This window comes from Ochotona curzoniae, unplaced genomic scaffold, assembly GCF_017591425.1.
Source record: "Ochotona curzoniae isolate NIBS_2020 unplaced genomic scaffold, NIBS_Ocur_1.0 contig_2754, whole genome shotgun sequence".
Taxonomy (NCBI): Eukaryota; Metazoa; Chordata; class Mammalia; order Lagomorpha; family Ochotonidae; genus Ochotona; species Ochotona curzoniae.
In genome coordinates this window covers 10,602,993-10,891,350 of record NW_024465582.1, presented here as the reverse complement: position 1 = coordinate 10,891,350, position 288,358 = coordinate 10,602,993, and the positions used below count along the sequence as shown (strand labels likewise).

At 36.4% G+C, this 288,358-nt stretch overlaps 1 protein-coding gene across 1 annotated transcript; it reads left to right on the top strand.

Moving 5' to 3' along the window:
• The first annotated feature begins 149,530 nt into the window (after positions 1–149,530).
• On the top strand, positions 149,531–270,340 carry CDH10 (cadherin 10). Its single transcript, XM_040977653.1, has 12 exons — positions 149,531–149,737; positions 200,512–200,868; positions 236,808–237,102; positions 237,639–237,758; positions 238,400–238,567; positions 248,814–249,001; positions 250,907–251,160; positions 254,789–254,925; positions 260,155–260,276; positions 263,909–264,017; positions 264,893–265,144; positions 269,304–270,340. The coding sequence occupies exons 2-12, from the start codon at positions 200,638–200,640 to the stop codon at positions 269,792–269,794; spliced, it is 2,367 nt and encodes a 788-aa protein (XP_040833587.1). The 5' UTR covers positions 149,531–149,737; positions 200,512–200,637; the 3' UTR covers positions 269,795–270,340.
• Positions 270,341–288,358: the final 18,018 nt, after the last annotated feature.

The following is a 288,358-nucleotide window of genomic DNA, read 5'->3' as shown; positions in this document are numbered from 1 at the left end:
GTATATGAAAGTTGGATTTATTAAAGCTCTTATAGCATATAATAGTGTATAAAAGTCAAAATATACTTTGTATAGAACTCATAAAATTTGTTACTGTCACAAAATTAACATAATTTTAGAAGTTTTAAATAATAATTACAATTTTTGCTGACTACTTCTCAAACTAAATGAAGCAAGATGCAAGTAAGAATTCAAGGAATGAAAAATGTTCAGCTAGCAAGAAAAAATTATACAGAATGTTGATGACTATTTTTATGGGTTTTTGTTTATTTGTTTTAGCAAAACAGAAGAGAGTACACTCCTCTCTCTGCTGTTTCATTTTACAAGTTCCTGCTACAGGCAGGCGTAGAAGAAGGCAAAGCCATGATTTAGGTATGGAATGTCATCCAGGAGTCTCACGTGAATGACAGACACCCAAATCTTGTTGTATCTCTAGCTGCTTCGTAGGATGCAGTAACAGGCAGCTGAGACACACCCAAGCAATGCACTTTCTTAGGTTACATGCAGTATCGGAAGACTGTGCTGAACTTAGGGTTGCAGTTTTGTCTCAGAATACCTGTTCCCTTCTAAAATATTAGAGAAGATCTCCAGGAACTATAACTTACACTGCAATTAATGAACAAACATTTTCATCTTCAAAACAGATCCACATGCTGAAATCTGAGGCCACTGTGATTCTCTCTGAACATGGTCTTGGATCAAGACAGCAGAGCCATCATAAATAGGGGGAGTATCATTAACAAAATGTCTCCGTAGCCATCTCTCGTGGAAGGATGTGGTGAGAAGACTGCCAATTCTGAACTAGGAAGGCAGCTCCCACCACACTCCCAAAGCCAACATCTCACTCTTGGACATTCCAAAAATTTCCAAAAGTTTCAAAACCTATTTATTAATATATAACATGTATATATCTGTTGTATTTTGCTTTTTGTTATAGAAATGAAAACTAAAAACAGTGTTATTTAAAGGTGCAAGTATTTATCACATTAAACATCAAAGCTGATAATATTTTTTAAATATTTGTGTGTGTGTGTGTGTGTGTTTTAATCACCTAAGGTTAAGTACACAGAGATTTTGTGTTGTGACACATCCCCATCTGTGATACTGGCTACCCATATGGGTGGCAGCTGGACTTCTGGCTGCTTTACTGCCAATCCTACTCTCTGCTAATGTACCTGGCAGAGAAATGGAAGATCCTCCAGTTGCTTGGGCCTCTGCACCCACGTGGGAGATCTCAGTGAACTCCCTGGTGCATCTCTTCTGGGCAGCCCCTTTCTGCCCCTGTGGCATTTGGAGAGTGAAGCAAAAGATGGAAGAACTCTTTCTTGCCCTCTTTCTCTCTCCCCTTTCTCCCTCTCTCTCGCCTTTTTCTCTCTCTCCTTGCCTTTCCTTCTCTCTTTCTGTAAACACTCTCTTTTAAAGGAATAAATAAATCTTTAAGTAAAAAATGCTAACTACACCAAATTCATAAATGGTGAAAAATAATTCATTTTGAAAAATAGAAGTTGTTATAAAGTCCTGTTTATATTTCTCCAGATTCCTTAGATGTGTGACGTCGTGGGATTAAGGTGGTTTCTCATATTTGTCCCTGTCATACTGTTCCTAAACTGTAACGTTATGTGGAACCTGGGACACTTCTCTTCCCGAGCTGCTGGCAATTCTCTTAGAATAATGTACTGTCGCTGATACTCATCATAGATCTTGACTTGATGGTATTTTAACTTTGAGTGTCAGATTTTCTTACTTGGCACTTTCTCTAGAGTTTCTCCCTAGTCAATAATTTAGAAGTATGGCCCAATTTCCAACATTTATCCAACAGCTAACTTGTATTTTTTTTTTCTTACTTTAACTTGTGAAATTATGCCTCAAAATGTTCCATTTGAGTGTACTTAGCAATATTACATCTGGAGTCTTCTATTTGAAATTGATTGCACACACACACATACACACACACACACACACACACATACACACACACACACAGAATTAGGAAAAAGAATTAAGGTATCTGTGCAGGGGAGAGGGGAAGGGAACGTGTGACTGACCTTGAAGAATGAGCTTGTGAGATTGAGAAGTCGGGCATTTCAGAAATTTCCAGGGCAACTTAGCCAGCTGGGAGCGAGGCAAGCATTCCTGTTGTAATCAAAAATCAAGATTGTCGGGTCACAGTGCCGGGCTGGAAATACAGACACAATGTCTTCATTATTTGCTTGAATTAGAAAGCTTTTTTTCTCTCTCAGAAACCTCAATTTCTGCTTTTAAGTCCTTCAAATGATTGGATGATGCCTCCCTGCATCTTGTGAATTCTACCTACAAAGAACCTATATGGCAAACTCTAGCAGCACCTTATCAAACCACCACACACTACACTAGGAAAACAAGGCAGAGACTTAACTCAGCATCTTAAAATACATGCCATGCAAATGTTTGCAACTAACATAAGCATGTTTCAAGCTCATTGTATTATGATATTGCATAAACTCATTTTCTTCTTTTCCTTTTTCCTCATCTTTGACTAGTTCCAATGTTCAACTGTTATTTCCAGGCACCAAAGACAAACAACACAGAAAGATTTAGCAAACAGAGACCTCCAAAGCAGGCGCTGACATTGTAGCAGCTGTTAGTACCTGCATATTAAAGCAGTGTTCACCGGACCTGCCTTGTTGTCAAGCATAGCCTGTGACTCCACAACCTCACATGGGAGTTGGCCTTTGTCTTTCCTGTGCCACGTTCAAACTAGCTGCGTGCTAGTGGCTGAGGAAAGTAGAGGAAATTGATTTAGTTGTTTGAGCCTCTATCACCCACACGGAAGACATGGAAGAAATTCCTGGATCCTATAACAACCCTTGGTCTGGTCGTTAGCTTCCAGCTGTGGCCATGTGAGTCAGCAAATTGTTCACTCTCTCTCTCTCTGACTTTCTAATTAACTAAATAAATCTTTTATTGAAAAGTATTTACTGCCCTAAAGAGAACAAGATTCCTGGAAGATAAGACTGTAAAGATCCTTTCTATTCAACAGGAACTAAAATAAGGATAGCATTGCTAGTCATAGAAAGCAATGGAAGGGGTGTTTCAGTGAAATGACAAAAGCAATGATTATAATGACATTCAACTTTCAGGTTATTTGAATATTCTCATAAATCTTTGCCCATATAAATCTGTCCTACATATAAATAATGTAAAGCTGTTGTTTCTATTACATATGCTGGCTTTATATTTTCTCATTTGTATGCAAATAATACATGCTTTTTGTTGTTTTTTGCTTTTTTACTTTCTGGGAAATAATAATTTTTTATTAGTTAATTATGCCTCTGAGGGAGAAAAATCCCAGGGTTCAACTAAAGAAATAGTTTAAAACTAAAATGAAATTATAAGCTGCAAAACGTGTTGTTTAAAAGTTATATTAAGGACATGGCATGGTGGCCTAGCTGCAACCATGTTTATAACCATATCCCTACTGATTTCCATCAAAATTCTTTATTCAGATTATAGAAATACATCCAGGAGCCAAGCCACGCAGCCTGGGGACCAATGTCCTTGCCTCGCATGCACCAGTATCCATATGAACACCAGTTCTGATCCCAGCTGCTCCACTTTCCATCCAACTCCCTGCTTGTGGCCTGGGAAAGCAGTCAAGGACAGCCCAAAACTTTGGGATCCTTCACCCATGTGGGAGACCCAAAAGAAGCTCCTGGCTCCTGCTGTTGGATTGGATCAGCTCCGGCCATGTGGCTACTTGGCGGTGACCATGAGATAGAAGATCTTTTTTGCTATCTCCTTCTTCTTCCTGTAAATCTGCCTTTCCAAGATAAATAAATAAAGAAAGGAAAAAAAGAATCAGCGAGAGTAAGTAGAACATTTTTAAAAACTCTTGGATAGTTCATATGGTTATTAAAATCTGAAGAAAGAAAAGAAAATGTTTTAAAACAACAAAATGCATAAAGGAGACTGTAAGTCTGAAGAGTAGCTGCAGACCACTACACAGTATTAAAATAATCAGAATCTAGGATTATTTTCTTTATGTATGAAACCAGTTCTTCAATAATTGCCTCTTTTTTGTTAGGGTCTTCATTGTGAAAATGTCATGCTGCAACCACTACTGGGTATAATTATCAGTCTCGTATATGGAAGAATACATGAGACTACATTAACACATTTTTCTCTGAATTATGCATTATCATATTTTTAAATATCACAATAGAATAAAATCTCAAATCTAAATTTCTTTCAGACCTTGTTTTCACACCACTGTAAATGGTAAATCTCCTTCCTGGGAACAGAAATTAAAGAACTTGGCCAGCTACCACCTGATCTGATTATCAGCTAATTAGAGTGAAAAATCTCATAGTAAAAGTAATTTAATTATATTTAGAAAAAGAAAGCTGAAAGGTACTGCAACATATCCTAACCTGAAATACGTCTCAAAAATGGAAAATATGTGCTGAGGCAACTTCATAATATATAAAATTGAATACTGTCTCCCAGTTTGCTTTATAATGTAATTTTTATATATTCTATGTAACAACATTGTAAGTTATTCTAGATTTTTCCTTCCCTCATATTTATGTACATATACCAATTATCAAAGCGATGACAAGTTAAAATTATTTTTTTCTGAGATAATTGAGGTTGTAACTATTGGAATAAAATAGTGAGATGTTCAGGTGAATTTATTTGAATATAGTTGGGAGATGATGAAAACTTGAACTGAGCTAAAAAAAGAAACAAAGGACATAGGGCGTACCTAGGCACACATCAAAAGGGAAATTGACACTAGTGGGAAATGTGGCACGTGTTTCAAACCCAGTTTGTTTGCCCCTGTGAACACAGCTGGGGATAAAAAAGTGAACAAGCCATAGATTAGTCCCTTAAAGGATGTAGTAGGGGAGATGGAGCACTGACTCCAGATGCAATAAGGCAGGCTGTGGTGGATGTAGAAAACATGGTGTCTCATGTGTCATCTCGGAGTTGATACCTGCTCCCTTGGCTGTGCCAGAGAATGGGACGCATTATGCAGTTTTGCATTGTAACACAGAATGCACTGTCGTGTTAAGACACAGCGGGTATCTAGTGGGCAAGAAAAAAAAATACAGGACAGAAGCTACAATGTAAAGATGCTGTTGCATGGGAGAAAGGAGTGTGACAAAACAAGTCCAACAGTTAAACTCAGTCTGTGTTTGAAAGGCAGAGATGTTACAATGTTCCTTAATTTTATTCCAGTTCACGCTTTCTTCACATTGATTCTCAACACACACTCTGGGCAAATGCTTTAAAATGTGCCACTTTGTTCTCTGTGTCCTGTATGTAAACATTTGACATCATTATTGTGAGTAACTTTTTCACATGCTTAGGGCCAAAGCCCAAGATTTTCGGTAGTAAAGTTGCAGTTTTATTTATTTTCATCCATTAAAGGTCTGCAGAAATTAATTCGGAACCGTGTAAATACTTCATATTTGTTATTTATTATCATTTGAGAGATTCAGCACACATTGATGTTATTAGCTGCTTCTACTATGATTATTATAGTAGTCAATTGATGATTTTCTTATTCTGTCAACATTCCGACATTTTAATGTTGGAATTATAAGAAATATTTACTTTCAATGACTTTTTTCCATTACTTTTTTCAGGCTGACGCCTTCTTTTCTTCTACAAACTTTCCTCCGTTGACCATTTATTTCTTAGACAAAATTCAGAAAATGTCAAGATTGTGACATACAACGATCAAAGAGACATTCCAGATTCATTTAAAAACAATGACAGTATATGTTCGAAGATTCAATTCTAACCAATATTTAATTTTCCTTTGCTTTAAAAAAATAACAACTAAATACTGCTTTAAACAATTTCCTGATGTTGCATAATAACTAAGAGAATAATTGTTTTTAGGACTTAAATGTTGACATTTTCACAGATAACATCATTTTGTAACTTACTCTCTACTATTTTAATATTTTAAAAAGATACAATACAAATAACAACTATAGAGTTATCTGATATTCAGTTCCTGCATAAGTGGAGTGCAACAGGGCACATCGTAAAATTCTGTAACTTTACTAAAAATGTCACAGTATTTCAGCATACATATTGATGTCAATAACAAAGTCCCACAGGTTCAGAAATGTGGGCTCTAGGGAAACCTCCTTGGGCTCAAGATATATACATTCACAGGCAACAGCGTTTCCCGCACACAAGAGGCTGCCCTAGTTGAAGACAAATGGTTTTGTCCCAGGCTGTGACATGGTATGAATCATTACTAAACACAAGAGATACTCATTCTTTGAGACAAAATTATATAGTATTTTAATTTTTTCATATTTTGGGGGGAAAAGGCTAGATGAATTGGTGCATAATAACAGCTTGATATTTAAGCAATAAATATTATGGACAAATTAATTATTATTCCTTAAGCTCTATGTAATATAATGGAAAGTGTAACTTTTATTACTCATGAGAGAATGCCTCAGTTGCACATGTAATAATAAGAAAAAAATGCCACAAGTTGTAGTATTTTAGGGCTGAAAAAAAAAGTAAATGAAAGTGGAAATGAAATTCATACAATATAAATTTAATATAAATTTCCAGTCCTTGTAACCCATTTCTGTCCCAGAATCATTTGCTTTTTAACAAGCCAGTTACCTCACAAGATTTTAGTTATGCATATTTTCTCATGATGTTAGCACATTTTTGACTAAAAGAAGGTTGCTTAGCAAAGTATTTCATTTCATGAAAAACATCAAAATTGATATTTTTGACACAAACATATTGCACTTTGTTAACATTGACATGAGGTCACTCAACCTAGAAAATTAAGATCCATAAATGTAAATTAACATTATTTCAGTTTTAAATGTATTTATTCGTTTTAAAGGGAGCAATCAGGAGAGAAGGGAAGCGAGGTAGAGACTATGCCATTACATTTTCCAAATGCTGGTAATAGAATGGGTTATTCCAAAGAAGCAAGGGCTGAAGATGGGTCTCTCCACAAGGGTGTTAGGGGCCCAGCTCCCTGAGCTAACCGTTGCTGCCACCTACAGGTCCTGCAGAATGTAGGAACAGAAAATTGGTGTTTAGCAGCACTGTTGCCCAAGCACGCTAGCATTCCAACTGCTGTTTTCTCCCCCACTTTGCCAAACACCCACTGTAAATCAAGTGGTTTTTAATTTGATTTTATGAGTGAACCGTGGGATCATTTCCATTTCCTAAAGACGTTGTCCATATCTTGTGTACTCATTGGTTCACTTTGAATTCATTCATATGCATGTCCTATATACAAAACCCTGTATAAACAGAGATTTTTCCAATTTTTCATGCTTTCTAGAATTTTTTTTAAAGATTTATTCATTTTTATTGGAAAGTCAGATATACAGAGAGGAGGAGAGACAGAGAGGAAGATCTTCCGTCCAATGATTCCCTCCCCAAGTGAGCACAACGGCCGATGCTATGCCGATCCGAAGCCAGGAACCAGGAACCTCTTCCAGGTATCCCACACAGGTGCAGGGTCCCAAAGCACTGGGCTGTCCTCAACTGCTTTCTCAGGCCACAAACAGGGAGCCGGATGGGAAGTGGAGCTGCCGGGATTAGAACTGGCGCCCCTATGGGATCCCGGGGTGTTCAAGGGGAGGACTTTAGCCACTAGACCATGCTGCCAGGCCCTAGAATATTTTATACTGTGTACTCTTTATTGGTGTTACTTTATCCTGACATGTGGCTTTGTAATAGATTTTAGTGCATGCTAGATCTTGTCCTATTACATGTTATTTATTTCAGAATTCTCTTTGATTTTTGTTTACTTTATTAAATGGTTTAGAATCTGTAGCTTAAGTTTAAATTTTTCCCTAGTTCCTCTTTCTCTTTTATAGTAACGATTTCCCCATTTTGCATTGTGTATTATGCTGATTTTGGAAATGAAAAACAGATGATAGATGAATACACAGGTACAAATAGATATAGAGAAGACAAAGCTGTTCCCTATCATTTTATTTCATTAAAACTTCCTATAAATTATTTAAAATGTCAGTATCACAGTTACTTTCAGAATATAGAAATATGGTTGTGCTTTATTTTCATACAATAACACTGTAGTTTTCTGTGACTGTATTGTATCCTTTATAGATTGAAGTGGAAAAGTTAAATCAGTTTTTCATTTTTGTGACTTCTTATTTTAAGAAAATGGGCTTGGTATCGAAACTGGGACACTTTAGAACAAAGTCGTTGAAATTGCCTTATGCACTCTGACAATTTCAGCACTGCTAAACTTTTGTACCAGAAAGCTATGTTTCTCTGTATTTTGACCTTACGATACATAAAGAAAGTAATGTTTATACAGTATATCTGAGCAAATATTTGAAGCTTGTTCAGTCTGGAAGCAAACAGCCTAAGTGCTGTAAAAGCTGTCGCAAGCCAAGTTTGGACAATCCAAGAGACGAGAGGATCAATTTGGAACACATATAACCAATTTGCTGCACACAGTTGTTCTAGGGAAAATAAATTTGCCCTGTGTCTTACCTGTTTGCTACTATTGCATGATAAGAGAGAACATACTGCTAAATGTATTATCTGCTATGACTTACTTCTGTTTAAATATTTTTTCTAGGGTCATTTTGGATATGAATATTATCTAACAATTATGAGATTTAAAACATTTGAAGAAGAGTAACATATTTCCATATTTTAGCTAATGTATTATTATCCCTATAGTCAAATATTCTGTATCATTGTTAGTAATCCTTGTTTTTCCTTCCTTATTTAGTAGTATTTACTCAATATATTTATAAGGTTTTCCTTTTCGTCTGACTACATTAGTTAAAGATATAGTCCATTTTTTTTAAAAAAAAGCAATTTCTTAGATATGTTTATTAAATTCACACTCTACTGTTATTATTAATTTTTGCTTTTATATTACTTAATTGCTTTCAGCTTTTCTTAAATTTTTTATCTGCACCTTTGTATTTCCATCATCAGATTCTTAATTGACATATGTTCAACATTTTGTGAGTATTATGATGCGGTTTTTTCCATGAACCAGGTTATAATCTATAGCCAAGCTATAATCTATAACCAAGCTATAATCTACCAAGCCCTGGAATATTATTACTTTACAAATGTTATTTCCAAACTCTATTAAGATTTCACATATGATTTCCTTTTTGTTCAAGGACTTAGCTGAACAAAATCAGGGTTGGTGTTTATTCTCATTCCAAAGTAAAATTATGTTTTTGTTGCTGTTTTTGTCATCCTTAATGTGTCCTGTATTTCAACCAAGAGTTCACATACAGTTTATATTTTAGAATCTATTTACCTATTTTTTTCTTCTGCTTCTATTTTATCTATTCTCTCCATTGCAGCCATGCTGCCATCATCAATGCACACTAATATTCCATGTAGACTTGAAGTTTCCATGGCTTAGCAGTCCTGCAGCAGGCATCCTGAACAACGCTGGTCTAGTCTTAATAATATTGTATACTGTCAATGCTGTATCCATCTTCCTTTCTTCTTTCTTTCTTCACAATCACAGCTGAAGTTACTTTAAGACATTAGCTTACATCTCTACTAAAAATAGTTCAATGGTTTCTCCTTTTCAGTAATTTCTTTCAGAAATTTTGTCTTTTACCTCCTGTATTCAAACACAATACATGCCTTGCTGTCACCAGGATTTATTTTGGGAAGAATTCGAGTGCTTGTTGAACAATTTCTAAATCAGTTGACTTCAGGATATGGATTGCTCAACATTCCACATTTGGTTAGTTGTGATTTTTGACACGGTGATGTAATGGGTATCAAACAGAATTTTTATATTTTAATATAGTCAAATATTTATTTTTCTCCTTTCTTTGTTTCCATCCTAACACCCAAATGTCTCTTGTACCTGTAATTTATACAAGCACTCTTTATACCTCTTTCCAATACTGAGATAGTTTTCCTAATTAAATCAGTCACATATGTATTATATCCAAGTTGATTTTCTCTTAAAACAACTTGGTGTCCCCAAAGTACTTATTAATTAACTCCATTTACTTCATCTTTAACTACAAATTCCCACATAATTTCAAAGATGAATTTGTTCTATTACTATTAACCATCTGCACGTTTTCAGACCGATATTAATTTTCTAAATTATAATATCATTATAAACATTAGAATTTAGTGGGTCTAATCTAACAGTTCTTTCACAAAGTATATTTTATAAATTTAGCACATATTTTTAGAATTGCTTTTTGCAAGTCAAAATTATAAATTAAAATCAACAGCAAAATCTATCAACATGAATTATTTTTTTTTAATTACAAATGTCAATTTAAAGAAACAGATAAAGAGAAAGTTGGGTCTGCTATTTGCTGTTCACTCCCCTAACAACCAGCGCTGGTCAGCTACACAGCCAGAAGCCAGACGCTTCCTTTGGGTTTCCCACAGGGATACAAGTCCCCAAAGCTTTGGGCCTTCTTTCACTGCTTTCCCAGCAGAGAACTGAATTGGAAGTGGAATGACTGGCACATAAAACAACACCAATACAGCATGCCAGTACCTGTAAGTAGAGGACTAGCCAGTTGAGCCACTGTGCCCACCCCAAATTGTGTTTCTAATGAGATTGTGTTGCAATTATATAGGAATTTGGAAATAGACCGCACAATGTTAGAATAGGTGTTTACCCAATGTGTTCTTAAAAGAAATATTTTGTTAATGTTTTATTGTATTCACATATTATATTAATATTTATGTTCATTAATATTTTACTCTTATTTATCCTCATTCTATATCCTTATAATACATAAATCCATATCCATTTGTATTGGCAATGTTAGGAGCTATATATATATAAAATTCTTGACACTTGAATAGTTCTGCTAATATCTGCCATTACTTTGTCAAGTATTTTCAGATATAACAGCATCTTTAAATGGAAATTTGTATTGCCATTTAATCAATATTTGTACTCTTCATAGAGAATGTTTAAAACACAATTTATCAGTTTTGAAACTCTGCAATATGGTTAAGTGAAGTAATTAATGGAGCCCTAATGATGTCATTTATTTGTTTTTCTCTGCATTTTTCACAGTATTTTGGCAAATGAAAATTAGGTGGGTTCTCTTCCTCCCATCTAACCAAATAACTACCATTATTAAATGTCTGCCTTGGCAGTGAACCCAACAAAACCATTCTTGGCAGCTGCAAGCCGCGTCTGCTGTTCTTTGTTTTTTTTTTTTTTTTTTTTCTTATTTTTGTCTTTGCACTGGTGTAAGCACCTCCCACATAGACACTCCGAAGCCACAGAGTCACGCTCTGCTGGCCGTCTCATTTTGTACTCCTGCCTCAGCTTGCTCTCAGATGTTCTGGAGCCCTTGTCAGTTGCGATGTCTAATTGGGGAGTGATGGCTGTCCTGAAGCAGGGAACCGACCCGTTAAGTGGCTCCATTAAAAGACATGATGACTTTGTTCCTTCCGTAGTCCCAGCTCTCCACCTAACTAGCATGACTCCCTTCCTCGCCGCCCCATATTGAATCTGCAGTGGCTACTGAGCTCACTGTCCAGGGCACGTAAAGCTACAGATAACTATGAGCAAGCTGCTCAGTTAGCATCACTGCGAATCCTGGAGAGTTCATTTCAATCCTGTCCCAGGAGTTTTTACTTGTTTTTGTCCTCATGTGCTATCAATTCTGTTTTTTTTTTCCCAGAGTATATGAAGTATATCTATATGCCACTCAAGGAAAGACTGACCACCTAAATTAAAATATGCAGATGTTATCAACAACCTCACAACAGACTGTTCAAAAATCCAGTAGGCGTATGGGGGAAAAAAAATCACTGTTTGTACAAATGCTAATTAAATCTACAAAGAGATACAAGATACAGTATGGAAATGCCTTAGATTTTAAAAGATCAGTGCTGACACAGTGCTGCAAAGGTTAGGCGATTCTGGCCAGCCTTGCTATCCATATTGAAGTATCACTTTCAGTCCTGGGCACTTCTGATGCAGCTCTCTACTCATGCACCTTGCAAGGCAGCGAGCAAGGATCCCAGTGCTTTGGCCTCGGCACCCATCTCAGAAAATATCCTGAGTTTCCCAGACGCTTGTTCTAGTCAGTCCCCGATACGGCTATTGCTGCCAGTTGAAGAGTGAACCAGTAGTTGGCTCATGGCTTAGTATTTCTATCTTCATTCATCTGTGTCATTCTGGTTTTCATGTAAATAAGCAAATGAATTTTAAGACCTTTAAAGCTAAGCATATACATACCTCTATACATACTAATCAGACATGTGGAAGATGTAGAACAATCTATTTGTTTATATACTTCTGCTCAGAATGCGGGCTTCATAAAGGATTATGTGACCATGAAAAAGAAAATTAAAGTCTTCCACAATACATCAATGCTGTTTTGCATATATCTTTAAAAATGGATACCAATGTCATGTAAAAGACTTCTATGAATATTTTCATGTCGGCCATGATGTATTTTAACAACAGCTTCTTCATATAGGCAAAAATTGAAAACACTCAAGAGCACAACAATGGAAGATTGAATAAATTTAATGCTGTTATATTGATGCCCTGTTTTACTACACAGCAATAAACAGAACAAGCTGCAACATCCTGGATACATTTCAGACAATATGTTGGATGAAGGAAGTCAATTACAAGAGTGCAGATTTTATTTTTCCTTTAAATGCGCTTCTCCTCCCAAGTAGAATACAAGCAATCAAGCTACCTGTATAGAAATGAAATTACTGATACCTTTGCTGGGTGGAGAGGAATGTTCTGAGAAGGTTTATAAAGGAACTGTCACCAGCCCCATTTCGATTTGGACAAAGCTCACATGTTATTTACATACAAAAATTAATGGAATGGTAGAATTGCATTAGTATTCTTTTCTCTGTACCAAGGTTAATTTCAATTTTATATAGCACATGTGCTGGGAACAAATCAAATGGTTATTAAACCTGCAATTCCTGGCCAAAATGTATTTGGGATATTTCAGAGCTGATCATAGGCAATCACAAGGGGAGTAATTGCAATGAATAGAATTGAGCCAATCCAAAGCCAGAGCAGGGAAGGCTAGGTTTCCCATCTGGTTGCAGGGTTTGAAGTCTTAGGGCCGTCCTCGACTGCCTTCTCAGGCCACAGACAGGGAGCTGGATGGGAAGCGGGGCTGCCGGATTGAAACCTGCTCCCATATGGGATCACAGCACGTTCAAGGAAAGGAATTTAGCCGCTGTGCTATTGCACAGGGCCCGACTTTGGCATGATTTAAGAAGCTAGTGCTCACTTAGGCGGTGCCGTGTATTTCTGAAGGCATTTTCGAGTTGTAATTTCCAGACTGTTTCCATCCTCTCGTGCACATTCAGTGTGGCACAGTCTGAAGTGGGACTGCTCATGACTCTGCTCCGTCACTGGTTCCATGTCTGTCACAGAAGCTGGCTTATGTCAAAAAGAGGAGCATGTTGGTTCTTGCCTGTTTTTCATGGATTTTTACCTATGATTGATTACTTGTGACCTCACTTCTGCCTCTGACTCACAACACAAGAGCATCTGTCACCAACAGTGTCGGCCTCTTCTCAGTTTGCAGAGTATCAATGAATGTGTGCATATTGAGATGGAACACTATGGTTTCCAACGTGTAGGGTGTTTATAACTTCTCACTCTTCTATCCACATTCTAGAATATTCTCTTCATTCAAATGCATATATGTAACTGAAATATTGAGACATTGGATCATTTCCTTTGCACTCTCTTTTCCTTTTCCCTTAGGAAGGCTACCTTGATTTTTATGATGTATTCTCATTTATCTTACCATTTTTAAGTTATAGTAAAGAACTCCATGCTTTCAATATTTTTTGACACAAAAGTCAATTTCATATTGAAAAATATGTGTCTTCCTATAAAGCTGTAAGACATTATTGATTTTTATACACTTGAAGTAGGAAATTGTTGTCCTTAGTAAGCTTTATATTTAATACCAGTGCATTTTTGCAGCATAAAAATAATTTTTTATTTCTCTAAATATTTATAAGTTATAATGTAACAGCACATGCATAATTTAAATTTTTGTGACAATATAATACTCAGTATATTAAAACAGATTTGGCTTTCTCAAGCCACAAACAGGAAGCTATATGGGAAAATGGGGTCCAGGGGATAAGAACTGGTGCCCATATGGCATCCTGGTTCATGCAAGGTGAGGCCTTCAGGACTTGAGCCCCCACCCCTATTTTTTTAAAATCCTTTTTCTAACCTAGATGTTTCACAATATTGATGGTCTAGAAAATGCAACCAAATAAACCACTATCTATATTTTTAAATCATTAGTTTTTTTCAAGCATTTTAAATATATTTTAATTAAGTAAGAAACATTTGGAGCAGTAATTTGTGCTTTTTAAGGCAATTATGGCATATTTAAAATAACTTTTAACGTAACTAAAAATTCGTTTAGAATTAACGTTAAAATTAAATTTTGGATCAAATTTTCATTTCAAATATGCCTTTTTGAATATGTATGGCAGGCTGTTAACAAGGAAAGTAAAGACACTGAAGAATTCTGAATAAAAGCCATAAAAATAGATAACCAAAGAATTACATTAAAAACTACATAAAGTTGACTTTGCTGGGAAAATAAACACACAAGAGACTGGACTAAAATATGCAAAACAAATAACTGTAGTGCAATGGAAATGGAAATCTTAAAAAGAGTTATTTTGCTTTCTTTGGAAGGCAGTGTTACAGAGAGTGAAAGAGATATAGACAGCAGCGTCTTTCAATTTCTTGGCTCACTTCCCAAATGCTTACAATGACTAGGACTGAGCGCAGCAAAGCAGGAAGCCAGGAGTCGCCTCTAAGGCCGCAGGTGGACGCAGGGTCCCACGTCCTTGAAATCTCCTCTTGCTGTATTCCTAAACTCGTTAGCAAGGAACAAGAAAGATCAGAACAGCCAAGACCCAAAATAGTACCACTGGCCACAATGAATTCTTTTTTTAAAAATGTAGGTCTATGTTCTATTTTCAGCTGTCAGTGCAATTTATTCTTCCTTTGTGGATTTATTATTATTATTATATATATACATATATATAATGAAATAACTCATATATGTTAAGAGTTATTTGGAGTTAAGCGATAGTATCACTTGATTCCAAAATAGAAAATCACTCGTATGGAAAGCACTTGGTGACTCTCTTAGTATTAAATTTGCAAATTATTTTCTCATGCTTAGCTTCAAGTATTATTAAAGGCCTCAGAGACTCATTCTAAGTACATCATCGCACCACTTTGACGGTGCAGTGTAAGCAAAGGCGTTTAAGACAGACATCCATCTGCACTGCCGGTCAAACAGGACTGTGATTTTAAAACCCTTGTAAACTTCTTCCAGAAAACTCTTAAATTTCTATGACCACATGTCCGCAGTTGTATAAAGTAATTTGATTTCAGTTATTGTTTTTTATTATTTTTGTGTTTGTACTCTGCCCTCTGTGTTTTGTTTTCGCTTTCAATTCAATCGTTTCTTTTATGATTCTGATTTGTTGAAATTTCAGCTGTTTGAAGAGTTGCTTCTTATGTATCAATCTTTTTCTTCAGTTTGAGACCAATCTTCACTTCAAAAAATAAATGAGACAAGAGCTCAGATCTTAGGAAAGTGTGAATACAAAAATATGTTGAATTATCGTCTGTAGCTCTGCAGTAACACCAAAAGTAAGAGCAACTTAAGATGGGAAAGTTTTAGGTGAAAGAATATGAACGTCCCCCCAAACCACCTACCATCCCAGGCCGCTCTCGTTACAAAAAGCCTTTCTCAATTTGTTCCAAAGGCTGAAAGGGGGAAAAATGAGAACTGCTGTCTGTTCTCATCAACATAGGTGTTGTTCCTTCATGGTGCTTTAAAACGTACACCACCTGCATCATCTTGCTTCTCTAGTTACTATTGATGGGTCCGTCACCGGTTTCTACATGACTTCCCATCATGCAAGCTTTGAGATTCTAGTTATGCTCCTCCACAAGTTCTATGACACCTGTTATTCTAGCATCTCAACACCATCTTCTGTCATGAGACAGAGGGGTTTTATACTGTAACTAGAACCTCTAACGTTCTAAATCTGTAGAGAAAATTAAAACAGACAAGTGGAGACTGAAGTCTGCCTCTGCTCTTTGCCTGGGACATGACATATGGCCATTTATGATGAAATTGGTAGCCATGTTTGGGCCTTCTTCCTGTCTGAGAATTGGTGGATCTTGTCCCTCAATAGTCCACTTAAACATCAGTTTAAACATTGGTGAGATCTTTTATCTGCCCTTATCAAAATAAATCTCACCTGTTAGGATTTAATTTAGCAGCCTTTCTAGTCCCTTCCTGGCTTTCAAAGCAATTAGCACCTGGCGCTTACATTTAATATACATATGGGGAAACCATGCATGTCTCACGAAGCTCCACATTCTCAAAGCCTGTAACAATGACAAGCATAGAAGAGTGATGAGTAGTTATTCCTGAATTGCAAGTAAAAATGAGAAGGGAATCATATTCGCCATGGGATGGGCAAAACCCTTCCACAGGGAGAGTCAGGCTTACAAAATCATTTTGTCTGCCCTGTCAAACAAAGCAAGCCAAGGCAAGGCTAAAAAGCGATAAAACTATAGTAGGATAATTCTTAAGTTGATAATTGTGTAGGACCTGTGAATGTTATATATTTCTAATGTCCCTTGATAGATATAAATTTCTCTATCTCTGATTGACACTTTCCATTCCTCTTATTTGAAATTGTTGGAAAAAGTGAATCTTTTTTCTCCCCAAAATAAAATTACTAGTCGATTGTTTATTTGGTGGTATTGAAAAAGGGAGACGCGTATGCTTAATATTTTGTAACTGAGTCCTATCCGGGCAGGATCATGTAGTTCTCCTTTCACAATGATATCTAAATGATACAATATGTGCAAAAGCTCTTATTAGATTTAAAGTGTTTAAAATTTCTTGGTAGACTGTCTAATACTAAAATGAATTTTGGGCACCAAAAGAGAAGCACACAACCATGTCTGAAAAATGTGTTACTCTTCATGATATTATTAAATTATTTTAAGCATTATTCATGCGACTTCTAATTAAAACAAAATTTATATGAACAATAAGCTAAGAGTAGAAGATTAATTTCTACTACGTATGCAAGCACCAATTAAAAATGTATTAAAATATTTTTCTAAGTATTCAAATAACAAATCTAATAAATCAAATTACAGTGAATGTTTCAGATGTTATAAGCCCAGATCAAATTTTGCTATTATTATGGTGATTTAAAAAGCTAATTATCACACTTTCATGAAAAATAGGTGTCAAAATTTTTCAACACTGAATTTTAAATTAGTGTGTTTCATCTTCTGTTTCCCTTTTGTTTTCCTTGCCCTGGATTGATGCCAATGCATTTTTGTAAAATGTGCTGATACACTTGAAAAGCTTGCCTTGTTTACAATAACTTACCAATGAAAGAGGAAAAATAGCCCCCAGAGAGAAGAGTGTGGGAGAGCTGTGAGGACGGTTTAAGGGTTCTGGAATTGGACATCATAAGTGTTTGTGTAGTCAAAGCAAAGGCAAACCCATGTTAGTTGTCATGTGTCTGTGCCTTCAGTTCTAATGGTTTGCTCTCTTTTGCCTTCACACAATCTTTTCATATATGTTCTTTCCAAACAGTTTTTACTTTACTGAACTGTATTGCTTTTCATAAACATGGTGTGGTTTTTTTATCCTAACATGGTCAGCGCTGTTGACATACTGTGTAATTATGCCATATTGCCTTGCTGTTTTTGATTGAAAACCACAAAAATCTCATTGTAGTGTCAAAATAAATAGTTGAGAGACTTCAGCTACTAAAAAACAAGAAGACATTTCATCTACCGAGAGATGGAAGATCAAAACTCCTCTTTAAAGCTGTTAGGGATGCCCAGCTACTTCCTCATGGTAACATGCATCATTGGCTTAGATTTGTTGCCTTTAAAAAGAAAACCAAGCCAAACCAAACATTTATTTATTTATATTGGAAAGGCAGATTTACAGAGAGAAGGAAATACAGAGAGAAAAATCTGTCTGCTGATTCATCCTCCATTTGGCTACGACTGCTGGAGCCGAGCTGATCTGAAACCAGCAATCAGGAATTTACTTCTGAGTCTTCCGAGCAGATGAAGGGCCAACGGCTTTGGGTCATCCTCTACCGCTTTGCCAGGCTACAAGAAGGGAGCTGGACGGGAGCTGGAACAGCTGGGACATGAGCCAATGCCCTCACAGGATCCCAGTTTGGGCAAGAAGAGAATTTACCTCATTAGCCATCACTGAAGGCCTGATTTGGTACCTTTATATAGAAGATAAGTTGTCTCACACAACATGTTTGAATTTTACCTTCAGTTATAATACCTTATGTCACACGACTCGACAAGGGATATATATTATAATTAAATTATAATGCAGTAACAACTTTAGTAGCAATCACTAAAAAATTCATGAAGATGCATTTATGAAAACTTCCACTGATATTAAAATTGATTTACAACATGATAAACTTTTTAAAAATGTGTATTTTCCATAAATGTTTTGATGTATTCATGTACATTGTGATGTCAGAGACCTTAGTATATTGGATAGTATTATGGCACCTCACATTTCAAATATGCAGGAAGCATTGCCATTTTTGCCTGTTTCTTTAGTTTGCTTCTTAACTAATGCACTGAGCAGGTGCTGAATCAATTTTCTGAATAATCTCACACTGAAAATGAAATAGAAGAGGCCTTCACTGAGTTTGCAAGTTGTAAAAGGAAGAAATGATTAATTCTGAGTGAGGTGGACAGGTAGTACTAAAAATATTTTAAAGATTGAAAATATGTAACTTTAGAGAAAGTAATAAAGCACCTTTCCAAGGTCAAGGGAACGTGGGCAGAGTCAGGAAGATATGAACAGATTGTTGCACTCAGAAGAACTCAGATCATTTAGCATCCCTGTGGTGTGAACTCAGAATGAAATGATGAGAAAGAGATTATCTAATAACAGGTTGAATGGGCAAGCCACCAACAAATACCTGGGAAGATTAAGCTTAAGAATTCAGAAATGTACAGTATTTATCTTGAAAAGGCTGAGTGAAAAAGAATGTGCCCAATTCAAGCATTTCTTAGTTTGTGTTATTCTTCAAGCACAAACGCTGGTAATACAATAAAAATCAGTTCTACCAATAGATACAATAAATGTCCCTTTTGGATGAACATTTTATGGCAAACACTGAAGACTAACCAGAGTGAAATAATTTCTAATTCAGTAGAAGTATCTTCCTGTATGTTGCTTCTGTAAGAATTGTAAAATTTATATGAACAAGCCGTTAATGAAGGAAAAGCAAACGTGTACAACAAAGTTATGAAATTGCAGATGAGTGCCAGTGCAACACTTCACTAAAATTATTATATTTTATCTACCCTGTAAGGCAAAATATTTTTGGATTTATTTAATGCAATTGAGAACTGTAGTTTTATGTCAGAATAATAAAAAAAAATGTTTTGCTAAGCACAATGAAATTTGGGTTAAATTCCCATGTTATAGTTAGATTGAATTGCCTAGCACCTTCAGGATGGTTATATTTCAGGGGCTTGTAAAATTCCTGACATCTGAAGCTCCTAAAGTTTTGTCCTCCTCATATAGACTGAAGTGAAGCCCCTTTGAAGGCACTGTGTTGGTGTTAGCATGCCTTCTGCAGAGAGAAAGACCCTAAACACATCCAAAGAAAAACTTTTGTAAAGTTAAACGCCTGGTTCTCTCAACAAGATAAGAGAGTACACTTCCACAAGGAAGTGATATTCGGAGTTGATGTGGTCCCACATTCTCTAATGTCTCTGAATGTTCCTACATTTCCCCTTCCACATCTCATAATCTCATTCTTTCCCTGTCTGGATTCTGACCTGCTTATTTTATTGCCATTTTAAATCTGTAATTACACTAAGCAATTTGGGCTATTAGTCCTCAACTACATCTACTCTGCAACTGGAGGAAGTGAAGAGCTTAAATCTATCATTGAAAAGCAAAATAGATAGATTTAAGCTCATTGGTTATTCATGAACTTTGTTATCTATTCTAAATTTATTCGAATGTCGACAAGACAGAGAGAACGGGAGGAGGACAGGAAGGGAGGAGGAGAAAGAGAAGAGGAGGATGAAGGGGATTCCCAACCACTAGGCTAAATGTGCACCCCTGCTTTGTTCTTTCACATGAATGCACATCCTATAACTCTACTTAAGAATAACCGACTATAAGGAAGATATCTTGAATTGTTGTCATTAAACGGAGAGATTCCAAAGACGTTTCATTACCCAGAGCCCATTTTTTCCCCTTTATTTTTGACAATCTCTACATCAATGATTAGGGCACAAAGGATCAAGGACTACAGGAATGTGGGTAAGACTATGGTTTCCACATCATTGCTTTTTTTTTTTTTTTCCTGTATCTGGGGTAAGAGGGGAGATAAAGGGAGAAGCCCCACCCAGCGTCCCACCCATCCCAGGTCCCCAACGTGGGGCATGCTCCGAGGGTCTTGCTCAAGTGGTTTTGATAGCTCAACAGTTATGAATTGCTGCCAGTCTTGGCATTCCAAGCATGATGAAGTCACTGCAGAATCCACTGATTGACATAGTCCACCTTCGAGTCTCTGCCCAGTTTTTCACTGCCAACATATGGCTGGGGTAGTTGATTGATTTGTTCTGTCCTCTGTTGTGGTACTAGGTGTCCTCTACAGGCTCCAATGGCCTGCCATATCCTCCATGTGCACCTGGGTATGCTGTCCACTGCTCTGTCTGAGCCTCTGACGAGGCTCAGCTCTGAAACATAATTTATATACAAAGAATTGTGCTTAAGTACACAGATGAATATGTTTCTGTCCTTAACACACTCATAACCAACTAATTAACAACAAAATATCACTAGTAACCTATTTTACCTGACCTACATATTTTAACATTTAAAAAAGTATGTGGTCTTTTACATGATATGATTCAATGAAGAAATATTTATAACGATACAACAAAGAATATGTTAGCCACACACTTATTACACTCTAAGTACCACCTTCCACATTATCTCTGATATCAAGGAATATAGATATGGTTAAATATGTTGATGTCTTTGCAGCAATACCTGTTCCCATATGCCTTGTCTAATCCCTGAAATATGTGTGATTGGGAAATCCTTTAAACACATACATTTTACACAAATATGTGTATGTTCGTTTAAGTGGGATCAGATATTTGACTAAGATTCAAGCTGGATCTCTCTTTACATTCAGTCATGGAAGTGAATTACAGAGCTTTGCTGAAGTCTGTTACACAGTAGGTGAGAGGATTTCAAAATATTCACAGTAATATATACTATGAAAAATCTATACATGGATTTCAGAAGTGTTTCATCAAAATAAACATATGTTTTAATTGGGATTCTACGGATTTTTGGAGGCACATTCATGTTTTAAAGTTTCTTACTATCTTGCTTTGAGACCAGACTCATGCCTCATCTCCTTCACTAATTTTTTTGCAGTCCTAACCAATTGGGACTTACTTTGTGCCCTTTAGTATCCGCAGTCATCGTTTCTCTCGTTTATTTCTTGCAGAGTGAATTTGTGATTCTTTTATGTTTTACACATATTAATGAAGGCATCAATACAAAAAAAATGACGCTAGGAAGTGACGGAAAGTGTTTGATTACTGATCAAATATGGAAAGCAGGCTTATCTGGGGAAGAACTGAAAGCAGGCTTATCTGTGGGTTTGAACTGAAATAACTGGGGCAGAGAACTGGTGATTCTCTGAAGTCTGCTTTCCCGAGGCTGCGCTGAGACTACCACCTAGGTTTTTAAATATACTGGGCTGATCTTTAGAAACCTACCTTTCAGTACTTTCGGTAATCTCTAATGACAACAAAACACTTTGCTTTCTGGTGCGGAAACTAGGATGTCCTCTGAGAAAGTGCCTTCCTACTAGATACAAGAGAGTGATTAAAAAGAAAAAAAAAAAAAAGAGAGAGAGAGAGAGGTGATTACCAAAATAGTGAAAAAGGTAAACATGAGGCAATTCAATCTCTGTTGGGATGCTCATATTTCATTTTTAATTCCTGCTATTTTTCTTCTCTATGAGCTGCCTGCTAATGAGAACTCGGAAAAGTAGCAGATACTGGCTCAAGTCTATACCTTGTGAGAATGGGATGGGATTCCAGCTTCCACCCAGTCCAGCCTTGGCTCTTTGCAGGACTATAGGGAATGAATTTATGGTTGAAAGATTTCTATTCTATTTTCTACCTTATAAAATTGGTGTTTATTTTTAATTTAAAGAAAAAAGACTGTAGGAAACAATTTACAGAGATTATGAGCTTTAAGTCAGATCACCTAATTTCCTAAGAACTCATTATATAAAACAGCAAATAGAAATTAGTCTTATGTGCACAAGTACTTGACTACGTAAGTTTCAGCCCATGTTCTATAGAAAGGTAAATTGTCCTGTACAAGTACTTACTTACTCATTGCTGTAGTGCCAGTGGAGCCGAGGTCTGGGCTTGAAATAATGTGTTACTGAATTGGTCTCGTCTTGGCATCAGCTGTAATTGATTGTTAATTCCTTGGATCTGTCATCCTTGGTAAGGACGACTGGCCATTGGGAAATGGAAGGACATTTAGTTAAGTGCTCCCAGCTTCCACTAAACAAGAGAGAGCCTCTTGAGGCATTTATTCTTATCCCTTTTCTGTTCACATTCATGGTCTCTTGAACAATCCATTACCTTCCGATCCTTCAATTTCTAAAATTAAATTAAAAAAAAACTCTAATAGGAGAGGAAGAAAGACAAGGTGAGGTGCTCTTAGCAAGTGTTGCAGTGAAGTTAGTTAAAGCAAATGGCTGCAACAAAAATAATGGCAAGTCTCAGAGATAAGTGCAGATTGTAAGATCTCAGATCACAGTGTGGGTCATCCACATTCACACACACACACACACACACACACACACACACACACACACACAAACACAACCCTAACCACAACAAGAGGAACACGAGGTCTTGATTAGAGGGCGTGATACAATGGCTTGGTGGCTTAATGCTCCCGAGATCCTATATGGGCACTGCTTTGTGTCCTGGCTGTTCCACTTCCCTTTCAGCTCCTTGTTTGTGGCCTGGAGAAGCAGTAGAGGATGACCAAACCCTTGATACCCTTGCACTTGAGTGGGAGACCCTGAGAAAGTTCCTGGCTTCTGGTTGCAGATCAGCTCAGCTCTGGCCATTGTAGCCACTTTGGGGAATGAGCTAGTGGATAGAAGATATCTCCTTTTCTCTGTAAATCTGCCTTTCAAGTAAAAATAAATAAATCTTTTAAAAAATGTAAGTAGATTTTCAAAATTTATGACAAAATAAACTTAAAATGCCATATGATTTCTCTACGTCTCCAGAGAAATATTTAACTTTGTGCAATCACATGATGTTTTAGCCAACCTATTATTTTATTTTTATGTTTAATTAACACAATAATTGTAGAGCTTTCTGAGGGATAGTTTGATAATCTGTTACATATATGTATAATAGGTAATGATTAAATTGAAGTAATTGGCAATATTATATCCTTAATCATGCATCATTTCTATATGCTGGGAAACTCATTATTTTAATTGTGGCTATCCAATTATGCTGTAGAAGACTAACATATTTTCTTCTATATAACTGTGTATTTCATGTTTTGAATCCACTTAATTCTTGGTCTTTGTATATTACTCAATGTGACTTAGTGTATGACTTGCAAATTTCATGTTTTACACAGACCTTGTCATCGTCTTTTTTGATGGTTCATCAGTTTGGACGTTATTTCCCTAAAGAATACACTGGCCCCTGGATGACGTGGCTTTTGCCCTGCTTTCTAACAGCCTTGTCATCCCAAATTGCTTCATACCTACAAGCGTGAACTTCGTCTGCTTTTTCTCTCACAATTCCCTCTTTCTAGATGCCTTACTCAATTATTCTTGACACAATTGTTCTGCCTCAGATCAATCATACCACTTAGATATTTTTTAATGCATTCCTTCTTCTAGTCCCACACTTATCTCTAATCAGTTTAGAATTTGGAATTCTTTATCTCAAAAATACCTTTTTCAATATGACAAATTAATTTGACTATTTAAGGTTCATTGGTCATTTCTGAAAATAGGAAAATCGGTCATTGGAACCTGAAGGAAACATCAGTCTTCTTGCTCAAATCCTCTGAGCGAGGGACATCGCTCCAGATCCAACCTCCAAGGAATTCGAAGTCGGAATGAACAGATGCACTCCAGTCCTTCCAACCAGATCAGGTCCCTCAGACATGAGCAGTGCATGTTTTTAGTACATTTTATCCCATTCGTGTTCATGTGGTCCTCACATGCTAGCAATTCCATAAACTCTTCAGTAACTGAAATCCATACCTTCTTTCCATTCACCCAGAAGTTTACGTAGAACTAAGTTGTGATAAAGTAGGCGACTGAGTGAAGAACACGGCTCTCGCAGAAGACATTCTCAGAGACCGAATTTGTTTTGTTATTACCACAGCCTGCCCATTGTGTCACTGGTTATGGGTTCCGGCTTCCTTCTCCTTTCAGTAAGAACTAGTTTGATTCTTTTATTTTGATCTGAGAATATGCATTACATTGAGATTTAGATTTGTCTATTGCTTTGGTTTTTTAGCTGTGTACTAGCTCTAATGCTTAATCATTGTGACCAATACACATTTTTCTCCTTTGCCTCAACAGCTTATATCCATATATCTTACATAACTGTCTGTTCAAGTTTGTTGTTTACCTCCTCAGCTCACCCACAACTGTATTTTTAGACCAGTTTACTAGTTGATGCAGCAATGTTGAAGAAAATTAGCAATGTATGGGATCACTGATTCCTCTGTCACTCCCTGGAAACAGGCGAGTAGCATCCATTTGTTTCTCTAATAGAGCCCATGCCATTTGAGATCAGAGATAAGCAACAGAGACCACGCTGCTGCTGCTACAGGAGAAGGCACAAACCATAGAAGGGTTGCAAACACTCGTGGACAGCAACATGGCTTTCAGCACAAGTCGGATTTTGAGAGGCATTTTCTGCAATATCATTCAAAAACCTTTCAGGTAGTTGCCTTACTAAAAATCACTTGGAAATCATAGCTAACTAGATATTTCCAATATTCAGCTTCCTCCAGAGGCTTCATATTTTATTTCCTCTTTTTGAAGTTTCACACGACTTTCTTAACAATACAAAAGTTAGATTCCACTGTTTGTAATATATTTTCCTATTTGCTCAGTCTGAGAAAGTGCAGTGTTGATGTGTGGTGATAGATAGCAGAGCAGGTGATTAGAGATAGCAAATCTTATATACAATAATTTGTACTTCCATAATATTTATAAACTAAAATATGGTATTTTATTATATCTATTTTTGTTTCATCTTGAGATATACGATCAAAATTTGTGTTCCAAAGCTAATATAATTTACTCTTGCTAATATAATTTACTTTTTTCCCCTTCAGTATGTTTATTTTATATACTTGAACTAGAGTTAGATTAATTTGCTTTGCTTTTTTTCTGATTTATTATTGTCCTCTCTTATATTTATTACTGGGTTAATTTAACTTCTGTGAACATTAACATAGTTTTAAAAATCAAAGCTATTTGGAACTTAATAATCACAGAGATCTAATTGCTATATCATGTCTATATCATTCATACCCTCTTTTTACTTTGTTGTCTATCAATCCCCAGAAGCAAGCTTTGATATTATTTCTAGGTTATCTTTCCTGGTTGCTTTTTTTCATTATATATGCTAATTAACAGATATCAGGCTCCACCTGCTTACACTAAGACAACCAACGCATCAGAGACAAAACTTAGTAAGGGGGAAAATTTGTTTCTAGAAGTTGGCAGTCTTAGAGAAAGGAAAAGCTTTAGATACAAAATGTGCTTTCCTTTAAGCAAACCAGTGAAAAGATTTCTCAAGCATTTAGATGTAGTAGTTTGATATCTCTAGCAATATCAGCATCAATCTATGGAACGAGTTTGAGGCCTGGTTGTTCCAGTTCCAGTCACACTTCCTTGAAGTTCTTGGGCCACAGCAGCCGTCGAAGGAGGGAACTAGCAGATGAAAGTTCCCCCTGTTTATTCTTCCCTCTTTCTGTAGCTCTGTCAAATAATTAACATTAATCTTTAAAAAAAATAGTTATGGGCAGTATTAAAACAATGAGTCCAGTCAACTGATAACTAGGAAGATATTCAGGTTTTGCTGAGGTGCATCTCTGGGAAAGCCATGGCACTGACTGGGTGCAAGATTCTTGATGTGCCGTTCAGCTGCTTCCCATTGATGGTGGTGCCTGTGTCCTTGGCCAGTACAAGCTCTGCCATTTCAAATATGTCGGTAGAGTCCTTAAGCTATTATCCTGACGTTAGCATTCATAATATTATCCACTGGTAGCTAATGGTAACAGTAGTTGCTTATGTTTTAGGATGAAAAGAATATGCTTTTATTATAGCACATGTAAGAAACTATTTGATACAAGTTGTTATGAATACAATAATCTATATCTATTCTATATAGCTATTACATTATTTCTTACATGAACATTATCACTTTATAAATTAATTTTTGAATGTTTTCAAATATTTACATCCTGGTTATTTCTGTCTATCAACTCATAGAAATGTTAATTTTTTATTTCAGCTATATTGCATTCTATTGTGTAGATAGCTCACAAGTTATATGACTATTTTTTCTTTATGCATGTTAGATAGTCTCCAATATTTTGTATTTTGAAGAATTTTTGCTAATAAATGTGTAAAGGCATATTTTCGCCACATTAGAGGGACATCATAAGAGTAGATATGTGTAACTAGACTTGCTGGTTCGAATGTACATTCATTTGTAACTCTAAATTATAAACATCTATCCCCACAGGGATCCTATTCACTTCACTTCTTGCAGTTAATATTTAGGGTTTACCTATTTTTCCAAAGGCTGATCAGAATGAATTAGATGGGCTAACAGGTAGTTATTTCAGGTCCCAGTTAGAATGAAAAAAACTGGGCAGAACCCCTTTAAGTATAAATAAAGTGCTTCTTTGTTCCTAGAGGTTGTTTGTAGCAACTCTTAGCTTTATCATGAGAGCAGGCCAGCCAGAACTAAAGATTCCAGCAGTCTAACGGGCTGTTCCCTGATTTTGCACTGGTTGACATTCTTACCTTGTGATGGTCATTTGTTATTCTGCTCCACCTTTGGCTGGTTAAATCTAAAGCTAATCAGAGAACCACTCTATGCGTGAATACCCGGTCCTCACAGGTATCCTGGGCAACTCTCCACTTGGACCTCCCCCATTCTTCTTGACTGCTGTGGCAGGAGATTTCTCGCTTCAGTAAATCTCACTTTGCTCACTATCTCGGTCCCTGTGAAAATTCTTTTTTACAGTGAGATAAGAACTGAGATTATCTTCACTGTTCTGGAACCGCAACAAAAAAATATGTGGTGTACTTTTAAAGTTAAACATATTGGTAGGTGCCATATAAGAAATAACATTTGTCCCGTGTAGATTTGTTACCAAAGATAGCTGTTCAAAGGACCTTGAATTCACATAAGCAAGAATTCAGAGGTGAGAAAAAAGTAGCAGGAAATAAGCCAGCCAAACGTAATCATGCCAAGTAAGAACCAAAAACTCAGCCACCGGTTAGACTGCAGTGTTTATAACTATGGTGTAGGCCCTCCATTTCTCCTCCCGTTTCCCTGTCTGGACTAAGGCTGGGTGCAGATCTTCCAGGCACAGAAAGCGTGAACTGCTGGGATCTATCAGCCTCCTTCAGTAAGAACAAGGAGGGTCCCTCACTGGCTCCACCCAAGGGTCAAGACCCACCTAACAAGATTATGTAATAAGGACAATACTTTTGATTTGTACATGCTTGTCTGCTTCTAACGCTTGCTTCCACATTTCTTCCATTATTCAACACACAAATATTGCCATTTTCTTAAAAAAAAAATGTCATTTCCCTTGGCTCCTTTTAAAGACATATTTACAACTGTGGGCTTATTTCATTAACTTTCTATTAGGTATTTACCTCTTTTCTGTCAAATGTTATCACTTCTTTATAGATCATTGCTCCGATCTCTTTGTATATGACATTAGATTCCAATGCTTCATCCCATTTTTGTTCTTTATCGATGGGTTTTTTCTTGTTGACTTTTTGGCGACTTGATTCTTTGTTTTGACTTGTCAAAATATTTTGATTTTGATAATAACAAGATACCAAAAACAAAGGTTCTTTTTTTTTTAACCTTTGTAATAAAAGCGTATTAACTAATTTAACTAATACGTTAGAGAAAGGATACTATGAAGCTCATGAATTCATGGAATTATATTAATAAATTTAGGAGATAAAATAATAGCGTCACAACAAGAAGGTGGATGGATAAACAGCTCTAAAGATGTGATGGAAAATCTGAATGTGGAGTTTAATGTAAAAGAAAAAACTATTCAAGAGTTAAAAAATGTGGGTATGAATATTGAAAATGACAGATGGTAAAATGAATGCTATCTGTCACACAAGAATAGAAACCACAGAGCAATAAAAGAGGATCACAAACATTCATGATAGTTACAGAAAATGGGTGAATGAAAATCTGTGTAAAACAAAGGGTCAGAAAGAGATTTGTAAAAGGGCAACCTGGTGGAGGGAAAGGAAGTACGATGTCTTCAAGATCATGGCAGTTAAGAAAAATTACTTCAAAGGTATCCTTAAATGCAAGATTCCGAGGCTTTGGGTCATCCTCTTCTGCTTTCCCAGGTCACAAGAGGGGAGCTGGATGAGAAGTGGAGCAGCTGGACAAGAATCAACACCCATATGGAATCCTGGTGCGTGCAACACAAGGGTTTAGCCACTGAGCCATCACACCCGGCTGCACAAAACGAAATTTTACCTAGAATAGAAATTTGATTCTATTACAAATTCTTAGAGGAATTTTAATAATTTTCTATCCAAGAATCCATCCATTCAGTGAGTTATCCCAGGCAGGAAGGAGGAAGAAAAGGAAGGCCGTATTTTTATTTGATACAAACAATGATGTGAATGTAGATCGGCCTCTCTGAATTCTCTTCCGTTGCCGTCCGGCCCATCAGCTGTGCTTCTCCGCATTGTTCTTTGCTTCACTGTCCACTCATTCTTCTGTGTCTGTATCTTCATAATTTACTTTCATTGGATAATAAATGGCAGTGGCTAGGAACATTGATTCACTCCTGCTTCGATATGAGCAAATGAGCTGTATTTTGATGTACATATTAGTGGAATTTTGGAATAGTGACTGAATGATGGTAAAGTTGATAGAGCTTTGGGGCACACTCGATCAAAGCTAACATTTAAGAAAAAATTAAATTTTTTGAAGAAAAATAGAATCCAAAGCCAAATGCTTGAGGCCTCATCCACAGAAATAGGAAGTGGCTTAAAAAGATAATTAACTTTGGGGACTGAAATGAAAAATTCAATTGTGGTTCTGAAAGTGGTAGTCAACTTTCAGAATGACAGGGAGGAGGGATTTTTTTTCAATAAGTTAAAGCAAAAATATTGTAGTGATCAAAATTACGCTTTATGGTGATGGGAAACATGGCTAACTTTGTCACATATGGAATGTTCTGGTGAAAGATAACATATAATCATAGATAAATGAACAAATAAATAAGTGGCAGTGATCAGAATTCAGATAATTTAGAAACAATGTAGCGACAAAGGGAGGAAGGAAGAGATGAAAGAAGAAAGGAAAGAAAAAGCGAAGGAAGGAAGGGACAAAGGAAGGAAAGAAAAGAAAAGAAAAGAAAAGAAGTATTTTGTGTAACAAGGGATTTGTTGCCTCTTGGTTTTTCTATACTCTTGTGGCTTACAATGAATCCACAAACTTTTTCAAAGAAATGTTACATTTGTTTTATCACAATAATGTGAGATGGACTCTTCGGTTTCAGTGATTACTTTAACTGAATGACTATTTTTGACCCAGGCCTAAAACCAGTGATTTGCAATAAAACTGTTCAAGAGAAGAATGCAAACTTTGTAATGAAACTAGGTAATGATAGTACAAAGGGATCAGATCTCCAAATTAGGGCATGGAGGACGAGAGACCGAAAGTGCTCCAAACCCCATTCAACATTGTGCCTGTACCCCTTTTTTTTGACTCTGAGTTGTGTACCTTGTATTGGCAAGCAGGATTCTCCCAAAATGTGTGAGCTGTTCTAATGTAACATTGGACATTGGGGTAAATTGTGGGAACACATAAACTTTAATTTGACTGGATAGAAGAGCAGGCTCTCTAGCACCAATTTTACAGTTGACATCTGACACATGGGCAGTCTTGTAAATTAAACCCACAAACCTGTACAGTCTGAAGTTAACTTGGGGATTAGAATTGGAAGGGAACTGAACTATTGGACATTAGTTGGTGTCAGAGATTTGAAAATCTCACAAGTCATCTATATTCAGGAATATAACAGAACAGACAAGATCACTCAATTATGGAAAGGTAACTTGGACTATAACAGTTACAATAATGAATTTCAGAAACAGATATAGGATGAGTCACATCACATGAACAAGAATAAATATAAAAGTATTTAACCTTCCAGAAGGCATTGCAAAGATCACAAAACTGAAATCATGAGAAAGAAAATACGTCCAAAAATGTTTTTGAAGTCCTCTCACAACATTCCAGGAGCTATTTTGTTGTGAGGCAAATCCACCTTGAATCACAGCCAAGTCCTGTTATGCCAAAGGACCTTGTTGTAAATCTTATAAGATTGCCCAAATACAAGGACCCTGAGGACATAGTTACAGCAAGATGTGAGCATATCTTCTTGCACAGTAGGCCAAGACACAAATGTTAATGTTCAGAAACAGAAAAAAAAAATAGAAGCAGCCCTGCAAAATGGCAAACCATATTTAGAAAACGTCAACATTTTTTGAAAGGTGAAGGGATAAGGTACCCTTGAAGAATTTATGAATAAGAAAGTATTGTTAGAAAATGCATGGGGGGATTTGAGGATAAATTGGAAATGTAGATTTTTTCAAACCAATATTTGATTTGTCTTGAGTTTAAAATTATATCTTATTACTTTGTCAGAAGAGTGCTTGTTTGCAGTATAACTATAATTTTTAGGTTTTGTTATATGTCATTACACATAAAAGTATTGAATTGAGTGCAGCCATGCTAGTTAAAAAGCATATTAAAAAGGGGGGGGGGGGTTGACTCTCAAATACCCATTCTTTCAACTACACAATTTTAAATGATCTGTCCCATTTTCTAATCTAACTTGGGATGTGAACCACATACTTCCCTTCCCCTGAATCACTCAGACTGATTCCAATGTCAGTCTTCTCGTGGAAAATGTCACACAGGCATTTTAAACAGGTTTGGAAATGATAGCAATTTCCAAGGAGTGCTCAGACCCATAAATTAATGTGAAGCTGAATTCTGCTACAGACCTTGAAGTGCGAATGCAGAGATATGTTCATAAGGAAAGACATCGGTGTCAGAGTTGATGTAGTATGAGCAAAGCAAATCTTGAGACAGAAAATAAATTTTAAAATATAGGCAATCATTAGGTTACTTTTTATTTAGGTTTATCAATGTCTTTCTTTCTGTTAGTGCATTCCTAAGACATTTTAAAAGAAACTCAGCCAAATAGTCCATTTATAGCTCCTGACAAGACAGTCATCCCGTTTCTTTGTCTATTTTCCTTTCCGGAGAAAATGGATTAGACAGTTTGGAAGAAAATCAGCACATCCCCTTTACTTCTTTCTTTTGAGCCAAAAGTCTAGGGGAAAAAAAAAAAAAAAAACCTTAGGCTTATTCTCTAGGTCCTATCATTTTTCTAGTGTTAAGCCACAGTATATACACTGTGTCTCAAGAAAGCTCTTTTTCTTTAAAAGTCTGGGTATCAGGATCGTTGATGACCTTCGACAATCATTCCCAAAAGTAACCGGAAGCTCCAAAGTGTAGAGATGCTTCATGAGTGCTGTTTGTGTAATCACTATCTTCTCCTACAAAACATACGTGATCGATTCAGTAGCATCTGATCACAGGTTGGTGTGGGAAAAAAAACAAACGGAACAAAGATGCCTCTTCTCTCCTCAAGTTGACTCACCATTTATTACCTTGTCTTGTTTATAAAGATGTCCATCATTGAGGGAGTGGTGTGTGTGGGTGCGTTTCCTGTTGCTGTGTGCTGGTATCTTCATGTTTATTTAATATTTTACACAGCTCCTTCTTAATAAGTTATGATAAATTAGTATAAAAAGTTCTTACAGTACATATATTTACAAATCCTATCAAAACAGCTCTTGAAAGTAAACTGGCTGTAGAGACAAAAGAAAGCTTTGGTTTAAGGAATTATTCCAGCATCCAGCTGCTGGTATTTCAATCTGGACTCACAAGTACAAATTATTTTCATTAGAAAGAGATGCTTAATTACTTTGTTTAATTTTTAAAATTTTTAAATAGCATATATTCAAAGGACTAATTTGACAATCAAATGAAATGGCAAAAAACCATCTATCATAGAGACCCAGTGTGCTTTATTATCATAAATATCATAAACATAGTTCTCAACTTTATATTTGAAAGTTCATGTGTAGGTCATATGAGCAAATGCTGGGGTTATTTATATTAAAAAGGGATGTTCACCTTTTTTCCTCACACATCTGTATAGTGAACCATCCTGGAAACAACAGCATATCATTTGGGAATCAGCGTGAAAGAAAATGTTTATCTCAGGCAGAATAGAGCTGAAGTGAGTCTGCTGGTAAGTCTATAACCCTTCTCACAAAGTTAAACACACACACAATTCCTGTCCATAAATAAATAAATAAATAACAAAAAACAAAACAAAACAAAACACATCCAAAGTCTGGAGTTGCACACATCTTTTAAATTTGTCTGGTTACATGTGGTGAAATTGACTTCTCGAATTAGTAACATGCTTTCCCAAAGGCATTATAGTTAATCACTGTTCCAAGTGAGAATTTGAATCCTTTTCTTCAGCTGCTTTAAAGTTTTCAACAGGAAATATTTTGGAACATCCACATATATTTATCTGGTTGAAAATGAACAGAAAGAAGTAATAAAGTCTAGAACTCCAAAAGTTTGGATGGTATCATCTTTTCCAAGTGAAGAGAATGACAGCAGCCTTAGGCAGGGCCGCTAACCGCACCTGTCGATCCTTAAAAAGCAATGTAATCCAACTTGAGAGGAGAGGGTACGGAAGATAAGGAGAAAAATCGTAGGAACTGACAACTGGAAAGATAACTTGGCATGAAAAAAAAACCTATGAAGATTTGAAGATTATGATAGTATATTGAACGGTAAAACATATAAACTTTAACTTGGAAGAAACTTATAGACTATGGAAACAAATTAAAACAGAAAACAAAATCAGAAACACTGGAGATTATTTGAATCACGCATGGAGTGGGAAATGGAAATGATTAGCAATTTAAGTAGTTAACAGCAGATATATGTGTTTGTAATTGGAAATATTATAAAATGTACCACGTTAGGAGAGTACAGATTAAAAAACTCAACTATTTGATGATGACCTAAGCACACATTTGGCTTTAATAAATGGGAATAGCAATTCTACTCATTAAATAAGCCATTAGCTAACAAATTGAAGTGTGTATCATGATCACAGGAAATGCTATTGAAAACATATTCTTGCAACTCACACCTGCACATTCTAATGTGATGGGTGTTGGGTTGGACCTGAATTTTTCATTTTAACATGTCCCCACTTATTACCATGATGCCAGTCTTAAAAGGATGCTTCAAAACTGATAAGTTATTTTGGTTATCTGTTAATTGACTAAATCAGTGGTTTCTCTAGTCTGTATTGTATATTTCTCCAAAGATTGATATTAGAAGTAAGATCTAAACTCTGGGTGAACATGGGGAATTCTTGGATATAAATTTCACATTGTTTGATTACTGATTACATAGGTCATCAAATTGAAACTTTGAAAACCTCAAAACTGCCTTAAAATTTTTAGGTGTTCTAATCAGGACAAGTGTAATGTATATTAAGTCTTGCATAAATTCAATATATAAAATTGGACATGTATTAAATAAATTACCTACAACTATTTCCATTTATACATTGTATTGCTAAGGCTTGGCTCCATCCCTCATTATGTATGTGTGAAAAGGCTAATCCTAAAACAATGAGGATTGTAGGAGGGGTCTGATGGGAGATACTTAGGTCATGAAGATGGATTCCAATAGATTCATACAAATCATAAAAGACTTGAAACTGTGCTCAAGCTATCTTAGGCTCTTTCCTACAGAAAAGGTGCCTGATGCCAGCGTGTTGACAGTGAACTTGTAAACCTTCAGATCTGACAAACACATTCATTCTTCTCTCTACACATTGTTTAGCACTAGAAAATGTACTAAGACAATGCTTTGTGGAAGTTTTAAAAATGTATTATACGCATAGTACAGCACATTCTCTCTGTGTATGCATGCATACCTATGTATTGAAAGGAAACACGTTGCTTTTCTCTCACACAGTGCTATAAACCATTCTTTACTTATTGAAATGACCAGTGTCCATAGGATTTTTCAGCATGTCGCACAACTGAGAGCAACATAAAAACAGGAAAAAAAAATTTTCTTTTAATGTAATTATCAGTTATCTTCATGATTTTTAGGTATTTGAAAATATTTTTATTTTAAAATTCAGCACATAGAAACATTGCACAGATTTGCAGGGCCCAATGTGATGCTTCAAGATTCATACCAAACATGCAATGTCCAACCAGGTCAAATATAGCTGTCATATCACACTGAACTTCTTTCACAGTGAAAGCATTTAAAATCTGGGCTTACTGTCATAGAGAATTACACAATACATTATCCACAATCACTCATCTATGCACTAGTAAGCAATTTCTACTATGTAACTATATTTTAAGGGGCATTATCAACCATGCTCTATCCCTTCCTTCCCACTTTGCTCACCTGCCTGTCAACAATGGTTATGTTGTGACCTTCCACACAATTATCTTTTTAACACTCCGCATATGACTCTGTTCATGTGGTACTTCTCTTCCTATGTGTGATTTATTTCACCTAACATTACCAACTCCAGTTCCATCCATATTGTTACAAATGACAAAATAAAAGCACTTATTGTGTCAAGTGATATTCCAGGAGGGGTGGTTATCATGTTTTCTTTATCAGGTCATGCATCAATGCTTAGGTTATATCCATTTCTTAGGATTATGGATGTTCACATTCTGATGTGAACATCACAAGATAGCTTTCTCTTTAGCCTATGTGTTTTGTTCCCTTTGACTATCTGTTCTAGTACAAGGTCAATATATTCCATGTACTTTTCATTTCAGGTGTCTGTCTTTTGGGGATGAGGGATACTTTCATCCTGTTTTCCATAATGACTATTAATTTACATCTCTACCAATATTGCGCAAGAGTTGCCTTTGTATCCCACATCCTCATCAGCATCGTCCCTTCATTTTTCTATTTGAGAGTAGAAAATTTATCTTAAGGTAACAGCTTATTGTGATCTTGAATTGTGTTTCCCTAGCTATTAGTGATGTTTAGCATTTTTTGATGTGTCTGTTGGTCATTTGTATGCCTTCCTCTAATAAACCTTTAAAGAAAATGGCATTTACATTTTGAAAAAGAAAGTTTTTAATAGCTATGTATGAACTTTACTTAGCAAAACCTGCAGCTTGCAATTATCACTTTTAATTCTGGAAAGAAAAGAGGGACGCCATTCTCTTGCCTAATTCCAAGATACTTTAAGTAATGTGACTTTGTTTTTTAGTTGTTGTTGCTTGATGAATAAAAATCAAATTGCAGATAAAGTGATTTAAAAGCAGGACTTATCCTATTAGACTGCAGAAATATGTTCTTTTGTAATATAACTTTCCGAATAGAGCTAAGTAGCACTGAGCAATAAAAACATGATTTAAAGGATACACATTTGCTCTTGCAAGTAAAATGCCTCTTAGGATCCCCACATGCCATGGCTGAGAGGTTGCAAACCAGCAATAGTGACGTCTTCAGTATTTGAGTCCCACCATCCACATAGAAAATCCAGACTGTGTTTCTACCACTTGGAGTCGCAGAGTTGCATTCTTGGCTGTTACAGACATGTAGGGAGTAAGTGGATCGGGCATCTCTCCTTGTCTCTGGCGAACTGAATGGCTTTCTCTTTTTCTCTGCCTGCAAAATAAATATTTTGAGTAATTAAAAAGAATGCATTTATTTCTATCACGAAGAAAGCACTAACATTATTAAAACTCCAATCAGGTACCATCATTACTATCATAACTAGGGATTTTGTTGTTTGTTTCCTTTTCCGTAATTTATCAATGTGTACTTTCAAAACCTTTATAGAGAACTCATGATTGTAACCAAGATTTTAAAACATTCTAATTCAAGTTTTGTTAAATGTTTAATTTGCTTCAAAATGCATTGGAATAGTTTTGAAGTTGTAGTTTCAATGTATTTTGTGCCAAACGACATTACACAATTCCCCTAAGTACACTGTGGTTTGGTATTGACTGATCGAGGAGACAGGAGTCTTGTAAGTTGCCCAGATTCTGAGTCACTTGGAGGAGGCACTTACAAGCTCATGTTTCTACTTATTTCCTCATTCTGTTATAGTTTAATTAGAGTTGACACACAGAATTACAATCCTAGTAGTACTTGCAGAGGAGAAACAGAAAGTATGTACCTGTCAAATATTATTGAAGAATACAGGTCTGGCACTGTTGTGCAGAGTTAAGCCAGGGCCTGCAACACCTGCATCCACATGGATGTCTGAGGAACAGCTGCTTCACTTCCCATCCAACTCCCTGAAGAAAGTTGTAGAATACAATGAAAACTACCATGGCCCCGCACTCATGTGGGAGATCTGGAACTTTTTGTCTCCTGGCTTCAGCCTGTCCCCGGCTTAGCCCAGCCTCCACATTGCAGCCATTTGGGAAGTGAAGCAACAGATGGAAGATGTCTGTCTCTTTGTAATTCTCCAATCACAGTAAAACTTTCATTTTAAAAATATAAAAATAATTAAATATGTATATCTCAAAACTAAGGAACTAACAGGCCTTATATCTACTTGTGATGTGTCTATAAGATGCATTTATAATACTAGTGACATGTTCTTGTGTGAGATGTTTTATTAAGTGATCAACTGTGTGCACATAATCTACACATTTGGAGACAGTAGTTCTCTTATGTTACCCACAGTTCCAAAAAATAATTTCCCTTAAACTATTTGACATTATCTTCAATATAAATGCAAACACTGTAATAAAATATTTGGAAGAAAAATGATGACTAACTTCTAGCAAATGTGGTTAGGATTTTTCTTAAGGTTGATTTATTTTCATTTGATGGAAGATTTTCAGAGAGAGGATAGAGAGGGAGGGAGACAACAAGCTCTTCCATCTGCTGCTTCATTCCCCAAGGGCACAATGGCTCAAGCTGTGTTGGTCTGAATCCATAAGCCTGGAGCTTCTCCAGGTTACCCAGATGCATGCAGGATCCAAGAACTTGGGCTTTCTTCTGCTGCTTTCCCAGAAATTTTAGTAGAGAGCTGAATCAGAAATGTAACAGCCAAGACACAGGCCAGCACCCGAATGGGATGATGGTGTTGCATGGAGGATTAACTTACTAGGCCACAGTGCTAGACAAGAACAATTTAATCGCAACAATCTAAGGAAACAAAAACAATTTAGATGTAGCCAAAGTAAAAATTTTCTCTTTCCTTAATGAAATCATGAATCAAATATATTAAAAAAAAAAAACTCCATAGCCAGAGTAATGTGTTCACAATATATCCACATGAAAAGATTTGTTTCTAGATTTATTCAACGCACAATAAAATACACATATAATTCAATGATGCCTAACAAACATACTTGAAAAATGACCAAAAGGTTTGGACTGGCACTGTCATAAATTAATATGTGAATAGTTATGCCTTAATGATAAAAATCTACTCAGTATTTTTAATCATGCAGAAACTATGAATTAAAACCACAAATAATTACAACAACATTTGTATTTGAATTCCTTTAAATTATAAGTGCAGTAAAATTAGGTGTTGGCATACAGAAGAGAAGATAAAACAGTTATTTATACTGTTGTTGGTAATGTAGAATTGCCTAATCAATCTAATACATAATTTTCAAGTTCTTTTTTAAAAGATTCATTTATGAACTTGAAAATCAGAGTACAAGAAAAAGATCAAGAAACAGGTAGAAATGTCCTCCATCCACCAGTTTCTTCCCAGATGGCCACAACAGCATGGCTGCACCAGGCCAAAATCAAAAGCCAGTTACTTCAACTGGGTCTCCCATGTGGGTCTAAGTGCTGAAGCCCTTGACTAGCTTCCCTGTCTTTTCCCAGGCTATTAGCACAGAGCTAGATTAGAAGTCGACTAGCCAGTGCACCAACCAGTGTCTGTAAGATAACAGTTGTATCCATTACACCAATTTCCTGAGTTAAACAAAGTCCTATCCAATGAATTATTGTTTTCAGCTACTTATGCAAAGGGAAAAAAGGATATCACAGAAAGACTTGTATTCAAATATATCTTACTAATATTCATTTTTAAATATTCAGAATTTTAAGCAAACCACATCAGTAAAAGGTGAATGGATAAACAATATGTGAATAACTTCATTTTAAAATATACCTTCTCACTTTAATTCTCAAATAAATAAATAAGTAAATGAATAATGAGAGGCCACCATCAACGAAAACCAGGACACACAAGTCACCAGATTGTTGGATCTTGGTATTGGGCCACCAGTCACTAGAAATATAAGCAATGCATTTCTGTCGCTTAGGAAGCATGGACTGTAAGACGTTCTGCTCTAACAGCCTGACAAAGTAAGGTGTAAGAGTCCCTCTTGATGAGTATATGAGGATAAATTTAATTCTTCCACTGTCAATGTGTGACAACCCCTGTAAAATGTTACTGACAAGCAAAGCTCATCCATGCCTTGGGTAACAAGGTTTATTGCGAAACAGTCACACTGGTACACAACACCTAAGTGAAGTACATAAATGCACAGTCAGTCGCACTCTCCTGCATCCTAAGAAAGAAGCGGTTGTTTGGTTTAAGTCACGTGGTTCGCTCACACTTATCTTGTCAGACATGACCCTGGTTGTCAGACACAGAAAGCAGGATAGTAGTGTGTTATTACTTTAAAGATTATTGTAAGTGTTTGGAGGTAATCTTCTAGAAAGTGACCCAGGACAGATTGTCAATGGACTGCAAACTCAGGCAGTTGAAACATAATGCTGATCCAAGTCCTAATGCTGAAGTTGGAGCCCTCACAAATGAAATTAGTGACCTCATAAACAATATCCAAGGGGGCTTGTGAGGGTTCAGCAGGAAGACTGCCTCTGAGAAACCCAAACTGGCTTTCATAAGACAGTGAATTGCTCTGTAACTTGATTTGGGAATTCTCAGCTTTCATAATTGTCAGAGATAAACTTTGGTATCAACTACCCATTTTATTCATTCTGTTATCGTGGCCTGATTGGAGCAAGACAGCATTTCTCCTTCTAAATATAAAATGCAGTAATGCAGAAGATCAAGGAAAACAACAAGAACCTTTATGTAAATTATAATTATACATGTTAAAAAGTATAATAAACTTATCATAGGAAAGTGTATAGTATTATTATATGGTAATAAGAATGTTACAAACAATGGTATTTCTACTTGTACATACTGAACTATATGGTTTGTGGTGCCGCAAGGCTGTTTATGCAATTGTAAAAATTGTCCAGTTTCACATACTCTCAATATGTGCTCATTGTAAATAAGGCAAATAGCATGTAATTTACTGCAATGACAAAACAAATAAAAAGCATAAACATGTGAATTAGAAAATAAATGTATACAAAGGTAAATGGCAGTCACCCAAACTTCAGGAATATCTGTAACTATTACAAAGAAGTGATGAGATCTGCTATGAAATGGGACTGAATTAGTCTTAAGGTTACTAGGTAGAACATGGAATTAGGTAGCTATGAATGATACCATGAATAAATCACATGTGTAGCATTTTATGACTAAGATAGTCAAAAGTATACCAAAAAGATTCACAAGCACCCAAAATTATTAGAAACAGAAATAAATGATTCAGAATATTGACTGTTATGAAGAATTATGCTACATCTCAATATGAGCAAGTGAAAAGTAAAATTGGGGTGAATATTAAGAATGCTGACCATAGATGCTACTCAATGTACACTGGGTTTGCATTCTCCTAAATCTATCATACATTGTAAACAGTGTAATTCAAGAATGTATTTAACGCATCCGTCTGGCAGCCATCTTACTTAGCAATACACAACGCAGTCCACTGGAGAACCATATTGTTTACCTGCTTTATAATGTGGCTGATTGCGAATTATGGTACCTTGTCACCATCTAACACGAGAAAAATATTATGTACATACCATTTCCACAAAAATGATCCAAAATAAAAGTTCAAATTGCAGTTTTTTACTGAATGCATAGTCATAGCATTGTAATGTTGAAAATTAAGAAGTTGAACTGTCATAATTTGGAGACTGATGTATTTCAGCATATGTGAACTCAATAATATATTTTTAGTGATGTCTCTCAGGTTTCTGTCTCCTGGTTTATTTCTTTGTCTTTGAGCTTAAAAATAATACCTCAACCCCATATTTGAATAAGAAGGAACAGCAGAAACGGGAGGAGAAGAAGGGAAGGAAAATGCAAAAAGAAAGGAGCGTTAGGAAAGAGGCTCTTCCATCCTGGCTAAGCCGTTGTTGCGCACAGAGAAACAGTTACAACCTTTGCATGCAGGTTTGCTTTTAGCTTATATTAGAGAATGTCTTACCAACAACTGGTTAGGGGCCTTACCATTAACTAGCCAGCTCCTTTATGGCAGGACCCATGCACCAGGATACTCTTGTGTTTTCCACTATCTCATGCAAGGACACGTGGCACCAACTCAGCAATGCAGCAACAGGGCGAAAACTGCTTTCTTGATAGGGTCATTTACTTTCTCCCTGTTGTTTAGGCTTTCTGCATCCTTGGAATGTAAGCTTGAGGGCTGGAACTCAAGCGACCAAGCGGCAGGAAATTAAGGAAGATCAGAAACCTTTCAAAAGTGTAGATTTGATTTTCATGAACCATTGAGATAATTTCAGTCTTCTAATTGTTTGGAAAGAATAAGGCCATGATTGTTTAAACCAGTGATGAACCTGCTCTCTGTTTCTCACAGCTGAAGATAATCACCGACTGCTGCAGCCCTCCATGAAGGTGCAACCCACCTGCTGGAAAGGCATTACTAGGGCAACCGTTTGCCCAGCAAGGGAGGTAAACAGTCCAGGTGCCAAGAACAATTTGCTTAAGCTGAGATGTGCTGTCTCACACCGTTATTTGGAAATTCAGTTATTACCACCTTCCCATGGATTACTCCAGGGCATTAAGTGAAAAATCACTCCTGAATTGTCCTTCCAGCTTCATCCACTCTGGGATTCTGTAAAGTGGTTAACTCCAAAATGAGGCAGAAAACTTACACATTAAGAAACTGGAAACAGTATTCTGTAACACAAATGCTGCATAGTGTAAGATGTCCATCTATATTTTGGTTATACCAAATCAGACCGACAATTTTCTTCTTTTTTACAACTATTAGAACTGGTTTTATTATGCATAAATTAGGCAAATATCTTGACAGAATAATAGGAAATAATAGTAACTCAAACAGAAAGTAGTCATATATTTGGAAATGGCTAAGCAAAATTAGGCAGTATTATGTATAAGTAAATAATGGTAAATTTTAAAATATAAATAAAATGATGACTGGAAAATTTTAAAACATGAGAATTGATCAAGTAATATTTAGAATTGATGGCACCAGAAAAAAATCAAGCTTTGATGTCCATGATATGAGGCTTATGGGTAAGACACTATTCAGTAATATGGGTCAAGGGTTTAAAAAAATGTATCCTGCAGGCCAGATCCATTGCTCCTGCTCCTGCCTTTGTCGAGAAGATTTTACTGAAAGAAAACCACACGGATTTGCTTACATGTTGTCTGTGGTGACTTTCACTTTAGAATTCCAGAATGAGCAGTGGTATGAGAGACCATGTGGTCTATAAAGATAAAAATATTTACTATCCATGGTTTTAATGAAGCTAGTCATCATTTTTCGCATTGTTTGTAATGGCAGTATTATAAAATAAGCACATTAGGAAAAACATATTAAGAAGCAGCAAGAAAGATGGATTTTATAAAAGCAAAATAGCCAAGATTAAATTTAAATGTTAGGAAATTCAACAGCAAAATGATCAAGTTATATATGTAGTACGTTGCATGATATATGTATATAATACACTGTTGTACTTGCATTTGATAAATCGAGGAGAGCTGCATTCTATGGAGACCCCTTTTAAGATGGATTAGCTCTCATGAATTAGATTTATTAGGTCATTGAAAAGTTCAGCCTTCTATATGAAACTGGAAGGCTGAAATTGGGAACTTTATTCCATAAATATTATTAATATCAGGAAAGATGAAACCAATACATTTGATAATGAATTCATTGAAATCTATTTAATGATTCTGAACACGCAGGGTCTTTCAAAAAATTCACAAAAATGAACTTAAAATGTAAGTTTATTTTAGTATTCACAGTTTTTCTTCAAATTTATGTAAATTTTGTATAAGATACATTTGCATTAAATTTTTGATATACCTATGCATAAAAGATTCTTGATAATGTATTTTATTGGGATTTATTAAGAAAGATTATATGAAAAAAGAGGACGCAAAAATGTAGTACACTATGTGAAAAATAATTTTTAAATAGATTCAAAAGTTGTGCCACAACCTTATTCTAAAATAAAAATGTAAATATATTTAAAATATGATCCAAATCAATGTCATTATATGTTGCTTATTTTATCATTTGCTTTTCAACAGTCTTCGTATTTATTAAACCTGGCTATCATTTTCATGTTATACTTACCATAATCCCTAATGGCAATTTATAGTATATCTGCTTCTGAGATGTGAATATCTTCATTTTTACTGTGGGTTTTCATTTTAAAGCATAATTGAGTCACAAAATATTACAGCAAAAAACAATCAGAATTTTAGAATTCTTCAATTCTAAAAAGAATCTGAAACATTCATATGAATCACATCATCTCAATCCATACTTGGATCAAAGCCATGGTAACTGTAAATGGCATGTAAATCCACATGTTTGCCTCTAAGGAAACAAGCAAACGTTGATCTCTGTATCATCCCTGTGTGATTCCAAGATCTGATTTTCACCACTGTCTGCTGCCACCAATACACAAAAGCATAAAATGAGGGATTACCACAAGCAGATGAATGATGCCATTACATCTCACTATTTTTCTTTCATCAATACAAATTTCTTTCAATTGTAGTAATAAAGACATCTGGCTTTGTTGGGATGTTGCTGGCCTCGATCTCTTACCCACTAGTTGCAGAAAATCGGCGGAGTGTGTGCTCAGTGTCTGTGCCTGGCGATGATACTTCCTCTGAGACCTCCTCTCTTGTTCTCTACAGTAACTGTCAGGCTCCACAATATCATGCTTTCAGATATCATGTAAAAATGTGCAGTGCATTTGCAACCAAATGAAGAAAGCAAAAGGATGATATTTTAAAAATAACAGCACACTGGAAAAACTTACTAGGTTGCTAAGAATTTCTAAGAGCATAGCTTTGTTCAGAAGTCAATATTGTGCTGGAACACATTATCCTTATGTCTCATTCACTTGTTTTATTCAGGTTTTTGATTCATTTCTCATTGAAATGCCAAATGCATGGTTCCTTTTCCTATTATTGCTTCATGGCATTCTTTTACACTCACTTTCTTCTAAACTTATCATGATTTAAATAATTTTTTCAATTAGTTAACTCATCACTTAAATCATTTTTAATACTTCCCTTGGCAAGCATACTTTAGTTTCACCTCAATGTATGTTCAGTTCTGCTTGGTTGTGAATTTTTTGACACCCAGTGTCTCTGGAAAGTGACATAAATTTGTGTTGGAAAAACTAGTAACTCCACTTAGGTCAATTTCCTCTTGCATTACTAACAGAGATAATTTTAGCCATTTCAATTTGTTCAAACTCTTGCCTCCACCAAATGCACATTTATCACAGCCAATGAACTTATTTGCAAATTATAGTCCAGGATAGAATTTCACCAGACAGATGTGAATGTGTGTTTGTAGGAACATGATTGCAGCTCTCTTGTTAGCATTCTCAGCTTCACTGCTACAATGAAATAGGTGTTGACTCTCAGAAACGAAGCTGGTATTCCATCTCCTATACTCCATAACTTTATACAACATTAGAACACTTATAGGTCTATAACTTTTTTTATATCATTGCTAATCATTTTCATCACTTTCTTAAAGATAGCTGTATTGCTGATAGTCTATTCCCAAGTTAAAACAACAGTAAGAAAACGAGAAAAAAATCTCATCCTTCTATAAATATCAGTTAACCTATAAACATTATCAGAACTCATTACCTTGCTGCAGAATTAAATTTGCAAAAACTCTATATGTATCTTTATTCTTATCTCATTAAAAAAAAAAACTTAAATTTTCTTGGGCCCAACACTGTGCTCTAGCAGCTAAAAGTTCTCACCTTGCACTGCACCAGGATCCTATATGAATGCCAGTTTAATTCCCAGAAGTCCTGCTTCCCATCCAGCTCCCTGCTTGTGGTCTGGGAAAGCAACTGAGAATGGCCCAAAGCCTTGAGACCCTGTACCTGTGTGGGAGACTCAGAACAGGCTTCTGGCTCCTGGCTTCGGATAAGCTCAGCCCCAGTCATTGCAGTCACTTGGGGAGTGAATCAGCAGACAGAAGATCTTCCTCTCTGTCTCTCCTCTTCTATACATAACTGACTTAGCAATAAAAAAAAAAAACTTTTTAAAACAATTACTTATTGGAAAAACAGAGCCACGGACAAGGATAGTGAGAGATCTTCAAATTTCATGTTTCATGTTCTTGCTGTTTTCTGCTTTGCAATTGAGGGAGACTAACCATGAAAAACAGTTCTTCAGGTCTGTATACAATAGTGTATTATGGTCATTGATTTATTAGTTTCCCATTGTGATAACTATACCAACTTTGCCTATCGGGATTGTAACTCCTTTCCTGAAATCTAATTATTCCTTTTGCAATGAGATTTCTCAATTCAGTAGTGGCAGTTGCCATTTTCAAAGTTTGGCCTACACAGAACAGTAGTCACAAAGTTCCTCAAGGATTCCCGGGCTCCGCTCACAAACTAATTCTCATAGTATTGATGATAGACACAAATCTGTGTCCCTCCAGTTGTCTTAAACTAGAAATGCATTGCAATACTCCAGAATCATAAGCCTCTGTCTCTCTTCCTCTACATGAAACTAAGGCTTGTTTCGCATTTCCAATTCACTCACTGTGGGCCAACTTTTGGTCCATTTTTTTTTCAGCCAAGCAACCCAACAAACTGTCAGAACACTTGCCAACTTCCCAAGCTGCAGCCGTAATCAAAGCTGTTCCCTGCTTTGTGAGCCCATATCAAGAGAGTTAGCCTGTTTCAACAGTATGTCCCTTCAACCATGATCACATACCCTCATGTTCCTAGATTTCTTCCCATAGATCACAAAACCCAAGTGATTCTTTCACATTTGGCACACAACATCAGAGCTGCATTTTGTATTTCACATTTACAGATCTTTTGAGACCTAACTTTGCTTCTAAAGGAAAGAACAGTGTTGGAATAGGTTCTGGCAAGTAGCAATAACATATTTCATGCTGAGTCCCTCACATGAAGCCATCACAGTTTAAATAGGTAATACAAGATTAATCTCTTCTGACAGGGGTAAGGAAAACAGCAGTGTTAGCGTTAGAATGCTCACATATCAGAGCAGAGCATACCCCAACCATGTGAGTGTGAGGGGGTGTGTTTAGACTGGGTCTGTTCAGAACTCTTTCACTGGCAAAATCTTCTCAGATATCAAAGGCTTTATGTTCTCAGCTTAGTTAGGATCCTCACACACATTTACATTCCAATTCCTAACATCCCACCATTTCCCAATCAATGTTCTCATGTTAGACTGAGAGTTCAACTGTAATTCAGCTAATTTCAGGGAGGAAGTTTGTGTTTGATTTTCAGCAAGTTTGACTCTATGGCTACAGAAATAAGGGATACTTCAGGCAGTTCTAGAGTGCTTGAGGTGGGAATTTGAATTCATGATCACATCCTTTAAAGACTGTGTTTCGAACCATTAGGTGCCACTGAAACACCTAGTTATATGTGCCTGTTTTCCAAAGTTACTTGGAAATGTGATCTGCAGATTCATCCAATTCCTAGCTTTTTATAAGAGATTCACTAAGAGCCTCTGGCGGACATATGTCATAGACTCTCAGTGCTGTGTCCACTGCTGGAAATAATGTCAATTGGGTCTTTAAATCTAATCAGACTATCCAGAAATCCCGGAGCGAATCCAGAAAACTCACACATTCATCTTAAAGTCTGTATTAGTTGGGGTTTTACAGAAAAAATATATAACAAAGAAGCTAGCCAGAGGCATTTAATCAGTCCTCTCCTTGAAAGGGAACACGGTGGAGTATAAAGCAGCTCAACAATTACTAGAATATTAGTACTTACAGGAAGTAAACATCAGCAAGGGTGAAAAAGGAGTAACAGCCATCAGCCAAGAGTCGCTGGCTGACTTTTCAATTGGGCATCCCGTGGGTAAAATTTTTATTATTTTAGCTATTTTATTTTATTTTCATTGCATAGATTCTATGTCAACAACTAGAGTGCAGACTTACCAGCTATTGTTCTCTTGTCCCAATCACTTTTACATTTTATTCACAATGTATCATCCCTGTTTTAGCTGTATGAAAAATGCTCGAAATCAATGCAATATTTTTCCTTTCTACACCTCTCTTTAATGTAGCTTGATCCATCGTACTGTGCCTTTGATGTCACCTGCATAAACAGGCACACCTGGGGACAACTGTGTTACTCTGCAAAATGAGACTATTAGAACAACACAATTGACCCAACACAGGACATGAGTCAGTCTCAACTGCTGGGATTTTTGCCCTGAGCTAAGAGTGTGTCCCTACATTTAGTAGTTCTAATAATGTGAATCTTGATTCACACGTTCTTTATTCTGTTAACATAGGGGTGTATTATCTTTGTGTAGATTTTACTGCCTTTAAAACATTCATATGAAAGAAAAATGAAAACAATACTATTCTAAAAGAATTTCCAATTTAATTGCCTCTCACACTTACTAGACTCCCCCACCCCTACACACAAAGAGAGAGAGAGAGAGAGAGAGAGAGAGAGAGAGGTATAACATCTCATTGGCTCATTTGAGGAGTTTCATAAGACATAACCAATTCTTCAACAGATACTTAGAGGACAAAATCCATATTAAGGAGTAAAGATTAGGAAAGAAATGTACATAGCATTTCCTATAAGTTGTCTCCTATCGTCTTTTTTAAATACAAGAATGAAAGGCAAATTGTTAACAAATGTCCAATTCAACACAGGGATTTACTTACAAGTAAGTGGTACAGCCTATAAATACTCAAGCAATTTAGCTTAGGCACTGATCCCTGAAACCTGGTTACTTAGCTGAGAAGTAATAGATGGGATAAAACTTGAATCAAACTTTGAGAAAAACAGACCTTTTCTAAAACTTGTAAAAAAAAAATGCTATCAAAGAAGAGACTGTGAATACTACATACCAGATTAAGAAACACAGATTTTCTGAGAAGTCACATGAATACAATCATGATGTGGGATAGCCACATGGCACACACACACACACACACACACACACACAAAATGGAGAGGTGCATGAGAAATCAGATTGTGCAGAATGAAGGTTGATATACTAAGCAATTTAGCTTCAAATAACACAACAGAGCACCACCAATGTAAATGTATGTGTTTCTCATTGTATCAGGGATTCAATAGTGGGGGAATGCCAAGGAAAAGGTACTAAGAACCTTTGCGTTACAGACTAAGAGTCCCAGTTCAGACAGGGATACACATAACTACAATATTTGTACAATGCTAAACACAGGGTTCAGGTACTCAAGTCAATTACAATGAAATTGGAAAATGTCTCGGATTCTTCAGGATTCTTAGCCAAACTACAAGAGTTCATGGTGAAAGGGAGAGACAGTTCTTCCATTTTTTTGGTTCATCCCGCAGACACCTGTTAACAAGGGCTACACCAGACCAAAGCTAGGATCCAGGAGCTTCTTCTGTGTCTCCCACATGAGAGGCCATCTTCAATGATTTACCCAAGTCACTAATAAGGGTCTGAATCGAAGTGTTTTAGCCAGAATACAAACTATTGCCCATAGTGGATGCCAGCATTCCAGGCAGTGGCTTTACCCACTATGCCACAATGCCAGCCCCTAACATTTTTTAAAACCAGAAAATTCAGTATTTCTTATTAAAAACTTTGAGCTCATTTCTTCTTTTAACATTGAATAGCATAAAATACTCATGTACAAGAAGACATTTAAAATATATATGTTGCTCCAAACAACACAATATACCTACATTAAATTATTTAAAATGAAAATATTTGCCTTTCTATAATTTTTAATAAGTGCTATGGAAGAGTTTATTTCCTGGGTCATAAAGGAATAAAGTATTAGTACATGGTGGAAAGGGCAGTTTTGCTTCTAGGACATTGATAGTGCGGCTTTTAAGGCTTTTCAATAAAGTGGAGTTATAAAAACCATTAAGAGCGAATGGGAAGAGTTGTGTACAGTCGTTCTAAAAAGAACCACAAAAACAGAAAAATAAAAGCAGGATAGTTGAGCAAAACATCATAATGAAAATGTTAAGATCTCTTTTTAGTAGCCAGAGAATATAAACAGCCATGTTTCATCTATTCAGCTTTGTTCTGCTCATGAATCAAAAGGAATGCATTAAAATCATATAAATGAATTGTCAAGCAGCAATTTTTGTCATTTGAATGCAATCAAATCATGGTTGTGGGCACACAAATTTGGAAAGTCAAACTCGCTCGAGCACCCGCAGCCTGGGGCTAATCTAAGAGCAAAGCGACTGAAGGTAAGGCTAATCTCTACCATAAACGATCTCATTTCTAGATTTATCCTCAGACATAGAGGGCGCTCTCAGCTCTTCTATCTTTATGTCTTACCACCCTAACAACCTTGTTCTTTTGGAAAAACAGAGACTTCAAACAGATGGATTGTCACAGAGATGGACAAGGAGAAATATATCAAACACTTCCTTGAGAGTCATTGCAAAAACAGAAGTAAAATCTGCATTTATTTTTTCTGGGCTCATCATTAGAACTATTATAATTGACTACAAAGACTTAGTATATAAATCAATGAAAACATCTCTACTCCAGGACTCTCCTCTGAGAGGAAAACTACTGCCGCCATTGGTCAGGGTCATTAAGAACGTAATGGCCTCTTAAGCCTGAATCTAGAGGAGTGAATCAGAATGTCCTAATGTACTGGTTAATGATGCCTTTGCATTTACCAATTACCAGCTAAGCCCATTGCATTAAAATGAACAGTCTTGGATTAAATGTTAATATGGCTGTGCGTATATATAGTAACACTTTCTTTAGAAAAAATAAAGGGTTTGGAGATTGGTGTCATGGTGCAGCATGTTAAGCTGTAACTTAACATGCTGGCATTCCCTACGGGCAGCAATTTGCATTCAGTTGATGGACTTGTAATCCAGCTCCCTGCTTTAACATGTGGGAAGGCAGTGGAAGACGTGCTAACTTAATGGGTCCCTGATGCCCACATGGGAAAACTGCATGGAGTTCCAGATCTTGACTTTGGTCTGGTCCAGGACTGGTTGTTGCACCTACTTCAGGAGTAAACCGATGAATAAAAGATCTCACCATTTTGTCTCTCTCTTTCTGTAACTCCCATTCAAATAAAGAGTTAAATTATTTTTAAACTATATAAAAGAGGGAGTTTATAAAAAAAAACAAAAAATATCTCCGTCATTGCATGGGAAAGCAGTGAACACAAAAAATGTTTACAATTCATAAGTGCCTAGAATAGATATTATACATCATATTTGTGAATATAATATAATTCAGGATTTCAAACATGTACTTACAGTTCCAATATGCCTTTCATAAATGCGTAATTGTAATTTATGGAAAAAAATAACTGAACATGTCAAATGAGGGGATCCTAGTGCTGTCCAGAAGTCTCAGGGTCATCAGGAAATGGTTGAAGAATTGTTACAATTCATAAAAGGATAAGGAGACACGGCAATACATGTAATGTGTGATCTTTAATGAAATCACAAAATAAGAAATAAAAAGCCATTACACAAGTAAGTGTTTTCTCTGACATACAGAATATGAAGAATATAAAGCAATAAAAAGGACTCTTCTGATTGGATTATTGTTTATAGCACTTTTGGTATTCTTGTGGAACAGCACTTTTTCCGCTGTTTACTTTTTCAAGTTGACAGCTAGGGGCGCGGTAAGGCTGTGATTATAAAGCAAGTTGAAAGTATGTGATTGCAGGCCTGGTGCAGTAGCCTGGTGGTTAAAGTCCTTGGCTTGCAGGCCCAGGATCCCATATGTGCACTGGTTCATATCCTAGCTGCTCTACTGCCCATCCAGTCTCCTGCTTATGGCCTGGGAAAGCAGTGGAAGACAGCCCAAAGCCTTGGGACTCTGCAAACCCATGGCAGATCTAAAGAAGCTCCTGTCTCCTGGCTTCAATCAGCTCAGCTCCAGCCAATTTGGCTGCCTGGGGAGTGTACCAGCAAACAGAAGATGTTTCTCTCCATATCTCCTTGTCTGAATATCTGCTTTTCCAACAAAAAATAAATAAATATTTACAAAAGCAAAATTGGAAAGGAAAATACTGGGAGGAGGAGAGACAGATATACAGAGAGAAGGAGAGACAGAGAAGATCTTCTGTCAGATGATTCACTCCCCAAGCAACCACAATGGCCAGAGCTGAGCCGATCTGAAACCAATATTTTCTCCCATTCTGTCTCTTGCACCTTCATTTATTTGACAATTTCCTTTGCATGCACAATCTCCCTTGCCTATTTTTCTTTTATTGTCTCTGTTTCCATGGTTTTTCCCAAGTTGTTGACTGTTTCAATGTTCAGAGTTTCCTTGGATATTTTCTCTAGCAAACGGAGGGTACCAGGCAGGAGATTCAGATGCTACATCCATTGTGAGTTGATTTTTGCGGAAGCTGTAAGGTAGGGGTCATGTCACAGTTCTTCATGCATTGATCCAGCTTTTTAACTCAACTTGTTGAGATTGTGTTATCTCCAGTGATTGATTTTAAAATTCGTTTGTCAGACATTAGTTGGTTGTAGCTGCTTGGATTAATTCTGAGGGTTTAGATTTTCTGTCCTGTTGGTATACAGTTTTATCTTTTTGTGTATCAAGCCTTGTGATTGAAATTGCACAATTTCTTGAGGTACAGTATTGTAATGCTTCCAACTTAATTTTTGTTTTACAAGATTGCTTAAGGTATTCTCTTGTATTTACATACAAATTGATTGATTGATTGATTGACCTGAGAGAATACCCTTATAAGTTGATTGAGATTGCATTGCATTTGTAAACTGGTTTTTACAGTATGGGCATTTGATGATATCAATATTACTTTAGGACACGCGCGTCTGACAATTGAAGGCTGACTTTGCAGAGCAGTGAATTAAATTGCTACCTGTGATGCTGGGATTTCCAAAATGTATTTCTACCATATTATTTCAAATGTATTTCAATTCTGCATTGATTATTCACTACATAAACAAATTACTTCAGAACTGCTTTGCTTAAAATTGCAACAGTTATTATCACACACATTCGAAAGCACTGCAGCTTCTGTGGTCTGGTTCAGGTTCTGTCTGTAGGTCACAGTCAAAACATGTTCTGTGGTTGTCAATACCACAGAGTTCACTCATGGCTAGAAAATCCATTTCCCAAATTCACCCCAAGGCTACAGTCAGGAGCTTTTATTTTCCTTGCCATACTGGTATCTCCATGAGGTTATTCTTGTTAGGATTTCTTCCAGACTGAGCTTTCCATTGGAACGAGCTTGCGCAAGACACAATGCACAGATTATGCCTTTTTTCTCAAAAGTGGCACATTGTCATGTCTTCCATAATCTGTTGGTCACAAAGTATTCTCCAGTGCCATGTGAAAGAAAAGTATAAAGGCCTGAATCCCAGGAGGTAGGAAACAATGAGGTTTCCAATAGAGGCTGCAAATTGCAGTGACTTACATCGCCTGGGGTGTGTACAGTTTTGTGGAAATATTTGTATTTCCCTGCATATAAGACTGAGAGCTTTTTAAACTCAGTGAATGTAAAGTGACAGGCATCATGAACATTGATCACTTTATTGTTCTAAAACTTATGTCATTACAGCACCAAGAGTGAAAGCAGTGTTTCTCCTACCATAATTCTACAGTATTTGACATTTCATTATTTATTTGGATAAAATTTCATTTGAAGCAGTCTGGATATGAAGGAATGGAGCATTATGGTAGAGTGAGTTAAGGTATTGCCTGGAATACCGGTATTCCATATGGACACCAATTCGTGTCCTGATTGTTCCACTTCTCATCCAATTCACTCTAGTTGCCTGGGAATGCAGTGGAAGATGGCCCAAGTACTGGGGTCCCTTCCAGGTGGCTGGGAGAGCCAGAAGATATTGGCTCCATGGCTGTTGTCACATTTGAGGAGTGAACCAGTAGATGGAGGACATTGCTTTCTCTCTCATATTTTTTTTTCTTTCAAAGGCATGTATGCAAGAGCTAGTCTTCCAAGCTGCACATTAGCAGGATGCTTGAGTTGGGAGTCAGGACATACAAGGAACTGAAGCACTCCATCTAGAATGTAAGTGCTTTAACAGTTGCCTTATCCAGTAGGACACACTCCAGTCTGAATATGTACATTAATTTTTAAAATGATTTTGTTGTTCAATTGCCTTGGAGAAGCTAAGTACTATGAATTGCATAATGTAATTTAATTGATCTAATTTTTGAATATAGTCAACCATGTAATTACTTTACCATTAAATGCACATCATTTAATTTTTTCTTATAACTTAGCAGTGATTTATCAAAATCACATTGCTTTTGGCAAAGAAATAAAGATGGTTGTTTTAAATATCATTTACAAGCACTGTTTCATGCAGTGATTGGATGCAGTAAATTCTGAACCAAAATTTCCCTTACACAATTTTCCAAGCATTTGCCTTTTGAAGTATTATTCAAACATATGCTATGGGAAATAATTTTTAAGACTCTGTAAGGTCAACTTAAAAATAAACCAGAGGATATAAACCTCAGAGATTTGTGACATTACAATTGCAATTTTGAAAGGAAGAAATATAATAACCTTTTCCATTCTAATGTTACCAAAATATGTGCTTTTGTATATTGCTGTGTTGCCCCGGTACACTGACTACCACCATGGGGAATTATAACAGCAGTTAGAAACTGTTTCAAAAATCCAATAACCTGGAAACCTGAAGATCGTGACAGTTACAACCATGCTAATAATTGGGAAATCACTTGAATATCATGTTATAATACCAGTGAGAACAGAATTAGCAAATTATTTAGCTTTACATTTTCAAATTCCATAGTTAAGTAATTGAAAATGGAACAAACATTTTACTACTTCCGGTTTAATTAACATTTTACTGTATAACTATAATACTGGAAACATCTTCTGCATAGAGAGCCAACATGCATTACTAAGAGGAATAAAATGTTTTACTAATCAAACATTTGTGTTGATCAGACATTTTTATGAAGTTGCAATTATAACAAAAGAATCAGGTTATAGTGACAAATGTGCTTAATTAGAGTTGAACATGTTCTTATTGGCCATATTTTGTGTTCTTAAAAATATATATTCTTTCATTGGAGAAATTTAGATCACTTTTTAAAGTTATTTAAATGTTTCAAAACTATAGATAAATAATATTATTCTTACTTAGGACAATTATAAAGGCATGGCTTTATTGTTAATAGGACTTCCAATTGGTGAGTAGATTTGTCTAGTTAGCAATGAAGCCTTTATGAGCAGAGAGAATTCTAAAACATTATTAATTCTAATTTGCAATTTTAATGTGGAACATCAGATGGCTTATATTACTTATGCAACAAATATAACACTTAAAATCAAAGCTCTCACAAATAATACAGAGGATTCAAAGCAATCTTTTTCTTATTGCATTATACTTTACACATAAATGTCAGTCACACAAATCAAAAGTCTGCTTTAATGGGAAAACTATATTTTCTTGAAATATTTCATTTTAAACCAATCATTTGACTTTTCAGTAGGGTTATGTGACACGTGATGAATGATGGGTTATAGGTATAAAATAACATATGATAAAGTCTAGAGGCGATGGGGTAAACATTGTTTACATGTACCAACAGTGGACTCACTTTTTTTTTTTTTTTTTTTTGGTGTGGGAAGTAGTGGAACAGAGAATTTTCATCAACATGGTCAAGGTGGTGAGAGGTAGAACTTTTTTAACTGCTGAATGCTGCTTTCTAATTGTCCCAACTGCAGTTTTTGAAGAGGCCCTCTTTCCTCCCTGGCTTATTTTCTTTTGTCTTGTCAGAGATCAGATGGCTGTGCGTGTATGGACTTACTTTTGTTGTTTCTATTGATCTTCCTCTCTGTTTCAATAGCTGTAATAGTTTTGATTATTGCCACCCTATAATAAGGTCTGGGATTGTGATCCATCCAGCTAAGTTCTTATTCTTCAGGATAGTTTGGGTTATTTGCGATCACATGTGATTCCAAATTAAATTTTGTATCATTTTTTTAGCCATTTCAATAATGTTCTTGGTATTTTGATTGAAATTGCATTGAATTTGCATATTGCTTTTGGTAATATAGATATTTTGATGATATTGCTTCTGCCTATCCAGGAATATGGTGTATTTCTCCTCTTTTAAAAGTCTTCTTCTATTTCTCTTTTCAATGTTTTGTAATTTTCCTCACTTTTTCAATGTCTTTAGTAAGATTTATTCTAAGATATTTCAGCTTCCTCTCTGTTATTTGAAAGGCACCATATTGATCAGTTCTTTTTCAGCCTTGGAGTTGTTGGTATATACTAGGGACATTGAGTTCTGATTATTTATTTTCTACCCTGCCACTTTACCAAACTCTCATATAAGTTTTAGCAGTCTCTTCTTTGAGTTTTTCGGTTCTCTTATGTATAGAATCATGTTGTCCTCAAACAGAGATTGCTTAACTTCCTCTCTTCCAATTTGAATTCCCTTAATTTCTTTTTCTTGCCTAACATATTTTGTGAGTACTTCCAGTACTATGTTAAATAGCAGTGGTGACAATGGACACTGTCATCTAGTTCCAGATCTTAGTGGGAAAGCTCCCAGTCTTTCTCCAATAAATATGATGCTGACATTTGGTTTTTCGTCAATTGCTTTGATTATTTTGTGAAATGTTCCTTCAATGCCTATCTTGCTTAGAGTTTTTAGCATGAAGGAGCGTTGGAATTTGTAAAATGTTTTTACTACATCCACTGAGACTATCAAATGATGTTTGTTCCTCAGTTTCTTGATGTGGTATATCACATTTATAGATTTGTTTATTGCTGCATGGTGGGAATAAATTCCACCTTATCCAGGTTATTGATCTGTCTGATGTATCTTTGTAATTTGTTGGCTAGTGTTGTGTTGAAGATGTTATCATCAATATTCATCAAGGATATCAGTCTATAATGTCTTTCTCTCTTGTGTCTGTCTGGTTTTGGTATTAAGGCGATATTGGCCTCAAAGAAAGTGTGTGGGAGGATTGCTTCCCTTTCTATTGTTTTGAATCGCTTGTGAATAATCGGGGTCAGATCTGTTTGGAATGCTTTGTAGAATTCAGCAGTGAAGCCATCTGGATTCGGGTTTTATTTGTTGAGATGGTGTTGATTGCTGATTTGATCTATGCCTCAGTTACAGGTTTATTTAGATTTCTGTTGCCTCATGACTTTGTTTTGGTACATGGTAGGAGTCCAGGAATCTATCCATTTCTTGGAAGTCTTCTAATTTATTGGTATATAGTTGCTTGTAGAAATTTCTGGTTATTTTCTGTATGATTGAGATATCTCTTGTTATGTTCCCTTTTTAAATCTTTGATACTATTAATTCTTATCTTTGCTTTTATTTGTCAGTTGGGCCAGTGGAATGACAAACTTATTCTTAACAGACTTTCGTTATTTTTCTAAGAGTTAATTGTCAATGAAAAAGTTTGAAGATACAAAAGTTACGTCCATGGTATGCAAAACAAAAAATGAATATGAATAAAATATAATTAAATAAAACAAATAAACAGAGAGAAGATTTTATTTGAAATTTTAATGACACTGACAGCCCATTAGTAACACTAATGTCAATGAAAGGAATAAAAATGGAATTAGTAATAATACTTTTGATTTTTCTAATGTTTTGAACATGAGATTAACTCATTTTTATATCCATATTTTTATCAGTATGAGCACAAAAAAAGAATCATCAGATTTTAAATCTGCTTTTCATTATTGTTTACAAATGAAAAATTAAGTAATAAATGTTATTGTATATTTACTTGTACACAATTTCTGGAAGTATATTGTTTTAGAAAAGAATATAAATCCTTTGTATTTGAGAAATGTTCTCAAAATGGGCATTCATTGTACAAATTCAAATTTCATGTTTCATGTTCTTGCTGTTTTCTGCTTTGCAATTGAGGGAGACTAACCATGAAATGAATTATTTTCACGTTTAATTTCATTTCGGCAGTATCTTTTGAAAGAATCTCAATTCTACTGAAGCAGCAAACTTCTCCCGTGCACCCTTGATGCTCCAACGTGTTTCTGAGGTTGAGTTAGACCTAGGAAGACGTGCTAGTGCTGTGGCGGTGGCGCTATGCTCTGCCTGGAGAGGCCATTAGCACGGACGAGTTTACTATTTACTCAATAGTTTTAATTTGCTAATTCACTTGACCCTAAAGCTATTTGTTTCCCTCACTCATTTGTTTAATTCACTAAGCCTAATTTTTTCATTGTGCCTCTTCATTTGTTCATGATTGGCCTTTTCTTGATTTAGCAACCCACAACATTCATAAAAAAGCACAGTCGTTCACAGAACATCTAATGTCAGAGAGATTCATTATGCTGACATTTTATAGTCTTTCCAATTATACGTTCTTCACTGGTTGTCCCCAAGTATCCTATTTATCTTTGTAAGTACTTTACTTAGCTTTTCAGGGGCTTTTCATCAGGAATCAATTCTTAGGCTTTATTAAAAAATCAGACATGTGCGGGGTCTTATTAAAATCAGGATTGTACAATACTCCTCATTTCCAAAGTGAATGCTAATATTTCTTGCTTACCCTTACATGATTTAGTGAAGCCGAAAGAAAATGACTTTCTTTGCTGTCCTGTTGCAAACAAGAATACAAAGATCTGTTAGGTCAAGTATTTATGTGTGGAGGCAAAATATCCTCGTATTGCGTCCATTTCCTCATCTCTTTCTTCGTTCTTTATGCGATTATATCTATCAAGATGGAAGTGATGCAGCTGTCAAGTGTTAAAGCAGACTGATTGTTGATGGGATCTCCAGGGAAGTTACACTAACGGTAGTTCTTTCCTTGTGGAATAAATGCTGTAAAGGTGAAGCAAATGAAGTGTACAAACCGCAAACGTCACGAATCATTTCCAAATTGGAGTTCTTGAGTTGTGTATTCAGGCAAATGTCTGTTAGAACACATATTTTTAAATTGAGTATCTTTACACAGCTAATGAAAATATGTTATGGTAGAACAATAGAAACTTGTTTTTCCCTCTTCCAGTTCCTTTCTCACAGCACTAAAAGCAGTAGGAAATACGTATAACCGGAGATACACTGCCTCGTATCAATCACGCACGTCACCTGCTTCTACATGGATGAGTGACGCATCTGTGGGATCACAGCCATGTGTGTACAAAACAGCGTTCTTTCTCACTGAAATTCAAAGTAGAGGAATATGTTCTCCAGTTAAATATGTTCCCCCAGATTTTATTCAGCTCTAGTACTGGAATTCAGAATTCAAGCTACAGTTGAATAGATCCATTGACATCTGACTTGAGGGTGAGGATGGCACAGTACTAGCAGGGCACATCTGGATCAGTATTCATGAGGATGTTTCTTCAAACCTGGGCATTGCACACTTGCATCTCTTCCAGGAGATACAGGATGTTTGGCTCCTGTCTCTGTAATACACAGAGCAGAGTGACAAAATTAGCTCAAAGTCATTATCACGCCAAGACTGAAAATCCTCTCATTTTTTACATGTTATTTTCAGCAACAGTTTCCAAGAAAATATAGAAGATGCTCTGCAATAATGGAAGTAATACCATTGTAAAAACCAGATACCTGAAGTTAATCCAATGATTAAAAATATCAGTGTATGCAGATGCTTTATTTGAACATATACCCTGCCCTAATATTATACATCATAGATAAATTCAATTCCAATTTCTAAATCCTCTTGAAGTGAAATCCCAATACAAATGAAAAAATTCCAAAAGTAATTTCTCTTGCACAAGGAGCTTGCATCCCAACGAAGGGAAAATCCACACTCGACCCTCTCTTTGGTATTTCACTGTATTTCAGTTCTAGGAGTTGGTTTCTGTGCCTGGAAACAGTTTGGCCTCTTCAGCATTATTACATGGAAATACATGCACTTGCCTTTAGGGCTTCAGACTCTGGATACCACATCTTCAGTACATCTAAAGAATTAGCAAGTTAAAAAATATAGAGCAACTATGCTAGACATGAACCTTTCACTTTTAGCACACCACAGAATACATAGAAATTTTATTGTCATGATTTAATGCTTAATATTGGCTTTAAACTAAAATCATCATGGGCCAGGTACAACAGCGTAGTGGTTAAAGTCCTCACCTTACATGCTCCGGGAGCCCATATGGGCGCCGGTTCTTATCCCAGTGGACCTCCTTCCCATCCAGCTCCCTGCTTGTGGCCTGGAAAAGCAGTCGAGGATGGCCCAAAGCCTTAGGACTCTGCACCCACTTGGGAGACCCAGAAGAGCTCCTGGCTCCTGGCTTCGGATTGGCTCAACTCCAGCCGTTGTTGTCACTTGGGGAGTGAACCATCGGATGGAAGATCTTCCTCTCTGTCTCTCCTCCTCTATATATGCCCACCTTTCCAATAAAAATAAATAAATTTAAAAAATTTTTTTAAATAAAATCATCAGTATCTGAGTGGCCAGGGCTAAGACAAGAAAAATATAGTTTTGGTTTTTTTTTTTTTCATTCAGAGAAAAGTGCATGGACAGACTCTTTTGAATCAACATTCTATGGATTTTAAATGCATTTGGGAGAAACTGAAAGCACAAAATTAACATTTCATTTGTATCTCAATTGCTCATCATTCCACCTGCACTCATTCCTCTGATTTCAATTGCCCTTTGTACAGCATGTCTGATTAAGAATTAAGTGACGTGATAGGTGTCATCTCTTCTGTTTTTGAGCAGGAATTTTAGCATCAGTGAGATTTCTTAGGACCAAGATTTTTTTCTGATCCGTGTTCAGGAAAAGTTTTTTAATCATCTAATGTTACCTACTCAAGAATTACCTTCAGAATTACCTATCCAAGAATTATTCAATTCAAGAATTATTGAAGAATTATTCAATTACTTATTCAGAACTACCTATTCAAGAATTGCCTGTGGGAGATGACATTTCAGTGTATGAGGAAGACCCTGTTGGAATCGGTATCATCGAGTGCCTTTAGTTTCTGCACAGGTTCCCCGTGAGTGGAGAACGGGACTTTTACCTGATGACCTAGAGTTTCCCAATTACCTAACACTAACGCTTTATAACTGAAACCTCTGCCGCATTCACAATCGCATATAGAACCCAACTGAATTGAAATTGAAGAGCAATTAATATTGGTCAGCCTGCTGACTCTAACTCCAAAGCTCATACATCTCTCTTGAGAATTAAGTACATTTCAAGCTTGAGAGTTTTGTGGCCTTTCTTTCAGAGTTGCAGCAGTCCGTGTGTATTCTCAGGCTGTCAATATTTGCTGAAAATTTCCAGATCCACCATCATGCTTTCTCATATCTACCATACATTACACATATGAGAGGCTGCTAATATGGACTCTGAGATCAAATTCAGTATGTCAAATGCTCTCGTGATCACGGCTGAAGTCCAGCTGCACACATATAAAGCTAAACCATCAAGTTCTTGTCCTTATTAGAGTGTATCACTCCACTATGTGTCAAAATCTCATCCCCCTCAAGGAATTATTAAGGAATGAGAGCTTGGGAGGATTAAGATGTTAATGGACTTCAGCAAGAGGTTGAGGGAGCTGGTCTCTTCATTCCACATTGAGATGACATTGAAGACAGCACCATCACGGCACATCAACCAAGTCTCCACCAGCCTAAACATGTGCTTAAAATATATTTCCAGCCACTAGACATGTGAACAAAACATCATATCGGTTGGAGCCCTTGCTCTGTGGGCGGAGCTTCAGAGCCATGAACAGAAACAAAACCAAAGTCATCAACTTGTGCACTCAAAGTGAATAATATTGTTTAGATATAACCTTCTTTTCAAAAACTGCTAGAGCAAAACAAACAAGGAAAATAAAACTTAGGGACAGAAAACAGGGAGCCTCAAAGTGGGAACTGGACACGGGGAATCACAAAGGGCTGTGCTAGGACCGCTGAGGGCAAGGACAATGCATTCCATCTGACTTTATTGTTATCTAGAAGAGTGTATACATGTTAAAAATTATGAAACTCTAAGGGCCCTGCATGGTAGCACAGTGGCTAAAGTCCTTGCCTTGTATGCACCAGGATCCCGTTAGAGTGCCCGTTTGTGTCCTAGTGTCCCTGCCTCCCATCCAGCTCCCTGCTTGTATCATGGAAAAGCAGTTGAGGAGGGCCCAAAGCCTTGGAACCCTGCACCCCTGTGGGAGGCATGGAAGAAGCTCCTGGCTTTGAATGGGCTCAGTTCGACTTTTGGGGCCACTCGGCGAGTAAATCATCAGATGGAAGATCTTCCTCTCTGTGTCTCCTCCTCTCTGTATAACTAGATTTCCAATAAAAATAAATAAATCTTTAAAAAATTAGGAAACTGTAAACAGAAAGCAGTGAAATACAGTGCATGCAAATTTAATATTCATAACATTTTTAATTAAAATAAAATTCAATTGATTTTTCAGTATTTTTAAGAGTCTACAAACTATCAGGTGAATGTAACTCACTAATTTACAATTGGCTAGAAACAGAACTAGAAACAACAATAACAAAATCTTCTGCTGATATGTTTTGCTCTTCATATTTTCATTCATTCTTTTATGACTAAATTTCTTTTTAAAATTCTCTTATTTTTATTGGGAAAGGCCTATTATACATAGATAAGGAGAGAGAAAGAGAAATATCTCCCATTCCTCGTTCACTCCCCTAAATGGCCACAGTGGCTGGAGCTGAGTGCTCTGAAGCCAGGAGTCAGGAGCTTCTTTCAGGTCTCCTACACAGGTGCAGGGTCCCAAGGACTTGAACCATCCTCCAGCTGTTCACCACAAGAGAGACTTTCACAGGTTTCCTGATTTCATTTCTCATGATTGTGGACATTCTGGGAGTACACTAGTGGATGGAAGATTCTCCGTCTCACCTTCCCTTTCACAAAATAAGTTTTAAAAAAATAAAACTTTAAAAGTGTATACTCTTGGTAATACTGTTGCACGCAATGGAAGAAATCCACAGTGAGAAAAAGTGAGTTGGAGAGGAATCTTCTAGAAAAGACGAAGTGTTCCTCTTTTATGTCAAAGCACTCTTAGAGAAAAGGCTTCCTTGTTTAGCATCTATTCAAGAGAAAGAAAGCAGAGTGCAAGTATTTAAGGTTAAGATGTCCTTTGTTGTTTCTCTCAAGAACTAGCATAAAATCAACACCATCAGCAACTCTCCGAGTGGAAAAGTATTACTGGAAAAGGCCATTAAGCTATATGTTCTGTAATTTTCAAAGGATAATGATGCAGACAAAAAGCCCACTTTTGCTGACTTGTGATATCTTTCAGAAAAAAAAAAAAAGCAGTGTTTAAGATGCAAAACTGGAGAGATGACAGAAAACTATTTTAGTCAAAATATTGAATTTCCACAGAGAGAGAAGTACTTTTAATTATCTTAACAAAAATATTTTCTATGTGTCTCTGAGGGCAATTGAATAAGGAAATTAAGAAACTTATTAGGAAAGTTGGAAAATACTACAAGCACCTAATTTATAAAAGTAGATACGCAAGGATTCTGACAGCATAAAAACTGTTGCATCATGATATAATTTATTATTTGTTCATTTCCAAATGCATCATGAAACAAATTTTCATAAAATTCATAATATTCAATAATTATTAATTATTAAAAATGACTGCTAACTTCCATACTATTACTATTAATTGAGTGGTGTTACTAAATTAATACCTCCATATTATTAAATCAATTCATCTTTTATGGAAATGAGCTTTGGGAATTATGTTGAAAACGTTTAAGAACAGATCCTGTATTTTGTGACAGGTGTCTGTGGTAGCAGTTAACATTGGGTATTCCACTCCTGGAAGCTCCCATGTCTGTAAGACTTCCTGGCTTTGAGTCCTGGCTCCACTTACGATTTGGCTTCCCTCGAATGTGTGCTATGGAGGCAGGACGAGAAGTCGCACTGCTGCCACTCAGGTGGGGTGTCTGCACTGAGGTTTGGATTCCTTGATTGAGCCTAGTACCAACCCTGATTCTTTTAACATTGATTAAGAGTATCAGTAAGTGGAAAATATCTTTCTTTGTGTGTCTCTGTTGATCTGTCAGGCTTTTTCTTGCTTTATAATACAAATAAAAAGCATAATAAAACAAAATTTAAAATGTAAGAGTATAATTCTGCTTCCTGAAATATATTCTTTGAATATAATATATACTAAGAAGTGGAAAATTATGTAAAGAATTATTATTATAGTTACAAGAGCCAAAATAAATTGAAAGCAAGTAATATTAACATTAATGTTAGTGATATGTAATCATCTCTAACATAAATGTTAGTGATAAATAATGATCTCAAATATGAAATAGACCCATTTTTCAGACATGGGTTTAGCAATCTCTATTACATAGTTATTTCATGTAAAACTTACAATTTGGAAAGACTTTCAGGAGTAAAGAGGCATTTGAGTTATACCTCAGTGTTTACTAATAAAACATTGTCTTTGTTGTGTGTCACAAGCTTTACAGATATTTTTAAAATAAAAACTAATAATTTATTTCTTCCTAGTGTGTCAGTGCATGCAATTGCAACCTAGCTACAGTTATGTTTATTTAAAAGTGAAAAATGGAAGTAATATTCAAACCATTAACCCAAAATTCATTTTAGCAAACACAAGAATATTCATTCTACGAAATCTTCCACACATAGCTTTTGGTATATGAATATAACGAGTTCAGCAATAGTATTTTAAAGTTATATCACTGTGTCTTAGCCTCTTTCTGTTTGCAAAATCTTTGTTATACTCCACATTGTGAACATATACAAACTATCATTCATGCTTAATTGAAATATAGTAAAAGGAGGGCAGAGAAAAAACTGTGAGTATGTGTGTATGTGTGTGTGTGGACAGTTCTTTATAATGCAGTTAAAAGGCAAATAATGCATTTAGTCATATCTCTCATTTAGATATCAGCGATATCTTATCTTCAAGATACTATGAAAAGTAACAAACTGATAGTTTTTTTTTTCCCACTTAGAAGCATAAAGTCTGGTAAAGAGTATTAAACATGCCATACATAAACTTAATAGATTTTTAAACACACAGTGATATTTGTGTATTTATTAACATTCACAGGTTTTAAATGTGGTGAAAGTGTGGAGGGTTGAGGAGGAGAGAATGAAGGAGAAAGAAAGAGGAGAGGGAGGCTGCTTGGAGAAGTTGTTTTTTGAATCAGTTCTTGAATGATGAAATTTGAGAATGTCAGTTTAAGATAAAGAACACTCCAGATAACGGTGTAATGATTTTTGCAGAATAGAAGTAATTCAGTGTGAATGAAAAAAAAAAAAAAAAACACTTGAAGAAAAGATAGAAGAGAATAGAAATGTGACCAAAAAGGGCAATATATCCCAGGGTAAGATGAATACATTAATTCAATAGGCAGTGCAAAATGAAGCTGGAGGTCTTGCAAAGAAAGTCCAACAATGCTGCATGAATCTGTTAAACACATTTGACTTTGGCAAATGATTACAAACCACTTACTGTTTAAGAAAGGGCAGGCCAAAATATTGAGGACTTCCTTTTCTATATAAGTGGTAGAAGACATTAGACTTGCACTAAACTTTTAATCAGCAATACAGTTACAATACAATAGAAAAATTGATTTTTCACATATCAAAGAACTGAAAATACAAAGAAATCAAAATAACCCAAACTCTGACAACTGACCTTTGCTTTGTAGGAGAGAGGCCCTCACTAATTCTGCGGAAAGCTGCAGAAGGAAAACCTTTGCATGCCATGTTCAGTAACACTGCACTCTGCCAGCTGCAGGCACTTGTCTTACTATTTCCCAGTCACTTCATCAATTGTTGAGTAGTCATAGTCCACATTCAAGGTCCTTGGGGTTTCTGAGCAGTCTTGGATCAGAGGTCTGTTTCAAAAGTTTGACTACTGTTAGGATATCCCCTTGAATTGTCAAATCGAGGTTGGCCCTCTAATTGTGGGAAATCATGGATTTCTTTAGATGTGAAGTATGAAAGCAAGAATTATTTCCCTGAACATTTACCGAAATGTTGGTAATAATTACTCCTGAAAAGTTCTCTGATGAGATTTAAGAGCTGTTTACCTCTTGATGTCTCTTCCAAAAGAAAAACAAAAAAATCTCAATGAAGACCATGATGAGGTTCGTAGAATAGATACTGTGGAAACAAAACCTATTGATAAAATGACTAGGGAATAGTAAGGACATGTACCTGGAGCTTCTTCAGTACAATATTGAAAGCTAAATCCTTCATTTATATGGGCTTTCCAAGTCTCAGCTCCCACAGTAATAAATGAGAAAGTGGATGGTGTGGTAATTAGCAATATTAGGAACATCTATGGCAAGAAGGGCTTAAGAGTTCCTGAAATCTTGTTAAGATTAATTTCAGGACATCTTTCTTTTTTTTCAGCTTTTCCAATCGATTGTGGGTAGTAAGGCCAGGAGAGATTTTAAGTATGTGGAAACAACTTTCAATATTCTTTTATGATAGTGTTCATAAATTACCTGTCCCATTCACTTCACATAAAATTTGCGTGCTCAAGATTAGAAATAAAAATTGGCAGTTTTATAGCAAAATGGAGCTGTTTTATTTTAATCAAGGAAACGTTTTAGTCCATTCTGAAAATAGCACAGTAATTTAGACCTGTTAAAGTCTCTCGAGAAGTGAAGATGAATAAAATCCATCTGAAGGTATTCAAAGGGCCAGTTAAGCTCTGATTCTTCATCTTCACAGTGTGTCAGGATTATGCTGTTGACAAGTGCTACATACTATTTATTTAACCTCATATTTATTTAACATCACAAGACTTCTTAAAATTTTCTTTTCAATGTGGATTTTTATTAATAATCAAATTGTCTAGCACAAGTGGTTTAATGTGTAAGTCCAATAGTCTGAAATCAAAATGCTACAAAATTTGAAGCTTTCTGAGCACTGACATAATGCCACAAATGGAAAATATGGCCCAAATTTTAATTGTAATCAAGCATTTTTATAGATGTATCTTATTGAAAAAAACAGATCAGATTTACAGAGAGACAGAACAAATCTTGTATCAGCTGGTTCACTCCATAAATGGCTTCACCTGCTGGAGTTGAACTGATCCAAAGCTAGGAGCTAGGAGCTAGGAGCTTCTTCTGAGTCTTCAACACAATTTAAGGTCCCAACTCTTTGGACCATTCTCCACTACTTTCCTGAGCCTTACACAGGGAGCTGCAAGTGGAGTAGAGCCCCCAGGACACAAATCATCACTCAATGGGATTCCAGTTCTTGCAAGGAGAGCATTTAGCTCTTGGACCATTGTGCTGGAATCATAAATCAGTTTTTAATCATAACTTTATCAAAGGAGTTATCTATCAAGAGTGTAAATGTTGATCACCGATATTAAGAAATGTCTTTGATACAGTGACTTTCAAATTAATGATTTAATTCACATCAAGTGTCCATATAAATGGCTATTGAATGCCCAAATCATCCCTCACTCATTTACATCATGTAGAGCGGTGAGTTAAAGAATTAATACTTTTCATCATTTCTCATCCTTTTGGCCAAGATCAAGTGAACAATTAATACAGCAGGAAGAATACATACAACAAGTTTTTTTGGGGTTAGAGTTTCAACATGAATTTGAAGAGGGGGCATAACATTTCAGAAGCATGTTAATGTTAATATCCCACTTTTGACAATTGATTTACTAGGTTACTGGAGAATGTCTTTGGTGGAGAAACTACACTCAAAGTATCCAGGGTTGTGACAACATTGTGCTGAAAATTTTCTATTACTTGAGGGAAAAAATATATTGTATTTAGAATTTTATATGATCTTCATGCTATTTCAAAGTTCAAGCAGAATGAACTGAAATTTTAATAATAAAAAAATGGGCTCATGTGAGAAATCAAAATGGGGAACATTCTACAAAGCAATGGGCCTCTCTTCAATTGATAAACATCGATGTCCTAAAAGACAACAGAATGCAACAAAACGCGCAGTCCTCTTTGGAAGAGAAATGAAGAGGCATGCTACTAAGGGCAGTCCCACAAGGTGAGCACAGTTTCAATGTACACAATACATTTCAGCAACATTGAATTTCCTGAAGGAGCTAATCACTCGGTGGTTACAGAACACCTTGCCCTTAAAGAAATGTATCCACAGGTATTAGATGCTACATAATATCTCTATATCACATGCCAATTTTTCACAAAAAAGCAGCAAAGTTGAGTTGCAAAAGGATGAAAATTTAAGCAAAAGGCTTATGAAACATTGAAATTCTTTTGTAACTTTTATGAAAGTCTGATGTTTTTCAAATTAAAAGCATAGTTAACAAATATTAACCTCCTAGAAAACAAAAGAAGGTGAAGGGAATTTCTTACTTGGAACAGTGAGCTAAGAATAACGTTAGTATGAAAATTTCAGGGTCTGTACAAAGAGAACTAAACAGATTTTTCTGGGAGAGATAATCTGGAAAAAAAAGTGGAGGAAGTACTAACTCACAGTAACAATCACAAAAATAGGAAAATGCAAATGAGATTGCCTTTTTTGCCCATCAATTTGAAATGTAAATCACAAATATGGCAAATATTGAGAAAGGAATTCTTACTTCCTACTTGCGGAATTTGGGGAATTTGCTTCATCATTTACTATAGCAATTTTATTATTTTTTTTAAGATTTATTTTGTTTTTGTTGGAATGTCAGATATAAAGGAAAAAGATGAGGCAGAGAGGAAGATCTTCCTTTCGATAATTCACTCCCTAAATGGCCACAATGGCCCGAGCCAAGTTGATGTGAATCCAGGAGCCAAGAGCTCTTCCGGATGTCCCATGCTGGTGCATCGTTCCAAGGCCCCGGGCTGTCCTGGACGGCTTTCCCAGGCCACCAGCCAGGAGCTGGATGGGAAGGGGAGCCACTGGGGTATGAACCGGCGGCTATATGAAATCCCAGTGCTTGCAAGGCATGGACTGCAGGCGCTAGGCTACCAAGCTGAGCCCTATATTAATTTTCTAAGAAAATCAAAAGCATCGTACTAAGTGTCTTCAACTTTTTCAAGCTCTTTAAAAGCAAATGCTGTTACTCATATATTTTTGCAGATCCATTGCTTTGTCTTCCCCCTGCTTTGCTCAGGGTAGGTGGGGAAAAAAAATGAAAGAGAGAGAGAAAGAGAAAGCACAGTGGCACAATGGACAGGAGACTGCAGGCTGGCAGACTGTAACTCACTAGCTCTAACTTTATCTCTGCCTGGAAATTTCTGTGATTTTCAACTCTGTTACATCCAGGTTGTCATTTAGGCTCCACCCCAAGACAGTCCCAAGACCACAATCTCCTCTTTTATCTTTTAAACTTACTACGGACAGACCTTCAAGTTGAATGGACTCACTATCCAATGTTTTACTCAAACAAGCACTTGAATATAAATCTGTATATAATTTAATAATTTCTCATTGCAAATGTTTTGCATTATACTACCTGGTATTAGGCAGTTTTTTGGGTTTATTTTTACTGATGGATTGATGACAAATACAAGTTTGGATTTTCTAAATACAAACGACGTTAAACATCTGATTTCAATGATATTCAAGTTACAACAAAATGTAAAAAAAAAACTTTAAATATAAGTATTTAGGTAATAAGTGATATATGTAGTCCTTCCTTCTTAGACAAAATCGGGTAACTAAATTAAAATCTATTTTTATGTTTTTAGTTCAGAAAGTTGTTCTGCTTATAATGTTTAGTGAAAAAAAAATATTATGCCGAGGTTTGAAATATTCTGAAATAGACAGCAAGAATCAAATTTAATCATCTGCTTCATAATTGTCCAGATTGTAGACTGTTGTATATTAACTGCTGTGTTTATTATGCCATGCAAAGAAAAATTTTAAGTTATATGTAGTTAAACAATAGCTATTATTTAAAGGAGAGAATTTTGTTGTAATGTTAATTGCATGGCATACATAGAGCCGAGTGATTCTTCTGGATAGCTTGAGGAGTTAGTACTTGTAAGGCAGAGTCACTCCCACTTACGAAAGTGAGTCACTTTCACTTCATGCTTAGACAAGTGATTGCAGTCTATCCTATGCATAGATCCCACAGAGTGAGAACTGGTTCACTATTAACAAATTTAGAGTGTATAAGTACAAAACTTAAAAATGGAAGCCAACACGGTGGTGCTGTATACTAATCCTCCACCTGCAAGAACCCATATCCTATAGGCTCTTGGCCAAGGAAAGCAGCAGAGAATGACCAAAGTCTTTGGGTCTCTCACACATGTGGGAGCTCAGGAAGAAGCTCCTGACTCACAGCTTCAGATCAGCTCAGCTATGGTTGTGAATGTCATTTGGTGAGTGAACAAACAGATGGAAGACCCCCTCTCTTTGTAAAAAAATATTCTTTTAAAATAAAAATAAAGCTTAACAAAAATGGAGGACTATTTAGTCCTAATAATGAGAGCCTATATGCAAAATAGTTATCACTGTATCCTAGAGTATGCAAGCATTCTGCTGCAATATTTTGAAATGAGTTACTTAATATCTTAAAAATTAACACATATTGATTCAATAGTTAAAGAAATAAGAGAGGAAATGATAATGAAGAGAGAAATAATTATAGTGACGTTCATCCAGAAAGGAAGTAACTGATAATATTTGAACAGGAGAGAATGATAAAGTCACTTGGAATTGACTTCAAGTCAGAACAGATAAGATGTGGTATGTGTTTAGGAACGGAGGAACAAGCAGGGAGGAGCAACATTCAAGGAGCATGGCTAAAAAAGACACCTACCCAATATGAATGGGAAGATAATCGGTGCAATTAACTGTTGAGATGCATACATTCTCAGAAACATCCAGAAAGCAATTTCAAACAGAAATGGTGTTAGAGAGTGAAAACAACCATGAACATATTTGGGGAGAGTTTGATGTTTTCGGGATGATACTAATATATGTTGAAAAATGTCAGTTGGGTTTTACAACTGGGTTGAACATTCTTTAAAGGGATAGGTTTTACTTCGAGAGTATAAAGGGAGTTTAGTGATGATTAAGTGCCCACGAGGATGGCATGATATATTTGCATTCCCCTATGAATGAGAGAAGGAAATGACGTGGTGTCTGCGTGAAGTTGTCTGTACCTGAGTCCTGGTGTCTTCGCTCGGGAGCAGGTGAGAATCCTACCCCTATCAGTTTCTCTCAACAACAGCAAATTAATTAGATGGTGCTATAAATAAAAAACAAACAGTGACAAGAAGTTAAAATCCAAAATAATCTCTGAAGAAATTATTCTTTCTCTTCTCTGCTACTTCCTGTGTGGCATTATCAGCAAATATCGAGGAATTTAATTCTTTCTTTAAACATTAACATATAGAAAACACCAAACTAAATCTACACTTCAAATACCAGGAAAAAAGTTTTGCTCATAAAGTGTGGAAGAAAGTGGAAGGTTATTTGAGGGAATCCAGGCAAATAATATTACACATAGGGAAGTTCTGTGCAATTGTTGAAAAGCTATTTGCACCTTATACATATATGTACACTCGATTTTATTACACAAAAATGTATCTAGAAGAAAGTAAGCAATCAATACATAAACATATATCCATCTGTCACACACATACTTGCTTTCATCACACTTTGTATCTAAAGTACATTTTGACATCAGAATTTCAAGTTAATGGACCTGCGTTGTGGCACAGTGGGTTACATTGCTGGTTGACGTATACAGGTATCCCCTTGGAAGCAGTGGTTTGGGACTTTGCTGTTTCCCTTTTGATTCAGCTCTCTGATGGTGCACTTATAAGGAGGCCTGGATGAAGTTCCCATTTTCCACCTTCTGCTTGGACTAGCTCTGGCTATAGTGGATGTCTGGGAAAGGAAACAGCATAGGAAAGATTTCCCCCCTCTTGTTCTCTGTCTCTCTCTCTTTCTCTTTCTTGAATACATGTGTGCAAGCTTTCTCTATCATTCTGCTTTTCCAGAAAGTAAAGTCTTTAAAAAAATTATATATTTATAAAATTATTTTAAAAGTATATATACATATATACATATAGGCATGTATATACATATGTATACATATCTATATAATATATGCCTTTATCTGCTAAACACTGAACAAAGATATTAAAATTATATATGCACACATACACACACACACATATATTATCAAAAGGAATTCCATTTGCTTCACAAACATGTCACATGTCACGGTGCTGGGAGACTTATTTTGAGTCTATTGTGATGGAAAGTTAGGTGAGCAGGCACATCATTCTCTGACTTCTGAAGAAACTGACCAGAAAGTGTTGCAATAGTGGATACAATCATTGGACCGGATTTAAATCACAATTTGGTTGGACCCTGGAAGATGCTTACACATTAACCATCGTATCACAATTGAGAAAATATTAGAAAGCTCTTCAATTCTAATTTGGCATCCAACTCTTTAGTTCAGACTGAGGCCTGCCAGCCATCCCATTGACTTGTCCTGAGAGAACAGCCAGAACTTTGCGCTGTGGTTCTTGTTATTCAGGTTTTTGTAAAGCAGTCATGTGAGAACTGCAGCAAATAAACACCCTGGAGTTGCTGTGATGAAAAGGGTGTTTTCTGCCGGGCTGGAGATGGCTTCACAGAAAAGCAGGTCTGAATTGGACTGCAGCAACTGCTGGCTAAATGCAGTTAGAGAAAAAAAAAAAAAAAAAAAAAACAGGAGAAGTGATGTGTGTCTGATATGGTCACTTAAAATACTCCATTTTCTTTTGTCTGACTCCAATTTCCAAATTCATTATTTTCAGCTTTAGCAATCACATACTAAGATCAAGAATCACCAGGCACCGAGGGCTGGCTGAACTTTGGCCCTAAAATACCATCCTCGGAAAGTGTTTCCAAGAGACTTTGGCATTTCAAGTTAAAGTGTTATTTGGCAGTACTGCTGCCTTTTCTGCATTGTTCCCAGAAAGTGTGGAGTTTAAGGAAATGGAATTTTTATACCCTTTTTATCCCCTTGGCTACTGATGCACTGATATTTTGGCACTCCCAGTAAGACGGCAAAGCTTTTCTGCAGTGCATTTTATTTTTAGAAAATTCCTTTAACTCTATCTGTTTCTGTCATCTTCCACACAGGTGACAGACATACACACTCACACATATATGGGTAAAGTAGAGGAAATCCATTTTTTTTAAAGAGTCACAGTTTATCTGTCTTATACTGGCCAAACTGCAATTGAAAATACAAAGTTGCTGCATGTCATGTACTCTGAAAAATTAACTCTCTTATTCATGTATTCCTAACATACCAGTATAATTTAGCATTTATTAAAGTAATAGCCTTTTGAAAGATGTACTGGTGATAACAATAATGAATATTCTACAATGTTAGTTCTCAAGATACCTTTGGGTATTCTCATTTAATAATGTCTCTTATGGACAGAATTTTAGAGATGGAGTAACAGACTCATCTCAGCAAGAGAATAGAAGTGATCTATGTGTGAGGCTTATCCCTCCCCTTTAATGATCCAAGACAATAAAGCTCTTTTGATTGAAACAAGAACTCTTTTATCAAAACTTAAAGCTAGTCCAAAACGATACATCAAAGCACCTTCCAAGTCCCAATGAGAAAAGAAAACAGAAGAGAAGAGAAGGGGTGATTTAACAATTCAGTAACCAGGGGTGGGAACTCCTTACTCCCACAGCTTCAGGATAACAAGTCTGTGATTCCAGACATGCAAAAAGTGCTCTAATATGATTTGTTAGATCAATAAAAGATGAATTAATGAATACGTTATGAACAAGTGGATTCACAACAAACAAGTCTGTGTTCCATCAAACCTGTGGGCTCTTACATTGAACAGTAGTCTCCAAGTACTGAGGGACGTCTTTCTGTAATGAAATGGTTATCTGTCTCTCCTCAAAACACAGTATATGCAGAGCAGGATAATATTTGGCACAAAATATATCCTTGATCAATTATTCATGTATCTTCATGTGTTAGAGACTCCTGAAGCAGCAAACCAACAGCCAAAATTCCGTTAGCCTTCATAGAATTTCCTTCATCCTTTTCAATTTAGGCAGAAATCCCTTTACTTATAATCTAGTCTAGTAAACAAGACTAGACTAATAAGTGTAGTTTCTTAAGTACATATTTAAACATTACAGTAAGGTTTAGGTGATTCTCTTGATCGTCTATTTCAAAGCATCAAATTAAGTAACAGTTCTATATTTAGAACTGTGTGGGTGCGTGTACTCGACTTTCAAGACATATAGTTTCTATATGACATGAATCCACAGACTCTGCCACAGACACTATTAACAAATGCATATTTTGTTGATTATATGTGTGACAGTTAGTATTATCTATCAGCTTAATTGGATCTTAATTAGGTCTGCTTTTAAGCACATTTTCTAGACATGATTTTTAAAAATATCCTTCCTTGAGGTTATCATTTGAGTCAGCAGAATGATAAAGTGGATTGTTCGCTTCGGTGTGAACAAAGTGGTCGAAGATGTGAACAGAACTGATTGAAAATTGAACAATAAAAACTTGGCTGAAAATCTGAGTAGAACCAAAAGCAGGAGACATTCTCCCTTTATCCACACCCTGTTTATGTGATACACAGCATCTTATTTCCTCTTCAGGCTCCTGGAGTTGTGTTTTTATAATCACGACTTGTTTCACTGGCCATCAGAATTTAATAGAATTAGGTGTTCTTCCTGCCCCTGGCGGGTTGTGAACCTCTGGCCTCCACAACAGCATAGGCCAATCCTGATAATTCTCTTTACATATACGTGGTATTTGTGTACACACAGAGAGATACACTGTTGTACTTGAAAAGTTGCAGAGAAATTGATTCAAAAGATATTGTTACGGTGTATTTTTAACTCAATGTGTAGCCTTTTCATTAGCACAGTTCCATCAATTTGCTGAATACCCAGTATGCATGAATTTCAGAATATTTGTGTGCCAACATAAACTTTTCAACTTTCCACAAACTTTTTGAAGAACTCTTATTTATGATGCTGACCTTGTTCGTGCAGGAGAACTCAGCTCCAACCACCGTTCATCACTGGGACATGCCCTGTGAAGTTCTGCTCAAATATGCCTAATCTGAGGAAGAATGGTCAGGAGTCTGCCTTGCAGAGAGAATTTCACCATACATGAATAAGTGTGAAGAAGCTACTAGTACTACTGTAAATGTCTTTGAGGCTACCATGAATAAACACAGCACATTTAGAATAAACACTTAGAAACAATACTCAGAAGTAACAACACTGATATTTGAAGAAAGAATTGCCACCACTTTCATGGGTTCCACATATCACCTTAGGGTGCACTTGTCCGGATTATATTTTAAAGAGTTATTTGTTTACTTGTTTGAAAGGCAAAGTGACCAAAAAGGGGAGAGACCTTTCACCGAGTCTGCTTTCTTCACCCTAGTCCAAGCTAAAGCCAGGAGCCGGACACTTCATCTCAATGTCTCCTACACAGGTGACTGGGGCACAAGGGCTGGAGCCATCTTCCAAACCAGTCCTTTATACAGGATAATGTGTGATATTAGTGTCAGGTGCACTGCTACTGCAATCTGAAGAAATAAATGATACAGGCAATCTCTCTTCATAATCCATAAGCTTCTGTCATCACTCTTATTAACAAATCAATTCATACTGTAGTATTTTCATATAAGGTTCAAGTTTTAGCTAAATTATCATGGGATTAGGTCCTGGTACAGTAGCCTAGTGGCTAAAGGCTTCACCTTGCATGCAGCCAGATCCCACGTGAATGATGGTTCTAATCCCAGTGGCCCATCTTCCTATCCAGCTCCCTGCTTGTGGACCGGGAAAGCAGTCTAGGACGGCCCAAAGCCTTGGGACCCAGTATCCGCATGGAAGACCTAGAAGAGGCTTCTGGCTCCTGGATTTGGCTCAGCTCCAGCTGTTGTGGCCGTTTGGGGAGTCAATCAGCAGAGATTTTTCTCTCTGTCTTTCCTCCTCTCTGTATGTCTGCTTTTCCAATAAAAAAATCTTAAAAAATGATCTCATGAGAGTAAATCTGACTGGTAAAATCTACAAAATATGTCTGCAAGGCATGCAAAATTCACCGGAAGAATGTTTAGGAAGCTTCTGTTTTAAAAAAAGAAAAAATATATATATGTTCTTATTTGACAGGGTTGGTTAGAAGCCGTGAGCTTCTTCTAGGTCTCCTACATATATCCAGGGGCTCAGGTCATTTGGCCAATTAGGGTTGCTTTTTCAGACACGTTAGCAGGCAGCTGGTTTGGAAGTGGATTGACAGGAACTCCCACAGACACACATATAAGATGCCGGTATTACTGACAGAGAATTACCTGCTTATACCACAGCATTGGCACCAGGTGGGAATCTGCTTTACATAAAAAAGAAAAGTGTGTGGTTGAATAATTCTCGAAAAGAATTGAAAATATCCAAATCGATCCGAGTAACAGACTGTATAATGGAAATCTGGCACATTGGCCAAAACAAATTAGTCCTAATGCAGTCTCATGAGTCGAGTCGACATGATTGTCCATAACTGAAACAACAATGCTGCTGATGTAGCTACTAGTGGAACAATAATTCCTATCCATATAATATTTTAGAACTAATATGGTTAACATTAATTCTTTTAGGTTCACCAACTTTCAGGAGACGAATCACAGAACGCAGGCTGAGCACATTTCTTCCAGGAGAGCATTTTCTAAACTTGGGCCATTTAATCGTGGATACTTGATATATTTTCAGAGAGCCCTTGTAATCAGAACTGTTCCCACAGTGACTTCAATGTCTTATATGCCTTTTACACAATTGATATTAGGAAACAGTGGTAGGTGAAACTTGGTAGTTTCACAGTGATCAGGATTGTGAAATTAAACTGCACTGTCATTCTTTGCAGTAATACCTCTGCACATTCAGAAGAAAACAGCCACTTCTGACTGGGGCAGCAGGTAGCACACAATTAATTTTGCTGAACAGTGAGCTTTGAGCTGGTGTCTGTTTTATATTTCTGATAAGATGCAAAGTTTTGGTGGAGCTTTTCTGTTGCCTATTGTAGCTTGGCCATTAATCGTTGTCTTGAAGAAAAATACTAGTGTTGTTTGAGTTGCCAGCTGAGCAGCTCATTTTTTTCTCGCTGAACAGCACTTTTATTTCAACGAGTGGCTTACAATCTCCCTGGTGTCATTCAGATTTGGGTATTTGTCAAATATTCTCTAAAAAACAAAGTGAGCCTGTCTCACCAAGTGGGGGGGGGGGTGGATAGCTAAATTCATTGTTACTGTGGAAATTGAAGTTTTTAGGAAAAATCAAAATTTTGGAAAATATGTGTCCAGCCTATGAAGTTGGCAGTTATCTTATATTTCAGCAAAGTCAGTGATTGTATAATATATGACAAGTATTTACATTAATTTTAAATGTTACCTAGTTTAATTTTATTTGAAAGGGATAAATGCCACATGACACATGGAAAGAGTGTTTTCTTCTGCTGGATCACTCCTCCAACACCTGCAACAGCAGGAGTGAGATGAGGCTCCAGCCGGGAAACTGGAACCCAGTCTAGGTCAGCTACGTGAGAGGGAGGGCCTCAAGCAAGTGAAGCATCTCGAGGTGTGCGTTAGTGAGAAGCCGGATCAAAAAACAAGGAGCTGGAACTGGGACCAGGACCCTGGATAAGAGATGTAGACTGTCCAATCACTTCTCTAGCAGCCTGTTCCACAGAATTTTCTTTTCAATATTTGATAACTACATGTGTCACGATTTGAAAGATGCACATGAATCAGTGAGCCAGTTTTTCCAATTGACAAACACATGGTGCTATAAACCCGAACGCTCCTAGAATATGCACTCATGGCTGGAGCAGATAGTTGGCATAACAGTCAAGATGCAGCTTGGGATGCAGGCATGCCGTAAGGGAGCAACTGAGTTCAGGTCCTACTCTCCTGTTCCTCCCTCACTTTATGTTAATGCACGCATGAGCGACAACAGGTAATGACCCAGGCTGCTTAATCCTGCCACCCATGTGGGAGATTTGGCTTTGACTTGACCTTGACCTAGCCCAGGTGTGAGAAGCATTGACGGAAATGAAATCACAAATTAAGATCAATCTTGGTCTCTCTCCCTCACTCCCATTCTTCCCTCTCTAGCAATCAACAAATTTTATTGTACTATAGGATAAAAAAGTTATTGAGATTATTTCAGTTAGCACCTGGGAACTAGTTTTTACTTGATTTCCACGTATAGAATTCTGGAATAGTTAATTTTTCCCCCATCACTTAGGAACACTATAAAAAAAAAAAAAAACTGCCTTGCTACAGAATCGTCGTTAATTTGACTGAGAGCAGTAATACACAGACCTCCATTTGTTCTAGAAAAATCTGTCCCTGAAAACTTTTTATTTTTGTTCTATTTAAAGGAAGGATGGGAGGAGAGAGGCACCTATCTCCTGTGCACAAATCCCCTTTGAAACTTCTCCAAGTTGTTCACCCTACCTCCCAACAGAAGTCAACTAACATGATAAAAATGTAAATAAAGATAAATGTTAAAAAACATCATTTCCAAAGCCCTATATTAATATTAAGAATATTTGCCAATTAGAGGATGTCACCTTTTTTTTTTTTTTCTTCTGTGAAACTATTCTTTCAAATACCTTTGAACCCTACTGAAAATTACACGGCCCAGAGGATTTCCTGTCCGACTGTAAGGCACGAGCAAACGACCTGTAGCAATTTTCTTCCAACCTTGAGCTTATTTTTCATATTATTAAACTCATTCTCCTTTTTCTTAGAACATGATATATGAGCAGATTTTTCCATTTAATCAAAACAATATATTATATTAGATCAGGTGAAGAGATTATATGAGAATTCACCTATCTTATAATATGCCAGATATTTTAAGAGATTTGTTTTTTTTTAAAAAATGGATCATGTTAGTATTCTGATTAATTACTTTTGGTTTGGACAATATATTTCAAAATACATAGTATTTAGGTAAATCACTCCAAATTTTTAAAAATATAGTGATTTATTTTAATTTATGGAGAGAGCAAGAGACATGGAGACAGCCCTGCCTTCCCTCAAATGGCTCCAACACTGCGGCTGGGCCAAGGCTAAAAACAGCCACCAGGAGCCAGAAACTTCACCTGATTCTGCTGTGTGGTTGTTAAGGGTTGAAATACCCCGGCCATCTTCCATTGCTGTTTGAAGCAGCTTAGCAGGAGCTGCCTGGGAACTGAAGCAGTAGGGACAACAAACTAGCACCCAAAAGGGAGTCTGGCATTACAGGAACTGATCCAACCAGTTACGCCACATTGCAGCTCCCTACCATTCTAAGTTGCTGCTATTGTTTTAAGATTATTATTATTATTACTTTTTTTAATTGCAAAGTCTTATTCGCAGAAAGAGGATAGACAGAAAGATATTCACCGATTCACCCCCTAGTGGTAGCAATGATCAGAGCTGAGCTCATCCAAGTGAGCAGCCTTCTTCCCGTGGCCATAGGTTTGGAATCCTCACAGGTTCAGGGTCCCTCCCTCAACCTCTTTACCCTTTTACTTCACAGAGCACTTTTGTAATGGAATAATTAACAATGCACAAATTGTTAATTCCTCATTAATATGAACCCATCTGGTGTCAAGCTTTATCCACTAGGGTGGGATTGGAGACAGACAGGCTCCGCACATGCTCAGCACGACTCGTCAATGCAATCTGATGGAAAGAATCTTTTCCTGCATTCAGAAACACAGCTGGTGTACTGTACTTTTATACGGTGCTTATTATACTTGAACCTATATTACGATGTTATTAAACTATGTCAGGGGCATAACACACATAAAGGAAGCTTTACAAGGCATAATATCCAAGAAACGTCATATTTATCTATACGTATCTGTTATATTCTCTTATCTATAGAAGCAGCCATGTATTACTGTGTTTTGAGTGTATATTTTGATTTCAAAGAATATTTTCTAAAATACATTTAGCTATCCTTAAGTGTATCATTATTAAATGTATCATAATTTAAATGTATATAAAATATATCACAATCATTAAAAGTATCATACTATAGCTTATCAATTTCCTTATCCCATCCCTCTTCATATTTTATTTTCCTGCTTACATTTTTATTCAAGGAAAATATTGTGTTGATCCAATCATACATTCTGTGCTTGTACTCGGAGAGCCAAAGGTATATCTATTTAGGCCTTTCACACGAAAGGGTGGGAAATTCAGATAATTTGGAAGATCATAAATGCCAGTACAGAAGGAGTTGTGTTGCTTTCCTCTATGATAGGAACAGTCAGATTTGATGAGCTTTCCTGAAATCCTGGAAACAGTGATAGATTAAAAAAAAAAAGCATTCAAAATGTCCTTATCCTCAAGTCACTTGAAAGCAAGAACAAAACCAGAGAAGATATTATTTACACGGAAATATAGAAATGTACTAGATTATAAACTCAGACATTAAATAGCATATTCTGTTTGAAAGAGAAAGCAAGAAAAACGAGGAGAGTTTAGATCAATGTGTCGTTTTTTCTGTTAAAAAAAAAATCAAGGAGCAATGTCGTTAGAAATCACCCAGACTTTGAAGCACACTAAAACATCACTCCTGTACTTGAGTCGGGTGAGGACCGACAACAGGGCAAAGCTGCAGGCACGATACATCCTTTACTGTTATCAGTGGTCATGAAAGACCCAGGAAAACACCATCCTGCCAAACACACATCAAACACCTCTCTCCTATCTGGCTTACTACCTGAAGGAATGGGGCCTGGAGAGGAGCCATCTCTGTACCTGCACAGCAAATCTCGTGAAAAGAAAAACTACATGCCGAAACACATTGGCAAGTGTTCACAAGGATTTAACCGCATGAATGTGTCTCTTCTAAGACAAGCTGTCTGTTGGTGGCAGACACAGAAATAGTTTGGGGACTGAAGGATCTGTGCAATCTGATCTGGCCCAGTTGGATGCCCTGTGTCCTGAAGTGGTCTGTGTGGAGTCTAGAGCCTGGGTAAATGTGGGTAAATGTAGATTTTTAAATCCTTACCGCAAAACCTCCTGAAAAAAACAGCTACAGACAACTCCTTCTATTTCCATTCCGCTTACATCCCCACGCATCATCGCACCGTAAAAGACCAACAATGATGACTTATACATAGCCCCCCCCACCTATCGCAAAAAGTCATAACACCCAAACCACCCTGACTTTATACCACAAACCAGCAGCCCCCCCAACCCCAGCCTACACCCACAAGCTAGACCTAAAACAGCAACTCACTTCCAGACCCATTACAGCTTCACCCTGCAGAGCACACCACAGAAACCTGGACAACCCAGGCCAGATAACACGGTATCCACCAATCATAGGACACCAACTTTGGACATCATATTTGAAAATAATTTACTAAAACAATCATTGGCTTAAGTGATGCTCATCTACAAAACCATCGAACCTTCCCACAATCTCAAGCAACAGTAACCACACACAGAACCCCGAACCCAGTGGAACGCACTAACTACCATCCTACCCAGACACATTTCACTAGTCCACCCTCCTCTTCCCACAGAGCTCCAAGCAGAGAAAGCCCAAGACGCCCTCTACCTTCATGTCCACAGAGTGACAACCGACAACCGCCATAAATGAAGTAATAATACAAAAGCAAACCCCAGATAACCAGAAATATCCCCCAGGCAACCAATACCTCACCGACCCACCGTACGCCAAAGCCCACCCCGGCAAACCAACCTCACCCATCCAATGAGGCTGACAGATCTCGCACGCGAGACCAAACCAAACCAGGTGCTCCACTATCACCCTGGACAGACACAGGTACACCCAATTTGTGGCAGTGGCTCAAGGACTTGAGCCATTACTTGCTCCTACTGGTCTGTGCATGAGCAAGAAGCTCCTAACAGGAGCTGGGCTTGGACTGCAAGGCACAGATTCTGATGCCAAGTATTGCCAGAACCTCTCAGTGAAGCCTCTACCCTTGTTTGATTGCTTTTGAGGAAGGGTGGAAAGAGACTAGAATCTGGCTGATATTTCTGTCACCTGCAAGATGCTATCTGTAACAGAGCATCAAGAGAGACACTTGGGAAAACACATTTCTGCAAAAATGAGAAATGTGAGAAAATAAAGTACACGAAAAAAGTGCTGATGTAGATTAAAGCCTAATCAGAAGGTTCTTACAGTTGGAAAATATATGCCTTAAATTAGCTGTAACTAGTAAATGATTGTCAGGAAATGTATGTAAAGGCTGTGAAGATTATTGTGAAAGGCTGTTTCCCAGTGTGTTGGATTTAGATTTTCATGTCCCACTGCCTCTTTGCCCCAAACATGAGGCATTACAATTCCAGAACACAGTACACAAGACATTAACACTGGGATAGCTTCCAATTTCCATGAGAAATAATCAGCAATCAATGACACACATAGTAAAATGATGAGGTCATTCTAATTGCAAGCTTTCTGGTCAAAGATGAGGCACAGGTGTGAGCTTACCATGGTTCAATGGGTTAAGGGGTTGCTTTTGCATGTCTAAATACCCTATCAAAGTACAGGTTTGAGTCTGGATCCCTCCACTTCAGCCCCAGCTTCCTGCTGATGCACCCTGGGAGTCAGCAGTTCATTACTGAAGTACGTAGGACCTTGGCAATCCACGTAGCAACTGTTGCTGGAATACTAGCTTCATAACTTCAGTCCGGCCCACGCCTGGCTATTGCTGACACTGGGAAGTGAAGTAGTAGTTGATGATTCTATTTCTCTAGCTTTCAAGTAGACAGGAACAAAGTGCATGCATTGCAAATATACATTCATATTTTGAAAGATTAATAAACTGAAGAAAATCACAGTAGCAAAATGAGCTTTAGTGTTAATTTGCAAGTATAGCAGAGAAAGGGAGGGTGGAAAAAATGTCAAACACCACGGTAATGCTGCGTGTTGGATGTATTGCAACAGATGTAAAACAACATTGTGGTCCCACACTAATTATTCTCTCAGGAATTTTTAAAATCATGTCCTAAAATGAGTTATACAGCCAAAAGGAAGTAAAAGGAGGAAAATTTTGTGAAAGAATTTAAATAGAAATATTACTGCACAATATGCAAACATGACCAGAGGCAGCAATAGAGAACATAAAACCACACCAAATCACAGCCATTGGACAACCACTCGAGAAGATATTGCAGGATTTGGAGAAAAGCGGTAACTAGAGACATTAAAAACAAATTCATGATTTTGATTATAACTAATGAATATTAAACCGCTGGTGTTCGTCACCAACAGACATAGCAAGACTATCAAACTGAAAAGACTCAAGTAATTCTGATGAAAGTAGAAAACAGAAAAATCATTGCAAACTGTACTGATCAATTGACTCAACGAAGTTACTGAGCTTAAAAGATTGAAAAAGAAATGTGCCCCAGTTGTAGGCAACTGTCTGGTTACCTTGTGCCTAGACACGTGTTATACTGCTGGAGAAAAGAAGCTAGGAACTGGAAGGTATGCGGAGTCGATGCCAAATTTATGTTAATTGTACCAATATACCAACATAATTGGTGTGACATAGATATACATATATTTTATAAGTGGGGAACGCTTAAGAAATATGCTTTTTGTTTTTGTTTTTTCTCAGTGGGGAATCCACCACCCCAGACCTTGGGTGGGGCGCTGCAGACTCCCCTGGAAACGGCGTCTAGGGACACCTTTGAGTGGAAGCAGCTGAGCGTGTGTTGGACAGGAGAGGAGTGACTCCTGGGGTCTTTCACGGACAGGGCCACTGCTACTGAAAATCGATGAGGGAGTGGAGACAGAGGTTTAGAGGAGGGGGTCTGTGGGAGGACGGACATGTATGGGTACAAGGCACCCGCGCAAATGGAAAGCGTGAGTTGGGCTGATAGAGTCACCTGCTGACCTCTGCGCATGTCAGCACTGGGGCTGGGAGGCATGCCTTACTGAGCCACGCAGGAAGTACCCACCCTGTAGCAATGAAACCAACAACTTCTGAGAACTATGAAAACTACACAAGTAACACCCCTGGGACTACTGACTGTCCCACATGCCCAGGTGCTGATGTAATTTAGCCACTAGGCTACCTTGCAAGACCTAAGGTTGCCATTTGGCTTTGCTCTTTTTTCCTTCAGGTTTTCTATTTAATTCTTTCAATTGTACTGTATGCATTTCCCTAACTTTACTTCCCTTTTCACCCCCCTCATGATTCATATATAGTTGCTCTCAGAATCACAATCATAAAAGTCTCAACCCTAGAACCACCAAGATATCCTGAGATTCCCTTCATTATCCATACTAGCACCCATTGCCTGTAACAGTGTTCTCTGGATATAACTCTGCTTTTCTTTCATTACTGTGTTGAGCGTAGCAGTGATTAAGGAACACTTGCTAATGAGAAAGTAAACCTGTGTGTACACATGCGTGTTTGTCTTCCTATCAAGCATCACACACTCTCATTGCAGAGCTTTGTTCTCTCAGAGGTTTCTTCTCCAGATTTATAACCAGTAACTTGGTGGTGGGGAGCTGGACGTGATGAGCTAGTTGCTGGAAGCACTAGTGGCTGTGTCGACGTTTCACAAAAGGCATTCTTTCCTAGGCACTGCCTGTGGTTTATTAGGAGCAAGCTTGTCTTCGAACACACACCAGACGTTCATAGGAGGAGGCAGATTAGAACGTGTTCACCGAGACTTCTGGCAATGATTCTTAATCAGCCATCCTTTACTACGTTCATTTCTAATTTGGTGCATATACATTTTCTGCTGGATGCGAAGATGTCCTGGTGGGCTCTTCTCAGTTTCCTCTCATTCCTGTCAACAAGAACAGGAAGCTGCCAAGTATTAGAAACAATGTCCTAAACGGATGTCATAGGAAGGGTTATGATAATCTAAAGAATTATCAGAGTCCATTCAAAAGTTATTGACTATAAGAAATGGAAGTGCCCATTTTCAACTCCAGGCAAATGTCCCTGCTCCCTAAAATAATTTCATGCTAATTTGGCTTTTTCTAGTTTTCTTCTGACCTTCCCAACAAAGCTCTTCAAAGGCTGGGGAAAAGTAGCTGAAAAGCCATTGAGTTTCTAAGGCTTGCAGCATCTTTACTGCTATAACAGTTTGCTGTGTGCTTGTTCTGAGTCCCCAGCTGAATATTCACTTCCTCCATTTGGAAAAAACTAATATCAACTAATTACCCAATGACCAATTGTGCAGGACATAGTACCAGCAAACTGGTCATTTTTTTCTAATCTCACTGCCCTTCTAAAGAATGCATCTGCAGTCCACAAGCACACTCTTATTTTGCTAGTTCATAAACAACCCCAGCACCTAGGCAGCCAAATTGCTGCACAAATAATGAAGCTTTAATTATCCCCCAATCAGACTAGATATCTGGTTTTGGGTGAGCTGTGTCTGCACATATTGAGTATGCTTCCCAAATGACAATAATAGCTTGCACAGAGACTTCAGGTTTGTTGAGCTAATTTCCATAACCAGTTCAATACCTTCACTATTCATCACAGTGACTGAATTCATCTCTTGTAATATGTTTGAAAGAGTTCATTTCGATGGCACATATTTTCTTGTAGTGGAGAAGTCAGCATTTTTTTTTCAAAAGGTTCAACAGTGAAGCACAGACTTTATGACTGCCATATCTCTTAGGTAACTGTTGGAGTGTGCTGTGGAGCATGGAAGCCCCGAGAGGCAATATGCAAATCACTGGACATGGCTGTAGTTCAACAAAGCTTTGTCCATGGACACTGTAGTTTCAATTTTGTGGTGATTTCACGTAAAAACATCTTGATATTTTTTTTTCAACTACTTGAAAATATAAATAGTCGTTCAAGACAGCATGCCAGATTTGGTGACTATCCTGCTGTTTTTCAACATCTATCTCCGTGCATTAACTTGAAAAAGGGGAGAAAAAAGGTAGCATTGTGATATGATAGATGTTAATTTGCTTTACTACAATAACCATTTCACTGTGTTGATGGATATAAAAATATCATATTGTATGTGTATATTTTAGAAACTATCCCCAGCCAAGTATTCAGTGCTTCTTTCCACTCTGATCATAGCATACCACTGATGGAAGTAAGTTGGAACTGGCTACTCTGATCCATCAACTTCAGCAAGAAAAGCACAAAGCTCTTTGGCTCACACTTTTAAAATCGGTTCCAGTTCTAATTCAGGTCCCTGACAACTTGGAAGTGATTCGCCTTCATTCTTTATCCGTCCTGTCAAGGCAATGGTTCTCTGTGTGGCTCCTTAGCCACACTTGGAGAATCTGTTAGTGTTCAGTTATTCCACATCCCTTAGAGGGGATAATTAACTAAGACCCAGAATAGAAAGTGAGCTTGACAGTGTTCTGCTTAGAACCATTGAGTAATAGGCAATCTGATCTGCTTTAAGCAAATTAGCAAGGCAAATGCACCTTATTTCAAATAATTTAAACATAGTTTAAAATAAAAATAAACAAACTTAGAAAATAAAAGAAAAATTCCCAATACTGTTTAGTCTTTTATATTCAAGTGTAATTATTTTCTCTTTTTCAGATTATAATCCCTTTCATGAGGTATTTGACTCTGCTTTTCAGTGATAATATCCTAGAGTTATTTTATTTATACACAATCATGGAGTACAATCTCCTAGCTAGCTATTATGCTTTAGTCAGTTCAAAGAACTGTTTTCTCTCAAACATGAAATTTTTTATTAAGTTAGTTTCAGCCTTTACGTTGTGACAATTCACATATCATCTTCTTTAAGCCAAATGAGGCATTATGAGAATTTTTACATTTATTTAGTTCTACTACTTTTTAATTTCCCCTAGAATTAATTGCTTCTTATTTAGGTATTTGTTTTCTTTGTGTAGCTATTTCTAATTTTTTCAGACTGACAAAAAACCTCAAACACAAAATTAGAAAGCACAAAATTAGAAAGCAAAAAAAAAAAAAACTTGGTCTCCCTGCAACATGTACTTTGCCTTCCTCATAGAAAATTTTTATTTTTTCTTGCTCAAATTGAAATACTTATGCAACCAGGAATACCCAGTTCTTCCTCCATTTACTTTATCCTCATTCAGAGAATTCTCTGCAATTTATTTGAACAAATATGATGTTTTCAGGCTCGCACATTTTATTATTTTCTAGGGTTCAGCACTGACTTTTTAAAGATTTTTAAATTTTTATTATACACGCTCATTTGGGGAGAGAAGGAGACACTGAGAGAAAGATCTTCCTTCAGCTGGGTCACTCCCCAAATCATTGCAACGGCTAAAACTGAATTGATTCTAACCGAACTCAGGAGCCAGGAGCGCATCACGAGTGGCAGCTTAACCTGCTGCGCCATAATAAAGGCCCCTGGACCAAAGTTTCTGATAATGACCACGGATGCTAGGCTTTCTAAAGCTATCCATATTACCATGCATGTAGCTTTTGGCATGACCTACTTCCCAAGTGAGAAATACATAGCTTGGAAGTATTTGGATGTATAACAACTTTTTTAAGTGGAGGGAGACACGATCTTTATACTTATTGGCACATAATCTTCCAGTTGAAGTGGTAACTATGACTTTCATAATGAATGGACTGTAGTGACTTTGCCAATTTTAAATTATGTATTTACTTGAAACGTTTGATGGCAGAGAGTCAAAGAAAGAGAGTTCTTTCATTCATTAATTCATGCTCCCAAATGACCATAACACCCAGGGCTGCATCAGGAAGAAGTCACCTCTGGATTGGTCTCTTGTTCGGCTGGGACAAGGATAGGTACTTCAGTCATCTTCCGCCTTCCCAGGAACATTAGCAGGAAGCTGCATTGGTAACTGAATAGTCAGAACTCAGGCAGGAGCTCCAGTTTGGGGTTCAGCATCACAGGCAATGACCTAACCCACTGCACCACTGTTTTGGTCCCTGGATCTCCCGCTTCGAAGAGCAGAAACATCTTCTCTTGAATGTAGCCAAAACTGTTTGTTGCACTTAGGCTCATCCATTGAGAGGTTTCATGAGAAAGCAACAGCTGCTTCACGGGACAAGTACTTTAGATGAAAACAAATAGGTGGGAAATAAAACTATAATGTAAATATGAACTTACACTTGGGTAGTTGAAAGCTGAGTATCTAAGGGAAAAAGTCAATATTTTCAACGATGATAGATTGAAATGGAATGCATGAGAAGACAGCTGTATTTCACCTGTGACTTGTAAAGAATGGACGTTGCTCTAAGACATAAAAGAGGTATTTGGATGAGCTTAATGTGCTAAGCTGTTGATCACAAATGATGCTGCTCCTTAAGATTTGATGGTGATATGTTTCTATGGTGATATTTCAGAAATAAGAAATATTAGTAATTGCCTTTTGTAGTATGTTCAGGTTTTTGTGTAAGTGTGTGATTGCTACTGCTCGGAGGTGCCACCCAAAGATGGAATCACCTGACATTTACTTACTCATGCTGTGTGTATTCCTTTAGTATATGACGAAGAATTATATAGGTCCAGGAATGGCAGCTTCGCAGAAATAGTGCATGAAGGGAGTGAAAGTCCACAATTAGCCCTACCTTGGTTAGTGGGAAGCCATGTTGCTGAACTCTGGCACAGTCTCCAGAGAAACTGGAAGAGGTGACGATAAGAAGGAGAAGGGGAAGGTAAGGAAATGTGTGTTAGGACAAGAAAAGGAAAACAATTAAAATTATAAAGCATTTAAAAGGAAGACATCATAGAATGTAGGGAAATGATGTTTCAATTACTATCACTACTTTTATTGTTAACAATGGGACCTCAGTAGACAGCTGAACCAAACAAGTTAAACGTAAAACCAGACACACACACACAGACGCACACACACACACATACAAAGTTCAGATGGACAATGAGCTCCTCATCCAAATGCTAGGCTAATTGAGAAATTCTCTGTAATTTAAACAGTCATTAAACTTACGAAGAACTCGAGAGAAATTTAACAGGTCTCTTATGCCTTTTAAGAATTAAGCAAGAATCAAATCGTGCCTCATTATTATCAAAGTCTGTTTTGAAGTCATTACGCTATACATATTCCTGTGATTGTACAGAATCAAACACAAGAGTTGGCAAAAAAAACATAATAATGTCTTTCAAAAGCAAAGCAAACACCAGAAAGGAAAATTAGATGTGTGAATAATACAAAGTGCATTAAAAACAAGTCAAACTGGATATATTTATATTATCTGGGTATATATTTCATCCCTTAGAGCTATGAAAGTTCATTAGTAAACTTTTATGTTGAGCAATACTTCCTACACATATTTAGTGTTTCATCTAAAATAATTCTGATTAAAATTATAAGTCCATTCATAATTAAAAATATTTTCTCAAAATTGTGACCTTGAAAGTTTACTTCATGACTACAGATAGGTGTAAAATGAAAGGAACAGAGGAAGGAGAAAAGAAGAGAGCAAGAATGGATTATAGGCTTTTCTCATGTTGTCCTAATTAACATTCCCACTACACACTGAAGCCATAGAAAGAAATATTTTCACATTATATCCAAAACACGTCATTATTCACTTATTATTTGTAAGCAGAGCAAAAAAGGGAGAAAAAAACAAAGGGAACTTCCAAGCATTGTTTACTTCCTGAATGCCTGTGACAGCCCTGTCCGAGGCAGGTGACTGCATGGGCCAAGACTGCATCCTCATCTCCCTTGTGAACAACTTCCACGGTCACGGTGTGGCTTCTCAGTGCGTTAGCACAGTGTTGGACAGGATCCAAAACGGTCAGAAGTGTAGTCTTATGGCATAGCACGTTAATCATCTTCTTGCAATGCCTCCAACTTACATTGGCATGCTTATTCAAATCCTGGCTATTTTGCTTCCTATCCAGCTTCTTGTTAATATGCCTGAGAATACAAAAAGATCTGCCGGTCCAAGTACTTGGGTGCCAACAACCCGACAGGGAGACTTTACCAGAGGTCTGGGTTTCTTGTTTCCCATGACACAGCTTTGATTTTGTGGCCATTTGGAAGTGACCAATCAAACAAGTCACTCCCTCTCTCTCACACTCTGATTTTCAAAAAACATAAAGTAGTTGATTAAAAGAGAAGTAAGCTACAACCACATAAATATTATTTCATATTTAAGTTTAAATTCCAATCTATCTTATGAATTCTTCCACATCTGCATGTATTGCACATAAAACACCAGCAAATAGGTTCCATCAGCCTATAGTGGCTAAGTGCTTTTCCCAGGCTCCAATAATCTTCAAGTTACTTTATCAAAATTCTACCACTTGATGATCTTGATTATGATTCTATTACATTATGAAATAATTTTAAAATTAGCAGACCTAAACTGAAAAATCTTGGCTTGTATCTCTAGTTCTTTCCTTATTTCATGAAACAGATTGATATATTTGGATACAGATTTATATTTGGGATTTACCCCTGATAGCATACTAAGACCTTCATGGTAACGTCATTGTGATTTCTCAGTAACACAATAAGTTTCCACGCTGACGTATCCACTTCATAAACCTCAGGCCACCATGATTGCTAATTTTCTGTGTTCTCTTTGGAGGTCATCACAATACTTTTTTCCAAATAAATATTCAGTAAATTTTGAAAGCAACGTGCATGTAGTGGTAAGCAAGTTATCCACATATTAGCTCCTTTTGGAAAGATTGGCCTTAGGTCTGTGGATACAGAGCATGCATTCTGCTTGACTCGGGACGACTCTCCTTGACATTACCATATTTCTTCATGTGTAACGGGTCTCACCAGGATTCACTGAGGGGAGCCAGGTTGTGAATAATACATACTTGAGGCTTTATATCTGTCATTGAACATTGGCCTTTTTCATTTTCATCAATAGGAAAATCTTATCATGAATCACAAGAGGAAATAGAGAAAACATTCTTATGACAGATTCTTCACATATTTAGTCCATGAGAACACTTTTAACAACAGAAATGAATGGTTTTTCTCTGAGAAGTCCCAAGCGATTGTGTCATCAATAATAGAACTAAAAGCATTTGGCTTACACACGTGGTACGGCTGTCTTCATCTTTCAGTTCATCAAATTCCAAGGAGTGAGCAAAAGGCAAAGATTGTAACTTTAGCTGCCAAAGAGAGTGTGAATCATTTCTCTCAAGATTTTAAATATCCTTTTTTTAGCTTGGAGGCATAAAGCAATCAACCTGAATGAAAACAGTTAGGCTGTAAGAAGAAGACAGAATTGAAGCAGCATATGTTAAAGTGCCTTACTGAGCCAGAACCCCATTCTGTAAATAAATGTTCATTAAAGAAATCAGAAATTGTTCACACGGTGTTCACTGGCCCCGGTCAGAGGAACTTATCTAGGGTAAAGACCTAGAAAGAACAAAACAATAATCTGTCATGAGAAAGGTGAATTGATGGCTATCGATTAGTGCAACTTTTTAGCAAGATTACCCAGCAAGCACTAAGGTTTTCATTGTCAAAGTAGACACTGTACTAAATTATTCTCTATTTGTGCTAGACTGATAATCTTTCACCAAAACAGAATATTAATCCAAATATCATTTACTCTGACAGATAGCAACAATGACCCCACAGTTCAGTGGAATAAACAAAGAGGGCCAGAATAGATCCAAGGACAAATTGGAATTAAGATTATAATTCATACGACATTTCAGTTCAATGTGCAAAAGCTTAAATGTTCCACAAATTTTACAAAAATGGCTGGAGGTTGATCTGTGTATATGTGCTTATGTGTATATACATGTATGTGTCTTCATATATACCAGTATGTCATATATCACAATAAAAAATTCCAATTGTATCCATGTACTCAGCATAACAAAAAATAGTAAAAATAACAAATAAACTATCGCTATTCTTTAGTTGGAAAATCTTCAAATACACAATTTCAAAAAGCACTAAAATAGGCTAAAAAATTTTGCCATACAAGTGGAAGACTAATATTGCCCCAACACTAAATTAAAATGCAACTATGCAAATCCAGACATATCTGTAATATGCATGGGAAATTGACATGTGCTTTAAATGCACTAAAACATAACACAAATCAATATAAAAGACAAGCTTTCTTTCAGGTTTCTACACACATATTTTCTTATCAAAGATTTGGTCTCTGACAAAATTGCCAAAAAATAAAAAGAATCATAAACAATTTCTGGAACTGAATTAGGCTGAATTTCAATATTTTTATATTGTCTGAGTTCTAGCCAAGCTAATACCAACAATCTTACGTTCGGTTATTGCTATATGCCACCCAAGATTCACTGCCTCTCTTATAATTTGGAGAATAATGGGCACATTGTTCTCTGAGATAAAGGCCAAAAACTAAAGATGTGTTTGGGATGCGAGATTGGGAACAACCACAAGAATTTCTGTGTTTAAACCCTAGCATGAGAATTCTCAAACACTATTCAATCATCGTATAACATTAGGTAATATGGACTTACGGAAACTGGATGAGATGAAACGACTCCCATATGAGATGCCAGCACTTGACCCATGGTGCCAGCCCTATGGAATAGAATTTAATATGAGACTCAACAACACGGTTTGGGATATAAGGCACCCAAGGCATTGTCACATCTGTTGAGAAATTAAGCCTTCAAAGAAATGCAAATATATCACACGATGAATTTCTTACATTAACTAAAACATGACAGAAAACTTTCAGGACGTCAAAGGTACTCAGTAGAAGAGCTGTAGTGCCTTGATGTGTAGAGACATTCTGTACGTATTCAATCATCTACAAAACAGGTTACCTCAGGGTTGGTATCACAGTGTAGCAATCTAAGCCTGCAAGTGGGTGCTGCATGTCAAAAGGATGCTGGTTCGAATCCAGGCTACTCCCGATCTACCTCCCTGATAAAGGAAAAGATGGCACAAGATTTTGGGCCTCTGTTCCCAAATGAGAAATCCAGAAGAAGCTCCTGGGTCCTGGTTTAATATTTACCTGGCTCAAGATGTTGGAGGAGTGAACAAACAGCCAGAACATTTCTGTGTGTCTCTCTTTCTGTCCATTACAGATGGAATGATGAACAAACATATTCTAGTTTCTTGCACTGTTCTCCACCATCACTTTCTATTGCCATTTTAGTTTTGCTTTGAAAATTAGGTTTTCAAGTGTAAATCACTGTCCCTCATCTCTGATAGATGGGTTTAATACCTTCAGACTCCCAATGTGCATAGGCAACACTACCCTGCCGAGGACCTATGTCTTAGCTAGCCCAGGACCCTTGTCACTCTGTTTTACCCATTTTTTGCTTTTTTTAAAATCAATTAATTTGTTCCCATGATACAGTGTCAAAGGCTCTGGCATTCCTCTTTCAAATCTCCCCCTGACTACTTTCCCCAATTTTACCACAATAACATAATCCTTCAGAAAGCAGTCATGAGTCCTTCATTCTGCTACTTAAGCATTTTATCCCTTTTTTTAACATGTCATTTATTCTCAAAGCTGCAATGACAGTCTTGTTAGACATGCATGGGGACTCTGCTAGGTTCCCTGTCTACTTTATTCACATTATTTTTTTTTCATTTTGAATTTTATGATAGAATTCCATAGGGTCTGAGATTCCCGCCCCTCAACCCCCACCTATATTCCCACTCCTTCCTTTTCCCCATATTGTTACAATAGTATAGTCCTTCCTAAGCAGCCATAAGTCCAGCAGTCTGATATTCAAGCATGCTCTGACATTTCTAGTGCCAACAATGTCAGAGAGTCCAGCATCTGGTACAGTCAATGTCAGATATGTCCAACAGTTTCTTTGGGAGTCCATCTTTGATTTGGAAGTAGGGATGCATACTCTATCACATCTTCACATCTCCACTAAACCATTACAGTACATTCCCTTCAACAAGAAGCTGTTAGGCCCGTATTTTGAGATTCCCAGAAATCACCAGGAGTCTGAAGTCGATGCGAATGCAAAAGGACGGTTTCTTCAAGGTCAGCATGTCTGAGCTGGGTCCTTGGTTGAGAGCAGGAAGCTGACCAACTGACCAACCATCTGGCTGACCGACCAGCCAGAACCAACACCCCTTACTGGAGTGTGGCATGAACAGCACATTCACAGGGTTTTTATAGGAGCAGTCCACAATAGCTTGAAAAGGGGTAATTCACAATATCTTGCAAGATGAGGGAAAATACCACACATTTCCTGCCTATCTCGGCAGCATAGCCCATGCCTGGCTGTTCTCTGGTCTAACGATTAAGGTAACCACCCACTTAATTACTTGGACCTACCTGTGAGACAACCAGACTTGGTTCTTGATTTATGACAATCAATCCCATTGGTGCTAAATGTCACATAAGCCATTTGGCCTGCAAGCTCACTCAGTTTTTAAGTAGCAATGAGCCATGAACAAACAGTTGGATTTTGATTCTGAGGTTCCTGAAAGCCACAAAACAAAGTCAACAACAGGTATGAAGTTAAAACAAAAAATTTACAGCACCATGGAGTTGAAAAACATGTCACTGAATAACCAACACATGGGTGAAGAAAAGAAAACACAAACGCCTGTTGGATAAAACGATGCCTCTGTGCAATCCATTCCAAACAGTTCTTTTCTTTTGTCAAATTTGTCCCTGTTTACTTTAACTAACCTGTCAGTATGTACTTCATTCCAACACGAGTCTTGTATGAACTCGATTCCTCTGCTAAATTTTTTTTTTTTTTGCTTTTCAAGATAGAGCAACTTGACTATAGATCATGAGTCCTTGCTCTTCTGATTAAAATTAGAGATGACTTTCAAAATTTCATATATTTAAAAAATAAACTGCTTTAAATGCATTATTGAAAGGTCATTGATTGTAGTATAATGGGGATTCCCATCTAAGTGCAAATAAGTCTCTCTTTACAGTCAATGAATTATTTATATTTTCATGGAAATATGGATATTGTATCTGAGCTACATAATTCCCCTTTCCAGTCATTGTGGTATTATTGGTTACTTGAAAGCTCAGCTCTAAGTGAAGTGATTAGATGCAGATAGAATGGAATTAAATTATTATAATTCATTCACAAATGTTAGATTCTTTGTTACCATCTGTTATGTTCTGTGAGTAGCTTCTGCTATGTTAACTTCATGAAAACATTATAAACCATTTTAGATAAAATTTACTTTTAAAAAATGTTGACTTTAAATGAATTTTCATCTGAAAAGAATATATTGGTCTTTACCTTCTTTATCAATTCATGGAAAATGAACTGATAATTTCCAAGGATCAGAAAGGAGGGTATGTGATCAGATCAGAACAAGTAATAAATGAAACTACAAAATTCATGAAATACTAAAGATAGATGTGACAGGATAAAGCACAATTAGTTATTATATTTATTTTGAATTAATAAAATAATCGTACGTTCACGTAAAGGAAATTCAAATATTTTTAATAAACCGGTTAGAGACATTGGAACTAATTGGTGCCAGGTCAACACGAATCTAATTTTCCATTTTCATGAGGAACAGATGGTGAGGATGGACATGAACTTGGCTTCCTAGAGGGGAAAATGGTTTAGTTTGGCAAGTTGATTTTAGAGAATTTAATAGGGGAGCTGGACCTCCTCAGCCATTTTAAGAATATTCTCCCACTGATATTGTTAATTAAGAGGTAATCGTAACTACGCATGTAATCTGCATGGTCACATTCAGATTCCTCCACTTACTTCATTCATGATGTAACCAGCCAAGCTCAGGTAACAGGCTTCTGAAAAGATTCAACTTTTTTAGCTTATTGGAAGCTGAATACACAAAAGAAAACCTCTCATAATGAACTAAATTAAAGGCTCTTTACTAATGCCTGTACCATGCTCAATATCACAACCTTCTGGAAAAGATAGAAGAATCATAGCCAGTGATCTTTTGCAGAATGGTTGGCTTTGAGATAATGAAATGTTTAAGAGAAAGCAAATAACCTTATATAAGAAATTGTATTTTTTACATGATTCACAAACCTATCCAATGCTGTGGTGAGACTGAAGTATCAGAGGGCTCAGGGTGTTTGCTTTTTCCTTCTGTTTAGAGGTCTGAGTCGTAACGGATAAGGAAAGAACAGGGATGAACACCTGGCTGTGTCCATTACACAAAATAACACTTGGTCTACAGCAAAATCCATGGAATACAGAAAATCTCCTTTCTTGACCTGGCAATCTACATTCAGAAGACTTTTAAAGCGAACATAACAAGGAGAAAGAACATTCCCAATAAAAAATTCCATAACTGTTTATAAACAAACACAACAGATGCTGCATTGAAACACATTTGGTAAAAAAAATAAAATAACCTTATGTGAAGAACTTTAAAAATGGAATTAAAAGGTAAGCAAATGCATTGGGTGAAGTAATTTTTATCTTCATTCATGCATACAAGTAATCTGTTACAGGTTTATAGAAATCTTTATTATGAAAAATATCTGTGAATGAATTTAAAAATATTAACATTATTTGATTTGCCTTTCCATGAACTTTCTAAAGTTACCTTCTACAATAAAAATTAGCTAAGACTCAACAAGGAAAGGGTTAATAAGGTAAGTGACTTAAGATTTGATAGAAAGCATATGAATAACAAAATTAGCATGGCATTTTTACAGAAGAGATAAATATCACAGATGATAGCAACATCACAAACATTGGAAGTGATGACATGGAAGACTACCAAAATGTTATTTAAAAGAACAATACCTAATATGAACAGATAGGGAAGCAAATAATTGTGTATACAGAAACAGCATTAACCGAAATAAAAAATGCATGAGCTTTGCTAACATATTTTATCTATAGATATAGATATAGATATAGATATAGATATAGATATAGATATAGATATGGATATGGATATAGATATAGATATAGATATAGATATAGATATAGATATAGATATAGATATAGATATAGATATAGATATAGATATGGATATAGATATAGATATAGATGGAAGAAGGAATTAGGGAACATTTAAGTAAATGGGTGTGAGCATCACAACTCTATGCAGGGGACAGACTAGATGGAGCTATGACTTAACACTCTGGTTGGAATTCATATGTAACAGTAGCACTGGGATGATCTGATGCTCTGCACTGAAATTCAAGGGAAAAGGAGGAAATAGTTGTTGATTTAGAAACAGATAAAATCTTGAAGAAATGGGGGAAATGCTGCTGCAGTTTATTTTAATAAGCAATAAACATCTTATAAAGCCAATTTGACCATGTTAGTGCAGGACATGCCAAGAATACAGAAAGTGAATATCAAATTTTAATATAATGTTTCCTAATCATATTATTAATTTAAAGCATAAGACATTAAAAATTGTGCATGTCACAAATAATCAAACATCAAAGGAAATTATTTTATCCAACGATGAAGACGCTGGTGAAGATCCCCATAGCCTGTTGTGGGGTGTGATCAATCTTTGAAATATCTTAAAAATTAAACCTTTCTGTTATCTGAAATACATCTGAAAATTACAATGTAACCATTTATTATGCAATTGCTATTGCGTCAGTATTTTTTAGAATGTGTATTTTCTATTGGTTCATACAAAGAAAACTTTATAAATTTATTCCTTAAAATATATTGAAACCAAATATTATTTACATAAACAAGGCAGAAACTAAAGTGTGAAATAAACAAAATGGAAAAAGAAACGGAGAGCAGAGATTGAAGGCAGCAGAGTAAAACTTCCAAATGAAACCCGTGATTGTGTTTTGTTGTAGAATTGCTTGTTTGCTTTAACCTATACATGAAGAAAAACATTAAATGCTTCTGAGTTTATTTACTGTTGCTTTGAAGTAACCCAATCACAAATAGTTCTATTTACCTTCCAGAGGATTGAAATACCTCCAAACGATTTCCATCGTATTATTTCCACCGGATTACATGCAATAATTGTCTGGCATTTAAAACCTATTTTTAAAAATTCTGTTTCCTCTTGAAAGACTAATGGGTATTGTTTTGTATGATAACAATAATCAGCTTCCCTACATATTTATAATTTGTTATCGCATCTTCATTCACAGTTTGAAAAAAAATCTACCTGCATGATTTAACTATGTATCTGCATAACTTTCAATTACGGAAGTTCATTTGTTGTTGAGTTTTAGAGGGCATTTATACTTCATTTGGAAAATCTAAAAATTTCTTCCTGTGCTTCCATAATGCATCCTTTGAGTCATCCTTGAATTCTATTTTGATAGCAGTTCCTTATGTTACTTTGAAGAAATCATTTAAACATCTTGGCTTCTATTGTATCAGTAAAAAAATAATAATGATTCATATCAAATTTCTTCATTCCATTTTAAATTTTCTCTTTAATATTTGCTTCCTCCTTAAAAAAAAAAAACCTTTTTGTCTTTTTTCATAGTTCTCTAATTTTCTTTTTGACATGTGTCAAATGACATGAATGTTCAGATTTTCTCAGAACTGATTTCACAGCAGCTAGCTGTTCTCCTATCATCTACTTTTCTTCATTCAAGACAACATATTTATTGCTGAAAAAGCTGGTAACAAAGGTGATTTTCAGTTCTACTAACCTTCTCACTTGTCAATTTCCTGAAGTTTTGACACTAATGGATATATTTGTATGCTATTTTCTTTTAAACAGCTTTTTTTGATTTGAAAGGCACAGTGACAGGAAGAGAAAGACAGAGCGGGATCCTCAGTCTGCTGCTTCAGTCCCTCAAAAGGCAGCGGCAGTCAGAGCCGGGCCAGGCCAACTCCAGGATCTGGGAAACTCTTCCATTCTTCCTGTGCAAGTGCAGGAGCTTGAGTCCTTGGGCTCTCCTGCTGCTTACAACAGGCACATTAGCAGGGAGCAGGATTGGAAGCAGAGCCGCTGGAATGCAAAACAATTCACTGGGCATTATTGGCAATGGATTAACCTGTTCTGATGCACAAAATGTTTCCAAGTTTGGAATCTTTGTTTTTATAATGTCTTTTCTTTAATATTCTAGCAAAAAGTTTCCCATATTTTTGTCTTCATCATCTGACTTCTTTATTCCTTACCTACGGAAACACTGATTTTTCTTGAGTTTCTGTTATTTTGAAAAGTAAGTTCCTAGCCAGGGGGATGATATTTGTCAGAGTAGCATGAGCTTTTTTTTTTTTTTTTTTTTTTTTGGAATATCTTTATTTTGCTTAAGAAACACAGACTTTGTGCTTTACCATACCAGATATTGAAGTTGGTCAACAGTCTCAAATGTTTAATGGTGATATATGTGTCTGGGTATTCAAGACCACACGATGTTATTTTAAACCCAAGCGGACATGAAAGAGAACCTGTGGTTTTCCATAGTCAGGTAAGAGCTTTTTTTTTTCTTCTTCTTTTAGATTCCAGAAGGAGACACTCAGTCTTGCCTTTTATCTTCTTTTACTTCTTCCTGTAATATCCTTGGTCACTTCAGATGTTTTTTTCTTTCTGCTTTTTATTAAGGGATCTTTCTATATATTTATACATATATACATTTAATTTGTTTTTTGAAGTACTTTAAGATTTACCCATTTCAAGAGTATGTTTTTTTTTCGCCTAAAAATGTGTATAAATTTCATTTTATTTATTTAAGATGAAGAATATACACAGAGAGAGAAACACAGTTTTCACATTCATTCCCCAAATACTACTCTTTTATGGAAGAGATATCAAATTATGTAAAATATTTGACTGCGAAGTTCTCAGTGTTACAACCTGTTTGCTTTCAATGTTTTTTCCTTATGATGCTCTCTCCTCCTCTGTACAGAGTTATTGTCACACCGAAAGTCCCCAAGTTTGTGTTGTGAGTCCAGTTCTTTCTCATAATATATTCTTTATAAACATCTCCATCCACCACTAGGATTTAAATACCGTGTGTTCACTTCCACAGGCTATGGATCCCTCAAAAACAGCTTAATTCAAACTGTTATTTGTTGGCGGTGATTGTTAACTTCATGTATTAACTGGAGTATGTCGCAGAGTGACCAGATATTTGGTCCAATGTGCATTTAGCATGACACAGTATAAGGTTGACGTTTGCTTTGGTATAATACATAAAGCATCTGGCCCTTCCTGCTAGAGTGGAGCGTCATCACAGTGATGGAACACAGCACAGAGTCAAAGGAAGTTCTCCTCGCCGACTGACCTGAACTGGATTTGTTTGCTTAGACTTGGACTGAATCTTTGAATGCTCCAAACATTTTGTTAGTTTGCTTTTACCTGTTGTTTGGTTTTTTGTCGTTGTTTTTTAACCTGCTAACCATCAGCCTGGAAATTATATTTTTCCTGGCTTTCATATCTTTGATCTCAGAGTGGAGCAGCATACTCATGAGCTGCCTTCACCCAGCGGCTTGCCACCTGCAGACCTCGGGAGTTTACCCTCCTGTGTCAGTGTGGTCCAGGCATACATTCACTCACAACCCCACCCCTTCCACACAGTACGCGTGCTGCTGACTCGGCAGTTCTGGAGAGCCCTGACATGTAAAATCAGACTTCTGAAAATTGCATTTTACTTTTCTCTTTCTAGAGTTTTCTTTTACTCCCAATACATTCTCCACACTACAGCATTTATATGACCAATCTTAATGTGACTGCATTGTACTTCCTTAATGAATCCTTTTTGAAGAATTCAAAGATTTTTGTCATCATCTCTACTGCTTTTGTCTCATTGGTCATTGTTGTCTTATTTCTTACCTTTTCTTCTCTCTGAAACTATCCTTTCTAGCACTTAATGGGACGGTTTTTGCTTGAACTCTCTGTCTTTTAGGATCAACTTTATTTTTCTAAAAGTTTTCTCAGTCTTTTTTCTGCCAAGGTTGTCCATCTAACTCAACCTTTCTTCTTAACTGTGCCTGTATGTATTCACTGATAAATTTTTATCTGAAAGGCAGAGAACATTTCTTTCCTAGGTTAATTGAACCTTGAGACAGGGGCTTTACTGGGATCTAGGTAATGGTTATTGTTTGAAACCTCCCATAGTGCATATCAGAAAGCATCTGCATAGGGGATACTGTGGAAGGTGATCCCAGGCCTCTCCTGTGGAATTCAGGCATCCCTAGGGAAGCTTATCTTGTGACGTAATAGCTGACCACTCTAACTCAATTCTTATGTCTAATCAGTCCCAAGTTTTCTTTGTCAAGTTCTCTCTTAATTTTTTTGTTCTACCTTTTACAAATGTCACACTTAGCGATTTTTGTCTTATTTATGAAAAACTTTAAACAATAAGAACTTTTGCTTAATGTTAATGTATTAGCTGAATTCAAATGAATGTCATAAAATATAAATTATTCTTAAAGATGTATTTATTTTTATAGGAAAAGCAGATAATATCTGCAGAGAAAGTAAGAAACAAAGTTTTTCAATCTTTTGGTTCGCTCCCCAAATAGCCACAACAGCTGGAGCTGAGCCGATCTAAAGCCAGGAGCCAAGAGATTTTTTCTGATTTCCACACACAGCTGCAGTATCCCATGGCATTAGGCCATCTTCTATTGCTTTCCCAGGCCATACATAGTGAGCTGGACGGGAAGTGGAGCGGCTGGTACACAGATTAGTGTCCACAACACTAGCTGGTGGGTGCTTGTAAGCTGGGGACTTCACTCGTCCCAAACAATCCGAATTCTTGCACTGAATTTCTACTGTGTTCATTTTTGACTGGGCTCGCACTTTTAAAACTCATGGATCACTAAGAGCCTGTTGCTGTGGCACAGTAAGTTAAGCTGCTAGCTGTGACGCCAACATGCCTTATGCCTTCTGCTGTTCAAGTCCCTGATGCTCAAGTCCTTCCCAATTTCCTGCCAATGTAGGTAATTAGATGTCTCAAGTACTCGCGTCTCAGCCATTTAGGACATTTGATTAGCAATCCAGCAGATGAAGATGTCCTTGGCTTTCCTCTTTTCTCTCATCTTCTCTAATTTCCTCTCATCTCACCTTTTCTCTCCCCCTTTCGTCTTCTTTATTGTTATCTTTTCTCCTCTCCTCTCCTCCCTCCTGCTCCCTCTCTCTCTAACTCTCTGCACAGAAATAAATCTTTAAGAAGAAATTGTAGATTATTGAGAAATCCTCTAGTTAACAAGGACTACCAATGCAAGATGCCTATAAAGGTTGTTTACAAGGGAGAAATAAAGTCAAAACCATTTTATAACATAGTGATTTTAGATCATCATAATTCACTGTGCTTCAAAAATACCTGGAAGCAAGTTCTAAAGGTTCGTTCTGCGCGCACACACACACACACACACACAGTGGTAGCATGCAAGGAAATACACATGTAACTCATCCCATTGGAGCTGTTCTGCTATGCAGACACATATACATGTGTACATACTTTCAAATACACAGTCTCTAGAGGCTATTGAGACTCTTAAAACTGGACATTTTATTTCTTATGCAAAATTTTATAATTATTTTTCTTGACATTTCTCTCTGCCTCAAAACCCTCAAAATTTCCATAAACTAGATATTGAATAGTGAAGCAAAACAGTTAATTTGCCTCATAGAAATGTTTTATATTAGTAAGTTGGGTGGAAATTTGAAAATGTATTTATCCCCAACATTTGAAGAATACTTGGCTGATATTATTAATAAGTTCATCCTGACTAATAATATAGAATAGAAAATGCATTTTAACACCTTCCCTTCAAATATAAAGCAGAAAGAATTGAATAACTGTGTTTTTGATTAACTGGACAACATGAGCTCTATTTCTAAATTGTTATGTGGTCTTCAAGAAAGGTCTGTCTTCTTTCATTTTGTTTTTACGCACTTCTCTATAACATTTTACTATTTGAACTAAATTATCCAAAAGACTTATTGCAACTGAAGTTTTCTCACTGAAGGTTTTTTAAAGGTGCAGCATGCTTTCCCTGTAGCAACAAATGGAGATTTTGCCAGAAACACAATTTCAAAAACAAACAAACAAATAAACCACAACCTGAGTAATCTGGAAGTAATTGCATTTGTGATCCTAAATTCTTTGCTCTCTAACATGGAAATATCCAGAATAAGTGAATGTGTAAGAGTATAAGCTCAGATTTATAACAAATTTATTCTCTTCAAAGGTCTGACATACTGCTCAAAAGTTCTGAGACTTTAACAGCATTGATGCTATGTCACTTGCTCTATGTAAAAATAAAGGCAACAGTTGACATCGCCATGCTTATAGTCTTTTTTTTTTTCCACATCATTTCCAAAATAAAATGTTTCCAATGATACAATTCGTTTCACTTTACTGAAGCACATTATTTCGATCACAACTGTAGTTTAAAATTACAGAGATAAGAACTAAAAATTTAACAGCTATCCAACATTTTAACATTTTTTAATTTTCCTGTTATTCTTCACCATGTGACTTTCTCTGACTATTGATTTGATGTCTAAGAGGCAACTGTTTTGCATGATGCTTCTTATTTTCTGCTTTAACATATATATATATATATAAATTCATACTTATGTATAAATAATCACATATTTACATAAAATTATAGATACAAGAATAGTCCATTACTGGTTTTAAACCATACTTTAGTTAGAAAATCCAGTGACTTTCCTTCGTATGTAATTACAGTTTGAACTCTTTACTGGCAAGCCAGAGGATGCTCTGCTGCATTTCCACACTGCTGAGCAGCGCTTGTTCATCTCCAGTTTCAAAGGAAATTCTGAGTACAATACACTTGGAGCTCAATGATTTCTCTCTTAGAAATGATTTATGCACTAGCAAGAGGATTTTATATGTCATTGATCATGACTTATCACCACGTTTTTCAACAGTAATAGAACAGAATAACAAGAGTAAAAGGCGTCTTCTATGTGAAGTTCCTATATTTCTGTGCACATCAAGAAAGTAGTATGCAATCTGAGTTTAATTCTTAGCATAACCAGGGGATCTTTTGAAAACCAAGAGAATATGCCGTATTTTTTTTATTTTTAAATGAAATAAAAGTCAAATTAGAATTCATGTAACTGAAAAGCGTACTGTGATGCTCCAAGTTCATCCTTTCATTCATTGAATACACATTGAGCACATAGCTCTGTCACAGATCTAACATTAGATTAAAAGAAGGCATGTTAATGTAAAACAGTTTTGTGGAATACAGACCCAATTAAATTTCTCCTGGATTTTTGAAACTAAAAATATCAGTGTTACTTGCTAAATGTGTTTCCTCTGTGATATCTTCCAAGTCATTAGTAGTTATTAAAGAATCAAATCACACATGAAGTAGCTTATTATTTCCATTGTTCACAGTAATTGCTGAAGATATAATTCCCTTTATGCAATGGATGTGTCTTGATTGCATTGCCTGGTTAGTTTCATCAAGTTGTTGAATAGCTGAAAGGAAAAGCAAACCTGTATGCCACAGATCTGTTCAACAAGGTTTTAGTCCTTTTACATGTAACTGGTGTTTATGTTCAAATTCTGCCCAAATAATATTCTGAAGTAGATTATGGTAAAAAGAATTTCATACAGAAACTGAGTTAGCCAGAAATACCTGCTCTCCACTTTCCCTTACTGAAAAATCAGGTCAGTTTATCATCAGTAAACTACACAGCACCATAGCTTTCTGTAAAAAACTGGAAATTCAGAAAGCATTTACATAAAAATTATATGGCTGCTTTTCTGTATTTCTGTTGAAGCTACATTGATGCAGTTCATTCTAAGTTCTATTACTGTACCCAATGTTTCTTCTCCCTACAAGTTTTTTAATAGTTTATATGATCAAAAATGAGCTTTCCCAAGTGGGTGAAAATAAGAGCGTAAGTTCAAATGCCAAATGGCATGCATGGTCTTTAGATTTTTGCTACATTTATTGGAATTTTGAGCAATTTATATTCTACATCATGCAAAAATGCTTTAAAATTCAGAAATTTTTTTTCTACAAAACATATTTTAAACCACTTCACACTTCAGTGAGATTGACTCAGCTTCAGGGTAAATATAGCAATGGAAGAGGGTACGGCATTCACGTCAAAGCTGGTTAGGGGAGGAAGTGGAGAAGGTAAACCAGCAGGCCGAATCTCTGGGGACGCGCATCAGCAGTCAGCGGGATGTCCCTTCTGGTGCGCTGCTGTGGTTATCCCCCCCGCACGTTTCACTCAGGCGGTTTTCGTAAACTACTCTAAAGGAAAATAACGCACTTCTACATTCCATGAACTTCAAATATGCATGTCTGAATTTTAAACTTCTGTGACTAACTTTGTGATTAAATGTTTGTCTTTGCTATTTGTGTTTTTCCTTATCATATAAATGGAATCTCATGCTATGGATGGATATGGTGGATACCCAATGGGAGCTTGAGGCATGGGATGGTCATTTCAACAGAAATAATTCTTGCCTTTAAAGGAAAAACACTTTTGGCCAGGTGGGGGGACATTTCCTCTTAAAAAGTAGGAGACAGTGTTCCTGGGGTATTATTTTTGCTTTCTGAGTCTAATTTGTTGCTTAAAACTTTTATGTGGATATCTAATCCAGCTGGTAGTGTGTGAGTACAATGGCCTCCAAGGCCTGAGGTGTGACAAGCCAGGGTTCAGTCTATGCCCCCACTCAGAAATAGCACACCATTGATTAGTTGTCATAACATCCTCTGCCTTGCTCTTTCTCCTCTGTTACATGAACGTGGCAACAGATGCACTTCATAGTAGTATTTATAGACTGAAAAAACTCCCATTCTTGCATGTTCCGTGCTGTACAGTATGTCAAATATTTCTGCTTATTTTGAAAATCATATTATACATTTCCAGCTTTAAGACTTTAAGATATGCTAATCTAACAGCATCGTCACGAAATAAAGTGAGGAGAGTTCCATCATTGATGCTTGAAGCATGAAATTATTTTAGTTTTCTGTGTGATTGCATCATTCAGCTAGGAATCCAGTCCTCTGAATTTTCTTTTTCCAGAATCCTTTCCCAAGGTATCCCTTTCAAAGGATTGTCTGAGCCGACATGTCTTACAGTACTCCCCTGTCTCTGAGATGTAGATTCCCCCCACCTTTCATGATGCCTCTGGATGTTTCTACAAAGTTAAGATCTAACTCTTTGCCATTAGATTAATCTTTTTTAATCACCTTCTTGTCACACTGTATCCCTAGCCAGAAACTCTTATTTGCACTGTAAGGCAAAATACAGTCAAAATGTCTCATCTTACCACTCCAGACCGATGTACTCAGCTGTCAGTACAGTGTATATCAACTCGTCCACACAGCCTGTTTGTCCTCACTGCCGCCTACATTTGACCTGCTGTTACATATAGCTTTCACAGTTCTGAAGTCTGGAAGGAGCAAAATTCAGAGTCACTAGATCTGGTGTGCAGTGAGGACATCCTTCTTGAATTGCATATCGCTGTGTTTGCCATGCATCCCAGCATGGCAGACAGAGCAAACCTTGCTCTCTGTCCTAGTAACGACATGATTTCAAGAGCTCCGCCATCATGATCTCATTTAAGCATAGTTATTCCTCAAAGACCTTCACCTCTTCACAGAATACCGTTGGAGCCAGCCTGTCAACATATGAAACTTGAAGGAGCATAAGCATGCGGTAGATAGCACATTATAATGCAAGTTATCCGTAGATATAAGAAGGAGTTGGCTCCAAAACTCCCCAGCAATAACTACATCCACACACATTCAAGTCCTACATAGAAAATGGCATAATAGGTGCATCTCACCTATGTTAATTTTTCTAAACTGGAACCTAAAATCATCTAAATACGTATAATGCACTGACATTGTGTTATATAGTTTTAGTTTAAATGTGAATTTTATACTGTATTTAAATTCCTAATGTTATGCAATAAATTACATGAAACAATATTTCCTGACTTATATAAAAAATTTCCTATAATTTTATTGTATTTCATTACACATTCAATATTTTTTGAATAAGACATATATTCACCTAAATGGTCATATCATATATTAAGTAATATTACAATAATCTAAAAATAAGATGTGGATCAAATAGCCCTTTTACATATAACCAATTTGTCATCATTTTTTCTAGTACTTAAGATAGCATCTATTTCTGTTTATGGACACAATCTATGCTATTGATAGTATATCCCCGGTCAACAAAGACTATGAAGATGACAAGTATTTTCCAAAGACATATTTACTTCTGATCATTTTCCTTATAATATTAGCACTTTTAAAGTTATTTTCATAAAATCAGTTTTAAAAAGTGGTGATAGGGCCCGGCGCCATGGCACAGTGGTTAAGGTCCTCGCCTTGCACGCCCAGGATCCCATTTAGGCGTCGGTTCTATCCCAGCAGCCCCGCTTCCCTTCCAGCTCCCTGCCTGTGGCCCAGGAAAGCAGTCGAGGACAGCCCAAAGCTTTGGGACCCTGCACCCGCGTGGGAGACCCAGAAGAGGCTCCTGGCTTCGGATCGGCATAGCATTGGCCGTTGTGCTCACTTGGGGAGTGAATCATTGGACGGAAGATCTTCCTCTCTGTCTCTCCTCTCTGTAAATCTGCCTTTCCAATAAAAATAAAATAAATCTTAAAAAAAAAAAAGTGATGATAGCTAAAAGACTAGTCTGAATTGCATAAAAAGAATTTAATATTTTTCCTAAAAAAAAACACATAAGAGTTTTGTGCAGCCAATGTAAATAGGTAATGATGTTTGTATTGTCTTTATTTGTTCTAGCTATGTATTATCACAAAAATAATATTAAGTGTTTTTTGTTGAAGACACACAATATTTGCTTTTTAACATTTATTTATTTTTATCAGAAAAGCAGATTCACAGAGATAATGAGACAGAAAGATTTCCATCTGCTGGTTTACTCCCCAAGTAATCACCATGCCCAGGGCTGAGGCAAACTGTAGCCAGAAGCCAGGGTATTCTTCCAGGTTTCCCATGCAGGTGCAGGGTCCCAAGGCTTTGGGGCATCTTCCATTACTTTCCCAGGCCACAGGTGTGGGGCATTGAAGGGAAAGAGAGCAGCTGGGTCACAAACAGGCACCCAGATGGGATCTTGGTACATGCAAGGCAAGGTTGTAGCTGCTATACTACCGCACACAGTATCTTTAGTGATTCAAAGAGTGAAAGAAAAAAAAGTGGAGATATTTATTAAGTATTAAACTCAATGGATGCTTCCCTATTACGTTATTTTCACTTGAAATTATTTGCACCGATTGTGGGCACTGATTCCAGAGAAATAAAAGCTGACGTAGGGGACTCAGATTTTGTTGTTGTTGTTTTTATTGTTCTTGATAAATCCTAATGGATTTAAATAAATTCTGAAAATGTGTCAAATTGAACCAAGCTTGGCACTCTTGAAGTGTGCATGATAGAAAATAAAATTAGACTTATACATCAGTCATTATTTAACATAACATTAGAAACAAGGTTAAGTGGAAAGAACAAAAGTTATTATGCGGTTTCAGAATTAGATTTGCTTCTAGTTGAGTAAATCAGGAAATGTTTTGACCTCTGCCCTTCATAAACATAAGACAGACTAGCAAAGTTGCTTTAGGAGTATTGGCTGGACAAGTTTTATTGGTGTTTAGATAGAAGGAAAATAAAACAGAAAGATTCTGTAGCAAAACAAAACAAAAATTCTGTAGCAAGAAATGTTGTTGGATAGGCTTGGGAAAGTCAGCTTGGCAACAGTTAACAATATTAAGATAGCTTCATTTGACGTGTAACAAACACTGTTTCAAATATTTTATGCAAAATGTAATCTGATATTGGTGGCTTCAGGAAAATTAATCTAGCACCATGTGCCATCCGCATTGGAATTGAAAGCAAGACGCCTTTGGATATATAACATAGTTGTCTAGGGAAGAGGTAATGGAATAAAGGCAGTCGAAATGGAGTGATGGTTATCAGATTGGAAAAAAACAAAATAGGACAGAGAGTAGAAATGGGTTAGTATGAAAAGACATAGGGGCAGGGTCAACGAAGAATGTTTGGGACAGCAATGGCAATTTTACATGTGAGATATCCCCTTAAATTCATTAACATTTTAGGATAGGTTTTTTTTTTTTTAAGATTTATTTTTTATTTTTATTGGAAAGGCGAGAGAGGAGAGACAGAGAGGAAGATCTTCCGTCCGATGATTCACTCCCCAAGTGAGCACAACGGGCCGATACTATGCCGATCCGAAGCCAGGAGCCTCTTCTGGGTCTCCCACGCGGGTGCAGGGTCCCAAAGCTTTGGGCTGTCCTTCACTGCTTTCCCAGGCCACAGGCTGGGAGCTGGAAGGGAAGCGGGGATGGCAGGCATAGAACCGGCGCCCATATGGGATCCTGGGCGTGCAAGGTGAGGACCTTAACCGCTGCGCCATGGCGCTGGGCCCTAGGGTAGTATTTTAAACCACCACTTATAATGTCCAGACCCCGAATGGGTACTCCTTGGAGTCCCTGCGTCTCCCCTTTAATTTGGCTTCCTGCTCATGTGTGTAGGAAACCAATGAAAGTCAGCCTAAATGCTGAGGTCCCCGTATCCACGTGGAAGACCAACAAGAAACATTAACGTATGGACAAGTCTCTGTATTTGTAACATTGCTTTCTCAGATATGTAAGTTGTTAAAATATCACTAGACTTTAAACCTTGTTTCATTTTTCTCATATTCTTAGTAGGACCCTGAAGTACTAATGTAATTCAGGAGTCTAAAGTTATCATTCATAGCAAATCGTGGAAATAAAGACACATTTTGTACATTTGTTTAACCTCAATGTTTTAAGAGAACAATTTAGCTTTAAGTTAATGAATTACCACATTTTACTATAGCACTGCATGATATGCAAATTCTAGTTAATAATGTATCACTGTTGTTGAATAAATAGGATAGAATGAAAATATAAAATTAATTATAGTGAGCAATTATACATGTACATTTTGTCTTTAAAAACAGAAGTAGTATAGGTATAATTATTTATTATTCTCTGCTTTGGTGCTTATGCTTTGACATATATTTACTCATATTCTGTTTTGATAAATTATAAACCCTCTGAAGTCGTCATATGTTCATTTGTATTTCTGACTTATACTGCATAACTTCAAATTGTGTAGAATCGTCAAAGTGTTGTGCAAGGTCTTAACGCATTAAACACAATAATATTAATGAAATGTTGTTTAATTTATTTGAGAACTATTTCTGCATTAAATACGTGGGTCAAATTTCTATCAAATAGTTACAGATTTTCTTCATTAATTTCTCAGCAATTCACAGGGGATTTGGAATAAAGCTATGATAAAAGTAAGGAAATAACAATAAATTTAACATTTGTCTTATATGTCATTAAGTATAAACAATTACATAAAAGGCGAACAGAAACAACATTATCAAATTCGTAGCATTTTTGTTAAGAAGCCAGGGTTAAAACTATAAAGCAGATTGTTTGTATGCAAATATAGAAGGCATGATTAAATCTGTTACAATGATAACTCATTTCTGGGTAGGCGGGGTATCTACTGCAGTGAATATGTGGTTGATGGTGGTCAAGATAATGAAAGTTCTAATACTATTATTGGGAAATGCTTATTTAGATGCAGTTCAACCGATCAGGGTGTAAGGCCTTGATCCCTCCCTGAATGAGAACAAAGTTTGTTTCCATAACAACACAATAAAGAATAACTTGAAGGGACTGAAGCGCAATTTACAGGGACTGTTTTTAAGAGAAAAGAGAATTATGCCAGAGTGAATGTAGGCAGAATCAGAAAGATGATGCATTTTAAAAGATGTTTGCCATATGGAGATAAAAACTATGACATTTTCTTAAAAAGGGAATTTATACATCAATCTAGGTTTAGATCTGGACTGAGTTGAATCATATAAAATTTCAATATTTCAAGAATATGAAGACTGAAATGTCCCTAATATTTACAAATTTAGCAGAGAAAATTTTATTTCAATATTCTTTCAGAAAAACAAAATATTGGTCTGCAGATACTGAAATTTCTTGAGCAATTTTATACCAGATTATTGGATACTCTGTAAAATATCTTAATAAATTGCTTGAAAATATTCCATGTAAATCTATTTTCAGCAATTCCCAATTTAAATGAAAATTGGACAGCATTGTATGATTAACTTCCATACTTTCTCAGTTAATATATAACCTAGAATGTAATTCAGAGTTAAGCAAAATTGACAATGTTTGTAAGACAAAGATACACTGATGTTAACACTGATGGCAAAATTGAGAAAAAAAAAAAACACTCTGTTTTGTGAATACTTTGTCATTGTATCAGAGTACAAAGCACACACCGGAAGAACTATGCGCTGACTCAGAGCCAATCAAAACAAAGTAAAATTCTTATTCTGCTGAGATGTGTTTGCTGATTCGGAGACACCATGCCTGTCCGCTGGTAAGCAGACACTCGAGGACAGAATACACGGCACGTGCTAAGGGTCCATCTAGCCCTGCGTCTCTGCACATGAGCTTGCTGCATGCGTCCCCGTGTGACCACAACCTGAGCTGAAGGCAGGAAGTAGCTCTGGAAGGGAGAATATGATCTGTGGAAACTTCTAGAAGCTAGATTGTATCCCATGTACATGTGTCCAAATGCTTTACAGCAGCAGATCATGAAAGGATATTTGAAAAACACCAAATAAACTGGAATGTGTACCATTTCCAGAACTACGTTTTGGCACAGAGAAGAAGCAGTGGAAGTCTAGAGAACTGACAGTTCTATTTAATCCAGTCACTACTGAGCTCCTAACTGAAGACACCAACTGACTGATTCCGTGACTATTACAGCCTTGTCCCTCTGCGCAAGGAGTTCAAAAATGAGTTCAGAAATTCAAAATATGCTCTGTCTCCACATTCATAGAACAAAATGTTAGATTGGATTCATGCCTAATTAACGTTTTCATTTCATTTACTTATGATGAAAGTCACATATTTATACAACATGGGCCTGGCATGATGGCTCAATAGATTAATACTCCCCTTGCAAGAGCTGAAACTCCCTTTAGACTCAGGTTCAAGTCCAGCTGTTCCACTTCTGATCCAGCTCCCTGTTTGTGGCCTGGGGAAACACTGCAGGAAGACCTAAGGACTTGACACCTTTCACCTGCTTGGAAGACCCAGAGGCTCCTGGCTCCTGGCTCCTATGGGTTTAGATCCAATTGTTGCAGCCATTTGGGAAGTGGACTAGTGAATGAAAGATCTTTCTTTCTCTCCTTCCCTCTGTAAAATCTGCCTTTCTAAGATAGAAACAAATAAATCTTTAAAAAGTAATAATAAAACATGAACTAAAGAGTTTCCCAGAGTTTCGCACTCTTGTTGATAGTCACAGAAATCCACACAATGTCCATTAATGCAGAATAAAAGACATAAAACAACTCAGTGTGAAAAAAAACTGCATTAATGGAACATTAAAGGTATGATTTAAACCCACAGAAGTCAGGAAATTCAGAATTAGAACTCCCAAGGTAACCTTAACTGCGACCTCTTGTAAAACAGCACTGTTTATAAAATGGAGATTTTTTTTTTTCACTTTCCTAATCACTTACCACTGCAGAGAACAAATCTGAAGGGGAAAAAGAAATGGAACTATATTTCCTGTGCACCATTGTATATATTTCAAATTTTGTACCAACTTAGAAAATGACACTTTGAATATTATGTAGTTGCATGATCTAATTATGGAATAAAAACAAAATCTAAAAATGTAATATAGAACCCTGTAGAATCTATAACATAATAGATATACATATAATACTATGCATTTTGGTTTTCTCTTAAAAATAACCATAAATGCCGTATAAGCATGTACTCACAATGAATAATGACAGAGCAGGGGCTGTCTCAAAGAGCAGGGATCAGAGAAATGACTGAAGTCAAAGTCAACAATAGTGTGCCAGCTATTCATGAATGCGAAGCTCCCGGGGGGAAGCAGCTCAGCTCCACAACCATTGGTAAAGTGATTCCCCTGAGGAAATGATCCATCTCTTGCAATTTCAGAACGAGTATAATCCTATGAGTTCACATCAAGAAACTGGATGATCAGCCAGGAAAAAAGGTGGTGTGGCTAAAGCAGAGAGCTTATCTGACGCAGTGTCAATCCACCTTGCTGACACTGCTCTTTTGGATAACTGTCATGAGTTAAGGCATGTTAACGCATCCATCCACAGTGTCCGGATCTCCGTGACTGGATTAGGGTAAATGCATTTTAGTAAGTTGGAGAAAGTATTTGGTTTTGCAGAAGCGTTTTCCTGAGGACTGCGAAAGTTACAAGGACTGCAGAGTTACCGGGAAACCAAGAAAGGCTTACAGTCTTGTTGCAACTCACAACTTTTCAAGCAAGGTCATTAGACCAGTTTCTAGAACTTCAAATTCACTTTACCATAGGAGTTACCCTAGTATAATCAGAACCCTGTCAAATGAACAATAATTTCTAAAACCAAGGATTTTAAGATCTGTTTAGATCAAAGAGACCAATTGTGCTTTGCTTTTAATTGCCTGTGTTTGAACCTTTTGTTGCGGTGAAAATACAAATAGTGTGAAATGTTGTTGACTCGCACAGAATAACACAAGGATTCTCTCGCCGTACAATTAATGTCTAATTATTGTTTCTGACTTTGTACCCAAGAATGGTTATCACACAAGAGCACAGTATAAAATCCTTCAAAAATAGTATAATATTCTTGGTTTTCTGAGATTGATCAGGAATAACAAAATTGGTCACGATTCTAGTCAGAGAGATTTGGGTAGAGAATTTATATGATGTCATGCCATTCATTGATGAATAAAATGTAAATAAAATTTAATTAAAATATTATATTAATGTCATTTATGCAATCCCTTTAAATCATTTTATCCCAAAAAATATCTATTTGATTTCTGACTTTTTTCTAATTTTCTTACATGCAGTAAGATAAATTTGTGAGAATAGAACCTATGATGTAATCCTGCTCTTACTGGAAAACAAAGTGGATTTTAAATTCTTGCAAATATTATTAGCAGAGACAGACTTGCCTTCATCATTCATGCAAAACAATATATTGCCCACTTTTTAAAGGGACAGCAAGTTACCACATTTATGTGTCAACTGTGCTATTTTGTCACAACTATTATGTGCACAATCATCCCAGGTCTCTGCCTGCTACCTGGTGGGCGTGGCCTAGGCAAGTCAGCCCTGGGCTAGGGTGTGACTTCCCATGACCTCTGATATGATTGGAAGATTAACAGGATAGGCATGCCTTTCATGAAATCACAGTATCATCATTGGGTGCAGACACTACCTGAACAAGTCCTCTTACCCTCCCTTGTCTTAGGCCTTTAGAAACCTGGAACTTGGACTGAATAAATGGACATTCCTCTCCAGCTTGTGTCCAGTGGTTCATGCGGCCGAAGTCCACCATCTGCCTCACCCTTGGTGACCTTGGGGCCCTGCTGGCAGGGTCTAAAAATCTCGAGACCATTATTTTAGACAACGTGATCTGTTACCACATTAATACTCCATAATTTACTTAATTTCATTATTGAAAAATCCTTTTCTACTAGAGAATACACCTCAGGGTGCAACCATGTGAATATTGTGTGTGTTTTTTTTTTCTTCTCATGACAAATTTCCAGCTTGAAATATTTATAACTTAATATACGGGGTGACATTGTAACCAGTTGAAGGTGAGGAATGGAGTCTTTAAAAATTAGTCTATAGTCTTTAACCAAAGTGACTGTCAATGATTAATTGGCTACTGAGGTACTAGACCAGTAACATTATCTCCTGACAAGAGAAGACTTTGCTCCTGTGAGCCCATAGACATCCATGACTGTGTATCACTTGAACCCAGATGTTGCTGAAAGGCTAACAGATAATATTTTTTTCTACTCAGATATCCATTTATATTCGCAAAAGATGCTTATGTATTACCAACATATTTTTAAGTTTTAAACTTTATTGATGGATGAACAGATGAATGAATGAGTTATCTCCCACTGGTTTAGTTTCCAAGTGCCCACAAGATCTAGGAGCAGGCAGGAAATCAGGAACTCAAGAGTAGAAATCAAAAAATCTAGGTCTCTCAAATGGGTAACAGGACCCAAAGGGCAGTGTGTACCAGGAAGCTGGAAACGGAAGTGAAGCGGGAACTCAAACTCACTCAGGTGGGATATGAATGCTCCAAGCATCACCTTTTTTTTAAAAAAAAGATTTATTTTTATTATTTGTTTATTGGAAAGGCGGATTTACAGAGAGGAGAGACAGAAAGGAAGATCTTCCGTCCGATGATTCACTCCCTAAGTGAGCGCAATGGCCAATGCTATGCCGGTCCGAAGCCAGGAGCCTCTTCCGGGTCTCCCACGCTGGGGCAGGGTCCCAAAGCTTTGGGCTGTCCTCGACTGCTTTCCTGGGCCACAGGCAGGGAGCTGGAAGGGAAGCGGGGCTGCCGGGATAGAACCGACGCCCATATGGGATCCTGGGCGTGCAAGGCAAGGACCTTAACCACTGTGCCACCACGCTGGGCCCCAAGCATCACCTTTTAAAAAGATGTGTTTACTTTACTTGAAATACACACAGAGTTGCAGAGAGGGAGAGTCAGAGGAGGTAGAGAGAGAGAAGCCAGGAGTTTCATGCAGTTTTCCCACATGGTTGTGGGGGTCTGGACTGGGTCATCTCCCATTACTTGGCCAAATGCATGAGCAGGGAGCAGGATCTTCAATGGAGCAATCAGGACTCTAACGAACTGCAGATGGTGGTTTAACTGGCTGTGCTGCAGCGCAGGCCCTTCGAAGCATCAACTGACTTGCTGCACCAAATGCTCTCTCCCTCCTAAGCATTTTATCACCTTGATCTCCAATTAAAGTATTAAATAAGCAAGTTCTGGTACACACTTATCCTAAGACAGAAATCTGGATACTACAAATGTACACTAGAATAACTACATATGTGGGGTGAGCAATTTTTGAGGTCATAACATTATCTATGTAATCTATTATGCAAAATAAATATTTTTACTCTGAAGTATCCTTACACTTTAATCTAATACAATTGTAGCCTATACGTCACCCTTGCTTGAATGCTAGTAGAATGCTCTTTCTCATTCCTATCACAGTGACATTTCTCTGTGAAAGAGTCATCCCTTTATTAGCTTTTTTTCTTCCAAGCACTCCTCAACCCCATGATCTTCTTGCTGGCCCTGCCACTTGACTGGCACTTCTCAGACAATAGAGAGTAATAATGTGTGTATGATGAAATCTACTGAACCCTCCCTAGGCTCTGTTTTCTTTGACCTGCCTTTCACATTTGATATTTTTGATCACTTGCTACAAGAAATTCTATTTTCCCTTGACTTTCACCTCTGAAGCCCTTCCTCGTTGTTCCGTAACTTCCCTGAGTTTGTCTCTCTTTCAGGGGGGCGTGGCAGAACCTTTTAGAATGAAGCTGCTGAAGGCAATGTCCTATCCAATTCTCATAACACACTTTTCGCTATTTAAACCTTGTTCCTATTATTTATCTTAAATATTACCGCCTATGCTCAGGTTCCATGATTTAGATTTTCTGTCCAAAACTATTAGAAGAATAATAGATGTATTGGAAATCAAGTTTTCCCTGCACATGCGTCATTAAAACGTCTTTAAAACGGTACATATTGGGACTGATGTGATAGTTGAATTGGTTAGTCCTACACAGGCAAGTGCCAGCATCCCATCATGTCCCCGCTGTTCCACCTCTCATCTAGATCCCTGCTTATGGCTTGGGAAGCAGTAGAGGATGGGCCAAACCCTTGGGACGATACACCCATATAGGAGACCTGAAAGAAACTCCTGGATCCTGCTCCAGTTGGCTCAGCTCTACTATTGAGGCCATTTAATGCATGGATCAGTCAATGGAAGACCTTTATCTGTCACTCCTTCTCTGTAAATCTGTCCTTACAATACAAATAAATATAGTGTTAATAATATATATTTCCACATAACAAGGTCTGCTGTGCCTATGTTAACACTTTTTTTCTGAAGCGAGACGTCAGTATCTACTTAATTTTCCAAAGTCATGTCATTTTCAGAACTATCACCAATATCCTCCTACCTTATGTATCTAAGTAATCATTGCATATCATTGAAATATCTCTGTAATCTACCACTGTTAGAACTGCTATTATTCCAGAGTATCCCTTCAAGTTGTTAAAATAATCAATTTTCTGATGTTTTTCTCTAACCATGCTTCTTTCTAATTTTTCTGCCAGGTTTGACAAAGAGGATCTTCTAAAACACATGCTTTAGGGTCCAGCACAGTAGCCTAGCAGCTAAAATCCTCACCTTGCACACCACCAGAATCCCATATGGACACCACTTCTAATCCCGGCAGCCCCACTTCCCGTGCAGCTTGCTGCTTGTGGTTTGGGCAATCCGTGGAGGACGGCCCAAAGCCTTGGGACCCTACACCCACAAGGGAGATCTGGAGGAAGCTCCTGGATCCTGGCTTTCGATCAGGGCAGCACCGGCCACTGCAGTCAGTTGGGGAGTGAATCATTGGACCAAAGATCTTCGTCTCTGCCTCTCCTCTCTGTATATCTGACTTTGCAATAAAAATAAATAACTTTTTAAAAACAAACAAACAAAAAGACCTGACAGGTTACTTACTGGATGAGAAACATTTTTATCTTCACTAAAAAGAATTTGGCAGAGTTACTGCCTAGAAAACTCATGAGGAAAATTGGGACAAGAATTTGGTGTGCCATGTTGTCACAATGATGAAACAATTGGACCACATTTACATTTTAAGAAAAATCATCAACAATAAATCAAAGAAACAAATCACTACCTGTGTAGTGTAAATGTCAAAATCTCCGTGATCTAGCTCGCCTTCCATCATCGGCGATCTCATTCTGGAACACCGTTTGCATCACTGCCTGGGGTTTCAAGTGCCGTAGAAGGATGTTGATTTGAAAATGCACAGGGCCAACGCTTAAATTCATGTCTCTGTACGAGAGTGACAGCAACTAAAACCAGGGAGTGGGTTTCAGTTGCTTTGTTCACAGTACCTAGTTCAGTACTTGACACTTTTCAGAAAGAATAAAAGTAATGGTGGGTGGAGACAGGGTAGAAGGGAGAAATGGATGAGGAGAAAGATGGAGTAGGGGAGAGTTTATGTGCGGGGTGTGTGTGTGTGTGTGTGTGTGTGTGTGTGTTTTCTACTATTTCCGTTACAAGGCTAAAATGCTGCAGTGAGAGAAAAACAGGATTCTTCTGAAATAAGTAATTTCTACAGAATTCCTGGCAGGTGTTTATTGCAGACCACCTCAACACTCGGTGACTTGTGGCTCAGTTTTTTTATAGACTAAACCAATATTTAAAAGGTTGAATTTTGAGAATTGATGTTTGCTTTATAACATCCATTGAGCCTATTTCTTTTCCCTCAGGACACATGATTTAATGAGAAAAAATGTCTCTAAGTACTTCACACTGCTCGCTGCACTTCTTTGGATAGCCACTGTTTGGTAATGCCTGCCCTAAAATAGAACATCGATTAAACTACAGGATTGATGAAACACCTTCTAAAAGCCATAGCCGAGGCCTAGGCTATCAGATAATTTCATTCAAGACTCAATCTTTTTGGAGTTATCTGCATTTGCTTTTATTTCTTGAAGATCCTGACCCTTTGTTGGCTGATATGTTTTACAATAATACTCCTGTCCAAAATAATAGTATCTCCATAAATGTTCATTCTACGGACTCAATACTTTTGATTCCAACAATTACTACTTTTACTTCTCTATCATAAACATATTGTTTGATCTTATTTGACACCTGCATATTATCAATAACTGTTAATCTCCAGTGGGTAATCTATTGACTCTATCCCCTTTTACTATCCCTCACCATGATTGTGTCTTCAATTTTTTCCTTGGTTTTCCATTCTGCCTTTGCATTGAAATGCATAAATCCATGATTCCTAAAATCATCAAAGACTCTTTAATGCCACTTTCTTCCTTCTTTTTAGTTTGCAGGTTCTACTCTTTTTTTTAAATTTATTTATTTTTGTTGCAAAGGCAGATTACAGAGAGGAGGAGAGACAGAGAGGAAGATCTTCTGTCAGACGATTCACTCCCTACGTGACCACAACAGCTGGTGCTGAGCCGATCTGAAGCCAGGAGCCAGGAACTTTCCTCCAGGTTTCCCATGAGGCAGCAGGATCCCAATTATATTAGATAGATGGAAAGATTTTGATAGATAAAACACATTACCAAATGGATTATTTGGACAATTGATCACTATGTCTTTATTTTATAATCGATTAGAATAGTAGTAACATTCTTTTTTCTTTATAAGGAGAGGCTGAAAAATAACAATATTATGCAATGATTTACCATTTTTCCATCTAATATGACATTTTTTAAATTCCTGTCAAACTTTTTTAAAGCTTTTTCTTGAATCCTCAAGCTATTTTTTTTTTTTTATTTTTTCCGTTTGGTCCTGCCCTACTTCTTTAGAGATTTTCTGCCATTCTGTCTGTAAATTCTACTTCCTTCCCCAGTAACTGGAGCATATGGTTATTTATTTTAAGCTCTTACTATTTCTTATCTATCTATGTGATCATTTCCCTCTATCGCTCACAAAATGTGTGACCATCCCAGCCAGAGAAACAAAGATAATGTTGATTGAACGCCATTGTACTGATTTCATCATAATCTGTTTTCTCCGGATCGCAAGTTGACTGATGTTTCTTCTGAAAGCTGGACTTGCACATTGACCTTGCAGATTATTCGTGCATCACATGTAGGTCAAAGGAATCAAGAGGTCCTAATTGTTTAATGAGCAGGTTTAGAAATCTTACATAAAACGTGAGGTCCAAAAGTAATGAAACCACACTGTACTCAGAATTTTTAACATAGAAACTTCAGCTGCTTTTGTCACAAAACATTGAGATTATTATTATGTCAGTATTTTTACATACATCCGCATCCATACCTAAGTAAATTTTTATTGTTTTCTTTCATAAAATTGTTCATTTTTAAAGATCAATAACTCACAAATCTTGCATCTTATTTTTTAATTAGTAATGTAAAAGAGAACAGATTTCATGCACTTCATAGTTTCACCAATTTTTCTTCTATCTCTGTGTAATTAAATAGAATTTCATGAATTCTCTGCATGATCTCCCTTAATTCTATCTGCAGCTTACAGATAAGATGTGCTAAAAAGATGCCTTGATTTAAGTAAGCAGACATTTGTTTATCTAAATGCAATTCACCAATCTATTAATACTATTTTCATTTATACTTATTTCATTGAACAATCTCAGTTACTACTTAAAGCTCAGTAATTTCCTGTTCTTTTAATTGTAAGTTGAACCTGTTTATACACTACTAAAAATCTGAAGAAAAATAAGTAAATACTTTTTTAAAAGTATTTACATATTTTAAATATGTAAAAGTAAATACTTTTAAATATGTACCTTTAATTTATTCAATTTGCTTTCTGACAACATCCAGCAAGACTTAAATGATTATGTTTGGTGACTTTATGTTACTCATTAGTAAGAATATATTCACTAATATCAGGCTGCATTTACAATCTAAAAGATCAAAATACAATATTTAAAGAAATATACATGAATACATTGGTGAAACTGTGATGTACTACTGAGCTATGGTAATGCAGGTTAAATATGGATACTGTTCTAGGGAACATTTTCAGTGCTTGCTCAAGCTTATTTCACAGTGTGGATGTGCAGAGAATAGCAAAATGGTGGCGTGTGAATTTGAAGACACACAAAAAAATCCTATAATAATTTAGTGAAATGCTTATGCTTAGAATACTACTTTGCAAACTGTATGCAATTACTAAGTGTTTTCTAGTAATGACAAGACATAATTATACACAGATTTTAAGCAATCACTGCAAACACATTATTGATCAAGTGACTTGGATGGAAAGATAACTTCATTGGAAAAAGATACTGCTAACAATAAAAACTCATACTTCAATATGACATGCAGTAAAGTGATGCAAGGCTGCAAAACAATCTGAAATAGACAGTATTAAAATTAAAGAATTATATGTTCAAGTACATCTATGTTATATAAAATTTGGTTTATTATGTTTACACCTTACATAAAAACAATCTAACAATTAGAAAAAGGACAAATGTTGGGATATCTTAAAATAGTGTTAAGTGTGAAAGAAGGAAAGTTTGTACAACATCAGTTTTGCTGGATGTTTCAAATTAGGTTGAATTATTAATCCATTTCTGTTCCATGCTGCTCCTTGCCAACAGGTTCAACAGGTTCAATATGTTGCCATATATTTCATTATCTGTTTTTCATTGTTTGTCTTTGGAGTTTATTTGCTTTTATTTATTTGAGAAGCAGAGCAAGAGAGGGATCATTCATTCTCTGGTTCATTTTAAATATTTATTTATTTATCTATTGATTTATTTTTATCAGAAAGGCAGATTTACGGAAAGGAGAGACAAAAAGAAAGATATTCCATACCCAGATAACTTCTGTATGATCCACTAAAACAAATAATATATTTATTTTCACAAAGAAATCTTTGGTGCATTGTGAGCCTGTTCAAACTCAGTATGTCTTGCTATAATTAAATGTGTAACTGGCTACTTTCTTTATTTGTAAAAGTTAATTAGCAACAAATGGAGGTGCCTGCATATGTGTGAGTGTGTTTGTGTGTAGTATTAACATGAGGTAGTTAATGAGCCGTTTTCCGTGTCCCTTGAGTACTTCTGGCCCTATCATGTAACACTTTGTTCCTATGAATTGTGTGAAGTAAGACAAATAAATAATTTGGCAAAATTCTATCTTGTATGATTTTATGAATATCTAGTCTTTTAGGCAATAACAACTGGTTACACATGAACAAGAATTGAAAATAAAGCAAATCTAAACATAGAATTTCTCATCTGCGATAATGGAAAATGGTAGAAAGTGGAAGAACGTCCATACTGATTGAGAATTTCATCCAATAATCCAACCCTGCAGACTGCAAAGAAAAATACCAAAATGCTGTAGAAAGGTTGTCAGGTGATGATATGGGAGGGAAAGTGTTGTAAAATAGAGAACAGAAAAATACTCAGGACATTGTGAACTTTAGAACTACTCGAGGCATGCAAAATGAAAATCAGGGAGACAGATGTTTTCTGCAAAGGGATCGGTGGAAAGGGGAAGAGGGGCAGTGATTGGTAATGGGATTGGGTTTATTGTTTTAGGTTAAGTCTGAGCTCTGCTGTTTCCTGGAAGCGTGGCCATCAGAGAAGCACTACCAGCTGCCACCGCAGACTCCTGGAGCAACTGTGGAATAGCAAACAGCTACTCTCTCCCTGAAACAGAGCCAGTTTGCACCTCTCTCCCCTACGCACACACAAAGAGCAAAATTTAATGCATTCTTTTTAATTTGATGGTTATAAATGTTCCTTTTCTTACTTTATGAAAGTCAAATGCATATATGCCTGGGAAAAAAAATCATCTTTAAACAGATCAGCAGAAATCATCTCTGTTCTCTGAGAAAGGATTTAGTTCTCAGAGCCATGCTACACACACGGCTCTTGGAATATAAAGATAATTAAGCAGTTTTCAAATTCAACTGGGTAGAGTGGGAGCAAATGCATGTACCCCCAGCTGGCATAGATAACTAGGAACTGGCATCTGTGGCTTATAATTCCAATCCTTATGGTCTAAGGGGAAACGCACATACTTTATTAGGGTCTATTTTCAATTGATCATTGTCTCTTTTCAGTTGTTTCATTTAGAAGCCTTGTAATTAACCTTCACCTAGAGGTTTCATTTGCTGAAATGGATGGCATATTTTTGGCTGTGTTGTTTGATGAGTAGAATGAGATCAATATAGTCAATAAGATTAAAATAGAATGTATCCAAATTGTTCAATGCGATTGGGCACATTTGACATATTTTAGCATATTAAAGATGGGATTGAGGAAATAAGTTAATTTCAATTCATAAGAACAATGAACGAGCAAACTAAATAAAAACAAGTTATCCAAGAAGCCTGTTTTGTTTTGTTTTGTTCTCACTAAACTGAGGTGACAAGAGTGCTGGGGTTTCTTGTCTCCTTGTTATCACGACCATCACAATTACTGGGTCACCTTGTCATACAGCCCATCACTTGCAAACATTCCTGTAGAAGCTGCAGTAACCAGTATATGTCCACAGAGTTTCCAATGTCAACCCTGCAAAATGTCTATTGACCAAATGGAAGCAACTCCACGTTAAATCAAGATTACAACAGTGGAGTTCTATCAGCAAGGGAAAAATATGCATACTTGATGCTTCCAAAAAAGCTGCCATTTTCTGTCATCGAATGTTCTTTAGAATTCAGCAAGCAATAAGTGACTCATGATAACTAGTGCAATACAGTGAGTAAACACTAGGCATATACTCAGTGCAAACTGTCCATGCCGGCACAGAAAGGAAGTTGGGAAAGGCAACTCAATTATGTCACCTACACATGAGATAAGGTGCCCACTGACTCATTACCCCTGTTAAAGTATTCCTATTGCAAATAAGATCAAAATCATTAATCTAATGCTCATGTTCTTTACTTTATCACTTTGGAAAAGGGTAAAACCAGAAAAATGAAGGAGCCAACAAATACGTCCTGAGCCAGTGTTGTGCCAATCATAAATTTTACAAAATACCATTATATATTTGTCATTTGAATAGTAGAATCAAGATTGTACAATAAAGAGGTAATACAAATGAGACAAAGAAAGCAACTTATGCACATAATAGTTCTGGATGGAATTAGACGAGACTTCCATTAAAAGCACCATAAATCCTTTTTAAAAAACTGTACCCAAATCTCTTAGGTCATCAAATAATGTTACGGAAGCATTGACTAAAATGAAAAGAGAAAAAGAATTGGAATTTACTCATATTTTTTCTGCTATTAGAATAAACTGACTTTGAGTTATTAATAGACCCAAACAGCTTTTACTAGTATCACTCCCATGTCACAATGTGTTGACAGATTATGTATTTTCTCACACATTTGGAATGCTAGGTTTCCCTAGTGAATCTCAATATCTCAGTGGATAAAAACAAAATCTGAACAGTGTCAGAAACATCCAAATGTTCCCTCGTTTGGAGACTCAATGGGCAACTTAATTGCCTTGAGATGCTGGGAGGAAAAAAATAGAGAGAGAGACAAAGTGTTTTCTACTTTTTTTTCCCCAAGTTTTTACTTATGTAATTAACTTCATTTGTGGGCATACTTTTGTCAGTTTTTTATTCCTCTTGTTTCCCAGGTCACATAACTATACAAAAAAAAAATGTGAAAAAAGAAAAATAGAGAAATTATGGGGAAAAAAAAGGCTACTACAAAATATTGCATAAATCAGTGCAGGCGTGATCCACATTTACTGAAGTGTTTGACGGTTGTGTTTAGACTACATCTTCTTGGGCCCAGCGCAGTAGTCTAGAGGCTAACATCCTTGCCTTGAATACTCCAGGCTCCCATATGGACACCGGTTCTAATCCCTGTGACCCTGCTTCTCACCCAGCCCTCTGGCTTGGGAAAGCAGATGGGGTGACCCAACGGCTTGGGACCCTGCACCTGCATGCGGGACCCTGCACCTGCATGGGAGACCCAGAAGAATCTCAGTTCTCATATGCAATATGTTTGTGTAGGAAATGCTTAAACTGCAAATTCAATATCTGTATATCTGTATCTTATTTCCAATGCAATAGTATTTACATTACTTGTGGTAATCTAAGAAAGCATATTTATTATGATAAAACACTAAGGCTGGATTTTAGGAAAAAAAAAATGTGCCTTATGAAGACTCCTAATATTACTTTTCATTCTTCGTAAGAAACGTATATGAGCATTATATAAAATCTAAGTGATTTTTAAACTCTTCTTAAATTATATAATCTACAACATTTTGTTAAACATAATCAAGAAGCAAGACTTATGCTCCCACTACAGTTAATTCCTAATTAAGAAAATCTTAAGCAAGTGTCTGCAAAATACCATTGCTTTAAAGCATAGCAGCAGTGTAGAGACTACCAGTGAGCACTCAGCAAACTCATTCGGAATTAATGAATGAATCTTCCAATGAAGTTAGAAGTATATCAACTCCACTTTTATTTCAAGATATATTACTTCTGAATAAAAACAATGATTATGTCATTGTCCGTACGGTGAAATGAGCCAAAGTAAAATTGACGTCAGTATTTTCTTCCAACAATAATACCTATATACATACATATGTGTGTATATGTATATAGATACACATTTATTTACACAATGGAATGTTAATATTTAAATACTTTTTTGTATTACTTTAAAAGACATTTAACTTCCTTGTATCTAAACATTTATTTCAGGGGTCAGAGCTGTGTGATGGTGAGGCTGTCACCTACAATGCAGTCATCCCGTTTGGGAGTCAGTTCAAGTCCCCGCTGCTCAACTTCCAATCCCACTCACTGTCAAATGTCCAGGGAAGCAAGCAGAAAAGGCACCCACACAGAAGACACAGAGGCTCCTGTTTCCTGGCTGTGCACCTGCTCAGCTCTGGCCCTTGTGACCATTTGGGAGTGAATCACTGGATAAAAAGTTCATATTAATTTCAAATAAATTTGGCAGTGACAGAATTCAAGTTCTGACGTATATTGCATTGAATCATGGCAACAACCTAAACTTTAAGCCAGGAAGATGCTTTTGGCACTGAGTACAATTCAAAATTCACAGACATACCAGGAGAGTTTCAACTAATAATCTGAGGTTTTTTTAAAAGAACTTGCAGAATTCAACCACACAAGGCAATCAGGCACATCATTCATAATTAAAACCTAACCAGAAATCAGAGCAAGGGTGGAAGTGTGAGTCCTCTTGCCTTCCAGTCAGTAGACAACAGAGACAGAAGAAACTGTCATAGGTAATGGAAGTAAACAGTTCCATTTAAAGCATGGAAGGAAAACAAGGCTGCCTGCTCTAAAACAAGCAACTGGCGTGAGAACCACTTGCTGAGAAAGGAATGGAAAAAGCTGCTGCTGGCAGATTCCTACCTGAGACCGCGAATTATCTGGGGGTCTTGGGAGAACCGGAGACAACCACAGGCAGTGGCATGGGAACTGACTCTATAAATATCCATTATAACCAAGTGACAAAGTCTCTAAGCTGCTTTTGCATTAGTAAATGATGAGGCTGGTTGTCAAATCTTCTAAACACACACTAAAACATACACAAAAAGTAAAAGGCCAAATCAAAAGTTACTTTACATCTAGAAAGATTCAAAAATGCTTTCTTTTAATCAAATAAATGCATATGTCATAAAAGAAAACCCAGGAGACACAATTTACCCTCAATAAAAATTAAAAAGACAAAGTAAAAAAAATTATTTAAACATTAATATTAGCCCTTACAAACAATATCATAAAAACAATATTGTGAAAATAATATGAAATACAAATCAAAAGAAAACAAAGACACATGTGTAGAGATATGGGTATTAAGTAAATTCAGGCATCAAGGAGATGTCACAGCATATCTCAAAGAAAGTTGAGAGTTCTAAGATAAATATAATACGAATTTAGAAGATTGAACAGAAAGAGTACCAATATTTTAGTAGAAATGATTGCAGATTTTAGAATGCAGAAAACATTGATTCTCAGATTGAAGGAATACTCCAATGCAGCTTAACACACTAATGTTGTGTGAGCCTTATGTTGCATCCATGAAGAAGTTCAAATTATTGCAGCAGAAATAAAATAATGGGACTCAGACACGTTGTAAGCTTTAGTTCCTTTTCTTCAACAAAGAAATAGAGTATACCTCAAAAGATATTCTTACAAATTAGTCAGTATTACATGGTAAACTATTTCATTGTGCTCTTGACAGGGGAGTCCATCTTGCCATGTTTGTAACAAAGACATTGTGAATTCATTAGACATCATAATTCAATTTGTCAAAAACCATTGCATCTGAATGTTGTCATCATTAGATACTCAAAAGGGGCCAATTAATAGGCCTGTAATTTGGAGTTTATCCTGTTCAAAGAAGAGGGGACAATATAATGGGGTGATGAATGAAGAAAAGAAATGCTGGTTATAAGTTGTCAAGGAATGCATTTTGCATTACATATCTCAGTTACTCATGTTTTAATACATTAACAAATGAGGTACATTTCAATGCTGCTATCATTCCTGAGAGTCACAGAACAGCTATTTATAAACACAGCAACAACCAAGAGTAAGTAAGAAGTTAATATAACTTTGCAAGAGACAGTACATAAACCATTAAGAATTTTTTGGTTTCCCTTGTAAGCTAGTCTGAGCCAAAATACCCCAATGTTGCCATTCCCTTCCTATGATAGCCAGTTCAGATTATGCTATTTTGGGTAAGGAGAGAAATAGGAGAGAGGGGGAAAGACAAAACATGAACTAGTGTAAAGCATTTGTCTCAAATATTTATTGTCCAACTTATTCACCCCCCCTTCTTCATATAATGTTATCTGCTTTGAATGTGTCTATTATGAATTCTGAAATTAAATTGCATGAAAATGTTAAAGGCTGTAAAATTGCAACATAAAGCATTAAGCTTATAAACACCTATGTTCAGATAAACTCACTGGGGAAAGGTTAATTTTTTGAGAAACACACAGCTATGTTCTTTCTGATACTTAAATTGCTGACAGGACCAAAAATATACCTGGGAATATCACTTAGTACAGCTGGCAAAAGGCAAGGGAACAGATATCTAAGTGGGAAGCAGTGGAAGGTCACACACTTGTAATTACACACACATATGCTAGAAACCAACAGGGTGTCAGGGGGGACACAGAGTTCAGTTGAGCTAATACAACAAAGATTCTAAAAGCAAACACATCCTTTGGCCTAGATTATCAAGACAATATCTTCAGTGTTTTCTGTTTTTAATTGGCCTGACCTCAATAGCAGTGAAAAAGAATGCAAAATTTGGTATTTCCCCTTTGTGATATTATTTACAAGGCACAATGTCAAATCATAACTTAAACCATGCACTTTTAATTTAATCTTTGGCATAGAGAAATATTTTTCAAATGTGCATGTTATTTCCATGATAATTGTGCTGATTTCAACACATCAGCTTCAGCATCTTTAGTTAGACTGAGGAGGGCACTGACGCTATGTTCTTTCCTGTAAGCTAGTAAAATCACAAATGAAAGGAGACAGATGACAAAAAGTAGAAGGAAGCAGGGAGAGAGCTAAGGAAACAGTAAAAATGTCGATGTTATGGTTTCCAGTGTGCAGATAGTGCACCTTTGCAGCAAAAGCCACTCCACAGCCAGTGTTACTTTAGCAAGTGGTGGAAATCATTTCTTTGATAAGCATATCAAGGATATGAGTTAATTGTTCTTGACATAGTCGCATGAGTGGGTAAGTCCGACGTGTGTGTGTGTGTATGTGTGTGTGTGTGTGTGTGTGTGTGAGATGCTCAGCATCTGGTTATTTATGCTGATTTGCTAATCCAGGTGATAAACAATTATTTTTAAATAGTTGGCTGCTACTCTGGGTTACCCTAAAACAAGAGTGTTATTGTCTCTTGAGAACTACACTCTATGCTCATACCCTTACATTCAGTAAAACTCCATTCCATCTTAAGCGAAGCCAATGAAAAGATCCCTGAGGCACGGCCAGCACCTCCTGATGTGAGCATCAAGAACAGGTTGCCCACGCTAGAACTGGTCCCCATTCAATGCATTCCCTCATTTCCTCCAGTGCATGCGTTCATCTCCGCAGAGAATTTGCCAGATCAGCAGAGAAGGATCTAGGACAGGTCTCTACAGAGACTGTTACTATTGTTACTGTTCTACACTGAGATGTGCAAACCCCACTGCCAGTCTAGGAATACCCCAGCTGATGGCTTCACAATAGTCCTTGCTTCCAGAGTAAATGCATTATTAACCTCAGCACTTTTTCGAGCACACAGAGATAATTTAACTAACAACTCCTGATTAGTACTTCCTTGGGGCTTGTCGTCTCATGCATGTAGATGCAGTGGTATAGAAAAGAGGTAGGGACAGACAGAACAAAGGCCATTTCCAATCTAATTTGCCCGTGTCAGCATTCTAAATCCTCACATGAATATGCATATGTAATAACAATTTATGTCCCACAAAGTTACCTTTAATCAGGCACACAGAAATTGTGCTTTCACCACTATGATGTTCATGGTCAGAAAATTTGCAGGTTTGTCTCTCACATACGATCAAATCTCCAATAACTTTAAATAACCCATGTTGCTTTGCTCTAGGACATTCACAGTGGTTCTGGGGTCTTGAACTTTGTCATATTTGCACTAATAGGGACTGTTTCCCGCATTTACCACTAATTGTGCACTGATTTATTGCTTTGACTGTACCAGAAATTCAGGCTGTGAGAGGGGTGACAGTGTTAGCAAAAGAGAGAGATCTCTCACCTGCTGATTCAGACTCCCTAATCTCTGTCACAGCAGAGCTGGGTTCCAACAAGGCCGGGGGCTTCTGACTCAGTCTGTATTTACTACGTGGATATTAGGGATCCAAGTGTTCAGTTACTACCTGTTTCCTCCAAGGAGGTGCTTCAGGAAGGAATAAGAAGCAGAGTTGAGACCAGCACCAAAACATTCTGAAGTACGAGTCAGGAGTTCCAAGCAGTGTGCCAATTTTTCTGCCAACTAGTTGTTCTCTCTGAAAATACCTTTGAAGTCTAGGCCTACATGGCTATTTTATAATAAAATGGGTTTATTTTTGTTTCGGTTTGTTTTGGTTTGGTTTTGGGAATTTGTTTGGAGATCCCTCTTACCCTGTGTGATTCCATCCCAGGCACTGTGCATCATGAACTACCGACTTCCCTGGGAGCAGCAGTTCAATAAGACAACACCACAATGATTTGGTCACCCAAGGCAACATTGTTCAAGAAAATCAGGAGCTGTATATTTATGGTTTATAGCATTTTTACAAATTAAAGCATTCAAGTTTCTGAGCAATACAACAGGAAAACCACCTCATTTCCCATAAAGGTGATTGTAGCAGAAACGAAAACCCAGATGCAATAGCTCTTTGCGTTTAGGGCCAGAATTAGAACTTACTTATGTAGGTAAAGTTGATAAATCTTAATATTTTCCTACTGATTCAATGAACAACAATACTGTACTATGCTTCATCTCCTTACGTTCCTTATTAATGCATTCTTAATAATTAAACTATGTGCACTGGAATAGACATTTCAGGCGGGGATTTTCTTTTATTTTATGCACTTTTTAATATTTAGCACAAAGAAAAATATCAGACAAGTAATATGTGCTTCATATATATGTGCTGAGTGAGCTAATATACCTACATGGGCCTTCTTCTTTCTCTTCCTTGAGAGTTAAGCAACAGCTTTCTGCAGAAAATTATTTTGCATATATTTCAACATGCTTTCATTTTTTCCACCTTTGCCTCAAAATGAGAAAATCAGAAAGAATGCTTGAGAAAACAACGGGTAAAATTACCAATTCTCTGATTTCATAAAATCCAGAATATGTAAGACCTCTTTAAGCTGTCAGTAACAAAAATCCAACTCAAAAGATTTAATAAGCAACCAAATTATTGTTTCATAAAACTGACAAAAGCCCAATGATATACTCTTCAGTCAGAGCTGAATCAGTGTTCCGCTTATGTCCTTAGGGATCTGACTTCTTTTCCCTCTCAGTTCTCTTTTTCTTCTCTCTGGCATTATTGTCAGACAGAATTCTGAAGAAGTGTTCTAGATTCCGAGTGGCATCCAGAAAACTCCCTGCCATTACAGGGAAGCAGAAAGTTATGTCAAGGATCACTTCGGTAAATGTCTCAAATGTAAGAACAACAGTCCCAACAGAGTTTAGATGTACTAGACTTTGGGCTGCTAACCCCAGTCTGCTGGTGAACATTGGGTAGAAGGTAGAGTGTGGTGAGGTGAGTTCCAGCCATGGGCATGGTGACATATAAACAAGTTTCACAGTCTGCAAGGCAGAGCAAAACTCTTACTCCTTCCTTCCATAATCACACTGTAGCCCAATCTCTGTTGCAAATGGATTGTTCTATGGTTTGCCTCAAGTGTGTGAAAGCCATTCACTCCAGAAAGCACCTTCAGCATACCCTCGCTGTTCCTTCTCTCTGGGCTACTCCTCTACTTCCTTGGACTGTGGTGTAGCTCATTTTCTTCCTGCATTCCTCCATTTCTTAATCCTGCCTTTGTGAAAGCCATCCTTAGTTTTCTGGATCAGGGAAGTGTTCTTACATCCTGTACCATTAGGAAATGCCTATGCTTCTTGCACTGTGATTACTTACTATCTTAACTTTTGTTAGCTTTTGGTCCCTTTACACTTAGAAAGACAATGCTATAGACACTCAGCCTGCTCAGGAACAAACTCGGAACATACTATCCGTCTTCTGCAAGGTAGGCACCAAAACCCTCATGAAGAGTTGAAGGGATGAAAAACTGAATGGATGCACCAAACACTTAATAACTTCCTTGTTTCGAAGGTGTAACTTTCAAAATAAAGGGCATGAAGTAAACAATTTAGATTTGGGTAACCAGTAGTTGCTGTGACTTTTTTTGTGTGTGTTGTATTGTGTTGGTCCATGTTCTTTATAATCATGCCATGGACCAAATTTGGCCTGTGAGCACAGTTTTTTAAAATCTTGGTGTGTATTTCAGGAACTTCAAAAAGTCCATGACAACTGGAATAAAGACAAGATTGCATTTGATTCCAAAAACTTTTAAAACCTAGGTATAATTTTATCATAACAAAATCATTTTCCACGATCTCTTTGAAGACTCCTCATCCTAGCTTTTATGATTTCTGTGATACATAATATAATGAGATGCTGACTCAAACTCTTCTACATTTTGCTTTGCTTTTGTTTCTGAGCACTTAGCTTTCTACTCTACATAAATACGGTTTCTGTTCTCACTACCAAATGCAGAATCACATTGTTCTGTTCCCTCCTCACTCCTGTTTGTTACCAACTTTTTCTCCCTGGGAAATGCCTGCACATTTCTTCTGAAGCTCCTGCTGTCTGTGTCACACTGTGCCTTTTTCGTTTTGTAGCCAAGTGCACCTGCTGCCCTGGCTTCTTATGACTGCCTCAAATTTTTATGCTGCATCATCATCCTTTCTGCTTTCTGCAGTGAGTGGTACAATATTTCAATGGAAGAAATGTTTATTTGAAACAAAGTGAGTAAAACAGACATTCCTAGTGTCTGACACGGGAGAGATAGTATTCCATCTGCCTTCCAGAAGGAACGCTTTGCCTCAGGGACAGAACACCATCACCCACAGACATTCTTACCAACGTGGAAACTGCACTGCAATCTACAAATCGTGGCTGTCGCTCTGGACAGACTGTCTTTACGCTGCCCCAGGTTCTATCATTCATTTTTAATTCTTTTTCCCTATTGAATGACATCTCTCCTTCTGAGCTAAAGCAAGAAACACTAGCCGTGTGAAAGAGAAACAGGGTGTCTTGTCCATCTTCGCTTTGTACCCTCAGTTTCTCAGCATAAATCACGGAACTGGCTTCCATAAAGGAAAAATTTGCAGATTTCCAGGATTGCTGTTACATAACTAGAGGTTAATAAAGAAAAACATAAAGCTTATGCATCTTTATATACATTTAATGCACCATAGAGTAGAGATTGATTGGAATTTGGAATACTACAATTTCCTGGAAGGATGGATATATGATTTATTTTAATTGTATCATTCTTCCCATTGGTGTATGCATGTATAGAAGCTCATCAAATTTAAAAGTCTGAACTTTTTCATTTGTAAACTTTAATATAGCATTGCCATATTTTATGAAGGACTCTTTTTTAAAAAAGATTTATTTAATTTTATTACAAAGTCAGATATACACAGAGGAGGAGAGACAGAGAAGATTTTCCAACTGATGATTCACTCCCCAAGTGAGTGCAAAGGCCGGTGCTATGCCAATCTGGAGCCAGGAGCCAGGAACTTCCTCCAGGTCTCCCACAAGGGTGCAGGGTCCCAACGTTTTGGACCATCCTCAACTGTTTTCCCAGGCTACAAGCAGGGTGCTGGAAGGGAAGTGGAGCTACTGGGACTAGAACCAGCACCCAAATGGGATCCCGGGGCATTCAAGGTGAGGATTTTAGCCTCTAGGCCAAGCAGCAGGGCCCTATGATGGACTCTTAAACAATATATTATTTATCAATGACTATGGTAAGTATTGTATAATTTTATTTCTGCAGTAGTTTATTTTTTGAGTGAAATAAACACATTTTTTGATGTGTTGATAATGTGGCATTACATTTTTTTTTTACAAATTATATACTCAGAAGTGTGGTTATATATCCACTTTATTTCCTGGATGTTTCACAAACTACCTATCCAGCTCTCCACTTATGGCCTGGGAAGCAGTGGGGGAAGTCCCAAGCCTTGGGATGCTGCCCCAATGCGGGAGACCTGGAAAAAGCTCTTGGCTCCTGGATGACAACTTCAGATCAGCTCAACTCCCACCATCGCGGCCGTTTCAGAAGTGGGCCTTCTCCCTTAATACCCCGCTTTAAACATGAAGGAAACAATATGGAAATAATAATCATACCCACTTTCCTATAGCCCTTGAAATTTTTACTCCTATGAAGTATGTAAAGATTGTCAAAATAAAAAAAAAAAAGAAGAAGAAGTTAGCTAGCAGATAGAAGACCTCTCTTCCTGTTTCTCTATTCAGGAACTCGGCCTTTGAAATAAAAATAAACAAATCTTAAAATTAGATTCCTTGATGTCATATGATGTTGAGCATGTTTTATTGTGTATCTGTGCATATTAGTTCAAACAAAGCACATATTTTGCTTGTTTACTTTCTAGTATTAAAGAATTCCAGAATTTCTTGGTATCTTTTGTTTCCTGAATGATATACTCATTGAGGAATACATGCAAGTTTTTTACTTTATTCCATTGATTTTGTTTGGTGTGCAATTCGAGAAAAATTAAGAATCATTGTTTTCAATACTTATATAGTAAATCCCACACCATTCATTCACCTAACTTTCATTGCACATGGCCTCATTGTCAAAAATCAATTCTCTATAAAACATGGAAAATTAACTACTACTGTCATCAGAATTGCAATATCTCAGATTTTTGTCTGTTTTTCCTTTCCTTCTAAATAATTTCCAGCCCTTTATTTCACTACTTAGGGCTAATGTATTTATTTCATTTATTGGTTTTTGTATTTTGTATGAAGTTTATGCTTTCATTGATAAGAAATTTTTTCCAGTGCCATGTGATACTGTGCTGCTATTGAAATCAGAGCTCTTGTTGACATTTTAATGAGAATGCCAGCAAATGAAGGAGGCCTTCTAAGAAGTTCATGAAAATTCATATTGTGATGAGATTCTGCATATATTTCAAAAATTTTAAAGAAAAACAATTTTATATTTAGCCTAGATTTCTGTGATTTAATAAAAAAAAACTTCATATTTCAATGACTCATAATAATTTAGAATACTTTGTGCACATTTTGGAAATTCATTTTAAATTATTTGCTTTATATTTATCTAATATATTCAAGTTTATATATTTATATATTTGCACAAGAATAAGTGAACTTCAAAAAATGTTGAATTGAAAGATGACTATTTTGACTGCCAAAGAAGTCAAAATCCTTGTAGTATAAAAAGGTGATTAAGATACATATTATAAAAAATAGTGATGTCTGATTTCAAAAATCTGTACCCAAGTAACTTTATATTTAAATTTGTTTTTTGGCACATCTTTTTTTTTAAACTACTATTATAGATGCACAAATATGAACATCAATATGCACACATATTTAGTAAAAAAAAAAAATTTGTCTGCAACTTTATTTTAAAGTTATCGTGTACATTTTAATTTATAATAGTCAGATTAAATGCCACCAGTCTTGGCACAATCATGAACCTTGTCATGTTCCAAACATAAACTATGTGTCCATAAAACAACCGCTACCCTCCCCTTCTCTGTGATCCTGCAGATGCCACCTTAGTTCCTGCTTCTATTTTTTTTTTTCAAAGATATATTCGTTCTTACTGGAAAGTCAGATATACAGAGAGGAGGAGAGACAGAGAGGATTTCCTGTCTAATGATTCACCACCTAAGTGGCCACAACAGCAGGGCTAACCCAATGCAAAGCCAGGAACCCGAGGTGCAGGTGCAGGTCCCAAGGCTCTGGGCTGTCCTCCAATGCTTTCCCAGGCCAAAAGCAGGGAGCTGGATGGGAAACCCAGCTGCCATGATTAGAACTGGTGCCTCTGCTTCTCTTGCAGGGCCCCCACCCTACATTCCATTGGTTATTCCTTTAAGATCAATTCAAACATTACATCCAGAGAGAATTCTTAAATGACTGCTGATCAATGATATCAAGGTGATACCATACTGGTTTTCATATTAAATTGGCTCACTTTCTCTATATTTTTTTTTGCGTTGCATATATGACTCATGTTAGTTCTGTTGGAGTACAAAAATGTTTAAGCTTATATATTTAACTGTTGATAGTGGAAATGAAGAATCTTCAGATCATTGAAATACAGTTCAGGTTTTGCCTAAAGCTCTGGATTGTGACATTGATACATTGCTGCAAATCTCTAGTCTCACTTCTTTCTGCCAAAAATATATTCAAATGTGTTCTGCAGATTATAAATCGACCTGTTATTTTTTCTAAGATCATGTCTTAACATTCCAAAAATACTCTGATTTCAATAATCCTGTAGAGTGGTAATTGTGTCACCATATTTTTTTTCCCAGTGTGCTGTGGGTACTAAAATAAATTAGATTTTTGTGCTTCTGTTGATTACAACAACTTTAGCCACAAAATTTATCATTTTTGAATACTAATGTTGAGTATTAATATCCCTGATATTAATAATAAAAATTCACATGTATTTTAAGACATGCATAGGGCATCAAATTGTATACAATACTGTGGCTGAAATTTTTAATTAGAAATGAGTAAATTGGTGAGAAATAGTATTCCTTTTTTTTCTAAGATTTATTTATTTTTATTGGAAAGGCAGATATACAGAGGGGAGCAGAGACAGAGAGGAGAATTTTCCATCCTACGATTCACTCTCCAAGTGGCTGCAATGGCTGGAGTTGAGCCAATCCGAAGCCAGGAGACAGGAACTTTTTTCAGATCTCCCATGCGGGCACAGGATCCCAAGACCCCTGGCCGTCCTTGACTGCTTTTCCAGGCCACAAGCAGGGAGCTGGATGGGAAGCAGAACTGCCGGGATTAGAACTGGCATCTATGTGAGATCCCGGCAAGTTCCAGGCAAGGACTATAGCCACTATGCTATCAGGCCTGACCAAAGAAATATTATTTCTAAAGATTTAACCCAAATGTGAAATATATTTGGTTATTAGCTGTATACTTTGTTCCAATCATCTGAATAAAATATCTGACTTTTAATTGCTACTGGACAATTCAGACATTTATCCTTGGAAAAAAAGAAAACCAGGTTTATCCCTCCAAAAATAATTATTATACAGATGGTTTAAATAGTGAACTGATGACCTGCAATCATTAGAGTGTAATGAAAGAGAAATGGGCTAATGCTCATTGAGTGGGGCATCCTAAACAAGCCTGCACACTACACTAGCCCTAGGCATGGACTTTCCAGATGCTTGAAAATGTGAAATAGTCTACGGCTATGCCACCTTGAACGCGCCCGATCTCGTCTGAAAATGTGAAATAGTTTGAGCAAACACCATATTAAACTCAGCTTATGATTTGCATTACAAATTGAAAACATTCTTTTGATTTGGCTGTCATCATACCGTTTTACATTTCTCCACAGCTCTGTATTCACTGCAGTTATTTTTAATCCTTTTTATTTAACTTTAGACCTTTTTATATAAAACACATATACAAAAATGTGTAGGTTTTATTTTGATGCCAATAGAAAAAAATAAGTTTTTTACATAGATATGCTTATGCTAACTATGATTGGATAATAAAGTCATATTGTGCAGATTGGTACATATTTAATTCCACAAAAATTTAATTAAACACATGGATTCAACATATAACTAAACAAAAGCTAGAAGGAGATGCATTATGCTTTGACCAATGCATTTTTAATTGCTGAAAACTTTATAAGGAATAATCATTAGATACAGCACAAATTTTAATTTGAATGTCTTACATACAGAAACTTTTGTTATTATCTTAATTTCAAGGGGAAATGTATATTTTGTGTAAAAATGAAAAAACTTTGAACATTTTTTTGTAGCTCCTTAGACTTTGTTCCCATTTTTTCTTATAATCTCAGAGCTCTAGTGTTTTCTAAGGAGAAGAAGAAAACAACATTTTTACCCACTAGACTGTTTTCCTGAATACCATTTGATAACATCCTATAGATGTAAAACTGATGGGTATTAGCTAGAGTTATGATTGAAATGCAGAAAACAAAGGTAGACATTGCTGATGAGAGAGGAAACTGAGAATGTTACGATTATTTTAATTGTAAAATAGTTCCCGAATCTTTATTTTGGTTCTTCTGTTCAAGTAATTTTCTTACTCTGGGTTTTGTTTGTTTGTTTTTGAAATGGAGTTACAAAGTCTCCTTTCATTTAAATTAATTCCCGAGTATAAATTAAGTAATTTACTTCCCAAAACATGGTTATGAAGTGGGGACTACTATTTTCCATTTTTACAGATAAGGAAAATGAGTTATAGAAAGGACGCCTGAGCTTACTGTATCTTCCCATCTTCCCGCGAACTGATGGGGATGCCAACACTTCATCCTCCTTGCAGAGTCCATGCTTTTATCCACTTCACTAAGTTTCGTAGCTGTTAATGGAGCTTTCATAGGAAAGGAAATCCTAAAATGTGTCAGTTGCTAAGCATGAACAGCCAAGTAGCTGAATTCTAAAATGGCCACCACGAGAGTGTTTAAGAACATCCTATCTTACTGCTCCATTAGGCTCTGTGCAACTTCCTAGAGACTGAATTGATCAAAATTGATCAAATGAAAATACTGTAATGTGATTCTTTCTCACAGTGTATGTGTGCCCCAAAGAGCTAACCACTACTGTGGTTGGTTATCTACATGAATTACTGGTTAAACCTAGGATAGTACAGGATATGATGAAAATACAGATTATAATTAACATCAATAGGAAAGTAAAATAAAAGTAGAACACATTAGCAATATACACAGCACAAAAATTTTGAAGGTCTTTTGGGGATGGAGGAGAATTCATGGTTATGTACAGTGAAATGAGCCAGTTTCATAAAGACAAAAAGCACATGTTTTTCCCAATCAGTTTTAACTATTAGAGAATGTAAAGAAGAGAAGAAGAAGCAAGAGGAGGAGGAGAAGGAGACAGAGGAGAAGGAAGAAGAGAAGAAAGAAGGATGAAGAACAAAAAGAAGTAATCCATGTTAGGGAGATGGACATTTTCAGATTGTATTATTGTTTACAGGTTTTGCCTATACTCTTGAGAAATAATTGGGTACTTTTTTCTACCAGCCTTTGTGTTAAAATACTTACCTAATGAAGCGTTAAGTAATTGTAAAGTGAGTGAAAACATGTCACTGCAGAATAGGAAGAGACAGAGAGAGAAAGAAAAAAAAAATCCAAGGAAGGAAGGAAGGAAGAAATGCCAGGTGAGGAGGAGCCTGGGGAGGACTCCGGTGGGTGTGAAGGAGCACCATGCCCCTAAGTCTGCATTGGGAAATAGATGACATTCGTTCACTTTATAGAAGTAAAATATTATCAAAAAAGAACAATCACATCATTTGCTCAAGTAAAGCGTTGAAAAGATTTTGCTTTAAGAGGCAGATGCACTTGTTAACTTTGAGCTTAGTTCTGATTATACATACTATAAAAATGAGTTGTTGATACATTGCTTAGGCCGTTGTAATTATACTCTGAGGGTGAACTATACTCGGAACACAACACACATGCATGCGTGCACACACACACACATTCAATCTAGATATGGCCATATATGCTTGAAAAACTTCATTTTTGTTGAAGACAATACTTAAGCACACATATTAGCATCTTGCTAATTAAAAGTCCATTCTACATGACACATCCAGCCAATCGTGATTTGAGACACTACATTGTTGAGTATCATGGGATGGAGATCTCTTTGTACACAAGAGTATTGTCCATCCACAGTTTTTTTCAGGATCTCAAGCATTTCCAGCAGGCTGAAGCTCCCTTTAGAGAAGTGTATCACAGTTTTCTTCTTTAGATTTTCCTTTTATGTGGAGCAATTCAGCGCAAGTTATTCAGTCCCAGGATTCAGTTAAACCACTAGCTCTTAATCTCCTCTATGTTCGTTTATGATAGTCGGCCAATAAAATTAGCATATTACTGACTACTAAGATATTACATCTGGTCATATTAATCAGTGATAATTACATAAATATATGAATAATTTGCTTTTCAAGAAAATACATGTATACAATATTTACCATTATAAACAACTAAGAAATGGACAGTTAAGGGTTTTCAGGACTCTAAAATAAAGTTTTGTGTTATGCACTCTGAATTTGTTTTTATTGAAATAATAAACCTTTTAAATAATTGAATGTTATCCATTTCAATAATGGAATATGGAATAAATGGAATAATAACCATTTCAAATAATCATGCATATCCTATTAATGCCAAGTAAATCTAAGCTTTTCAATATGATAATAACTTATATTCAACAGAATAAAGCTATACTTGATTTGTTAATCATTTATAGGCATGTAGTCATTATAAAAATTTGAATTAATATGCATGCATGTTTTCAAAGATAATAAACTAACTTCCATTTTCAATGCCTTTTGAAATGAAAATTACAGTATTTTATACCAAGCCAAAATAATAGAAAGATTCCATCAAACCACTTGATTTTCAGGATGATCAAACTAGATTAATAAGTACCGTATGAAAATATTACTGTCTGCCTTTATAATGAAGATTAACTGTACAATTCCAAGAAAACTTGTGAGTACTTTGAACCTATTTTCAGATTTATTTTTAAAACAGGATATGCAAAGGCATTTTTAAGAATAGTCACCTTTGTCTGCTTGAAAACCCAAGAAAGAGATAGCAAGAGGAAGAATACGTGATCTTTCATCTAATAGCTTACTACCCAAATGCTCACAACAGCCAAAGCTGACCCAGACCAAAACCAGCAGCCCCAATTCCAACGGTTGTTCTCATAGAGGGCAGGAGTCAGGCACGTGAACCTATTGTTTTCCAGGATGCATTAACAGCAAGCTGGATCAGAAGTGAGCCAGCTGGGTCTTGAATCAGTCACAGACAATGGCTTAACCTGCTATACTCCAGTCCTGGCAATAATTTTAAACTGTTAGTGATTCTTTTTCAAATGATACAAAAAGAGACTAGAGCGTACTTTTACTCCCTTGTTTTTTTCAAGTGAGAAAATAAAGGAAGAAAGAGGTTAAATCTCTTGCCCAATTTCACATAGTCACTGAGGAATGGAACTATAACACACATTCTTCAGCATAAAATATAAAAAAATAGTTTTCCTGTTTGCGAGTCAACAAGAAAATTTTAACCACATCCATTATATCACTATCATAAGCAAGAAGAGAGAAATGGAGATACAAAATACACACATATAAATATGTATGTATAATATATATGTATATGCATACACATAAGACTATTTTAGCTCTGCAACTATATTAATGTAGTGCTTCTAAAAGAAATACATTTCTTTATTTACCATAAACTAAGCAAAAAGATTCATATATGTATCTGTGTGCATATATATATTTTAGTTAGAATCTATAAATGAAGCCATGCCTATAGCTGTGAATAATCTCAATGTCTACCTTAAATCAAAATCTGAGGAAATTATAAAAGGCTGACAAACATTTTTAGCATTTTGAAAAGAAATGGATTGCATTTTTTACTTTTTATTTCAAGTAATTGCTTTGTTGATATAGCCACAAATGGCACAGCTAATCCATTGTTAGCAGGAAAATACAGCTTATTTTTGTGAACATGTATTACATACTGTTTTGTTTTATATACTATCTTTCAGTGCTCTAAAAGTGTCATTGAATGACTTAGTATTTCTATGCCAGTGTTACATTTCTAACTGACCAGTAGTGAAAATGTAAATGAGAGAAAAAATAAAGAATATTGTCAGATGATAATCAGTTTATAGTAGAGTTTTGCCTTACAATGTTCTATAATTGAAACAATATTCGAAAGAAATTATCTTAGATGAAATTGTTCCTCGAGGCATGCATATGGAGTCTTCTCCAAACTGCCTGTGTAAGAATTTTATACTAAGCAAACTATTTTAAAGATTTTTATTAATATTGTCCCTTCCGAATACTTGGAAGTGTTTCCATTGCAATAATAATGACAGACACACAAAGAGGAAACAACCATTCCTGCAAGTCTAAGTCTTAAATCTGCCCGGAATTTTAAAGCTGAAGTTTTACAAGAGTTAAGCCTGTTAAAATACAGTATAAGATGGCTAAAGCCCATATCAGAGTTCTGAGTTTATTGCCTGGTTTGGGTTCTTATGTTCTACTTTCCCGGAAAGAAGCAGAGATGACTCACGTTGTTGGGTTTTTGTCATGGATTTGGAAGACCTGTTTTTCCCCCTAGTCTCTTGCTGCAATTCTGGCCTTGTCTTGGTCATTGAAGGTATTTGGTGAGTGAAGCAGTGGATGGAAGCTCTTTTTGTCTGTTTCTCTGCCTCTAAAAACCAGTAAACTGATTATTATTGTGAAACCTGAGACACATGCACAAAGTGTACACTGATACATCTTTGAGTCACTGAAGCCTGAACTAATAACCTCCCGTAGCCCTTACTTGCAGTTCTCAGTCTCTTTCAGTCCCACACTTTAGACAAGGTTTGAACTCAGGTTTTGGAGAAAAGGGAGGCTTGCAGGTGGTTTCTTAGGAAAGCTATCACCTGGAAGATCAAGGAACTAAAATTATCTTTTGTTAAGGCAGACATCGTGGCCCAGCACATTGAGGCACATACTGGGGTCTCCACAAATCACATCAAGGTACAACCATATTGGATCAGTTTTATACTGATGTTCCCAAGAGGCAGCAGAAAATATCACAAACACGTGGTTCCCTGTCAGCTCTATGGGAAAGAACTGGGTTAAGCTCCTGCATCCTGAATTTGCTTTCAGCCAGTCCTGACTGTTGCCAGCATTTTAGGAATGAATTTTGGATGAGTTCTGTCTCTTTCTCTCTACTTCTTCTCTCTTTCTCTTATTCTGTTTTCCAAATGAATAAAAATAAGCAAATAAATTTTGCAAAATTTTTTTTGCGTATTTTTCAGTTTATAGATGAAAACCAAAGATCACTTATTTGCTAGTCTTCATTCATTTCGCCTTTTTGTGCACTCAGGTTTTAATATGTATGTATACATAACTTTAAAACTATTCTTTACCTGTTCTATGAAGTTATTGTTCTGTGTTCCATTTTAACCTTTGTAGATGGTGAGATAAATATTTCTTTGGGGAGTTGAAACTTATATTGGAACAAAAAAATAATATTCTGGAACTCTTTTTCAGGGGGAAATTACTGTGATAGAAACCTTTTCCTTGTTTATATTGACCTATGTTCTTTAACCTTGGTGCAATAAGATATTGGCTTCAAAGCAGCAATGATTTTTCATTGTACATAATAGCTACTTTCTTAACCAGCGGGGTCACAGCAAACCAAAACAAACTATTTGAGGGCATTGGCACATCTTTCATAGTACACTTAATTCTATTGTCCAGGAATAAACTGGTACTTGAAAGTTGAGAATGATTTTTGAAATTTGGACATTTACTTTCTTAAACTTTGAGATTGGGACAAGGGAAGGGCATATGAAAATGTAGAAACAGACAACCAGTTATAAAAAAACAATATATAAATCTTCATCATCTACTGAGGCTATTGGTAAGGAAAAACATCCCTGTAAAGGTGCACCGGATGGACACGTATATATTCACAAATATTTAATGCTCTGCTTTGAGCATATGACTCCAGTTAGTAAATGCCTTAATTCAAAAAGCGCAGGAGTTCCAGTGTCCACTAACTCATGAGGGAGACAAGCTTGCATAAGGGTCAATTAATGCCTGTGTGTCCAGTTGCTTGATAAGCCAATTTTTTTCCCTGAAATTCAGCATTTGATATTGTGAAAAGACTAATGTGTTTCCGACTCAGTTTGCGAAATCAGAAGAAACAATTGTGGAGAATTTTACTTCCAAAATTCCAACCAGATCAAAGATATAATTATTTATCAAGTTAGTTAACAATATACTTTAAAAACAACATAATTAGTCACGGAATAAAATTTACAGAAAAAGGTAATCAAACAAGACCCAAAGAACATTGTTGAACATAATTAATCCTTTCTCCAATGTTTGCTCTAGGACATCAGGAAATAAAACAAAACAAAAAACACAAACTGGTAATTCAAACTATGAGTATAATATATTAGCATAAGTCTTTTCAATGAATTAAAATTAGCAAATTTCTTTATGTTAGTGAGAAATGGTGTTACTATGTTAATTATTTGGAGATCAAATATTTTGAAATGCCTAAATTATTTGCTGTAATAGAAACAAATAAAATCTCTTCCCTAGTGAAGCTCTTAACATGGATATTTCTGTATCTCCCTCCCCAACCAGTAATACAACTTTCGGCTGTTTCACACATTAATTTGTGAAACCTACTTTTCAGAAGGTATCATTGTCACTAAGTGTTTAGTTGATTACTATTTTAACATTATTTTCAACATTGTAAATTTTGAGAAGGCCCCATCTACTATGCACAGAGCATATTTTAATGCTTAGACGATTAAAGTATATTTTGCTAATATACTGTTACTTTAGTATGTAGATATTGGTTTGTCAGTCAGCAATGTTTAGTATTAACAATTCAACGTTGCATGAAACGACTTTTTTCCCATCCATGTGGATTCACAGCTCTGCATGCGCTTGCGCGAACGCAGCCAAGGTGAGGATTGGCACAGTCTTTGCCGCAGGAGCACAATCGCAGATGACCGCTATTTTCCTTTAAGAGCTTTTAAACATGGAAAGATAATCACAGATACTTGGCAATCATTAACAAAACTTCAGTAAGTAATTCATTTTGTTCTTTGATTTATTTTTAAGCATTTGAAAATATGCTTTTGGTTCTCTGTTTTTTTGTTGTTGTTACTAGATAGCGCATTTTTTTTAAGTTACTGGTAAAGGGCATTCTTCCATGTTTCTAATTTTACAAAATCTTCACCTCAAAAATAAATAAATAAATAAATAAATAAATAAATAAACTAAAAGCACTACTAGCTTCCTCAATCCTCTTCATGCCTGCCCCTCAGACCAGGACCCTCACAATCAGTAATATAATCAGCTGTCTTCATTCAGAGCACTTATCACCACATATAAAAATGTAATCATTTATATGAATAAATGATATTTATTCCCTGACAAAGTGTCAGCTTTGTTGATTGAGAACCAAACAAACCAGCAATCACTGCGATATTCCTAGGACGAAGCAAGCATCAAACACATTGGATCTGTTCAGACATTGCTGGGTAATGAAAATCCGAATACATGGAAAAATAAAATTTTATCTACTGATTTCATGGAAGTCTTGTTGTAGTTCCATGACACTAGAGATCAAATGTTACAGGGGTCTTCGCAGGGCTTAATGGGAGTCAAGTACATTTTGTTGTAGTTGTTTACTAATGACTAACAGTTTTATCAATGTGTTTGTCCATTGAATGTCAACATTGATTACTGTTCAAACATTCACCTGTGTTGGGAACTTTTCTAGCCCAAGGGAGCTGTCATACCACATCAGTGTTGTCAGCAAGTCAATAACAAGATTGGCTACAAAATGTTGTAATGCAAAATGAACAAGTGGGGACACTTACTCAAAAATGTTAAGAAACTCAAGAACTCAGCAAATAGGTCATTAAACGAAGAGCAGGAACTCTATTTGGATGCGTGCATACCCATCAAGCCAGCCATGTCAATAACATTAGCCTAAGTTTTGGTTTTCTTTAATTTTAGAATCTAAATTTTAAAAACATTTCCCCTCCTCTTTCCTTTGATTGCCTCGTTCCCTTTTCCTCTTTCTCTATCATAATATTTCCTGCTAAAAATTACACAGGGAAAATATTAATACAAGAGAGATTTAGAAAAGAACAGCCATTTATATGCAAAGCAATTTACCTTCATCAATGGAGATTATAATACAGCATTTAGGAGTCCCTTCTCCTCCTGGTCTGTTCTCTTGCTATCTCTGTGGGATTTTGCAATGCCAACCTGAGGAGTTAGGACAGAGAATCAGAATCCTGAGGTTTTCACTGCCATCCTTCTCTTTGCATGCTGATTGCTAGAATGAAAACCAAAGCTGGCATTCATTAGAGTTGTAATCCTCTATTTTGAAACCTCATGAGTAACTATGTCTACATTCATCACACACTTGGCAACATTACTTCCTGTCTTCCCCTACGTTTACTCTTGTGTATCACTTGCTTTCCTTTCTGCCTTTCTCATTAGAGGGCTGATCTGTCTCTCATTAGACGGCTGAATCCTGATATAGCTAAGCTCCTGATTATAGCTCTCACCCACAATTTCATAAACAGCATTACCTTTTGAAATGATACTGTGTATGTTATAAATGTGTTTAAAAAATAGTAAGTGATTGAATAAACAAATCTTACTTGTCTATCATAAATTTTAATTTATTTTTTTCTAGATTGCTTAATAGCAACTCATGTAAGGCAATGGTTCCCAAAATTTAGCTTTCAGAATTATCTTGAGACTTCTGAATATACAGGATGTTGACCACTCCCATAATTTCTGATGCATTGGTCTGAGACACAAAACTTTTCATTTTAGACAATTTCCCGGGTGAGGATAATGTTGCATTAGAGTTGGATAATATTTTGGCATCCATTGTTTTAGTTCATAAAATCAGCTCTAGATGGATAATGTCCAGTCATTTTTAAAAATATCATAAGAAACAGGATAAGCTTGGACTGCCCAGAGTAAATCCCAAGGCCAGAATTCCAACTCAGCATGGGGGCAAAAGCTGGCAAGTCACCACCTAGAAACTGACTTCCTCTGAATTGGCATGAGTATGGTGGGTGTTTCTGTCTGAGCTCTGAGCAAGAATCAAGCTTTCTCTCTAGGTTTTTGGGGGAGAAAAGAGCAGAAATGTTAGGGCTTAAGAGAGATTTGCAAATAGATTTTTAAAAAATCCCTACTCACTCTTTCTCTCCATCTAAATAATAAGACAGGAAGACCAAAAATGATGAGGGAAGTGGCTGCCTTAAGGGACATGACCTTGATTTAATTGTCATTCTACTGATACAAAGTTACAAAAATAAAGATATCATTCTGGTGAATTAAAATGGATTTTGGATTAATAACCATAAGGATGATTTTTTAAATTAATTTTATGAGGACAAACTCTTAGTCTATATCACAGAAATATGAAAGTCAACTTCCATATCTCACATTAGCATCTTCAGACTCCTTTTGCCTACTAGGAAGCCATGGCCTCTCTAACTATCCATTGCTATAATTGTTTGTCAATGTCTCTTTTGGAGCTAAGTTGGAGCAGTTTTTTGCACAGTCTATTACAAAATACAGTAGGTTACACAACCTTGGGATTCTGCAATTGGGATGCAACTCCACTCTGTGTTATATATTTACTTTACACCTTTTTTTAAAAAAATATAGTCCATGTCTGATGGTAAAGGGGCAGGGGGGGAAAACAAAAAGAAGTAAAGAAAAAAATATATAGAGAGAACATAAAATAGAAAAAAAATAATACTATTCATATTACATCAGTACATTTATTTTAGCAAACACTAGTGGAGGAAATTATTTCAAATAAATAAACTTCTCAGAGACACATTCCAATGTCCTATTATTCTTTAAACTTGACCTGTATTAAAAAAAAAAAAGAAACAACAGATAGAGTTAATGGAATAAGAAATTTAACTTGAAATATCATCTAGTTTCACCGATGTACCACTTATCTTTCATAGAAATATATAAAAAATAAAATAGAGATGATATGTGATAACCTAATGAAACCCCAACTGATATGCATTTCCTCATAAAATTATGGGTAATACTTTCTGATATAATTGTGAGTAACATCTAAACTAAACCACTTGGTTGGGAAATATCAAAGAATTCATCTAATAACTTATTGTTATTAATTAAGTATAGATTAAATTTTGTAACAAAAGCCGCAATGTTTAAGTGATCTAAAAAAAGAGATTAGAAAAATATCTTTAAATAAACTTGACAAATATATCTGCCAACATATCTGCAGAAAGCATCATGATGTCAAGCAGTCATGGAATGAGAGAGAGATTGGATTAACTTCCTAATGGAAAGTGGAAATTGATGTTAGCTCTCCCAGCATTCAACAGAACTCAGGAAAGACTGGTGGAGAAGCTAGTGTTTTAAAGTGTATAGCTATTTCACAAGCTAAAAAAAAAGGGAGGTTTATTTAACAACAACATCACAGCTTTCAGACATATAATTAATCATCTGAAATGGATGTTTGTTTTATTTAATTGATTTTAATGAAATTGGGTCTTTTTATCTTCTGCAACAATTGGCCATCATAAATGTGTTTCACCTCCCTTAGATTTTATGCTTAGAGTAAGGAGCACGTTGCGCTGTTTCACATTTTGTTTTCAAAGTTATATGTGAAATCGATCTCTTCCCTAGAATGAACAGGTGTCCTCTCTTCACCGTGGAAGACTCTTCAGGTGCAGACCTAGAGCTCTCTGGTGGAGAGCGTGGCATTCCTTCTGTCAATCACATGGCTTCCCTAGCACTGCTGTTCCCTACTAATGGTGAATATGGGCAAGTTTTACCTAATCTGCATGGTTAGCTTATATACAGTTTGCAATGAAAAAAATCTCAAAAGAATTAGAAAAATGTGCATAATGCCAAGTTAAACTATACTACATGACACATTGTTGAGGTTTATGATGTTAGGGTTTTAAATGTATAACAAATGTTCTAATTCTAATTTTTAAATTTATATTATAACATGGGCTCTTGATCAAGTCTGAAACACTTTTTGGGAGCACATCATGGAAAATATGCAGAGTTGTACCACATCATTTTTATGCATTCTGTAATATATGTATTCTTCATCTTTGGAATGCAACAGTATTCTGTTTATCAGCTGCAAAACATACTACCCGATGATCAGATAGAGAGTGCAATAACTGTAAAAACATGGTTTCATACATCACAGGAATGAAATTATTATTAACATTATTTTTGTGTGTATGCCATTATGATCATACTTTAAGTTTAAACAAAAATAAAGCTTCACTTTTTCTCTTAAACTATATACAAAGTGTGTTCAATGCAATAGAGTGATGCGAGACAGCACTGCTCTCTGTAGCCTGCTCCGTCTTATCCTTCTGTAATGACACCAATGGTTTAAGCTGGACTAATATGTGTGGAGAACAAATCTTACTTCCCCAAGCCTTCCTAGAAACAGTGTCTGGGGAAGCGTCTTATTTCCGGCCAATGAGACCACAGAAGTGATGTTTACCAACTGGGCCACATCTTTCTGTAAGTAAGAGCATCGCTCCCTTCTTTATTGGATTCTTCTTTCAAAGTTGAGGGGTGATTTACAATGGATCCCATAAATGAGTTTTCAAACATCAAGACAAAAAATGCTTGAGTTTCTGATGACTATGTAAGGTTTAGAAGTCATTTCAACCTAGAAATTTATGCTAAGAGAGGAATAAGTTCCTATTATTTCCAGAATATGTCATTACCACATGTATCTAATTACTAAAGAAGATCTCAACCTTTGGATATTTTCTCAAACTTGTCCATTTGAATATGGCTCAAAATTTTCATAATACATAGCCATTTATTCTGAAATTAGCATCAAAGACACTATAAAACATAATTTATAATGTCAGGACCTATACATATGTGTGTATACCCAGTTCATTGCATTTCCTTAACAGTTGAATAATTTAATCATACAGTATCAAGAGTATTTAATCAAGGCTATTTTGAATCTCTTCTGGCATCCAAGTGTAATAACCAATAGCGGTACCATATTGAATACACACATATAGCATACAAATGGCTATACTTACAGCACAGAAAAAATGTGGAACCCATAGGTTTTCCTTGACTCCAAAATTAAGGCGCTCTTTGAAAAGATTATGGGCAAGTGATACAGAGATAATTGTCAGAATTTTAGCTCTATCATCCCAAATTTTTAATAGGCTCATTATATTGTTTCAAATATTCATGCCCTCCTTTGTAAAACGAGGAGATTTGGAACTCCATTTTAAAAATTACTTGGCTATTTGGAAATGTCTGCATTTTTCAAATATAAAGCTCGTTATTGACATCGATTATATGATAGGCTGGTGATAGATTAAAAGTTGTTTGACATTTAATTTTCGATCTCCTGTGTCATCATGCCATACTGCACCACAGCTCCCCAGGACTGAACGTTCTTCCTTTTCCGTTGTGCTGTTTGTATGAAGGGGTCTAATGATAGAATGGTCAAGTAGGTCCCTAAGAGAAGAGTCGTACATCTACAAAGGGTACTGCTCTGGCAGTAGGAATCTGCCATTGAAGTATTAACCCTCTCACAGGTTGGCTGTTAAGCAATCCATTTCATATTCTGAGCTTTAGTTTCTGCTATGGCAACTAAAAAAAAAATCATAATTGGAGATCATTTTAATTTTCCCTCTAGCTTCAGAATTATTTCTGCAATGTATACTTATAATATGTATTTACAGATAGCATTTGGAACAGGAATCAACACGTAGCCAGAAAAATGTAATACATCTAATTATTGTGTGGAGCTATACTGACATCCTTTGGTAAGGTTTCGGTTGAATACAATTTCATGTAGAGACAGAAAAAAAACAGAGAAAGGAGCACGTAGATGGCTGAGACGTTGAGAGAACTGTCCAAAGATATTCGCATCTGCTGGTGTACTCATTTGGGCACAAAGCCGCGAATCTGAGAAAATAAATAAATAAACAAAGTTCAAAGAAAACAACAAGGATATCATGTCAAGTCCACAGCCCAAAATTTGTGCCTGGCATCGGTTAGATATTTAAATTGTCAACGTCCCATTTTACCTGTAAGTGCAAAAATGCAAAGCCAGTGAGGCTGAGAAACCAGGCTGGCTCGCGGACACGCCAACACGACAAGCGAGGGCAGGTGTTCCAATACACTGCAAACAAACAGAAAGGTGTTTGGAGAACCAGAAAAGTTCCCTGAAAAGCATATACATAAATAAGCATTTATACCGCAGCAAAAAAATCAGGCGGCTAGACTACCCTATCCGGTTACTATCTGACTCGATTCTGTTCGTGTGGCATAAGGCTGCTGCAGGAATATAAATGCCCAAAGAAGTGTCTGTGAAAAAAAATTCCCCTCCTCATCCAACAAACAAACAAAAACAATGCGCTGCTTGGAGCTGAGCTGCTCCAGAGATGGGGCAGATTACCTTAGCCTGGAAACAGAGAGGCATTCTGCCCTGCGGGGGAGGGGACGCCTTTCAGCCGCTGCTCTGCTGGCGGATGCGCCCTCCCCTCGCATTCACTTGCAAATCGCTGTGTGCTTGCAGAAGCCAGCGCTTCTCCAGTCTCCAACCTTCCCATGGCAAGTGCTGCAGCCCTATCAGCAGAACCTTTCTCTCCGCGCGAGGAAGGGCTTTTTCCCCTTTTTCCTTGCTTTCTTCCTTTTTTTTTTTCTTTCCTCCCTTAATCAGAAGCACTGAATGAAAGCCAATCAGAGAGAGAGAGAGAGAGAGAGAGAGAGAGAGAGCTCGCCCCCGTTTTCTTCGGTTCCCTCCCGTCCAGAGTTAAAAGTGATGCTGAGAGAAAGCTGGAGTTAGATTGAAGTAGAATCAGAGCTAGAAAATAACAGCCGAAAACAAACAAAACGGGGACATAGTGGCAATTTCTCCAGGGTTCTTTTGGCTGGAACCAACTTCCGTTATCCAGAAGCTGATTTTTAAAAACAGGTAGGAAGTCTTCACCTCCTTTCTTTTAACTCCTTTAAGGTCTTTTATTTTGTTCTCTTGCCGAGAGAGTGTTTCTTTTAAGTAATATTCAGCGATTATGTCAAAGTGATTGTCTGTAATACATAAAAAAGCTTAGAATTCTGCATGTTGGGATCTAAAAGCAACTGTTTTTTGAATGTCTCTGTAGGTAAACTATTGCTGGTAAATGATATGTATGATGCTCAACAGTGTGGCATTAGAGTTTCTGGATTAATTCACCCTGGACAAATGCAAATTTTGGGGGGTATGGAATGTACTTTGTCATGCTCATATTTATTCATGTTCATTTATCAGTCATTTTCTGAGATAGCATTTCTGTGTGAACTCTAGCATCTCGGAAGGCTACTTTGCATTCCATATGAATGGATTCACTCTGCACTTCTTCCTAGTCAGAGTTCATTGTACACTCAGGAGAAAGAGAAATGGCAAGGAGAAGACAGATTCCTTGAAACTGTCAGTGCTCACTAAGCATCTACATAAGTACAACGGCTTGACATTCATCAGAAATAGAATAAGCATCATTTCTATATTCACATTCCATATCTGAGCCAGAAGTATGGAGGGGGTAGATAAAGAGGTGGAGATGGAATGCATGAAGTCAGCAGTTGCAGCATTTATTGTCTGTGCTGCAATAAAATCCATATTTTATGTGGTGTTAAATTAATGCAGCATATTGAAGTCCGAGTGCATGTCCTCAACAAGTAAGTATTGATAGCACTGAAAGTATGGCTTAAACCAGGAGTCCGGAATTGTTGTATGCCCTGGGGTAAAAACCAACTATCTCCTTGTTAAAGGGGGGAGGGGATGTCCACAGGTGCAATCAAAGACAAACAGTATTTTAGAACTAACCTATCATCCTTTGCTTTCCAAAAACATATCTGTTTCCTAGAATGGTGGTCCTTCATTCCAGTAAGAGCTTTTATTATCCAAAACTGCACATCCAATCCATTACTTCCAGCCTATTGGAGTGGCATTTGGTTTTCTTCCGGTTGTTTTTTTCAAGGTTTATGTTAAGAAGAATCAGTACCGAGGACTGCTGTACTTCAATGCATGTTACTAGACTTCCCACCTTCACATCACGCCCTCTGTATCTTTCTTTAAAATGTGGCTACAAGAGCTCCTCTGTGGCGAATAACACTTGGCAAGAGTGTGTTCATTTTTGAGGGCTGGTATGGTGAGGATTTTTAATTAGTAGAACTTTCGTGAAAACATGTCATTGATGGAGCTGCATGTTCATTTTTAGTTAAAGGGGTGAAAAGAAGAGGCTGTGTCTCAGGGAAGTAGGTAAATAATTTTCATAGGTGATCTGCAGCCTGACTCCCAGTGTCATGCTTGAGGCATGTGTGAACTTAATATGCAGTGCAGAAGGAAGTCATAGCTTATTTACAGAAGAGGTGGTGAAGGGAATACACAGGACATAAGTATAAACACCCTGGGTCTGGGGTGCATCAAACGTAAAAATCCATTTTGTTGATAAAAAAAAAATGTATATGTAAAGAAATGCTTCTTTCATTTGCTTTCACTTTTTCTTTTTTGGCTGTGTTTTTCAATTATGAGTCAATGTCTGCTTTCATTAAATCAGACACTTTTTTGGTTTCAAATACTTGCTGGTAACAAATTGACTTCCCCGGTGAATGCATATGCCTTCCCTGACTCGAATCAAAGAACAGAATTTTGCACACTGAACTGGGGGGAAAGCCCGTGGAAATGGGAAAAGGGACTGTCTGAACAGCCACTTATGTGGATTTAATTTGAGGGAAATGTGCAAATTGCCTCATGCCCTGCTTAATGCTCTGGCTGAGGCTCCTTGATATTGAGAAAAATAAAAAGTCATAATTGTTTAGAAGCAGTATTATGTAATGTTCAATTTTATCTTCCACTGTTATTTTTTTAAACTTATACTGAAATTTTCTTTTAAAAAACTTAATAGAATAGAAAATTGATGTTGTGTCTTGAGAGACAGACGTTTCTGACACATCATTAAGAAAGTTAGTGGAACCTGAAAGAGATAGGAATTCTTTTTTCTTACAAACCAGTCTTTAAAACGGCAAAGGTTAACTACAAACTATTTGAATCCTGTTCAAAACAGAGGGTAAATTGCTGGCCCCTCACTTAATGTTCCATGTAACAGGTACATGCAGTATATGTTTTCTGGGGCCGTCCGAGACTCTAACTTATTTCTAACGTTTCTTAACCTACTTTGCAGCAAATGACAGCCCTGTGTCCTCCTGGGACGCGTCATTTTTATACCAAACCATTCCACTAGGCTGCAGCATGGGCGCAGCACTGCTGTGGGTGATGCTGATTCAGCAGCAAAGTGAGCCATATTTTGTCAGGTGTTATTACCAGGGATATTGTCGCATGTTAATTGCCTAATGCAAATCAGGAATGCAAACCCAGCTCTCTCCAGTGCACCTTTGGGCTTCCAAAGTATGAACCAGAATTTATTTGTTCTCTTACTATGCAGATTACATTCTAATACTGCTGTCTCCTAACAAGTGCTTTTTCAAATGCTCATACAAAACAGAGAGACATGTAAACATTATTTGTCAAACATCATAATTTATACAAATCTTTGATTGCAGATTTCAAGACTGTATTTGATTCACTCAAAATGTGTTCTGGAGTGAGGAGGCCTACTTGTCTTAGAATACTTAGCAATCATATCTGAATTTAATTGAAGTTATAGTCATATGTGGTAATACATATCTCATTTGTTGACCTAAGCACAATATATGATATCTCCCATGAACAGTTGGAGAATCACTGAGCATCCAAGAAATGCTATTATGCGTGCATCTTTGAGAAATGAAAGTTAACACAGACAAGCCGCTTTCCTTCTTGTAACGTTGATTGAGATAGTTCATCAAAAATGTTTATTATTGTCATCATTTTGGTTATCTGACGCATCCAAACAGAAGAAATTTCCGAATATAATAATAGGAAATCTGACATCTTTTTTCATATTAGTATTCATGAACAAATCTACCTTCTTTTTCTCTAGTTAAGTCATTTGGCTTGTATTCATAAATGTTGGTTCATTGCTCATTTCTAACCCCATCTCATAAGTTCAACAAGTTCAACAAGAGATTTTTTTTGTATCACATGATTAAGAGAAAATATCAACCAACAAGAAATGCCTGTTTTCTTAGCTCAGGGTCACCTCTGTCCTCTGACTTCCGCACACCCCAGCAGCCTCACCTCACTTGACTCTCCTATGCAAACCTGTTATATTGTCTTGTCCGACTAAAACTGGGCCTCTAGCATAGGCAATTTTGAACTTGCCATACTTTTATTACTGTCTCTTAGTGCAGCTAATCTCCAGAGACACGCAGCTTAAGGAAAGCAGGTCCTCTGCACTGAATTTGTAAATATGTGAAACTGAGTTATCTGCAGTCAAATATTAGCATTGGACAGGTGAAGAATCTGTTAGGGTTGATTTTTTTCATACTTGACCTTCATGTTTATCATCAATGCAATTTTCCAGAAAGGGGAACTCTTGGTTTTTCTAAGGATGACGTGTTTTCTTTTCATCAATTCCTTTTATTGCAATATATTTCTTTTTCTTACAGTGCTATTCTCTGTGTCATGGAGACGCATTAGTAAACATTAACCGTTCTTGGAGGTGGAACTAAAAAAAGGGAAAGCTGAAGATTAAATAATAATGGGCAAAATAAAATCATAATTTACAGCATTTTAAGAAATCAAATGTAGCATCAGTTGAAATTAATGTTTGCAGGAGGTGACAATGCAGTTATAAAACAACCCCTTCCAGCAGAGATAAGAGTTTGTTATTAATATTGAAAAACACAGTGTTAAGTCATGTGGTCTCAATTTTTTTAAGAAAGCAATTTTGATTCTACATATTTTACATGCTGTCGTGATATAAATTAAATCGCATTTGAAACTTGAGGGCAACATCAAGCAACAGGCTTTTAGATACCATACAACATTGTTTGAAACAGGAAATTCCGTCTTAAATGACATGTCTAAACTCTTCTACTGATGCTCATGAATTCTGCCAAACAGTTACAAACATCCTTCAAGAAATTTTCCATGTGCTTTTGGAGTATTACCCTATATGAAATTATTATTCTACAAATCTTGTTATTTTGTGAACAGTGTTCTATCAACTGCCACATCCTACATTGGCTTTATCGCATTACCCTTTGCATTATAGCATGAAGTATATGACACTTCGCTTGGCTGGAACATGTTCTTCAAAATGAAAGCAATTTTTAATGATATTTTAATACTGAGGCTTCTAAAGTGTTGAAATTGGCACCATTATAGTTTACTGCACCAGCAAATAAAGTATAGGAATTCAGCAATTTTTTTTTTAATGAAATGGCTCTGCAAATTATCAAAATGTAAAATGCTTAGACATAAGTCATTATACTCACTGCATCAGTTATTGATTGGGAATCTGTGTTGATTTACTGGATGAAAGGCAATTGAGATTGTTTGACAGAGCACTGACTCTCAAAATAAATTGAACATAAATTACATGCTTCCAGAAAGAAGTGTTTCATTAGACGTGTCGATTCTTCTCCATGGCGAGCAGCAAATATTCCAAGTTTGCAATCGAAAAATGGAAAGTGATATATGATGTGCAAATGTCAGTTCTAGATATTGTGGGTTAAACAATTATCACTGGCTATCTTGTGTCCCATTGAAAATACAGTAATCATAAATTATGAGAAAAAGCAAGTCAAGCCGAATGTGTGAAAAATAAACATTTTCAATTGAATAAAGTAGATGTTTTATGTGATGTATACTTATAATTCCCTCCCAGGCTAACAGTACAAACAGGTGGGAGAACTGAAGTTGAAAGATGGAATAGTTATCTGAGCAGATCAGAAACAACGTATTTGTCCAGATAACCAGGAAATAGTACAGTTCTGTGCACAATCTTCATGTAAGCTTTTAAATATATCTGTTTCTCCCTTTTCATGCAGCTCCATCTCCATTAGAATCATGCTAAATAACTTCTTTGAAGCCATAATAGCTTTTAAAAAGCAACGAATGTTTCCATAATTCTTGAATCAAATTTCAGCTTTAAATGAGGCTCCCTATGGTTTCCATATAATTTGACATCTAAGGATAAACTTTAAATTAACAGGCTCATACCTTTGTAGACATAAAAACGATTTGAACTTTCTGGGAATTACATTTTTTTTGCATTTGCCTAATAAATTGTCAGCCTCCCTAGTATGACAAACATTGATTTTTATTCAAAATGTTTTCATAAACTAAGACAAGATCTTGTTCAGTTAAATTGGCAGTACCATAAAGAAAGGATATGCTTTATGTTCCTTCAAAACTGTCTGTGTGGTATTTATTCTCTTTAGTGATGAAATAAAGAACATAAGAAGAAAAACAGACAATGATTAACCACTAACCTAATCAGGCACAATATTATCACTGTTTAAAAGTTTCTTCTTAAACTATGATATGCTATGATCTAATCTTCTTGTGAGGAGAACTTTATTTTGGGGGAGAGGAGAGAAAGACTTTCTCCATCAAGAGGAACTTACAGAAAATATAATTTTCTATTATTTATTTATGTATTTAATTGCAAAATCAGATTGACAGATAAATCTTCCATCCATTGGTTCACTCCCCAAGTGGCCACAATGGCCAGAGCTGAGCCAGTCAAGCCTGGAGCCTCTTCTGAGTCTCTCAAACAGGTGCAGGGTCCCGAGGCTTTGAGCAATCCTCTGCTGCTTTCCCACGCCACAAGCAGGGAGATGGAAGGGAATTGGAGCAACTGGGACATGAACCGCCACTCTATGGGGTCCCAGAACATGCAAGAAGAAAACTTTAGCCACTATTTTACCGCAGCAGACCCTAGAAAATATTTCTTTATCTGTCATGTCGACCAAGGTGTCAATGATTCTTCTGGGGACTGATTATAAAATGAATGCTAATGATGAATTCTGATTAGGTAGTTAGGTCACTGCTTGAGATACCTACATCTCATACAGTAAAGCTTGTTTTGAATCCCTGCTAATGCTTCTAATCGTGCTTCCTGTTCAGTGTCCTGGGAGACTGTAGACGAGGACTCACTGCTTGGGTCACTGCCACCCATGCAGATGACCAGATGGAGCACTGTGGTCCTGGCTTCAGCCAACCGAAGCTCTAGATAGTACCAGCAGAATTCGAAGCCAACTGGGAGAAATTCTCTCCTCTTCTCCCCAAATGAAACAAACATCTTAAGAAAACAAAAGAATGCTAAACACAGCATGTGCCAAGAGTTCTCTTCCTTGTTTTACCACAAGTTGTCTCTTTTCTTATTTTTACTCTCCTGTTTTTAACCTCTGTGGAGTGAAGGGTAGAGATTACCTATAGAATTTCTACACTACGTAAGTGTTATTTCCTCCTACTGACATGGATCTCAATTAGATGGATGTCATAAGGAGACTTCTACTTTTTGTTGTGAACTTCTGCTCTGCCAAATTTCTATGGTTTTGGAAACAGTTATTTTAACTTTTAATACTTACCTGGTTATTTCTATATATTCTTTATTAATTTGTAAATCATCACTGACTTGAAAATATATATATAATATATAAATATAAAATAATATATAAATATATAAATATATTTATATATAAATATATAATATATAATATAATAAATAATATATAATATATAATATATAATATATAATATATAAATATATTTATATATAAATATATAATATATAAATAATATATATAAAATAATATATAATATTATATATTATATATTATGTTTATTTATATATACTTCAACCATATATGCTTATATATGTTTTAACTATATATACATATACTAGAAACTTTGTGGAAAATTGAAAGATGAAATTGTTTTGTTGAAAAAGTTTTGCAAGCCATGGAGCCTTTTTTTTTTTTTAATAACATGGACTTCCATGAACTTTTTGAGGTTACATAGTGAAACATCCCTACAGCTTATGATAAGGGAAATACGATGTTTATTATCATGGCTTCCTCGTTGGATTATATTCTTCACCATAATAAATCATAAAATCTGAAATACAGCCCAGCACAGATAGGAATTGGCATTTATCATCTTGGCTTCCGGGCAAAGATGTTAATCCACTCTATCAGGAGAGTTTGAACTCACCTGTTTCTAGAGAAGTACAAGAGAAGAAAATCTGGAGGAAACATCCTTTGGCTTCACTGAAGTAAGCCAATACTTTGCATATAAACTAATACTTACCAAACATGTTGAGAAAATTTTCAATGTTTGTTACTGCTTGATGCATTAGCACTATAGAAATGCAACTTCCACAATCATGATTTGTTTATTCACATTAGAGTATCATATATTGCGGTTTAGCTTTTGCATGCGTTATGCCATTTCATTTGCAATTTCTATTCTAAGTGATTTCCTAGCATTCATACAATAACTTACTAAAATCTCCCTAATTTCTAAGTCATTTTATTTCCCCTGGAGGAAATAAACACGAGCCATTCACCTTGTGTCACACCTCTGGGTGTCATGATGAATTCAAAAGCAAATTTTGAGCAAACAGGATTTGGGGGGGGTTGCTAATGCTAATGTGAAATTTCATCATTAAATATGATATGAACTATAGCAAATAACTGCAGTTATGGTCCAGAGATTTCACACTTTAATAGAATGGCAGTAACATTAAATTACAGAGTATCTTGGGCACTTCCTTTTTCTTCCATGTAACACAAAGTCATAAGTGTGGTCCTGGAGAAACCCCCCAATGTCTTCTTTCATTCATTAATAGATTAATTTGTTTGCCAAATATTCTTAAATGGTTACCCTAATTAAGACACCTTAAAAATAGCCATAGAAATTAGTTTATTAGCACTGAGAGAGTACGTGTGTATATGTATTATACATATAATATATACGTATTATATAGTACATCTAGAGAGAGAGAGATGGAGAGAGACCAACCACACAAGGTTTTGTTATCACCCCCTCACCCCCCAAGTTGGCACTCACATGACTTGTTAGAATGCACACACATACACATAGGGGAGAGCGCATGATGGAAACAGATCAACGACACAAGCTTCCGCTATAGCCCCCCAAAATAAAGAGTTGGTAATCACGTAACTGGTCATCCTATATCTGTTATGATTAGTATAGGAAAGATAAGTACTAGGAGCTTATCGTACATAAAAATAAATTATGTAAAAGCAATTTAATATAAAGTAAATTACGTAAAATCAAATGTCACCTGTATTTAAAAAATGTCTGATTGAATCGAAAGCCGCACTTCATCTTTTAAAGAAAATATCACACGGAGTTAGCAGTTTTTCGTGTAGCCTAGGATTCCAGGGGCCAAGGGAGGAGTCTGAAACGCCACTTCCGTCAGAGCAGCGCCTCACTTGGTGCCTGGCAGTCATTTCACTTTTGCCATGACCAGTTGTCTCCTTACAGGCGTAGGGAACTATAAGGACTACAGTTAAGGGCTCAAAGGCTAATGCACGCATCCCAGATCCTGAGTCATACAAAAAATGTATTTACCTGATGATCAAGTGTAATCTGAAGTGCTAAAACTTTGTGGACAGCAGTTTTCACGTTCTGCTGAGATTCTGATTTGCTTGTTCTGTGAAAAAGTCTCTTCTATGTAACATTCTGTGGAGTATTTTTTAATAAGACTCCATGCCAGAAGCACTGAGGAGCATCTTATGGTCCTAAGTAGATCCTTCACAAGGCCTTTGCGTGCATTAACGCACGGACTGTGCTGCCACACTGCCTGAGTTTAAATCCTGACCGCGTCACTCCTCATGTAGTTTACATTTAGTACCTGTGATAGTTCTTTCATCTTCAAAATGAGGTTAAAAATTATACTTACATAATAGTGCAAGTGTGGTGACTTAAATTTATAAATAAATAAATACACAAATACATACATACATATGCCATTGCTATTGAGTACAGTAACCTGACCCACCAGAGCTATTCTGGTATTACATATTAATGTGATTTTTATTGTTATATATAAACTGATCTGACCTATATCTTAACTGTGTGTCTTAAGTTTATCATATGGAAGGATTTGGGCTATGCATGTTTAATTTTTACATTTTAATGTGGACTATGTTATAATGATTATGTCTTTCAGTTGAACAGAGAAATTTTTGATGTTTTAAACATAATTATTTATGAAAACATGATAAATCTGTTATATGTTTATGTTGAGAGAAATGAGAATTTGAACAGTAAAATTTAGAAGGACACAGTTTGCCTATTATTATAACAGGAAAGCTCTCATACAATCTATTACTGTAACTGGAAAGGACTCAATGTACAACAGTTATAAATAACTTTGTTCCCTAATGAATGTGAAAATATCACTTGCGTGGAGGTGGAATGTAACCTGAAAACTTAAATTACATTCTCAGATAGTCATTGAATGAACTAGGGAATTAAAGGATATGAATTCTGAACATTACGTGAAGGGCCTAAATGGGGACAGAGGCGGGAGAAGGCATTAGAAAGATGGAGACTAACTGTCGCCGAGTGCCACAAGCCACATCAACTCACTGGGTTGAAACGTGAGCCATTTCTGCATATCCAGCGGTAATCATTGCTTTCAAGAAGTCTCCTTCTTGAGGTCAGAGTCAGGAGAATTAGGAAAAGAATGATGAGCACAGGCCGTGCGTTACCGCAGTCAGCAGCCCATTACAGTGTTGGTATCTGTAAATCCCAAGACCACTTCTACCCTCTCGACTGCAAGCTGACAGGTCATTGGGCGGCTGACTTCCTAGACGGGGGACCTGAAATTGTCTAATGAAGACTTAGGGCCTACTGCAAAGTGTGAAAATTTCAGCAGGTTTGATTTAGATAGTTCATTCTTTTCAGACGTTCCATTCGAGGAGATATGAAGATAGATTTAAAATTAAGTTTCTGTATTTTTATTCCTTTTGTCTATTAAATTCGCTTTCCAAAGCACCAAAGTAATTAAATATCTAATTAACATAGGTCTATAAATATCTTTGTGAATTGTCAGAATTACATATCTTTTTTGTGTATGACTTGGAACTAATGAATATACTTATTTTACAAAGTCCTAACACTTAGAATTACACACCAAATTGTGAAGAGGAGATGGGCACTCTAAGACCACTAACCCTAATTCATATATGCAATTTAAAGAACACGTTAGATATAACTGTAATATTTTTCAATAGCTCCAGTATTGTACTATTTTGTATTTGATCATATATTACCTGTAATTGAAATCACAGTATTTCTGTTATCATCTTTCTTAAATGTTATGATCATCTAATAACTCTTGTTTTTCCCTGTTCATAATTTCACTATACTATTTGTGTAACTGATTTAACTTTGTCACTGATCAGTATGGCTAAGTGAGGTATTAATATTATACATATTTTAAATTTAATATAGTTGACATCTAAAGCATACATTTTTATAATTAGGTCTGCTGAGTCCCAAGCAAAGGGATATCATGTCTCTTAATTTGAAAATTCCTTAAAGTACACTATAAAGTTCATTAGTTTGCATAGATCTTCCTTTAATTGACAATAACATTGTACAAAATCAGAGGAGAAATTCATTTTTAAAACACAGAAAAATAAATATTACTTGCTATTTAATTATGCAGATGAATAACACTTTTCTCTAAGAAATGTTAATATTTTGATGTGTCATTTTTAGTACAAAGAAGTTTAAATTAGACTTTGCAATTTTATCATGGGATTGAGATGCAATTCTGTCTTTTTAAGCATTGACCACTTATAGGGTACATTGCTGCTAATAATTCTTGTAAATTCTATTGTCCAAAGGGAAGCTACCATGTGTCGGTGTTGGGAGCCACCTTGTGGCCATGTCACGTGTATTGGGGTTTGTATGCTGGCTTCAGGTTATTTTCCAATTCAGCACTGCACTTGATATTAGAAATAGGTATTCATTTACATTGAGGTCTCCATAAGCATTAGAAGTGGATCAGGTTTAGATTAATTCAACTGAATTTTAACATAGGCAGGTTATGACATAGAACAAATATTGTTTTACAAATTCTGAGCGAGAAACTGTTAAGCACATTAGAGAAATGACATATTTTTATTATTAAATAATTGTTGGTAATTATAAGTAAATTATAGTGAGTTCTTCAAAAGTTAGCAGCCTCAAGACAAAATTTATCCTTGTACGGTCTGGTGCACAGCCCCAGGAAACCAGGAACTTCAGCATGCTGACTGTATTTTGTGAAACGTGAGAAGCAATGAGCTGGCTGTCGGCATGAGAAGCAAAAAGTTACCAGCTAGGTCATGGGATATGTGTTCTTTATTCTGCTGGAAGCTTTGAGATGCACTTATACTTGTTTTGTTTTGCAATTAGTAGCAAAATAATGTGTGTTTACCTAATGCCATGTACATATTCAAAAAATAGCAAACCTTTTTTTCTAGATCTTTAACAACCTATTGACATACCTGTGGGAACAGAGCACAGTGTTTCTGCTATGAATTTTACAAAGAAATATTGCAGCTAAAAAGAAAATAATATATATATTTGGAAAGGAGCAGAAAGGCACACTCAGGTGTATTAATAGAAAACAACCTTTGATTGCTTATACAGTGTATTTCTCATTTATTTTAATTTCGGATGGAATTTGACCAAAAGAAGTTTAGTTGGGGTGTTATACAGCACAGCATGAATGTTTATCTTATCTTCTGTCTGTAATATCATTCCATGTAATTACATGTACATGCAAGTCTACCATCTAGACGTATTGTGCTACATCTCTCAGTATTACTGTCATCATCAGCATCATTAGGATCATCCCATCCTGAGTGTAACTGCAATTTCAATCTTGAGCATGAAATAGCCTGGTCACAATTACAGGTTACAATGCAATCAGGTTCATGATTGCTTTTCTTTGGACAAATAGAGATTGCTTTAATTAACAGAATAGAGTTCAAAGGGAACTGCAGAGGAACATAAATTACAAGAACAACATGGGGAGATTCCCTCCGGGGTTTGTACTAAAGTCACACACACTCGGTTGCTCTGAGGAAAGTTATTTTCTCTGCATTTTGAACTTCTCAGTCAGCGTTTTAATATACAACAGGTGATCAGAGCGTGCCCCTTCTCAAGAACAGCCCGACAGTCTGACTAAAAACAAAAATCAGTTTCTTCCCATTAAATCATGTTCCTTCTGTCAACAGAAGTGCTTCTGTTCTAAGAGAGAGTGATATTGATTTGCTTTTATTTTCTGAAGACTGCTAGGATTTGCTGCCCTACAATGTTACATGCCAGACAATGAATGCATGAAGTATTTATTTCAATTCAAACACAAGGCAAATGTTTAAATGGAGTATTTAGGAGCTTAGAGATGTTCAGAATTCAGATGCAACCTTTTGGTAATGTTATTCATATTTCGTGCTACTGCTTAGGACAAGTGTCTTTCAGAATGAATAGTAAGTTGATAAACATAAATGCCAAAAGAAATAGGAAAATAACTTCCCAAATGTATTAAAATAGAAAAGCAGCTCAAATACTTTAGCTCAGAATTTCTACGTTTGAAGTTTCCCTAAATTATCCATTTCTCTCTGGTTTTTTTCTGAGAATAGTTCGGCATAAATGATGAGAGACCCAGAGTCAAGTGGCACCATGATATTATTTCTTTGTTTACCATTTTTCAGGGTCTCAGGCTCATTTAATTGTTGTCTACAAACCCTCGCTTTATAGAATTGTACAATGACTTGAATAATAATCTCTACTCAATGGTCTCTATTATTAAGACTGACTCTTTCCTTCGGATTATGACTCTACACTGCAGAAGAGATGCACAATACATTTTTTTTCTTTTCTTTTGAATCTAGTGTTGAATTCTTTTCCAAATAGATGTGTTTGTTTGTTTGTTTTAATATCAAAGTAACAGAAGGAGAGATCTTCTACTCTCCAGTTCACACTACAAATGGCAATGACTGCCAGAGGTGGGCCAGGCAGAAACCAGGCGGCAGGTGGCAGAAATTGCATCAGTAACTCCAGCCCCATCGACAAGGGCTCAAGTAAGTACACGAGCCAATATCTGCTGTCTTCTGAGGCTCACACACAGGTAGCAGATAAGAAATATTCAGCCAGGCTTTGAACCCGTGCTCTAGTGTGGACTGTCTGTGCTGTGGAAATTTAACTTAACCTGTTGCAACACTATGCCAGTCTCTATAGAATTCTTGAAATATGTTACAGGATGTGCTAGGAACTAGGAAAGCACATATATAAGAGATATTTGATTAAAATGGAGAATAGGAGAGATTAACATTTTAAGATAAATGTGGTGTAAATTATTTAGCACCTTGCTTGTGCTATGAGAAAAAAAAAATAGAGAACTATCAAAGGGGGAAATGAGAATATATAGGCAAACTGATGCAGGTCTTGCAGGGTAATTACTTCTTCACTGGTATTAAAAATTGAAATCAGAGGCATGGCACTGCACAAACGGACACTTCCTGTCTGATCTTTATGCTGTTGTATCTTCCACTTAAATCATTCCTAAAATATTTCGAGTACATTCCTCCTTCAATTCTTATTCACTATTATCTCTGGTTTCATTTTCTAGGTTCACTACTGCTAGTTACATCTAATTGATGCTATTAAATAGACAGTTGCAGGGGAAACATCTGTAAGGTTTAAACTGCACACCTGATCTGGGCATCTCAGTGAAATGTCAAGCCTTACTGCTCTGCCCTGTCCAACATAGCCAGGGTATCCACATTTCCTACCTTACCTAGCTTTCCAGTCACTCTGCAGCTATTAGGTTTTCTGATGGATGTTTGAACTTCCCCTGTGTTTATACAATGAACAATCCTTATTTTACTCAGTAATGTATGTAAGAACGGTGATGCTGGCATTTCAAATATGCCAAAGAGATGATGTAATGTGTTTCTTAGTGAGGAAAGAAAGAAAAAAAATGTGATGAGATTACAAAGACATGTAGTAAACTATTCTTGATCTCTTGCGGTGTCAAGTGCATACATTAAAGTTTGTCGCAGGTATATGCAGGACATGCAGTATATATAGGTTTACGTGCCATCTATAGATTCAGGCAACCACTGGGATTCTCAGAGAATACCCCCAGAGTTAAGGGAGAAATAATGTGCTATTTTTGACTTGTAGAGATAGAAACATATTGGGACAAGAGATGTGATGAAAATTATTTCAGGCTGCTGACCTTGGTGGCTTCTTACGTTTCGAGGAGAAGATCAAAACACAAATTCTAATCTACACTGTCATTTACACAGAACAATTTAAGAGCAAGATGCTATAAGAATTAAATGTTAGGATCTCAGAAAGGCAACATTGAGTAATGAGATTAACCACATCATATGAAGTCATGATGCTTTGTGTCAACAGCTCAACATTTTTCTCATACAATCCCAATTCAGCAGGTGACTATGGCACTTATTCTGATTTCAGAATTGGTACTTTTTATTCTGGAATCTTACCTGTGCCTCCAAAAAAGATCTTTGACTTCTGGGCCACATGTGGAGTTCAATTGAGCCTTGGTTTCATCATCTGAATGATTATATAATACTGTAAAATGTTTAGCAGAATTTATTTGTTGAACATGTGCCTACTGAATATTACCAGCATTACTGCTTACTGGGTAGAAATTAAATCCCTTTTCTCAATCTGGTTGAATTATTCCCATTTCTTTCATATATATTTCATTTTAGGTCATGCTCCTGTATTTTAATCTGTATCATAATAATGACCGAGTATGCAGTTCTTAATTGTAAGAAAGGATTGTCTCAGTTTTATTTTATCTATTTGTTATTACACTACTCTCTCTAACTTTGCAGTAGTCATCATGACCACAGACACTACCTGCTAAAACTTTCATCAAATTCAAAGAAATATCATGTGAATTTTGAATTTTATGTCTAGAAGGTCTCTCTAGCTTTGGAGAACATATAGTTTTTTCATTATTATTATACTTCTATTTTACCATAAGTCATTTTTTTGCCCGGAGTTATTCTTTGTGCAAGTCCTATTACATTTGTATGTTGCTATTTCTTAAAACTAGAATCACTGTAATTTTTAGCTACATGCCCAACACTTAACTCAGCGTCTCCCATATATGTTAAGCTAATAGGTGTTAAGGAAATGCATGCATCAAATAAGAGGAATTTGTGGTTTGATTTTTATGGGTAAATATACTCTCATGGGGGTAATTCAAAGATTAAATGACTCGTGAAAGATGCAAAGTCTGCCTTTATTGTCACTGCACAATATCCTCAGCCTCTTTTTAGCTCATGACTTTTTTTAATGAAAGGGATATGCAGAAACAATAGTTTTAATTTCTTCGTTTGGCGTCATTTATTTAATAGGCATATTTGGTCCTACCCTAGGTCTCTAAATCATCATTTTGAGAGTTTTTCTGGTTGACTATACTTATTTAAAATTGTTTTCTTGATGAATTAGTTGAATGTGAAAACCAGGTTAATAATTATAACTAGAAAATACTTGAGCATTTTAAAATCTGACCCACTAACTAATTATAAAATCAGTTTTTAAAGAGAAACTTTCCAAAGCATTGAAAATGACAACCATTTGCTGAAGTTGTATCAGTGAAAGGACCTTAATGACTTTGATATAAATTGCTTGATTTTTGTTAAATTGAGTGTTACTTTATGGTCATTTATTGACTTAAGCACATGTTTTAAGCAAAGCTTTCGGTTACTCACATAAATAAAAATAAATTTGAAAGTGAAAGAAAATGTATGTCTTTGAGAAATAAAATAATGTATGGAAATGCTTAGTTATATGTAATTAAGCACCAAATGAGTATAGCTGGCCAGTTAGCATTAGGAATCACAAGTGAAATCAGAAGGCTGTAGTCATGGAGATGTAAATGGGAGAAAGTATAGAGAATTATGGAAGGAACAAGCATTTCATTATTTGCATCATGGTAATCTGAGGCAGGAAGAAACATGAATGTTTAACTAAGTAAGTAGGATTTGGAGTGAAAACAGAGACAGAGCAAGAGAGAGAGAGAGAGACAGAGAGAGACAGAGAGAGACAGAGAGAGAACAGAGTTGTCTTGCCTCTGCTGGTTGCTCCCTAAATGATGTCAAAATTCAGGTCAGGGACAGGCCAAAACCAGGTGCAGAAACTCTGTTTCGGTTTCCCCAATGAGTGGCACACTATCAAAGGATCTTCCACTGCTTATCCAAGAAGTCATAATTATAGGATTTTATAGAGATTTTTTCCTGTTACTTTCCATTGTATAAATTTTCAGTCAGGGAGAGATTATTTATATAATATAGAAATTATATATAAATATAACTAATACATAACAAACATATGATTTCTACTTATAAATTATTAAATATATAATTATTATATTAAATATAGTATAGAGTTATGATATATATTTAAATATATATGTAGTTAATGATAAAATTCCATCAGCTCTGTGATTTCCCTGATTCCCTTCCTAAATGCCACCTCTGCTGTGATTTGCCCTAGATTATTACAATGTTGTATTGCTTCATAAGTAGTCATAAGTCCATCATTCTGCTAATTAAGTGCAGCCTGACATTGCAGGTACAGAAAATGGCACACAGTCCAACATCCTATTGTCAAGATATATCCAAAAGTTTCATTAGGAGTTCATCTTTGATTTGGAAGTAGAGATCCATGCTCCATGATGTCTTCACATCTGATGTCATAAGCTCTATTGTGGATTTATTATACATTCTCTTAAATGAAAAGCCAGAAAACAAAATCAACAGCAGGAATATTGTATAAAAAATGTTACAACACCCTGAAGTTAAATGACATGCTACTGAATGAACAATGTGTCAATAAAGAAATGTAAAAAAAAAACAAAAAACAAACAAACAAAAAAAATCCAAGAAAATCCTTCTTGGAGAAACTGATGCTGCAGTATAAAGTATGAGTCACAGAGGAATTTAATGAGAGGAAAGAAAGTAATTTGAAGAAATAAAAATAAAACGAAAAAAATATCAAAACCCATGAGTTGCAGCAAAAAATGGTACTAAAAAATCTATTGATTTTATAATCTGCATGAAGTTTGCCTTATATCAGAGAGAATATATAATATTTGTCCTCAATGGATTGACTTATTTCACTGACTACAATGGATTCCACTTGGAGCCATTTGGGTAGAAATGGTAGGATTCCATTCTTTTGAATGGCTGAGTAGTATTCCAAGGGCTATATGTACCACAATTTCTTTCTCTCTTGGATGGGCACCTGGATTGTAGATCGTACTGCTGTGAATATAGGATTAAAGATCCCTTTTTCATATGCAGATTTCATTTCCTTTAGATATATTCTCAGTAGTGGAAAAGCTGGGTCATATGGTGGGTTTATTTTCAGTTGTCTTTGCGCTCTCTGTACTGACTTCCATACTGTACTACACTGTACTACACTCCCACCAACAAGGAAGAAGGGTTTCTTTCTTAAGGACTGATTTTTTGTTATTGACCCTTAAGTAAGTGGAATGTCATACAAAAGATGGGCAGTATATTACAGATAGTTAAGCTGCTATTACTGATTCCAGGTAGAGTCTGGCTTCACGTTAATTCAACTCCTTGGTAATATGCCCAGGAAAGCAGCAGAGAATGCTCCAAATATTTGGGCCTTCACCATTCTCCTTGAAGATGTGAAAGGTGATTCATGTCTCTGGCATCAGCCCCGGTTTTTGCATCCACTTATGAGGTGAACCAGCAGATGGAAGATCTGTCTTCTGCCTCTATCCATGTAATTCTATTTTTCAAGTAGATAAATAAAATGACAATAAAAGTACAATGTGAAAAACTGAGTGGTCAAAAATTACTAATAATGAAGAGTGAGATGAATCAGATTATAGATAAAAATAGTGTTTCTTAAGCAATTATTATAAGAAAGAGCCACACTCTTTTCTTAATATTGTAGAGTAATGTATTTGTAGAAATGCTTCAGTTATGCAAATAAAGAATATACTGATGTATTTTAATATATGCTAACTATGTTAAAATATATACAGGAAGATATTCACAGTGTACTGCAAAGGGAACACTTTCAAAGTGAAAAAGTAACATAATATGAAATGATACTTCCAAACTATTAGCTCATAAAGGATTAATGCTCAAAGTCTATAAAGAGCTCATGCAGCTTGACAGCAACAAAACAAACTACTCAGTTAAAAAATAGGCAAATGTCATTAATGGACAATTTTCAAAGGATGAAATACAAATGCCCTATAGAAACATGAAAAAAATGATCAGGGTCACAAGCCATCAAGGGAACATGAATAAAAATCACACTGAGGTTTCACTTCAGCCTAGCCAAACTGGCTGTCACTGGAAAATCAAAAAATAACACATGCTAGTAAGGATTCGGGTTCAAAGGGTACTCTGATGCACTTTTGGTAGGAAAGCAGACTAAGTACAATCATTGTGGAAGACAGTAGCACATCCTCAGAGACCTGAAAATAAATCTACCATATGACCTGCTTATCACACTCCTGGGAATTTACCCAAATAGGTGAAATCAGTATATTATTTGCAGCTCAGCTCACAAAAGCCAAGGTGTGAAGTCAAATCAGATGCTCATCAACTCATGACTGGACGAAAAAAAATGTGGTACACATGACAATAGAATTCTATTCAGCCATAAGGATGAAATCTTTTTTATGCAATAAAATAGATGCAATAGGAATCATTATATTTAAATAAGCCAGTCCCCAAAGGACAAATATAATGCTTTGTCTAATATGAGGTAAGTATTATAGACTACAAAGAAAAATTATGGGAGGGAAATAAATAGCTTGTTATTTGCTATTTTTCTTCTGCTGTATACATCTGCACAACTATAATCTTTCTATTTTTTGTTTTGTTTTGTTTTGGCTTTTTGAATATCATGGTAAATGATTCAATAACCCTTGATTGAAGAGTAAAATTCAATATGTTTTTGTAAAAATTAGAAAAAAAGAATGCAAAGGAGAGGGAGTCATGAAGGGAAAATAAAGGGAGGAAATTATGGTTATCTTCCTACAATTGTGCCTGTTGAATGCAAAAGATTTGTTCCCTTCACTTTAATAAAGTTTAAGTAAAAGAATAGTAATTAAATTTCCACAATTGAAAAGTGTGCCAACTTTATTTCTATAATTGTCTTCTCTTAAAGAGAAAATTGTTTGAAAACTATTAAATTATCTGGACAAGAAAATATTCAGAATCTTCACTTTTTAAAAAAATTATTAATTTTTATTGCAAAGTCAGATATACAGAGAGCAGGAGAGCCAGAGAGGAGGATCTTCCCTCTGATGATTCACTCCCCAAGTGGCTGCAATGGCTGGAATTGTGCCTATCCAAAGCCAGGAGCCTGGAGCTTCTTCCATGTCTCCCACACGGGTATAGCGTCCCAAGATTTTGGCCATCCTGTACTGGTTTCCCAGGTCACATACAGGGAGCTGGATGGGAAGTGTGGCTGCCGGGATTAGGACCAGCACTTATATGGGGTCCCAGATCATGCAAAGAAGAACTTTAACTGCTAGGTTAGTGTGCAGAGCCCAAAAATGTTCACTTCCCAATAGATGCATGACTTACGTGTTTGCAACTAGGGGACCATTTTTGTTATATATATTTAGTTTCTTTTACAAATTATTGCTGTGACGTGAGCATTGCTGCAGAGTGGTGAAGTCACTGCCTGACTTGACAGTAACCTTATACGTTTCTGAGTCCTGCCTGCTCCACTTCCATCTAGCTCCATGATTGTGTATCTGGCAAAGCAGTGGAAGATGTGTGGGAACTAGGGTTGAGTGTAGGATCCTTGGCTTTGACCTGGACAGTGCTAGCTACTCAATATTTTAGGGAGAGAATCAGTGAAGGGAAAAAATCTCTCCTCTTCTCTGATTTTTCTCCCTCTGTAACTCTACCTTTCAGGTCAATAAAACAAATTGTTTGTGCTCATGCTGTTATGAATGTATATTCAGGATATTTGCAAAAAAGTCTCTAGCTACCTTTGGTTTGCGGAACAAAAATTCTAGAAGTAGGATTAGTGGGTCTTGATTTTGTGATTTTTATTTCTAATTCTTTTGCTGTGTACATTGAATTTTAAGCATTGTCAGAACAAGCATTCATTTTACCAGAAATGTATAGATAAACTTTTACGTGATACATAAATTCTGAGGACACAACTCAACATAATTGCCTAAGATTAATCTGAAATGCTCTAGATTTAGTAGAATTTTTTAAATCTTCAATATGAAAATATTTAGTTTTGTGACGATGTAACATTTGAAAATATAACTAACATCATGATATTAAAATGTAAACTCTTACCATGAAAAATACAAGGATAATTCAGTTATGTTCTCTACATTCTAAAATCAAAGTGCATTTTGGAATTTGTGCATATTTGTGGATCTATCCTGGTAAATAATCCTGTAAGAAAACGTAGAGGTAGAGGTAGCCTCCTTGAGGAGCAGATCCTCTCAGAGAGGAAGAGAGAAAGAATTTAATAGATGGAACCAAATGTTCATAATTGCCATTGGAAATTTTACTTTAGCTGTTGGAAAACAATCAATTCCCTAATGAACCGTTGAGTTTTATGTAGACAATATTGCATCGCATTTACTCTCCTCAGTCCCCACTGCCATGACACTGGTATATTTTCTTTCAATCTGTGAAAATGATCAAGCTTGGTCACTTAGAATATAACTGATGAGCAAAGAGAGCTTTGTACTTTGGCAAAGATAAAAACAATATTACAGGTATATTGGGCAAATTGATTTTGATAGTGTAGAACTGATTTATTGTATGTTTTTACTTAAAACTTTTATGAACTTATTATATTTCCAGCCTGCATTACTTCCATGAACACTGTACCTAATAAATAAACTAGAATGGCAGTTCCCATTATTTGCCCTGAATTTATCTCTTTCAAACTTCAAAGGGTGCACTTAGACCTTGTATAATTGAAGCTTGTGGATCCCGTGGCTTACACACTCACCATGTTCTCTGTGATTTAATGCTTGTCATGTTTCTAGATTGAAGATCCTAATCTTTAAGGTATTCCTCTACAAAGTCGCTCCACTTCTGTAAGGATGGTTCAGTTGTCTCTTTTTAAAGGAGTTTCTAGCTCTGTTCCATTTCTTTGCGACGTGCAGCTAGCCCGGGTGAGAACAATCTTGCACGGAGTTCATAGGAGTTCATCGCTGGATGAGAGAGCATCTCCATGTATAGGTCATGCTCCCTTTTCACCAATCAGTGGCTCTTTAACATGTTCCTTCGGTTCTCTGAATTGAATTTCCTTTCATCACAAATTGGACAGCTGGATGGAGTCTCATCAGATTGCCCTACCATATCTGGAATCTCAGAAATTAAATCACAAAATCATTATTTTTAAAAGGAAAAATACTTTCGGATTAGCAAATGAGGTAAAGAATAAAATAGAGGCAATTGGATGTTCTCTCTATGTGGTACTTAATGTGGATGTGCTCAGGTGATCCCAGGCACTGGGATTCCATATCCCAGGGCTCACCATACTGGATCTGTGTCACTGCACCAAAGCTTTCTTTCAATCACACAGAGAGAACCAAGTTTTCTTCCCCCTCATTGTACGTTGCTGAATCACAGTTTGATTGCAGAATTTACAGCAGTATTTGGTAATTAGTTTGATTTATTTAAGTACTTCCTGAAGCCATGTGAGGAAAGCCTTATACAAATAAAATCTGTGTGCTCTTGGAGCATAGATGTTAGGGCCAGACAGTAAATAAAAATTTAAGTAAAATACTTGATATAAATGACTGCAATTCTTCCTGTGGAGAAAAGCAAGTGTAGAGAAGGGGATATTGTTGATTTACAATTTTTTTTCATTCTTCACAATAGGACATTTCTCTTTATGGCAGGTCTTTATTCCCCACTACACCTCAGAGCACCTAGCAGGTTTTCAAATAGCAGACTGTGTCCTGTTTGTTCCTCCAACCTGCTGTTATACTTTGATAGTGTTGAATGTTACAGAATGAATTTCTTGAGAAAAAAAAATAAAGCAAACTTTCATTTCTCAGTAGATAAGGTGTAGTTCAAAATGCAAAAAAATCATTTTGAGTGATGCATTGTTCATTTTCATCACTGATATGGTTGACAGTTTTGCGAAAAAAAATGTGTGCTGTGAGACAAGTCTCTAAAAACACATATGCGGTTATTTAAAAACACAGTTCACGGTGCACTTGTATTTGGAATTCAGGTTTGCCATCTATTTGCTTTCGTTCTGATAGCTTTCCTTTTCTGCAAGGTGAGAGATATTCTGACTGGAGAGTTACTTCAATTCACAAATGTTTTTTGTTCATATCATGCTTGGATGCCATTGAAAAAGTCCTGCCAGACCTGAAAATCTCCATTTGGGATTTTCTTACTTCTCTAAAACTACATTTACATCATTTCCATTTCATGTATGTTTGAGGTAATTGCAACGAGAGAATTTCCCTGATTGTTTAAATTATTTCCAATTTCAAAGACGTAATCCACTACAGGAATGCGCATTGCGATGACAGCTCTCTTCTAAAGTTTGTTAGGCAATTTCCTTGTTTTGGCCTGTCACTGCACATCTGTTCTATTGTATATTTCCATTACCTTTTTGCTTTATTTGGTTTGCAATCATCAGAAACTTTCATGCTCAAGTGGTTGTTAGCTGTGTGCCCTTCAGCTTTGGAAGACTGTTTAATAAACCTAGTACCCACAGCAACAAGGTGCCTCACTGGCATCCCTGCCTGTGCCAGGCTGACAGCCTAGAACTGGTTGCAGAATAAGCACTGAAAGGCTACCCTGATCCGCTCTCTCTATTACTCTCCTTCATTTCTGCGTGATACAAAGCAAAAGTAAAATAATGCTTCTTTCTGGCATAGCGTACCAAGTGCCTCATGCACTAGCTATTATTAGCACACGTTTTTTGAAGGTAACTCATCTTTTTATATGTTCTGGAAATGCTAGAACTGAGATCAGATATGCAAAATGCATATTCTATTTGGTCTCAATATCTCCCTGTTGAAGTGAATGTTTCGAATTCTGTATCATTACTTTCCAGAATTTGACAAAACAAAAACTTGAAACCTACATTGGGGCGTGGGTGGGCATTTGACTCATGTTAAATAGTTGCTTGGGATTCCTAGATGCCATGTCAAGTGACTGAGCTTGAGTCTCCTCACTGCTTCCAGTCCAGCTTCATGGTGATGCACACAGACCGTGACTCAAGTGCTTGGGTTTCTGTCACCTTCCTGGGAGGCTCTGTGGTGTTCCTGGTTCTTGGCTCAAGCAAAGCCCACAAGTGAATGCTGTCAGCATTCGGGAGAAGATAAGGCAGATGGAAAACTGCTGCATTACAAAAACAAATGGAAAAATCAATCAATCAGTAATCTTAAAAAATGAGTAAAATATAAATCTGGCATTAGGGGATTATTTTTGCACCTAAGTGGCTTTATTTCTATTTATTTCTAATTAAAGCATGCAAAGCAAATTGTGACATCTCTTGGATTTTGAGAGCTGATTCACTACCACATCAGTACAAGTCCTCAAGGACTCGGACGTCACGATGTTCTAACAACGTGAAGCAGAATTAGTCATTGTTTCTAACGAAGTTTATATAAGTGCTTTATAATTGTGACCCATTCTCCAGTCCGAATTTACAGCTTTTTAACCAAAATATATATTTGATTCTACAAATCCCCACCAATGCTAATGTGTTCCAAATCTTGTAAGCTTAGAAAATATCTTTCTGCACTGATGGAGCTAATTGAATCTGATGTGGCAAATGAATAAAATGTTTGGTATTCCCCCAGTCTCTTCTATGTTCGTGTAAATTCTCACATCCCTCATATCCCACATACACAGGAACTATTTGTTTGCCCATCATGTGTACTTTTTGCCCACAACATTTTGAAGCTGAAAAAAAAAAGAGTGAAAAACAGTCATTCACTACAAAAAATTAATATATTTTGTCAAGAATCAGCTGTAATCATAGTGAATGGGAGCTCGGTCTGTGATTTTCAAGATTATTAATCCCAATGAAATTGAACATTTCTTTATGCTTGTGCTTGCCACATCACAGGTGATTGCAAACCAAGTAAGTTTATATTACTTCTGTACACATCATCTCATGTGGTGTGAAACCCACTGCCATTGTAAGAGCTTGCAATTACCAAGGTGGCTAGGCCCATTCCCTCTCTGTCTTAATGTCCTTTATTCTTTCTGACATCAGAGCACTTCTGGTGTTTTTAAGCTGCCTACATCCTAGCATGCCCATGGTTTGGGTGAGTCTTTTGCATTTTGCTTTCTTTTCTATAAGGAAGATTTTATGCACATAAGTAGCTTTGTAGGTATACACACAAATGTATGTGAATTTCCTGGCCATGTATGTATTTATATTGATGGATAGCAACACATGACTAGGCATCGTTACATAGATTCTATTCTGCCAGGGTCACTTTCTTTTTCAGATCTTGAGCCAAGATGACCCATTCGTGTTGGTTTTCTATTATTTTCCTATTTATTATGCTCAACATGTCCTGTTCCATTTTCCAGTTACAGTGACTGTAAACAGTTATCATATGCAGCATACCATATATTTTACTTATTCCATTTTTCTGTTGTTGATATCTTCCCAATAAAATCGAGCTTCCTGCTGACAGTGAATTTACTTGTTTTATTTCTGCTGGGTTACTTATTTATTGTGTTTACTGCTTGGCTCTTCCCATTGAAATGTAAATCCAGTTCTGGCGGAGAAGACTTGTTCAGCTGCATTTTTCTTTCAATAGACAGTCTTTTGGCTAAATTCATCGACAGATGAGTGAATATGAAAATTGTTTTTGTTATCTACACAGCGATCCAGCTCAGAGATATAAAAGATATTGGCTATCAGTTTTGATTTACAGTCTCTCTACCCCTGGTCTCTCACTCATCCCTGCTGTGGGCAACGGTTCTAGTCCTGAGTGGGCAGCTGATGGAGGCCACCTTCTCAGCTAAACCACATCAGCTCCACAGTGCTTGTTATGTGTTGGCAGAAACATACCTATTGCAATCTCAAAATATCTAATGGAATTGATGTTAGGTCCAAGTATCTTGTATTTTGTGTGACATTAGATCTTGGTTATAAGTTTTCCATAAACCTCTGCATGTTGGAATAAACTTTGCAGATCAGGTCAGCCAAGCTGGTGACTGTTTTCTGGGAGTTGCATGTTTTGTGCATCTTTCATGTCAACATTCTTTATGTCTGATATGAATATTCACTGATATGGACCCTGCTTTTCTAAACAATGTCAATGAGGAATGATGAAAATACCATGTCCCTTGACTGATGTGATACATAGTTAATATATTCAGAGTTGATGATTAAAAACAAAGATCCATTTATTTTTGTTGGAAAGAAAGATTTACACTAAAAAGGAGAGGAGAAAGATCTTGCATCTGGTAGCACACTCCCCAAATGACCCTAACAGTCAGAGATGAGCCAATCAGAGGCCAGGTGCCAGGAGTTTCTTCCGGATCCCCAGTATCAGTGCAGGATTTCAAGAATTTAGGTTATCCCCAATTTCTCTCACATGCCATAAACGGGGAGCTGGATTAGAAGTGGAGCAGCAAATCAGTATGCACATGGGATGCTGTGCTACTAGCTGGAGTAATACCCCTCTCGGATAATTCTAAATAACATAACCATCAAGAAAGTGCAACATCAGCATCAACAAATACATGTGTTGTTATTAATAGGTGTACTATATGACTTGGAAAAATAGTTGGCTCAATATGAGTTTTAAATCAAATGCAATTATAATGTGCATCTTCTTTTTAGAGCTATCCCTGTATTCAAATCCAAATATCTGAAAAGGAAAAATAGAAATGATTGTTACATTAAAATATCTTATGCAAAATTTTTCCTATCTTAATTTGGTGAAAAGATTGGATCCTTTTAGAGAAAAAAGTTCAAGTTTTTCGGAACATATTTTGAAAAAAATTGCCTTTTGAGCAATCGTTTTGGGAACCTAATCATTGAGAAAGGTTGTTTTCATTTTCATTATCTTCCTTTTTTTTCTTTACATTTTATGCTCTTCTTTTAGGACAAATGAACTTTTTTGTTTGTTTGTTTGCTCTTTAAGATTTATGTATTTTTCTTGGAAAGGCAGAATTACACAGAGAAGGAGACAGAGAAAAATTTTTCATCATCTGGTTCGCTCCCTAAGTGGCCACAACTGTTGGAGTTAACACAATGCAAAACCTCCAGAGCCAAGAATTCCCTCGGGGTCTCCCACGCAGATACAGGGTCCCAAGGTTTTGGGACTCTACTGCTTTCTCAGGCCACAGTAGGGAGCTGGAAAGGAAATGGAGCAGCTGTGATACAAAATGGGGCTAGTTTGGGATCCCAGTGAATGCCAGGCCAGGACTTTAGCCACTAGGCTACTGCACCAGACCCAAACACATGAATTTTTCAACATATACACAAGTATTGCATTTTGAACTAGGGAAAAATATAAGTTTAGTTGTTACAAAAACTGTCTCTATGTCTACTAAGAGATCTAGCTTGTTCTCTGGTGAGTTTTTAATAGCCTAATTTTTCCCTATTCTCTTTGGGTTAGGTTTCAAGCATTTAGATCTGCAGGAACAGAAACACTGGATATGACGTCAAATGCAGATGAGACACAAAGTTTGACCCGGCTTGTAGCAAATTGTTGTGGAGCTCAATCCTCTGAAATCAAATATAATATGTGCTACAAAATGTCATCATAGAACAGGCAAAGGCCAGACATTCCCAACACCAAGAACAGTAGCAGCAACAGGAAAGGAGTGGCAGGTCCTGAGAAGATCAGAAATGTTCACGTTTAATTATGATCTCTTTGCTTCCATTCCTGGCACTCCAGGTACATTGGAACAGAGTTCAAACCCTCTGGACACACAGGAGGCGCCCTGCCCTCCGGCACTTGGGAAGCCCTCTGTGAGAGGTCACTGACCTCACGGCTGAAGTGCCTCAGCCCCAGCAGGGTGGGGCTTGGGGCGAATTCTGTCATTCTAGGGTCATATTTAATCTTTGGATAGCGAAAGTGTAGGACATTTACATACTTTCAAAAATATACTCTTCCAAATACACAAATAACACCATGCTTTCAGCTTTTTTAAAAAAAGATTTATTTATTTTGAAAAGCAGAGTTAAAAACAGAAATCTTCCATCTGCTCTGTCACTACCCAAGTGACTGGATCTGCCAGCACTGGTCCCAGGCTGAAGCCTTCAAGATCTTACATGAGTGGCAGGGGCCTAAACACGTGGACTGTGTCCTGCAGCTTCTCCCATGTGTTCACAGAGAGTAGGATCTGAAGTGGAAGAGCCAGGGCACCAGTTTAACCTCATACGGGATGCTGGCATCTTAGGTGGTGGCTCAGAACGCTAAGTCACAGCGCTGTCCCCTGTTGTCTATTTTACCTTCCTGTTTGTTTTACCATCTTTTTCAACAATCCGATAGAACACACACACACAAAATTAAAAAGTAATTGTTAAACACATGACATAATGGCTTTTAGCGCTTTTAATAAATTCAAAATTCAATAATCAAGTAATTGTTTTATCAAATTACAGGTTCAGGATGATACACAAAACAACGTGATTTGTCACTGTTGTTGCATAAAGCCTCTAGCTGCTTCTTACTGTGGAATCGAGTGCAAAATAGTCTACCTGGGGGAACTCAAATGAAAAACAATAATCAAAATAATCCTGTATGTACTGAGTTCCATGATCATGAATATATATTTAAGTAAGCAAAGGTAGGGTGCTCACAGCCTAGATGACTACAAAATATAACCTTCTGTCTTAATTCTGTGAACTGATAAGTACAAGTTAATCAGCATTTGGATCAGTTGAAAATTACTTAGGTGAAACCAGCGACTAACTGAAAACATCTATGCTGAATGGAATTAGGAAAAGACAACTTTAAAAAGTTTCTTCATAGAAATTTAGGATTTTTGCACAAAGCTAAACTACAGCAAAGGAAAAGATTTCATATTTGAATACTTACTGTGAATTCAGAAAAGCCATATTTCCATTTGAATTTTTACAGCGATATTTTAATTCTTTAGTACATATACTGTTGATGTAAAAATTTTATAAATAAGTAGCACTGAAACACTGAAGGCAACTTCACCAAAGTGGTTCAAAAACAATTGTCTCTGGAACTGTGTTAGGATTTTGCTGTGTAACCAGCAAAATCTTTGCTGATAAGCAGTGTCCAATGGCAAGAGCCTCAGAAATTAATCATAATTAATTACATTCACAATTATGTCTATAATAATAGTCTCATTGTTTGAGACTGATTCCTGAACAAATAAATTAGGATATCTTATGCAGTTTATAAAATGGAGGAAAAAAATCAGAAAGTCAGAAACAACCCACTAAGCAAATATTAATACTAGATGAAGTATATCAGAAGATACAGTTAAATTTCTGTAACTGCACATGACAAAAATAAAATCACAAAATATTTTGGACACAAACATGTATGAAAAATTGGAAATGCAAGATCAGCAGATTGTTAAGTTTCCTTGTAATTCTAAAATTGCATTATTCTTTTTATTCTATACTCAGTTACTTTACTTCAACCCTTGGGTGACTAGGTTTGTAGTTACATATATAATGTTAACATGATGTATTGATGACTGTATTCAAGAGTCCTGTATTCTCCCATCTGCTGATTGATACAGCTAGTATTCAATTATATAAATCTATGTAGACAATATCATAGGAATATAATTTTAAAATTTTCAGTCTTTATTCTAAACTAATTGTCATTTTTTATGTATCATTTTATCTGCTTCCACCCCATCACCCAAACACAGCAACATTCAACCTGACTAAGGATGATGAATTAACTGACTCTTCTCAAGGAGCTTTAGCAGGTGGCATCTCAGGATGGTGTGTACACATCCTCCCAGCAGTTTGGATATTCTCTCCTCATCCGAGAAAGAACATTGGACCATTTCAATTTGCAAATGAATTTCCCTAGATATAAAGGATATTCTGCTGCTTTTAAGATTTTGTTCCAAACTCTCCCAAAATTTATTCACAGAATGATTTACTATTTTTAAACTTTAATATTTGGAAGCATTAGTAATTCTGAAAAAATTTGTAGACTTTGAAAAATATGTCTCTTCCATGTATGCACAAAGAAAATAACTACGTCAAATGGGCCTGGCATGATGGCTCAGCGACAAAATCCTTGCTTTGCAATTGATGGGATCCTGAATTGTTTTTTGGCTGCTCCGCTTCCCATCCAGCTCCCTGCTTGTGGCCTGGGAAAGCAGTTAAGAACAGTCAAAAGCCTTGGGACCCTGCACCCACAGGAGGGACCCAGAATAAGTTCCTGGACCCTGGCTTCAGATCGACTCATCTCTGGCCATTGCCGCCACTGAACCAGCAGACAGATCTTTCTCTCAGTCTCTCCTTCACTCTTTAAATCTGTCTTTCCAATAAAAATGAGTAGATTCTACATTTTTAATTTTCAAAATTTAATGATGTAAGCATATTTCTATACTTTGCTGTTTGAAGTAATGGTTTTTGCAAATCACACCTGTAAATACAGTGTGCATTAATATGCTATGACTTAGAGACAACTGAGGCAGAGAGAGGAAGGAGACGGGGAGATGGAGGAGCGGGCAAGTGAGAGAAGGGGCTTGCATTCTAACTATATCAATGCACAGCATTAGATTATTCTACTAATGTAAAAGAAGCATATGTAATCTCTTAGTGTCGCATAATTTTTACTGTTTATTTTTATTGGAAAAGCAGATATACGGAAAGGGAAGGAAAGGCCGAAAGGAAGGGCATAGCTCTCCGTGTCCTCAAACATTTCATCATTTCTTTGTGGAGAGAATTTTCAAAATCCTTCTACAGTTTTTTTCTAAGAATATCCACAACACATTTTTATTATCATTATGTGCAGTCATCGTATCGTGCACTAAAACTCCAAGATTTCTTACAGAATACATATTAAATAAACTTTCAGTGTGGCCAGGCAATCAAAAGGACCTCACTGGATGTGGGAGGAGAAAGCCGCTTCTCTGAACAACGCAGACAGTTCTTTGACACACCGAGCCTCCTGGATTCTTATTAACTTGCTCCAGTTTTTAAAACGCCTTTTCTGAGTGAATGCACCGGCGTCTGCACTGCGATCATGGTAAAATAATGTGTTGGCAAACAGCACTGACGTTTTATAATGGGTTAGATCAAACTTTTGGGTTTACAGTTCTGCCGTAAGACTAAAGTTGAAAATGATAATTGTTTCACAGGATGTAAAATTCACATAGACTGCCTGGGTCTTGAGCCAACCTCTTGGGTATTGTGCTTGTTACGGCTTTTCTTCAAACATCTTGAACCACCAGCTCACACTGACAGGACATATAATTCCCCATATCCTTTATTTTTCTTCTTTTGGAAAATCTAATTCCTGAAAAGCTAGTGCTCAATGGGTCTTGTCCTGTATGAGTCCGTGGGCCATAATTTAATTAGCCCTTTTCTTACTGTGAACCAAGGAGTGATACCTCATTTTTAATTTCAGCCGGATGTACTTTGGAGGGGAGCCATAATTCTACCAACTTGATAATAAAGTCAACATTATTTTTTTCTATTTCCCTGGGGTTCTGTTGCAACCACCTCGCTTGCCAACTTATGTATTGCTCAGAGTTTTGGTGAATCAAGTTTCTGCAGTGAGAGTCATATGTGGATTTCCTAGTTGCAAAGGAGGCCTAAAAAGAAGAAAAAACGTATTCATCTTAATTTTTTCTTGGGAGTTAAAAACTAAAATCCAGTCCATTAACTTAAGTTAGAAGAGAATTGACAGTAATGATAAATGTTTACTATGTAATTCTTAAATTTCCATTGCATATCACTAATTCATTTTAATGTTGGTTCTCAGTTTTTCTCATTAAACTGCATGAAAACTTTTATCAAGTGGTTTTCAAGGTGTTTTTTTTTTTTAACTATTCATACTTGTCCTAAATATGTTGACTTGCTATTGTTATCACTTTGGCATGGATTATTTTCTTTGATAAGTATATTAAATTTATAAAGACTTGGCATTCTCATATGTAATTTATGGTGTTATGTTTTTATACCTGTTTTTATTTAGAAACGGATAACATCCTAGATTTTGGTATTTTGTCTTACTTCTTCTGTCCCACCCCCAAAACCTTCAATAGAACTCCTGATATTTTGTTTTTCAAACTGACATAAAATTAATATGTGTTGAAATTATAGTCATAACTATCAGAGATAGACTATTTGGTGGAAAAAAAAGACTGTGGGATTATGTGATGGATATTCACAGGCTACTTGGTCAAACCTGAAATTCAGGGCATTTTTGAGGGGTAGAAGAAAACAAAAACTAGTCAAGTTAGTAAATCTTTGACCCATAATCTGTGGTTAAATGGTAAAAGTCAAGAAGCCCAAGGAAGGACTTGTCTGTGGTTAGATGGTAAAAGTCAAGAAGCCCAGGAATCATACACGGGAGCACGTGCTGCCCCCTTCGGCTGACAGCGATCCTTGGCCAAGCTTGTCAATTGTCTTTTAGATGTGGAAATGACTGTTATCAAATTTGGTTACAGTTGACTTCTATATTTAAGACAGTCACTCGGACTAGCTATTGTTTATGGAGAAAGGTTTCCTATGTGCCCACCTTCCCAACCTGAAGGGCAGATATAGGATCATTAGAATTGACTGAGCTTGAGTTACACGAACAATAGCCATGCAGTTCCATATGCTAATGATATAATTTTTCTTAATGAAAGGAGACTTAAATGAATAAGGTATTATATAGAATGGAAGTACAATAAGAAAGCAAAAGAATTTTTTTTTTGTACAAAATGAGTATCTTGGATATCCTCGCAAACCTAAAATCCATTCATTTGATAGTTGGCAGGGAAAAAAATAATGTGTGCACTCTTAGCATCAATGTGATATATGAACATGCCACAGAGAGAACTTAGTTGACACAGAGGTTGGCAAATTTAAGACTTTGGCGCATTGGTTTAATAGAAAAAAGAATTTGATACGTGTGTTTATCTGTAATTAATGAAAGCATCTATGTGCCCACCACAGCATTTAGGATAAAAAATTTTACTTTGCATTTCCAGTCCTCATGGACAGGAACTATTGACTCTAGGATTTATAAGTTAAACCCAGATTTTCAAAAGAATTGCAATTTAATATTATCTCATACTATGTAGGAACTTTATTCTCATTTATTAGTGCTATTTATGTAGGCACTTCTATGTTTTATATTTTTCTCTCCTTTTTTGTTCTAGTTTTTTTAAATTCTTCAAGTATAGAATGTATTTTTAGTTTTTTCCTTAAATGTAAATGATGTTAAATATTATATGATTAATTGTAGTCCAGATTTATTGTTAAAATCAGATTCATGATTTTTATTAGCCTTACAAAGCAAAAATGTTCATTTAGTAACTAAAGTAGAAGCATTTCCATATTGCCTAGTCTTTGAAGCAGGAAAAATTAACCAACTTTGTAATTTACTGTATTAAATACAAATAGTGTCTTCTAAACAAAATACAGTCTCTTCTATTTATTTTAATGTTTTGAAAAGAAATGTATACAATATTGTACAATGTTTACTTTTGAAAAAGTATATTAAAAAGCCAATGTTTACAAGTAAAGGAACATGGGGTGTGTATGTCACTGATACAATTTGGCATAATTCCAGAGCAAGGCCATTTTAACACCTTGTAATACGAAAAGATGAATCAACTCTGTATGGTTGAACTCATAGACTCTAATTTGCCACAGTATCTGAACAGTAAATATCTCCCAAGATTAACAAGATGAATTACAGTGAATAACATCTTAGGCTTCAAGTCATGGTTTCTATACTATTTGGCATACTCATCCTTGATCCCTCTGTTGGGTTACATGTATCAATTAATGTACACAGGGAGGGCAGTCTAATGGTGTGACATGATGGTGACAAGCCATCATGGTGAATTACCTAGACAGCAGATGTAGAATAGGCAGCTCTGTTGACGCTGTAATATTGTATTTTCTTGGATATTTTTTTGACACACATTGAGATGCATTCTTGAGCTGCATGTGACAGCTTAGGGAGATTTTGATTTCTTTTGAACACTAACACGATTCTACTGTTTATTCCATGTAGCATGGTACTTTATTACCACAAAATGATCAATAATTCGTGCTCAGCAAATTTGTTTCTTTAAGAGCAGGGACAGTCATCACAGTGTCCCCACTAGTATGGACTGAGAACATCTTCGGCAGCTGTCCCAAAAGTTTCTGAGGACATGCTTTCACTATTATAGTAAAGAAAAGCTCTCATTTCCTTTGCATTTTTTTTTCTAGCAGAGAGGATGCTTGCAAGTCAAACAATAAGGGAAAGAATAAAATGAGCAAAATTTTGGAACCACTGTGCAGGAAAGAATGGGAACACATCAAGAACAAGGATGATTTAATCGCTCATTTTTCAGGATGGCTATGAAAGTGAATCATCCTGCAGTGACAATGAATCTCCTATAACTATTCATTATTTCTACTGCTCAAAGATATAGCAATAAAAAGTATGCATTTTTCATGTATTTTCTGGATATTTTTACTTTTTGCAGCCATAGTAAAATATCATAACATGGAATGTTAAGCATTTAGTACACATTGCTTATACCTAAACCTCTCTCCATGTGTATTATTGCTCTGTGACATTAAGAAATAGACAACTCCAAAAAGATTAATAGATGGAGGTCCTCAGTACTTTATGGCTGTTGTCTTTGGGCTCAGTCAGTTTCTTGCCGACTGATGCATTTCAGCATGGATGTTTGTTCATCCAAGTTTGAGACCCAGGAAGACATGTGATGGCAGTATTTTGTAATTGAACCATGCAAATAACCATCCTTCACTTTTGCTGTGTCTTCTTCTATGGAAGTGAGTCAACACGCCAACACACACTGAAGGCAATCAGGAGGAAAGCATTGGGTTCCTGTTGGAAGATGAATGTTAACAAAATCTGTTCAGAAATGTAGGAGACAGAATGCCTTTAACAATTTCTACAATGATATTGTCTTACTACCTATCTAGAAGCCACTTACTTAGCTATTTCTCAAGTTACAGTAAATCTTGTTTAAAAAGAGGGTAATAGCGAGGGAAGAGAAACACTGGTGAGACCCCAGGTTAGTGATTTGTTTGCTCTATGGGAGAAAACATATTCCTAAATCTCTCAGCCTTGTTTGATTTATCAGTGAAATGTGATACATACCTAAAGTGACTTGCTTGTGAGCATCTTGCAAGTGAAAATAAAAATATGTGTTACCATCTAAAACTTTACTGAGGAAGCATCCTAAGACCTACCCTAGATCTAGTTCTTTCCCAGAGATGTGAATTATCAAAATGAGAAATGATAGATGCTTTTAAGAGTTCCTTTATTTATTTAAAAAGAACAGATGTCCTGAGTTTCATCTATACAATTTTAAGCACACAATGATACCAATAGTGTTTTAAAGTATATAGAAATATGCCTGAACTAAAAAGACATTCCAAAAATAATGACACTGAAGACTGCTTTTGTTCTTTTTCTACTTTTATCTTAGTAACACTGAACACCAAGCCTTACAGTATATCATAGCTCATACCCATCAACCAGTTGCAAAGGTGTTAGTGTGATAATCTTAGGAGTTAGCCAATTAAAGGTGCAGCATCCGTTTCTTCTTTAAAACTCCAACATTCTGGTTTACGTTTTTCCACTTCCTTCCCATCTTAACTCTTTCCACTCCTGTCACTCACATGCATTCAAATTTTTCTTTAAGGTTTGAAATAAAGTACTAGAGATTGTGTCTGTTGCCAGGAAGTATCTGTTGATGTTAGCATCACAATTTTTCTGCAAATAAATCAAAATATAAAGCTATATTTAGGGAGTGCAATTCTATTTGCTTGGGCTATTTAACAAACCTATTCAGATGAAACAATGTTTTATGCATGTAGTTTTGGAATAGGAGCCTAACATTCATATGTTTAATATGAAAAAATCCACATTAATGTTTAAATATCTGTCACTAGATTTAACCAAATAAAATTAGCATACTGGTCACAAAAATATTATTCTAGCCCACACCACTTTCACATGGACTCTAACACTACTACTTGTTGGGAATTAGATTTAAAAATCCACTTGGTATTTAAGAAACTATTGCCATGATATTCTTTCTATGGATAAGCGTGTATATTTACTATTCCTTGACCTACTTCCCTTCGTTATGTAATTATGCATTTACTCCACAATTTGAACAATTAAACTTCCTTTGTGAAAATATCTTGCCAAATTGTTGGCATGTAATAATTGGTCATGTGGAAAATTATTTTCCAGTGAAGTCATAATATAAAGTTGTTCTGGCTGCAAATCTGCGCATAAGTGTGCTTAGGTGGCATACTGGGGCTTCCATAGAATTTGCTGCTGATTGATTTTCAGTGTAGGCTCCTTTCTGTTTGTTGGCCTTGCACTCTGATTTGCATTATTGTGACTTCCAGCTGTTGTAGCCTGAATCCATGCATTGATGATGGAAAGGTTGAGCAGGTATCTGAAAGGCAGTAAAAAGCATGAGCAATAACTCTGACAGACAACTTTCTATTGTAAGGATGTCTCTAATCAAACTTGGAATTGTATATGCCTAGAAGGATGTAACAGGCAAGAGAAAAAATTGTAACTTTGCATGGAAATTTCATAGCCTCGCTGTGATGTCACATGTTCTTTTGGGTTTGTCTTGCTCCCTGCTTAGAAAGATTTGACATCTTGCTGTGCTTGTCCTATTATCATTTGAGAGATGCTTATGCAGTAAGATATCTTAAGAATTGTGTGGGCCTGTAGGATAATGCAGTTGGCATGATGTGTTCTAGGAATATCCTTTGAGAGTCCATTGATAAAGAGGACTGTATTTTCAGCTCTGTTGTCTCTCTCTTTTTGTCTTTTTGTCCCTCCCAATTTTTGATGGTGTTTATGAACTACTACCTTAACACATATTGAGTTGTCTGTGTCTCTATGAGGCTGCTGTCCAACTTTAGTGTCAATTGTTATCATCAGCCATGTGTTAAGTACCACTTCATCTGGGCGTCTGTTCTTCCTGTCTTTTGGCCAATGGTCAGAGAGAATAATGAGAGGCATAGAAGCAGAGATGATGAGAACCCAAGTATCCTAACTTCTATGATCATCTTTCTGTTTATTGTATTGAGAGATATTCTTTAGAATTTCTTTTGCTTCGTGGGGTGAGATTTCTACACCTTATCTTTAGTTTCCTTTTTACTGAGATTTATAACTGGTTTGCAAATGTAACTGTTACCAATTTCTTTTTTCCATAAATACACTGAAGAAACACCATTTGAACCTCATCACTTTTGCTGTTATACATGCATTCTATCAACATGTTGGTAGCCCAGCATAGAATGCTAAAAGCCCAAAGAAAAATGTCAGCTCAATATGTGCAATATGTATTGAGAGGGATCTTTAAATGTACACATTTTGATAACTTTAAACATTCTATTCATTATTTTACACTCTTTTTATTTCTCTTTCATTTTACTGAACTTCATTTAAAACAATGCTCTTGTGACTTTATATTCTCAGTTTATGTTAGCATCTGCTTTCCGTAAGGTATTAAATAATGTTTCATTGAAAGAATTAAGTAATTGGAGGATAAACATTTTAAAATTTGCTTTCCCTGAAAGTTCCAAACAATGTAATAGTCACTACATGATTGTTTGCTACAATCTTTTACTAAAAAACAAAAACAAAACAAAACAAAAAAACCTCACGATATAAGTAAAATTAGCCATGAGGATTGACTCATTTTGGTTCCATATTCTTACTTATTACAGCTGACTTAAAAATAAATAAAATGTGTTTGCAATTAACTTCTGTTGTATTCATAACAATATACCTGTACTACTATGAACTAATTTAAAATATCTCCTCACATATTCTATATATTTTTTATTCCACTAATATTGACTCTTCTTGTCTTAGATACATTGATACTAAACTTTTTTTTTCAGATATTTGTCAGACAACTCAAATATTCTCAGAAAAACAAGAATCAGAGGTCCCACCTTAAAACACAAAACTATGTAATAATTCTGAGATTATACATTTTATGGCCTGATAATCTTTAATATTTAAGTCATACTGGTAGCTAAAATACTTAAAGTGTTAATAAAATATTTTTTTTCTGTAAATGATAGAATATTTGCCTTTTTGTTTATATGAACAAAGGTTTCATTTGTGTGATTTCAGATGAAAAATATTTCCTAGCTCTATGAATGATACATATTTCAAGCTTAGCCCCTTTTGGGAAATTATTAATTTGACCATTTCATATAGCGTTTTAAAAGAAAAACTAGTGAACATCCCTAGAAAACATGTAAAATACAGTACATGGAGATCTAACTCATTTCCTCAACTTTCTCTGGGATTTCCAAGGGGTTGTAAGAAAGCTTAGCATGTAAGTCATAAAAATATTATTTGTTATTTATGCTTTATGTTAGATGTTGCTGTGTGGATAAAGTGGAAACAATAGCAGCCTAGTGGTGTCTTTCGTCCTTTCCTCCTTTCCTTCTCATAAATAATGCAACTCTGTCAAGTTCATTTCCTTAGTTGGCTTTCCTGAAAGTACTCCTTTCGCTGTTTTTGTTCTGTTCCATCAGTTACTTGTAAATCTAAATCCCTTTGAGAATAACGTTCCCACCCTATGTCTGTCTCCAAGGGAAAATGTGATCTTAGTTCAGTCATCTAATTAGGAGTAGGAGTTCCTGTGCTGCAGGCGTCGGCATCAGCACCAGCCGATGAGCCAGCATGCCGACATCAATGAACACTTGATTGAATTATACACTCCCCCTAAGCAGGCGCAGGCTTTCAGAGCCCTGATATTTTCTGCACTATTGCATCAACCCCCTGCTTACTGAAACACAGGGTATCCAGGCCAGGCAGAAGACACAATGTCCTAATGAGGTTGTGGAGTTACATTTTTTAGAAGATATTTGGCGTGCTGTTAGGAATGAGGTTTAGTCAGTTGTTTTGACAGCTGATAACTAGCCAGAATCAAACAGTCACAGAAAACAAGGCAGGATGAACAATTTAGAGCATATTTTTTTGTTGGAACACCAGTGTCTTACAATAGCATAAAAGAATAACTGACCTAAATAAAAAATTTCAAATGCTGACTCACTTGGATACTGCATGTGTATAATTAATATGTAGTAGATTTTTGTTTACTATATAATTTATGAAATTACACAGCCTTAAAAGATTTTAGCTATTAACTATTCGATAAAGGAGGATACAACTCTTTTTTTTTTAAAGTATTCTTTTTAAAAAATTGCATTCCACCTTTTGCAGTCAAGTCACCCTAGCAGGTGCATGATAATACTTCATCATGGGTTTGGATTTAGGTTTCCACAATGATAATAATATCGGCTATTATTTCACATGCTGGTTGACTTTTTATATTTTGAAAGAATTTGTATCTGGTAGATTGTATTTTGCTTTTTTTTTATGGAAAACTTGTATGAATATTGAAAAAATGCTCACAGCGACCATCTTCACCTTTCCTCAGAATGCCCTTGGGTTGCTTTCTGATGACAAGGTCTTCGTACTCACTGACCTGCTTGTGTCTTTATTCCTGTATTTTCTCAGAAACAACACAGAGATTGCATCCCACACTACATGTTATTTTGAATCCAGTTTTCTCTTCAGAGCATAAAAAATGCATTTGAGATCTACTCATTGTCTAAACCAACAAATCTTTCCATTTTTGAGAAAATACTATGCCACATGACAGCTCTAAGGGCTCGCAATATTTTGGGTGTTTCCAGGTTTGATTATTATATATAGAGCAATTACAGCCATTTTAATAAAGCTTTATATCAATAATTTAAAAAAATTCTCTAAACACATATATTGGACATTAAGGGTGCATCAAACGATTGGTGTGTGTGTGTGTGTAACACCTTTTTCATTTATTTTTATTGGAAAATCAAATATACAGAGAGGAGGAAAGACAGAAAAGATCTGTCTTTCCCTGATTCACTCTCCAAGTGCTACAAAGGATACAGAGTTGAACAGATAAGATGCCAGCAGCCAGGAGCCTCTTCCACCTGGATGGGAAGCAGGGCCACAGGGATTAGACTTAGCACCCATATGAGATTCCTGTGTGCCAGAGACCAGCTCCGGCTGACTCGAGAGCTTGCAAAGAATGCGTGGATCGGCACGACGATAAGAAGAGACAGGACGTGGACCACTATGGCATGATGCTCATAACGGACAACTCAGACAAGTTGCCTTCTTTATTTATACACAAATGATCACAAGCTTTTGCACAACATCCGATTGTTTCATTTTTACCTTATTATAAAAGAATGATTACAAAATCAATTCTAAAAAGCATTATTATTATTTTACTTCAGAGAAAATATTTTCAGCAAGCTATTATTCATTCAAACCTGCACTGACCTGGATGAAGCCAGAAACTCCACAGTTGGCAGCACATGCAGTTACATAGTGACAAGTGATTTACTTATATTCAAAATCAATTTTCACTAAGCACAAACTAACTAATATTGCTGAAAATGTCACTAGTACAGAGTTAAAAGAGAAGATCATAAATGAAAGGAATTTATGAAAGCATATAACATGGATTCTTTATTAAATCTTATCATCGATCATGCATTAATCACCACCAACTTCACCTAGTGCTAATCCAATTGTTTTTTGTTCTTTGTTAAAGGGCAGTAAAAGGGATCAGGGCAATTCAGCCAATCTACAAACAGAGGGCCTTTACAAGAAATTTCCTTTTATCTTTATATACTATTTTCTTTCCCTAAATGTGAGTGCCAATATAAGGTAGAAATTTTATGACATTTTTGGGGAGTTCACATTTGTCTCCCTTTAGAAGATGCCCCATATACTTTCTGCTTTCCGTGGTGAAAAACCAAAATGCATCATTTCATGTGTTGTAACAGTTCAAGGTACATGGTAAACAAACTCTTTGTACCTCCATGATTGCCATCTGTTCCAACATATTATCAAGCCATTTGTTAAGGAAAGCATTACTTATATTAGGACAAGCTTCAGGACAAAGTTGAGCACATAACAGAATGTTTGGGGATATTGTGGGCTCAATTGTACTATTGTATGCTTTTAGCTGTGTGTCATTCCCTTGTGTTGCTAAAGATGTTTTTATCATAACATGACTGATCAGTTTGAGGAGTTATACCAGTTACGGTAATCATTTCACATTTGTGGAAAGACAACAACACCCTCAGGAGAATTCTATGAAACATCAAAGAGGTGACTGAGTGTCCATACAATGGGGTGAGGCAGCAATGAAGTGACCAGAGACTTCTGCCAGGCCTTGCCACACAGCTGGAAACTCCTCATAGCTTTGCTAACCCAGGAGCAGTGTTCATCACAGACCCATGCCATCCGACCCAACTGCATGGCTCCCCACACTGGTGCTTGTAAGGCAAGGACTTTAGCCACTAGCTACCTCAGCAGGTGATGTTTTCTTAAAGATACTATGACATTTTGCATCACACTAGGAAAGTATAATGATTTCAGTGGTTCTACTCGGGATGCTTAATTATGCCTTCTGAAAATGGCATTGTAGCTATTTTCATTTAGTATGGGGATATACATAGTGTTTTAAATTTTTAAATTAATTTTAATAGACTCTGTATAGTTCATAGATACAATTCTAACATAATGATACACCCTTTCTCCCCCTCCTTTTCTTTATTAGTCTTTGAGATAACATATTCTAAATTTAAATTATGACAAAAAGGTTACTGCTTCATTAAATAATAAGTTTAACCAGTAAAAAGTGAAAAGACCTCAATTCAATAGGAATATACACAACAATTATGTATAAAAATTGGACAGAAAAATGACCATTATAATTGTATTGTTCAAATTATCATTTCACAATGAAAATGACATTGAGCTCATTATGCAATTATCATGACTCTTCTTTTATTAAATGTCTTTTGAAATTTTTTGACTATTTTTGATTAGATTGTTTTAAGCTACTGAGATTTAACTTTAGAATTAAAATATTTCCTTAGGTAGAGAGGAAGAGGGTGAGCTCCAATCTACTGATTCACTCCCCAAATGTCCACTATGGTTTGGACATGGCTGGGGCTGAGAGCAGGAGCAGGGAACTCAGTCCAGATCTCCACTGAGAGCAGGGATCCATTTACTTGAGCCATCACCACTGCCTGCAACAATCTGCAATGGCAAAGAACTGGAGCCAAAAATCTAACGGAAGAACTCTAATGTGGAACATGAGCATTGTAACCACTATTTTAAAAGGACACTTTGTTCTCCTCGATTCTGCTGGTCACTCCCAAAATGGCACAGCAATTGATCCTGTGCTAGCCCAAGCTTAGGCACCTGGAATGCCATTGTGGTCTTCTGTGTGTGGTAGGGACCCAAGCTCTTAGGAAACCTTCACTGCTCTTCCAGCCACACCAACAGGGAGAAGGATCAGGGGAAGTGGAGTTCCTGGGAATTGAATTTCTGCTTACATGGAATGCTGCTGTCACAGCTGGTAGTTTTATCAATAATGCTACAATGTCAACCTCATCTTTCCTTTAATTATATTTTATTGCATTGAGGTCAAGGTTATTGCCTTTATAAGATGTGCTTGGATGTGTTTTGTGAAATAGGAAAAAAAGGTGAGTGATTCTGCTTGCTTTGTGTTGGAATCCAAAGATAAAATGTGACAATTGAATTAAGTGCTCTTTACAACTGAAGCTGAGCAAAGCAGGATCTGACCCCTTGGTCAAGTGGGGTCCTGTGCTTCCTGATCACACTGTGATTTCTGTTTTTCATTCCACAGATGTTTCATTTCCCCCAAAAGTCATTCTATCCTTTTCCTCTATTTGAAAAAAAAATGATATCATCTAGTTTTTACAGTATTATTATCAGATGAACCTTCTATAACACAAGATTCAGCAAGACATTAATCAACACGATATATTTTAAAAGGTGACTATACATAATTACAGAATGCATTGCAAGTAATATTAAATTAATACAGGAGGCCTTCATTATTTAAAAGTGGGCCTTGAGGTACATGTTTCCCTTTGATGTCTCATTTTCATTCCATACTTGATTTATGGGAGAGTGAACGTGAAAAATTCAATCTAGGTAAACTTACAATTTTTTTTTCTGTTTCTCTCTTCAGCTTCTCTATCTCACAGAATACATTACTTTATATCCCCAGGTTGTGATGTGAGTCGAGAGAATGACAAAAGGAACTCAAGAGGGGAGTTTTCCATTGACTAACTCAGTGCATTAAAAATCATCTCTCTCTCTCTCGCACACACACACACACACACACACACACACACACACCAGCAACAACATATCCCCAATTTGCAGAGTGTCTATTTAGGGGAATAGATGAAGCACGAAGTCCCCTGTATTATGAAAATTTGGAAGGCATTACTTAAACATAACAGAGCTAGCCCCCATACAATGTATATCAGCCATCCAAATGAGTTAGTACATGCTGAGAAACGCTCTGCCGGAAACTAAAGGAATGACACTTTGCAGATTATGGTTTGATAGTCCAGAGTGTAGCTATACTGCTATGTCTCTGGTACAAATTGCAACCCACTCAATTCCTACTGAAATGATGACTCCAGTTCCACAGCAGTTGAGACTCAATGTAGGTCCTGTAGGTAATCACGGGTGTGCACAAAATCTCCCAAATTCCATTGTCTTCAATAAGTGTTGGTTTTTGCTGCAACAATATGTTTGGCGTTACATTATATTCAAGTGTGAAATATTTCTGTACAATAGATTTATAAACTGACATTTTCTGATGCCTAAAATAATATAATTACATTTTGCACATTGGTGTATGTGATATAAAAATTTCCAGACGTACATGTACAAATTGCACTAGGTTGAGGTGAGTGATTGTGAAATGAAGCAGTTGAAGCTTTATTTCAATTGGAATTCCAGAAGGATAGCAGGAGTTTGTCAGTAGTCAATTCAGGATCACGGTTTGAATTTAATGAAGTCGGGAACCAGCAGTTTCTGTACTTTAAAAAAAAAAATTCAAAAACTCTTTACTCATTCAAACTTCTCTCCACTGACACATTCTTTAAGAAGAAAAAATATTGACCATTTGTTCTCAAGGGGATTCAAACAACAAATATATAATATGTTTCAGATAAGATTCAATCTGTGGATTATAGATGTGGAAACTTTGAAAGAATTTTGTGAAATCTTTTACCCAGAATCTTACTGTATGTATTACACATTTTTGTCTATACTTCGTACAGTATTGTGACATAAGAACTGTCATTCCTCATGAGTCTTTGTTCTTTTTGCTCATCAAACTGAAGACTTGCAGGGATGTTTCCTGGATAAGAACATTAAAGTGTAGATTTTAATCATGATAGCATCCATTCATTACTAACTTATGTAGATTTCAGAACATATCAAGGAGAATATGGTCATCCAAGTTAATTCTGGCTGTGACACTAAGAGTTTGAGACTGAAAAATCACATAGTATTACCCTTCAAAGGGTTTCCATTTGTGTCAGATATATTTACTCTTAAGGTCTGTGTCAAGTAACTTCTCCATTTATTATAGTGATCACACAAATCTGAATGTTGTTATACGTGTAGAGACCCACTAATATTATTATCTGTTTTAGAATCAAAGAAAATGATGTGGTTTTTGATAAGAGATGTATTTGAGTTTATAATTCCGCTATGTGTTTTTTAAATGCATGCAACTGTAAAATATTTTTCCTAGTTTCCTCTCCCCCTTCCTTCCTTCCTTCACTCCTTCCTTCCTTCATTCCTTCCCTCCTTCCTCTCTTCCTTCCTTCCTTCCCTTTCCTTTTTTCCTTCTTTCTTTCCATCTATTCCACCCATTCTCTCTTTCATACTTTCATATATAGAGGAAAGAGCTCATTAAGGCAAAATTTCCAAGACCCAAGAATATTACAGTGTCATGGCCAAGGCAGGGAAAATTGTGGCTGAAGCATCATCTAATTTTAACCCCACACATTGTAAAACGCCTGTACCTAAATTTAGTTTTGAATTTAGTTACTTCAAGGTTGTCACATAAATGAAATGCAGTTATAATACATATACTCTTCCCCATCTTCCTGCAATTGGCACATTCTTTTCTGATTACATTGCAAGTCACAGAACATAACTGTATCTCATTGTGTTGTAACAACCCCCACATTTGGTGGGAACCACGTGCGTGTACACACACATAGAATACTCAACACTAAGGACAATCCACTTTTTATTTTGTGCTATTATCTGCTCATAAATGATTTCTATCCCTTTTCTACTCCCAAGGAAGTGAAATTGCAAAAAGCATAATATTATTCCAACTTTTATTTTGATTATATAAGCAAATAAATACAAAATTATTTTCTCTATGATGGGTTTTCATGTAGATAAGATAGGCTATCTACAGTGAAATCTTAGTATTGTGAAAATATTGAAATCTAATTCAAATTGGAACTTAGTGCTGATATTTTTATGCCTCTTTTCCTTTTGCCTGGTTGTCTCACAAAGAGATCCTATGAAGATACAGCACACGATTACTGAGCTTATCTTCATGCATGCAACTGTAATGTGTAATTGTGTTTTGGCAGTTTTTTTTTTTCAAATGGAGAGGGTATAACAGGAAAAGGGAGAGAGGGAGTGGAGAGAGAGAGAAACAGAGTTTTAAACTACTGTAACATTCTCCAAATTCTCCTTATAGCTGGTACTGAAAGGAGCCTGTTTGGGTTCTAGAGACTCAGCTCAGGTCTCTTGCATGTGCAGCAGGAATGTGCTTATTGGCCCATTACCTACTGCCTCCCAGAGTGTACAGAAAGATCAAACTAGTAGCAGAAGCAGGACTCACACCCACGCACTGTGATAACAGATGCCAATGCCCCCACTTGCTGTTTATCACTAGTCCAACTTCCTGTACTGTATTAAGTAGATTTTCACCGTCCAATTTTATATCTCCTTGCATTTATATCTTTGGATGAATTTGCAAACCAATGTCAATTTTTTTTAAACATTCATATGTAATGACAAATCACTTCACAATACATTTAATCTCAGTTTAGGGAATGTTGTACATACAAAGATAGTAGAATAGAATAAACTGGGTTTTTTTTCTACACACTAAAATATCTGCACAGAAAGCTTTCACATAAATGATTTCAGTGGCAAATTATCTCTAATAGATGATTCCTTTCAGCTTTTTCTCATTTTTCTTAAGCATGCATTAAATGAGGAAAAAAATAACTCAGGTGAAAATTCCAAAAACATTCCCAAATCTTGCTCTCATCTATTTTCTCTTTGTATTACACAAGCAGTTCAAGTCCTGGATGAAAGGAAATGGGGCACCAGCTGGCCTCTATCTGAACATCTTTAAGTTACCCTGAGAGCATTCCTCCCACCAATTTCCACCTAATGAAATAAATCCTTGTTACAGTGAAATGAGACTTCCAGGAAGAAGCAGGTGCAGTCACACAGCTGTACTGACATTGCTAAGTTGGTTGTGGGTAAGGTTGCATCTGGGACTGTCACATTTGCTGCTGAGTTAGAAAGGTTGTTGAGAGAGTAGCAATAACTCTTTGATGCTGTTCTTCAGCCTATTTGCAGGCATCTCAGAGATAATGGCCACACCAAGTTTGTACCTCATTAACCAAAGTATTTCTTTACTCCTGCCATATGCTTTATCTATCCATCGATTTACATTTCTTTGCGTTATGTCTCTCTGCAAATTCTCATGTAAGGACATCACTGTGTGCTAAAACTGGAAAAGAACTTTACCAGTTTGTGTGCAGGTCACATTCCTGGAGACTAAAATTAATTTCAAACGGTTTTGCTTGAAGGGGAGTTTTCATCTGAGAAGAATAACAAGATCCAGAGCTTCTTCAAATTATTTCTGCATTTGTAACAACCCTAGCAATGTCCAATAACTTATCTGAGACAAGCAAACCTTATGCTAAATATTTCACTCAACAGTGGTATATTGATAACTTGTTTGATTAATGTTTTATGTGAGTTTTTCATGTTAAATACAAGTAAATATAAGTATACAATGATTTAAGTGGTGCTTGATATATTTTTGTTTATTTTTTATGGAAAATGACACATTTATTTCTTACTCAAATTTTTAGAATAAACAATAGCCCATTTATTGCAAAAGTATTTAGCACTGTATGCTTAATTATGTTGGTAAAATTGCATGCAGGATATAAATGCTGCATTTTAAAATTTCTGTCTTAATAGAAATTCAAAAACAAATAGTGCAAATAAAATAATAAATATTCAATGTAGAATTATGTATTTTCTAAAACACTAGTGTACAGTGAGTATTGTAATAAAGTTCTGAAAATATGGTCAAGCATACAATTTCTTATCATTTCAGTCTTTAGTGTAATGCTTTGATCCAGTTATCTCATGAATTTGAAGCATCTGAATGCAAAGAAACTATATAGTTTCATTGGCTTATGTTACATAAAAATACCTGAATAGTATCACTTTATTTCTCCATGTTGAAATTTCATTAAAATATATTGGTTATATGAAACTAAAATTATGAAAACTGTTCTCCCTTTAGGCTATAAATTTGGTCTCAAAACTCTTTTGCATTTTCCATGACTGTTAGAAATGATAATTTAAAAAAACACTGGCATATTAATCTCCAGATCAACATAATCAACTGACTGAAGAATGACTAATTATTTTTATTAGCTTGGAATGGATAGTTACTCAATTCATCAACTGTGATGTGTGAAGCTTTAATTAGTAGTTGAGATGTGATGAAATTCCTATTACATTATATTGTGTGATCTGCTATTCTTGGCTGCCTATAAAATAAAATTAATAGGTTATAGAGAAACCCTGCAATTGTGAAAATAAAATGAGATTAAATAAAGGAAAATGCTTCAAAGTGTACATGCAAGGTAGCATGATAAAGAGAAAAACTGATGTCTTTTGTATCACTTTGAATACAAGATTTTCTTTGGTTAAGAAAAAAAAAAGGCAGAGCTATCCAGAATAATTAGAAACCATGTTCTAACTTTTCCAGTGTTGTGAGGCAGTACTATATCTGTTCCAAGCCTGTGTTTCAATTGCTTTTCAGAAGGGCAGAATTTTTCTCCCCTGGCCAGACCAGCAGAGTGGTTACAGGGATTCTACAATGTGCATTAAAATTGGGACAGACTGATCTAAAGGTAGCATGAGAATTCTGAAAGTTAAAAGATGGCTTAGTAATTCGTCAACTGTGACAAAATATGTGAAGTAAATTATGTTTGAAATTAAAATAAAGAGATGAGATTTGGGAATTATTTCTTAAAAACCAAATTTGTCAAGTGAAAACTACATCATGGAATTTTGTTTTTAGTATTTTCAATTCACGTGATAAATGTTCATCTCACATGCTTTGGTAGCATGCACTTGAATCCTTTCACTTATGTGAATTTGCAATCTCAAACACACATAATGATTTCTTTATGAAAATCACAATCTATAGTTTAGTTTTTGTTTTCATAATAAATAATCCACCTCTTCAGAATGGCTCTTTCATAAGCGTATCAATTACATAATTTAAGAACATCTGAAGAAATCCAACATGCTGTTGAATTATACTTTATTAGTGAAGTAGTTTATACACATAGAGATGTGAACATAAGAAGTTGAAACAAAAATTAGAAAATATGTGAAATCAATTTAAAATAGATGTATGGTTTCAAATACTGGAATGAAATATGAAGTTCAGATTTCATCTTCCTAGTAGAAGGCATGTTCAGAATGTAATTGATTTCAGTCTAGGTGAAGTGGGTTTAGGAAAATTAATTTAGCTAACACCCTGTAGGGTACATTTTAAATAAGAAAGATTAAGGCTATGAAAATGTGTTAGTTGATATTGCAAGCTTTTGTGTGAAATGATGATCATTTGAAGCAGTTTAATGATGTACCAAAGATGAAGATGAAAGAGATGAGCACTATATAAAGAACAAAATGGAATATATTTACTGACTGGTGGAATGTATACTTGTTTAAAGGAGAATATTAAAGATGTTTTCTAGTTTGAATTAAATTATTACAAAAATGACTACTCACGCAATTTACGATAATACTTCGGAATTTGTTCGACTTCCTATAATTTCTTAATTTTATTTACACCTGCCATTGGTAGTTTTGTTAAATACCTTTTATGTAAAGCATAGTTTGTTGTTTTAAATCAGATTTAACTAATGTATGGTGCTAATGACTGTTCTCACTAAATCACTGAAACAAGAATTGTGAAACATCCACCCCAAGCTTTAGGGGGAACTTCAGTTACTCAATGGCAACTTTTGCAGAGGCAGCCTCACTTCTTTTGTTCCACAGTATTGGTGACTCATCTTTTGAACACTGCTAACTTAGTTATAATTATATTGAAGTTATCGCCAGCACAGACTATAGGTGCTGTAATGTTCTTGCTTTTAATGAAAAAGGAAACAGTCATGAAATGAGGATGACTGAAGCTTTTGTAAAGGAAACCACAGTTAAATTCACCTTGACCCTAAGGGACAACGTAAATTCCTGAGCAATATGTTAAAAACAAAACAAACAAACAAATATTATTTAAGGGGTCAAGGAGAGAGAGAGAGAAGAGAGAGAGAGAGAGAGGAAGAGAGAGAGAGAGAGAGAGAGAGTTTGATTTCCCCACAGGCGGCTCCAGGACTCAGGTAATTAGCCCATCTTTCACAGCCTCTCCTGATATTTAGCAGGGCACTGGTTTGGAACCAGAACACCCAGGTCTCAAACTGACATTTCCATATTTTATTTTGACATTTCAGGCAGTGGCTTAATCCACTGTGCCACTATGCCAGTCCAGGAGACCTTGTCTGTTCATACCACTCAAAATCCAATCAATTTGAATTTTTGTAAAATCAGTACTCTATGATCTAAGACTATTTTAGGCCTGAGGTCATTGCTAAATTCATGTGGTAGAGTATTACATGGCACGATTTAATGGAGTTTACATCTGTCTGTTGTGCATCTTCATCTGATTTGGATTGATTTGCTGTCATTCAATACAATAAAGGGAAGTAATGTTCGGTGCTAATTGTCTATAAAGCATATTTACCTTAACCTTTAAATCTTCCTAATACTAAAAGAAGGAGTAAACAGATTGCTGTCGAGTAATTGTGGATGAAAGCGTAAGAGCAAATGCCAGGGTACTTATGGCACATTGCTGTACATACATATAAAAAAACTGGAACTCAATCTTTGTGGTCCTCAAACCACTTTTAATAACAAATATTTGTCACATCCTGGAACAAAGAAAAATAATCTTTAAAACTGTTTTAGATAAAGTACTACGCTAACTATAATAAAAGGAAAACAATGTAGTCATTTTTATTTTAGATTATGCATTTCCATTCATGTATGATGATAACAATTCAGATGTAATAGCTGTTGAGTGGTTGTATCAACCCATCATTTGTTCATTCATTCATTCGAGCTGCCAGTTTGGTATTTGTGAACGTATTTTACTGCAAGATTTTTGAAATGTATGTTTAATAAAGGTATCCCAAAAATTCAAGAAAAATATGTATTTGGAAAAAAAAAGTGTCATACAAAGATTTCAATGTTTTGCACCAAAGTAAATCCTTCTTTTAATTCCATTATTTCACAGTTATTAAAAGTACTTTTGTAACATATGCAATGGCCAACTGTAGACTATTGATTATAGTTGTAAGCGAAAAGGCAAAATTTTCCTGTCGCTTGATATTATAGCAGGGAGATGGGGTATGAGCAAATTAAAATACTTACATTTACTGAAATGTATGTATGGATCTACTGTAGAGGGTCTAGCTAGCAGATCGTTTTAGAGAATGAAAATGGCACCAGGCCAAGGGAACAAGTGGGAAGATTGTGGGTGAGGAAAGCATGGAAAGAATACCGCTGCAGCACAAAGCACAAAGGACCCCGTAGCCAGCGCTGCTGGTCCTGACTATAAGCAGGGGACTGGATGTCAGTGTCAACAATGAAATCTCAAGGCCAGAGCAGAAGACAATGGAATGGGATGATCTGACATATTCTTTAGTGGAATTACTTGCACATTTTGTTCAGGAAACAGTGGTAGCTGTCGATTGGATGAGGCTGGGGCGTTGCGGTGTTCCAGAACAGGTCAATGGCTGCAGGATCAGTTACAAGGCACATATTGTGTTGATGTGTCAAAGCATAACGGGCACCAAAACACATCATCCTACTGGACTAGGCTCACTGTTGTAGTGAAGAGTGTTTTCTGCCTTCGGCGGTGGTGTTCCACAGACTAAACTAAGAGATTTTCAGCTGAATCATTCCTTAAACAAACATAAACATCATTACATTGAGAAACAGAATGCATGATTTCTCTAGTTAATTTAAATGGGATATGTGGCCATGTTACAAGGAACTATAAGACCTGAATGGCAAAAAAAAGGGGATACTCTGTGCCTTATAAATTATCTTTAAAATATCTACAATTCTGCTATCTTATGTTGCAGACATCAGTGGTAAAGTCGCGTTTCTACAAGATCGTTATATTGTGAAAGAGGAAGAAAACAAATATTTTGTTTGCTAATACTAGTAAATTACTTTCCACTTAAAGTAATAAACAGCATTCACAATATCACCAACTGAATTCTTTTTATTTGTTTGTTTGAAGCTTTTGGAAGCATGAAAAAAATCATCAATGAAATGTTGGAAACCAGTTGAAACAAAGTGAAATTCAATCCAGTAAGTTAGAAGTGCTTTTTCTTCATCCACTTTGGGATTTGTCAAGAAGCGAACTATGACAATATATCAATTTTTGCTACTGTTTCTACTGTGGGGATGCCTGCCACATTTATGTTCTCCAGAGATAACATTCAGAAGGACTCCTGTGCCACAGCAAAGAGTTGTAGATGCACGTATTTCAAGGGGTGATGGCAAAATCCTGCACCGTCAAAAACGTGGTTGGATGTGGAATCAGTTTTTCTTACTGGAGGAATATACGGGATCCGATTATCAATATGTAGGCAAGGTAAGTATTATTGAAATGGCAAATATATACAAAGGAAGTTTGAAGTTCATCGTCATGGTGATCTTAAGTTTATTCTTGAAATCTCTGAAAGACATTATTATTTATGAAACACATTTCATTTGGATAAACTGAGAAATGAGAATAAATTTAAGAATTCACTATTTAGAATCAGTTCTGTGAACAAGTCATGAGATAAAGAGGTGACAAATGTAATTTCAGAATTTATGATTCAAAGTGGTAGAACATTGTCAATATTGTTATTATAACTATAGTATTTGAATTATATACACTCATATTGTTGCTGTTTTGAGATGCACATGCACATTGCTACTGGCTTTAGCATAGAAAAAAGGATTATTTAAAAAGTTAATCTTGGGTGTAGGCATGTGGTACAACATTCTAGACCACCAGCTCGGTACACCCCCATCCACAATGGGAGTGCTGGTTCAAGTCCTGGCTACTCTGTTTCTGATCCAGATCCCGAATAATGTGCCTGGAAAGTTGGCGATCAAGTGCAATCGATGAAGTTCCAGTCTGCTACATAGCAGAATCAGATGGAATTTCTGGCTTCCGACTCCTTGCTTTGCCCAGACCCCACCCCATCTGTCGTGGTCATTTGAGAAGGGAACCAATGACTGGGGAGATTTCTCTCCTCTCTGATTCTGCCTTTCTAATCACAGATAAATCTTAACAACTAATCTTCCACAGGCAGAATGAGAAATCAAATGTCATTAAAATATGACCGTAGGACAAAAAGTACAGCTTGTTTATAATTAAAATTATTCCAAATATTTGCGTGATTTTCTGAAGACACAATGAGTAAATTTATAAACGAAAAGCAAGTGAGACTAACTGGTAAAAGCCAGATGACAGAAGCTGAGCTTTCATTTTGCTCCATTATAGCTAAAATGTTTATTCCATAAGAAAACATTTTGAAATACTTCATTTCCATTTATTTAAATATCTTTGGTGTCTAGTCTTTTTCTGATTATTTTGGTCTTTTTTAAAAAGAGAAAACCTGACAACTTGATAAAAAGTGTCATTAAAAGAAAAGCCAACAAAGCAATCTTTTAACAGACAACACAAAGCACTAGACCGAGCACAGGTGTCACTAACAGAACTTGGAAGAACACAGGGAGAAAGCGGATCGTGATGGTTAGCGGAACCAGTCACAGAAGACTGATGGAAATCAGGGCCACAGAAGCCATAAAGAATGTCCTTTGTTCCTATGCTTTGTGTGCATCTAGTTTCTTTCAGTTAGTCCTCAATGAGAATTCAGTAAGTGCAGGTAAATTGAGCTGGAACATTTCCCTGGACACTGCCACCCTTTGTTGCCCATCACTAGAGGATTTGGGAAATGGCAGCAATAGGTGCTGGGGGGATGCATGGGTACAGGGAGAGGCTGACCACCCTGGGTCATTAAGCTAATCATGGCACTGACCTTTAAATAATTTCTTTTCCACAGAAATTTTAGAAGTTTATCAAAACACAAATATATAGAAATTTCCTACCTAAAATAGATTTTTTTCACCTTCCAAGGAAAAGGTTTCCAGGGTTGAACTTGAAGAAATGTAGTTATGAACTGTTGCATTCATATTACAACTTTTTATAAACATTTACAGTTTTTCGCAGTTTAATATTGAGGCATGTTGCAGCTATAAACTTTAGTTTCGGGTTGGTTTAACATCTTCTTACGCGTAATTTCCAAGCATGTGTGATTTCTGTTGTCTTGTTCAGCTTCCCTGAGTAGATCATTTCAAATTTCTTGTCTTATGTATTTTCAGGGCTAAAATAAATATTGGCATTAAAGAGTACACACTTGAATCTACTTTTTGCTATTCAGGGATGTTCTTGGTTTTATATGGTAATTAGTCTCAAGTGGTACAAATCATGCCAAAATAGATTTTATTCAGAATCTGAGAAAATCCCCAAACACCAGAAAAAAAAATAGCAATGTAAATAGCAGCAACAAATCTCATTCTGAGTCAGTATGGAAAAAACAGTTCACTGTAGGAAGTAAAATATTACACATGAATCTTTAATAGGTTAACTAACTACAAATTCTTGAAATAATAAAAAAGCATAAGGCATTCAAAGAAGTGGTAGGAGATAGGTCTCTAAGCCATTTTAAACTAATAGTATCTCATTGATATTCTTCTCTAAATGCTGAATACATTTGGTATATAAAATGTTAAATAAATTTTCATGGTTATTGTTAAGTTCTCAGTTGCTTAACATTCTTGAAAAAACAACGTGTACTCAATTATTCCTTAAATTCATATCCTTTTCCCCTAGTATGTTTGCAGTGCGCTAAAACAACAGTGGTAGCTTTCCACTTTAACAGGTTCAGAATTTTGTTAGTATTCATAGTTCTAACTAGTGAAATTACTTGAAATTCTCTTCTCAAGGGGGTCACGTTATTCCTTACAGTTCACCCTGGTTTCGTTTACTGAAAATGCACAACACAAGATAACCCTCATCTTCCATCTTGAGCCTTCAATGGAAAGATCCTTCCTGCCTCCAAATGGATTATTTAGTTAGTTTAGAAGGAGCATTTGGTCCAGAACGAGTACTTGTGTTGGCATAAGCTTTCTATAGTCACTCGGCTTTTAAATACTTCAGTTCTCAGTCTCTGACTCTGAACTGTAGATTTTTAATGCTGGTCTAATGTGTGCTTACAAGTAATGTTGTTAAGAATCCTACAATAATTGGGCATACTGTGGCTACAGTGCCAGTGTCCTCTATGGGAACTGAACTGCTCAGCCTCAGCCATTGCAGCCATCTGCGGAGGGAACGTGGATGGAAGATTCTCATTCTCTCTCTCCTTCTATGTAACTTTGAGTTTCAAATAAATATATCGTTATTATTATTATCATTATTATATGATACAGTTGCATAGGCCTGGGATTTCTCTAACTCCTTCCCCAAATGTCCCCCTGCCCCCTACCCCGGCTCGGATTCCGCCTATACTTTTACAGTAGTATAGTTCTTCACAAGCAGTCGTAAGTCTAGCATTCTGCTAATTAATAGATAATTTTTTTAAGTTTTTTACAATTCCTAAAAAATGCATATAATATATGCATATATTAGAAGATATTATATTGTATCACATCATATATAATGTATAATATATGGAAATATATAAGAATACCATGTGATGTTGAAGTTGTCAATATATGTATTGATGAGACTGAGAAATTTTCTTCTAAACCTCCATCATTTGCCAGTTTGTTGCCCTTTCCTAAGCAGGCTCATAGACTGTTCCCTCTAAGCCTGCTCTCAATTCTGATCATAATCCTTACTTTCAAAGTTTCCAGTAGTGTTTGCTTTCCTCCTGCTGATGTCCTCTGTTACGTTACTCAGTCCTCCTTCTCAGTATTCCTCTGGCATTAAACATATGGTGGTGAAAATACTCTTTCTCTGCTCACAAATCCTCTCCCTTTAACAGAGGGAGAAAAAATAAAAGAAACAGGAAGTTATGGGAATTTTTTTTTTAACTCAGGTACAGCAGACTCCAAATTAAAAGGCAAAACAAGGAGTCTAAATAACCTCAGATTCCATAACCCGGATATACTGTCACAACCATGTGCATTGTGTTTCTTTCGCCCTAAATAATACAGACACAACACAGCCAAAATAGCTATAAGCTGTAACAGGAAGAATTAGAACTAAGACAGAAAGAAAAGCTTCCCTGACATTCCCCGCTGCTTCTTAAGGGTGAAATAGGTCTCAAAAGGGAAGAGAAAAAGCTCTACGCTATCGACGATCTCCAAAAGCTGATTTCCCCCGGGAAAGGCAATAACTAGATTGTGACTTATCTTGCAATTAAAATCGCACTGGTTACTTTTTTTATTAATGAAATATGACACAGATTATGCTGAAAACAAAATAAATCAACAACAACAAAAATGCATGAATTTGCTCAGCAGGTATAAACCTGTTTTTAGGGATACAGTGGCAGGTACTGACATCCAGTGATTTTTTTTTAAATTCTATCAATTTCAGCCATGACATGGATAAATGGCTGGTTTAGCTAAAAAAAAGTCTTAGGAGAAAACACATGACGAGGATGTAAAGGATGTAATCTGAGACTTTAGCCTCAATAGTAGACAATACACAAGGCGTGAACTAATGGATGAAAGATTGTGTGTATGTGCGTGTGTGTCTTTATGTGTGACTCTTTCTGTCATTCTTCATTTAAAAATCCATCACGCATCTTTAAAAAATATGGTTGTTGCCAAAAATTTAAAAATCCTTATATATATAAGAGGTCTTCAAAAAGTTCACTGAGGAAATAAATATCATGAAAATGTGCATGAAATTCAAAACTGTTCACATCTAAATAAACTTGTCCTTAATATAATTTCTTTGAGAATTTCATAATATCCTCATATATGCTCTTCAGTCACAGCAATAAACTACCTATTGATGAGGTCAAATCTTTGTGGCCCTAAGAATTCCCTTCTGTATCTATTAATAAAAACAATCGTTTTCCCTAGCTAGATTTGAAAATAAACTTCATTTTGGAATGTTTGTTTCAATATATATTATATGTCTGTGTGTTTATTCAAGAATAAGATTCTAAAGTTTTACTCACATTTGCATCTTATAACTATAAATATTCATTTAATGTTATTCTGTCTTTATAGTCCCAAATGGTGTTATGCAGATATCTCTTTATATGAATGCTCGAATTTATTTTCAAACTTTTTCAACAATGGATATGTGATGTCACCTCCTCAATAGCTTTTCCATGATTGTCAAAGATTCTATAACTAATTTGTAAATCCATTCTTATTTTCATAAATTTAGGTCATAATTATTTAGTTTGGAATAACTATGCTAATGTACAAACTATACCTGAAGCTAGTGTATATGTAGGTTCAAGTTTTCAAGGGATTGCCAACATTTTGTGAGTTCCCATTATTTTATGTCACCATGGAAAAAATTAACTTTTTTACATATTTTTAATCCTTGTGTTTGTGATTTGATGTTCTTTGGAAACTTTGTCCTGGTTTATCTTTACTCAGTTTACTAAGAGTAATGTCAGTTTTCGTTGTCTGTTCTTCCTCCTGAATTGATTCATTCTCAAGGTTGTGGTACAAGTTGGACATGATGATTTCAGGATCACTCTAGGTCGCGTGTCACATCTCTTAATAATTAATAACATGTTCAATCCTCTTGAAATTCATAGTTTTAAACATATTTACAATACGTTATTCTTTTAGTGTATTAGAAAGTCATACATGATGTCAGAAAGTAAGAACAAAACCATGGAAGGACTATTGAGGTTGGCGTAGAACAGGTTGTAGTGATCAAGGATTCTGCAAGAAGCAAATGTTGCTTGAGCAAATGACTTAAAGGAAGTGAAGGAGACAAAGAAGCAATGATGAGGGAAATACTCTGCAGGAAGACAAGATAACTACTGTTACAATGTCAGCTGTGGGGATCCTGCTTGAGGGAAGCAAAGAGGCGAGTGTGGATGAAGGACTGATGGGGCACCTGATCCCACAATCAGTCCTACATAACATGGCAGATGATATCAACAGAGTGAGTGACTATAACAAGAAAACATGAACCGGGTCTGCTTTCATGGCTCATCTCACATAGACATATGTGTGATGGAGAAGCGGGAGGGATAGAGAAAGCAGAAAAAACAGCATCCAAACAGAACATCCAATAAACTTCAGGGGAAACCTGAGAACCTGGAATGTGTTAGAAGAAAGATTACATGAATGTGTAGAGAAGGGAGTGTAGCAGCTATATTAAAACTGCCACTGAGTGTGATGGGAGTATTGATGGGCTGTTGCATTTAGTTTCATGGAGATTATAGGTAAATCTAACATTCAAAATGTCAATGATATGGTAAATCCAGAGTTGCATTGCAGTGGTTTTAAAAGGGAATGCAAAGAGGGGAACCGGGTAAAGCTTGTGCCCACACACTCAGAGAATTTTTTGGAAGGAAGGGGTTCTTCTGTATGCAGTAGCACTGTGCCTGGCAGGTAGCAGTGTAAGAGAGAATAAGAGAAATAATATTATTCACACTTCTCTTTTAACAATGATACAGAAGTCCTTAAAATATTTAATACAAAATAAGGGAGAATTTTTACTTTTTCCTTGCTTAAATTTTGAACTGTCAAAACCTCTTGAGCAGGACCCTCAGAGCATACCCCTCAGCAGGGACCCTGTGATGGTGTTAGGTGGCTGTCCTCCATCCCAGGGTATGGAGGCGGTTGGGAAACTGGGTGTGCCTTCTGCCTGTATCTCCCCCTCTACCCCCAGATACAGGAAGAAAAACAGAGAATGTGGAAAAAATTGTCTCACTCACGTTCCTGTAGCCCTTTGCACCCTAATCAACTATGCAAAAATCATCAAAAATAAAAATAATCAGATTTTAAAATAGACTATCTCTCAGTTTACAGAACAAAATATGTGATGTAATGATTCAAAGAGTTGCCATATACTTCTATCCATATATCCCTCCCCCAAAAAATCTCTTGTCACAATTAATGAAGCACCTGGCTTTGTTCTTGATTTATAACATTATTTATGAAGTTTCTTCAGGCTGTCTTTAAACATAGCTTTATCAAAAAAGAAATCAACATCAACCTTCAATCCTAGTATCTTGTGTGCTTTTGCTCATAAAGATCAAAATTTTCAGAAGCATTTGCATATCTATTGAGCTGCTGTTTTTTTCTTTCACTAAATCAATCTGAGCGAGATTACCTTTTATCGTTTGAACTAAACTTGACGATCCAGAAACACAACAACGATAGAATGTGCTTGTATTATTGTCTCCAATTTGCTCATATTTTGTTTGAGATATTTGTCTTTATAAAAAAAAATCACTCATTTTCATACAAGATGTCACCCTCTGAAATTCATTTTTCTTTATTTCTACAGGATTGAATAACAAGCCTATAGTAATCATACAAAATAGGATATTATTACCACATTTTCTTATTAAGGTTTGACAGAATTTGCTACAGCTCTAATGATATCACAGCTTTATTGTAGAAAATTTAAACTGCTGTTTCATCTCCCTTGATGGTTAGGGAGAAATGTGTCTTTGCTTCGTGTCTTAATTTTAGTAAACTGATTTATTGACATTTATTAAATATAAGCTGAAACAAAGCAATAGTGCTGAGGAAACTGTGTGGCAATTTAGATGCAGTTTTGCCCTTCAAAAATTGTGTTTTGGCAAGAGCTCAATTTCAAGGACCTATGAATAAAGTCAAATGACCATTCTGTCCACATTAAGGCAAAACAATCCATGAGAAATTTAAATTTCAGATAGGAAGCTGCAGCCATTTTGAAGGAACAGTTTACTGCATTATCTCCAATTGGCCTGAATGACTGAGAAGTTTACCCGAAAAACATCCTTAAATTTGATTAATTTCACTTCTATACAGTCTATGGAGATTCTTGAGCAATGAATGTTCTTGTGTAATGAATGTTATTTTAATTTTTGAAACATCTGCTTTTAATTCCTATTCTTTCTTTCATCTATCTACCAATTTTTTAACTAAGTGAAGTTTTTTTTTAATGCTTTATTAAATTGTGTGAGAGAGAAATGGAGGGGGAAATGGGGAGGAGAGAGAGAGAGAGAGAGAGAGAGAGAGAGAGAGAGAGAGATTCTATCTACTAATTTACTCCCTAAATGGCTGCCACAGTCAGCCCTGGGACAGGCTGAAGCTTGGAGCCTGGGATTCCATCCCCAAGTCCTTAGGTCATCTTCCTTCCACTGCCTGCAGCAGAGAGCTCGATTGGAAATGAACAGCCAGAACTTATACTGGTGCTCTGAGATGGGATGTGCCCTTCCCACGCAACAGCTTAACCGACTCTATCATAAGTCTTAAGTATTCTGGTCCGACATTCATGCTTAGTGCAGAGCAAGTGCGCCTCAGTTAGTTTTCAGTACTGTTCCAAAAGCTGCCTTTTATTGCTGCACATTGGCTTTAACTATTTCATTAATTCAGGGCAGGAATTGATACATTCTGGTAGTGTGTTAATTGGAAAAGACGTTTCAGTCCACTATCAAATCATGATATTTTACTTGAATATAATTTGGTTAGTAAATAACAATATGTTTATGGGCTGCACTGTGACATTTCAACATATATAGAGAGAGTAATCAAAGGACAATCTACGTTTGTGTCCCCCTCTTCCCCCACCCTGCCAAGTTGCTACAATACTGTGTGCATACTCAGGGTTTTTAAAAACTTACCTATTTTTAGATGAAAAGTGGAGTCTCACACACAGAAGGAGCCATAGAGAGATATTCCATTTGTGGCTTCAGTCCCCAAATGGCTGCAGTGGCCAACCTGAGCTGATCTGAAGGCAAGGACCAGGAGCTTTTCCTGAAGTCCCACATCGGTGCAGGGGTCCAAGGACTTGACCCACCTTTTGCTGCACTCCCAGTCCAGCAGCAGGGAGCTGCGTTGGAAGGACAAAGCCTGGACAAGCAGCCAGGACAAAGCCTGACCTGTATATATACTGGTGATGGTGCAAGTGGAGATTAGACTGCTGAGACACCTGTCAGTCACAAATCAAGAATTTCTTAAAAATCCAAAATGTAAGAATCTCTGACATTTATATTTCTGTGTGTGACTGTTTGACATTATAGTCTCCAGTGCCTTCAATTTGGCTGAAAATGACAGATTTTTTGTTTGCCTTGTTTTGTTTCTTAGTAGTTGATCACTATTTCATTGTGTGTATATAGCAATACCTCTATCAGTTCATTTGAGCTAGTAATACATATAATTTTACAAATATTTATTGATTTATTTGAAAGGCAGAGTGACAAGTAGGTAGAGAGGGGAACAGAAAGTTAGATACATCCGCAGGAGAGGCAGAGAGAGAGAGAGCAAGCTTTGTCTCTACCTACTGGTTTACTCCTGTAATTCCCACCATTGCTGCTGGGCCAGGCCAAAGGCAGGAAGCTGAAATTCCATCTTGTCTCCCAAATAAGTTGCCTCTTGGGTATGGATTGCAGGAGCTAGAATTTAGAGTGGAGCCAGGACAAGAATCCTTGCACTCTGTGAGTATCAGATGTTGACCCTAACAAGTTGGTCATTGCTTTTGCCATCTTTTTCTGTTTCCTGAATATTGATTTTTAAAAGTATGGATTTCTTAACCAAACTAATTTTATGCAAACTTGACTCCATCCTTCTGTGAATATGACTTAGAATCCTGTCTTGGTTTCCAAATATGTATTACCTATCTATATTGTAGGTATTGTAAATATATACAAAATTCTGCTAATACCTACTGGCAGTAATTCAGTGTTAATTATTCAGGATTTTACATGGCAACTGATGTCATGTTTGTGGTAGGGATGTTAAGTGGGGTATGGGGAGGTATTTACACAGCATAAATGGGCAATAACTACAAATCATGCCTTCAGTAAGCTGTTAAAATGTGGTAGCTCACTGTTGCATCATGGCATTCATTCACAGAACAATTGTTAGAATCAAAAATAATCATTAGTGGGCTATATTAAGTATGTTTCCTGGCATAGTATAAAATGTTTAGGATACACCCTCCTTTTCTTGCCTTTCTATCCTTATCTCATCTGAAACATTTATTAATTTGAAAGCACAGAAAAAAGCAAAGACAGGGAGAGCAACAGATCTTCCATCCACTGTCTCCCTCCACAAATGGCTACAAGCTGGGAGTGTGGAACTCCACTGGGCGTTCCATATGGGCGACAGGGATCCAAGTACCTGAAACATCTCCACTGCTTTCCTGTTCGTACTAGCATGGAGCAGGGTCAGAAGGGAAGCAGTGTCCATTTGGATCACTGCTGTTGCACACAGCAGCTTAACATGCCATGCCATGATGCTGGCCACTACGGTTCATTCTAATCTAAATGGAATTCCTTTTGAATTGTTTCGTGGTTCTTACACTGACACTGACTCAAAACTGAAAATAATGCTTTCCTGCCTTCCAAGCAAATTTATTTTCTTGTCACATAACTGCTTAATTACTCCTTCCAGTGAGGTGTTTTCTCACTGCTGACCCGTGTGGCTTTTATCATTAATCAATTTCTTTTTAGTTTAGTTGAAACTCTTCCTATTATTTTCTTAATCCTATTTCTTTAAATGTTTCCCAATATCTTAAAAAATCATTCCTTTATGTTCCTCAGGGCTCATCGTAAGCACACAAACAGAACGTACTGAGCCCATTTCAATTATTAATGTATTTATTCCAAATACATTCCACTGACAACCCAATGTTGACTGTGATGGATTCCATAATAGCAGAGGACGGCTTCTCCTTCCAGCTTTTATTATAGATCATTACTGATACAGAACTCCATTTTAAGAAACATGCTCCTTCTCCATGAAGAATGAGTGAAGATATACCATTCTTCTTTTGTATTCAGATCAAGATTTTAAAAGAGGCCTTAGGGAACAAGTCCTTATTAAAACAGGTAATAATTCCACCAGGTTTGAAAGCCAGAGGCTATGGTTCACCCTGAACATGACAGTTAGTCTAGCCCGGCCATAAATGCCTTCAGAAGAAATAAAAAGAATAATTCCATATCATTCACAGAAAGTGATTACTTCTGAGGGGTAAGATGTGAATGGTGCCAAAGCACATTCTATGGGAGATGTGAAGCCGGAAACAATGATAAGCAGACATTTTGTATATATTCTATAGAGACAATTTTTGGATCTAGAGATCTGAGTCCATAGAATTGCAGAGACCATTTTTATTTTCCCAATACAAATGATTTACTGTGGACAGATAAAAGGAAAATAATGTATGTTTTGTGTTCCTCAGAAGCAACTTTCCGAATCTACAATAAGGGAGAGGTCTTGCTGGAAACATCTGTGGGAGGGAGATTTATCCTCTGGGGCAGACTAGAGAGCTGCAGGGTGAAGCTGCAGCCTGGGCAGGCTGAGCCCAGGTCGCCACACCTTCAACTGCCTGTCAGATCTACCCTCCACCAACCGGAAATGGCCGCGTACCTACTTCCATCAGACCCTGCATGGGAGTTACCCCCGACACGGTGACCTGGCCGAGGTGGCCCTGCACGTGGAAGTGGTCCTTGCCTGAACAGGACTGCTTCTGAAGATGAGCAGGTCCAAGGCAGGACTGAGGTTGGTGACTGAACAAACCACGGTGGGCTGTGTCTGCCTGTTTTCAGTAAAAGCCAAGCCGAGTGCAAAACAGTATCAGTGTTGAAGTCCAGCAAAAGCATCTAAAATCAGTCATCCCTAGGAGAATAATAAAATTGATACAACAGGAAATTAGAATGATTTCAAACCAAAATAACGCTCACAGAGGGCACACGCTTGCTCACAGAAGTATGCACATAAACAGCAATGAGTCCCCTCACAAAAGAATCTATGTTTGAAAAAAATGTAAATATGTGGAATAAGTAGGGTAAGTCTCTTAAATTTAGTGAAAATTTGATTGGCAGAAAATTGCACAGTGAATCTAAATAACAAAATTCTGCACCCATATTTTAGGAATTCAGTAAAGGCTCTGAGGTAGGCCAACATTTTTCACCAAAATAAATAAATAAATAAAAATATGGCATGGAAATTCTAAAGGCATTTAATTACACATTAAATTCTCAAGGTCACAACAAATGAATGATAATTAGCACAGTGCATTCTCATGTTAATGTGTTCATAACCCAAAACTGGATTCAATGTAGTTTCCAAATACACTTCTACAGACACATGCATGTATAGCTTTACTTTCAGAACTGTGTAAGAGGAAGTCCACATCAAATTAATTTGAATTTTCAGGATAACAAAATTACTAGTTTTTTCATTAGTTATTGTCACAAATTATTCACAAAATGATGTCATTTTAAGTGTACAATTAACTAATATTAATTATTTTGATAGCATTGCACAAACATCATCATTATCTATTTCAGCGTATTCTCATCATCGATGCCCTTTAAGCAATACTTTCTATTTAACTCTCTTCAATGATCCTCATGGTTATTATGTTATTCTCCGTGACCTAGTATGGGTGTCTCGGACAAGTGAAGTTGTATGATATTATCATTTTTTGTGTTGTTTCTTTCATTTAGAATATCTTCTAAGTTTTTAATGTTGAGGCATGTCTTCTGAAGTCCTTTGTAAGGCTAATGCATATTCTGCCGTATACAAAGAAAACCCATTTTGCTTCTCTATTCTGTCAACCAGTGTTGCGACTACCCCAATCCGTTGACTCTACTGAATACTGTGTTTCTAACTGGGGCAGACAACAAATATGCTGCTCAAAACCTCTACTCAAATCCTTGCACTCATTTTTCTTGTATGTATTCCCAGGAATAGAATTGTTGGATCACACTGTAATTCTATATTTAATATTTGAGAAGCTATGATAGTGGATTTCACATTGGTTAAACCAGTCTACCTTGCCACAAGCAATGTTTAAAAATTCCACATTCTCCTCATCTTCATCAACCCTCGTTTTATTTTTCCTGCTTTGCTCATACCTTCCTGACGGGTGTAAGCAATACCTTGTTTTAGTTTGATCAGATCTGCTGGTGTCTAGCGAAGTTGAGTATATTTTTGTGTTTTTTGTCATTTGCATGTCTTTGAGAAATATCTATTCAGATCATTGGCTCATTGTTCATTTTAATTTTGATCATTTAATGTTGAATTTTATTTCATGCGAGCTGAAGTTATGCTCTCTATGCTCATTTTTTAATGGAAGTAATATATTCTATGTATTAACTTCTTCCCTCTGGTTTCTATTGCATGTTTTTATTCATTTGATTACAACCTCACTTTAAGGCTTACTTAAAGTTGTTTATAATAAAAACTAAGAATATAAAAACAAACATAGCTAAGGCAAGTAATGTTAACGATATTTTTCTGTAGAATAGATCATGAGATATCTGTCTCATTTATTGATCTGAAAGGCAGTAGTAAAGACACACAGAGAGAGAACAGATAGATAGATAGATAGAGAGAGAGAGAGAGAGAGAGAGATCTACTGCGCGCTAGTTCACTCCCCAGATGCTGCAGTGGCTGGGCTGGTCCATGCCCATGCCAAGATTAAGAAACTCCATCCTGGTCTCCCACATGAGTCTCAACAACCCAGGTAATTGGGACATCTGTTGCATTCCCAGGTGCGGAGTCTCCCTCCCAGATTCCTCTAGTATCCCATTGCAGGAGGGGGTGAGTCTGCTGCCCACCACCCAGCCTCCCGGTGCGGGAGAGACAAACACACAGGCAGGGATTCTGTCCAGCATTTCCGATTTCTTTGGGAAGTGCAGACTCTTTATATAGAGTAAAGGATAGCCTCGGGCCAGGAATTTTAGGAATTTCAGGAGAGGAGAAGCTAGCAGCCAATTGTCTTCCATACAACTGTGGAAGGCACCTTCCATAGGCCAGGGGTAAGTGAGCGAAATGGGCCTGGCCAATCAGTCTTTCTTTGTGACACCTGCCCTGGTTCACGCCCAGGGCTCTGTCCTTGGCCGCCAAATGCTCGCCACATATAACCGATCCAGTGACCTTGACTGTTAGTCGCCATCTTGTTGACGTAGTAACCCCTTTGCCCCTGAGCCCCACACCCAGGTGCGGTAGTATGAACTGGGTCAGAAGAGAACAAACAGAATATTTAAAGTTTGGCAAAGAAGACAGTTTATCAGTCGATCAAACCATAATCTGTAAAGCAACAGTTAAAGCTGTGTGCTTGTTGGCACACAGCAAAAAGACAGGGGCATCTCTTTGATTAGCCTGCCCAAATTGCCTAATCTAAACCTAAACCAGGAACCACACACCCGAGACTGGGACGGATACAAAACACAGCACAACTCCTGTGCAGCTCATGGACTTTTCTAGATCTTCAAGTTAAGAGTGTCCGGGTCTCCTTGGTACTGCCAAATGCTGAATGAAAAATAAATCTTGCGTTTTCATTTCCAACACACTCTAGATATTTATTTGAAACATATTTTCAAAAAACAGTGTTTCCCCCTTTTTTACCTACCTGTGGTTGTAGGCATAGATCTCGGAGTGCTGAGGGGAAGCTTTCTTGCCCTGTTTGATTCTAGGCACGGATCATTTCATCTTTCCATATTATATTGCTCACTGCAATGATACGTGCAGAAGAAATAGAAAATTAGGCTTTCGAATGGCTGTTGGTTTAATACAAAACAGAAATATGCAGGGAGGGTGAGCAGTCATAGATTTTACTTCCTATGGGACTTTAAATGAGATATGTTAAACTTCATATTCTGCTGCTGATAATCAGTATCGTTATGAGCACATCATTGAATTCTTTGGTTTTAATTTGGGTGAAAGTAAAAAATCTGCTAGTGGGGTGGGGTGAGATTTTACTCATAATTAATAGCATGCAGTTCCATATCACATTGCTGATAAAATAAAAACAAAAATGGAAAAATACACTTATGCATACAGAAAAAGGAGGTAATATCTCCTGGCTTACTCAAACTTTCTTTTTTTTCTTTTTTTTTCTATTTTTCTTACTCAAACTTTCTACAGAAAAGCTCTAAAGACAAATATGTTCAATTAATGACACAGGATTTACATTCCATATGGTCAGATAAAAATCATGTGTAGCTTCGAAACATGTTTTTTAACACTTTTGCCACTTTTTCTGGTTTCATTATTCTTACTCTACTCATTATTTTTCATTAATTCCAAATATATTTTAATGAGTTATAATTTATCAATATATTGTTTCATTTTTACTATTGCATGGTCTAGCATAACATGTATCTTCCAAATTAAAAATGAAATAATAAGCCAACAGATTCTGATTCAGGTTGACTAGAGTCAATATTAGAAAACTTCTTTTCCTTTATTTTATCCTTTACCTCTTGTTTTTGCTTTAACCTCTGGGCATGGTCCACAAAGGCAATAAGAACATGGGAGTGACCCCCTGTGGGGTTTTGGTGCTATTCTGGTCATTGTCCCATGACTCCTACTGCAGTTGTAGTATTTTGCTCATAGCTAGGACTTCAGATTGTCTGGGGAATTAAAGGATCCATCAGTTGTTGTATGCTGAAATTAGCTTCCATTTACCTTTTAAGATACTTTACAGCTTCTGTTCTAGTACACCAATAACTTTATTCTTGAAAAACAGGCACATCATTTCATTTCCATCTAATTGTGAGAGAGAGGATGACTCCAATCGGGAGAAGCATTGTGGAATTTGTACAGGAAGGATAAAGGAGGGGAAGAATTCAATAGGTTCACTAATGATGGCTCGTTTGAAGCTAATCACCAAGCAAATTACCCTTACATTAAGTGCAGAGCAAATTAAGTGTAACACTTCTAGAAATGTGGATAAGTAACGTCTTTTGTTTCCTCTAACTAAAGTTGTCCTCATAATTGCCTCATAGAATTATTTGAACATTACATTTCTGATTATGAAAAAAATTAAATTTATACCAAATGCATGTTTCTGAAATGACTAAAATAGAGCATAGAATTTTTAAAATCCTGCAGACACATTACCGTTTTTAAACTCTTTAATATTCTTTTCTATTTTTAATATACACTGGCATAATATTAGTATTATGTTTCCAAAGGTGAAATGTATAAAATGTAAAATGTAAATGTAAAATGATTAAAAATAATACTAGTTCTCACTTCTTAAGGACAATGTCCTAATTACACTACCAACACATTACATGTCATGCTTTTCTTTTTAAATTTTTTACTTATTTTGCTTTCCTTGAGGGGTGGTTAGACATAGCAACCTATGGGTTGCTCCATTCCCTTAATGCTGCTAGAGCAGGCCAATTCTGAAACCAGGAGCAAGGGGTACAAGCCAGGACTGCCACACAGGGAGGGATCCAAATGCTTGGGCCCACAACACTGTCTCCAAGGGTACACATTAGCAGGAGGTTGGAACCTGGACAAAAGCCTGGATTCAAACCCAGGAACTCACATGTGGGGTGCGGTCATGCCAAGAGACATTTTAACCCTAGGATTAAATGAGTGTCCTTGTTCCATTGTCTCACCACATTGGCTGGGGTTATTCCCACTTCACTGAAGACATTGCTATTTTGCTAGTAAATTGCAAAGTTAAGATTCAGATCTAGTACCATATAACCAAGAAGATGGATTGCTTTACGGTTTCCATTTGGGAAAAATACATAAAATATTAGAGTAATTACATTTTTTCTATTATGTTTTCTGTAGACATGATTCTCATTGAATGCATGAATCTATTAGCAGTAAATCATCAGATTGAAATTGCTTTTCTCTAAAAATACACAACCAATTACATTGAAAAGAATCCTAAAGCTTCAACTACAGCATGGATAAATAGCCAAGATTTCTTGAAAGCATGACCTAATCTTTCAGTGTCTCAATTCTCACATTCTTAAGTGAAATAACAGGATCTAGTCTTGCAAGTTGTAATTTTAGAAATCAAAATTAGATGGTAAATGTGCAAACTCTTTTAAAAAAATCTACCAAGGCTTTCTCAAATGCCCAATATCATTAAAACTTCGGGCACACAACAATGGAATAGCACAATAGCTTCTACTAAAAAGCATATTTAATTCAGTGCCATTTTAATTGTAGAGATGGCAAGAGGAATTTGAAGGAAATAGAAATGGAAGTTGCAGCAGAAACTATTAATTGCATGTTGGCCGTGTGCTGTGCTGGCCGATGGGCCTCTTTCCCAGTATATTTCCTGCTGGTCTGTTTAATATGCTGGAAACACGAAAACCAAAGGAAATGTGAGAATATTGAAGCACACACACACACACACACCTCGAAAAAGTTCCAAATGAAACAATTCTTTTGTAGAATACGTTTAACTCAATCAGAAAAGGTAAAGTCCTTGACTTGACGAAATGAGATCATAAATTACTAAATAAAACACCATTCAAAATGTTAAGTTAAAGGAAAAGCACAAATTATCAGATGTTCACAAATTTGAAAATAAAATAGTGAAAGCTGATATTCATTTAAGAGCAGTGATATAAAAGCAAACATTTAAAAGTCACACTTTAAAATATAACATATAGGACCATACGGTTAAGTTGTCTTCTGGGCAATGGCAATACAGCAACTGAAATATGGCTTATAAAATAAGAAACTTCATGAATTTTGGCATTTTAAGTATTTCAAATATTTTACATGAAGTGATTCATATCCCATTTTGGACAGTAATTTTAAAGTAGATAGCAATATTTTCTACTTAAGAATTGGGACTTTGGCTTCAAAATACCTATTTTCACCCAGTTTGTTTTCCAAACTCATCAATTACAATTGTCTCCTGTTCCATTCTCATGCAAAACTACATCTGTTTTTGGTAATATCTTAGCCACAACTTCACTTTGCAAAGAATTGTTTCATCTTCTTCTTTATTTTATTTTTTGTTTTTCTTTATCCTGTGCGTGCTGTTTTCAGTGGCACAAAAAACTCTGAGTTTTCTTTCAATAAAAATACGTTTCAGTGTACACAAACTTCAGCGTCAGTTAATTAAATAGTGGACATTCTGAAGGAAGTGTTGTTGCCTACCACTTCACAACCATACTTCTCCAAGAATAGGTAAATTAAAGGAATAATTTTGGGAAAGCTTGGAAGGTACAATTGCTTCAGATATATATTTCTGTTATGATATTTTAATATATATATAAAGAACTTTAAAAGGTTTCACTAAGTTTGAAACCATTTTAATTAAGTGCTAGTACATGTCAAAAACTATTTTTGGGAAATTCTAGAAATCAAGTGCATATGTACTAATTATTGGAGTATTATTGGAGTATTACAAAAATGAATTCTCAATTACTTTTCTCTGCAGTAGAATGGTCAGCATAAAAAATAAATGGACTTATTTTTAATGAAGCTTATTCAATACTTTATTAAATTACATTAATAGTTTTATGCCATTACTTATAATTTTCTAATCATTAAATTTTTAAAAATCACCCAGGCATTTGCCATTTAATCATTAGTTCAATCAAAATTTTTTTAATAATTGTTAGTAGAAACACTTTTAATATATTTTTTACTCATTGTTGAGCTATAACTATCTCTTTGATTTTAATTAAATCTTACAAACAAGACCTAGTCCCATAAAACATTTAAGAGATTTTAAATATTCTTAACATTTGAATATTTTATCACAAAGCAAATTTAACACTTTAACAGTTTTATTTGATTTAATCATATAAATCAGTCTGTAACCATTATTAGAGAAATTTGAGACTAGGTTCACTTCAACTCAGTAGAATTGCATTATTTTTTTTTAGAAGGTATCTATTTTAACATGATTATCTCCTTTCCACTGAAAGCAAAAATAAAGTGACCACTTAGGTATAAATTAGAAGCCCAAGAAGCAAGCTGGTGATCACATCAGATTAATCAAAAGCACAAAAAATTTTTTTTTCAAGAATAGAAATGGATGGGACTGCTGCTAGCAACATCCAATGTCAGAATAGACGGAAGGACTGATAAGAGCAGTGTAGAAGAAAGTTAATGAGCAAGGGACATCTTCTTAATTACAACTCATTTTATTTACTTCATTCTCAACAATCAACTTCTTCTACCTCCCCAGCTTGCGAATGTTTTATTCAAGGCACATCTTCTAATAAGATCTCTTTCTAGAAGAAACAACAGCTCCTGAGTTGAAGATGACTGCTAGTGTCCACACTGATATTTGTGCTGAAAAGTAGGGATGGGAATATATCTTCTTTTCTTCCCATTTACATAGTTTATCTTGAACTCTTCTAATCACTTCTCTCATTTCTTCCCTTCTGGTATCAATAGATAATTCATCTAGGTTAATACATGTTCTAGATGAGTACAAATATTAAATAATCTGCCTGACAGTTTTATATGAGCATAAAAGATAAAATCCTTCTCTAATCATTCCCAACAAAAATGCATTTCCATTCCAGGGGAATTCATTTAATGCTAGATGTTATTCTGGGAGTTTTCTGAGCTTCACGAATCTTGGTTGTCATGCAACAGTGATGCAGGCCCACAACGTGCTCCACGGATGAATGAGACTTCCCCCCTCTCCGTTGGCTACAGTAGGACAAGAGAAATGCATTAAAGGTGAACCTTGCGAAATTTACTCATTCTAAATGCATTTGATCCCAACATATAGTTAGTCACCAAACCAGTGGGGTGTGTGACAAACCCACTGCAAAGCCACTACCCTGCTGCTGCCTGCAGAAGGCCTGGATGCTTAGACAGCATGAAGTTTTTCTCTTCATAGGTTGGTCAGACTTGTAAAGAAACAGAAAAGTCGCAGACGCCGATAATTGCTCCAGAGGACCAACAAATGAATCATAGTATAATAAAAATGCTTCAGAATCATTAACTATCTTTTTAAAAAGTAGGGAACAGGTGAGACTAAAAAAAAAATTTTTAAATCAAAGAAATAACAAATACCAAAGAATTTTAATATGAGAGGGTCTGGATAAAACAGCTGTAAACTGAGATATTTCTATGGGGAAACAGAGAGAAGAGAGAAGAATAATGGTCAAAAAAATGAGAATAAAATATTAATGAGTGTAATAGCTTTTTTTCTGAAGATAATAATTTTAGACTGAAGGACTGGAAATATTACCATGTAAAATGAAGGAAATTAATTTCTAGTATTGTTATCATGAGATTTTACAACTGCAAAGCTCAGATCTTCACTCTTACATATTCTCAAAATGATCTCCGGTTTTCAAATTTATTATATATAAAATCAGATAATGACTTTTCAACAGAAACATCAGGTTTTAGAAGGAAACAGTCTAATTTTTAAGATTTCAGGAAATAATATTTGCCACATGAAGTTTTATATCGGGTTAAATCATTCATGAAGTCATTGGAGGAAGGTCATCAGGAAAAATAACAAAATAAAGACACAAATAGGGAGACAAAAACAATTTGAAAGGCTTAGAATACACACAACAACTATGATTTTATTATTTGTCCTGATTCCTGTGACACAGGATGCTGCCAAGAGCTTACCTGGATGTTTCAAGCTTAGAGTTTTATGTGTGTTGCCGCGAGTTAGATTGTGAAACAGTTCATGACGCTGTTTGGATTTCTCTCTCCCCTCCTCCCTCTTTCTTTCTGTCATTCATGCTGCTGCTCTAACTCATTCTGTCTTCCTAAGTCCCATTGCTTTGCCATGTGTTGTTTGGGTGCTTAGTTGGTGTTCCCCTGGCATTGTTGGCATTAGAAACCATGCACTACTTTTGTAGTGATCTGGTTTAGCACTTAGTGAGCACCACGACACAGGGCAGAGCTTCTTCACTTTTTAAATTCAGTGGAATGACAAAGCTGCAAGAAATTCAAGAGTAAAAGAAATGGACTCTACCCCTTGGTTAGGATTGAAAAGAGGAGCATTAAATTCTTTTTCTTTGATTGGCAATTGATGAGGTATTGAAAAAGGATTTTAAAAAGAGATTTTTTTCTGTAGCTACCAAGGAAAACAAAACTCTATCTCAAAAGACATAAAAAAAAAATCCATATACAAGAAAACATCAATAGTAAAATTCTCAATGAAAAGGGTGGAGAGTAAGATTCAAAACACCCTAACATTAACAAGAAGACGAATGTGCAACACAGGAATATAAGTACAATGATGTTGAGGACAAGGCATGAGGGATAATATGTTCAGGAATGAAGTAAAACCTTAGGTATAGGCAGCTGCCTCCGTTGCACTGTATCCAGACACGTGTTACACTGCCAGAAGAAAAGCAGCCAACAGCTCACAGTCATTATGAGCCTGGTTAATGCCAAATTTGTGTTAACCATAACTGTATGCCAGCATAGTTGGTTATTATTATTATTTTTTAAGTGGCCAATCATGTTACAGAACTCACAGGTAAATTATGGGGCTAAGACCAGGTAGCTTAGAAGTGGGAAACCAGAGGATTTTTCTGGGTCAAACCAATGTACCTGCCTATAAGGAGACTTGCATTGGGCTAATTAGCATCAACCACACCCATCGGCACACATGAAAGCTAGGCTGGGGGACCTGCCTGGCAGGGCTACTCCGTTGTACCCACCACTGACTCTTGGAACAGGGATTGACCATATTAGGTTAGGCCATGATACTAACCAATATGCAAGAGAACGGGGACTAGAGGCAGATACATCCACTCCTGTGGATAGTTTGCTGGAAAGCTGGGGGTAGTGAGGAGCTTAGCTAGGCATGACCATGAAACTCACCAACAGTCATGGGAACTGGGGCTGGGAACAGACAAACTTTAGCACCCAAAGGTACAACCAGGAATGGATATGAGGCAGGCCTGGCCACATCCACCAGCACACACAAAGGCTAAAATTGGGTAGGCAGGGATGAGTACACCAGGTAGAAGTCAAGCAACTGCTGGCTTATGTGAGATTTGGGTCTTGGAGGGGCCTGAGTGGGGTGGGGGAACTTGGGGAACTCTCTAGTGTGCTGCAGCTGCTACTGGTGAGCACATGAGCCAGGACTAGATTTGGGCCAGACCAGGCAAGGCTGCTAAAATTGTTGGTAGGTGTGTGAGCTGGTTCAGGGGGCAGAATTACCAAACCATAGCACATTGACATACTTAGGAGCCTGGATGGGGTGTGATCCATGCCTGGCTAGGTTATTACACCTACCACCTTGCATGAAAGCTATGCTATAGCATCCACTAGCAAGAGTTGGAAATGAGGGCAGGCTGTAACATCCAATGGAAGGGCTGAGACAGGAGGAGGTCATGCCAAGCTGGTTCAGAGCAACCACAGGCACATGCAAGATCTGTGGCTGGGAGCAGGCCTGGTAGGGGAACTAAGGGGATGTTCCCACTTGGCTGTTTTTCCCACCAATGAGTACAAGGGTGGGATTGGGGGGTGGGACAGACTGAGCTGAACAAGGTTGCAACATGCCTCAACATGTGTGAACTAGATCTGGGGGTATGCCAGGCAGGTAAGCTTGAACATCCACTGGCAATTGCAAGAGCCAGAGCAGGTATGTGTCAGGCTGAGCTACGTCACAGCACCTGCTCATCCACATGAGACCAAGGTCTGGTGGTAGGTCAGGTAGGGCTGAGCTGTAGCACCCACTAGAGAGAACAGAATTCAGTGTGGCCTGATCTTACAAGGCCACAGTGCCTGCTGGTGAATGTCAGGAGTAGAGGTAGGCCACGTCAGGCTGAGCTAAACAACCACTGGTATGTGTGAGATGTACAAATGGCAGCTGATCTGATAGGGGAGCTTGGGTAACACCTCTGTTAAAACACAACTCCAGATAGGGGTTACTCTAGGCTGGGGGTAGCCAAGGACAGGTCAGGCCATAGTACCTATTGATATAGATGTAGGTCACATCTTGGGGTGGGCTGTGCTGGGCCAGTCGACAACACCCAGTGGAGGGTGTAAAAATCAGAACGGGGTGCAGGCCAAGCCAAGACAGCATGAGATACAACACCCGTCAGTTCACATTAGGGCCATGCCTATGGGCTGGCCGGGATGGACTATCCTGTAGTACCTGCAAACATAAGCTGGGTCTACAGTCAGGCTGGATGGGCATTGCTGGTGAATGCTGCAGTGAGACTGGCCATGCCAGACTGGGCTGCAACACCCACTGGCACATACAAGACTGCCATGGCTTTGCCACAGCACCCACTAGCAAGTTCCAGGACAATGTGCAAGTCCTGTCATACTGGATTGCAATACCCCCTGGAAAATGTAAGATCCAAGACTGGGACTGTGGGCACTCTTCTACTTGGTTGCAGCTCCTGTTAGAGTCCATGATAGCCGGAACCTGGGACAGATAAGGCTAGAGAAGACAGCAGCGCCTGTTGGTATGCATGTGGATTAGGTCATGGGGTAGTGTGACCTGAGCTAAATTACAAAATCCAGAGGTCTGTATGAGAGCCCAGTTGGGATGCGAGACAGACAGAACTAGTCGGTTGTATCTACTGTTAAATGCAGGAACTGGGGCCAGGAGTAGACCTGGTAGGGGTTATTGGGGTTCACCCCAATTAGGCTGCAGTTTCCACTGGTGTGCCCAAGGGCCAGATTTCTGGCAAGCTGGGTTGAGTTGAGCCAGAGCACTGATCAATTTGCATGGGACATGGGACTGGGGGCAGAACTGACCAGGCAACTACAGTCACTAGTGTGTGAATAGGGTGACACTGGTGACAGACAGAACCAGACTATACTGAATGGCACATGTAAGAATCAGGTCTGCGGTAATGTTTCCTGGGAGAATCACCAACTGGACCACTGCATTTGCAACACTAGTCACAGGGAAGAACATAGAATCTGCGGTCCCGCCTTCAACCATACACATGTGTCAGGAGAGGGCCTGCTTAATTGTTGATGTCTGTGCAGTGGACAGCATGCCACGGTGCATCTAGGGGACAAGACAGCACATGTAGGCCTGTAGAGGACACTGAGTACCATATAAGAAGTTGGAGAACAGAATAATTTAGAAAACACTCCTGTCTCAGCTTTGACAGCAAGTATCTGGGTGAATGTATGCATTGGGGTGCACATTGTCAGCCAATGGACTTTGGAAAGATTTTTTCTCAACCTTGGAGCAGCAGGCCCAAAAGCTCAGAACTATCAAAACATTCAAACAGTATCTTTAAAACATTCTTCTTGACATCGAAGTTTCTTAGATGACATCAAGAGAATATTCCCCATCCCTGGGTACTGATGCAGTTTGACACCTGGTAATAGCTCGCTCTCCCTCCTTCACTGCCCCTTTCCCAGGCCACTTCTGGCTGGATACAGGAAAACAGGGAAGAAAAGGAAAAGTGGGAGCATTTGGCCCATCCACCTTCCCGCATGCCTTAGCCCTCCCCACCTTAATTAGTGCTCATCATGATCATTCATTCTTGTCAGCTATGTAAACAACATCAAATTTCAGATAAAATAATTGTAAGAAGATAATGAAATAAAAAAGCAGAAACATTTCATTAATAAAACATTGCCTAAATGTCTCAGTGTGGAATTACCTAAGATTGAAAATTGAAGGGCCTAGGGGGGGCATCATGCAGATTTTTGTTTTTTTTTTTTAGGAGAGATCTTTATCCAACATGCCACAGCTCCAGCCCCAACATCATGAAGTTTTGATAGAAATATCAACGTACCTCAAAGCAGCACTATACATTTTCAAGAATTTGGACAAAATATTCTATAAGCTTTCCAAAAAAAAAGTGCTTGATTTTTTATTTAGACAAAACAGATCAGCATAACTACACATTTCTCAACTAGGGCAAGATGCTAAGGAAACGATGCATTCGGTAGTCTCAAGAAAAATAATATCCAGCCTTGACTGTTTTTACTCAACGAGAGAATACATGTGACATCCAGTATTTTCATGTCACATCAAAATCAAAGAATAAACAACAAAAACGAGGAAGAAAAACAAAATAGATATTGGAAAGGCCAAGGATGCTATTGAGAAAATATCCCAGGGTGACAGATGTATAAAAAGTTCTGACAGCTATATACAAAGTTTGACTTTTGCACAATACTTTTTGCAATGTGTCAGAAGGCTCTGAGATTTCTCTTTGCAAAGATGAAATCCATTTACCCTCTGAAGCTGCAAAAGAAATGTAGTCCATTTACTGAAGAATTTATGGCTGGATCACTAAATAAAAAAACAACCCAAGAAACAAGAGATGTGAGGAAATTAAAAAGTAATATTTATTGAGAAATAAAATTAGTCATCATGGTGGTAGCAGAACAGAAACAAAAATCAGCTCCTAATTCAAGTGTCAGCTTTAATAATATGAACTAAATTACTCTGGTATTAATGCATGGGAAAAGACGCATTTGTCAAACGGCAGCAAAAGGTAATAATAACGTGATAATATGCAAAATAATTACTGAAGATATAGGATACATACGATATTAAAAACAAAAAACGATTATAAAATTCTCTACAGTGATGACTGAATCTTATGAGACATATACAGGGACTATTCTTCAAGTATTAGAAGGAATAGCAAGCATGTTTACTAAAAAAAAATACAACCAATGAAAAGAGTACATTAAGACTATCTCACAGTAACACAGATTCTGGAAACCTAGTAGAAAAACAGGATGTCAATGTCAGAGGCTGAAATAGTAGAAGTGAAATTAAGTACTAAAGCAAAAGGGTAACAGGATATTGAAGGGCCCTGAAATGGCCTAAGAAGAGGACATCTTCATGGGATTGATGATACAATGAAACTAAATTCCACCCAGTTAAATCTGAAAATTTTTGGTTAGGTTAGAATTCAGATGAATGAATTCGTGCCCAGGAGAGCAAGTCCATCTAAGAGGTCGAGCCTGGCTCCTCCCTGCTTCCTCGCTTCCTTCTTTTCTTTTTAAAAGATTTATCCATTTTTACTGGAGAGACAGACAGGACAGAGAGAAAAGGACCTTGCCTGGCCACAATCCGAGCCCTCCCAAAGCCGGGAGCCAGGAATTTCCTCCTGGTCTCACGTGCAGGTTCAGGGTACCAGGCAGCTTTGGGCTGTCCTCTACTCTTTTTTCAGGCCATAAACAGGAAGCTGGGATGGAAGTGGAACAGCCAGGTCATACAGGTGGGATCTTGGCCCATGCAAGCCAAGGACTTAAGCCACTAGGCTACCGGGACGGCCCCTGATGTTTCCTCTGTTAGCATGTCTCTTTCGCATGTACCCTGTTGCTCCTTCCATGCGACTGTTTGCCATGGTATGATCCATACGGAAGCCTAAGATCCTCATTACAGAAGGAACAGATGGCACTGTCTCTTGGATTTTTGGCTTCCAAAACCTGGCGTTAAATAAAACTCTTTTTGTTGTAAAATTCCTAGTCTTGGCTATTTTTATGATGACACAAAACAGACAGCCAGTATGATTGTTCGTCATTGAAAAGATAATGGAAAGGCAGAAGATCAAGAAGAAAGGCATTTGACTTGTAAAATAAGTCACTCCGAAAGGACAAATTTCATGTTTTCCCTGATTTGTGATAATTAATATACAAATTGAAAAAAAATGTACAGTGTGTGAATAAAATTGGCGTTTTAAGGTCTGATGGTTGCCTATACTCCTGAGGAACTGTCTTGATTATTTGTTTTAATTTGTTTACTTATCACTCCTTGAATTCCTTCTGTAGCAGGAGGCGAGGCTGTGACTACAGAGTAAACTGAATGTATTTCACTGCACAAATTAAAAGTAAAACAAGAGGGAAGTATGGGAATGAGGGAAAATTAGATGGGAAAGATCAGGCTCGTATAGCTATATATTTGGTACAGTAATATTTCAATGTCTCTTCAGTAAACATCGACAAAACTGTTAGGGAACTGTCTAAAACTGTGAAATAGGTATGATTATTAAATAATGTACTTTTATTTCACTTAAATACATTTGTGAAATCATGAAAACAATATACAAAATCATATAAATGAGAGCCTCAAAGGAATTATCTGTCATTAAGTTTTTGAGCTGAAATGACGAAAGACTGGAGGAAATGAATAGATTTCTAAGCAGGATATAAACATAAGAAAAACTTCATACAAAATACATAAAATTTTTCCTTTATGTAAAATTTTTATATAAATTTTAAAAATTAAGGAAGGTGAAACGCAAGGATTATGCCATTATAAATGATGTAAATTAGGCTAGAGTGTTTAAAATGTAATGAGAAGCCTTCAGTGAATTTTGTGTGCAGTAGGGCTATGTATCAATTTGCATTTTAAAATGATTGTTTTGGCTAGAGACCGATCCCAGGACAGAAATAGAAGCAGAGAGAGTGATGGCAGTGTAGGTGGCAGCTTATGCTGACTTGTGTTTTAATGGTAAAAGTGAGGACTGTGATAAGAGATTAAAGATAAGCGTTGAAATCATGAAAAGACTTGCTTACCGAATAAATGGAAGGAGTAGGGGGAGGAATCAATAACCTTTGGTTCGTCAGTTTGAACAACTGACTTGACACCGTGTGGTTCTCTAAAAGGAGAAGGAGAGCTTCATGGTGTTTGGTGATGGAATTGATGTATTCTGTTCAGGAGAATTGTTGTTACTCAGTTGTAAAAATACGAAAAATAAAAGGAAAAGATGCACACTGCTCTCATGATGGTGGCATGTACTTTATACATATATGTGAATATTCCTAAGTTACAAATAAAACTGGATCTTGGGTACCATATTAGATACTGAAAAAGAAAGTGGAATTCTGTTTCGATACAAACATTGAAATTGAGTGTTTTAAGTGTTTACTTGTTGACTTCTGTGGTTTTAATGTACTATATATCTATATCCAAAAATACTCCTCTTATTTGTTTTTGATATTTGGTAATGATTCATATTTACCATTTTGTGTTCTCTTTAATTTCATTTTCCTCTGCCTGGAAACTTACGTTTAGTATTGCTTTTACAGAAAACTCGTTGTGGCACATACCCTCAGTTTTGTCTAAGAACATACTTAAATTGCCTTCCTTTCAAAAATCCATGCTGGCACAGTGGTTGTCTATCACTGTCATTCACTCATTGGGCTTCCAGCATTTCTTTTTAGAAACCAGCTTGCATTCTTAGAACTTGGTGACTTGATGTTAATGTGTCTTTTGTTAAAGATGCTGAATTTTTTTTCCAGAAGAATTATTCTTGCAGATTTTACAACCTGCTGCAAAACTCTATTCATACTGATAAAGTTCAGACATTGATATTTTTAAATTTTTGAATTTTTAAATTTTTATTTCCCATGTTTTTACTTTTCGATTACTTTTCAATTACATTATCTTTGTCTTCCAAAGCCAGCAAGTCAATTATCTGCATTTCCATTTCCTGCTGTATTCTCTATGTATTTTCCATTTCACCATGCTTTTTTGCATATGTCATTTTTAAATTTTTTACCAAGCCCTATGTATTAGATCATAAAACTTCAAAAATGGGTTACTTTTGACAAATTTTCTCCTTTTTTTGTTTATTAGATGGCATGTTTATCGCATGTGATCATTCACTTTGCATGTCAGTTTGTCAGTTATTTGACCAAACCTAGTATCAATGTAGCTGTAATGATGTTTCTTAAATGACACTAGTGGTTAGAATGATTGACATTACATGAGGATTATCCTGCAGAACGTGTGGGCCTTATCCACACAATGCAGGCTTTAGGATTAAAGACTGAAGCTATCCAAAGGGTGGGGAATAATATCTCAATACCCCAATATAGAAATCATTATTGCATTTTTAAAGATTTATTATATTTTTATTGGAAAGTCAGATATACAGAGAGGAGGAGAGACAGAGGGAAGAGCTTCCATCCGTTGATTTATCCCCCAAAGTGGCCACAACAGCTGGAACTGTGCAGATACGAAGCCAGGAGCCCGGAGTCCGGAGCGCCCTCCAGGTCTCCCACACGGGTACACGGTCCCAAAGCTTTGGGTCATTCTGTACTGCTTTATCAGGCCACAAGCAAGGAGCTAGAGGGGAAGTGGGGCAGACAGAATGAGAACCCACTTCCATATGGATCCTGGCGCATTCAAGCCAAGGACTTTAGCCATTAGGCTACCATGTTGGACCCCATCATTGAATTTTTAACATGCTATCCTGTCCTGTGAATTTCTGACTCAAGATTGCAGCATCAACGTTTGTCCCAATTTTGCTAGCCACCTTTCCCCAGAGCTTCTAAAGTGCTCATTCTCTGTCCTAACAGTAGCCACTTCCTTGTTATGTGTCTCCCTCGGCCTTCCTCTTCAGCCTTTCTCTCTCCCTCCCTCTTCCCCTCACTCTCCCAGTCTCTCTTTCTCCCAACTCTCCATCTGTGTTGTTATTGCAGCATGTCCAAGAAGACGTCTCTAGTTGTAAAGGAAGTGGGAAAATGTTTCCAAAGTGTTCAATGTCATTTTCAGGCCCCAGAGAACACTGAGCATAATTTCAGGATTTTCAAGACCAATGGGAAGAAAGATAAGAGCTTCTAGAAGACATTATCCTGCTTTCCTGTGTTCCAAATAATTTTCTTAAAATGGACAACATAAAACTAGAAAACTGATGCCTATGGGCTATCTTCCAAACCACTTAGCATTCTTTAATTTCCCCTAAAATATTGTTGAAATGACTGAACTTGGGAACAGATAATGCATGTAAAATTGTATGTGTGAGAGTGAAAAACTTAAAACAGTCCATTCAATGCAATGTGCTATGTTTACAGCATTAACAAAGAAAAATATCTAATTTCAGATGAATCAAAATGTGAGTAACTATTTTAGATAAGTGTTTTTATATATAACTCTGTAGTCCTTTTTGCTAGGGAGTTTGAGCTGTTGTCGTGTACTAATTCTTTCGAATGGCACAGAGAGAAACAGAAGCGGAGCTACTGCTTCCTAAATGCTCACAGCAGGATGGCGGGGCCATGAACCCCCACATACATGATGAGGACCCAAGTACCTGGATCATTATCTAAAGAACTGATGCACTGAGACAGGCATAAAATGTTGGGAGATGTTTTCTGATGTCATTAATAACAAAACAGTGCTCTAGAAGAGGGAAACACCCTCTCGAAATCTCATCACAAGCACATCCAGCAAACTTCGCACATTCCAATTCACTTCCTTGGCCTCCTGGCTGTTTCTTTCCAGGACCCACCAAATGAGTAATTACTTATTTATTTGTGACCAGATTGTTTTGGCTGGTTTTAACAAGCTTTCAAACTGCTTTCTGGTGTCGGGCAATCATCACTAGTATTTTCGTTGGATGCAAATTCAAAGAGGTTTGATTTAGTGATTTATTTTCCAATTGATATTAAATTATTCACTGGAGCAATTAGAACAGTATGCTAATGTTGATGCCACCAGGAGAGAACAGCATATTTGCCACATTCTGGATTTTCTAAACAAATATAAAATATCTTGGCTGTTTGAAAGACAAGTAGACATGAAATTATCATGGTACATTAGGAAATCTGTTCAATTTCTGATAATTTCAGGGCTAATGCACATGAAAAAATAAGCAGAAATTGTTAAATTTCACTCACTGGTTTTCTTTTGATGGTCTATTCTCCAAAATTTTGTCAATTATAGAATTATTCAAAATAAGTTCTAATACAACTCTTGAAATATAATTTCTACAGAATGCTTTCGCAGTTTCTGCAATGTAGTTAGATTACCAACAACTATTAATGTATAATGATATAAATATTTGGAATGAGAAAGATGCTTTTAAACATATAACCAGTGTACATTTTCTATACATGATTTTGTGCTGGCAGTATTGATCAATAAAATTCTCCAAGTTTTAAATTGTTCTTCAGATTCTCTTCCAGCCAAAGGTGCCCCTCTTGATAACAAACTACTTCAGGGAGATTGCTTGCCCTCACCGGTGGGACGGGTCCTCTCTAACAAGAAGCAGGTCCACAGCACTTCTGCTTGTGCCAGCATCTGGTGCTTCCTCGACTCCCAGAACCATGAGAAATAAGCGTGTGCTATTTGTTGTCCAACTGCACCAGCAGCTGAAACAAAGTTCTCAAACACAGTAACTACCTTAAAGTGCAATCTTCCATTAAACGAACAACTTTCAATATATGGATTACAAATGGACCTAAATTTGTTACTATTAAAAAGATGATCTTACACTAGATGGATCGCAAGATTCTTTTTATCTTACAAATAATTCGTACAAATATGTTTAGATGATCACTTAGCACAAAAAGTTACAAAATCTTTGGAACCTAGCCACAGTTTGAATGGTTAAAACGTTGCTTTAAATTTAACTAATTGTTTCATTATGAATATTGGTGCTATTCAATATAACAAATGCAGGGTTAAAAATAAACATATTTGAATAAAAATTTGATAATAGGAAAATGACTTTTAAATGTGCAGTACCAGTTGTGCAGTTTTCATTAGTTGTCTTATAGCTTGCCACGTCCTTTATCTGCTTGTGAATTTACAAGGAACGCAGCAGGTTGTGAATTTTTAATAGGCTTTTCTCAAGGAAGGAAAAGGTCAGTATTAACATAAAATTCTTCTTAAAGATTTGTGGCACAAATGTTTCACACCGGAGAACAGGTGTTACTGAGAAACCAAAGCCACAACAATTTAACATTTCTTCTGTTTAAAGAATAATGCCTCATATAGTAAAAATAGCACAAGACAAATCAATATAAAAGTTATTTCTCTCAACATTGATGCTTCAAGACTTTTGGCACATGATTTATTAATCCTTCCCTGGAATACAAACAACTGGTTTTATTCAAGTGAATGTTTAATAAACTCAAAGACTGATATCTGATATTCAATTTAAAAAGTAGGCTAATGAGAAAACTGCAATTACAAGGACTGACTCTCCTCTGATTACTGTTTAGTAAATGACCAGGAATGGAAAATACGATTGTGGTACACAAATAAGAATTTAGGGAAGAAGACAACACCAGACTAAGGGCTTACAGTGTGCAAAAATGAGATGATTGAGATGACAAATAGAAACATTGAATGTACATTTCCTACTTCTTTTTTTTTTTTTTCAAGAAATTGGGATTCCATATTCTGTATGCATGTGTCTACGTTTATGTCCTGTTTCCCAAGGAACTCCTCTAAGCTCCCTCACCTCCCTCGACTGCTTCCAACCCAGCTTTCTACTACTGCACACCCCGGGGGACAGCAGGTGATACATAACTCAAGCAGCTAGATTCCTTCCACCAATGGAAGACCTGACTTGGGTTGAAGGTCCCCAAGCAGTGCTTGTCCAGTGGATGGTTGTGGTAGATACTCACAGACGTAGCCTGAAGTTGGAGAGCTTTCAGCCTCCCTCTCCTTCTCTGTCTTTCTTTTAGTGTCTCTCAAATAATTAAAATAAACATTTTAAAATAAACTTCCGAAGAAGTAGGGAGACATGGGAAATCGACTATATTTATAGAATTTTGACCATTACTTTTTTTGTATGAATGCCAAGAAATCATTCTGCATCATTTACCTGTTATTAGTTAACTCTAAGAACACATCGGTGTGGTCAACCGGAGATGGTTCTCCATCTTAGGAGACCTGGAACACTGATATCTCCCACACTTGCTATAAAGAAGAACCTTCATTTTCAAATCTGTTTTGTTAAGACAATCTTTTGTTAAATGCCGGCTATCATCGTGTTCCCACTATGATAATTTTGTTCTTTATTTTAATGTTCTTTTCATCTCCTAGATAAGAAGATGTTTGAAGGCAATTTTTCATTAATGCAAGGTCTAATACAAGAAACACTTCCTCAAAATCTGGCTTCGGGCCTGATGCAGTAGCTTAATGGCTAAAGTCCTCACCTTGCATGCACCAGGATCCCATATGGATGCCGGTTTGTGTCCTGGAGGCCCCGCTTCCCATCTAGCTCCCTGCTTGTGGCCTGGGAATGCATTGGAGGATGCCCCAAAGCCTTGGCGCCCTGCTCCCATGTGGAAGACTATGAAGAAGCTCCTGGCTTCTGACTTTGGATCAGGCCAGGTCTGGCCACAATGGCTACTTGGGGAGATGGCCAGTTGACAACGGCCTTTCTAATTCCTTTTCTATAAATCTGACTTAAAAAAAAAAGAGTAGGCTTCTTGAGGTTAAAACTTACACATTTGCAGGTGCAATTTTTGTTTTTTAATTATAGTTCCACAAGGGAAAGTAGAACTTTTTTTCGTTTCTGATTCTCAGAAACACACCCCGACTTGATGTCCTTGTTTCTGATTCTGTATGGCCATGTTCAATTTTCTAACGCAACAGAAACTTCGACAGTATGTGGTCCAATTACAAGACTTCATTTTCACTCTCTGCAGTACAAGTGAGGGTAAAATCCTGCTGAGATTTAAATTCAGAAAACTGAACTTCATAAAATTAATAGCTCACCATCCAAAGAAATGTTTTTTTTTACATTTCTAACTGAATGGAATAGAACAGCTCATTGTAATGGTCGTACCTTACCTATCCCCCTCCCAAAATCTGTTTTTGCATTATTTCGCTGTGTATTGTTTTTGTTCAAAAATGTAAAATTTGCAAAATTGCATGCATTATTTATCTGGCTTAAGAAATGTTCAGTCATTGCTCTGGGTTTTGCGCATTGACTGTGCTGTGAAGCTTACGCATACACTTTCAATTCCATTGACTTAAAACGAAGTTGCTGATCTATTATCATTAGTACCTGCATCTTACAAGGGTAAATAAATATTATTCAATTAAAGTTACTGAAGGAAGAGACAGTAATATCATCACTGTCTAGTACAAACAAAAAGTTATTCAAACAAATGACGGAGAAGATCAATAGTAGTTCTTTGAATTATTTTGATTTCCAGACAGAACAAGAAAATATCTCCTGCTTAGATCTGTCATTTAGGAGCTTGTCACAGAGTTGCACTTGTATGTAACCACAAAGTTCCCAGGCAGCTATGTGCCTTTCCAATCACGACAAACCCATCTTCTGACTTTGTGAGAATGAGTCCCCAGACAACGCAGCTCTATGTTACGTTTAAGAGCCTTTTACTAAAGGCAGCTATTTCCTGAGTTTCTCATCTTTATGTTATCATTTTTGAATAGCAAAAGACACGGTAAAAACATTTTTATTTGATTTTTTAAAAATTTTTATCTCAATGTACATACGGTCTTGGGGCTTATCTTTTGTACTGATGAAAATGAGTTATAGATCCAGAAAATGGCTTATTCAGATTTGATTGTCTATATGCTAATTGTCACAAACCACTAATAAAAAACTAAACTGCACTGTGGAAGTACAGATAATTAGCATACTATAAACACAAATATGCTTACTTTAAATATTTTGGTTGTCTAGCTCAAAAATTTTCAGTTTGCCACATTGCATTTCTTCCCATAAATACAATTCTCTTTCAATGAAAGAACAGAAATCTCATTTAGTTAGCACGTAATTGTTTGGATATTCTTACACTTAATTATATACAAGTATATGTTGACCTAAGCAATTTAATGAATAAAAATGAAAGCGACTTAGATCATTATCTAAGTAAATAATATTTCATGTGATTGGAAAGTATTATCTCCTAGTTTTAATTCTCAGAGTTAGAACTGAATGTGTTTTCTGTTTAAATCTGCAGTTTAGATTCATATATGTTTTATTGTTTAGGATAGTACTGGGATGTGCTCATCCCATGTAAAGTGTCTGGATTTCAGTCTTGGATCCATTCCACATTCCAGTTTCTTGTTACTGTGCTTCCTGGGAGGCAGCAGGTCCTAAACCAAGAGATTGAATCCTTGCCATTCATTCGGAAGACACGGATTGTATTTCTGGCTTCAGCGTGGCTCAGCTTGCCTGCTGCATGCATTTGAGCAGTAAATCAACAGATGGAAGATTTCTATCTGTAGCTATCTCTCTGTTTCTCTGCCTTTTCAAAAATGCTAAGTAAAAATTTAGAAACGGAAGTGCAAAACCTAAAATTAAAAGTAAATGGAAATTAAATGACACATATCAATGATGATATTTCAGCTGTAATAAATGCTTTGTGGAAGTTAAAAACTATACTTGTTTGTTTCTTTTTAATAAATATTGAAGTTTTTCAAAAGTATGTTCTTCTTTTACATGCTTGTTGTAATTGTGTGACATACAGAGTCAGAGTAGGGCTGAGACAGCGAGATCTTTGATGTATCAGTTCATTCCCAACCATGTGTAAATAACAGAAATTGGAGCAGGCAGAGGTCAGGGACTCCACTGGTGTCCCCTGTGTGGGTGGCAGGGCCCAAGCACTTAGGCCATCGTTCACTACTTTCCTGGCTGGATTATCAGGGTGATGGATTGACTCCTACTTATTCGAGACTGCCTACAAGTGCGAGCTAAACTCCCTGCTCTCTCCAATTGCCCCCAGTACTCATTCTTTTACTATGTATAATAAAATAATGATCATTATGTATAAAAATGTTTGCTGATTGGGTTGATCAACTACAAGAAATTTTTTTTTCTTTCCTTTTTTCTAACTACAAGATAATTTATGCTCATGAGCTCTGTCAAAGCCAAACACTACTCCTCTGTTGAGTGCCTCCCCCCTTTACAGTAAGAAACTCATAGGAGGCAATAGATATGCTCATATATATATATATGCCCATATGCTCCTTATTGAACCTGAAAGACATTCATTATTCTTTGTCCAAAGACTCTTGAAAGTGTTTCCAGATTTAGAAAGGCTTATTCTCCAGGTCAGGCATAAGAAGGTTAATCTCACTGCTGTAGGTACCCAAACACCAGCCGGCTAGCCTTTTGGGCATCTGTTCACCAAAAGAGTGGAGGGGTCTCACCTAAGGGACATGGGCTCCTGGGCTAGCATTTCTACCAAGACAGAATGTGTCCCGGGCATTGCCCACAGAATGTGTGAAAACTGCTGTAACAAGTGCAGGTTAGCTCAGTGTGGTTCCTGTACCTATACTCAAGGGGCCAACAAGCTGTCTTGCCCAATGCTGCTTTACTTCTACAGAGAACTCTTTGCCATGATTGGATATTGTAGGGTGTACTGTTATTTTATTTAGAACTTTAAGTTGTATAGACCCGTATTTGTTGACATTTATCTCTACTCCTGCTCTAAGTATCTCAATAAAATGTTTATAGAACAACAAAAAATGATATATGATGTTCTTAAAGTAGGAGCAATGTCACACATGGCTTTGTGTAAACTATTACTTATTTGCCAGAACGCTGTAGTCATTATTAAGATTATAGCATAAGATTTTCCTTATAGTAAAATAATTTTCTACATCCAGACATATGAGAAATCAGTAATTATAACAGTATTGATAAATTGATGGCTAATGTCTTTAAAAGGATTTATTTTGACCATGACAATGATTATTTACCAAGCTAAACAAAAAAGTCTAATTTCCATTATTTTCTGTTTGAATTAAAAATCATGTTGATATACTGAAGGCTGTTCCTAGTGCTTGAAGTGTGAAAGATTAGTGTGTTCAAACTTATTGCAACCTCATTTCATGAAACAAGATAACTGACCCCATTATTCTGGGATGGGATTTGAAGGACTCTTTTTGAATTTTTTGAGCATTACGTACCTTTAAACATTATCAAGGATATACTCTTTTTTTATTTCCCCTAGCTTCATTCAGACCAAGATAAAGGAGATGGATCGCTGAAATATATTTTATCTGGAGATGGAGCTGGCACCCTTTTTATTATTGATGAAAAAACAGGTGACATCCATGCCACACGAAGAATTGATAGGGAGGAAAAGGCTTTCTATACTCTGCGTGCACAAGCTATTAACAGAAGAACTCTAAGGCCAGTAGAACCAGAATCTGAGTTTGTGATCAAAATCCATGATATCAATGACAATGAGCCAACATTCCCAGAAGAAATTTATACAGCTAGTGTTCCTGAAATGTCTCTTGTTGGTAAGTTCATTTACATACTGTGTGATTGTTTTAAAATATTTAAACATATTTTAGTAGTTCATGGAACTTGGTATCATCTTGCATTATTTCTAAGTTTACAATCCATCTATTCATAAAGTTGTATCCTAGAACAGATGCTAATTATATTTAATTATTGGGGAGGGCACATATTTACTCTTCTGTGACTAAATATGCCCTTTTGTGAAACAAATCTACTGTGTGAAGATGAATTTGAATATCAAGCCTGTGCATTTATAAAATGATTGCATTCATTATTTGCTGATATATTGTAGTATTATCCATAGAATGCATAAAAATATACTGCTGGCTAAATATTATATATTTGCCTCAAAATGTACTTGTAACAATAATATGTACAATTATATATAAGTACTATTTCCAGAAGACTAATATATAGAAGTTTCTTTAAGAGGTCATTATTAAAGCCAAAAATCATTCAAGTCTTCAATGAAAACCAGTGCTTTTGCTCCTCCTTCCGGTACTGTGCAGAACTAAGCTGAATTTGGATACTTCAGGTACTTCCGTGGTGCAAGTCACAGCTACAGACGCCGATGACCCTTCCTACGGGAACAGCGCCAGAGTCATTTACAGCATCCTTCAAGGGCAGCCCTACTTCTCTGTGGAGCCTGAAACAGGTCAGGACCAATGAATCAGTGCTTGCTATTTTAATCATCCTTATGACATTCAGAAATAGAAAGATGGGAGTAAGAGAACAAAACTTTAACCTTAGTACACAGAGAAAGGTGAGGTTGCAGCACTTAAAGATGTTAAAAATTCAACACTCATAGAAAAATAACTGCTCTGTTATTTTTCTGTGTGCATTTAGATTACCGTGCAGGATATGCTGTTACTTGAAGATAGAAAATTATTACAAATTAGCAAGTATGTAAATATGCCTGTAACTATATACAATCAATTTTACGTAAAATTTATTTCTAAGTCCCAGAATAATTGCCTAGTGGCTAAATCCTCAACTTGGATGGCCCAAAGCTTTGGACACTGCACCTGTGCAGGATATCGGGAAAAACTCCTGGCTCCTGGGCTTCATATTAGCTAAGGTTTGGCCAGTGTGGTCATTTGGGGAGTGAACCAGCTGATGGAAGATCTTTTCTCTGTGTCTGTTTCTCTCCATAAATCTCATCTGCTTTTCCAATAAAAATAAATAAATCTTTTAAAAATAATTTTAAAGATCATAAGTTTTTAAAAAAAATATTTGTAAGCTTAGCCAAACCATTGAAAATTCAATGAAAATAACCAAGATATATTTTTTTCGAAGGCATCATCAGGACTGCTTTAGCAAACATGAACAGAGAAAACAGAGAGCAATATCAAGTGGTCATCCAGGCCAAGGACATGGGGGGCCAGATGGGCGGCTTGTCGGGGACCACCACGGTCAACATCACGCTGACTGATGTCAACGACAACCCTCCTCACTTCGTCCAGAGTAAGAGCCTTTGAGTGGTCGTTCTGCACATTCACAGGTGTAATCACTTAAAAAAAAATAACAAAAGCAATGAATGATGAAGATTTCACTTGAAACATATTAAAATACTGTACACAATTATATATATAATACATGATTATTGCAGAGAAAGTTAAATATTTCAGCTGCATTTAATGGAAACATAGAAGAATCTGCTATCGTTAAACCTTTTCTTATACATGCCTTGCTTTTATAGCCATAATTTTAAAAGTTATTTCTACCATTAGAAAAAGAAAATAATGCTTTCTTGGAAAATACAAATAAAATTTACAATAAACTTATCTCAATTTTCATGAAGAAGATTCTAAACTAAGGGCAAATTGTTTCAATGAAACTGTGATTTGATAAATATTAAGGAGTCTTCCAGAAAGAAACGTATGACAGCTTTTCAAACTAATGAGACTTGAATTGACTGGCACTGTGGAATGGCAAGCACACCAAAATGTTTTATATTCCTGATCTATATGTGTATTGGTTCTGAACTGACCTTTTCTTTTCTTGAAGTAGGTTGAAGATGTTAAAAATCATTATCTTCTGAACATAAAAACATGGATTTTTTTTTTCTTTCACACATTAGATATACTACATATCTAGTACCGTACAAGACAGGGTGAAATTTAACCTGAATGAAAGCATCCAAGACTCAACCAGTTTCATATTATGCTAAAAGATCCTAATTTTCGAGACATAATTTCATGTCAAGTATGAGAACCAGGACTAGGGGCAGACCTGGCTGGACGGGCAGTGATAACCTCTGGCATCAGTGTAGATTAGAGGATGGAATTTGTTGAGTTGAGCTAGTATTCAATATTCAATGATGTGCATGAGATCTAAATGGGATGTGGATAGCCCCATTCTTGCAGACCCAGGAACCAGACCAGGAGCTGATCCAGTGGGGAGTTATTTGGGGTCACTGACTTGGCAGCTCCCCCTGCTGTACTTGAGGGCAGAGCACGTGCTGGGCAGGGTTGGGCTGAGCCACAGCACCCTTTGGTTTGCAGAGGAAAGAGGGCAGAAGAAAATGATCAACGACCCCAGTGAAATTTGATAGCAAACTTCTAGATGAATGGAGACTTTGAGGTGGACTATGTCAGCCAATTGACTTTGGAAGGATTTCATCATCCTTTGACAGCAGTATCAACAGCATCTCAGAACTGTCAAAATCACTTGAACAGAACCCTCTGAGCATGCTCCATGACAGGGATCCTGGGATGACATCAGGTGCTGGGGAGGCTGGGTGTGGTTTCTCCCATTGTATCCTCCCCTCTCTCAGGTTTAAGAAGAGGAAAATGTGCGAGCAATGGTCTTGCCCAATTTCCTCTGATCTTTGACCTTTCCCACCCAGATCAACTGTAAACATCATCAAAAAGAAAATTAAATACACACATGAAAGAAAAAAAATCAATGAGCGTAAATAAACCATTTATTAAACATAATAATAAGTATTTGCTATTTATTTGTAGTGAACAGACATTTGGCTCCCCTCTACAGCTGACATTTAGAACATGTTAAGACATTTTTGCTCATTTTACCCGGTGAGTATTACCAGCACTGAATAGGAGAAAGCTAGGGATGCTGCTAGACTTTCTCACAAATAAAATAACAAAGAATTATCTAGTACAAGATGTCTGTAGTGTCTACATTGAAAAACTTGGGTGTGTCATGTGAAGAACTGTTCTAGCGAAATGAAAAAAATCATTTATCTAAAAGCATCGCTCCAAGAATGAGCAGATAATTTTTAAAGCTGAAAGACTAAGAACAAGGAATCTAGAGTGAATTTTCCTATTTTCTGGAGGAGTCAAACATTTAACTATTCCTAAAAGTCTACATTTTACTGTACTGGTGTAAAAGACACACAATATCTCTATGCATTCCATTTAGCTGGCCTTCCTCACTAAATATCTCAGTCCCATTCATAGCCTTCTCTCATTTGCTTCTCCTGAAGCCATAAAAATATAACAGACTTCCTAGCAAAGGTCCAGAAAAAGATTAAATGACTGTCACCTGATCGTTGTAGTGCTTTGTGAAACAAAGAGAATAATATGGTTTGTTTCCTAATGGCCTTTCTCTGAAGAGCGATCTTAGGAGTATGTCACTGTATTGATTTTCATCTGGGCCAAGGATGGTGGTTCACGATGGCAAATCTGCAAGGGCAGGCCAGATCCACCAAGCTTGACTTGGCCTGCAGAAAAAGTATGTGTTATAAAACTCAGATCTGTTCAGTTGAGAAGCAAGAGAGAGGCACAAAGAAGAATGGTCAGCTCTAATAACTCTCTGTTATCTTTTCCCTGATAAATATTGAGAATGTAACAAAAATCAATTATTATTCATTATTAGGATAATTCTGAAAATTAACACAAAATTTGTCACTTGAAAAGAACACTTGTATTGATGATACATTATAGGTTTAAAATAAAAAGTTCTTTGGATGTAAAAATATCATCAGATAACATAAAAAGGCTCCCATTTCTTGAGTATGTCAAGGCTATATTTTTATATTTTCCATCAAATGATCTCTAAATATCATTTACAACTGAAATCTATTTAGGTACTATAAATAACTCCAATTCTCAGCTCTAAATAGAACTTTCATATCTGTATGCTTGTCTTGATTAATCTTGATGAACTAATGACTTCAAGCCACTAGATTGATTAAATAACAATTATCCTGTAGCCCTATATAAACACAGCAACAGTGTGAGAATAACGGCTATAGTTCTTGCTGTAGTATATTTCAGGTGCCACAGAATGTGACAAATATTAAATCAGTCTTCACAAGATCTCTATGAGGTAGACATCAATGATTTCCTCAGGTAAGAGAACCAGGTATCACATCAATCAAGTCGCTTGTCATGACAGTGCAGCTGGAAAGAAATAAGAGGCGGTTGAGGGTTCTAGGTTATTGGACTTTCCAAAATAATCTAATAAGCATCACACCAAAAAAGAAGCTACTGCATCAAAAATTCTTTAACTTCTTGGGATGTCCTGTTTTAGTTAATTCCATGATGTACAAACTACTTCATACAGATTATAGGGCTAACTTCAGGCAGGGTACTTATGATTTTTTTTCCCCACTGGATACAAAGATAGGAAAATCATATCCTGGTCAGTTGTTCTGATTTGAATCATGACCCAACATATATAATTCCTTTTTTTGCAAATTTCCCACACTGAACTGCCAGTTATAATAAATGAGCTTATATCAGAAAACAAAGGCACTAAGGGAAATATATGATATATACCATAGATAGATATGTATATATAATGGCATGTGTACTCTGTGAGCTGGGAGACTACCAAAATCCCTACCTGGAACAAGATATTTGCTTTAATAAGCACTGACTTTCATTTTGTAAATAGAGTCAACCATTCATCCACAGGGATCCAAGATAATGTATGCCGCAGGCTGATCTGCATATTTTAAAATCATCATGCACTTCGCCAGCAGAACAACTGTAGGGTGCAATTTAAAGCAGATGATTCCATATGAGAAAAAAAAAAGCAAATGGACTTTTAAAACATCTCTGTTTTTTCATTGTTATTGTTCCAGAATATTTTAAAATATCACTCTATTCTAAAGCAATTGTTTGTTACTTACATTGGTTAAATGTAACACCATTTTTACTCTGATCACAAAGTACCCTCAAATATTTGTAGAATTTTTCCTTATACTCACAATGTCAGTAATTGAGGGAATTAAAAGAAATGACGTTAGTAAAGCATTTGTTAATTTGTTCAACCTTGACTAAAGTGCTGCTATGCAACAGGAACTAAGTCTAATGATTCTAAGAAATGTGACATAGGATACACACACAGCAATTTGCCTTTGATCATATACAAACAGTACTCTTACCTTGTGGTATTGACTGACAGAATCTAGAGAAATATACAATTTTCCATATACAATGAAACATACAATTTTCCATATACAATAAAGTGCATAGTTTTTATGAGAAATTGTGTACATAAAATGTATATACAAACCCACTTGGGGCCCAGCACTGTGGCGTATCAGGTTAAACTGATGCATGTAGTGTTGACATTTCACACACACTCCCATTCAAGTCCAGACTGCTCCAAGTTGGGTTCAAGCCCCAGGTGCAGCAGTGGAAATGTCCCTCTTCCTTGCACCTTACAACCAGGTGGGAGATCCAGGTCCTGGCTTCTGGCTGCTGCCTGCGGCCGCCTGCTGCAGCCCTAGCCATCGTGGAAAATCAGAATAATGGTCTCTCACACTCTCTTCCTTTCTGTAACTCTGCCTTTGAAGTAAATATATCTTAAAAAGGAAAGGAACACTTGAAATTGTCTTTATTTCAGTGAGAAGTTGCCTATGTGAAATGACATATTTACAGTTTGTATTGTGGTATCCTCTGGAACCCTCTTGAACATTACGCCTGGGTAGATGTATATATAGAAATAATGAAATTCAGCTTAAAAATGTATGAGTGAATAAGATTTATCTTAACTTCCCCCAATCCTATACTTTCTGGTTTGTACAGATTGCAATTATGTATATGTATTTATGTATATAGATGGATATCAATTAAGTTGGAGACAATTTCAAAGAAATGTATCAAAAAGGATTCCCTAGATTCGGCACATCGGAGCCGGCTGCTGCAGAGGCTGCGTGGTGTTCTTCCCTCAGTGGCATACTCAGAAACTGAGATACGACATGTGCAATTCAGTGGCGCATCCTGTTTGGCTTTAATTTAACTTAAATGCTCAAAGCTGTTAGAGATCTTGTCTCTACTGCTCACAGATTTAGGCTTTTCTCTTTTCTCTGGTGAGAAGCTTCAATTCCGTTGCCCTGCTAGTTTGTCACTCTCTGGTGTGACTTTCAACTCTCCTCTGCTTTCTCCTAAATGCCCATTTAGCATCGCATAATTTCCTTAACTACTCTGCAGTTGCCTCAGAGGAGCTTTATCTGGTTTTTAATTTCTTCCTGTTAAGCTCATTAAAAAACATTTTTTAAGCATTATACAATGGAATGGTTTATAAACATGCATAATTGTGTCATTTTTCTTAAAGCAAGTATTGTTTGAGATTAGTATGCAGCATAGAGATGTTCCAATATGATTGCACACAAAACAAATTAAAAAATTAAACTAATGTTAAATTATTTTGTTGATTCATACACATGATGCTTTTTTAATCTCAAGTTTGGAAAAGTGGAAAGTTCTTGTGCAAATGAAATTAGCAACAAAGGCAAGAATAAAGAAGTTATACTTCTTCGGCACTTTTCTTTTCCAATGCATCTATTTGTGGCCAAGTTCACATCTACTCCGCCAGTCAAGCTCAGGTTCGTCTTTTGTAATTCTTAAGGAAGTCACCTTGTCTACACAATCCCAGCTTTTTTTAAATTTATTTTGCCTCTCTTGCGGCTCTTACATTAACCTATCATATTACTCATAGTAATTTTTGTACAAAGTGTAAAATATATATATTCTACACACGTATATATGCATGTGCGTGTGTACACAGTACGAACCAGAGAGACACCTCCTCAAAGGCTCACAGCAACACTGACAGGTGTGAAGCAGCGGATGCAAACTCAATCCAGCTCTCCACAATGACTTGAGTTGTCATTACCACCTGCCAATCACAGGAAGCTGGAGTAAGGTACAGGCGTAGACCCATGATTCACAAGAAGTCCTATTGATCACATGTCGATAGAGTAAGTGCCCCGCAATATCGGTCTCAAATTCTGGATAACCTGCAGAACATAAATGAAAGTTAAAAATCTTTAAAAATTAAAGTTCATATATTATGTGAGATTATTGATAGCTTGAAAATATGTTAATTTCACTATTATACTTTAGTCAGTTCATAGGAATGCTTCTTTGCAATATTGTCTTCTAGATTTTTATGATTGAAATACAGCATTCTGTATGTGAATCAGAAGTGTTGATTGTCTGTCTCCATAAGAATGAACAATCAGACTAAGAACATACTCACCAGGAAAAATAGTTACCCATCCTAAACTTTACAAGAGAAGCAGGTGATTAAATGTGACAACCAGGAAGGAATTGAAAACAATTCTAAATGGGAACTGATAGGAAAATGTGCCACATAATTAAAGTTTCATTAACTTCAAGATAAAAAAAAAAATGAGTATGCAAATAGATGTCCTAAAGGGAAAATGAGATGTAAGGGTGACCGGCACTCTGCTGCCATGGTCAGTGTGGCATCACCTTCTAGGCTTTCTGTCTGATTCCACTCTGCCACTCACCGCACATGAAAACCACCTCTGAAACAGGGGTACACTGGTTCTCAACTGAAGTGAGTTTTGTTCATTTGGCAAACCTAGCATAGCTGAATTCAACATGCAATATTTGAAAATAATGAGTTGTCAATGAGCTACCTTTCCATAGATGTAAACTATAGAAATGAAATTTTAAAGTTTGAGATACGTCCAATAAATCTTACTATTAAAATGATTTCTCAGCGTAAATGTAATTACAGTGAAAACACTGTCAAATTTTACAAATCTGGTGTAGGCTAGTGAATAAATATGTATTGAATGAATTAACCACTAAAGTCGCCTAATAATTAAGTGAATATTAAAGTGTGTGATTGGCATGTATTCGTGTATTTTATTTATAGTCACCTGACTTACTTGACAGAACTAACTTTGTTTCATTTTGTTGAGTGTAGTCAATATTAATGAAGGCTTTTCAGGTAGTTGGAACATGGCTGAAACATTTGTATTAATGTTTTAAAGAAAATAGATAATATATGCATATTATGGCTTTCTGTTCTCTAAAAAGACATTGGAGATAATAGATGATCAATTTCATTCCAACAATGAAGCTATTAGAATCATAATGTAAATCAATGGGAAGTGGTAATTTTGCTGTAAAAGCTTCAGAAGATACTACACTGGGAGTGGGGCATTTGAATTAAAGAAGCTAAGAGTTAAAGTCCAAAGGCACTATGCCAATGTCCTTATGAAAAAGGGCACTCAGTCTTCTCACACTAACCAGATCTGGTAGATAAGAACAGAGTAGTGATGGGGACAACCAGGGAGAAGAAGTGCATAGAACTACAGTGACACATCTGCATGCCAAGCACAGTCAGAACATTCTGACTTTGGGAAAGTTCAGGAAGAGAATCCAAGAGAACATGGTCTTCTCAGAATTTCAGCCTGCAGTGTGGTAAGGAAAGATCTTCCACAACAATGTTCCTGCTTCTTTATGATGTTACCAGCTGAATATTAACTCTGTCTTTGTTGAGTATATACTCTACTTTTTCAGAGTTATGAATTTCCATCACTTGTGGGTGGCACCTGACAAAGGCACAAGCAGAGGCAGCCAGGAACATTTCCCCACTGGGATTAGGACTGGCACTCATATGGGATTCCTGCCTGCTCACGGCAAGCACTTTAGCTGCTAAGCTACTGCACCAGGCCCAGGATGGATATTCTAATCATTAAGCAGAAACATGTACAGCATTGGCAGAGTGGAATATGTCATCACTTGAAAATTTCACAGGCACGTTTGTGAAATCTATGAATGAAATAGTCCACTAAATATTAAAATCAACTAATTTTTCAAATGACGTATGTACTTTATCTTTTTTATGCTAAAATATATGCACATGTTCTATAACTAGGTCTGCATATACATATGTGCATATATTTATATGTATGTGCTTGTGTTATTCATGCATATGGTATGTGTATGCACATATATACCGCTTGCAATTAAAACTTGATATCACTTTTATTTTAAAGCAGCTGTCCTCAAGATGGTTCAGTCTATCTGTGATAGTGGCCAAAGGATCACCCATAATTCCTAGCAGTTAAAGGTGCCTATTGAAATATTGCAGTTTGTGTGATCTGAGCCCATGGCAGGAATCATCAGGAACGTCCTGGGTCCAATGCCTCCTTTGCCTAATGCAGTGTCCTTTGGTCCTGGTTGACTGGCAAACTGTTGGCTGCTCCAGTAAGCACGGTATGAAATGACTAAACTGGGTCTATGCCCCCTGACCAGAGAGGTTGAAGAAGCAAAGATCAATTCTATAAAATGGCAAATAGCTGTGTCCCAGCAGGGGAAGAGTATCCACCTATTTCTCCGAGATCTTCATTTTCTTCCAATTTGGGGATTGTTTTTTTTTTTTTTGCTACTTCTATGTGTTCTTCTCTATCAGTAATCCATTAATATTGTCTTCTCATCTAAATGAATCATCTAAATGATCTAAATTACAATGAAAGAAACAATGTACTAAACACTCATCTTACAATTAATAAAACTATAGTGTACTGTCTGCTATGACTAATTATAGCAAGAAAGATTAGAAGTGCAATTTTCACTGAAAATATTTCCAGTTAGATTACAGTTGAAAATGTTGAAGGGATCATAGGTGAGGAGACACTAAAGGAGCCGAGCATGGTCATTGGCACATTTGGGGTGTTGCCAAACAGCATCCCAAACTGGTTGCAACCATGCTGTGGAACCTCCATACTTGGTCCAGCCACCTAACGAGCAGAAAGCTAATGATACACCTTGTGGTGGAACAAAGTAGGTGCTTATTGCAAAGCGCAGAGCAAGGAGTTGGAGAGCTACTCGCTAATTCCCCTGGCTTTCTTGAGGAAATAGGGTTGAGGTTTTCTTGGTGATTTAAATTGGGAAAGAGAAGTATGAAATCAGACTGTGTGTGAGTTCCAGGTTGGCCAAGGGAGCTAGCGAGCTCAGAGATGCTCTGCTTCTCAGCGATTTTATGATGGCCAGGTGGACTCCAGTTGGCCTAGGGCTAGGGAAACAGAAGTTTCATCTTCTTACAAGGCTGCCAGGGACAAATCTTCTAAGGTGAAGCAAAAACAAAGAAAGAGACAGACAAAGCCAAGGAATGCATGGAGAGTTGCTTGCAATGCTGTGTTATATGAGGTAGATCATAGAAAATGACAATATGAAACTAACTGCTGTGTGATGGGCAGTTTTAATGACATCCCTTGGGAAATAGCTTCCAAAACTGAGTGGACATACATGCCTGCGTTAATTTTTCAGGGTTGCCAGCACATTAATTTTTTAGGGCTGCCACCACAAGGTCCAGAGACCAGGAGTGTTTAACAGGACAAATTGATCACCTCACATTATTAGAGGTTAGAACTCTGAGGCTTCCCTTGTTGGCTTGGCAGAACACCTAAAACTCTCAGCCCATAACAGTGTTAATGACTAATGCGAAGAATTAGTAAAGGACAATATAATTATATGAGGACAATGGGAAATGAATTTTATGTGAAGGAAATGGCATGGCAAAAACCATATAAAATGATGTATTAAATGAAATTTTGACTAGAAAATGTAAAGTCCATTTTGGTGTAAAACATTTGTGGAAATAACTAAAGGGAGAAAAGTGAATGTTAGGAAGTATATAGTCAGGCAGGAGTAGTTAAGAGGTCTGGACTTTATTATGTATATTAAAGAGAATTATTTAAAGTTTATGAGCAACCAGGTGCTATAATCAGAAGTGTAACTTCAGGTCAATTAATCTGTCAAGAACAAGTAGTTTATGATGAGGTGCTAAAGCATAAATCTCATTAGCAGGAGAGGTTGTTCATGCTGTAACCACAGCTAAGCACACCGAGGACTTCGATAAATTCTTGTTGTGTTCTGCAGTGAACGGGAGTTCGTCAGAATTGATGCTTTGACTCTGACATGGTGAAGGGCATGTTTATATTTCTCCCAAAGACTGTCTGTTCTTTCTGCTGTCACTGGTGAAAAAGGGATTCCTACACATCGTGGTTGATTTCATAAGAATATGAAATGTTTTTGGTTTTTTTTATCAGCTGAAAAAAGTGAAAATAGCAAATAGCTAAATTTAACAAAACCAAAATAAATAAATTAGAAACAAGTACTGTATGTTCTGTGGTTTACTGTGATTGCATAAATTCACACAGATACATATGTGCATCAAACAATGAAAAGACAGCATGCACAATTTTGGTAATAGAACTTACGATATTATCATAGGCTGGCAATCACTGTTCATAATTGTGTGCACAGCCATAATCCCCTGAGGCTCTATCTTTTCTGTTGGTAGATTTGAATGTCATAAGTATTATGCATATTCAGTTTATGAATTGGTCAGCAACTAATGCAGAGTCTAAGTTTTATAATGCTGTTTCCTAGATATTTTTCTTTGGACATTTTCATACTGTGAAACTTCTCTATCCATCTCCTTTCTTTTCCGAATTTATTTTTTACAGAAAATGTTCATCTTCGGGTTCTTGAATCTTCCCCAGTCGGCACAGCGATTGGAAGTGTGAAAACCACAGATGCGGACATTGGGAAAAATGCTGAAGTGGAATTTCGCATCATCGATGGTGATGGGACAGATATGTTTGACATCATCACTGAAAAGGACACACAAGAAGGCATTATAACTGTGAAAAAGGTACCCAGTCTCCATTTAATAAGCACCTGAATGTTCAATGAGTACAATTATTGCTGTGTCTATTCACTCATGCATCCTCCATTCAGATGAATTACCATCATCTTCACATGTAATTTGTGTGATGGTAAAGTAAAACGGACATGAAACTAAAGCGCTCCTAGGATGTTCAGAACACCTGTTCATATTTATTGAAACCTGAAACCAAACATTTCACAAGAATTGAAGACAAGTTAATACATACATGATTAAGTTTCTAAGGAATGTTGAAAGTCTACCAAAATGATGTATTTTTTTTTCTTTAAAAGTAATTAACAGCTGATAATGGCACTATTGCATCACAGTTGGAGGCATAAAAAGTAACACGGCACCCAGATGTGTGAAGCAGTAATTGGAGTTGCTAGGAAGAGAGACAGACTGGGTTGGAACATAATTTAATTGTTCACATTTTCCCTTCTGTTATATAAATTAAACTTTTTGGCTAACATATGTTCAGTGCTACAATTTAAAGGTAACCAGCTTTTTATTGTAGAGGCAGTACTGTCGTAATAAGAGAAAAAAGGAACAATAAAATTTAGATGCTAATGAAATGTCACACATAAAGTAATCATTGGGCCTCTGGTTGACAATAAAACTCTTCTGTGTTTATGTTGCAAGACACAAGGTTCACAGCCCTCATTGAAAGATCAAACACCAGGGAAGAGGGGAGTAACTTTCCTGGTATTTTTTCATGACCGATAGTAACAGTGACACAAATAGAACGCAGGGTTTCTCAGAATAAGGTGAAAGAGAAAAGGAATCTACATCAATAATATATTTTTTGTGTAACCAAAACATACTTTATATTAGAGATTAAGAAACTTGTTTTTATACTTATTTTTGATACCAATGCATTTTGTAATCATGTCAATATTTATGATACCTTTTTATCTTGTGATATACATCATTATCAAGTGACTATGAACATTTTCCCATTTTGATTATATATTTTCTTTATTTCAAATACTTCATGTAGTTGCTGAAAACTTGTATTAGCTTTCGAAACTTAGAAAAGTTTGTGCAACGGATGAACATGATACATTGGACAAAAATAGCTCACCAACAGTTTTCAGAATAGCACAAATGTTTGCCCTCCAATTGAACATTAGACACCACCTGAGGGTATACTCACAGACAATCCACCAGGCCATTTTCAGGATGAATCATCATCCGAGATACTTTTGAATATACATCCCAGTTTTATGAGCTGTTAGTGTAAATGTTATATGCCAATTCCAAATACATGTTAAAATCTGATTTTCCTATTTAAAATGCTTTATACTTGTTGTACAAAAATAAAACATAGATTCTAAATGGTGTCTGATGATTATTGAACTATTTAAAAGTTACCTTTTAATAAATCTGATTTAACATTTTAAATTAAAAATAAATTTCTACAAACAGATCTCATGTATTTCATCTGTACAATTTTAGATACATATTGATATTTATGAGTCTTCCTCCCTAAATTTTTCCTTTTACATTTTAAAATATTATACATTTTCTATTTGCTCTATTGTCACAGGCTTCACTTCCACCAAACAAAAAATTTCAGCAAGTGTGACTGAGAGACTATTTTTCTGTAAAAACTGTAGACAAAGGTTATGAGCATAATCAAAATGCAAACATCATTTTCACTCATGTATGTTGTCTTTTCTTCTTGTACTGTATATCTATGCACCTTAATAATCAAAGGAAAATGTATGATATTTGGGGTTTGTTGAAGAGGATCTAGGTTATTTCGCTAAGCATAATGCTTAATAAACAGGCTGACGGAGTGTGACCACGATTTAAAAATCACAGTGTAACTGGAGGGGATCACGTCATCAACTTTCCTTACTGTAATTGGGTGATTTTTTTATTACACAGCCATTGGACTATGAAAGCCGAAGACTTTACACTTTGAAAGTGGAGGCAGAAAACACCCACTTGGATCCGCGCTTTTATTACCTGGGGCCGTTTAAAGACACTGCAATTGTGAAAATCTCTGTTGACGATGTGGATGAGCCTCCCGTTTTTAGCAGATCTTCCTACCTGTTTGAGGTCCATGAAGATATTGAAGTGGGCACCATTATCGGCACTGTGATGGCAAGGGACCCAGATGCTACTTCCAGTCCTATCAGGTACCTATGCCTGTGTTTACGAGAGGAAAGCTCATGCAGCTAAAATACATGCAGAGATCATGAAATTCTATCTAAATAACCTAAGGCAAAGGAACACATAGATGCACCTGCACTGGTTGAACGTGCATTTGTTGAGCGCAGGATTGAAAGCAGATTATTTCGATTATGTTGTGCCAGGGTAGGCACAGGCTCCATCGTTTGCTAGGCTGGACGTGAGCTTTCGGCAGACACCTGGTCTCTGCCACCTCCTAGTCTCTGTCAGTGTTTACTGAGCTCATCCTGACGTGGACCAAACCACAGTCTGCTGTGCATTTATAGGGCAGACAAGTCGCTTGTGTTTCCAGTTATTAAATAAAATGTGAGCTGGTGAGAAGTTTTTCTGTTCGAATAAATTACTGTGTTGCCATGCAGTTATATTATGATTTTAGGGACTCCTTTTACACCCGTCATTAAAGAAGGGAAGTTCATCTGTGTCATCATTTTGTGATATTGTTTCAAAAGTATTAAATCACTCTTGAGCAATCAGTCTTTTCAATATATTTTTTTTTACTTTCCTACAAACATGTGAGATGTGATCAACATAAGAAATTAAGGAGGATTGAAGTTTTCCTCAGCATTTGTGTCTTTAGAAAATATATGTATTATCTCTGTACAATGACAGCCTTTGAACAAATGCTTATTTTAACCCAAGTCCACCATGCTTTGGATTATCATGTGTTTCCCTAATTCTCAGTAGGTTGGTTGGTTTCCATGTAATCCAATCAAGAATTATTTCAATTGGTTATTGCACAGTTTCTTAGGGATCTCTTACACATGCAACTTAAAGAACGCAGCCTCCAGGCTTAAATCCTCTGGAACTTTAGAATGGCGTTAGACATTCTGGAGTCTGGGGTGGACATTTCAGGTAGCAGTTATGATGATGAAATAAACCAGTTTTCCATAACAAAGTGCCTGGGTTCCCGTTGGACTCTGGCCCTGGCTCCATGATCCTATTCTTTGCACCCGGGGAGGAAAGAGTTGGCAGCACAAAGTACTAGGATTCCTCCAGTCGCGTGGGAACCCCAGTGAACGTAAGCATGGTCTGCTTTCCGTGTGTGTTTCTCTATCTCTCAAGTAACATACAAAAAGTTTAAAATTCTCTATTTATCATTTCTTCAAAGGGAAGTCAGATGTGTTTTTATATTACTTCATTTGCATAATTTTATGTAAAAGAAGTATCATTTATATTCACACACAGCATCACAAGTTGCACACTTGCAGGTGAAGTCTGTCCATATCAATTCCATAGAGCTCAGGTTGGAAGCCACAGTTTCCTTAAATTGTTGCTTTTTTTGGATTTTTTTTTTCTGTTGAAGTTTTAACAGCCAATTTACATGCTTAATTTTCCCCATGAAATACTTACTAAATATTGGCCAGGAAGAGATCCTAAATAGAGCTGTTCTTAGTTGTTTTTTTTTTTAACTTAAAATGGCATTTAAATACTTCAGTGTGGCTTTTGCGTGAATTATAATAAAATGAAATGGCATTATTAAATCACAGAGTCAAGCTGTTTTCCCATACAATGAAATAGACTTTGCATATGTATATATTTATTATCTGTCAAATATATATGTATCGTTGATGATTGAAAAACTATCAAAAATGGAATAAGATACACAGCTGCAAAGAGTAGGACAGAATTCATTCATATGTACCACATGAAAATAACAACTTCATTACTTATAACAAGAATTGTATAATTTGACTTGTATAGTGTAACTTGATTTAGAAACTGTTCATAAGAAGTTAATGTGGTAGGATATGCAAATAGAGAATATTGAGATAAGTGAGACATATGTGTAATGAAAAACAGTTTTATGAATGTAATGTATTTATGAAATAGATCAATCTGTGCATGGCATTAACTGCTGTGTTGCATATTATGGAAATTAATGTAATTACCAGTGACTTTTAATTGAAATGTATGTGGTTGAAATGGCAAAAAGAAAAATTAATTAGCACATAATTTGATAAGAGAATTAATAGTTATACTTGTAATTACATTTGAGAAAGAATAGCTATGATCTCTTTGTGTTTTCTAGGCAATGAATATAATCCTAAAAAGATTGCCCTTTTGAATCTTTGTTTTTAAAAACTTGTTTTTATTATAAAGGTAGATGTAAAAAGAAGGAAATAAGAGAGAGAGGTCTTTTGTCCCTGGCTCTCTCCCCAAGTGGCCACAATGGCCAGATCTGAGCTGATTCAAAGCAAGAGCCAGGGACTTCTTTCAGGTGTCCATATGGCTCCAGGGTCCCAAATTTTTGGGATATCCTCAATTGCTTTCCCTGCCTACATGCAGTGTGCTAGATCGGGGGTGGAGAAATCACGGCATAAATTGTCTCTCATAAGGCATCCCAGAATATGCAAGGCAAGGATTTAGTCACTGACCCAATGTGTCCGACTGTTATTTTGTTTTTAAAGTGAATCACAAAGAAATTATTAAAAACACATGTGAATGGATTTGACAAAGACAGTGATGCATGTTAGCCATGGAGTATTAATTTATATATTACAACTTTTATATTTTGCATAAACAAGGGAACTTATATGCCAAAAAAATCCAAGAATTGAAACATTTTCAATTTCTCTTAGTAGGCAATTGTGAGTCGCTGAGTTGGATACAAACATGTGAAAGAGAAGTTTCAGTATTAGCATCGAGCAGTATTTTCTGAGCTTCTACTGGAATATCATCCTTGGTGTTCTCATAATCTGTTTTCTAGTTGGACTATGATAGTCTAAGCTAGTTTTGTCAACTCAGAATAGATTTTGGAGATTATTTCAGATACAAAAACACAGTGATTTTCTTTATTTGTGGGTGGTCAGCTATAGTTTGATAAAATGAAATTGACACCAATGACATCAAAGGTTGATAAACCAAGTGCTAGCCTTTAGAAGAGCATCCAACATATTGGCTAAGAACCATCTTCGCTATAACTTTTCTTCCCCAAAATACATATAAGCTTTAGGTACGCATTTTAGAAACATTTATAAAACTAATTTCAACTTTTTTATTTAAAAAATTTCCCAGTTATAAGTTAGCCATGTATAATTACACATATAGTTATGTGACAAGAGATGTATGATACAATATCAGGAAAGTACATAACAGCATTATAAATCAATGACTTACTTCTCTTAAAAAAAAATGATGTTGTCTCCTATTGTCTCACCAAGAAAAATATTTTACTTCTAAGAATGATCTTTTATACAATAGATCCTTGTGATAATTCTTCAGTAAAAAACCCTCAATCACCAAATAGAGTCAATGGTAATGTAATCTCTGTAATGCAAGCTATTTTGTGGGCAAATCTATCAAAATGATGTGACTGTGTAGAGCAATAGATAATTATTTAGATACCACAAAGATTCAGAAGACTGGCGTTTGAATACAAGCCAAAGTACCAGTTCACACTTTGGACAGAATATGTTGTTTGTGTCTGACAAATCGATGAAACAGTCTACACCCTACAATAGTATTATGTACTTTCCTGTAATTATTGGTTAGTTTTGTGTCTTAGTGCTCCATTATTTTCTCTTGCAAATGATCCATAACACGGCTGTTTCTATTTTCTTTGCCCTCTATACTCAGATTCTCCTTGGATCGCCATACTGACCTTGACAGGATCTTTAATATACATTCTGGAAACGGATCACTGTATACATCAAAACCCCTTGACCGGGAGCTATCTCAATGGCACAACCTTACTGTTATTGCTGCTGAAATCAGTAAGTTGAATTTTATGCATATATTTATGCTTTTCATCTTTATATTTGAAAGACATATTTCATTTTTGTCAATTTATATCTATAGATGTATTCATTGAATATTCTACATGGTGTATTAGATACTAAATATATGTCATCAAATATGCTTCATGTGCATTCTTTTTGCATGTACAAATTATCATTTTGATTTTTCAAGAAACCTCACAACTATTGTTTTTTTTCTTATTCATTGAGAGAGTGATATGTATTGTAGGAGAAGCAGAAGTTACTGTTCACAAGACTGGATTATAAATGGTGGGCTTATTTTAAAATGAAAATATTAGGTTCTTTAAACATTTTTGAGGAATTTAAGAAGAGCATGTTAGAGAATTAAATCAAGTCCTTCTCAGGATGAAGGCCCTGTGGAAGTGAAGAAATCGCATGGCCACACTCCTGCAAACCTTGTTGGGATTTCTGATCCCCAAGCTGGGTGTGAATCATGATATAAAGTACAGGACGTAAATTCCATATTTGAGACATTAAGTTGAATCTACAAACAGATATTGAATAAAAGTGATTTGAAGTAGTCATCCCAGAACTTGGAAGGTAAAGGACTGAAACAGAGACACCAAGTATACCAAAAGGGTAATATTCGGTTAGACAGATAGTCAACAATGAATTCATTGTTCTCTGCTTCAAGAACAAGTATGAAACTGGGCTTCTCTTTACATTTTGCCCTGACATAGAGATTGACCTTAAGTGATCCAGTTTTCCTGTAATTATATTTCATGTGTTCTCTCTGATCTAAGTCAATGCTCATGCAAATTATAAACAAATAAATACAGAGGTGAACACACACAGACACATTCTCACAGGTGAGCTGGATAACGGAGAGCAGCATCCTGTGAACACACATTGCAGTGTGCATCTCCACTCCCAAATAAAAGGACTCTCCCTGGAAGGTTTGACACTGGATTTTCTTCTGTTACCTATACCTACAATGCCATGATATACTTGGACATAGCAGGGTGTTGAACTTGTGACTGTTGCTGAGGGACTATCTATGGTAATAATATGAAGGAAAAGAGTGGGGAAGAAGGATGAGATATGGAGTTAGGGGATGCAGAGGGGCAATCCCTATACCTACAAAACAATATCATGGAAAATCATAATAAAATTTAAAAGAATATTCGTTTTGAGACTAACTGGAAGTTTCCAAGGATTTCCTGTAAGGAAAGTTGTGCTTTCTGTGTCTGTCTCCACATTCCATTATTAGGTATGCCAGCATGACCCAGTCTGATCATTCCAGAACCCTGATTATTTGTGCTTCCTGCCTGAATCAGCATCTTCATTCATGCCCAATGAGCTAAAAATCGAATTTTCTATTAAAGATACTTGGAGAAATTTAACTTCTAAAGCTAGTCGAAGTAATTACAATTCTGCAGAAAGCTAAGCCAATTACTTCTTCTTTTTAAGAAAGAAACCTATTTTTTCCCCTCCCTTAAATGGAATCAATCTGTGGAGAGACTGCCAAGAATGCCTACCTGCCACACCACAAGGAGGCAGGGCCCCATCATGTTGTTCTGGGTACTAAATGCAATGATGTACAGGATTGTTCTTTATTAAGCTTTAACCACTGGCTTGAAGATAACCGTCTTCCACACTAAGCCGTGAGCAGGACAGACTAAGTTTCCTATCAACATGTTTCCAGGCTCTGCCTCTAACGTTTCACAAAATGACATGGCAAAGACATCCGCAGGCTGTATGTAGCCTGTCACACCAAAAAAGCTAAGTTTAGATTCTCACAAGCAAGATTCTCATTTTTTTTTTTGCCTCTTTAAAATAGTATTGCAATGCTAGTTGTAGAACCACAACAACAAAAGCATAAATAATTAGCCACAATCAATGATGCAATAATACATTTTGGAATTAGGTCACATGTTTGGAAGAAACCAAATTGTTGAACCATGTGTATGACTGGGGTCCATTGCCTTTGTTTAGCACAGATTCTTACACTAAGCAACCAGGAATGGTGTGTCTTTCTAAAGCCTGGGAATTCTTTCCACACAGTGTTGTAAGCTCTCCTGATTTAGGAGATAGGAACAAGCCTTGGCGTATAAACATGGTCTCACCTTAGGACATACATTTTTAGGTTGTTTTTCTGGCTGTCACATTTTTCTACACTATAGCTTCCCTGAAGTGCTCTGTAGGAGAAGCAGCTGCTAACTGCATGCCAGCTGCTATTCAGAAAGAGTCTTCCTTGGAATGTGTGATCCTCTTATTTATACATAAGCTGCATCATCTGCCAGCAAAAACGATTAGTGTAAGCCCTGTGTTTTGGACAGGTAACTGCAGGCTTGGTGCTTCACAAAGCACAGCCATCCCTGTGGATTTAGCTTTTGTTTTGAAGAGCCGTGAGTTATTTATAAAGAGGCTGAAGAACTTTAATATGTGCTAGGGAAGGGTTGACACTGTCATTTTCCTAGGTACAGAACTTTTCTGTCTCTTCTGGCTGACATGGCAGTTAAAAATGTGATTCACTATCGGCAAGAGATATTTTTATTTTGAGCCATATAATTAAAAATATTGTGCTTCCGTTTATCTACTCTGCAAGTAGCTTGAGGGCTGCATTCTCTACCATATAGGAAGCCTGCCTTCCCACTCTATCCCGCAGCAGCAAGCAACTAAAGAGTCAAGTTTCATTTGCAGATAAACATTATTTTGTGCACAGCAGAAAATCATCTAGAGATCAAAAAGTAAAATAATAAAAATAATAAAGGAATTGTATTTTTCTCGTTTTCCTCACCTTTCACATTTCCCCCAGATATGGCCTTCTTCAAACATGAAGAATGAGGTTTTATTTTGTGAATATTTTATACGGGGAAAGCTGGTATAGCTCTTACAGAAGTGACGTAATATGATAGTCACAATCAATATGATTTTGTTCCTAATCTTCACATTCCATTACTGCTCCATATGCAGTAATCATAAAACTGACGCCTTAGCAAGAACTTGTTTTGTACAATAACTCACCTATGTCCCCAAAGCATGGTGAAAATGAAGATTTTACTTTATGCACATTGAATAAAACAGATTACTACAGAGTTGAGGTAAAGTTACCAATGTCACAAAATCAAATTGTATTAGAAAGGAAATGTAAGCAAATCAGTTAGACTCCTGCATGTGAATGCTTAAAAACATAAAAATAAAAACGAATAACCAACAAAACCTATTTGTTTAAAATGTAGAGTTAAAGAGAGAGACGGAATGATCTTCCATCCTTTGATTCACTCCTCAAATAGCTTATGGACCCAAGGCTCACGCAGGTGGAGGTCAGGAGCCAGGAGCTTCATACATGTTGAACAGCTTCCTTGTAGTTGCTGAAGCTCAAACCCTTGGGCTTTGTTCCATTGATTTCCAAGACATACATTGAAGGAGCAGGTTTATAATTAGAGCATTCAGGAGGACTGGAGCCAATGTGGGGTGCTGCTCTGCAGGTGTCAGCTTATCCCTTGCTGCCGCAGCACTGGCTCCGACATGGACTATTAATGCCCCAACTTGTTGGAAAGTGAACAAAATACACCATTTTATTATCAAATAGAAAAAATATGATTCTGACAACTGAGTATATCTGTGAGTTAAGAGTGCTGAATTTAGTTAAAAATGTGTCAAAGATACATTTTATATTTTAATTGAAGCAGAAGGGAAGATAATCACACTTCAGATAAATTTAGAATACTGTCTCTCTCCTTTTTTAACTACATCCCTTCATAAATGTAAGTGGGAATCAGTTGTTACCTATTGTATTTAGAATGCTGATTTAATTATTCTAATAACATTGCAATGATGTGGACAAAATGGTAGAATAAATTATTTTTGCATAGCGATACACTCCTTATCTATATGTGATGGTGTGTTTTAATTGGTATCAGAAAATTATTTAGGTGACGTTTAAAATTCAGATAAACCTCAAAACGTGTTACTACTCATAGCCCATATTGGTAGAAACCCTTTAATTAGCTTGCTCATGTCTCCGTTCCTTTATTTTTTGAATAGTTTTGCTTTTAGCTAATTATTTCCTTTCTGCTTTTGTATTGCCCTTAAGCTTGACTTTGCCAAAGTTCACACACGTTTAGCCTGTGCAAAGGCTGTAATGTTAATATCACGAAGGTCAATACTTATAACCCCAATTTGAGATGTCAAAGTACTTTTAAAAGTAGAATATCTCAAAAAACATAATTGAGCAAACTGCAATTATGATAAATTATCCAAAACTAATATATAGAAATAGACCTATCTATTTTCAAGTTACATTTATAAATCAAAACAGTTTTAAAGGTATATTTGTGGGAGAATTTTATGTACTTGATTTTGAGCATTTGTAACAAAAAAAATGGTTATAGTATATGTTGTTATGCTCATTCAGAAATGAGAAATGGTTATGCAAAACTGAGTCAGAATCGCTGATGATTATATTCACAGCATATATGAGCTGTTTATCTCACTGTATGTTTTCAAATCAATTTGTGAAGTTAGTAACAGTGTGCCACATTTGTTTTTCTTACATATCTATTGCTTAATTTGAAAGAAAGAGTAACATAAGAGAGACTAGAGTTAGAGACAGGAGAGAGGGAGAAAGAGAGAGAGACAGACAGACAGACAGAGAGATCACCCATCTCCTGGTCAACACTCAAAATGGCTCCAAGGCTCAGGTGTTCCATGTGCCTGGAGAGACTCATGATGTGTGGGGCATCCTCAAGTGTTTGTCCCTGCTTTCCCTGCTTCCATATCAGTGGAAAAACCAGAACCCAAAGTTATCCCAACCTTATCCCAAAGTTAGCTCAAATGTGTGGTAATTTCTAGAAGGTGAATTCAAGTACATAGGGTGCTTTATTCTCCATAGAGTACTACAGGCCAAGGTCAGTGGGGCTGGAGTCCATGTCCCCATATGTACAGAATAGAATAAAGTGAAGAATAAAAAAAATTAATAATAAATAAAAAGGTAAATTTGGACTAGCTGTTGAAATACATTTTTGATCTAGGTAGACAATGCAGTAGGTTCTAATAGAATGACTCTCATTTAGGAGAGAGTGGCCTGGAGAAAGTAAATAATTTTTTTAAATGCTTATTTAAACCAAAATGGTAACGATTCAACGATACAAGTACATACAGTAAGCTTCTCAAGAGGCCTGTGTAAATGAAATCCGGTATACAAATGTATCTCTAAACACAAACGTTCTTCTTTTCCAGATAATCCCAAAGAAATGACTCGTGTGGCTGTTTTCGTGAGAATTCTAGATGTAAATGACAACGCCCCACACTTCGCTGTGTTCTATGACACTTTTGTGTGTGAGAACGCCAGGCCAGGACAGGTGAGGACCACGTGCGCGGTCTTTCACTGTGCGCTCAACATATGCATTTTTTTTCCTTATTCTTGAGAGAAATGAGTAACAGAGATACAAACACTCATTATTTTCTCAATAATGCTGTAATTTAAAGAAAAAAAAAAAACCTTGACAATGGGGTCTAAAATTGAAAATATATTAAGTATCCTAGGCTTCATATTTCCTTTTAAAGTTTGAAGACAGTGATAACATTAAGATCTTATCATTGTCCTGAGAGTTAAATTGTAAGACATCTCTCAGTTATAAGATTTTTAAGAAAGGTAAAGCAAGTCCCTGAATTCCTGGCATGACACTAGATAAATATTGATAATTGCTAAGCTTATGGGAAATTAAATTTGGAAGAAACACGGGGACAGATGTATGAGTTCAGCAAAACATTGAATAAATGCTCTGTAAATGCAAATATGATTTGGAATAGGGGCAGTCAAATTTGCTTCGTAGTCCTATATGTTGCATCCATCATTGCAACAGCCCACAAGGAGCTTAATGACTTAGCTTAAATCTTTTAAAACATTTTTCCTACTTCAGCTTTGTTTATAATTCTTGAAGTCTTTTCCTCGATGGACTCATTTTGTTGTTTGAAAAGCTTCAGCTTATGTGTCTGAAAGAAATGCCCTTAATTGGTTTGAGTGCCATCTTCACAGAAGGAAGCTGCATGTTATAAATAATAATTGGGAATCAAATGTGTTCTATTAGAGAGAGGAGCCGTGGTGAAACTGCATTGTGTTTTGACATCACTTGATGTTCTTTATAAAAATCAGTGTCGTCGTTACATTTTTATGCAAATTATATTGTGGAATAACTCAGATTCTTCCTTTAAAAGATGCTAACAAGTATTCAATAGCCTGTCTATTGTTTGAAATGGTGAAATTGCTGCAATTGGATTCATTTTTCTTACTTGAAAATGTTATGGAAATGTTTAATTTGGAATATTTAAATGACTTAGCTGCTTCCAAGTTACTTCTTAATGAAACTACGCTTGTCCTAAAAATGCTATTCCAGATAGTTCTCTGCTTGGCAGGCTCAGCATGATATAAGTTGAGGTTTTCAGAAATAAATTTGCTACTGCTGCATGCCTCACTTGCTCTGTGGTTCTTCTATTCGATGTTTAAGAGATACCCTTTCAGAACAGAACAATTATTAGCAATAATGATTGACAAATACTTTCAAAATTTTAAAAATACATGTTTTTGTACTTGTGGCATTTGTAGAAAGTTCTCTGTGGAGTATTTGGCTGATTGGGAAAGTCCCTAAAAACTCCTCAGATTCACCTGGAAACATGAATCACTTAGCTGGGATACCTGTTGGACCAGGAGAAAACACATTCTAAGAAGGAACTGCCATTTACAAGTTTATACCTTGGATTGTAGTCCCTTATGAAAGCAATTGTCGTGTGATTGTCCTCTTGCCCATTGTTCTCCTGAAGTGTTTACAAAAACTCTGCTCACTTTAGCTAACTCATCTGCTGAATCAGTGAATTCTTTAAACCAGCAGCAGTAACATCAGTCCCAACTGGTTGCTTTCCACAGAACTTTTTTTTTTTTAAACTTATTACTGACTTAATAGTGCTTCCTACTTCCTAGGCATTTAAAATTTAGTTGGCCTATGTAAGAAAAATGATGCAATGAAAGATGACTGTAATAATAAAAGCAGGTAGCCCGTCCTGACCCAATTGATAAGGAGAACATGATTAATAAATGTTATATTATTTGTTGCATTTGTGATAGACCATTGGTTGTTTACTAGTCTGGTTGCATTTGCTCAAAAAAAAAGTTGTATATTTACTCATAAAAATTCTGTTATAGCATCCAACCTAGCTCATAATCTCAGTGCTTATTTAGATGAATTTCCTGTGCTTTTAAGAAATTTATTTAGTTGTGTGGTCCACCTTCCTCCTAGCAGAGAAGCAGCAGTTTAGGACTTCGAATGTGCTTTAGTTATTTATGTACTATTTCAGTCCTCCCAACAGCTGCAAATTCAGTGCTGTTTAGTACTTCCAAGGACAAAACCTGGGGAATAATTCCATTCATTTGGTGTGTAGATGGAATGAGAAGAGAGAAATAAAAGTAATTTTCACTCTCCTCTTTTTTGCTCCCTGCTATTGCCTATTCCGTGACCTAAGCATAAGTCAAAGACTTTGGTCCTGGGAAAGTCTGCAACCTGTAAAAGACTTTGTGAATCCTGCTCTCCAGTGCCTACGCAAGGCTACTTGACTACTTTCACCTGTGAATAAGGAACAGGACGGACCTAGCTACTTTTTTGTTCTTGTATCATTCCTGGCACATGTCTATTCCTCCTTCCAATAAACTATGTTTTAATAAGCTTGGTCTCAGGAGTGCTGTCAGTATGGCTGGGATGCTACTGCATGCCAGGTACTCTGCTGCTCCTGCTACTGCACTGGAGAGACCTGGGGGAGTACCTGTGCCCCCGCAATCCATGTGAGACCCCCACCCCAGCTCACGACATGCCTGGTTCCTGACCTGGTCCAGTGCCAGCTACTGTGGCTATTTGTGGAGTAGACCAGTGAATAAGAAATTTGAATTTTCTCTTCTTTTTCTTTCTCTCCCTCCTTCTCTCTTCCTCTTCACCCTCTCTTTGTCACCATTTAAATGAGAGAAAGGAATCTTAAAAAGAAATGCTGTTAAATATCCGGAGGGAAAAACTGCATTTTAATTTCATAGCAAAATTTCTGAGGAATCTCCACGGATAGGAACACGACTTATATGCATTTATTAATGATATCTAACCAAATTAATACAAACACTAAAAAACAAATACAGAGCCAAATAGCAGCCAAGCCCTCATGACACCAAAAACAATTTCATCTCACATCTCCAAACCGACAATGTTGAGATGCTTTCTGAACAACTGACAACAGCGCACAGTGCCCAAACAAGGGGAATTCTAATCACCCACAGAAACCCCCAGCCTTTCAGCAGAAGAAACTAAACCACAATGAATCTGAACGACCATTTCTCAACTTGAATTATCCTAACATCCCTTCATTGTTCCACAAAGATTGTGGTCACTGACCCATCCCTCCAGGTATTGATAGATTATAACCAGTTGACTGTATTTTTGATAAAGAAATAAAGAAAAAAAAACCCAGAAAACAAACCAAACCTTATTTTTGTCTCTTCATATTATTGAAATCAATATAGATATTACTCATTTTTGTATGTTTCCTAATTGTGGCAATATCTTTTTAGTAGAAATGGATCAAAGTGAATTTTTGTTTAGTTGAAGCAAAATATATTAGGTAGAGAGCTAGGGGACTAGTTTCATTTCCTTCTTTCCAACTGATTTTTTTTTATTCTGACTGTTTATGGCACATTTACACAAATTAGCATTGCCATTTGTGTAGTTGGAAACGATTTGAATAGATTGAGAAGCAAATTTTAAATGTAAAGAAGGTATATACCAGAAACCAAGTTATGCCTAGAGTAAAATGAAAACAAAAAGTCAAAATGAAAGATAGCAATTGCAAAATATTATAAATTATGTCACCTTTCTAAAAACTCCAAAGTCATAATAACATCTTATACATTATAACCATTATACCTGGAAATGTGCTAAGTATATTTTTTTCTCCTTTGCAGCTAATACAGACTATAAGTGCAGTAGATAAAGATGACCCGTTAGGTGGACAGAAATTTTTCTTCAGTTTAGCAGCTGTCAACCCAAACTTCACGGTGCAGGATAATGAAGGTAAACTTTGAGATTTGTTTAGTACCATTTCAATGAATGTTCTTGGATATTTCTCATAATGTAGTTACTATTAAACCATACAATGTGTCAGTGTATCGATGTGAGTTACAAACTTTGTTTTCATTTGATGCTTGATGCTACATTGTCCTAAGGTCTTATTTGACAGTGTTCAATTTCTAGAATTTAAAATAGTGAAATTTGTGAGAAATCTTTTTAACTACTAAAAAAATAAAAAAGACTGAATCAGGGCCGCCTCAGTAGCCTAGTGGCTAAACTACTTGCTTTGCGCGCACCAGGATCTCATATGGGCGCAGATTCTAATCCCAGTAGCCCCATTTCCCAAACAACTCCCTGCTTGTGACCTGGGAAAGCAGTCCAGGATGGCCTAAAGCCTTGGGACCTTGCACCAGAAGAGGCTCCTGGCTCCTGGATTCAGATCAGCTCAGCTCTGGCCATTGCAGTCGCTTGGGGATTGAATCATCTGACGGAAGATCGTCCTCTCTGTCTCTCCTCCTCCCAGTATTTTCCTTTCCAATGGAAATAAAGTAAATCTTTAAAAATGAATCTTGAAAAATCAGCAAGACAGAAAATCCCTTTAAAAAAGATTTATTTTATTTTTATTGGACAGTCAGTTATACAGAAAATCATTATTGCAAATAAAATAAAACCAGAATCTGAAAATCCAGTAAATAATAAACTAGAGTCTTATATTACTCAAGCTAATGCATCTTATCTACATTTTGGTTGCGCTGTGTAATTTATAGGCAAACCTATAACAATCTCATATAAGCTATTTTATGTCTATTTTAAGTCATGCTTAATAGGATGAAACAAGATTATTAAACAAAACTTTATAAATATTACATTTGTTTTAGATAATACTGCCAGAATTTTAACCAGGAAAAATGGATTCAACCGACATGAAATAAGTACCTATCTCTTGCCTGTGGTGATATCGGACAACGACTACCCGATCCAGAGCAGCACAGGCACGCTGACCATCCGGGTGTGTGCCTGTGACAGCCAAGGCAACATGCAGTCTTGCAGTGCGGAGGCCCTGCTGCTCCCCGCAGGCCTCAGTACCGGGGCTCTCATCGCCATCCTGCTCTGCATCATTATTCTGCTGGGTAAGACACCTGGGAGAAAACGGGATCTCTTTTATAAGGAATGCTTTACTGTGACTCTAAACAGCAAGTCTGCTCTTAGAGGGAGAAATTTCGTTCCAGTGACCAAGGTGCCACTTGTGATTCTGACATCCCATATCAGAGTCCTTCCTCTGCCTCCAGTGCCAGACTCCTGCTAACAGGAAGCTTGAGCAGCAGCAGGCTCAAGCACCCAGGTCCCTCCCTCCTTTGGGTTTGGCACAGTACAGTCTATTATGGGCCTTTGAGCAGTGAAACATCATATGGAAGAAATCTCTCTCTGTTTGCTTTTCAAATAAACAGAATAAATGAAGACAAATTCCAAGGAGTTTAAGGATAGACGGCTATTAAAATACTTCTAAAATGCTAATTTAACTACAAGTTGTTAAAAAGATTTCTTTCGTCTTTGAAAATGAAATAAAATTCTTCTACAGTAAAGTTCAAAGAATTCACCTTTTCCAGACATACCCTACAAATAGTACTTAAAGATGTTCTGTTGACAGAGAAAAGAAATGGTACCCACCAAAACCAAAGACAAACACGGAGGACATACAAATAAAGAGAAAAAGAAGACTAAGTCAAGCATTGTTAAAGCACTTATAAATAAATAAATGCAAATTATGATGAGTTTAGTAATAAACAGATGTTAAACTACTTCTTCCAAAATGCTCTCTACCTTAACCACAAGTTTTAAAATAGACTTGAATAAACTGAAACATTACATGCTACAATGGTTTACCTGACTAGTTACCATCCATAAGGATTTATAAAGAATGTTCTAACAGTAGTACAAGTCAGGCTTTTCATAATGTAACCTGGAATTCATTCAGATGTAAATCAACACTGAGAAACAAACCCTATCTTTCAGTGAAAAGACTGAACTAAGCAAAGGAACTGGGGAGAAATAAATGTAAAATGACTTGTGTATGGGTGTGAGATGCTGAGTGCATTTCCTGCTGGTCATGCTGGGTGTTGAGACGGGCTAGAATATTCTTAGAATCGTAGGTTCTAGGAACCAATCACGGCAGAAATAGCAAAGACAGCACCCAGCGTGCTGACCGCTGACCCAGGACACTCTCCTGAGTGTGGTATCGCGTTAGATTCTGTGCTGGCTTCTTTTTGGATCAATTGAAAAACTCCCATTCGGAATCAAAGGAACTGAAGATTTGGAAGAGTGTGATAGACCTTAAGTTCAATTGAAAAATTGCACATTAGGAGATCTCACTGAGACAAAACAAAGATAAATGTTAAATTTGTAACTTTGATAGAATGGGGATTCAAACTCTTGACAGGAGATAGAGAGATTTCAAAGAAGCGCATTTAAATATTGCCTGTTTCTCATATTTATAACATTAAGCTAAACAAATTACATTTTTGCAAATTTTAAAATATTCTGGACAAGAATAGATTACAATGTTATTAATAATGATTAGAGAGTGATGAACACTTTATAAGAGGTTAGAATCTAAAATAATGAAACTGACTGTTGTGTCATTGATTATTTAGTTTGTTTATGCCTTCTTTTTCATAAATATTCCATTTCTCTAAGTTTATTATAATACCTGTATGCATATAGATCATTATTTTATTAACTAAGTGGCAATTTGTTTATCTATGATTAACCATTAAATGGATGAGATATTCAAGTCCAGCTAAAAATTTTATGGAGGTCACACAATGATAATGTGCACATTTAAATGCACAATCATTTTATGTCTGCTTCTTTGGGAAGATGACGCAAAATGAGAATTTTCCTGACATTACAAGAGTAACATTTGTTAGACTGCAGGAGAACTGGTAAATTTCACTTTTACAATTCAACTTGCCTTTAATATAAGAAAATATTTTGAGGAAAGATGATAAACAGGCTAGTAATTGAAAACTCTAAAGAGTTATCCGAGGGATTTATACTTTGGCTTTCTAGGGAAAGTTTTTCTTTGAAATACATATTAAAGATAAAATCCCCAGTAAGAATAAGGGTAGCAAGCTTTAAATATTATTAACAGTAAAGCACTATAATTAGCATAATATTTCTAAAGCTTTTTATATTTTTAATTTACTATCTAGGTTTCTGTCTTTTTTTTTTTTTTACATAATGGAGTTGAAAGTTACAAATTTTCAAGACACGTTATTTCCAAGTGACTAAACCAAGGCACATTGCAGTTAATCACCATGTATGTAGGTTTCCAGAGGAATCTAAAGTTTATTTCCATCTTTTCTCTCCTTATGACATTTTGAGCCCCTACTATCTTGTATCTTCACCGAAATCATTACATTAACCTTTTACTTGATTTGCTTGCCCCAAAACAATGACACTTGAGTCTATAACCTAGAGAAAATTACTTTTTAACTACTTTGGAATTAAAAATCAAATTAAATTTACTCTCTAATTACATTAGCCTAAAACTGCTTTTGTGAGTATCCCTCGGACCTTAATCAAAAAATACCATACACAACACTTCAAGAAGTAAGGAAATGAACTTGGACTTGAAGCCAATCTTAGCAGATTTCCATTAGTAGACACTTTTTTGTCTTCTCACTGAGTAAAATAATTTGGCAGATAATAAGCAATCTGAGGCTTAAACTCTTTGCAGCATTAATCTGAGGAAGATAAAATGCTGTATTTTCTTTAAAGTTTCAGGAATAAATGATTTTCTGTTTCTGCCTTTTTTTTTAGTTCAGATTGTAAGGGGGTTAAAGATTTCCTTTTTTTGTTATTAGGTATTTTTAAAAAGTGTTTTGTTTTTCCTCACACACAATCTTAAACATGAACAGATTGAGTGTAGGCTGTCAATAAAAGGAGAAAATAGAACTCAAGACACCCTTCATAAAATAGCACAATAATCTCCTTACAGTTCTTACACTTTAAACGGTTATCTAAAGTGACTAAATACAGATACTTCCTCATAGAACAACTCAGAAACATTCCTGGCCTGCCTTTGATTTATAGGATTAGAATGGACTGTTGGTGATCATGTATTAGGGTGGGAAACTAATGCTGTCATGTTCGTGTGTTTACACTTAATTGTGCTTATCACGAGCATTTTTTCTGGGGTGGGGGAAAGTGTCCTTCCTGAGCAATACAAATTTCTACATGTTAGATTTATAAGTGTTTGACATTCATTCATTCAAGCTTCCTATACGCTTTGAGGAATTAATTCAATGTATTAGTTTGAATATATTCATTGTTGCCAGATAATCCTACATTTTTTCAGGTTTCTTTTAAAAAGGATACATTGCCATGGAAGACCTCAAAAATGTCTTAACTATGTCATGTCTAAATAGTAGAGTCTTTCTTAAATGTTCAGGGATTGCTTTTTAGAAATTAAAAAGAGAATCAGTCCATCAGCAAAATCAGCACTCCGTATGTTATAAACAATATTGATTTCAGTATTGTGGTCAAGCTGCAAAAAAAGGGGCACCACTGTTTTTTTAAGGACATATACATTTACTAATTTATAAGCCACAGGTGTGGAGAGAGAGAGAGAGTGAGACAGAGAGAGACAGACAGACAAAGGGAAGAAAGTGAGAGAAAGATTTCCATACACCAGTTCTTGCCCTAAGAGGCCTGTGGCCAGGGGCTTGGAACTCCATCCAGGTGGAGTGATCATTCACTGCCTCGCCAGGCGTCCTAGCAGGAGGCTGGATAGGAAGCGGAGAAGGTGGGGCTCGGTCTGTTGGTCTAATGAGATGCCGACATCAAGAGCAGCCACTGAACACTCTGCACCACAGTGGTGATCCCAGTTTGGACTTTCTTAGCTTATTTCAAACTGAATTCGACTTGTGTCTTTTAACAATAATAGGCTCCTAATGTGAGTGGTAAATTTTCTCTATCATCAATAAACACCTCTAAATATTTAGGGAAAAAAAAAAAAAGAGAGAGAGAGCCAGAACTTGATCCTGTTAACATTTCGCATCGCTTTAAACGGAAGTTATTATTTCTGTTCTTAAACACCTCCAACTCTTGCCATGCATCCTCTCCTTCCCTGACCCAACTCTGACTGCCCTGAGATTTAAAGCAAGCACATTCTAAGCTGTCAGAAAAACAAACAACAACAGAACACACTCGTGAATGGCCTTGACTCTTACATGGTCTTGACTCGCCCTCTAATGTATCTTCTTGCCTCTTTTTTTTTGAACCTAGTTATAGTGGTGCTGTTTGCAGCTCTGAAAAGGCAGCGGAAAAAGGAGCCTCTTATCCTGTCTAAGGAGGACATCAGAGACAACATCGTGAGCTATAACGACGAGGGTGGAGGAGAGGAGGACACGCAGGCCTTTGATATCGGCACCCTGAGGAATCCTGCATCCATTGAGGAGAAGAAGCTCCGGCGAGACATTATGCCAGAAACGCTCTTTATACCACGGAGGACTCCTACGGCTCCAGACAACACGGACGTGCGGGATTTCATTAACGAGAGGCTAAAAGAACATGACCTGGATCCCACCGCACCTCCCTACGACTCCCTTGCAACCTATGCTTACGAAGGAAACGACTCCATTGCTGAATCCCTGAGTTCATTAGAATCAGGTACTACTGAAGGAGACCAAAACTATGATTACCTCCGAGAGTGGGGTCCTCGGTTTAATAAGCTGGCGGAAATGTATGGTGGTGGGGAAAGCGACAAAGACTCTTAACCTACAAACTACGTCCTGTTCGAACAGAGCAAGTAACTTTAGGGCAGTCTCCGCTTCACAATATTTGATATTCAGGAGAATTTTCCTGTCACTCAGCACAATTTTTTCCCATCTAGTTTTTAATTTGTTCATTAATTCCATTAATTCTTTCTTGTAGGATGTCTCATGGAATATATATGACAGTTTATTTAATCACTTCCAAGAGCCAAAGCTATGGAAATTCAGTGTTGTCCATTTTAGTAAATGAAAGATGAACAGGATAGGTTTCCCGTAAGCAACCTCACAAACAAGCCGCTTCTGTTAGATACACACCCTGCCCTTGCGAATAAAGCTTTTAAAAAAAAAAAGAAGAAGACAAATTTTAAGGTATATCCTGTTCTGTATATTAAATTAAACAAGAAGTACATGTGGTTATAGTAGGTGTGATATGCAACCTGGTATACAAAACATTTGTGCAATTTCATTTCATCAAATTCTATCTGCTAATGTTTTATATTTATATTTTTGTATTTATTTTTAAAAAAAATAAACCAGTTTTTACAACTACTTGCTTTGCAGCTTCTTTCTTCACTAAGAAAAATAAGAACTAAATACATTGAGTTAGAACAAGAATCCAGAGTCACTACAATTGATATGAAATATGTAACCAAATTAGGATGATCCGTCCAAGAATGATTTTCTCTGTGAACCTGGTTAGGCTGTAAGATGTGAATATATATTCATTTCAAAAGTAATCTTTATACACAACTAAAATTATCTTTGTAGGTAGGGGCCGAGTACCTTGTCTACCTCCTGGGTGACCCCTGAATGTCCTCTCTGGGTACCTGGGTTTTATCCCACTTCTTCCAATCCAGTCTCTAGCTGATTTGTACCCTAGGAGTCAGGTGGCCCAGGTCCCTGTGACCCATATGGGAGAACTGGAAGTTGTCCCGGCTTGGCCTGTCCAAACTGTCACAGGCATTTGGACGTTGACAGAGGGAAGAACAGATTTCCTTTTTTCTCTCCCTCTGTCCTGTTCTCATACAGCCACAGCTCTTCTCTTTTTGTTACTCTAGCTCTCGGGAACTTTGCCTTTCAAATAAAATTAAACCAAGACACATACATTTTAAAAAGTGTATCATTCAAACAAATTGAAAGCATCTTCTCCTTACGCTGAAGACACCAGCAGCTCTGCCATTCCGTTTCGTTCTTCACGAAGACACTGAAATAATGAAGCATGTTCTCATTTTGCACGATATCTGTGCTGTTGAAGATTATAGACAATAACAGTTCAGAGAAATTTCAGACAAAAATAATCCTTTAATGGAAAATATACTTGCCTCCTGTGGTGATTCTGAAAATGCCTTGTAATGACAGTAATAATACTGAATATTCCATTAAGACACAACATTGCAATTATGTCAAGTTTTAGAAAATGCATTACACATTTTTTTTTGTAACAAAGTCTGTTTTTCAGTCAATGAATGACTCATAGGAAAGAAAAAAAAATTAAAATATAAAATTATTGCCAGCTAATTATCAAAAGTTTTTAAGAATCAAGGAAGCCAGATGCCTCTAAGTCCTCGTTTCTCAAACTCCAGGACATGAATTATTTACTAATGGAGCGCTTCCCTGGTCCTGGACTGGAAGTCACGCTCCCTGCTGAGTGTGCGATAAACAATACCAAAGATTTATGTGGTCTCCAATTAGCAAAGAGAAAAATGCCATCTTTCAGAATAAATCAGGGTGCAATGTTGACATCTTCCTAATGAAAAATTAATTATTTCAATCTTTTGGAATGATATTTTTTCCAACATCCTGGTTGACAGAACCACATCATTTTAACCAGAAATGCTTTAGCTTGCTTAATTAGGAAAGAAAAATGGCCCATTTTAAAGAATGCATAAAATATCACTGTAAGTATTCCTTAATGAATCAACAAAAATATGAAAGCATTGAAGATGGGCAAGAGTACAATAGAAAACCGGAAGGGAAACTGTGGAATTTTTTTCCAGTTGTAGAATCAACTTGAATTTGGAGCATGACATTTACAGCTCCACGGGTAGGGAAGAACAACTTCCCTCCCACATTTATCTGAACAAACCTCCTGTATAATGTCAAATCCTGAGACAGGAGCTTAGCACTCTGACCATGATCTTTGTCTCTCTGCTTTCCCAATCACAAGGTTTTTAGATACATTCTTTCTTATGATTTAGAATTTGCCCTGTGTTCTGCTACCTGCATCCTATTCAAATGTGTTACATTTTCTTTCTTTCCACTCCTCATATAGCTTAAAGAAACTTCTCCTAAAGGATTTTGTTAATATCAGTGCATCTTTGCTATTTTTTAAGTTAAATCTGCCTCTGGCATGGCATCTACTTTCCTCTTAGAATAGGATTAAGCACTGAAAAGCAATTTGCTTAACATTTTTATTTAACACCTTAAGCACAAAGCACATAATTAAAGTGCTTACTTTCATTTCTTGAAGAATTAAGTTTTATTGTAGTCAGAATTTGATGACATTTGTAATAATGTTGAGCAAGGGAATATGCTCAACCGAGGGTTAAGGAGCAATTGGCCCCCTTGTCCAGGGTTCCTGGAATTTGGATGACAGTAATACTCTAAGTTTAGATTACATTGGGTGAAATTGTAAAACCTGATAAAATGCTAGCTCCCACAGGGCACTGGGCACCAAGCAGGCATTACATAAATACTTGTTGCGTGATTGATTAAGCTTGGCATTCCAATACTTTGTTTTCTAATTTTGGGAGTGCAGAAAATGTCAGGTTTCATGCCTTCCCCACCCTCAACAAAAAAGGCAACATGTTTCATTCATATTTGAAAAAGCATATTCTAGAAATGTCACAGTAACCTTTTAAGATGACAGTCTCTGCCTAGGAATTTTTGACAACAGCTATGCACAACTGTGCCAGCTACAGACTGAGACTTTCTTACATCATCTTTCCAAAAGTGATAGCCTGGGCAGACAGCATGGGATGACTGGCTGGAAGCAAACACAATCTCGATGCACTTTTATAAACTTGTTTTGGAGACAAAATTAGAAAAGTGAAATTTAACTTCTCGTTTTTTATGTTGGCAAGTAAATGATTTCATTTATTTAAAGATAAGCTTATTATACCTTTAGTTCCCTGCATAAGAAAATTAAATACCTACAAATACCAAATGCAATTAATATTGTGCCTGGAGACATTCTTCACTATCAGGTCCTCAGTGTTGTTGAATTGGTAAGAAAAATAAAGACAAACACAAAGATTATTCTCCAGATGATTTAAAGCATAACGAGGCAGCATTTTAATGATAGGTTTCAATATATGCAATGTCAGTGGTGAAATAATACATTTAATGTAATGTTTCATAAACTTACAGTTTATTAAGACTGATTTATGATAGCAATAATGAATAAGAAGCTGGGTGACAAGGATGGTGATGGTGATATGTTTATTTATGAAACATGCTTTTTGACCATTTTGATTCCCACAAATAACCACATTTATTGTCACAATGATCCTGTTAGGTAAGTGGTATTATCTCCACTGTAGCTTTAAAGCAAATTTGGGAACAGTAGCTTAAATACAACTGTGCAAGGGCTACTCTGAGTACCCAATGGAGCTTAAGAGCAAAAAATGATTCAGTTCTCTGCTAGTATTTTTAGATAAAACTCTAAAACTGAGAGTAATAAGATAGCCAACATTGACATCCTAGGGTAAAAATGACAAAGTCAGCAGTGTTTTTATGGACGATGTAACTCTTGCTTTAAAATGAAGATAATGGGGCCCGGCTTCATGGCCTAGCGGCTAAAGTCCTATCTTTGCAAGCACGAGTATCTTATATAGGCACCGGTTCTTGCCCTGGCGGTCCTAATTTCCATCCAGCTCCTTGCTTGTAGCCTGGGAAAAGCAGTCAAGGACAGCCCAAAGCCTCTGGACCCAGCACCTACGTGGGAGACCCAGAAGAAGCTCCAGGCTCCGGGCTTTGAATCAGTTCAACTTCAGCCATTTCTGCCACTTGAGGAGTAAATCGGCGGACAAATCTTCCTCTCTATCTCTCCCACTTTCTGTGTATCTGACTTGCCAACAAAAATACATACATCTTACAAAACTGAAGATAATGCTTAAACCACAGGAATGTCATATGACAAAATAAAAATTAAAGGTAAAATGAATTTAAAAATAAGAAAAATGACTACTAGATTGTCTAACGGGTACAGTCACATGTTAAGTTAGAATGCCAACAAGTAACACTTGTTGACAATCATAACCAGTGTTCAAGAGAATTTCTCCCAGTGTAGTTTTACATTGCTCTACATAAGGAAAGCTAAACATATAATACTAGTGAACATATTTAAAATTTTACATTGCAATGCTTTAGAATTACATGCTTATGAGCAGTTATACAAGAAGGTAGTATGCACAGGCATTTGGCCTAGTATGGAAGATTCCAATCAAGATATCTCAATCCTGTTTACCTGCTTGGCTGTCCAGCATATGACTCCAGCTTCCCACATGTGCAGATCTTTGAGAGCAGTGAGGTTGGCAAAGGGCAGTAGACGGCTGCTTCAGACGGGGAAGATCTGGATGGAGTTCTCGACTGACTTCAGCTTGGAACTGGCCGAGTGTTGGCCATTAGGGAGAACGCATCTCTGTCTGCAATGTGAATGAACGCTCATTTTAAATAGAAGAGAAAATTTAATCTCCCTGCCCATTATTATAATAAAATGATAATGCTAATGTATGGAATTCAATCTTTGCAGCAAATGATGGGAATAAATTTCCCATTTTGGCTTTTTAAAGCTTGTTTGTTGTTTGTTTGTTTATTGTACTTCTTTATTTGAAAGAGTGAATTACAGAGAGGCAGATTTATGCACAGAGAGAGAGAGAGAAAGTTTGTAATCCTCTGCTTCGTTCCCCAATTAGCAGCAAGGATGTTGGCTGTTCTAGGTCCAAGGCAGAAGAAGTGTGAGTCTCCAACCAGTTTTCCCATGTAACATAGGAGTCCATGGACGTGGGCCATCTTCACTGCCTTCCCAGGTGCATCAGGGACTCAAGTCAGCACCTCCGTGGAATTCCACTGACATGATGCAGGCTTAACTCAGTGTGTTTCAATGCTGGCCCCTGCATTTGTTTCATTTGTTTATTTTCTTAGTGCTTCATTTAAAAAAAAAAAAGATTTATTTACTTGTATTGGAAGGGTAGATCAGATTTTTGGAAAGAAGGAAAAACAGAGAGAACGATCCTCCATCCGTTGGTTCACTCCACCTTGGCCTGACCACCTTGGCCTGGGCAGAGCATATCTAAAACCAGGAGCCAGGAGCTTCTTCCATGTTTCCCATGTAGATACAGAGTTTAAAAGTTTTGGGCCATTATCTGCTGCTTTCCCAGGATACAGGTAGGGAGCCGGAGGGGAATGGAGCTGCCAGAACCGGAACTAGTGCCCACATGTGGTCCTGGTGCTTGCAAGTGAGAACCAGGCATTGAACCCTTGCCCTGGGCCCCATTTTGTTGTTGTCGTTGTTGTTGCTGTTTAATTATTTAAATTCCTTCTCTTTCACATCTTGCCAGGATTATGGTGCCAGTAGGCCTTGTGTTACAGTGAGTTAAGCTGTACTGTGCAAGCCCTATTTCACATGTTGGAGTGCAGATTCCAGTCCCAGTGTTCTGCTTTTGATATAGCTTCCTGTTTATACATCACGTAAGAAGACAATGACTCCAGTGTTCCATGGCCTATGGCCCCTCTGAACAACCCAGGTGAAATTCCTGGCTCCTGGCTTTGACTCGTGTGGTCCTATTGTGGACATTTGGAAAGTGAACCATCAGATTTGAGCTATAATCTTCCTCTTTCTCTTCTGCTCTCTTGCTCTGCCATCAGGTATAATATTTTAAAACCATTTCACAGTTGGCGAGGCCTAAGAGACTGTACTACTATTCGTCATATTTTTCTTAGAGTGATGTTGAATAAAAACTATGTCAAAACCTCAGCAGTCTGATAGAAATAGTAATCACTGCCTTGTGATCACAATCACCTGTTAAACTGTGGTTTGTGCGTGCCTCTCATTTTGACATCAACGGGAGTTGACCTATTTATTTCTCATAACAGAGGAATATGCAGCTATCAACCAATGATAACAATATGTACAGAGGTTGAGAAACTGTTTTTATAGCTTTTGCTGATTCCCAGTGAAAATATTTATTTTTCTCACAAGTTTCCTAACATTATGATGTTAATTACTGCCTTTGAATAATATTATAAAAATGGCTAAGGATTAAAATGAAAATGAATTTTCCCATTTATTTTTTTCTAAGAATTTGCATTTGTCAAAAAAAAGAGAGACAGATCTGTAGCTTAACTCAGAACCCCAGACTTTAAAAAAGAAAAAGCAAGCCACTCTGTCAGTGATGCAACTCTTAGGCATAAATCCATGTGAACAACCTCATTGCCCACTTTCCAACGGAACTGCCTGCTTGTCTATTGATGTCCTTGTCTGGGTCAAAGGAATCATGCCTGCAATCTTTTCACAGGAATGCAGAAAAACAAGAGCAGGTTGCTCTAATTCCACATTTACTCTGAGGCATTCTGTAGTCCTTTGAGTTTCTAATTTTCTCTACAATATAAGATAGATATTTAATTTCTTTGGGTTCCCATTGCCAATTATTGCCATCCCAATAAAAGTTCACTTTCACTAGATATCGCAAATGCCCTAGAACAAAAATAGTAAAACATCCAGGGTAATTCATTGCTGTCTGGTTAGATTTTCATTTCATTTAAGCCAAAAACAGAAGAAAACACAGACATATTCACCTACCTGTGTCAGAAGCATGAGAACACCAGGCAATACTATTGTTATTAAAATTGGCACCTGCAGGGCCAGGCACAATAACCTAGCGGCTAAAGTCCTTGCCTTACACATGCCAGGATCCCATATGGGCACCAGTTCTAATGCCAGCGGCCGCAGGTCCCATCCAGCTCCCTGCTTGTGACCTGGGAAAGCAGTGAGGACAGCCCAGGCCTTAGACCCTGCACCCGTGTGGGAGACCTGGAAGTGACTCCTGGCTTCGGATCAGCACAGTTCCAGCTGTTGTGGCCACTGAAGAAGTGAACTGGTGAATGGAAGATCTTTCTTTGGAAGTGAACCAACAGACAGAAAGTCTTCCTCTCTGTCTCTCCTCCTCTCTATATATCCAACTTTCCAAAAAAAAAAAAAAAGTTTAAAAATATCTTAAAAAAAGAAAGTAGGTGAGGAATATAAGCAATAAAAAGATATTCAGCTTCACTCATTCATACAGGAAATTTTAAAACTATAATGGTACATAATTACCTGTATTGCAAAGATTTAAGCCACATTTTTGGCAACACACTATATTTACAACAAAACTGATATATAGGAACATTTATTTAAGATGGTGATATAGGTGCTGAGTTCTTTGTTATGACCACACAGTACAGGCAATGAAAGTCAAACTAGACAACTGGAATTGCATCCAACTCAGAGGCCTCTGCACATCAAAGTAAACCAGCAAAAGCATGAAGAGACATCTGACAGAATAAGAAAAATATTTTGCTAGCTACTTTTCTGACAAAGGATTAATATCTTGAATATGTCAACAGCTAAAAAATAAATTTGACAACAGCAACAAAAATTCCAGTAAGAAACAGGCAGAAAAACTCAACTGATAGTCATCAAAAGAAAAAAAAAATCCAAAGGGCTAGAAGACATAGTAAAACACTCCACATTCCTACATTAATTTTAAAAGCATTTGCTGGGTGTCTATTAAATATCCGTTCTAATCGGACTCTATTTTTCAGGATTAAGTAAAACATACTCATATCTGCGTTCCCACAAAATTAACTTTCTATTGTGTATCTACATTTGTATCTATCTTCCCACCTATATTTGATAAGTTCAACCTGAAACAATTGTATGGAAGATAATTACATCTCATATGATACCCCCTGATGTTTTCAAAATTTAAGTTTAATAGGCACGCTCTATAGCTCACTAACATGTTTTGCAACCAACAAAATGAGCTTGGAGTCTAAACAATTTTTTTTGAAGTTTGTTTATTTAGACTTCAACCCCCAAATCTTTTGGGGTTCAGGAAATAGGCCCTGGCACCTCCTGTTTTCCTTGCTTTCTTGTAAGCGAGGACAATTCCCTAACATCTGTGTTCCAAGCACCATGTGATGCCTTATCTGTGATCATCCATTGTAACTGACACTCCCTGAGCCCTGATGGTGGGAGAGGGAGCAGCAGAACAGAGAGGGAAGACTGTGACGTCTCATTACATCAACTCCAGAGCTCTCCTACTCTTATTTTGCTATGCCCATTGGTTTGCTTTCTTATCTTCAACGAGCCAGTGAATAAACAGATCTCTTTCTTGGTCATTTTGCTAAGGAAAACGGCACAGAAAATGCTATTTCCTCATCTCAGTTGTATCTTCTCTCCTCCAACACAGTGATTCTTCAAGTGGACTTCCATTCCTTTTATTCCTAACACTAGATCTCTCCATGGAATACACTGCCACTCACTGTTCAGGATTCACTATTTGCTAAGTCCTGTTCCTTCAATCTCATTCTTCATTTTGTAAGTTCAGAGCTAAGCCTGGGGACTAAACAGGCCGGTCATTGGATCAATGATTTGGATTCTGTCTCAAGTCTTAATTTTAAAGTTCATTCTCTTTAGATCTTGACTCATCACTTTCAAGTAACTGAGAAAATTGTATTAACTATAAAGAAGAAATGTGTAAGATAAAATTATTTAATCTTTATATTCAAAGAAATACAATAATAAGGGATTTATATCTACTTAACATTTTAAATATATTTATGTTTAAGATTGTAATTGTTGAGGCATTTTCATGATTTTCATGTGAAAGAAAAACACTTATTTTGTTATAATAGACATAAAACTTGGTTCTCAAAGTAATATTTTTCAGAATGATAAAGCAAATGTATCTCTTTTGAAAATTATTTTTATAAGTAAAATCAACAGAATGTTAAAATATGTCGTAGGTTTTATATTAGGTAAAGTTGTCTTAGGTGTGGAGAAATAATGGGTATAGCATTTAGATATGCTAATGCACCTTTCTATTTGTAGTTGAGCGTGTGAATAATCAAACATTTTAACATGTGCTTAAATAGCAGAACACATGGGCTTTAAGGATGCATTTAAATAGTGTGTTTTCTTTCTAATTCTTGAAGCTATTTTTCACAGACAGTGACACTTCCAGAGAGGAGACATTTACAAATGTCATTAATAACATATGCATTTGTGCATATGCAAATTTGTTTAAACATAAATGTATATACATATTTGTAATGCTGTTGTAGGTACATATAGGACTGTTTTGTATTACATATAATCTACATGTCTATCCATTTAAATCAATACTACATAACTTCCTTCATAATACTTCTTTGTACTAGCCTTTTTGACCAGCCCATTGTTACAGCAATCCAGCAGTGATTGAATTTATTGCTTTTCTTTGGGGTATGTTATTTTTAAATGTTATAATTTAAACATAGAATTTGTTGAATTTCGAATGGTATGGTGAGTGGTAATCACTGTGGCCTACAGAGTGTGTTCCTCACGTCTCGTTTCAGTAAATTCACTCTCTCTAATCTCCCCAGTGATTCGGTAACAATCAGTTCTGTCTAGAGCTTCTTATAAGTAAAATCAGCTCATGTATAACTATCTTGTTACCCCTTCTTTCACATAACATGATGATTTTGAAATTAATTTACCTTTCTGTAAATGCCAGTTGTTTGTTCTTTTTATTTATAAATGAAATATACTTGAATGACAAAAATTTTATTCTTAATCTGTTAATGAACATTGGTGTATTTTCCTCTCCCTGATTATGATATATATGAAGTTCCTTTTACAGTGAATAGTCTTTTGAGAGTAATTGCTGCATCCTATGGTTGTGGTATGGGCAAGTGTTGGCAGGACCATGTTTAAATTTTCTAAGAAACTACCAGAGGTGTTTAAATTTGTGATTACAATATTTTGTATTCCCAGCAAGGGATCAAACAGACTCCAATTTCTCACATACCTGCTGTTTTTTTAATACTTTCAGACTCTACTTTGACTTATAGGTTAAGACTGCATTGGGTAGGTCCACAGCCCGAAGTGGATGGAGTATCTGTCCTATGGGTTTGTAAACAAGCTCAACTTCCCAAACAGATTCATAGTAATCTACACGCTGAAAGGGAGAAAGTGGTGGCTCAAGTGCTGGGGTCACTGCCATTCATGGAGGAAACCAGGTAAAATTAGAGAACCACGAACTGCCTGGAGAGCACCAATGGATATGAGCATTTGGGATTAAATAATCTTTCCTTAGAGATTATAAAATAGGGCCCTGTGCAGTAGCCTAGTGACTAAAGTTCTCACCTTGAATGCGCTAGGATCCTATCTAGATGCAGGTTCTAATTCCAGCAGCTTTGTTTCCCATCCGGGTCCCCACTTGTGGCCTGAGAAAGTAGTTGAGGATGGCCCAAAGCCTTGGAACCCTGCACCAGCATGGGAGACCCAGAAGAGGGTCCTGGCTTCAGATTGGCTGAGCTCCGACCATTGTGGCTACTTGAGGAGTGAATCAATGCATGGAAGATCTTCCTCTCTGTCTCTCCTCCTTCCTGTATATTTGACTTTCCAATAAAAATGATCTTTTAAAAAAATTATAAAATAAATTTTGAACATCTTTAAAAGGCAGTAGGAAATAATTTTCTTGATGTTGGTATTTGCATTTCCTTGGTGAGTAATGATTTTGTGAATTCATTCATGTGATTCAGAAGTCTTTTGCACATTTTATAAATTGTGTTACACTTATAATAGTATTGTAACATAAACATATAAATCTTTTGACAGTTATATGTCTAAGTGTTTTCTGCCAGTTTTTGAATTTCCCTTTCATTTTTTCTCAAGGATATAGTTTAAAGGTATCTTAAAATTCTGATAAAGTGCTATTTGGCAAATGTTTTTGTTCATTTCTGATTATATCTTTGTCTTCTTTAGGAAAACCTTATGTTTTTACGTACAGCATACTCTCCCAGGCTGCTTAAAGCATTATAGCTAAATATTTAGATTCAGTTCTATTACCCACTCCAATTCAATTTCTTTTTTCTGATATTTTTGAATTAGGTATATATTTATTTCCCTCATTTAGTTACAATTTTTTTGAAAAGCTAAGTTTTTGCTAGTAATTTGCAATCATACTTGTATAAAAAGTTAATTGAACCTGAATTTTGTATCTGTTTCTCAGTTCCATTCTATTCTATTTACCTACTTGTAGGTCCACAAATACTTCACAAATGAGAGACTATGAATTCTGGGCTTTGAGTAGAAATTCTAGAAAGATTTGCCTTTTTGTAGTCCTGGGTTGGTCTGTATCTGATGAATGAACCAGCAGAAGGGAGAATTGGCCTGCCTCTCAGTCTGTTTCTATCTCTCATCACCTTGCAAAGCAACAACAACAAAAAGAGTAGAAATTGCTATTTGAAAAAGCAAATAAATGAAAGCAATAGTATATCTTTAAATATATAACATGATCAATCATGCCTTTAAAACCTCTCTGATTAATTTTGTATTTTTCATTGCCATGAATTTATCACACTTATAAAAATTACTATGAATAGATATTATTATAACTATTACTATGACTTTTAAATTATTATCATCAGTAATGTATACTTATTCTATAGAAATACACTATATTAAAGATTGGTGGCAATCATTAACCTTACTTATTTGTGTTTCCAGGTTTATTTTCAGAGCAACCAGTACATCCTGTAAGATCTTCAACTTCTGTAGAAATAATTATTGCCGTATTTCACTCTAATCTGACGTTTTTATCAATGTATCTAAGAAGATATTCTATGTTATGTTAGCTTAATAATTTATCATAATTGACTGCTGAATAGAGAATTCTATGTTATCTACAGGAATGAACTCATTGAGTTCCAGAGAGAATTACTGTTGATCTGCCTAAGGTCAAACAAACCAGCATTCATTAAGACTAATCACAGGAAGTTCCTTCCCACATCTATCTTTCCAGCGACTTCATATGAAAGTCGTCATTTGAAACAATTACATAGATTTGATTATTTATATCATATGAAATAAATATGATAGAAATCCACATACAACTAAAATTATGAAAGCGTTTTAAAATGTCAAAGCTATGCAGCTCTATGCTGCTCAACGCTATAATTTTCTCTCCGTTGAGTATTTGGGAAACTCAAGTGTGTAAGTTCTGGTACCTTCTTAAGCAAGAAACTTGCTTTCTTGGCAGGTATTCTTCTTCCAGTCAATTTCATTTGATTCAGTGATGAGAAAAATACAATAATACTGAAAGACTCCGTGTTTCCTTGTCAATCACTTAATCAGGTGAACAAATTTTAAAACCAATGATGATGTTTTTATGTGAATAGTTAGTAATTGTAACAGATCAATATTCTTGAGTATTTTTGATCAGTTGTCTAGATCCTCTGGCCAGTTAACTATTGAAGTATCTGTGGACAATGTTTCCTGTTATGGTAACATAATCGTAAAACTAGGAAAACAAAGAAAATATAAAATTCAAGATAATGACTGTATTTAAACTTATAAACTAATTAAAGTTATTATATATTCCATTCCTCTTTATTCTTATCGCCCAATATGCAATATTATATGAATGCAGTTCTTTTAAATTTTTAGTATTAATCAGAAGCCCTTGATTATGTGATAATACTTTTATTGGGTTCTGTAACTGTATTGTAGCCAGTTAAAGCATGGTATGCAACGCCAGCATTCCACAACTGTGCAGGTTCCAGTCCCGGATGCTCAATTTCAAAGTCATTTTCCTATTACTAAACTGGGAAAATGCTGGAGGGTGCCCTTGTGCTTGGACCTGGGACTTGGCCCAATCTGGCCTGGCCCAATCCCTCCCATTGCAGCCATTAAGCAAGTGAATCAGTGGATGGAAGACCCCAGTCTCTATTTCCCTGTCTCAGTCTGCAACTCTGCCTTCCAAATAAATAGATACAATACATATTTAATAACAACAATAATAATACTTTCTTTATTTAAGGTATGCTGTTCTAAATACAATAATTTATTTCACCTCTATGTTAAACTGTATTGGCAGATCAGCCAAAGAAAGTGTCTTTACAACCAGCAGATCCTATCTCACATTTTTTATTAGCTTCATTGCAATGTCACCTGCTTTTTCTATGGTTGACATGTTTATTTCTTTACTGTTTCCCTCTCTCAGATAATTTCTGTTAGTCCTTGATTCTTAATGATGATCAAAAATCAGATTGTTTTTAGAAAGCAACATGTGCTGGTCTCCTTTGTTCGAGAATATTTGTTTCAAAGAGTATGATTTCAAGGATGGAATAAAACTGAAACAAGGCATTCTTTCCTCTGTTCAAAATTCTTCTGCACTGGTGCTTTCTTCCATGGCATTCACCTGTCCAGGATAGGACACATCCATGCGTTGGGGTAACCTGCTGCTCCCGACGTGTCAATAGAATGCTTAAACATTTAAGGGAAGAAATACCTCTTCCAAGTGTTGTTCCAGCATGGAGTTTCTACAATAGAAAACGCCAAGTTGCCTGCAATTTTGAATCATTTATATGCAGCAATCAATTTTTGCATCTTAACTTAGGACTCCAGAAATTCAGAAAATTTTCTCCTCTAATATCTGTGTTTCACAAAATTCATTTTTTATGTTTGACACGAATCAATATCCCATATCAAGGCACATTGTAAAGTGCGTTAATTCTTCGGCAGATGTCTGCCCTTCTAGCCTAGATTTGATCTCATTTGGCTCTACTAATTTTTTTTTTAAGAAAATAGAACAATGCAAGATCCTTTGTGTCTTCTAGAACAACAACAAAATATTCTCACGTGTGCAAATGATGTAGTCACTTGTAGAAGTCAGTCTAGCAGCTTAGTACAAAACAAACCACTTACGACATTATCCGGTAATGCTGCTCCTTAGAACCACCTCCTTCAACACTGGCACCTCACATGGGCACCAGTTAGAATCCTGTGTGCTCCAAATGTGGTTCAGTCCTGTTACTCTGCCTGGGAAAGCAGTGAAGGATGGCCCATGTGTTTGGGCTCCTGTACTTAATGTGGGAGATTCGGAAGACTTCTCGCTTCATTTAGGGAGTGAAGTAGCAGAGGGAGAATCTCGCTCTTCTTTGTCTCTCTGTAAAAGTTGCCTTCCAAATAAATAAATCTAAAAAAAGAAGCAAACCCATGAAAAAGCCATATCTGGGGTATTAGTAACAGATACGTGAAAATTCTCTTTACATTTTTCCCAATTTTGCTGTCAAGTTAGAATACTCTAGAACACATTCCATCTTTTTCATTGTAAATCCATTTCTGTCACACACACACACAAATCTTAAACTAAAAGAAATATATTTTAAGAAATTTGCCCAAATGTGAAATGCTTGCTACGCCAAAATGTAAGAAGCAATATGCTATTATTGGAAATTTTACAAAATACATACAATTACTTTCCAAATTGTTTTTAAAACCTACATAACAAATAAAAATGCATAAAATTGCCAAAATCATAATTTTGAGCTCAAAAAGATTATTATGATTTTTACATTATTATAATTTTAAATAGCTCAATTTGCTATTGGAAAAAACTGAATGCTGTTCTGCGGTTTCTATTGAAGTGTGAGGCACCAATTTAACTTATCTAGGTTAACAGTCAGTAAGAATGATTCAAAGGATGAATCCAGGGGACTGCTTCTTTGTTGAGAAAGTTCTTAAGTGAAGTGTTGGGAAAAGAAAACGAAGGAGGGGCGATTTGGCGATGAAACGGAGTATAGCTGCTCTTTGCTCTCTGTGACAGTCTGTGTTCAAGCATCATTTGAGAAACTTTTTTCTGAATAAGGTGTCTTATTCATCTACCTTTCATCAAAATAACAAACACCCAAGAGAAGCTACTTGTGAAGAAAAACTGCATATTTTTGACCCATAATTTGCAAGGATGCTGTGGTTTTGCTAGCTGAATGACCGTGTTGGGCTGGCACCTCGTATGGGTGAAGGACCAGGTGAGCCCTGCAGAGGAGTGAGAGCAAGTGCGCTTCATTCAGGCTTATGTAACATTTACTTGTGAGAACGCCTTCCAAGGTGAGGCTCATCCTTAATGTCCAAGGACCTCCCACCAGGTCAATCTTCTAAATGCCACAAATGGATCAGGTGCCCACCTTCTTGTGGGCCCAGGCCTCTCACAGACCTGTGAGGACACTGAAAGTGATCATTGGGATCCAGTAGATTTCTGTGTACATAATAAGGTCTCGAGATATCTTACCAGATCCTCAACATACCAGAAAAGTCCAGAGGGGTTGTAGGGAAGTACACAATAGCATAGCTCTAACATCAGTGGGTTGCAAGATTTAAACAACGAGATACAAGCTCAAAATCATGAAGGGTCATCTTGCACTCCATTTAGGAAGAAAAAATCACTCTCTAGGTTCTTCAGTGATTTGTGGGACTATGGCATTCTATTGACATTTTAAAGTCGTCTCCTCCTTTGTTTAATACATTTGTTTTGTAGAAATGTTGAATAAGACAACAATTAGTAATGTAGATTCCATAGAGCAGGAGAAAATGACAGATGTTGAGCTCCACATTTGCGACAGAAATTGGTAGCAAAGACGACTGGAGGATTCTTAACCTAAAGTATTGAACACAAAGTTAGCAAAAACTATTTTAAATCTCTCAGCATAATCTAACTTTAGCAAGTAGGAGGAAACAGGGAACAAATTCTAATTATACAAAGGTTTATCAAGAGAATGTTGCCATTTCTCAAGGACAAGAAACAAAGACTCAAAGAAAAATAAACTCCACGTTTACTTTTACTCCACATCAACAAGCTGTACCAGCCATTGTGGTCACTTGGGGAGTGAATCATTGGACAGAAGATCTTCATCTCTGTCTCTCCTCTCTCTATATATGCCTGACTTTGCAATAAAAATAAATAAATCTTCTTTTAAAAAGTTCCTTCTCTATAACATAACATCATGAGACTCAATAAAGTTTTCTTGAGTTTGAACTTTGTATTTTTAGACTACACATTCTTAAGTTAGTGAAATTTATCGTTCATGCAGTTGATTTTTAATGTGAAAATTACTCTAGGGTGTAAGGATAGAATATTAAGTTTTATGTTAGCACCTAAATTTTCTCTTTGCTGACTGAATATGTATATTTCAATTTTAACTTGTATTTTGAGCCTAATTATGATATTAATTCCTTTCTTGCTAAGTAAAAATTCCTTGAGGATAAGTCTAATTTTTAATTTATGTTATGCTCATAGAAACTGTACATAGGTCCTCCTATTCAACAAACATTCAGACAATATTTGTGAATAAATGAAATAATTATTTATAAACTCTTCCCAAGTATTTTTTTTCTGTTGGAATAATGCAATATTTTTCTAGAAATGAATCTTTAAGAAGGCAATTATCTTAATGTTCCAATTTGTTATTTGAAACCATTTTTTAAAGAGATAGTATTATACCTAATGCAATGGAGAAATTTGCTACAGTTGGAGACTGCAGAAAAAAGTAGGGGCACAATAAACCTTTTCAGTGACTATAAAAGAAAATTATCTCTTCCTCACACAAGGTTCTTTCTTATCCAATTTCTACATTTGTGCAGATTTCAGGAAAGATTGTCCTTTTTAAATTATTAAGAGATTGCCTGACACCTAGTGGGCACTCACTAGATGAATCCTGAATAATGTTAAGAAAGTAAAAGAAAGAAGAAAATGAGGGCAACAGCAGCAGATTACATAATGCATCTTAAAGTGCCTAAAACCAAAGCTAAGACAGGGAGAAGGGCTGGCATCTTAAATGCTTCCCTGGAGCTTCCTTTGGAATTCTCCGGAAGGTTAATACAAGTCTCCTGAATTTTTAAAACCAAGAGCCGAAATGGAATAAGAAATGTTAATCTAAATAGGCACATATATTTTAGGATCATGATAAACTGATGAAACAAACAAATAGGATTGAAGGAACAGCCAAGATGTAATTCCTGATACATGCACATTTTTAATGAAAACAAAAAAGAGAAAATCTGATACTGCGGCCTGAACAGAAGATCTCACATGGTTTTATGAAGTTAGTAATTCTTTGTTTCTTTAGAGGCTTAAAATCAGGGAGAGTGAAACCAGATAGGAACTCAATAAACAAGCAAATGAAGACATAAGCACATTATCTGGCTTGGATTAGGTAGAATGTAACAAAGGCAAAGAAAACATTAGCATTAGAATATGCTGTACCCTGTACTAAAGGAAAAGCATTCTCTTCTACCTAAAAATACTTTTTATATTTTAACCTGACTATAAGTTAAAATCATTGTGTATTTAAAAATTTATATGATTTTTCATTAAAGTTGATAATCACTTTGCTATCCTTTCTTGGAGTTTCCATGTTAACATTATTCAAATTGTGTGTTTTACAGAAGTCAGTCATGCACAGACAAAGTTTATTTAGGACCTAAACAGAAATTTGCCTTGTGATTTCCTTCCTTATCCACATATATTAAATGGATTCACAAAATGTCACAGGAAGTTATAGTCTTCACCAACCACATGTATATTGTTTGTATGTAACCATGAACAGGGTAACCTTCATATCTATAAACAGTTTCTTTTCTTGGTGCTGGTGAACAGCATCTGTTTTGTCTTCTGAGTGGACAAGTCTAAATAAGTCGTGGCTCCTCATTTGCAGGTCATGGGGGTGGAGGTGGAGGAGGGGGTGGAGCGTGATACCGTGGATGGAGATGTGCACAACAGAGGCGCAAACAGCTAAGAAATCTTGGAACCTCACAGAGAAAACACCAGTCCAAAGCTAGAAGGAACAGCACTGGATGACATGAGTGGATAAATGTGCAAAAGTATTCTAGTCAGCAGGGATGAAATTTGCAAAAGAAGAAAGGAGAGGAAAAAACAGTGGCATTTACTTTATTTGCTCATCAAAATTTTTTTTAACTTAGGCAAGTGACCTGTTTGATCTTCTGCTCAGTGGTTTGTGGGACTAAAACTAAAGTGATTAACAAATCAGACTTGTTGTGTAGCAAGTATAGCCACAACCAGCAATATTGGCAGTCCATATGGGCACTGATTTGTGTCCCAGCAGCTCCACTTCCAATGCATTTGTCTGTGAAAGGCCTGGGAAAAGAAACTGAAGACTACCCAAGCGATTACACCCTTTTCCCCACGGGTGAGTTACAGACAAAGCTTCTGAATATTGCTTTCACCTAGGATAGCCATGGTTGCAGCCATCTTGGTGAGTGAATCAGCAGACAGGTGACCTTAGTCTTTCCAACTCTCTAACTCATAAAGGAATGAATCTTACAAAAATTAGTAAAAGAGCATTTCTTCATCCCTCACCAGGATTCCTTTTTTTTTAAAAGGTTTATTTTTATTATTTTTTATTGGAAAGGCGGATATACAGAGAGGAAAACCAGGATTCCTTTTTAAAGAATCTCTTTGGCATCCACTTAGTCTTTCAAAATAAACTATAGGAAATGACTGGATATTCACTCTTATTTTCTAA

Coding starts and splice junctions, on each gene's coding strand:
- CDH10 (XM_040977653.1), top strand. CDS start 200,638: ATGACAATATATCAATTTTTGCTACTGTTTCTACTGTGGGGATGCCTG. Junction 237,103..237,638: donor TCCTGAAATGTCTCTTGTTG/GTAAGTTCATTT, acceptor TGGATACTTCAG/GTACTTCCGTGGTGCAAGTC. Junction 238,568..248,813: donor CCCTCCTCACTTCGTCCAGA/GTAAGAGCCTTT, acceptor TATTTTTTACAG/AAAATGTTCATCTTCGGGTT.